This window comes from Bos taurus, chromosome X (assembly GCF_002263795.3).
Source record: "Bos taurus isolate L1 Dominette 01449 registration number 42190680 breed Hereford chromosome X, ARS-UCD2.0, whole genome shotgun sequence".
Classification (NCBI taxonomy): domain Eukaryota; kingdom Metazoa; phylum Chordata; class Mammalia; order Artiodactyla; family Bovidae; genus Bos; species Bos taurus.
Window position 1 is genome coordinate 98,623,292 of NC_037357.1, and position 268,760 is coordinate 98,892,051.

A 268,760-nucleotide genomic window follows, 5' to 3' on the forward strand; every position below is an offset into this window, starting at 1 on the left:
ATTTGTATATTTTCAAAATTAAGCCCTCATCAGTCACATCATTTGCAAATATTTTCTCCTATTCTGTAGGTTGTCTTTTGTTTATGGTTTCCTTTGCTGTGCAAAAGCTTGTAAGTTTGATTAGATCTCACTGTTTACTTTCATTTTTATTTCCATTTCCTTGGGAGACTGAGCAAAGAAAACATTGGTGGAAGTTATATCAGAGAATGTTTTACCTATGTTTTCTTCTAGGAGATAGGAAATAGCAAGGGGATTTTCTTTACGTGAGGAGACACTGTTCGTTTTTGAGGCATAGGATCCAGACAGAACACAGAATGGTACACAGAGGTTGCAGCAGCTGTTCAGAATGCAATCTACAGTGAGAAAAAAAAGAGCTACTACCCAGACACCACTGGATCATTTTTTCAAGAGGGTAGATAGAATTGAATCCAGCAAGGAACCAGTCCAATCAGTGTCAGTTATGAGTGAAATTGCAGCTTGCCCTCCATCTCTGTTGCTGACAATCCTTCAGCTCTACCATCTCCCACCTCCACTTCCTCCTCCAGTCAGTAACTCTTCTTGCCTGTTCACTTGATGCCAGCCCCTGTATGCCAGCTGTTATAACATACTACAGTACTTTTCAAGGTACTGTACTATAAGATCAAAAAATGTTCTATTTTTTGTGTTTGTTTTTATGTTTTATTTGGTGAAAAGTATTATAAACCTATAACAGTACAGTATTATAGAGCCAATTGTGTTAGTTGGGTGCCTAGGCTAACTTTGTTGGTCTTGGTGAACAAATTGGACTTACTAATGTGCTCTTGGAACAGAACTTGTTTATATGTTGGGGACTTACTGTACTAAAAAATGTCTCAAATCAATGATCTCAGTTTCCACCTAAAGAAACTAAAATAAAACCAGCTAAAGAAACCTGAAGTAAACAGAAGGAAGGAAAATAATAAAGAGAGGGAAAATTGAGGACAAAAAACTAGAAATACAATAGGGAAAAAACAGTGAAATAAAAAATTGATTTTTTGAGAAGATCAAGAAAATTTTGTAAACCTCTAGCCTGACTGATGGGGAGGAAAAAAGACAATTTCACTAATATCAGGAATGACAAAGAACTGTAGATTCCACAGATATTAAAATGATAAATTACTTGAAAGCCACAAACTACCAAAGCTCACTCCAGAAGAAATACATATGTTAAAGAAAATAATCTGGTAATTACAATATTCTATCAGACATTTTAGGAAGAAATAACACTAGTTTTATACAAACTCAAGAAAACTGAGGAGAGAAAATACTTTCCCACTCATTCTCTGAGGCCAAATTACCCTGATAAAAAAACCAGACAAAAACATTATCAGAAAATACAAATGTTGACCAATATCCCTCATGCACACAGATATAAAAATCTCAACAAAAAAATTGGCAATATATAATCCACCAATATATAAAATAAAACAGCTGAACAAGTGGGCTTTATCCCAAGAGTTTAATATTAGTTTAACTTTTATTAATAAAAATCAATGAAATTCACCATATTAGCAAACTAAAAAAGAAAAAACATATAATCATCTCAATCAATGCACAAAAATCACTTTATTTAAATTCAACATATATTTCTGATTTTTTAAAATCTCAGCAAACCAGCAATAGAAGAGGATGTCCTCAATCTTCAAGGGGAATCTATGAAAAACCTTCAATTAACCAGAACTGGGAATAAGCAAGGATGTCTGCTCTGACCACTTCAACGTTGTACTGGAGGTTCAAGCCGGTGCAAAAAAGCAAGAAAAAGAAATAAAAGGTACCCAGGTTGGGAAGGAAGCAGTTAAACTAACTTTATTCACAGGTGGTATAATTCCTTATGTAGAAAACCCTCAAGAATCTACAGAAAAGCTACTAGAACTAATAAATGAGCTAAGTAAGGTTGCAGGACATAAGGTTAATATTCAATAATCAATTATAGTTCTATAAAATAGCAACAAACAATTGGAAATTAGATTTTTTAAAGCACACAATTTACAATAGTCTCAAAAATATAAAAAACTTAGCAATATGAAGATCTGTTTACTGAAAACCATAAAATACTGCTGAGAGAAATTACAGATCTAAATCAATGGAGAAATATGTTTTTCATGAGTCTGAACACTCAGTATCGTCAAGATGTCAATTCTCCACAAATTGAGCTTAAGATTCAATACAGTGTCAGTCAAAATTCCAACAGAGTTTTTTTTTTAATTGACAAGCTAAAATTCATCGAGAAATGAAAAGAGCCAGAATAGCTGAATTTTGAAAATGAAAACTTGGAAAATGTACACTAGCTGATTGAAAGACTTCACAAAACACAAAAACTAAATTGAGATGACTCACAGACCTAAATGTAAAAACTGGCTTCCCCAGTTTTTACAGCTCAGAGGTAAAGAATCTAAATGTAAAAACTGAAACTATAAGGCTCCTAGTAGAAAATATAGCAGAATACCTTTGAGACAAAAAAAAAAAAAACCTAAACATTATAAAAATGGATAAAATAGACGTTATCAAAATTGAGACTTTAGCTCATCAAGACACCATTAAGAAAACAAAAAGGCAAATCTCAGACTGGGAAAACTATTTGTAATGCAAATGTCTGACAAACGTCTTTTAATCAGATTATACAAGGAGCCTTCCATAAATCAGTAACAAAAAAGGAACCCTCATTTGAGCAAAAGATTTGCACACTTCATGAAAGATATATGAATGATCAACATACACATGAAAGGATATTCAACTTTTGAAAGAAAGTGAAAGTGTTAGTCGCTTAGTTGTGTCGAACTCTTTGTGACCCCATGGACTGCAGCCCGCCAGGCTCTTCTGCCCATGGAATTTCTCCAGGCAAGAATACCAGAGTGGGTTGCCATGCCCTCCTCCAGGGGATCTTCCCAGCCCAGGGATTGAACCCAGGTCTCCCACATTGCACGCAGATTCTTTACCATTTGAGCCACCCAAGAAGCCCCACTCAATTTTTAGTTACCACAGAAATGCAAATTATATACTCGAGGAGATACTACACATTGACTAGAATGGCTAAACTTCTGAAATCTAACACCACCAAATGTCTGTAAGGATGCAGAGCAGCTAGAGCTCTCATGTATTTCTGGAGGAAGTGTAAACTGGTACAACCACTTCAAAAAGATATCTAACAATTTCTTGTGAAATTAAATATATACCTATCTTAGGATCCAGCTATGTCTATTCTCAGAAAAACAAAAATTGGAAGCAAAAATCAGAAACAACCTAATGCAAATATCAGGACAATGGATAAATACATTGTATTCTACTCATACATTGAGATTATACTCAGCAATAAAAAAAAAAGAAGGAATTACTGATACACCCATCGACACACATAAATTTGAAAAACATTAGGCTTGGTGAGAGAAGTCGAATACAAGAAAAGTACATTTTACATGTTTTTGTTTCTTTGCAGTTTGTGTGTGTGTGCTCAGTCAGGTCTGACTCTTTGCGACCCCATGGACTATATCCTGCCAGGTTCCTCTGTCCACAGGATTTCTCAGGCAAGAATACTGAAGCAGGTTGCTATTTCCTACTCCAAGGGATCTTCCTGATCCAGGGATTGAATCCATATCACTTGAATCTCCTGCATTGGCCAGTGGATTCTTTATCACTAGTGCTACCTGGGAAGCCCATGAAGTTTAAGAATAGCAAAATTAACCTATGGGGATGGAAATCAGAAAAGTGGTTCCCAGGGGAATAGCAGGGGAGGAGGTGATAGAATGGAAAGGACACAAGGGAACTTTCTAAGGCAAAGGCAATACATTATGGATTGAGGTATAATGTACACATTTGTCGAAACTCACCAAACTGTGCACTTAAGAGCTGTTCAGCTTACTGTATGCAACCATATCTCAAAAGAAAAAAAAAGCAAGTTTAAAACACAGGCAAATAGTCTCTAAATATATGAAAAATTGCTCAACCTTAGTTATAAAAGAAATATAAATTAAAGCTATCCTAAGATTTTACTTTCACCAATCATATTTGCAAAATATCAAAATGTTCCACAATATAGTCTGTAGGCAAGATTGAAGGAAAAACAGCCATGTTTATATATTGCTGGGTAAGTGCAATACAACTATGAAGGGTATTACCAAGTACAACTATATACGCACTTATCTTTGGCCCAGCAATCAAAGCCTCTAGGACTCTATCCTGAAGATAAATACCTCCATAAATACAAAACAAATGCATAAGATCATTGAGACATTATTTGAAACAGGAAAAGACTGAATATTTCCTCAAATGTCCATCATTAGGAGATGGTACATGCAAAGAACAGTGAAGTACCATGAATTGATAATAATTCTTAGGATATATTCAGTGGGAAAAAAAAGCCAAGGTATAGAGATATATCTTGATATATGATATATATATACCAGATATAGAGAACAAACTAGTGGCTAGCAGTAGGGAGGGGGAGAGACAACATAGGGGTAGGGGATTTTTTGAAAAGGGTTATGGGTGGGACTTTGCTGGTGGTCTAGTGGTTAAGACTCGGCGCTTCCATTCCAGGGGTGTGGGTTTGATCTCTGGTAGGGGAACTAAACCAGTCCATCCTAAAGGAAATCAACCCTGAATATTCATTGGAAGGACTGATGCTGAAGCTGAAGCTCCAATATTTTGGCCATCTGATGCACAGAGCCGACTCATTAGAAAAGACCCTGATGCTGAGAAAGACTGAAGGCAGGAGGAGAAGGGGACAGCAGAGGGTGAGATGGTTGGATGGGATCATTGATTCAATAGACATGAATTGGAGCAAACCCCAGGAGATGCTAAAGGACAGGGAAGCTTGGCGTGCTGCAGTCCATGGGGTCGCAAAGAGTTGGACACAACTGAATGACTCAACAACAAGGGGGACTAAGATCCCACATAGTGCTAGGTATGGTGCAAAAATGAATGAATAATTTTTCCTTAAAAAAGGGTTATGGGATTATGTGAAATCATGTGTGAAACTTTTGAAAATTCTAAAGCACTATACATTTTTAAAATCTTTCCTTCAATAAATTTTAATTGCTTAGTAGTATTTCTCTATATGGTTATTCTAAAATTAATCAGCTGATGAACATTTGGGTTGTTTCATTTTTGCTATGTCAAATAAAGCTATACAGCATGCTACATCTTGTGTAAAAAAAGAAGGGAACTAAAACTATATACACGAATTTACTTTTGGAAAAAGAAACAGGAAATACGAGCTAACAAATTGAAAATGGTTACTTATCAGTGGTGAGTGAAGACAACTGAAAGGTGAAAGGGATGGAAACAAGACTTCCCAGAAAGCACCTTTTAGCATATTCTTGCATTTTGGACCCTGTAAATATTATATATTTTGAAAATAAAGTTAAGTCAAAAGAAAAGATGTGGGGAGCTATTAATAGATGGGGACTGAAGGAAGCCTAAAATGCAGGTTTCAGAGTGCTAGCATGACATGGACTTACTTCAGCGTTAACTAGCAAATTATCTAATGGCTCTTCAATGGGCTCTTGAACTGTTCGTGTGGACATTACCTGGAGGAGCAGATGGAGTTGGTCTTACAGAGACATTCTATTTCATGAACTCTGAGCCCCATCTGATTCAGGAAAATTTATGACAGGATAATTTGTAGGCTGATCAATATTGTAAAACTATCCATGTTTTGTATACAATCCACAGTTGTATTTTCAAATCTTTACTTATTAGGTTTTCTTAACTGAAATTTTTGATGTATCAATAGCTCATATCATTTTGAACTTGTACCTACTCCTCTAAAATGTTTTCAGTACTGTAATCCAGAAAATCTTGTTGATCATCGATTTGGGTATTGATTTCCATTTATTAGACATAGAAGCCTTTCCATGTGCAGACGTTTCAAAATTTGCATCTGAGTACATTTAATGAAAGATGACATTTAAATCATGTATATGAAGTTTTCTAAAGATAACATTCTTATCTAGCTTCACCCTGCCAAATATATTGCTCTATCACAAAGTGGAGAGCTAAAGTTAACACTTAGCTGCATGCATGCTAAGTCTCTTCAGTTGTATCTGACTCTGCAACCCCATGGACTGCAGCCCACCAGGCTCCTCCCACCAGGGGATTCTCCAGGCAAGAATACTGGAGTGGGTTGCCATGCCCTCCTCCAGAAAATCTTCCCGACCCAGGGACTGAACCTGTGTCTCTTATGTCTCCTGAACTGGCAGGCGGGTTCTTTACCACTAGCGCCACCTGTGTATTTGCTTTCTCCTCTTTTCTCCCCTTACTCTCTTGTATCTCTGGGCATATGTGAAAGTAGGTGTAATTCAGAGTATTGCTTTGTGTTACCCATACCTTTAATCTATTTGAAACCATCATACACTTACTTACACATGATTGTACATACTTTAAAAGAGTCCTTATGTTCATGAGGAAACTTTTTGTTGTTCATATTAAGATATGTTCTAATTTTAAAAAATTATTAAAAAATAGTAATAAAAAAAGACATGTTTAATCATTTGGCACTAAGATCATGGCATCCAGTTCTATCACTTCATGGCAAATAGATGAGGGAAAAGTGGAAGCAGTGACATTTTCTTGGGCTCCAAAATCACTGTGGACGGTGACTGCAGCCATGACATTAAAAGACACCCATCCCTTGGAAGAAAAGCTATGATAAACCTAGACAGCATATTAAAACGCAGAGACATCCCTTTGCTGACAAAGGTCCGTATAGTCAAAGCTATGGTTTTTCCAGTAGTTGTGTATGGATGTGAGTGTTGAACTGTAAAGAAGGCTGAGTGTCAAAGAGTTGATGCTTGCAAACTGTGGGGCTGGAGAAAACTCTTGACAGTCCCTTGGACAGCAAGATCAAATCAGTCAATTCTCAAGATCAACCCTGAATGTTCATTAGAAGGACTGATGCTGAAGGTGAAGCTCCAATACTTTGGCCACCTGATTCGAAAAGCCTACTCACTGGAAAAGACCCTGATGCTGGGAAAGACTGAGGGCAGGAGGGGGGCAACAGAGGATGAGATGGTTAGATGGCATCATTGACTCAACGGACATTAGTTTGAGCAAACTCTGGGAGATGGTGAAGAACAAGGAACATGGCATGGGGTCCATGGGGTCACGAAGAGTTGGACGCGACTTAGCGACTGAAAAACACATGGCACTGAATAGTTTTTAAACCCTGAGAGAACTGTGACTCCACATCTTTTTCAGGTTGGTATACTTAAAATTCGAAGGCAATGGCACCCCACTCCAGTACTCTTGCCTGGAAAATCCCATGGACGGAGGAGCCTGGAAGGCTGTAGTCCATGGGGTCGCTGAGGGTCGGACACCACTGAGCGACTTCACTTTCACTTTGCACTTTCATGCACTGGAGAAGGAAATGGCAACCCACTCGTGTTCTTGCCTGGAGAATCCCAGGGACAGGGTAGCCTGGTGGGCTGCCGTCTATGGGGTCGCACAGTCGGACACAACTGAAGTGACAGTAGTAGTAATACTTAAAATTTTCATATTTTGAATATTTTAAATCAGATTCCCACCTTAAACTAGACCGGTAAGTGGTACTCAGACCAAGAGTTTAAAAAATGTATATTCCTCTGTACATTGAGAAGATTATTTCATTTCTTGAGGCCATTATTTGGTTTTAGGAGAAGGCAATGGCACCCCACTCCAGTACTCTTGCCTGGAAAATCCCATGGACGAAGGAGCCTGGTGGGCTGCAGTCCATGGGGTCACTAGAGACGGACACGACTGAGCGACTTCACTTTCACTTTCCTGCATTGGAGAAGGAAATGGCAGCCCACTCCAGTGTTCTTGGCTGGAGAATCCCAGGGACGGGGGAGCCTGGTGGGCTGCCGTCTATGGGGTCGCACAGTTGGACACGACTGAAGTGAGTTAGCAGCAGCAGGATGGGTACAACTTAGTAGACATCATTAAGACTTAACAGGAATTTCCCTTTCTTCTCTCATTTCCACTTTAATTCATTGTTTGCATTTCCACCCTGATAATTCACCATCTTTTCCAACCATGATTGTGGACCCTAATGTAATCATGCTTCCTTCCCATTCTACAGAGTGCAACAATCTAGGAGTATGATGTTAGAAGATCAGTACTACTTCCAACATGCTTCTTCTTAAGACCAACTTAACCACTATGGCATATATCCCAGCTTGCTCAGAATAGCCTCATCTGAGGACCGATGCCCTATCCAATATACTAGTAGCATTGTCCCCTTTCGATCTCAAAGGGGTTCTGGTTTGGACTATAAAAATAATGTCGGCCTAATTACAGGTTATACATTTTAAGACATTTTTCTTGTTAAAGAAATATTTGAAATGAAGTTTCTTTCAAGCATGGCTATGGAGTACACACTCAGCAATTCCTATTTCTTTGCAGTGAGAGAATAGCACTTGCTCTGGAGTCAGATCAACATAGTTGCAATCTTAACTTCAATACTTAATAACCACAAACCTCGGGCAAGTTACATGATCTCTCTTTGCCTCAAACTATTAATTACTGTGTAAAGCATTCAAGACCATGATACAGTGTTTAAAATTGATGATTTTGTTATTTCACAACGACCAATGTAATCGAATTCCAGTGCTTTTGGAAAAGACCAGTGGCTCCATCATCCCTCAAATTCATTACCTTTTTGCATCCACTGTGATCCAGTTGTTGCTCCCCTGGCAAATGTCACCATCTTGTGCTAAACCCAAAGAAATCCACTTAATCCTCATCTTTGCAACAGGGTATGGTCACTTTTGAAAACTTTTAGCTTGTCTAGTATCACCTTGACTGTTTTAACTTTCTACTCCGTTGCAAACTCCTCTCCTCTTATAGGCTGGTGTTCTTAAGTGGGTATTTGATCTCTCTCTCCTCACCATACAGTTCTTCTTGTATGATTTCCTCTGGCACCACCTTGATTATGGACAGATAGATACATGGCTCTGGTTCAAGCTTCTCATTCCAACTACTTGGATGCACTACAAACAATTCTGCTCTTACTTCCTATTCTAGTTAGAAGCACCCCTCACCCACAGGTAGACATCTAATCGGTCCTGTGGACTTGGTCTTTCAAATCTGCGCTCGTTTCCAAACTCACAACATCCAAAGTACATATCAGTTCTTCCTTGAATTTCCATGTTTTAGAACTATCCCTTGGGCAGCCATGTGGAAGACAAGAGTGTACTAAAGCAGGCAAGAAGACGACTGCAAATTCAATGCTGTTTTTGCTTATTCCGTGGATGGGTCCACAGTAACTACAGGGTAAAGTGTAAACATCCATCATGGAATAGCAGGCTTCCTATCCCTCCAGTTGTCTTTAACATTATTCTAACCTCTTAGTTCCCAAATCCTCTTGCTCTAGAAGGTGTGATATAAATCCTGCTGAAATGCAAGCCGTAATACCACTCACACTTCTTGTTATCTCTTCTAGGTTTTGCTTGGCATATTAATGGGAATCTCCTATGAGACGTGTGTATGAAGAGTAGATCACATCTTACGCAGATTCACTTTTTAGGAGATGCTAAATATATTGACTAAATGAAAATACACATGATAATTTAAAGACATTCTGAGAAGCAGACACTCCATTTAAAGTAATTTCATAATATTATGTGATCTTTTACTTCAGTTGACTGGTAATTTCAAAGTCCTAACTGTCAAATTACTACTTTGGAAAAGTGACTTGGATTTCAGTTCTAAATGCAGAAGCCAGAATGTTTTAATTGATTTAACTTAAATAAGTTAAACAAGTTGAACTCCTATACCGACACTATAAGATTACTGTTTAGCTGGTGACAATGGGAAAAAAATATGGTTTAATTCCCACTTTCTGGATTAACATGTTTTTAAAGTACACTGTATTAGCTTCTTTCTCTAAACAATGTGTGTGTGTGTGTTAGGATGTTAAGGCACCCAGATAGAGTGTGGTTAGAGGGATTTATCTATACAAGCAGTAAAAAGAATAAAAAAAAACATTCTATATTTTCTGAAACCTGAAAAATAGTAAATTATAAAAGCTGTTAAATTGATGGGAAAAAAGCAGTTTATGTAAGACTTTGTTCATCTGCTTATACTTCAGAGTAATGTTGATATATTTCATTTGTCTTCTATCTTACCCATTCAAAGACTAAGTGAGCAAGTATTACTCTTGTCATTTAACTTTCAAATATGTACTTAAATACCACTAACTTACTTTTAAACATCAGACAACTTATGTTAATCTTGGCAATAAACTATATAATAAAATGATAGAAAATAAGACATGTTAGTAAGATAAAGTAGAAATGGTTAAGGAACATTTAAGCATAGCTTTAGCATTCTTATAATTTTTGCTTCTGGATAGCTGCCTTGCAAATTTTTTTTTTTTTTTTAAGTATGCTGATTTACAATGTTGTGTTAATTTCTTTTTGACATGCAATTTTTATTTGCAAAAATGTTTGTCTTGAGTTCTTTAAAAAATATCAGTGGTTAAACATCTTAAGCAGCACTCAGACAAGCACTCTTGCTTCTTCACTAAAATACATTTGCAATTATTTCCTTCTGAAACTGTCAAGAGATGACTGCTGCTAGTAGATTTTCAAGTTCAATATTTACCAAATTATTAACTAATTGGATAAAATGTCTCCATGCTTTCAAGCCTTCAAACTGTTTCTAGGAGGACAACATACTCCAAAACTATCTGAAAAAGAGAACTTGTTAATCCAGTCAGCACAGCATTTCACCAGATAGGATTATAAATTCTCTTTAGTTATATATAACTTTACTTAGAGCATTCTCTATGCTTCTTCACTAAATATTCCTGGAAAAACCTTAGAAAGAGCAGCATGATAAAATGAGAATGTGTGTCAAATGCAAGGTACATTATAATATGAAATACTATTGTTAATTAGAAGTGATTCCATAAGGCTAATATAGCTTACTCTATTTTACTACTGCTATAGAATTGAAAGACTCCCTCCCCTGCCCATATCATGTCATGCAAGCAGGAAAGCATGAAATGTCAAAACTGCCTAACATTAAAAAATAAGCCTCTTAATTTATTTGCATTCTAAAATAGAGCCCTTCATCTGAATCTTTTTTTCCATAGAAAACACTAATAAATAATGTACAGGATTTGTCAAGCCCATATAACATGCCCTTTAAAACTTTAAGTTCAATCACTATTTGTTTTCTACTATTATACTACATTTTGGCAGCATCTGTTTATTGATCTGTCATTGCAGAATTGCAACTTAACAATAAACCAGTCTGACATTTTAGGTCTTGAAGTTACATACCATATATATTTCTTTAAAAATAATCATACTTTTGTAAGCAATACTTTACAGTAGACACCTCAAAAATCTACCATAGATGGGAAACTTAAAATGAGAAAAATTTAAGTTCTAAATCTTTATACATATATATCCAGATTTCTATATATATTATATATACATACACAAGTATATATAAAATATATATAATCAGATTTGAAAAATGAACAAAAACTGGGCACTGTACATAAAGTCTTTTTAAAACTCAAACAATAGAAAACTCTTTAAACATTAAACAATTTTAATAAAAGTTTCTGTACAATGCTAAGCAGTTTTATTTACACATAGAAAATGTAATAGGAGTAGTGTTTGAAATTACAGAACTCCTTAAAATTTCAATGGCAGGTAAATCTGGAAAAAATAACAGCATTCCATTCACAAATATCTTCAAGCAATAAATACGTATTTATAAATAGTGTAAATTTACATCAGGATTAGAAACAAAAATCACAAATCTGAAGTTTATTCCTTAGTCTATGTGCAATCCATTATCTTTGTGACTTGGCTGTTAAATTTTTTAAACATTTTATTTAGGAACCAGAAGTGTAATAACCGTCATGGTTTCAAAACAAGACAGAAAAACATAAAAGCAGTAAAAAAGTTCCTTACCTAACTTTTCACATTAAAAAAAAGTTGACCAAATAAAGACTTAAAATTTCTAACTACCTTACAAAGAAATGACCAGCTAGGCTAGTATTTTTTCCCAAGGAAAATTCTGAAGAGGGGAAAAGACAGATGAAAACCAATTCGTCAGCCCAGAAATAGAGAAATATAAAAGAGGTTGTCTTCAAGTCAGTAGTCTGTATTATGTTGCCAGTTTTGTCAGATATATACAAAACATGGAAATTATTATTTTGTTTCTGAAGAACAGCTGATCAGCTTTGTGAGAGTCCTGGAGTAGGAGCAAAGCTCTCCCCTGTCCAGTTGGTTGACACTCCGCACTTGGAAGGTTGCATAGACACAGTTTTCAGCCAGCAGCCTTACGAGATAGCTACAAAAACCAGTGGTGCAGAACTGGGTTACTTCCTGAATAGCAGAAAAGGTCTCGTTTAATGTCCGTGGAACAATATCAAGATGAGGAGGATGGTAATGGAGGAGCCTGAAAATGAAAGTAAAGTATGTTACTTTGGTATATAAATTGTTAATAGTGTTTCCTAGCTCAAGGCTACAAACATGGTCTGTGTATAAAGGTAGGGGAAAGAACAATTCTCAAGAAAGTTCAGCTGCCTGTCACACTCTGTCCAGTATAACCTCTGTTACTGTCCCCCACCTGGCCAATTTTCCTAAGAGTCTGAGACCATTACCCTACTTAGTGTACCCTACATTTTGGTACTTCTCCACCAATTAGTCAAAAACTCTTAAAATGTTATTAGGTTGACCATTTTTTGAAATTGCTTAAAAATTAAAAGGCGGCTTGTAAAAAATAATATAACAAATCAACTATGACTTCCTTGGTGACTTGCTTCAGAACCTAATTCAACTAGATGATAATTTATTTAACAGGTAATTTTCATCTTCTTCAAGCAATCTTGAAGACTATTCAAATGAAAATACCAGAAGCTAAACTTCAAAAATTCAGTTTCTGACCACATATGTAAGAGAAAAAGTATTGAAGGAATTCAACAATTCATAAATTATGTCTATTTCTTATTCATAAAACTATTGATGTGCTAGAGTAAAATGCTTTCCCCTAAGCATCTGCTGTTTAAAATTTAAAACTGTGTGCAATTTATAAAGGTATTTGAATTTCATAAGGTTATTCAACATACCAGGAAGTTAAGCTCCATTGAATATTCCTGTAAAGTTACTACTTCTGGCAAGGACAAGGTTTTAAATAAATACAATTAGCTCTAAAAGCAGAAGTTATTTAAAAGCATACATACTGACTCATTTTGTGGACACTAATAACCTATGTACACAAACATTTTATCAACTGAGATCAAATGACACAAAGGATGTGGCAATGTTCTAAAAGTACACAAAGATTTTAAAATGTAGTTACTGTGACATTATTTAGGGCTGGTCTCACCCAGGAAGAAAAGTAAAAATAAAATATGCCAATTTCATAGAAATAAATACCTGGAAGTGGAGGAGGGAGGGAATATGAGTATTTCCTCATGAAATATCTAATGAGTCAAAGGAAAATTTAAATATTTCATTACCTCCTACTCATCAGGTGGCAGAACAAATCCTGGTGCTTCCCTATCCAGCTAACTATGTACTCACATGTTGGTTTCACTTACTAATGTAAATTGGTCATAGACTTGCATCAGGTCCTCCATTTTGTACTGTTCTAGCACCACAAAATTTTCCAGGTTTCCACTTGTTTTTCTTGCACAATCTTGGCAATGTACTATGTAGGTCTTTCGAGAATTGCTCTCATTAGTGACAAAAAGCAGATTAAAAACCTCCACCTAGTTCATACAAGAGAAAAAGCATTCAATAGATACAGTAGTAGTTATTTTATTGTACTACTTTACTATATAGAGTTCTACTTTACAAGGAGTTGTGGACAGTGATTACTGATTAAGAGTGGGTACTAAGACAAACATAGCTGTGTTTAAGAATTTTTAATAGACTGGGTTTGTTTTGTACCAGACCCAAAGACATAGGTGGGATTGCATCTTTAGGGGAGTGACCCAGGGGAATGATGTACTCATTAAAACCACTGGCAAAAAGCCTAATTCAAAAGTTTGATCAAGGTCAGCCCATTTATTTGTTTTAAATTCAAAACATCAGTATACAATCAGATGAAAGTGATCCTTAATTTCCTTCTACTTCTCAATGATAGCACTGTGTATGGATACTTGTCTTTCCCAATAGACTGAGCTCCTCAAAGATGAAGACTATGTTTTATTCATCACTGAAACTCCAGAGCTTATCACAGAGCTTAATGCTTAGCCAAACCTCAAAACAAACTTGATGGATTCAATCATCTCAAATAAAAATCAACGTCAAAATTACACAATTTCAAGGTTTGGAGTGGATCATTAATATCCCTGGCTAATATATTCAATCAAAGAAAATTCTCATGACTTCATCTCTTCTTTGAAATTATGTTATTAAAATCCAAGGGTTAACCATGTTTTTCATTACTATCAATGAGCAATAACAAATAACATAAACCTCATAATCGGAGTTGGAAAATTTGTGAACATTCTTCAACTCGTCTCTCACTTCTGCTATTTAATGAGTTGTCTTGTGAATTTTACCTTGAAATATCTTTTTAATTCCTCTCCTTCAATATTTCCACTGCCAGGTTCTAGTTTAGGCCTTAGGATGACAACCCTTAACACCACTGCAATAGCTTCTTATCTCCATCCTCTCCAATCACTTTTCTCTCTGAAATACTTACCCAACTTGTGTACTTGCTCAAAAACTTTTGATGGCTTCAATGATCTCAGAGTTAAGTATCAAACTCCTTTAAAATCATTCAAAATGCTCTGCAAACTTCCTACCAAGCAAACTCATAAATGGAATTTACATAGTCTGTGTTCTAGTCATACTGAACTATTTACCCTTTTCTGAAGAAACCATTCCATTTCCATTGCTGTTCCTACAGCTCATAAAAACATTCATTCTACTTTTATTTATTTTATTGGAAAGGAAAATTTGCTTTATTTTTATTTTTTTTAATTTATTTTAATTGGAAGCTAATTACTTTACAATATTGTAGTGGTTTTTGCCATAAATTAATCTTTAGTTGCCTAAAATCATATTCATCCTTAGAGGATGGACTCAAATGTTAATACTTTGGTGAACTCATGCGGATACTAGAAGGGAAAACTCAGGTCATTTTCTCCTCTTCATGTTTTCTTAACAGTGAGACCAACTTTGCATTCACCATAGTCTCATATACAATAGAACTGTTTATAATTTGTCTTCCCTAAGTAGGATGTAAGCTCCTTTAGAGCAGGTACCACATCTTTGTTTCTGCATCTCCTGCAAGCCTTGGCCACAGGAGAAGACTGACCAACGTACTGTGAATTGTACCAGAGAGAACTGAACAATGATCTGCCTGAAACTGTACTGAACTATATCCAGTTTACTGGCATCTGTCTACACCTGGAGTGTTCCCAGTTTAAAATTTCAAGATTTAACTTGACACTTATCATCTGTTAAACACAGCTGTCCCTCAGTATCCATGAGGATTGGTTCCAGGACCCTCCATGGGTACCAAAATCTAAGGATGCTCAAGTCCCTTACAAAAAATGGCATACTAACTGCATATAACCTACGCACATCCTCCTCTATACCTAAATCATCTCTATATTACCTATAATACATAAAACAAAATAGTTGTTGGTGTATGGCAAGTTTAAGTCATGCTCTTTGGAACTTTCTGGAATATCTCCCCAACCCCCGAATATTTTCGATCTGCGGTTGGTTGAATCCACAGATAGGAACCTGTGGATAGGGAGGGCCAACTGTTATCTACCAGATAAATGACTCTAGTAAATACTTTTAGGGTTAATTCAGTTAATTCACAGTTAGTGAAATGGCATTTCACCAGAATAAAGTTTAATATAATAGTTAAATAACAACATGGAACACAATGTCAATTTCAGTAAAATGCATTACATAAAAGTACATTAAAAAAATAACTAAAGAGAAACCCAAACAGGAGAGGTAAGAGGTTTATAAAACAACTGAATAAGAACAATTATTTACCTCACAAATGCTACAGTAATGTGCTGGTTCTTCTTTTGTTCGCCCATGCCATATAATCTCTTTTCCCGCAGCAATGAGAGCTTCCCTCAATGTCTGACACTGCTTCAGAGTTCTCAGAAGACAATACCTAGAGTGTGGGGGAAAGTTATTTGTGACCAGCAACTGAATGTTGAATATTTTCAGCATGAAAGATGTATCAACAGAAGTAATGCCAAGAGATTCTGTTCTAATATCTGTAACTTCATTTTTATTTCATCAATTTTTCAGATATTCTCCAATTTAAAAAATAAGACTAATGCTTAGCAGGTCTGATAATGACAATTATTAGATCATTTACAGTTGAGAATAATTGGCATCTGAATATAAAAATATAATAACCTGACCCCTTGTTTAAATATAACTTGCTAATTTGGGCTCTTATTTGGGCAAGTCAATTAACCTCTTTGGGAGTCAATGTCTCATCCTTGAAATAGGGGTCTGAATCCCAGATGTGAATTCTGTGATTTTAAGTAAAGTAGGAAAGCACATTATTTCTATCAACACTACCTTGACACTTATAAACAGCATCACTAATATGGTTGCTTCTGAAACTTTTGATATATAAGCAAAAAAGTATTTATGGATAATAGTCACCACACAATACAAAAACGGTTTCACTGTAGTGTTGAAGAAGACACTAAATTCCCTGATTTTGCCTTGAATACCGTGAAGTCTTTCATTCATATTAACACAACTGAACTTTCCTTATAATTTACACGTTTTCTAAACTCATGCTAACGATACAGTAAATTCTCACAATTTTTGATTTTCCTATAGTTTGCTATCATTACTTGGAGTTGTTTGCTAAGTTCTCTTACTCTCCTGTGGATCTTAGAGGCTCATGTTCTTCATTTGAATAGAGAAGTTAGACTAGATGATCTGTATGGCACTTTTTAAGCTCTAAAATTTGGAGACAATGAAAACACCCTACAGAAAAGGAAATGGGTTTAGCAACTGAATGCTGTTTGAAAGTAAAGGTCTTATCTGTTTTATGCATAGTCTACTCAGTGCTTAGGACAGTGCCAAACATGTAGTAGATGCTCAATAAATATATGACTATGGAACCACTAATATTTAAAGTATGATAAACTATAGCATTTTGAATTGCAATTCTTGGGTGTTTAACTTATTTATAAACAAAATAATGCTTTAAGAAAGTCAAAGCTAAGGGGTGTGTGTGTGTGTGTGTGTGTGTGTGTGTGTGTATAGCTATGCTAGGAGAGAAGCAAGTAAAAATTTATAACATGGCAAAAACAGAGGGCATATAAACTCAGGCTTTGCTGCTAGTTCTTAAACAGTACCTGCTCCTCCGTTTTTCCCTCCCTGTGTCCCATACACTTCATCTCTGAAGACACTGATCTAACAAGTTTTTAAAGCAGGGCTTCACAATAAGGTCTTTTTCACAGGAAAACAACGCCCACAACTTGGCAGATACCTTTGGAGATTATATTATAGACTCCACTAGGATCCCAAATGGGAAAATACACAAAAATAATACAGTAAAAATGAATAAGTAATTAAAAATAAGAACCAGACAGGGAGCATGATATTAGATACTTGGCACATATTATACCATTTAAGATTATACCATTTAAGGCTGGTGCAGGAGGCACTATTATCTCCACTCTACAAATAAGGAAACTAGGGCACTAGGACCTTGAGAAGCTGATACTATAAAGCTATTTTTAAGTAGTTGGACTGTTGTTGTTTAGTTGCTCAGTTATGTCTGACTCTTTGAGACCCTAAGACTGTAGCTCGCCAGGCTCCTCTGTCCATGGGATTTCCCAGGCAAGAATAGTGGGTTGCTATTTCCTTCTCCAGGGGATCTTTAGGACCCAGGGATCAAACTTGTGTCTCCTGCCTTTGATGGGTGGATTCTTTAGCATTGAGCCACCTGGGAAGCCCTATTGTGCTAGGGGTTTGTAAAAGCAAAAAGTCTCAAGTTTCCCCTCACTATCTTACACTGTATTATTGTCTTTCTGGTCTCCTTTCACATCTTCTTACCCACGCCCCCACCCTTCTCTTTTGAAGATGAGGTTCTCAATCAGCACAGTTCTCCCTCCACAAATACAGAGCCTCGGTTCTGTGGAGACTTACTCCACTCTTTACTCAGCAAATGAACTTTTGGTTCCAATGCTACTACTTTGGCAGGTAGATTGAAGTTTATAATTTATGCAGTTAATAATTTATAATAGTTTCATTTAGAAAAAAAGGTAATATATGACTCTTCTGCAAGAAATAAAGGGTTAGAGCTAAGGCTGCTAAGAATAAGTCCCATGCCAACAGTATTTTGCTTCTGAAATCACAGCTCCAGAATTTTTATTTTGTGAGATACAGGAATCTAAGAAAACCAACAGATCTATTAATCTGATTTGACAATGAATAACCAAATTGCGGTTTCCCCTTTGCCCTTATGTTTTTTACTGAACAGTAAAATTTTTTGTTCCTTCCCATTTTCAAAAGGTAGTGGTTGGAATAGAAGAATTGAGGGAGACAGAGGCTCTTCTGGAGTCCACAGCAAAGAGCAGGTCCTCAAGAAGGAATCTGATTTAACTGAAGGGCAGGGGAAAATAAATAGAAAATAAAGAGATTTAAGGAAAAGATCCTAGGAAAGATACACATATAACAGTCAAAATTTGACTTAACAGTAATCTGTTCTGCTTTGAATAATCCCAGACTGATTTTATATGAAGACAATGTTTGAGTGTATTGAGGAGCTAAAAAGTAAAAGTCAAATAAAATCAGGGTTGCAGTTTCCTCATTTTAGTTTTATGGAATTATAAGTTTATTGCATAGCAATTAAGAATTCAATTTGTTGAACCTATCTATGAAACAGATTCAGACATGGTGAACAGATTTGTGACTGCTAAAGGGGGAGGGGGAGGGGAATTGGGAAGGGATGGACTGGGATTTTGGAGTTAGCAGATGTAAACTATTACATATAGAATGGATAAATGACGAGGTCCTACGTATAGCACAGTTAACTCTATTCAATATCTTGAGATAAATCATAATGGAAAAAGACTGCAAGAAAGAAAGTATATATGTGTGTAACTGGAACTTCCCTGGAGGTTCAGTGGTTAAGACTCCATGCTTCCAATGCAGGAGGCGCGGGTCTGATCCCAGGTTGGGGAACTAAGATCTCACATGCTGAAAGGTATGGCTAACTACATATATATAACTAAACCACTTTGCTATATGGCAGAAATTAACACAACACTGCAAATCAACTATATTTCAATAAAAAAATTCATTCTGTCAAAAAGCAAAATAATAAGTCACTAGCAAAAAGTTAAAGAAGATAAAAGATGCTGTTTCAAATGCATTTTAGGGATGGGGTCAGAAATTTTAGCATTTCAGGAGCTAGAGAAGTTGGGAATCAAACTTCCCTTTGACTTTGCAAGATCAGTCAGGATCAATCTGGTTTTAGGACTAATGTTTTTAGTTGTTTGAATAAAAGATTACACAAAAAGCAGGGGCTATTAAAGGCAGATTTGGCTTGGAAGAAAATCACAAGAGGCTGACTGAGGGCTGGATGTATTTGAGGTTATAGAGAAGAACATAATCCAACCAAAAACCCATTGGGCAAAAATGAAACCTAAAGTGGGATGGAATTTTAGAAAATGGCTTGCCGTAGGCGATAGAAATGAAAATATACTTGAAATATTACAATAAAAAAACTGAAGACAATGAGGACAAATGATTATACACAGTATATTCATAAATCAATACATTAGGCAAAAGACAGACAGACTTAGTATGTCATGGATGCTAAAAGGAGAGGGAAGTAGAACTCTCAAAAGTTTTCATAAAGAAGTTGCCAATTAAAAAAAAACAACAAGTTGCCAATTTAGATGAGACAGGAAGGAGAAGTGGGAGGAAGGCACCTTCCAGGCAAAAGGAATTCCATGAGCAAAGGTAGTGTGGGGATTATTTAGGGACGAAACAACGGTTCTTATGACTTTAATCTTGGGATGAGGTTTCTGGACTAGGAGAATAAAGGAGTGAAGCCAGAGTGGTATTAGATTATGTTAAAGTTAAGAAAACACTGGGATTACTCTGACATTTTGGGGGTAATCTAAGGTTTTCAAAGTACGTTTTCAAATATTGGTGTGGAGATAAGAAGCAGCATGGTTTAACTTGGTATGGCACTTCTAAAGTCTTTATGGTAACAATCTCTGCCACTAAGAAGTAGATGATATATAACTTTTAAAAGTATACCAAGAAGTACCTTGCCTTGCCCAATCTGTCTTACTGAAAGAGCCATGTAGGCAAAGTGAGCCAAAAGGTAAGCCCTCAAAACTTGCCACGTGTCACTCCAGAGGTTAGATTCACCTAGACAGCAGTGAGTATCTAAATGTCAGGAAATCATCTAACAGTTTCATTTAAACCAACCACATGGCTGAAAATCAAGGTCTCAGTCAATGAAGAAATGAATATCTTAAGAATTTTAAAATCTCAGAAAAAACAAGCATGAAAGCAAGTATGTGTTAACCATGAGAATGGAGAGCTTTTGGATTTTTTAGATTTTGTTTGCTCAATGTTATCACAAAACACTGTATGGTTAAATATAACCCAAGGACAACAGCACTAGAATCTATGCTATGTGGCGATACCACTTACTCAGTTATTAGGCCAATAATCTATGACTGTAGAAATGTAGAACACCTCATATATTCACTGAAACATGGGAATCAAAGGAAAAAGATAACAGTTTGCTTTAATTTATACTCAAAAACTCAGTGCTAGTGATAAAGTATATATTATATAGATAACAGGGTAGATAGGATAATAATCTATAATATGTGTGGGAAAAAAAGGGGAAACAAAAATATTATTAGTTCTAAAAGAGATCAAATCTAGACTAGGGTGTCCCTAACTTGTCTGGATCATAGAATTCATCTAGATCACTGTGAAAGAGATTCCCAGGGTTCTTCACAGAGCTTTGAATTTACTTATTAGGAAGAGAGTCTAGAAATGAATTTTAATAAGGGTCTCAAGTGATTCTTATGATTAGGCAAGTAAGAACCAATTGAACCTCCTACTTCATTAGAAACAATGTCTAAAATCTGTTAACAATATTTTTCAGCAAATCACCATGTTTTTATAATCAGAGCCATAAAAGATCACAGAGAAAAAGCCACAGAAAGAGCATAGATTCTGGAGCTAGACTGCCTGGGTTCATACCCCAGCTCTACACATAAAGTCTCAGTCTCCTCAAATGTAAAGAGGGCACATCTAACCATGTACTATTATGAGTACATATGTTATATACATGCTTAGATTAGTGCCTAGAAGTTAGTGATCAATATTTGAACTTAAGTGAAAATTTTCAGTTGTGCTAAAATAATTATTTAAAGTCTATTTTTTTAATTTGAAAAAATTGTGCAATGAATGCCAACTGAAAGTATAATAGTTATACCTTAAAGAACATAAAACAGATCATTTAAAAGGTGTTTGTCTAGATATATTTTATATATCCTATATATATATATCCTATATATAATATATATGTCCCTAATATATTTTAGAGGATAATAATATATATTAACATGGAAAGACAGTCATAATTCAGTGAACTGAAGGAAGAGTTCAGTAGCTTTGCTTTTATTGTCTTTCTTAATGGACTTCTTTGTGTGGGCACTGGTCTACTTTAAGGATAGCTAATGGTTCAGAAAACTCAACAGCTAACACCTTAGCAGGGATTACCTATCAGCCAGCTAAGAAGATACACAGCCAGCTAAGAGATTCAAATGTGTATCTCAGACTCCTTTTCTAAATAACAGAACCATATATCCATCTGGTGGTTACATTAAAAAGATTTCCACTCAAACATCGTAAAAGGAATTAGAGTTCTACCTGCCTAGAGCCAGCCAAGCTGGTAATCATCACTTCCCACATCTAACCCATTTATTCTTTTCTTCCTTTACTCCCAGTTTCATCAACAAGAATAAATATCTCACTGCATGGCCCAAGCCAAAACCCCAGAAATCCTGATTCCCCTCTCACCTCCACCACTCAATTAATCAACACATCTATTTTACCTTCTATACTTTGTCTTCCATCTTATATGAAATATAACAAATACCTTCTAATATGCCTCTAAATCTTCTGCCCTCCACTGAGTACTTATCTTGCTGGCAAGTGATCTAACATGCAAATTTGATTATTAAAAAGATTAAAAATTCTAAAGGCTTCTCATTAGCAGCTGCTGTCAATGTTAAGTCTACTTGACATGTTTAGCAACAGAATTTTAAATCTATACTCTTTAGCTGATATAAATGATCCAGTAGGGCTTAATCCTGAGAGACATTTCAAAGTTTAGTCTAAAGAAGGAGAAACTAAGCTTGCTTGCAGTATATGGGGTATGTGGAAAAAAGTTTATGTTCATTAAAACAGTGGAAGGAAACCAAGAGAGATGTTAATGCACTAAGCTTCCACTGAAATGTTCCTAAGGAGTTAGGCTATGAACTTTTCAAGTCAAGTTCAATGCAGTATAAAATGAAAGAAGTAATCAAGATAATGAGTATTCCTCTGACTCACGCCAGTGTAGGAGACATCTGGAAGAATGTGAAGGAGAGTATGAAGATGACTGTATTTTAGAAACACAACTAGGATGTAGAAATTTTGATTTACTAAATGACTTACTCAGATGAATGACTTTATGAAATTGCAAGGCTCCAAAAGACTCAACTTGAATTTAAAAGTATAAAGAAAAAAGAAGAATGGTACTGACTTTAAAAAATAACTACAGGTAATTCATGTTCAAAATGATAACAAAGGATTAGCAGGTGACAACAGAAGAGAACATCACGTCCCATTATTAATCACTTGGTGCAAATACAGTTCATAATTTTTTATAATCCTACAATTTTTTCATAAATTTTTCATAAACTCACTGGCGTTGAAACTTGACCTGGGGCTTTTTAGAGTTTTTACTTAGCTCATCAGAGTGACTATTTGTTTTACTGTAGAAATATTAATGTATTTGATTCCAGCATACTGCCACAAACTGGTGGAAGGGTAAAATAAACACACTGTATTATCTTTCTAAATCCAAAGAATTCAGAATATCAAAACGTATTTGGTCTAAGGGGTTTGGGATAAAGCACTATGGAGCTGTAGTACTACTTCCATGAAGCCTTTTCTAAAATGTTCCCCTCTCTAAGAAGTTCCTTCCTCTGTGCTCTCCTATGGTTTTTATTTTAAAACAGTATCTCCATCATTAAACCAAAGATCATGTATTTTTAACATTTTGACTATTCCCATTATTTTAAGCAGTCTGAGAAGTGATCAGATCCTTCTGTCACCTAGCATGATACCTGAGTTCCAACTCAGTTTATAGATTAAATAAATAAAAGATGAAAAGAACTGGGTAGAGCTGAGTGAGTGTATACGAAGGCACAGGTAAATTTTGCTTAGATTCTTTATGGTTGGGCAGACTTACTATTTAACCATGAAAACCTAAAAATCACACATTGTAAGTTCACACTATTTAAGAATTAAAAGCAGTAACACAAGGAGAAAGTTAAGAAAGAACATCTTTGCAAATCTTTTCCATTCACTTCTTACATCTAGCAGATATTTTTTCTTTGAAAACAGCCTACAATTCGTATCATCAAATGTACAATGAATCAATACATTACTGAAAGATAATTCAGAGGAGGAGAAAGGTGGGTATAAAAATTGCAGTTCACAGTAAAGATGGCTTAAGATACCTAGTGGTAAAAATAAGTAGAAAATTCAAGCACACATCTAAATAAAATGGAGAAATGGCTGACAAGGGAAGTGTGGGTCAGATACAAGGTACAAATGGGGATTTGAAAGAAAGTTTGTGTCTGCACCTTTGTATGTGTAGAATAGTTTGTTGTTGCTGGTGGACTCAGCAAGAGAAGTGACAGGAGCATATTGAGGTAGAAAGGCAAAATACTGTGGACGGTGGAGTGAACAGGAAAGAGATGAAGAAAATGACTCAAAATAGAGGGAAGGAATTATAAGGGAGAACCATTTCTTAAAAATTGGTATAGCTCACAAGCCAGTGCAAGTACTACTTTGTTTGCTGGCAGAATACTAGATTTGAAGAGCAAAGCAATGATGTGGATACAGTTTTACCGTGAAACTGAGCTTGTGGGAAAAGACTCCCTCTCTATTTCTGTAACAATACATTCTCTGTGTTCTCTTCCAACCTTTACCTAGTTCTCCTATTTGCTTTTCTTAAATAGAAGTATTTCCCCAAGTTCTGTCCCCAACTCCACCCCTCCCCTTCCTCTCAAGACCATTTCAAACCACTAGCTAGAAGACCTCCTAGTCAGTCCTGACTTGGCTCTCTGGAATCCTGCATTTCCTACGGCTTCTGATAAACCAGCTTCTATACAACTATTTCACTGGTTCTTCAAACCTGTTACTGTTTCAAAATGAAGCTCCATGTCACAGATACATGCAAGTAGTTTTTATGTAAGACAGATATGGGCTTAAATCTTGGCTCTAACCATGACCATGGGATGCAGAGAGGCACAGCTGAAATACAGACTGGGAACCATTTTGCTCAGTGCCTGGCTAAGGATCAAGCTCAGTTTACTAACTAACATTATTACTAAACCATTTAGAACCCAGAATTGTATATTATCAGCCAGAAGCTAATTCCATTTAACTACCAGAAACATCTTTATGAAACTCAAACTAGATCTTATTAGGTAAAAACTTACTCAAAGCTCTCCAACAGAAAAAACTTAAGTCTGGCACACAATACGTGATTTGCCACTAAGAACTTTCTACTACTCATCACACACATTGTGCTCAAGCCATAATGTACCATCAACTGTTTCAGCACATACACACAAACACACACACAGTAGAGTTGTATCATACAATACATACATTTCAGAGAATTCCGTGGTGGTCCAGTGGTTAGGACTCCAAGCTCTCACTACAATATACATATTTCAACTTGTGCAAATACACAGTAGGGAAGTCAGGAGGGAGGGCAAAGGAGGTAGGTGTTAGGGAGAAAATGAGAGCAGGAGGAGGTGAAGATGTCTAAAGTGAGTATGAATTTACCACCTCTAGACAGTTGGATTTCCTCTAAGCTTCTCACAATGTAAGCAGCTTATCATGCTGAGTAAGATTTCAGAGTTAGTGTAACAGGGCCTCTCCACGAAAGTTAAATATTTTGCCTGGTGCTCTACTGAGGAAAAGAGATTTATTCCCTCGTTTGAGGAAAACATGACTGTGTTGGACCAAAGGAGACATGGTACTATTTAATGGATGAAGTGAAGAACCTTTCTAATGGTCCAAGAGTTTGGTCTTAAATTGGCTTTAGATGCTATACTTCTATCTTCTCCCTGCATCCACGTCTTCACCCTTCACACAAAATATCTGCCTCCCAGAATACATAGATTGCGCTGACTCTGTGGGGCTGGAAAGTATTGAGTGGATCTGTTGTGTTTCTTTCAATCTGTTTATTTTACGCATTATCTTTTACTTCAAGACAGGAACTATGCCGTGTGTGTGTGTACGTGTATAAATATATATATATATATATGTGTGTGTGTGTGTATATATATATATATATAAATATATATAAACACTCTCAGTGCCTAACCCAGAACCTTACATATAGTCAGCAAATACTCATTAAATAAAAAGAAAGTACAAATGAAAGAAGCAGTGTTGGCTAGCAAAATCCCAAATGTAGGGAACTGGGATCAAATGATAGGTAGATTAGACCAAAAGGCAGAGGAGTCAGAGATCAAACTGCCAACATCCTTTGAATCATAGAAAAAGCGAGAATTTCAGAAAAACATCAACTTCTGCTTCACTGACTACGCTAAAGCCTTTGACTGTGTGGATCACAACAAACTGGAAAATTCTTAAAGAGATGGGAATACCAGATCACCTTACCTGCCTTGTGAGAAATCTATATGCAAGTCAAGAACCAATGGTTTCAACCGGACACAAAACAACAGATTGGTTCCACATGGGGAAAGGAGTACGTCAAAACTGTATATTGTCACCCTGCTTATTTAACTTATATGCAGAGTACATCATGCAAAATGATGGACTGGATGAAGCACAAGCTGGAATCAAGATTGCCAGGAGAAATATCAATAACCTCAGATATGCAGATGACACCACCCTTTTGGCAGAAAGTGAAGAACTAAAGAGTCCCCTGATGAAAGCAAAAGAGAAGAGTGAAAAAGTTGGCTTAAGTCAACATTCAGAAAACTAAGATCAGGGCATCTGGTCCCATCTCTCCATGGCAAGTAGATGGGGAAACAGTGGAAACAGTGGCTGACTATTTTGGGGGGCTCTAAAATCACTCAGATGGTGACTGCAGCAATGAAATTAAAAGACGCTTACTCCTCAGAAGGAAAGCTATGAGCAACACAGACAGCATATTAAAAAGCAGAGACATTACTTTGCCAATAAAGGTCCGTCTAGTCTAAGCTATGGTTTTTCCAGGAGTCATGTATGGATATGAGAGTTGGACTACAAAGAACTGACTCATTTGAAGAGACCCTGATGCTGGGAAAGATGGAAGGCGGGAGGAGAAGGGGACAACAGAGGATGAGATGGTTGCATGGCATCACTGACTCAATGGACATGAGTTTGGGTAAACTCCGGGAATTGGTGATGAACAGGGACGCCTGGCGTACTGCAGTGCATGGAGTCACAAAGAGTTGGACACGACTGAGCGACTGAACTGAACTGAACCCAAAATATAATGAGTCACTTCCAGTCTTTAGAGCTGTTACATATAAATGGTTTCCATACTGTACCATCCTTTTACCTTTAGTTGATCTGAGTTAGCCTCTAGTTTATGCCCATTTTCAACTTACTATTATCTTGGGTGACTTTACATAATTTTTTCTCCAAAAAGTAACTTCAAACTTACTCTTCAGCAAAAAAGACCAATCTGAGACATAATAGGATAATCCCACTACCAATCACATTTATAGAGTATGGTACCTAAGATCCAGCATTTTAAAGGATTTGTACATTACTTGCTATGACTTGTTTTTTGTTACCTTTTGTCTCCCCCTATCACTTCTGTCTAGGACTAGATAAACTAGTGTAAATGATAAAGGAATAAAATAATACACAGCTACACAATTTTTGTTTGAATAATATTTTAGATTTGGGTTTGAAATCACTTTAAGAAGCTAGGGTTGTTTTCAAAAGACAATATTTTGAAAACAACACATGCTGGCCAAATTAATACAGCTGTAGGAGAAATACTTTAAGGTAAGTACTATTTTAACAAAGATGAAGACAAACTAATTTTATTAGTGAGTATAAAGCGGTGTATTTCAAAACGAGTTTTTGAGATCAATTCTTTAAAGATACTGGTCAAACAAATACGTTTGGGAAATACAATACATTATAATCCTTTTCCCCCACTCAAAAATTATACCAACCCTTACAGTCTCTAAAACATTTTACCAAAAATTAAAAAAATAAAGGGCCTGTTGAACTTTATGTGATGTGAAAGCATCTCAGCCGTGTCCGACTCTTTGCGACCCCACGGACCCATGGAATTCTCTAGCCAGAATACTGGAGTGGGTAGCCTTTCCCTTCTCCAGGGGATCTTTCCAACCCAAAAATAGAACGAACCCAGGTCTCCTACATTGCAGGCAGATACTTTACCAGCTGAGCCTCAAGGGAAGCCCATTGAATATATAATCCATTATTCCCATATTTCTTTGACCAGAGTTCCCCACCTTTTGGGGTTAGAAGTAGTAGTGGTAGAAAATACTCTGGGGAAACACTGTTATATAGCACTGTTTGAAAATATTACTCCTAAAAAAATTTATAAGGTAGCTAGGATAGAAACTATGATAATAAATGAGACGCTTACTGGGATATATGTATTCATGTAACTTGTATTAAGTGTTTAAAGCAGATAAGAAAAGGGACAATTATAAGATAGATGATTTAATTAAAATTTTTTTAAAAAATTAAAATTTAAGCCAAATGCCTATATTAAATGCTAATTTTCTGTACCAGAAAATATTCTGATGCCATTCCCTCCCTCTGATACTAAGTGTAATCTTTCACTATTAAAACTAAATTTCTCCTAGGTATTGAGTGGTTTCAGCACAGGTTTGTGAATCTACTGGTTTAGAATTATTTGTGCCTTTGTTCCTCTTTGTACCACAGTGTACTATTTTGAAGGGAAAAATACTTTTAACATGTGGATTCTCTTATATTATGTTTTGTTAAACATCTGGACCATTTTGTTTTGATGTCAACATAATTCTATGGGGCGGGACAAAGTACTGAATAGTTAACACTCCCCAAAAAGAGAGGGACTACAGCAGTTTTAGAAAGCACTTACTTAATCATTTCAAAAAGCTTTGGATCTGAGACCTTGATATTTCGTGCCATATTCCAGGAAAGATGAACCATGGGTACTATTGACTTCACACTTTGCAATTTGTTCCATTCGTACCGTTCCACTGCCAATTTATATTGGCAGGCTAGGAAAAAAAAAACAGTTATAAAGCAACTCAAAGTACCAAAGATATGAAGATAACCACTATCACTTTCTTAGGTGATACCATCAACACCAATTCTAAAAATTGTACAATATTACAAAAATATTTTTAAGGTTAAAAAAAAATAATTGTGATAATAGTAGTGATCATGTAAAGAGTGCTTACTATAACTTTGTGCCACACACTGTGCTGAAGTATTTCACGATATTATACCATTTAATCTTTGCTGTTATCTTATTAATTTTATCATTTCCATTATACAGATGAAGAAATTGAGGCCCAGAGAGGTTCTGTAACTTGCCCAAAGTTGCAAAAGCCAGGTTCTGGTCCTAATCCAGGTTTTCTGGCTTGGTAGGCCATAATCTTAATACTGCCTAAAGGCAGGCATAATTCAATTCATAACATAATAGGGCTAAATATACATGACATATCAGATAATGAAAGATTTCAAAGACTGCATAACCACTGTACTTTGCTTTCTCCCATAAAGGGTTTCCTTTATAAAACAAAATCAGACACTCTAAAAAATTACTGAAATTATCTCTTTCTTGTACATAAAACACAAATTTATCATTTGGTGAGATCTACAATCTTGGATTTCTATTTGTTAACTTACTATCTTGTACTACAAGTTAAATTTTTACTCAAGGAGACATTCTTCATCTGATTTCTAGTGAGCTACATTCCAAGAAAAAAAGAATAAACTCATCAGATACAATCCTTTATGAACTAAAGTGTTTTTCTTAAAGTCATAGTCTAAAATACCTGTAAGTGGACCAACATTCCAAGCAATGTTGTTGCACCAGCCAATAGCCTGAACCCAATGCACAGTGCCTGCATTTATCCAGACCAAATCTCCAGGTCGCTGAATAAACCTATATACCGGAACATTTGCTTCATAAAGATCTTCAAGGTTGGGCCACCAAGAACCCATTAGGAAATTCAAATTATTTCTGAAATAAGAAAAAATATTACAAATGGATCAAGTACTTTAATAAGCTCCTTACATGACTGAAAGACAATGTCAGAAGTTTTAAAAAATACGGTTATTCATTGCACTGAAATGTACAGCTTATACAATGAGAAACTGTAGTATATAAAGTGAGTGAAATTAATTACAGTTAAGTAGTGGATTACTTATCTAAATATCAGTATTACTACCTTCAGTTGATTTTTCAAAGATCCAAATGAAATCAAAACCTATTTTAAGTAACACTTACATACATTAACCTTTAATTTCATTTCACTAAAGTCTATTTTGATTAAACCCTTTTCCTTGGTGCACCTAGAAATCTCTAAAAGGCAAATGGAAGGTGGGGTTGGCATCAAGCTATTTAAATCCATAAACAGGAACTCTATGGCACATACAAATTCATTTTCGGAGGAAAAGTAGAAAAGAAAGCAGAAATGTTCTCTATTGCTGTTTTGAATCCTAAGCAAGAAAGGAGGATAGCATATCAGTCTCTGTACAGTTTTGATGACTGATTGACTAAAATGATGCAGTTAAAAAATGAACACTCATACACATGCACAAATATTGATAACAATCACCAACACCACCACTATACTTTAGAAACAACACGTTACTAAGCTTTTCCTTTAAAATCTGGCTTTTAATTCTATTTCATCATGATATGAAATATTTTTACAACTACAGTTTAGAAAAACTTGTCTGTAAAGCAGAATACGGTTATAAACAAATCCTAGCCCTACTTATCCCATGTGTTGTTGTTTTAAAACTGGAGAAAACTTTCTATTCAAAAGCAAGCAAGCAATCAACACCATCTAATAATCAATAGCTAGGGTAAAAAAACAACTCAAGCTAATAACAACGACAAAAAGCCAAGTATCTTCTCTATCATATAGTCAAGTGACTGTTATTTCATGACAAATATAAAGTCATAAAACAAACTATACAGATATGGTCGAATCAGTTAATATTACAAGTAACAATCCTTGTATGAAACAAAATTACACTGAAATGCAGAGGTAGCAAGTGGTATTTCTGAAACAGTTAAATTTACCTAACTCTTCAGACTTTTTTATTATCCCCATGTTCAAGGTTTTTAGACATCATCTGCCTATTCCAATTACCTATTCCCAGGTTACCTCTCCATTCAGATAGAAAAGAACACTAAATCCTAAAAATAGTCAATCCTACTCAGAAATAATGAAAAACAATCACTGTACTGTAGCTACAACAATATACTAAATAGTATCTCAAAGTTTAAGAAATATAAATATTTCTGAAGCACCATAGGGATTTTCTGTATGATACAGTTCTTTCTCTGCTACCACCAGACTGCTGGTCCAGTAAAGATTAAAATGGATCAGGTTATTTCATAAGAGCATTTGACTCTTTAAAATTCCACATCTTGAGCTTTCTTACAATTAAAGGAAACCTATATAGTAAAGAAAATAAAAGGTGATTACCTTCTGCTTGTATATAAAGAAATTCTGTCATATTATGGTTGTTTTTGGAACTATATTTATATAGTATATATATTTATATATATACATTATATAGAGTAAAAATGTAAACTATATTTATATTTCATACTAAATCAAGATATTTACAGCAAGGATCTTTTAACCCAAAATTTGCAAACTGTAAGTCAGTATGTATAATAGGTGTATAATTAATTTTCAAAGTCTTGCATATATAAATGTTTTAGGTGGTTTTCCCTCTCTTTATCCTACGGGGCTGGAGAGGAAATAACACCAAATATATGTATAATTTATATTTTTAGCTATAGTAATTTTCCAATTTTATTACAAATGGAAAAAAAATCAGGATCTTAAGTAACGGAGTAATTTTTTAAACAAAATAAGACAAATAATTAAATTTAAATTAATGAAAACAATTCCCAAGTACCCTTTAACAGAAGATAATTAAACAAAGAGTTTCTAGGAACTAAAGGAAAGGAACATTTTCACTATGTGAATTCTTTCAAATCTAGGTGACAAAATCCGAAGCTATTGTTTAAATCTTCTAAAATTGCTTTATAAGACAAGTTGCCAATGTAGTTTTAAAAAGAATTTGTGTCATGATGATACAGCTAAGAGTAATACATTCAACTTTAAGTTATTAACAACCTCTAAGGGTGCTCAATTATAGAATTCCTTCCATTTCTAAAGCCATTTATCTAAGAACAATGTTTCTTTTCACATAAACAAGTATTTATTATACATCAACTGCTTAATTAACCCAGTAAACAACTCAACTTTCTACCCATTAAATTCAAGACTATCACTACTGCATGAAGTGGTTTTAAGGTATCTTTCTTAAAATACTCCCAATAACACAAAATAATAGGTTTATAATCAAATCATTTTATACATCAATTTTCTGCTGAATGGTAAGTGAAAACTGCTTACATGCATTAGGATATCCAGCTTAGTAAGTTGCCCTTTACAATAATTGTTTTCAAATAATTATGTTTAATAAAATTCAGTTTGGAAACCTACTTTTCACAGAAGTCATTCAGAACACCCCAGTAACCTTCCGGAACAACAAACCATTCACAGTCACCTGGACCAATATTAATGTTAACTGAACAGAAATTGTTATTTTCTTGATGACCTGAAATGTGAAAAGAAAAAATAATCAGCATACAATAAATTCTATAGAAAAATGTGTCTTAGACATGTTCAACAGAAAATGCTCCTGTGTTATTCAGTTGTTTATCAGTATATGTCAAGTCTTAGAGCTGAGTATGGTCAACTCCTAACTTTTTGAGTAGCAGCTCTGTGGAAGACAACCTAAATCATGGTTAAAAGCTTAGGTTGTGAAGCCAGGTTCCTTGGCTTAGTTATTATGTGACACTGGGCAAGTTTCTAAACCTTTCTGATTCAGTTTCCTATAAGATTAGGCGATAATGATTCCAGTAAGTCAATGGGTTGTTCTGAGGAACAATGAAATAAAGACTGCTTTGAATACTGCCTAATACATGGTAAGTAATAAATATTAGCTATTACTGATATTATTACCACTTCTTCCTTGTGAACTAATTCCCATTTCTCACAAGTAGCATTAGGACATCAGTAGAGAGGCAAGATGTCTGATTTTCAAACTGTATGCAGTGGCAGGAATGGTGTCAACAAAAATGGCCAAGGAGGGAACTTGGGGAACTCGCCAGAAATACCAAACAATAAAAATAACAAAAACACCTGTGAAAACTGTCAGAAGTAACCTCATCAGAAATCTGGACAATATAGTCAAAGGTTTACAGAAACAAACAACTGAGCAAAAGAAAAGTGACTTAAACACAGTAGGACATCTGTATGTCATTCACTACATCTCCATTTCTGCCACTGCTGTGACAGTGGACTTAAAAAATAGTACTGTGAATTCCTGGTGTGAGTGTCCCTGGTTCTGGAGGGAGCACAGTAGATCTTGTTCCCAAAGAATTCTGTTCTTCTGTTTTGTCTACCCTGCAGTTTCCCCAAAAGGCTGACAGAAGAGAGACTTCTCGTTCTCTCACCTACCTCAGAGCTCTATCAGCACAAGTATTTCAATGCAGGAGGACCTCCCAGAACATTGCAAGACTAAAGAACAAGCTAATGCCACCAAGGGCAAAAAACAAAACAAACAAAAGAACCACCTGAAGCAAACAACAGACATCCCAAACGCTTGGATGGAAAAGCTGGGGAGTGAGATTTCATAGGAATAAAAGGCTTTGAAAAGTTCCTCTGGATACTGTAGAATTTAGAAGCCACATGCATGCCCAGGGCAAGAGGCATTTAAAGAAATCTGTCATATCACTACTGAGATAATTAATGGAAAGGACATTTCAGTGCCCATATATGACAAGGAATATAGTCTTTGTAAAAACAGTGTGACTACTACATATAAAAGGGATTCCATGTGGCTCAGAGGGTAAGGGGTCTGCCTGCAATGTGGGAGACCTGAGTTCGATCCCTGGGTCAGGAAGTTCCCCTGGAGAAGAACATTGCAACCCACTCCAGTATTCTTGCCTGGAAAATCCCTTGGACAGAGGAGCCTGCTGGGCTATAGTCCATAGGGTTGTAAAGAGTCGGACATGGCTGAGTGACTTCACTCTCACTACATATAAAAACAGATAACTAATGAGTACCTACTGTATAGCACAGGGAACTCTACTCAATACTCTGTAATGGCCTAAATGGTAAAAGAACCTGAAAAAGAACAGATATATGAATAACTGGAAAAAAAATGTGGAAAGTCACTAAATGAATAAACAACTATAGCCCATAACAAGCAACAGTAACAAACCTTAGAAAAGAGAGGAGAATCTGATTTCTGCTAACTGCCACAACATAATATTCAAAATGTCAAAACACTAGCTGAGCACTATGCTAAAGGGACAGAGGCTTCAGAGACCACATTCTACAAACACTCAAAAAATCAGTTTTCAACAAAACTCATGAGGTATGTAAAGAAACAAAGTATGGTCTAGTTATAGAAAGAAAAAAAAAAAAAAAGAAATTAACAAAAGGTATTCCTGAAAAGGCACAGACACTGGACTTCAGAGACAAATACTTTCTATCAACTATCTTAAAATATACTTAAAGAGTTAAAGAAAACCATGTGCAAGAACAAAAGGAAACAAGGAGAATGATGCCTCAACAAACAGATTATCAATCAGTTCACATCAGTCGCTCTGTCCTGTCCGACTCTTTGTGACCCCATGGACTGCAGCACGCCAGGTTTCCCTGTCCATCACCAATGCCTGGAGCTTACTCAAACTCATGTCCATTGAGTCAGTGATGCCATGCAACCATCTCATTCTCTGTCGTCCCTTTCTCCTAATGGCTACTCCATTTCTTCTAAGGGATTCTTGCTCACAGTAGTAGATATAATGGTCACTGAATTAAATTCACCCATTCCAGTCCATTTTAATTCACTGATTCCTAAAATGTCGATGTCACTCTTGCCATCTCCTGTTTGACCACTTCCAATTTGCCTTGATTCAGGGACCTAACATTCCAGGTTCCTATGCAGTATTGCTCCTTACAGCATCAGACTTTACTTCCATCACCCGTCACAACCACAACTGGGTGCTGTTTTAGCTTCGGCTATGTCTCTTCACTCTTTCTGGAGTTATTTCTCCACTGATCTCCAGTAGCATTGTGGGCACCTACCGACCTGGGGAGTTCATCTTTCAGTGTCCTATCTTTTTGCCTTTTCATACTGTTCATGGGCTTCTCAAGGCAAGAATATTGAGGTGGTTTGCCACTCCCTTCTCCAGTGAACCACGTTTCTTCAGAACTCTCCACTATGACCTGTCCATCTTGGATGGCCCTACACGGTATGGCTAATAGTTTCATTGAGTTAGACAAGGCTGTGGTCCATGTGATCAGTTTGGTTAGTTTTCTGTGATTGTGTTTTTTCTGTGTAGTTTTTGTGATTATCAATGAAGAAACGCAAATCACAATAAGGAACGAGATAAAAGTTTAAAGCTGAAAAAAACAAATGAATTCAGTTCAGCAGATGTGACCAGGAGAAAGAATCAGCAAATTTATTGACAGGTCAAATGAAATTATATATTCTGAGGAGAAGAAAGAAAACAATGAAAAAAACCACACAGACTTTAGGAGACCCATGGGACACAAGCATGCACATGCATTGTAGGCGTCCCAGAAGAGGAAGAGAAAGGGGCATTAAGAATATTTGAAGAAATAATAGTAAAAAAACTTCCCAAATGTGACAAAACACATGATTCTCCATATCCAAGAAGCTCAAGAAATTCTAAGAAAGATAAATTCAAAAGTATTCATCCTAAGATAATAATACTGTATAAAGGCAAAGAAAATCTAGAAAGCAGGAGAAGAGAAGTGATTGTGATATAAACAGGACTGTCAACAAAACTGCTCTTTTCGTAATGGAAACCATGGGGTCCGGAAAGCAATAGCTTAACATATTTATGTTGCTGAAGAGAAAAAAAAACTTAACCAAAAAAACTGAACTAAAAATCTGGCAAAACTATTCTTCAAAACTAAAGGAGAATTTTGTCAATCTGCTCTATAAGAAATGCTACAGTTTTTCAGACTGAAATGAAAGAATATAAGACAGTAACTCAAAGCTCTATGAAGAGTAAAGGACTAAGTTGAGGACTCACATTTCCCAATTTTAAAAATTACCTCAAAGGGAATCAAACCCATGTGGTATTGGAATAAAAATGGAGATAAAAATCAATGGAACAGTATCAAGATTTCAGAATTAAACCCATACATCTATGGTCAACTGATTTTCAACAAGGGTGTCAAGGTCATTTGATAGAGGAAAAAAATAGTTTTTCCAACAAATGGTGCTGGGAAAACAGGTTAGCTATATGTAAAAGAATACTGTTGGACCCCTGGCTCATACTGTACACAAAAAACTAACTCAAAATGGATCAAAGACCTAAATCTGAGAACTATAAAAATCTAAGACACAAATTCTTTACAATTTTGGATTTTGCAATGCTTTCTTAAATATGACACCAAAAGCATGTGATGAAAGAAAAAAACTAAACCATTAAAATTTAAAAACTTTTGTACATAAATGGACACTATCAAGAGAATGAAATAATAACCTACAAAATGGGAGGAAATACTGCAAATCATGTATCTGATAAAGAATTAATATCCAAACTATATAAAGAACTCTTACAACTCAACAACAAAAGGGCAATCAACTCAATTAAAATATTAAGAAGGAACTAGAGACAGACATTTTCCCCAGAGTAGATATACAAATGGCCAACAAGCACATGAAAATTAAAACCATACATACACACACACTAAAAGTCAAATCTGCTGGGTCAGCTATAAGAAAAAAATGGAAAATAAGCAATGTACACAAGGATGTGGAAGAAAAATTGGAACCTTTGTACACTGCTGTCAGGAATGTAAAATGGTGTAGCTGTTGTGGAAAGCAGTTTCGAAATCCTCAAAAAGTTAAACACAGAATTGTCATATGACCCAGCAATCGTAATACTAGGTATATAATGAAAAGTATAAAAAAGTATTCAAACAAAATCTTGTACATGAATACATGAAACACTGTATTCATAACAGCTAAAAAGTGAACATCCCAAATGCCCCTCAACTGATGAATGAAATAAACTGTTCTATATCCATATAGTGGAATATTTGGCCATAAAAATTGAACCTCTGATACAATATGGATGAACCTCAAAAACATGCTAAGTGAAAGAAGCCAGACACAAAAGGCAATATATTGTATGATTCCATTCACATGAAACATCCAGAACAGGTAACACTATTATACGGCTAGAAAGAAGAGACTAGATGTTGTCAGGGGCTAAGAGGAAGGGAGAAATGGGATGACTACTTAACGGGTCTGGGGTTTCCTTACAGGCTAATAAAAATGTCTTGGAACTACACAGAAGTCATGGCTACACACCATAGTGACTATATTAAATGTCACTGAACTGCATACTTCAAAGGGTTTAATTTTGTTACATGAGTTTCACCTCTATTAATAAAAATGTAGCTGCTCTTGCCACACTCTGTGCACACAACACCCTAGTCTTCTATGTATCACAGCATAATGTGAAGATAGTACTTGTAATACTACTGTCTCTTATCACAGGTAGATGGCTGGAAGTATTCATGGCATGGACTCTAAGTAAAATTAAGCTGTAATTAAAATTAGAGACGTTGGGATCCCATCATCTAACTAAAAACCTTTTAGGGTAGAACCTGAGAGCATCTCTAGTTTAAAACATAGGCTGATCATAAAGTCCATTAAAGCAGGTAACATATTTATCTAGGTAAATCCAAGAACAAAATGCTTGTCCCACGAAAAAGTATTCAAAGCAATTTAAAAAAATTGAAGCAAACTAATGAACATTTCTTCTAATACTAAGTTGTCTAATACAATAACCACTTAAGATATGGTAATGTGAACTGAGACGTGCAATAACTGCAAAGTATATACTGTATTTCAAGGGGTTGTTTCAATAATTTTGTATTGATTACATGTTAAAAAGATTATTTGGTAATAACTAGGATAAAATTAATTTCATTTTTCATTAATGTTACTATAAAATTTTAAGTCACATTTAAGTCTATTTAAGTCATATATATGACTTGCATTATATTTCTATTGGATAGTACTACCTTAAGGGAATTCTTTAGAAAATTCTTTAAGGTTCCATAGGACACTCTGAAAAACTATACCTTGTATACAAACAAACCAAAAAACCCCCAACATTCTAGACAGAAGTGACAAATAAGTGATCTATCAAGTTTGCTTCCCCCTTGATTTATAATGAATAACTGCATTCTTTGATATAAGGATAATACTATTTGCATAAAATAATTCAAATTGATGAGAGAAAATTTCAGTTGAAATGAATTTTAATAGAATCAATCCAATTCAACATACGTAAGAAAAATGAACTACAGAGAATTCAAATAACTTGCTTAGCATTTACGCTGGTGTCTAAATGACAGAGTAAGGAGTAGATAGATCTTCTACCATTTATTCCAGAACTGTTTCTACTTTATTCAACTATTCATAAAATATCACAGAATTGGGCTTCCAATGGCCTGAGGACACAAACTACAGCCTAATAGTATTAATCCTGGCTGTATACTAGAATTCTCTGAAGAACTTTTATTTATTTATTTTTTTAAAATATGGATGCCCGGCTCTCGATCTCCAGATATTAGTCAACTACACATATTTTAAAAGCTTATTAGAAAAGAATGAGCAGCCAGAACTGGGAACCTCTGACCTACTTTACCCAGAAGCAAGCATGCTGCTGCTGCTGCTAAGTCATTTCAGTCGTATCCAACTCTGTGCAACCCCACAGACGGCAGCCCACCAGGCTTCCCCGTCCCTGGGATTCTCCAGGCAAGAATACTGGAGTGGGTTGCCATTTCCTTCTCCAATGCATGAAAGTGAAAAGTGAAAGTGAAGTCACTCAGTCTTGTCCAACTCTTAGCGACCCCATGGACTGCAGACTACCAGGCTCCTCCATCCATGGGATTTTCCAGGCAAGAGTACTGGAGTGGGGTGCCACTGCCTTCTCTGAGAAGCAAGCATAGGCCTATCTTAAAACAATTTTTTAGGTACAATTCAATGAACAGGTAATAAAGAATGAAGCAATCTGATCTTCAAACCATGGCTACTTCAAGGAGCAAACAGAAACACCTGAGGATGATATGCAGCTTGTCAGCACTGGTAGAACTAAACTCTTCATCACCAACACCCATCCTAATTGTTAAATATTTTGAACATCACCCTCTGAAATTTCGTATCAATCAAAAGGAGCACAAAAAACATGATATATTAGTGCTGGACAGAATTCTAAGTCTAAAACTAACATAACTTCACTTTACAAATGGAAAAAAAAGACCCAGAGAAGAAAAGTGACTTGTCAAAGTGACAAGCCTGCTGCTGTTGCTACTAAGTTGCTTCAGTCGTGTCCGACTCTGTGCGACCCCATGGACTGCAGCCTACCAGGCTCCTCCACCCATGGGATTTTCCAGGCAAGAGTACTAGAGTAGGGTGCCATTGCCTTCTCCGAGTGACAAGCCTAGTTGGTGGTAAAATCTGGACTAGACACCTGGACGAGGCTAGTAATGTCTCCACATCAAGTGCTGTTGTAAACTGTACACTGCAATCCAACAAGGGGATTGCAACATACACTTTCTTTGTTAGATGAAATAGAAGGCAATGGATTAGAAAATGCATTATTCCAAAAAACTGGTTTTGCACTGCCGTAATATAAAACATATTTCTTATCATGATTGTGGTAAAAGTTTAGGACAACCCTGCCACTCTGCAGTAGATGGGATCAAAAATAGTCTTTAAGTCACAGGGACTTCTTTTCCCAGGAATACTCCAATGATCAAGTTTCCAGATTACACTGTTGTTATTTCAGGGATATTACACTTTTAAAAAGATACTACCAAGGGGGGGAAAATATTGATAATCTGAGCTCAGTTCAAGAGTCATATCTTGTAACAGAAACAACTCTACCAGTTTCATTCATTATAAATGAAAAGAATCCAGGTCTCTCTTGCATGGTTCACATTTTGATCAATTTGTGTGTCAAGTGTTAGTTCATAAAAGTTACCTGGTGTTCTGCTTCCTGGAACTTTCATGTATAGTTGAACTGTGTTCATACCCAGTATGGTATGACCAACGTGGCTTAGAAGATTTCCTGCTGATACAACACGCACAAAAGCAGGAAGTTTAGTCAGCTCATGTAGCTGCAATTTCCACCTGCAATAAAAAAACAGATCGAATGAAACCCTGCTATAAATATGTGTAGTAAAAAACTTTAAGAACCTTATGTTCCAATCAGAAAAACAATCAAATCTATAAATATTTTACTTCCTGCAAACAAATCTATAAATATTTTACTTTTGCATAGGAAAACTCTGGAATACTTAAATTTTTAAATTTTGCAAAGAAAACATCCTAACAAAAAGCATAAAAATTAAAGAAAAAAACTGACTTCCTTATTTTTATAATTGTATAATTTTATTTTACAAATATATTTTTATATAATTATAATTTTGTGATTGTGCAACAACATATAGAAGGGTCTTGAAAATGTATACAAGAGTTTTAAGTCAAAGAAAATAATTGTAAAATCTAGCAGAAATAATTTGGCTAAAACCTGCATATTAATTTAGAAAAATGACAAGGAACAAAACAGAAGAGGAAACTAGACAATTCTCAGTCATGCTAACAGGACACCTCTTTGTATCAGTTAACAGAAACACTACTAGAAAGACTTACTTTTTGTCATCAGACAGGTCAATGTTGGTCCCAAACTTTATGGTTTTAAAGGGTCCTTTCCTTCTCCTCCCAGAACTTAGAGAGAGAGACAATATTAGAAACATGCCTTTTAAACAGAAATACTAAGTGGACATTACAAATTACTTACTTATCTGAAGATGTAGATTCATTATCTGAGTGGTCTTTATGGTGACTTCTTTTCTCATTCTCTTCCTGTAGATTAAGCAAAAACAATTCCAGCTTAGTATTTATTCTGCAACCTTTTTACCATACAATTCTTGAAAAGTTTACATACAGATCAATGGTGGAATATTGAAACTAAGTTTCTATAGACCTCTCTCACATGAAAATTTCTTCAAAGACCACATTAAATAGAAAGCCAGGCAAAGTCAAAACTCACTGGGCATGGTATCTAACCCCCTCCACCAGCCACATAGTCTTCCTTACTAATATTCTCCTATAAGGAGAAAAACTATTGATTCTCTATAGAGAAAACCTGTAGTTCCTGCTCCATTCCTCCCCACTTTCAAGAGAGGAAACTTAGGTTGAGAGGCCCAGAAGTGGCAGCCTTGATTATAAATTTCCTCAACTAACAGCTAAGTGCGCATGTATATGTAATTATATATGTATGCAATGCATATGGAAAGGCAGAGGGTAAGATTTTCTCTATTCTTTATTATGGACAAATGTGAGAGTTATTTCTGGGATAAATCTTTTTTCCCTCAAAATGAATTATACGTGAATTATAAACACAACATTAGCAAGTAAATTAAATGCTGGACAAATACAAGAGCTTTTCAATGCAAATATTACTCTTATTTATGATTTCCCTGTCACTGACATGGTATCTTTTTACCTCTGTTCTACAATTTCTGATTTAGGTATGCTGCTGCTGCTGCTAAGTCACCTCAGTCGTGTCCGACTCTGTGACTACATAGACGGCAGCCCACCAGGCTCCCCCGTCCCTGGGATTCTCCAGGCAAGAACACTGGAGTGGGTTGCCATTTCCATCTCCAATGCATGAAAGTGAAAAGTGAAAGTGAAGTCGATCAGTCCCTGTCAGACTCTTAGCGACCCCATGGACTGCAGCCTATCAGAATCCCCCATCCATGGGATTTTCCAGGCACGAGTACTGGAGTGGGGTGCCACTGCCTTCTCCAATACTTAGTGACATTTCTGCCTCCCTCCCTTTAAATGTACATGCTTTATAAACATTTATTAAATTTTTCACATGTATCCAAAGCACACACAAAAACCATTGTTTCTTTGATTATGGATCAATTTCTATTTAAATACTTGCCTCTCATCATCTTCTTCCAAAAATTCCCTTGATGATCTCTGAATCTTGCTTATTATCTATTTCTTTTCTGACCATAATACTACCATGGAGTTGAAGTATCTCAGAAGTTTGAACTAGAGAGATTTATATGAACAACAAATTTACTGCAACTCATATAAGTTGCAGGATAGTTTTTATTAGATGACTTTCTCTATATGATATAGGGAGTGGTAGTGAGAAAGGGACACAATCATATGATTAGCAGGTACAAATGTTGCCTAGATTGAAAATGTGAACTCAGGGCAGAATTTTAAACAGAGATAAGCAAATCTAATGAATTGCAGATAAAAGATTTGCAGGAACAATTAAATTTCAGCTGTGGGATATGTACAGAAGAACTTAGTACAGACAGATAAGTGTTTCAGTAATACATTTAATAAAGTCACTTTTATGGATGTTTTATGTTCACTTTGTAGGAGAATTCACGAAGTTCTCATTTCAGTCCTAAAGGATTTTAGCAATGCTTCATTGCTGAAAGGCCTATGAATCTTAATAGTAATCCTGATTATTTTTCAAAGTTTCGTTCCTTAATTTTCTGTGTATTTTGAAATAATTTACGTCTCTCTTGGAGTTTTCTCTTTCAGACTGAGATGGGTAATGCTTCCTGGGAGAGTTATATATCAGATAATGCTAACCTGATAGTTTAATGGGAAGGCATAAGACAAACAACTCTGAAGCATACAGCAAACTTGAGGCTTAGTTTATCCTTTAATATCAGCAGTTCCCAATTAGGGATAATTCTGCCTCACAGGGGACATTTGGCATGTCTGGAGACATTTTGATCGTCAAAACTGGAATAGGGAATAGGGGGTGTGCTATGGACATCTAGTAGGGAGAGGCCAGGGAAGCTAGTAAATACTCTGCAATACACAGGGCAGCTCCCCACAACAAAGAACTATCCAACCCCAAATGTGAATAATGCCAAGGTTAAAAAACACTTCTTTAAATAGAAATATCCCAGAAATAACAGAGACACCTCACTAGACAGTTACAGTATTTATCAACCCATACGTTTGCTTAGACTTAGTAATAAGAGTGAACTAGATAGCATTTATAAAGTTTTATAAAAATAAGAATAATAAAAAACTATTTTATGTAACAATAAAATAATGAGATGCTTACAAAAGCTCCCTTTCAAAGCAAAACAGTATAAAATAAAATAACAATCTCAAAAATAAAATAATTTTCAGTAAGTAAATACTTACTCTCAATGATTCCTGGAAAGAGGAGGCCTGGTACTGTGCATATTTAGCAATTGTAGTATGAGATCTATTACTTTCACAATGCCAGATTTTCTTTGTTCCAGTGGGATCCCAGTTCTCATCTGCTGGCTGCAACAACTGTGTCCTCACTTCCACCATATGTTCATTGTTAGCTTCTACCAAAGTTTTGGTAGAGAAAAGTCCCAGGTCTTTATAAATAAATAAATGTAGTTAATAAATAAAAATATATTTGGAATAATATTTTTAAAAGTGCTTTTATTTTTCCTTTAAGTAAAAAAGAAAAATGTTTCATGGTACTCTTATCTAATTCCCCTAAAACACTAGGGCCTCTGCACACTCTGAAGCCCTGGACCTAACTGTCATGCCATCAACAGAGGGAGAAAAATCAAGGGGCCATGGAATGAAGTTTCACTCATTTATTCAATCTCTGAAAGTGAGAAGAACTATTTAGGAGGCTACTTAATAGTAATATCAAGTTTTACCTGAATCTTACATTAAAAATTTCTATTAGTCAACCTAAATCATAATTATGTAACAGCATAAAAATAACAGCAGAATTAAAAAAGTAATACTCCCTCCCTCCTTCCTTCTCTTTCTCAGACAGGAAAATATTAAAATGAAAATGTGAAAAATTACAACAAAAGAATAAAGTTTCTGCTAGTGCTTTAGAAGTTAATAGATAGTAAAGGAAATACACATACTTTTCCTTTTTCTTATTTAAAGCTTACCCAACTTAAGAGCTCCAGCAAGGCCACGTATTACTGTAACAGGGTTGTTTGGATTTGTACAAAATTGATGTAATGGAGGAAAGAAAGCATCACGTTTATTTTCCAACTGCAAAATTAAAATATATTGTTAGATCTCTATAAAAGCAGACCTTTTAGAAATTATGTCAAATTCACATTTTTACAATTTAAATAAATAATGCATTCTATGTGCCATTACTTCTATTTTTTATATTTTATAGTATTTTATCACCATGTCTTTTGATTCTAATTGGAATTAGATAGTAACCACATACATTTCTCTTGTCCATTATATCTTGCACAAAACACGTGAGATGAAATTTAAACTTCAAAATCAAAACGGTTTAAATATTATTCAGCCTTAAAAGGGAAGAAAGTCCTATCACATGGTATAACGTGGATGAATCTTGAAGACACTTTAAATGAAAATAAGTCAGTCACAAAAAGAAAAACTGTGCATAATTTAACTTACATGAGGTATCTAACGTAGCCAAATTCATACAAATAGAAAACAGAGTGATGGCTACCAGGGGCTGGGGAGACGAGGGAAGAGGGAGCTGTTTTTTAAATGAGTATTAAACTTCAGATCTGCCAGATGAAAATGTTCTGGAGAACTGGTCTGAACAATAAGAATATACTTAACACCACTGAACTATACACTTAAAAATGGTTAAGATGATAAATTTTATGTTATGTGATCTTTATTAAAAAGGAGAGAAAAAAAATCAGTGTTTAAAATCAATAAAACTTTTCATTTGGGGTAGAAGTGGGGAAATGGGAAGATGGAAAGAAATAGGGTAGGAGGACCTATTTTGGAGAAAGATAAGTAAGAGTTGCTTTGACTGAACTCTTATCAACTTCCTATATAAGATGTCTAAATGTCTATTAAGTAAAACTAATCCTCAGTTCTAAATAATCTATTAAGTCTTTTAATGACATATCTATCATCGCATTTTATATTCTTCAACACCTTTTTTTGAGGAAGGTAAGTATTTTTTTGGTAGATGGTTAAAACAGAATGAATGTTAAGGTTCTTACAACTAGTAAAATGCAGATTTAAAACACAGCTTACTTCAAAAAAGTTACTTTTTAAGTGGTTTTTGCCTAAATCTGTTAAAAATTAGGGGTAATAAAAAAAGTATTTCGTGCTACTGTAATATAATTACAGTTAATATCTGAGAAGGCAAGTTTTAAATGCTATTACAAAATCTTTTTGAATACATCGTTTTCTCCCAAAACATTCAAGCTGCCACCAATAATTTTAATGCTTCCTAAAGGGCATCCATATTGATTTAAAGCAAGATCTTACGAAAGACAGGTAGGTGCAAACACTGGTTTGATTTATTTCTAGTCAGTCAATTCAGACTCACATAAATACTAGGTGTAGGTGGATTCAACTTTTCCTTTGGCAAGGGAGGGTATGGTGAAGATGGTGGTCTTGGTGGCGGACATTTATCCAATAAAATGCTACTGTTAGATAAGCCATTTTTACCTAGGTTCCTTTAAAACAAAAACAAAAACAAAAAAGGGAGAATAAATCAGCTGTACATTTATTTAGAACACAGAAAAAAAATCTGAATTAAGTCTTAACTAAATTACTGGGTAGTTGAACAAATCCATAAGATTTGGATCCACCAGGAAAAAAACTGAGAACAATTACTCATTTTAGTAAATACTTCAGTAAATATAGGAATCAAGCTATCTCCCATTGAAGAAAAATAATAGAAAAGATACTGTGTGCTCAGTCGCATCCAACTCTTTACAACCCCATGGACTACACAGCCTGCCAGAACCCGCTGTCCATGGAATTTTCCAGGCAAGAACACTGAAGTGGGTTGCCATTTCCTACTCCAGGGGATCTTCCCGACCCAAGGATCGAACCCACGTCTCTTGCTTTTTCTGCATTGGCAGGCAGATTCTTTACCACTGAACCACCTGGGAAGCCAGAAGAAATACTATAATACATGAATTATTGATGATATTCCTTATACTGTTGGTCTTTTCCAATTTTTCTTTACTTAAAGAACAAACACAAACCCCAATTTCCTCACCATCTTCCATCATCAGATGCTTTCCATTAAATGTTAAACAATAACTTGACCAAAAAAGGTCTAGATAATTAGTAAAAATCTCTCTGCCTATGTCTCATCTCAGTAACCATAACAAGAGTATCTTTGTGACAATTCTCAAACCTGAAAAGATCTTTTCTCAAATGTTGGAAAGAATTTTCTGTGAAACTCCTTGACAAAATTCAGCAAGACTCGAACCTACTATATTTTATGGCAAATGACACCATTTTAAAAAATGAAGCATATAGTTCCTACCCATTCTATTATAATAGTTATTACTTACTAATATTTGGTGTTTCTTTTTCTTTAATGATGGTATGTTAATTAAATTATAAATTAAAATATGGTAAAATTATGCCCAAACTGCAATTCTTTTAGTATAAGGAAGAAAAAGAAAGGTATTTTCTATTTCTCTAAGTTTCTACCCAATTTAGAAAATCAGCAAGATATAATTTTGAGCTTTCAAATCATTCCAGATTAACTAATTTACCTCACTCAATTACTGCATGTTCAAAACTAATCATTACATTAAAATATCAAATATTCTTAACATATTAAAATTTCAGATGAATTTGAAAATCGTAATTATGATAGAGTTTAAAAACTTAGTAATTTTACTTACTGAAGAAGGAACTAGCAATTTTTCATCATAAACAATAAAGGTTGAAATAAAATTGATTTTTTCTTATTTTGCTATGTTTTTCTAGCAGTAGAATTTTGTAGCTTTTGTAGCACTGGAAAAACCTTACAAACCAGTCTGTTCTCGTTGGCACTAATGAAAACTAAGGCTTGAAATTTCGCTGAGATGTTACACTATAGCATCATGGATGACGCTTTTTTAAATTTTTTCAACTACAACTCTAAGTAAAAACAAGAGTTCAATATAGGTATCAAAGAATGAAGTAAGTTTAAAATAATTGACTCTTTTAAAAAAGTATGTGAAATAGTCATTAAAGTGAAATTCTAAGTTCAACTAACATTTAAGGTTAGAGGTAAAATAAATGAATATTCAACTCATTACCAGTTTTCAATAATTCTCCACAGTGTATCTGTACATTTAAAGACAGACATGATATTTAATATCTTCAATTTAGGTATAAAACTGGTACTAATTCATAAACTCCACGGCAGTAGAAATTGCTTGGCTGGGACTACTAAAGAAACAATTCAAATATTATCATTAAACCAATGCCAAGATAAAATATTCACTTACAATTGCCACATAAATAAGTTTTCATGCTAAATCATGTATCAAACACTGTTCGGAATTTAAACAAAATTTCACTCCAAACACATAAAATTTGTTTGCCAGAGGAGGAGATGGATGTACTGTATAGTACATAATTAATATTTTGAGGAATTAGACCAAGTGTTTTAAGGATATGGATCAAGTATTAAATCTGTACCATAAAATAATATCTCATGCTAATTAAACATGACACAAAAATTTAAGCTTCTAAAACAGTTTGGACATTGAGAAATGAGGCAAGAATAAAGGGTTTGATTAGTCAGCAGAATTCTGCTTCTATCATTTGCACAGTTCTATAACAAAAGTTAGAAAAAAGCAAATGGGAAAGTAAATAAAAGATGTAGCCTTTATTTTAAGAGAAAAAAAGTGAGGCACGACTAAGAGCTGAAACTGATTCAGCCATTGGATGCTGCAATTTCAACTGTAAACCAAAAAAGAGGCAAAAGTATTGTAACTGCCTTCTGATGATGTACAGCACTGACCAGTAAGATGAACTCAACAAGAGTCAGATTAAAAATATCGAACACTTTAAAAACTAACCACATATGTGAAAATAAGAGGGTAGTTAGAATGCACTATGTGATCAAACTGTAGCTAGTAGTTTCTAACTATATTTCAAACACTGACTCCCTGCCTAGTGAGGACAAGTCTGAAACAAACAGCAATTTCCCTTAACGAACTGTTATAGGTAGCTTCTATATAGTGACTATAACCTTTGTCCACTGAAAACACTAAACAACAGAGATGTGGTTAACAGGAACAGACTTGTATCTTTTGAACATGTATGTGGCCAACACTGTTCATAATACTTCAAGCCAAATAATGTATTTACTATAACAATCCAAATATATATATATATGTTTAATAATCCAAAGTGGAGAAAGGCATTAAAGTTAAAGAAGCAGGTGCTGGAAAGGATTTAGACATTATCCCATTTTAAATCCTTTTCTCCCATTTTGAAACTCTTTTCCTGAGCAATGTAGATTACGCTATTTAGTCATTGCCCAATTATTTTATGGGCTTCCCTGGTGGCTCAGACGGTAGAGTATCTGCCTGCAATGCGGGAGATCCAGGTTCAACCCCTGGGTCAGGAAGATCTCCTGGAGAAGGGAATAGCTACTCACTCTAGTATTCTTGCTTGGAGAATCCCATGGAAAGAGGAACCTGGCAGGCTTAAATCTTGGCTTAAATTTACTTTCAAATTTACTTTCCTCATTTGGTAGAGAAATGAACAGTGCTCTGTAGATAAACTGGCCTATACTTTTAATTATCTTTGGTTATGAAGTTCCTAGACCATAAACATCAAGTCTCTTCCATCTATGTCACTTTCCTCTTCTAAGTTCTGGACCCCTGCTCAGCTCAGGATACCATCAACAGAACAGAAATGGCAAACAATATGACTACCATTTGCCATCCTAACTTTTCTCTAAGCCTCAGAAGATTTTTATCTCCAATTTATCAGAGCATTTTTTTCTTGCCTCTTCATTAGATAAACTGAGGCCGAGATTTACTGAAATAACCCAAGCAACCCCAGAGGTCTATATTGTTTTGATGTATCTAGCTACTTAACAATATATATGTGTACACACACACAAATCAAGTCTCTGTAATAAGGCAAATTGTCATTAAGAGTTAAAAAATAAAAATAAATCTCTATAAAAAATTGTACTTTAAAATTCTGAAATGAATTTATATATATATATACACACACACACACACACACACACACACACCTCAAAACTGAGAGGAAAAAGTATAATCTTTAGTATTATACTTTTATAATCACAAATCACACCTAGTTACCCACAGCCTAAGACTTTATTAATGAAAACTTAAGGTAACTGCTATTGTATACTGTTTGTAACTTGTGCCACCATGGAACTCTGACAATATTCCTCTCCAGAATACCATTAGGTCCCATACAGTCCATAATGTCAGTTTTGAACCTCTATATTTCCCCCCACTTTCTAGCAACTATCCTGAAGACTAGAGAGAGTGGAAAAGGGAGCAAGACCCTGATCCAGCACAGTGGTAGCGGCACTATCTAGGAAACGGGACAGAGGCCCCAGCAGCTGAGTGCAGAGCAGGTAGAGGGCAGTACAAACTGGCAGCAAGCCAAGGCACTGCATCTAGGGAAAGACCAGTATTGCACTTGATATGGATACTAAAACACATCTATTGTTTTTAGGCCCAGAGTTGAGTGAATGACTGACATTAAAATCTTATTTTCTAAAGAATCATAATTTAGAAATCCAGGAATCTCACATATACTTTAGAAGAAATTAGTCTGATTTAGAGATCATCCAGTGTGGTTTTAAGTCACTGAACATGCAGAAAATCTTATAGGGCAGATAAAATTAATTACAGAAGTTATCATGTTGTAGGCCACCGAGAAAAATGCTGCTAGCAATGTGGACCCAAGAGGGAATACAATTTTCTAATAAAACATGAAAAAGATGTAATTCGTGCTTTAGTCTATGCCACAGAAAATAATGAAGAGCAATGGAATATGACACATAATCAGAAGGTATTTTAAACATACAAACTCAAATAGTTCTCAAAGAAAAAGAACCATAAGGTATTGACAGTACTGTACTAAAGTTTCAGTATCACTTCCATAGTACTTTCTAATAAAATACTCTGAATACTAGAAAGGACAACCACACAATGACTGCATTTACAGAGATGGTGAGAACTATTTTGAACTTTAAAAAGCATTTTAAAAGGTATGTTAAATAGTCAATGTAGACAACTAGAACCAATGTGTATATTTTCTATACTTTTAAAAGTGCAATCTATGAAGATAACAAAAAAGCTCTTTTTAAAATCCACTATAACAGTAGAGTTCAAACACAAAATTTAATATACTAGAAAATGCTTCAGAGTTCTTTCTTGAGTTTGTTTCAGGTATGTTAACTGCTGCTGCTATACTGTGCTCAGTCGTGTCCAACTCTTTGCGAACCTATGGACTGTAGCCCACCAGGCTCCTCTGTCCCTGGAATTTTCCAGACAAGAATACTGGGGTGGGTTGCCATTTCCTACTCCAGGGATCTTTCTGACCCAGGGATCCAACCCGCATCTCTTGCATCTCCTGCACTGACAGGTGGATTCTTTACCACTGCGCCAGCTGGGAAGCCCTAAGAGCGTGTTAATTGACTTTCATTCAAATTTAGTCACTTATAAATAAAGAGGACAACAATTATGAGTAAATAGGAAAAAACCTAGATATGTGCCATGCAAAATGAAAAGACCATTAAGAATCTGTATGTATGTCCTCCAATAAAGTTCCACCTAATCCTTTGAATGGAGGGGTGGAGGAGACTAATTTCTTCCTAATTTCTGAGGCCCCATCCTTTCAAGCCTAGCAGAACATGGCTGCTTCTTTCAGAATGGCTGACAGTCTGTCATGTCTCTCCATTGCCCTGACCACCTCCTTCCTTCCTTCTTCTGTCTGCTTTATAAATCTTATCTAGATTCAAACAAAAAGGTCCAGTTTTTTCATTTTTCAGCACAGACTAGCCTCAACAATTGTGAAGGTCCATTCCTAGTCTGACATTTAATAGGCTGTGATCAAAACCAAAACAAACAGTAGGGCTTTCCAGGCCTTGCTGTTTTCGCCAAATATGATTTAACCCGTTCTCTTGTTCAATTCCCAGAGCAGCCAATCACACCGAAGCCAACAACTCCAGTAACCAGTAGAGGGCAGTAACACCACACTCAGACACACCCACTTGGATTAAGCAATATACACAGATTTTTCACATCTGACACATTAATAAAAATTATGACAATATACAATAACACAATTCTCCTCAAACTGTTATTTCAGATGAGTGACTACATCATCCTTTTTGCTTACTTTCCATATCTTAGAAGATTCAAATCATATTTCAACATTCTGAGCAGGCCAGTAGTCAACCATTTTCACTTTGTGATGAAATTTCCCACACTAACCTGCATGCCTTCAGAACTTCTGCTGAGCTGGGGTATATGGACACAGACATTGATGGTATGATCTGAGGGCTAGGTTTGTGGCTAATCAGAAGCAGATCTGTTTTCATAGGGCTCTGAGATTCCTCCATCCCTTCTCCATTAATTGTGTGTAGCCCACTGTGAGGGCTATTAAGGCTGGTAACACTGTTTGTGGTTGTCTGCTCAGTAGATTTTGGAGAAGGTGTTGCTGTGGAAATGGCTGAAGACGGTGAAGAGGCAACAGAATTATCAGTCTTTGTATGAACAGCTGGGTGGATGTTATTGACTTTGTCACAGGTTCCAGTACCCACATTGTTATTGGCTTTTCCCATCAACAAGGCAGAGAGCTGAGGATTGTCTGAACTTAGTAAACCTGGTGACTTAGAATCTCCATGGCTAGGACTGCAAACAGCATCTGCCGTCACCTGATGGACATGATTAGGCAGTCCCTCAACACTGGCAGTGCTGTTAGGTGTCTCTCCAGCGTGCCTGCTTATTTCAGGCACAATCGATGTGTTTCCTGAAGGCTTGCTCTCTTTGGTTAAGGTAATGCCTTGTTGTCCACCTGAGGTAGCAGTGTGAGAGGAGAGGTGATTGAGAGCAGCCCCCTGTGTTACTGAATTGCTAGGCAGGGTGGGATGTCCATTCTGATTCTGAATACCAGAGCCAGCTGCCTGGAGATGCTGGGAAGGCCCAGTGGAAGAGAGAGGTCGTTCACCATTAGGACCTGCCAAATGTGAACTCTGACCTTTGTGAAGCCCCTAAAAAGAAAGAAAACTAGTTTAAATCTAATATTAAGCAAACTCAGAGGGTATATACAGAATTTAAAATATTAAAAAGCAAAACTACTAAACAACTAGTTGTATAAGATAATTTGATCCAAATTCTGAAGTTATCATAAGTACCTATAATTAGCCACCAAGTGTTTAACACCTTTAGAGAGACTTCCCATCCTATCTAATATGATTCAATTGCTGGTGTGGCGTAAATTACTTCATATGAAGCACTGAAAATTTTAAATTAAGTTCTTACATATATATATATATATCTAAAATCAGCATGGATAAATACACATATATTATCATTAATAATTAAAGCCATGATCAAATCAATATAAACTAACTCACTGATCTGTGACCTGTTAACAGATTAATACAGAAAGATAATTCATTAAACCTTTATAATTACTAAAAATCTATGCTTCTCTAATTCAAATCCTATTTTTAAAGCAACTCTCAAGTAAGGGCAGAACTATTAAATCTATCTAAGTCTTTTAAGAAATAGCTTAAAGGGTCCCCTGACCCACCCACCTGCATGTATTTAAAAGTTATTTTAAGTTTCCACTAATGACTTAAGGGTAAACTGCACTTTTCATCAACCTAATTTGGAAAATCAGGAAAATATACTTCTATTGTTAAAGCAAACTGAGGGGGCAGTATACCATAGTTAATAGAAGTTTTAATTCCAGAGTAAAGTCATTTAGGGCATATAAAGTATGATAAAACGAACTAAGATATATAATTTTACCCGAAATATGCCCCTGGTGTCGCACACAACTTCATTAAGAAAAACATATTTCATTTTACCGACAAAATAATTAAATAGGAAAGCTGATTTTTCAGCAACACATCAGTATCACTGGAATCATAAAACAATAATCATTCTAAATCATAATTTCAGAACATCAAAACAAGTAATTTATGTGAGATTTACAGATTAATCCAATTATGTGTTGACATATTTTAAATTTGCATTTCCATTAATAAATGGACTCCTCCACCTCCAGCAAAAATTTTAGGGTTGTTGCACTTTGAGAATTACTTCAGCAGCACAGTTGGAAGGCTTTCTGACCTTAGGTGAAATTTAATTTGTCAGTAATAATCTATAAAGGAATAAAAATTTAGCTGATGGCAAGATATTTATATACTAAAGGCTGCCTTTAATCATCTAGTTAAAATCAGCAAGCATATCCCTAAAACAAATTCCTAAAGCTAAAAATTTTAAACCTATCTACCAAAAAAAAAAAACCCAAAACAAAAAAGCCTAAATGCATGAAAAGTTGATATACATCACTGAGCATGCAAAGGAATATAATCTGGTTTTAAATGATTAAAGTAAGCAACTAAAAATTCAATCACAGTAGTAGCTGAAAGATAAACTAAGTTATATGAAACTTTTCGTAAAGTAAAAATACTTCAATATTATAAGCATATCAAGTATTATTATCCTAAAAGAATCCAGGTGGGTGTCAAAATTTCATGTATCATCAAATTTCTACTCAGAAGCTAATCACTTAACAAGTTATAATAATTATAATATGCAAATACAAAAGTAATCATTTTATTACACTGCCTTTAAATACAAATCTAGGTTATTTTAAGCTATAGGTTTTTTTGAAGAGGACTTGCTGAACATACACCTACAATTTATATAATTTTACTTTCATACCTTAAGTGGAATCTGTGAATGAACTCTTCAAAACTATCATGTAAATTATAAATCTGTATTTCCTCCCATCATCACAAGCTAAATAGTAGATATATCATACAGATCTATCAATGGTCTAGTTTTCATCACAATTTGAGAAAACTATTTGAAAAGGCATAAGACAGTATTGAAAAAGTCTCTAATTATGTTAATGCAGAAATAGAGGCTCCTCAGCTTCACTAGTCATGCAGCAACTTCATTTGGGAAACCTCTGATTTAGAATCAGTTCAACAGAATTTTTAAGCAACTTTTCCAATTGTATTATCTAAATTAAAAAGCTCCTATGGCCACTGGCATTGAAGGGCCTGCAAAGCAAAGACTGGGGCTCTGCCACTTAGTATTCAGTCATGTACAGAGACTTCATGGTCTGCAAACTGAGGGTTCTTTCACTAAAATTATGTGTTTGTTTTTTTAAAACACCAAAAACAACTTGGTATTGGGGTACAGTCGATTTCAACAATCTTGTGGTAGTTTCAGGTGAACAGCAAAGGGACTCGCCATACATATACATGTATCCATTTTCCCTCAAAACCCCGCCCATCCAGGCTGGCACGTAACACTGAGCAGAGTTCCCTGTGCTATACAGTAGGTCTTCGTAAAGATAGCAAATTTCCAAAGTGGGGTGAAGGGAGTTATTCACTCAAAATCTCAGCAACTAAGGAAGCCAGGGAATTAGATGCAATAAAGAATAATAATAGAATCATTAAGTTACAATCATAACAAAGGTTCTTATTTATTAACTACGAATTATACCTTAGCACTCTAGGAATCCTAACAAAAATCTCATGTTATCCTTTTAACAATCCTTTAATGTTTAAAGACACCGAACCTTGAAAATCCCATCCTCTCACCTACCCAAACAATTCTCTCGTTTTTCTCCTGTGTTAATTTCCTCACATTACCAACTCAACCTGTAACCACGGATTGATTCACACTTTGATCACAGTCCCTTCCTTGAAAGACTTGGCTTTAAGGGCATCACTCATATTCTCCTGTATCTCCTATTATCCTCACAAGTCACTCCTCTTCCAGTTTTCTTTGTTAGTTTTCCAATTTTCTAACCTAATATGTTGGAATGCCCCAAGGCTCAGTTTTGAGTTCTCTTTTTTCCCCTATCTATTCTCACCCCTTGGTGATTTCATCCAGTCTCCTTCATCTTCCCTAGTTTATCAGGCTAGCTTAGACTCCCGTTTTTCTCATACCCACTCTATTACCTAATCCTGTTGGTTCTACACCCAAACGTACCCAATAGTTGACCATTTCTACTGCTGCCACTCTGGGTTGAGCCGCCACCATCTCTTAACATGGATTATAACAGTAATCTCCAAATGGGTCATATCATTTGTACTTTTGCCTCCTTTAGCCTATCCACAGTGTACTGGAGAGGATCTAGTCAGACTACCTCACTCCATTCAAACCTCCCTATAGTTTCCCATTTAACTCAGAATAAAATCCAAAATCTTTATACAATGGCCTACAAGGCTGAAAATGATTTAGCTAGCCTGTGTCCAAACTGGAACACATCTACCTCTCATCCTGCTCAGCCATGCTTTTGCCACCTTGATAATCCCTAAATATGCAAAACACACTCCAGCCTTAGGGCCTGTTGCTCCTTGTTGCTCCCTAAACCTGAAACACTCTTATTACAAATATCTTCAAGTGTGTGTGTGCATGCTCAGCTGCTAAGTTGTGTTCAACTCTTTGTGACCCCACAGACTGTAGCCCACCAAGCTTCTCTCTCCATGGGATTTTTCAGGCAAGAATACTGGAGTGGATTGCCATTTCCTCCTCCAGGAATATCTTTAAGGCTCACTTCTATAACTCTTTCAGGTCTTTATTCAACTACCCCTTCCAGTGAAACCTTCCCTGATATTCCTATTTATTAATGCAACTCCTCTACCATCAATCTCTAGTACTCCCCAGCTCCATTTTCTAGTATATTATTCCAGAGAACTAATGGTAACATTACCTTATATTCCATATGTAATGCCTATTTATTATCTGTTTATGTACATGAACCAAGACATTTTAAAAAGTTCTTAGAAAAAGAACTTACTTTAGTTTTACCAATAGTAAGTCAAATATTTCCTTGTAGTAGACTAATAAAAGTATAAGCAATTTGGCAAGACATATTTGCAACATTTCTTTTAAAAGCTCTTTGACCCTTCAGTCCTGCTTTGGTGCACCTGCTCCATGGAAACAATCCAAAACACAGGGAAAACTATGAGGATAAATATTCAGAAGTAAAAACTTTTCCTCCCACCAGAGTAAATACTTACCACTTAGAATAGCACTTGATCTAAGTAGGCAATATTTACAGAAATGAACTAAGAAACATTACTATAAATGCTCAATATGCCATTGTAAACTAGCAGTGAGTTTTGGGGAATTGTATGATCTATTTTCTTCTTCTTTTAGAAATTTCTAACATTACCTATGTGTGTAAATCTTATATGAGGAAAAAAAAAAATCTATACACAATACTGAGTCACAATGTAGTAATCACACTCTAGTAAAAATGCTTATAAAAAGTTTCCCAAACTTTTATTTCTCCTCTCAACATGCAGAAAATCAAATAAAGACAACTATTATGTGAGAAGCCAACAAGGCAATTAGTCCTTCTATTACCTGAGTGGAGTTAGATAGTTGGTTTTTCCACGGCTCCTCTGCGCTGCTGGTCAGGTTTGTGCGGTTATGAGGTAGAGTGAGTGCGTTTCGCTGCAGGTAAGGCACGTTTCCATTACTTCCACTTCCTGTTATGTGATTATTGCCTATCAAAATAGTGTCTGTACTTCCCAGCGTTCTTGATGTGCTACAGGGAACATGGCCTGCAGAAAAGGGTCCATTGGCCAAAGGCTGCCCAGGGCAGGCAGGGCGGACTCCTGGCTGAGACACGCTAGGCACTCTGGTCAGAGCAAGCTGTGGCTGCTGGCCAGAGACTGAGTTTGTAGGCAGTGATGAGTCAGCTGATGGCCCGTTAGGAATTCCAGTAGATCGTACCTGTGTAACTCCTGTTTGTCTCATCTGTCAAAAAAAAAAACAAATAAAAATCAATGCTGCCTGTGTGGCCCATAAGGGACAGGATCAGAATATGAAGATACATAACCAGATAATCTCTGATTTTACCCTAACATTTAATTTCTCTAGGTTAAAAAAAATCTTTTTAAGACAAGCAATTGTGTTTCTTCACATTTAGATTAGCTTCCTCAGAAAAGCAGGAATCTACTTAATCTTAAGAAATATCCTTTTAGTAAATGACAAAAGAAATCAGTTGAAAATTATGGAAAAGAAATCATATTTACAGGTCTCTTCCCCATCACAAAATAGGGGATCTTAAAATTCCATTTTATCACACTTATATGCCAGATTCTCTGAGTTAAACAAACTTGAAAGAACCTCGCCTGAGTTTAGGATGTAGTTTGTTAAATATTACATGCAAAATAACACGTAAATTAATAAAATACTGTCATGTTCAAAATCAAATTTATAGCTAAAAATCTCTGTCCATTATCAGTATTTTAAGAAGCACAGATAATTAAATCCCACTAAACACTAGTCTAAACTAGAGGTGGGCATAAACATACTCTCTAAAATGATATTCCGGTCAACAAAAATATTCAAATGCTAACAAATTTTAGGGGAAAAACAATGCTGTACACACTTGGTGTTGCTGCATTAAGACAAACTGACTTTCCAGCTGTTCCAGCATCAGTTTCTGTGCTGGATTTAAATTATTTCTATTTGCACGGAGCTGTTCCAAGTGCTAGAAGAAAAAGAAGAATACAGTCAAAGACATATCTAAGAAACAAGCTCATTATTCTAAGCAACCTTTCTATAAAACTCTGAACGCTGTCTAGTCAAAGATACTGATTTCTGACCAATGGCAATCAATCCCAAGATGAAGTCCTTTAAAAAGTTTGAGAAAGTTGGGAATAAACATTTATCACAGAAGGTTTACTGTAATGGGATCTTTGAGATAAATGGGCATGAGATTTTACTCAAAAATTATCAGGATTTACACAGTTCTTTAAGCTTAAAAATGCTTTATGACAAGTACTCTCTAAGAAGCACTGTATGGAATAATAAAGTCTGAAGACAATCTGACTATCCAAAACTAGTAATTTGCCTAAGTAAAAGTATGACACCTACATAAAGAAACACGATGTAGTCACAGAAGAATTAGGAAGCTCTTAATATATTGACATGGAAAGGTCTGCATAATACACTAACAGTATATACAGCATTTTATCATTTGTATAAAAAGAGAAGAAAAATAATAACATATGAGAGAAAGGAGATGAGTATTTGCTTGGACATGCATGACATCTCTTGAAAGATAGATAAGCAACAAGTTAATACTGGTTTTCGGTTGGGAGGGGAACTGAGTGAGTAGGGATAGAAGTAGGAGAATTTATTCTATATACTCTAAACTCATACTTAGATGGTTTGAACCATGAGAATATATTGGGGGGTGGGGCAGAGGTAAGTGGGAAAAAAAAAAAAGAATGAATTATCTCTATTACTCTGGTAAATGTGGGCTCATTTTACTTATGTACCTATTAACTGAGTTTACTGCCATTCAGTTTTAAGAATTAATACTTAACAAAACTTAGAACTTTAGTACCTCTACTTTTAATAGGAAAAACAATCTGTCAAAAGCATGTTTTACATACCTGTAATTTCTGTGGTGTCAAACACCATGAATGACCTTGTTGCTGTACTGGAGGATGTGACACTGCATGGCCACTACTCCAATTATCAGAAGTATTCTGAAGAAAATTGATTTAAAAAAAAATTAAAGAATATTTGGTTAAATCCATAGAGTTAATATAATGACTAATGGAGGTCAAATGACTATGAATTGGAATATTTACATATAAAAAAGATGTTATGACATTTAGTTCTTTTAAAAGTAATTTTACATGCATAGTAAATTTGGGAACTTAAAACTTAAGAAAATATTGATTCTTTAATTAGCCACCCAAAAAGGCCCACCCCTAAACTATGGCCCAAATGACTAACCTAAATACCACACTGTCCACTAGGTTCAATGTTAAGTTTATTTTAATGTCAGTAGAAAGTGATGATGAAAAGTTGTGTTGAGATCTTAACGGCAGGGAGATGAATAAAATGATTTGATGAATGCAAATTTATCCCTACTTTCCATATTTAATATGATACTAAGAATTTGGAATGAAAAAACTCAAGCCTTTCACTCATTGATGTCCACAGATTTAAAATAAAGGACAGGAGATGTTCAAACTGCACAAGTTCAGGGCAGTTAGGAATTTCTTTCTTGACTGGGATTTTCTATTTCTCTAAAATATATACCTTTGTTGGACTAGATGTTCTTTTCCTCTTGGCAGGACTGGACAGGTCATCTACTTGGCTAGAAGGAATCATGTGTAGTGGCAAGGATTGCTGTGAAATTGGTGTCTGACTGAGGCCTAATACAGGTTCAGTATTTGGATGATGAGGTTTACATGCCTAAGAATCACAGAAGGAAGACAAAAATAGGGTTCTATATATTCTTAATTCATTCCTTCAAATTATACAACTTTACAAGCTGCATACTTTTCAAATCTATGTGGACATCGCTGAATGGTAATTATTGAAAATCAAATGAATCATCAGTGGAGTAATGTGTACCTTCCTTTGAAAAACTTGTTTCAAAAATTAAATAAACTGCAGCATTATGTTAAGAAATTTCCTTCAAAACCATGAAAATGCACAAAGGTTCTAAACTGGCACCCCAAAATTTCTTCCCGTATCAGAGGGAGTTTTAATTTGATCTAAATTCCCTTCACAATTAAATCAAGAGTCTTTTCATTAATAAAAGCCTCCTGTGCTTAGTAAAATACGCTTGACTACTACAGATTGAAAAGAACCCTTAAAGCTGGGCACCTGCAGAACATAACCCAACTTCTCACCTGCTGTGCTGTGTTCATGGCACCCTGCCTGGAGGTAAGCTCTGCGGGGATTGGTAGGCTCCACGCCTCCTCAATACTAGGAAGTAATTTAGTTTTATTCTGTAGACTACCTTGTGGAAGGTTACACAACTGAGCCTAGGAAAAATTATGTAAAAAGCAAATTTAACACAAGCCTACTTGAGTAAGAGCAAGTCCACTAAATCTTCCTAAATGCTATAACTAATTGTTTTTAAGAAAATAGATCCTTAATTTGGGGTTTCAGAAAGATACTAAGTATAATGAGGGAAAAAGGAATATAAACCTTTGTGAGAATTAAAACAAAGCTGAGCTCTGTTTTCAGAGTTCTTATAGCTGTCTTCTCATGAAACTCCAAGCAAGAGTGAAAGACAGTGTTCGTGTTCTTTTCTCTAAAATGCTATGACAACTTAAAAATGTAGACAGTACATAGAAAAAAATTATGTAAATTAATATGCATTAACAGGGTAAATGCACAAAAGAGCATCTTTTAAAATACTGTATATCTTACTTAAAATGAAAAGTAAAATAATATTACAAGCTATGGTATGTTTACAAAATATGGAAACAAGTTATAGACATCAAAAGACAACTAGACAAACTTCCCAGCCACCCTCCTCCTGCCTGAGTGTCATGGGGAAACATGTGCCTTTAAAAAACTGCGATTTAAACATTTTACCTGTAAATACTTAATTCGTGCTGCAAGTGCAGAGGTATTACTACAACTTTTGCTTCTGGTTGCATTTAAGTAGCATTTAATGGCATCCTGAGGCTGGTTGCAGGATTCGTAGAGTGTGCCTAGGTCCATCCAGGCTGCAGCATGGCCATGGTCCAATTGTACAGCACAAATATAGGCCTGTAAAGCATCCATAGGCTGATTTTGCTGTTGATATAGCACGCTGGGAAGAGAAATTAAGAAAAAATAAGTCGACTAAAAAGAATGGCTTAGCTTTACGAAGTCCATTATATGTGACGCAACTATCTTTGTGTATGAATTATACCATTATTTCTAAACAAAGTCTTACCCTATTGAACACCATGTATCTGCACTTGCTTCTGACTTATCAATAGACTGCCTGTAAGATATAAAGGCATCCTGAACTTTCCCAATACTTGAATAGCACCTAAGAGGGGAGGGGAAAAAAATAAGAAAATATGATTAATATGCATTGATTAATGTGCTGAAAGACTGTCAAAGCAAATAAAAATCTAATAAGAGAACAAATTTATGTGAAGTGTGAATATACATGTCAATAACACTATAATTAACCCTTCAATAAGCTATATTATAGACTATCTGATAGTGTTTAATAGTGCAGCATACTTTAGCACCTATTAAAATAGTTAAATGCCATATCACTTCAATATAATAATATTGAGAGATATATACACACCACTATACTTATACAACTTGATCTCTGGTTTTCCAAAGAGTAAGAAATTAGTTAAAAACCAAGAAAAACATTCCATGCTGGTAAGACTTGCTGAATCAGATTTCAGTTTTCCTTTCTTAAATAATAAAAATAAATGCAACAAATCTTTAATATACACAAGACACAAACATATGAAATAATATCAAGCCGACTATCAAAAATAGTATAAAACAGGATTAAGTACAGTAGTCAAGTCATTAAGGGTATTTAATGACTAGTAAGGGTAGTAAGGTATGATTAAAGTTTCAGGGAACTGCCACTTTTCTTAATGTAGATGTATCTGATGGATATATAAAACAGCAGCTAAAATTATAAAAATACAGAAATTATATTCTTAATGTTTGGCACTAAGGGAAAAAGGAAAAAATAAAACCCAGTCCATCGTCAAGGAGTTTACAATTCAGCTGAGGATTGAAGACACATTATGAACAGCATGATGCCGTTATCAAATGGCTACCACAGATAATAACTGGTCTGAAAATTTAGGGTAGGGTAGAAGAGACCACACTACACACTACTGGGTTTAGGAAAGATAAGAAAGGAAAGGGCAGGAGTAAAGGATCTGAATGTGTGTAGATGCGTATTGTTTAGATCAGTGATTTGCATTTACCAGCTAGTTTACAGCAATTTGGTCAAGCAAACAAAATGGGAAAAAAAGACATATACAAACATACATACATACATTTTCCATTAAACCAGTATCTGTATTGTAATTGACTTACTCTGAAATACTACTAACTGAGTAAATAGCAAAAAAAAAAAAAGGTAAATGTCAAGTAATCCAAAAGTCTGAGAACCACTGAGTCAGGCAGAGACCTTGAGAAAAGGCATTTTGAAATGTTGCTTGAATAGCATGAGCAAAACTTATATAAGCTGCATCTTATATCATACATATATTTTTTACATATATATGATATCTCATATATATAAGATAGTATAAACGGTAGAGAATTTTAAATCCAACCTAAGAGTATCCCGAAGTTTCTTCTAGCAAGGGGAATGGCATGATGAAAGTATTTTATGGGAATATTTATTTGCTAACAATGTGTAGCAATAAACCAAAAGCGAAAAAAATTATAGACAGTAGAAAAGAAGGCAGCTATATTTACTGGCTTGGAATAGGCCCAAATTAGGGTGAAAGTTGGAGAAGGCAATGGCACCCCACTCCAGTACTCTTGCCTGGAAAATCCCATGGACGGAGGAGCCTGGTAGGCTGCAGTCCATGGCGTCGCTAAGAGTCGGACACGACTGAGCGACTTCACTTTCACTTTTCACTTTCATGCATTGGAGAAGGAAATGGCAACTCACTCCAGTGTTCTTGCCTGGAGAATCCCAGGGATGGGGGAGCCTGGTGGGCTGCCGTCTATGGGGTCGCACAGAGTCGGACACGACTGAAGCGACTCAGCAGCAGCAGCAGGGTGAAAGTAATGGAAGTGACAACAAAGAAAAAGGAGAAACAATAAACCAAAACACAGATAAAAACTTTGTGACAGACTGATTAGATATTCATGGGGGCAGGATTATAATTTAGTTTTTAAGTCTGACAAATGGGGGGGGGATGGTGATATCATTGGCAAAAATAAAGGAGAAGAAGCTGGTTCAGAGAAGAAAATGATGAATGTAGTTTGAAATATGCTGATTTTGACATGCATATAGACATTAAAACAGGTAATGTTAGGTAAAGAATAGGAAATATTGTCCTGGTGTTTAATACTTTGAAGTGTAGAAATCAAGATTTGGAATTCATCCATCTGAAAGACAGGATACAAGAACACAGGATACCTACAAAGGAGAGGTAAAAATAAGCCTGAAAAGTGATGTGAAGTAAAAGTTGCTCAGTCATGTCTGACTCTTTGTGACCCTATGGACTATACAGTCCATGGAATTCTCCAGACCAGAATACTACAGTGGATAGCCTTTCCCTTCTCCAGGGGATCTTCCCAACCCAGGGATTGAACCCAGGTTGGATCCAGGTCTCCTGCATTGCAGGTGAACTCTTTACCAGCTGAGCCACAAGGGAAGACCATGAGATCACTAATCTTGGGGTTGGGGCAATATAAAGAAAGGTGAGTGACAGAAACAGAGGCAGTGTCAGAGAGTGTCTGTAAACTGTTTTATGAGGACAGAATTCACGACAAGAGGGCATTAACAATGACAAACAGGGACAGACACCACAAAGAAAAGAAATGTTTACCCAACAGTAGAAAACACGCTCTGTTTGTTTTCTTAATTAAATCAAAGCCAATCTCACATTTATAGAGCAAATTCACCTACCTGCTGGGAGGAATAAGCAGTAAATCCCACAACCTATGTTTTCATACTTGATTTCTACAAAGTGAAAGTAGGGAACCAGTGTGCCCAAATACAAATTCCTCAATCCAACTATCAAACACTTTTCCTCTAATAAAACTTAACCAGGCTCCCGTGAGACAGCACTGTGTAACTGAAAAAGCTCTGGGTGTTGAACCAAGGATCTAGTCCCTGCTCTGCTACTAATCACCTGCATGATTGTGACCTTGGACAACATTTGACCCCTCTGAGCTCCCTTTCTAAAATGTGCAAAATGACAAGGTTTACAGGGTGAACTAGGTGACCTCCTGGTCCCTCCTAGCTCTAACATTCTAGAATTCTGTGATAACACAGTCAATAACAAAGTGCTAGTTTAACAGCATTACCACATTACACTTTCATTATGATATACACATGCCAAACGACAAACAAATGCAATCTTCAACACAAACCTGATGCAGAGATAAGTAACAAAGTGCCTCAGAATAGGGTCATCGAATCCCAATGACATTTGAGATCTTCCTTCAGAGCTTTAATAATTTCTAAAATCTAATTTATTTATAAGTATTTTCTCATGACAAAACAGACTTGAAGCAACACATTAGAAGTCAGTAAAAAGGGTAAGAAATGTAAACATCAAAGGAAAAAAGTCTAAAACAGTCCTCAAATTATATTACAGATAAAAAATACTGAACACCAACATGATAATCTTGAACCTCCAAACAAGTTAAATTGGAAGATGTATCCTTTATCTGAGAAGTCAGCAAAGTGTATTTGGAAAATTCTATCCAGAAAGGTTCAAATAAAAAAGTATCTCAACGATTTCAAATGAAAAACCACTTTCGGAGTAGGAGGACGACACACCTCCTATGGAATAGTGCTCACTAAGCTGAAAATTACAGAATTACTAAAGTAGTAATTTGGGAGAATTCCCTGGAGGCCCAGTGGTTAGGACTCTGGTCTTTCACTGTGGGGGCCCAAGGTTTGATTCCTGATCCGAGAACTAAGAACCCACAAGTGGTGTGGCAAAAATAAAAGACAACAAAAAGTAATTTTTGATATTTCAAAATTATATATTAATTTTATATGCATAGAATTAAGAAAAAATATATTAAAAAGACATCCACACTATTGTGCTATATTAAACTATTAATCTTAATCTTAGATCAAAAGAAAAATACTTTCTGGTACACATTCCTTTTAATCTATATTAACAGAAATTTTCATATATAAACATTAACACTAGAGGCAATGACTAAGCAAGACCCTACTTTGTAGTACTAGAGCTCCTTTTTGGTCACTATACGAAGCCTCTCACAGCACAATATTAACCGTAGTAACAGAGAGAGCTCCAAAGGCAAATGGTGTTCAATTAGATCATTCATTCCATTTACTAAATAGCCATTTACCAGGTAATAAGATACAAAGATGGTTAAGATTCAGTTTCTGCCCCCAAAGATCTTTAATGAAAGAGAAAGACAAAGTTTGGACTCTCAAGCTTTATTAATGAGCAACTGAATTTAGATGGCTTTATAAGCCTGGCAAGGAATTAGAAAATTACTACTAAAAATAACTACTTTTCCACTCAACTATTATAGGATATTATTAATGAATAATAAAAAAAATTTGAAACATCTTAATATTATTCCATTTCATACAAATATACTTTGCTAAATTTAAAGGAAAAAAATACTTTGCTAAATTTAAAGGAAAAAATGAAATACTAAAATATAAAATATTAGAATACTAAAATTAATGTGACTGTACAAAATACTAAAATTTAATGTGACTATATGGCTAACTCAATCAAAGTAAAATACTCCTATAGAAAAAAAGAATGGGAAAAAGTTTAAAATTAAAACAAAACAGGGTAATTTCCAAAGAAAACATAAAATTAAAACCTTTAGCATGGGAAGGTTACCTAAGAGATCTAACCCGAGGCTTCTCAACCTCAGCACCATTGACATTTTGTGCCAGGTAACTTTTTACTGTAGAGAACTGTTCTAGTAGCATTCTATATAGTTGTGATAACCTAAATCTCTCTACAGACATTATGAAATGTCTCCTTTGGGGCAAAATAGCGCTTCCCATCCACCCTACCACTATTGAGAACCATCGATTTAATTCTCTTATCAACAGAAAACTGAAGCCTCAAAATGTTTAATTGTTCAATCCAAGATTCCACAAATAGTAGCCAAGACTTGAATCCAAGTATCTCAGATAACTCCTAGTAGACTGATTTTTCTACCATATTGCAAAAGCTAAAACCAATTAAGAACTAAAATACAATCAGATAATGGTCCAAAAATATATTCTATCAGATACATATACATGAGATATATTTCAGATAATCACTAAGCAAAATTCAGACATTCAAAGTACAAGAAAAGTTTATAGACTTGCAAAAAAATTTTTTTCACTAATGTCACTTCTCCGTTCCAACAAATTGAATAATAATGTATCTACTTTCTCATTGTAAAACTTCAAATACAACTATGATTTGAAATCTGCTATTAATGTCCATTCTATCGAAGGTAAATATCACTAATAAAAAGGATAATGGGCAAAGTTCCACTAACTACTGGTAGTCACCAGGCAGAATGAAAAATTAATTCTCTGTTCTATTTAAATAGACATATGAACACTAGAAATCAAAAGGAAAGGCATTTAAATACCTGACTGAATAATTAGTATCCGCCAAGAGTTTTTGAAAACCAGCAATAATTTAAGTCAAATGAAAATCCAATAAGCAAAACAAGAAATATCCTGATGGACCAGATGATGGTATAAGAAAACTACCACATTCAGAAGTTCTTTTATTTTTTATCTAGAAATCTTCATTATAAAATATTTAAAAGGGAAAATATACTGATCACATTATTAGTAAACTGCTATTTCAGATAATTTAAAACTCTTAGCTGCAATAAACAAAAGCAAAACCTAAGTTTCTGATAAATCAGTCTTACCTTCCAAGGAAATACCAGGACTGACCAGAATTAGGATCTGCTTCCAAGGACTTTTGGAGATACTGAATAGCATAGCTTTCCTTGGTGGCTTTATCTCCCAGGAGATCCACAGTATGATGCATCCATCCTATAGTAAATGATTAAAAATATTTACATAAATGACTTAATTACTCTACTACTTAAAAGAATACAGAGCAGAAACAAATAAAATAATACTCTCAACCTCAGTCATAAAAAAATACTCTTTTCAGTCAATTTATTCATTTAGCTTGGCATACACACTCCTGAAATTTAGAACCATCAATTCTGTCCTAAAAAAGTTTGTCTTTAAGGTACAGTCAAAGCAATGAAGAACTTTCATTCCAGAGAAATTAAAACACTTTTAAGTATTGACTTGTCACTTAGTAGATTACAAACTGCAGTTCTATTCTTCTCTAATTTTTGTATTTGAAAAAATTTCAAGATACAAAACAAAGAATATAAGATAAATCTTATTTACTGTTTCATGTAAAACTTAATCTGCATTTAAAAATCTCTATTAACACAATGTTTACTTCCAAGGAATAAATATAAAGCCATATCATCAATGACAGTTCAGAGTAGGACACACAACATACAATCCTACCTTACTGGCACTGGCTACATATATTCACAACTCATGTAAAATAAAAATTACAATCATTTGACAGTTTTTTTTTTTTAACTCTAAGACTATAAGAAAAAGTCCATTCAAAATGCTGCAAATAAAAATGGTACAAAATGGGTAACACAAATCTTTACTAAACAAATTTAGATGGTATACATAATCTCACTTATCTGTGGAATCCAAAAAAGTCAAATACGCAGATGCAGGGAGTTGAATGGTGGTTACCAGGAGTGGTAAGATGGAGGAAATGGGGAGATGTTGGTCGAAAGAAACAAAGTTGAAGTTATGTAGGATGAGTAAATCTAGAGAACTAACATACAGCATTATGACTGGATGAGAGAATAGATTTGAGGTGCTCTCACCATAGGGAAAAAAAAGGTAACTGTGTGAGGAGATGGATATGTTGGACAGCTTGACTGCAGCAATCATTTCACTATGTACAGGTATATCAAAACATCATCTTGTACACCTTAAATAAAACTGTTATGATAAAACAAACAAACAAGCTGACCATGTAAGTAATCAAAACACTAGATCATGGAATACTAGCACATGGAATAATTTGACTTAATTTGCTAGGGAATCATATTTCAATTGTGGTTCAATTCAAGTTCACAAAATCAGCTGTTTTTCATGTATAGTTCACAGTACACAAAACAAACAAGGACCTTTATTTTCTGATATTTATTATAGTTGCTGTGCTCCAAAGAAAGAGGGCTGAGTTATCATGTTTTATGGAAATATAAGTCAATCTCACCCTTATTCATCTGTTCCTCCCTTACCTCTCCCACTATTACTACTAAGAACAGGACCTAGAGTAACAGACTCTAAAAGGAGTTGCTTAAGCAGCAGTGACAAGCAAGTAGGAAGGACTGATGTGCAGGCATAAATTAGACTCAATAAGGCTAAGTATTTTCCCTTTCAAAACCATGAAAAGTTTACCTATACATTCAGCCAAAGAGGACAGGTTTGTGTGCATTTTTGCTACTGACACATTCTTCAGTGCAGCTAAAATGCATAAAAACTTATTTATAAATAATGTGAACTAAAAAAGTTTATATTCACATTATTAGCTGAATGAGTAAGCTATCAAGGCATCACTTTTCTTTTTACCTAAGAACACAAAATGTTTTTTGCTGTACTAATAAACTTATTTTAACTTAAATATACCAATTCACATTATTTAAACTCTGCATGCAATCATTAAAAACAAATACTTGACTATAATTTTTTAAAGTATGGATAACTCATGGAAATTCTAACCAGAGATTAAACACAAAATTAAAAAATGAAAGTTTTATAGTTTTATATGAAAGCAGTGTTTTTATTTTGTATAACTGATCACATAGTATGCATTAGTATCATGAAGTGATAAAAATTTAAGCTTAAATAATTTTACAATTACATTAAAAACAGTAATGCTAACAACTATATTCCTTCATCTTCAACATGACAACAGAACTGCATGTATAGAGAATCTATACTTTAGATGTTCCACATTTCTTACCTAAAGATGTTTTAGTATTATTGACAGCGCTATGAAAGCAAGCTCACCAATCACTAAGAGACTTTAGGTAAATCACTTAACTTCATTGAGTACTAATGGTATCTGGCACCGAGAAAGCATTCAATCCCCCTCACTCGTGGTTAAGTACCAGTGTATAATTTTGAGCATTTAAAAGAAAAGTTACACTAAAGAATTGTAATAAGATTGACTGTGAGATAGACAATAATCAGCAGAAGGTGGAAATATGATAAGTTCAGATAAAGTCCATCAACTTTGGAAAAGGAAGGAAAAGAAATAGGATACGTAAGTCATGTATTTACCATCAGTGACATGTAAAAACCATAAAGCAATGTACTTATAACACACTAAGTGAATATTATTACATACCCAACTGTTGTAAGACAGTTGCTTTTACTTGTGCAGAAAGGTTTTCTGTCTGCAAAAGTTGTTCATAAGCTTCCTTTGCAGAATGATACTTCCTCTAAAAAGCAGGAAAAAAAGATTTAAAGAAAATAAATTAACATCTTTAAAGAATTAGCTCATGTTAAGTCTTATACAATACTGATATTTCAGCATATTTTAAAAAATCAACTGAAAGATGAAAGTGCATTACTGAATGTTCCTCTAACTCTAGACAGTTATGGTTAATAGGCCATGTTTCAGAGTATCTAACACCAATAAAACATTCAATACAACAAAGTATCATTAAAACATGACCTTGGAGTACTTCAAGTTGAAACCAAAGGATGTGAAATAGCATCACAACTATTCAGTAGAAACTTTATTTCAAATTTTGATCTTTCCCTAGGCTAATGATATGTGACATAATACTCTCTTGTAATGCTGGGCAGCAGTATTGAGCCACAGCTCACAGTCAGTTACAAGATTATGAGGGTAAACAATCGATACCCTTCCAACCATTCTGTATCCATACAACCATTTTATTTTTCACCTCACTTCAGTATTTAATAAGTTACATGACATACTCAACAACAACAACAAAAATAGGACCTTTAAGAATTTGTCAAATCTTAATAGTTACAAAAGCCAATGAAATCTAAGTTTAAAAGATACAATCACTGGTATATAATATATCCTATGAAAAAACTATAATACATACATGATTTTAAAGACAAACTCCTCATAACTATTGTCTAATGATGTTTATAATATTTAAGATTCCATGGGCAAAACTCTAAATGAAACCATTTACCCACAGTTCTTACCCCAAAAGTACTAATACGACTGAAACCCATTATTGCTACAGTCCGAAAGCTGAACACAACTCCTCCCCATCCCTCCAAAAGGGGGAAAGTCAACAAGAGAAAACTTCATAAATATTATTTTTAGAAAACACTTGGCAGAACAATGGATTAAAGTGGCTTTCATTCATATCACTGATAGGACATAGCTGGCTGAGCAAACAAACCTTTCTCCCCCCAAAAAGTAGAGACATAAAACTAGCTGTGTGAGCCTCAGGCAAATCACTTGAACAATGATTCAACATCCATACAACAGATGTAATGCCTGATCTTTCTATCTAGAGTTCTTCTTAGGATTAAATGAGATAAAGAGCTATGGAAATGAGGAGCTCTATGAATACAGTATGTCAGCACGGGGAAGAATTGCAAGAACGTCCATTGAGATTAATAGTTATTACATAAACTTTTATTCATCAGGTATATGACTTCCCTTTAAACATTAACCTGATCTGAAAAAATAAATTAGTTAGTGAAGGATAATGATCAGTTATTCAACTCAGTTCCTTCAACTGGTAAGTATTTGTTGAATACCTAACACATAACAGAAATTGCTGGGACTACAGGCAAGAATACAGATATGAGAACAAAACTTACTGTACTGTGTACAATAACAATATTGTACACAGTTATTTCCTAGAAGCAGACAAGCTTAGGGTACTAGCAGATTGGGCAGAAAATGCAGAGACAAGCAGACAACTTCACAAAGACCTTCCTAAACCATGTTAAAAGACTGCAGACTATATCCTAAGACAATGGGCTACCACTGAAATGAGTTCAAGCAATATAATCAAATTTATATTTTAGGAAGATCACTTTCTGGAATTACCTCAACAAATGCTAAAAGATACTTCCAAACACTAGTAATAATGATAATATTAATAATAATAAACCATCATACCTGAAAAACTGGATGGAGTATACTGAGAAACCAAGTTTTATTTCTACCTCATACTATATACAAAACTGGCACCCACATTAAAGACCTAAATATGAAATGCATTAGTATATAACTAAAAGAAGAAAATGGATAATATTTCCTTGAGATGGGAAAAAATTTATTCGACTTGGCAAAAACCACATAGATCAGGAGGAGGAAGGATCTGACTTGAAACACATAAGGAGAAAAATAGGCAATGGACATAAAAACCAACATGTAAAAGGTGAAAAACATGTAAAGTATAAACCTTGAGAAATCAGAAAATGCAAATTTAAATGAAATACTAGCTTCTACCAATTAGACTGGCAAACATAAAGTTGGGTAGTTCTTAGCATTGTGGGGATATAAAGGGAAATACTCATGCCTTGCTGAAGGGGATTTACTCATGGAACTAGGTGTGTAAATATGCTACAATCTAAACATCTCATTCTTGGGATATATCTATACACCAAAGGAACCTTCCCTAAATGGTACTATTTGTAGTATCCAGGAGATGGACAACTAGGTCTATCTCACTAGGTGAGTGGAAATGTAAAATATGATGGATGTTTACAGTAGAACATTAAGTAGCGATCAAAAGTAGTATACAAAAGCAACACGAGTTTATACGTAAAGGTATTTAGTAAAGTTTTGCCTCTGGTAATGCTGTAGTAACATTTCACAGACAGCATTAAATTCTGGATAAAATACAAAGGTCAACTATCTATCAGAAAGCACTGAAAAGAAAACAAAATTAGGCAAAACCAGAGAAGTTAAGACTTAGAGGAATGGAATGGCACTGGTTCAGTAACCCCATTTTTCCAGGATGTTGACCTGAAGGCAGGCCCCAACTTGTATCTGATTGGCTAGACCTCAAACAGAAATCAGCAATCTTACCAGCTTGAAAAATAAGAGGGAAGACTTTGAAGCTATCACAAGAGCTAAAAGTCAGTGAAGAAGAAACAATCCCAGAAAAGAGAGAGAGAGAATATCAACTTCTGCAATTAAACTGCTCAAATTCCTGGTTGACCACTGAACTACACAGGAACACAACAGACATCCAGCAGCCTAAAAGAACTAAAGAGAGATTTAGCTGCTGTCCACCACAGGGATGGCAAAGTTTAGTAGTGTGACTTGAGAAAAGTTAAAACTGCCTAATAAAACAAAAAATCAATTTCAGAAAAATATAACAAAGTCACTCTTCACACAACACATTATTCATGATACCCAGGATAAAATTACCAGGATTGTAAGAATCAGGAAATTTTTACTCATGTTCAAAAGAAAAAGAAATCAATGAAAATCAGCCATGAAATGACTCAGATGTTGCAATTTGCAAATAATTTAAAAGCAGCTATTTTAAAGAAGTTCACAAATGAAAAAGAAAACAACCAATAAGGAATGGACAAAAAAAGCCAAAGCACAGAAAAATAAAAGACAAACAAAAGGAAATTCTCGAACTGAAAAATACAAATTTGAAATTTAAAAAAAAGAAAAAAGTCACTGAAGGACTGACTAGCAGATTTAAGACTTTAGAAAAATCAACAAATTTGAAAAGAGGCTGGCAGAAAGTATCCAGACTGAAGCAAAACAGACAAAAGAGAAGGAAAAAAAAAAAAGAGCCATCCAAGATGTACAAGACAATAACAAAATATCTACCATACCCATAACAGGAGTCCAAGAAGGGCAGAAAGAATGGGGCAGAGAAAATATGGACAATATAATGGCTGAGAACTTTTCAGAATGGATGAAATTAAATCCCATATCTAAAAGACCAGGAAAAACACTGGTAAAACCAGAAAGGAAAAACCAATACCTAAGTACATCATAGTCAGATACTTAAGAACCAAATGTAAAAAGAACCCTGAAAACAGCCAGAGAAAAACCACAAAATACAAAGGATACAACAAGAATGATAGTCAACTTTATGTAATCATATCAGTAATCAAATTAAATATAAATGGACTAGATATTCAAACAAAGAACAATAGAGACCGACAGAACAGATTACAAAAGTGAAAGAAAGCCATAAACATAAGAACTGTAAGATTTGCACTTTTTCCTATAAGGACTCAAATAGACTGAAATAAAAGGGTGGAAAACACACGATGTAAACTCTAAATATTAGAAAGCTGAAGTGATTACATTCAGATCACATTAAGAAGGCTTCAAGACAGAGCACTGCCAGAGATAAAGAGGAATATCTCATAGTGATAAAGGACGTATCAGGATGACATAACAACAACGCTTTTAAAAAAATGAGAAGACTGACAGATTTAATGCTGATAAAATACTATTTGTCTATAAAGTTTATTCCAATTTCACCAACTGTCCCACTTTTCTGGTCCAGGATCTAATTCAAAGTCCCACACTGTGTTCAGTTAGCGTGTGTCTTCACCATCTGCTAACCTGACACTCAGTCTCTGACTTTTCATTACCTTGATATTTCAAGTACTAGCTCATTATTTTGAAGAATGTACCTTTCAAACTAGTAAGTACCTTGTGGAAAGATATTCATCATTTCTCATACATTAATTAAAATTCCACAGGAAGAAAGAGGTGTCCCCTTTCCATTTATTTATTAAATTATTCATTTATAGCAATATGAGCTAATATATTTTATTCTGTACTGTACACCATTATGATGATTATTTGTTCCTAAACTTGTGTCCAATTTGGTGATTAGAAACCCTATTCCACTCAAGTTGGCGCCTGAATCTTTTCACACGCCTCATCATTTTTTGAGCGCTCCCTTACTTTTTGGCAGGACTTCCCTGGTGGCTCAGACGGTAAAGCGTCTGTCTACAATGTGAGAGACCTGGGTTTGATCCCTGGGTTGGGAAGATTCCTTGGAGAAGGAAATGGCAACCCACTCCAGTACTCTTGTCTTGAAAATCCCGTGGACAGAGGAGCTTGGTGCAGGCTACTATCCATGGGGTCGCAAAGAGTCGGGCACGACTGAGCAACTTCACTTTCACCTACTTTTTGGCACCATGAAATATTCCAGGGCTCATCTTGTAGGTTCCCTCCCTAAGCTCTGGAATCACACACTTCTCCCCAAGAACTCTTGATTTCTTTTACTGAAGAATCAAACTTAGAAACAAAGATCTGGATGCTAGAACATTCACTGCTGTGGAGGGGGGCACTCACAGCAAACAGAGCTGGGAAATATATTAATGTATACACAACACATACATACATACTCTTCCATTGTATCTATCTCTACTCAACTCTTAATTTCCGTAAATAACCGTATGTTTAGTTTTTACTCCACTTCCAATCCAATAATACAGAGTTCAGTCTAGCCTTTCTTCTTCTTACCTGTATGTTCTCTGACAGTGAAAACCTAGTCCTCATTATTCACAATACATTTACTTAGGGATAAGCAATATCCTTATTGCCAAATTCAAATTCCCTACTGAAGAAAGTAGGGAAAACCACTAGACCATTCAGTTCAGTTGTTCAGTTGTGTCTGACTCTTTTCGACCCCATGAAGGCAGCATGCCTGGCCTCCCTGACAATCACCAACTCTCGGAGTCCACCCCCTTACGACTATACAGTGGAAGTGACAAGTATATTCAAGGGATTATATCTGGTAGACAGAGTGCCTGAAAGAACTATGGACTTGAGGTTCAAGACGCTGTACAAGAGGCAGTGATCAAGACCACTCCCAAGAAAAAGAAATGCAAAAAGGCCAAACAGTTGTCTGAGGAGGCCTTACAAAATAGCTGAGAAAAGAAGGGAAAGCAGAAAAGGAAAGATATACCCATTTGAATGCAGAGTTCCAAAGAATAGCAAGGAGAGATAAGAAAGCCTTCCTCAGTAATCAATGAAAAGAAATAGAGGAAAATAATAGAATGGGAAAGACTAGAGATCTCTTCAAGAAAATTAGAGATACCAAGGGAACATTTCATGCAAAGATGGGCACAATACAGGGCAGATTTGGTATGAACCTAATAGAAGCAGAAAACATTAAGAAGAGGTGGCAAGAATACACAGAAAAACTATACAAAAAAGATCTTCATGACCCACATGACCCAGATAACAACAATGGTGTGATTACTCACCTAGAGCCAGACACCCTGGAATGCCAAGTCAAGTGGGCCTTAGGAAGCAACAATATGAACGAAGCTAGTGGAGGTGATGGAATTCCAGTTGAGCTATTTCAAATCCTAAAAGATGATGCTGGGAAAGTGCTGCACTCAATATGTCAGCAAATTTGGAAAACTCAGCAGTGGCCACAGGACTGGAAAAGGTCAGTTTTCATTCCAATCCCAAAGAAAGGCAATGCCAAAGAATGCTCAAACTACCACACAATTACACTCATCTCACATGCTAACAAAATGATGCTCAAAACTCTCCAAGCCAGGCTTCAACAGTATGTGAACCGTGAACTTCCAGATGTTCAAGCTGGATTTAGAAAAGGCAGAGGAACCAGGGATCAAATTGCCAATATCCATTGGATCATCGAAAAAGCAAGAGAGTTCCAGAAAAACATCTATTTCTGCTTTATTGACTATGCCAAAGCCTTTGACTGTGTGCAGCACAACAAACTCTGGAAAATTCTTCAAGAGATGGGCATACCAGACCATCTGACCTGCCTCCTGAGAAATCTGTACGCAGGTCAAGAAGCAACAGTTAGAATTGGATATGGAACAACAGACTGGTTCCAAATCAGGAAAGAAGTACATCAAGGCTGTATATTGTCACCCTGCTTAATTTAACTTATATGCAGAGTACATCATGTGAAATGCTGGGCTGCAGGAAGCACAAGCTGGAATCAAGACTGCTGGGAGAAATATCAATAACCTTAGATATGCAGAAGACACCACCCTTACGGCAAAAAGCAAAGAACTAAAGAGTCTTTTGATGGCATAAAAGAGGAGACTGAAGAAGTTGGCTTAAAGATCAACATTCAGAAAACTAAGATCATGGCATCCGGTCCCATCACTTCATGGCAAACAGATGGGGAAACAATGGAAACAGTGAGAGACTTTATTTTGGGGGGCTCCAAAATCCCTAAAGATGGTGACTGCAGGCATGAAATTAAAAGACGCTTGCTCCTTAGAAGAAACGCTATGACCAATCTAGACAGCATATTAAAAATCAGAGACATTACTTTGCCAACAAAGGTCTAATCAAAACTATGGTTTTCCAGTCGTCATGTGTAGATGTGAGAGTTGGACTATAAAGAAAGCTGAGAGCCAAAGAATTAATGCTTTTGAACTGTGGTGTTGGAGAAGACTCTTGAGAGTCCCTTGGACAGAAAGGAGATCCAACCAGTCAATCCTAAGGGAAATCAGTCCTGATGCTGAAGCTATACTTTGGCCACCGGATGTGAAGAACTGACTCATTTGAAAAGACCCTGATGTTGGGCAAGATTGAAGGCGGGAGGAGAAGGGGACGACAGAGAATGAGATGGTTGGATGGCATTACCGACCTGATGGACATGAGTCTGAGTAAGTTCCAAGAGTTGGTGATGGATAGGGAAGCCTGGAGTGCTACAGTCCATGGGGTCGCAAAGAGTTGGACATGAATGAGCAACTGAACTGAACTGAATATTTACATAAAAGTTACAGAATTTCCATCCATATCCCTGTGAGAAAGTAACTGTAGTGGAAGATTTGTTTACAGTTCTTTTGTCTCTAGCATCTATGATGATGATTTGCTTTTACCTTTAGCTCTATTATTACAAAGCATGATATTAACATATTTCCTAATATTCAATCAACTTTGTATTCTCTGAATGAATACCACTTGCTCATAGTGTATTTGTTTCATGAGGTAATAGATTGTTTGCTAATATTTTATTTAGTATTTTTATACCAACATTCATCAGTGATAACAGTGTGTACATTCATTCTTTTTTGTAGTGTATCAGGTTTAAGTATCAATGTTATATATGTTATATATACTTTCATCAAAAATGAATGAGGGAAAACAGTGTGAAAGTTCTTCAGAAATTTTAACAGAATTACCATATAACTCAGTAATTCTACTTCTGAGTATATATCCAAAAAAAGGAAGAAAAAATGAAAGCTGGAACAAAAACAGATATTTGCACACTCATGTTCATAGCAACAATATTCATAACAGCCAAAAGCTGGAAATCAACTGACAGATGAATGGATAAACCAAATGTGGTGTATACATACAATGAAATATTACTCAGCCTTAAAAAGGAATGGAATTCTGGCACATGCTATAGTATACACAAACCTTAAAGACATTATGCTAAGCGAAATAAGCCAGACACAAAAAGACAAATACTGTACCATTCCACTTACATGAGGTACCTAGAATAGTCAAAACTCATAGAGACAAAAAGTGGAATAGTGGTTGCTAGGGGCTGTAGGGAGGGAGGAATGAGGAATTATTCTTTATTGGGTTCAGAGGTTCAGCTTGGGAAGATGATGAAGTTTTAGAGAAGGACAATGGAGACAGTTGCACAATAAAGTGAATGTACTTAATACCATTGAACAAATGGTTAAAATGGGAAAATTTATGTCATGTATATTTCACAATAAAATAAAAAAGACATCAAAGAACTATGGTCATATAAGTGATTTTTAGAATCAGACTTTTGTTTCTATTATATCTCAAAAATACACAACAGAATCAGTAAGTGCAGAAAGGACTTTATGATCAAATACATGTCTCTCAAGGTCAAACAGAAAGCTATTTATAAGCCCCCGACTATTCTGTTCAAAAAAAGGAGAAAGAAATTAGAAAGTTTTTCTCCTTTTCTAATGTTCTGGAACAATCTACAGAGTACTAGAATTATCTGGTCTTTGAAGGTTTGGTAGAATTCCCCTGTAAAACCAACTGGGCATGGTACTTTCTGCATGGCATTACTTTTCTCTTTTTATGAAAAATGGCTTTTTATAACTTTTCTAACTCTAATGAGGTTAATTTTGCTAGTCTGTACTTCCCTGGGAAATAGTCTACTTCATTTAAGTTTTGAAATCCATCCACATAGAGGTCTGCTAAGTAGTCTCATATGATTATTCTAATTTCTTCTGTACCCATGGTCATCTTATTTTGTGTATCTGTGGTTTATCTCGTTTATCCACTTAATCAAGTTAGTCTGTGATTTATCTATTATTAATTTTTTCTAGAATAAAAAGATTTTGACTTCATTTAATTAGATCTACCATTTTTCTCTTTGAATACCATTAATTCCTTTAAAAAAAAATCTTTCTTCCTCACAATATTGTTTTCCTTACATTGATTTTTGTTTTGTTAACACATTTCCTTACACCAAACTAACTTTGAATTCATGGAATAAACCCTAGGCAATCAGGACATACTTACTGCACCTTTAAACTTGAGCTTAAATTTTTCTTTCTTTAGAATTTTTGGATTCCTATAATATGAAAAAATGAAACCAGTCTATAGTGTGTCAGGAATAACTATGGCTGGATAGTTAGAAGGCAAGGTTAACAATGAAACTAGTAATTCTTACCAACAGTGTTATTCATTATAACATTATTTATAACTGTCTCTCACAGGAGAATACTTATATTAGTTACACTACATCTCTGCAAAGGGATGTCATGTAAATCAACACGTATTAATAGGGAATGATTTCCAAAATATAATACTAAGTTTAAAAAATAAACCAATTTAAACAAGATCAAGAGAGAACATACATAATGGGCTATTATTTCAATAAATATGTTCAAACATACATATAGATTTGCTTATATATACAAGTTTCTCTGGAAGGATATAAAAACACTGATAATGGTAGTTGGTAGCTTTTGGCAGGAGAAGGCAATGGCAACCCACTCCAGTACTCCTGCCTAGAAAATGGACAGAGGAAATGAAAATGCTCCTCCTGCCATGGACAGAGGAGCCTGGTGGGCTGCAGTCCATGGGGTCACTAAGGGTCGGGCACGACTGAGCGACTTCACTCTCACTTTTCACTTTCATGCATTGGAGGAGGAAATGGCAACCCACTCCAGTGTTCTTGCCTGGAGAATCCCAGGGACAGCGGGGCCTGGTGGGCTGCCGTCTATGGGGTCACACAGAGTCGGACACGACTGAAGCGACTTAGCAGCAGCAGCTTTTAGCAGGGGACTAGATGGCCAGGGAAAAAGAGTGAGAAGGATACTTCACTGTGTATTCTTTCAGGCACTTTCATTTTGGATTATCTATTCAAAACTAAGTAACACTAATAACAAAATTAAAAGGGAGAAATCCTTTACCTTTAAGTTTATTTAGAATTTAGATGGTGACCTATTCATTTCATAAATAATCAAGAAAAATAAATGAAAGCCATTAATACTATTAGGAAAAAATGGTACTGTGGGGGGAGGGGGTCCTCAGCTAATAAAATGAGAAAGATAAATTAAATAAATGATATAAATATCTAAGAGTAAATCGTAATAATTAAAAGATGTTTGTTCCTTGGAAGGAAAGCTATGAAAAATGTAGACAGTGTAATTAAAAGCAGAGACCTCACTTTGCCAACAAAGGTCCGTATAGTAAAAACTTTGGTTTTTCCAGTAGCCATGTACAGATGTGTGAGAGCTGGACCATAATGAAATCTGGCACCGAAAAATTGATGCTTTCAAACTGTGGTGCTTCAGAGTCCCTTGGACTGCAAGGAGACCAAATCAGTCCATCCTAAAGGAAATCAACCCTGAATATTATTGGAAGGACTGATGCTGAAGCAGAAGCCCCAATACTTGGACCACCTGATGTGAAGAGCTGACTCACTGGAAAAGACCCTAATGCTGGGAAAGATTGAAGGAAAGAGGAAAAGGGGGCAACCAGAGGATGAGATGGTTGGATGGCATCACCAACTCAATGGACACAAGTTTGCGCAAACTCCAAGAGATGGTGAAGGACAGGGAAGCCTGGTGTGCTGCAGTCCTTGGTGTCACAGAGAGTCCGATACAACTTAGTGACTAAACAACGACAAGGATGAAAACAAGTGTCTGTCTACAGATGGGATTGAGAAAATGTGGTATATAATTACAATGGAATGGTATTTCACCCTTAAAAATAGAAGGAAATCTTGTCATTTGTGACAGCGTGGATAAACCTGGAGGGAATTATGGTAAGTGAAAAAAACCAGACAATGAAAGATAAATGCTATACAGTATCACTTCTGTGTGCATTCTTTTTAAAAAGCGGTGAGGTGGGGGCTTGATCTTCTAGAAGAGGGGATATGCAAGGGTCGACAGGAAGTGAGAGAAGAAAAAGGAAGAGGTCGGTAAAAGGATACAAACTTTTATTTATAAGATAAATAAGGTCTGAGGATCAAACATATAATATGATGACTATTGCTGATAACAATGTATTGTACAAGTGAAGTTTGTGAAGAGAACTAAAATGTTCTCAATGCTCCACTTTGAAGACGTGAGGTGACGGGTGTGTTAATAATTCAGTGGGGGGAAATCATACATATATCAAATCATCACATTGTACACCTCAGATAGGTAGGTAAGTCTTTTTGTTTTCCTTAATTTTTCACCTGAAAATAAAAATCCTTGTTATAAGTACTGAAGTGAAGAAGATTTTTCAATCCTTTCATATGCTTATAGTGTCAGCTTCTTATCATCTAATAATTACATACTCTGCCTAGCACGCATTTTTTCGGTTTGTTTTGTTTAATCTTAATGGGCACTAAAATTTATCAAATGAAAGAATCAGTGGGGAAAGGGCCCTGTCCCCACATTACCTTCATAAAATTCAAAACAATACCAACAGACAACCTACCAGAAACAATGAAAACCAGAGGACAATGGAATGTAAATTTTAAAGTGGTCATACAAAATAATAAAATAGAATTCCATCTCCAGCCAAAAAACACTCATTAAAAAGAATGGTTAGATAACATCTGTTTTACCTAATCACTAAGAGCTATGAAAGCTGGGGGAAAAAAATCAGAGCCCATCTTTTAGAAGGCAGCAGAGATCTCCTGAGGCAATGAAAGCAGGAGCTAATACTCCAGAGAAAGAACTTTGGAGAAACAGCTTATGTCTATAGCTGCTTTGACCCTGGGGCCTTGACTGATTCAGCAGTTGACAAGGAGGCAGTGATTAGCAACGGCAGGTAAAGACTCTGCTCCACAACATGCACAAGATTCTCAAATGCACCCTCTCAAGCTGGATGAAATCCCTAGATTAGTAGAGTATCCAAACTTGAGTGTGCATCAATTCTGACTCAGTAGACACAGACACACCTGTGTGCATGTACGCAAGGAGGGTGGGGGGAGAAACCACAGCAGAAGGAGGCGTCCAGCAATCAGATGTTAATTTTTTTTTTTAGACCACCTCATGGTGGCTCTGAAACAAAACAGACCTTAGAAATTATCTAGAAATATAACAGTACTTTATTTTCCTAAAAAGCTGTTATAAACTGGGTAAACTATGATTATAGCAGGAAACGGCAACCCACTCCAGTATTTTTGTCTGGAAAATCCCATGGACAGAGGAGCCTGGTGGGCTACAGTCCATGGCGTTACAAAGAATCGGACATGACTGAGCAAAGCACAACAGCAGCAAACTATGACTACCTAATATTTAGCCTCATACCAACTTACGCTTGATTTTCCATACCACTGCCTGTGCTGTGCTTAGTTGCTCAGTCGTGTCCGACTCTTTGTAGCCCCATGGACTGTAGCCTATCAGGCTCCTCTGTCCACAGAATTCTCTAGGCAAGAATACTAGAACGGGTAGCCTATCCCTTCTTCAGGGGATCTTCCCAACTCAGGAATCGAACCCAGGTCTCCTACATTGCAGGCGTATTCTTTACCGACTGAGCCACCAGGGAACTCCAAGAATACTGGAGTTGGTAGCCTATTCCTTCTCTGGGGGATCTTCCCAACCAGGAATTGAACCGGGCTCTCCTGCATTGCAGGTGGATTCTTTACCAGCTGAGCTACTAGGGAAGCCCATACCAAAACTGCTTACCTAGACTAAATGATTATGTGTTATACCCTATATCATGTAACTAAGCAAATTCTGCCATATATAAAAATATGTTCTAAAACAGCTTTTTAAATATAGCAGCCAGGGCTTCCCTGGTGGTCCAGTGATTAAGACTCTGCACTTCCACTGCAGGGTGCACAGGTTCCATCCCTGGTCAGGGAACTAAGATCTGACATGCCTTGCAGCACAGCCAAAAAAAAAATTAAATATAGCAGCCATAAAAGTACTGGTAATGACATCAAGAGGTTACTAATAGGCTTTTCAAATGGTGATATATGGAAGGGATATTTCAATCTTAATAAAAAGTGAAACTAAGAACAATGCATTGTAACAACCATCTATAACATTCTGAAAAGAAACCTAGGCATTTCACATCAAGAATATGAGAAAGCTTCTCAAATACAGCCATTTAAGGCTGCAGATAGTTTGAGTTTAATGAGTTCTTTGTACACAATAAGAACTCTGTGTAATAACTGTAACATGAATGCAAAATCTTGACCACATTTAATTAGTATTATGTAAGAAGTAGTGCCCAGAACTTCATTAAATTATCTGTGTATCTGATTCCACTTAAAATGGTATGAGTGTTTTAAAGTAAGCTAAGTTAAAACACTTACCTGGGTTTCATATAAGTGGGCAATGTGAAATTGAACTGCAAAGATGAGAAAATAAGTCAACAACTGTATTACAGTAGTGTCTGGATAAATATAAGTAAGAATATAAAATGTAAAATATAAACACTATCTCTGCTGCATAGATTTAAGTAATTTCAGAACATAACTTATTCTTAATAAAATATACAAGCATACAAGAACATGATAAGAAACTACATGTATTCATTATTGGTTTATTACTAAATTTAGCCAATGTAATTATTAAAATTAACATTAAAATCTGTAGCAAGTGAGTATAAGTTCAAATGGCAACATTAAACAGATATAAAATATAACTTTTATAATCTATACATTTCACAACATGGTATTTAAAAACTGAGTTAAAACTCAAACAAGAAAGTCAGTATTTGATTAAAACAATGAAAAATACTCTTTTTAGTTATATATTTTATTACATATTTCATACTAATGTTTACAAAGATGTCATAGACAATAAGTTGCACTTCTCTGTCAGTTCTTCAAAAAAAATTTTTAAAAGGTCAAACCACTTGGAAAGCAAGAATAATAAAGAACATCAACATTAACAAGTACCTCTTGAAAATAAAAAATATACATATTTCAGCTTTTATTTTCAGCTCTTCCTGATATTGCACCACCAGAATATGAATGTTCAATGAAAGCAACAATAAATCAGGAATCAAAACTGGATTCTGGCTTACTTAAATAATGATTTTCATCCTCCAATGACAAATCGTTTTTTAAAAATGTTCGATTTACCTGGATTTCATAGTTAGATTTCAAGGAGTCTGGGAGCCTTTCAAAATTATATGCACAATATGTATCTGGATCTTTAAAAATAAGATCTAATAGCTATCATCAAGCTCTCATTGGTATCATAAACTTAACTCTCACACTAACTCCCATAACTGTAAGATTCACCTGAGATGCTAGTTAAAAACAGAGATCCCTGAGATTGTATTCAGTGAGCCTGGGGCAAGACCCGGAAAGGTACCTTTTTATTTAGTTCTGGGATTAACAAAGGATTTTGACACCTGTTCCCTAGAGCAGCACCTGAGAATAAGTAAATATGCATAAAATCCAAAACAAGATATATAATGAATTTTAAAATCAAACATTTTTGGATCGAAAGTACTGCCCTCTTCATACATAATCATTAAATATCATAAGCAGAGATGAGACAAAATAAAAATATCATTTTTAAAAGATGAAAATCAACTTTTTGTGAAAAGTACATCATAATAATAAAAAAAGTTCTACAGATATAAATATCCTCTCCCTTTACCTGTATCTGTTAAGTGGTTTTCTTATTTCCTAGTCCCCCTTTTCAACACAGCTCTCTTTGAGAGGTCTAGTCCAAATCTCACCTGACTACATCATTAGAGAATGAGGAAGAGATGGAAAATGTATTTTCATCCCCCCTCCTCCCCGCCCCCGTCTTCTTACTCCTCTAAGAAAGGTGACATGGAAAAAAAGATTAGTAGCAGTAAGGTAGCATTCTATTTCCATCCCAAAGTTCCTCCAGGCTCAATAAGGGCTTTCCTATACTAGAAGTTACTAAATCCAGTATCATCTTTTGTGGTGTGAAAATCAATTTATATTTAAATTCTTAAAAGTCCTCTTCAAAGTGGAAGATAACTATAAAGATAAGAAAAAGCTCCACTTGGCAAGTCTCAATTAGAGGTAGAAATTTAACAAATATTGCCATAAAAGGTTCTGAAATTAAACTTTATTCAGAAATTAAGACATTATTTTTAGAATTAATTAAATCTAGAAGAAACAATTTTATCCCAAGGGGCAATCGTATAAGTCTCTCATCACCATGATTCTACTTTTCAAAGCACAAAGTCCAATTAACCCCTCTTAAAGGCTCTGGAAGCGGCAAGTCTATGTGTTTTTCTAATGCATAAATGAACTGTGCAATAAAACAGAAATCTCTTACAGACTTTAAAAGCTCACTTCACTTTCTAAAATCTTCGGACCTTTGTAGTATGGAGTAGTAGTAACATGGATTTCAAAAAATAGTCAAGTCTGTGGCTTACCTAAATAGGTAATGATATTAAAAAATCCAGAGAAGTTTTTACAAAGATGATAAAGAGTCTGGTATTTATATAGTAATAATGTGTACCCAAAGCGAGTATTCTATATTTGAGAGTGCTCTGTGAGACACCAGCCTTTATGATCATGGTTATCAAGTAGTTATGAAGTTATATAGTTAAAAATAAACTACCCACATCAACTGAACTATAATGGTGTAATGTCTCTAAATAAAGCACATGCCTTCCATTAGAGTGACAAACCTTTCAGCACTCAAAGTTCTGAGTCTGGGGAAATCCCTCAGTCCTGTGTAAAGCAGGACACTGGTCATTCCTCCTTATTTCCTTTCTCAGCAATCAAGAGAAAGAGAGCTGTGGTAAGCTCAAAAATGTATTCATGATTGTTAGAACTGTCCTCTACAAATTCCACAACAAATATCTGCCCTCTGGTACTCATTTTACAGAGGTGTTTCCCTCTTAGGCGCAATGATCTACAAGTAAGATTTCAGCTCAAGTAGAATAAAATAAGGATTTACAAAAATATTTAGTTTGAAAGTTATGAAACGTCCCTCAAAAGTTATCATTCAAACTAACAAGTATGAATGAAAGTTAGTTTCTAGGCACTAGACACAATCAATTAAATGAAAATCAGATTTTTCCTATAATTTTAAAAGGATTTTAGGGGTTTATATTTTAGATGGTTTATATAACTTGGATGTAAAATTAAGGATACAAAAATAAGTTAAAAAAAAAAGAACACTTCATAAATTAATATATTAATGAGTTAAATCCTTTTTCTCATTTAACCTCATCTTAGAAGTGAAAACAGTGCTGCATTTGTTACCTTTCCACCATTTGTTCTGGAAATACACTGATCAGTACTAAATCCTAAGTTTCATTTAAAGAAAACAGAATTCTTTTAAGTTTTCTCAGAAAATTGCATTTAGTAGAATTATAAGACAATTAGTCTGGTCTAGATAATGATTTAATCGGAACAACAGAGGATGAGATGGCTGGATGGCATCGCTGACTCGATGGACGTGAGTCTCAGTGAACTCCAGGAGTTGGTGATGGACAGGGAGGCCTGGCGTGCTGCGATTTATGGGGTCGCAAAGAGTCGGACACGACTGAGCGACTGATCTGATATGATATCTTATTTCATCTTATATGCAAGTTATATTCAAATTTCTACAGTTTTTTCACTGAGTCAATCATTTGGAGGCATTTTTACCACTATGACTACTAACTCTTCACTAAACTCCTTTCTATATGCTTAAAAAAAATGAAGTCGCTTATAGCAAACTACTGACTTTGTAAAATCTAGAATCTTTTATCTGAAATTTTCATGAAGAATGATTCAATTTTTATACACTCTAATTAATTGAAAAATCTCACCACAATCTTTATGTATGATGTTTAAAACTATAATAGAAAGTCAAAGTATATCCTCATCATTACCAATAATTTTAATTCACCAAGTATGAATCAGTAAACTAACACATGAATCTTTGTATACTCAGATTTCTGAAAGGACTGGCAATCCTGTTTTTAACCTCCCCAAGTCACCTACAATGTAATTAATATACAAATAATCAATCCTGTTCACTAGTACAGATAATTTTAATTCAACAAACCCAGTTCACTAGCATATCTATTTTAGACACACACTGTTCACAATAAATAACTGGTCTCACATGTTCCATTTGTACAAATAGTTATGGCAACAAATATAGTTAGATTCAACAATTCCAGGGGAAAAGTTACACAGGATTCATGACTATTATCTGCCATGAAGTGATCTGAATACGTGCAGAAAACAATGGTACTTAATAATACTTACTTTCAGCATTGGACAAAGTGCAGGGATTACAGTCAACCAAAGCTAACTGAAAATGCTGCAAGAAGAGAGAAAATTAACGCACTAAAAATCAGTCATACAAGATACTTTTCAGGTATATAAGGTTTAATATAATTATGAAACTATGCTATGCAAATATAACATATTATACAACCAACTAGCATTACTTTGAATATTTATTGCTGAGAACAAACAGACTGCTGCATTACTTTCTTTGAACAGTTGAGAAAGAGATTTGGCATAAGAATTAACTTGATATCAAGTCATCCTATGTAAATCTATTTATATGGAAAAAAGAATCAGGTTTTTAAGTCTTCTAGTACATAGGAAGTGTTAGTTACTGAACACTTCAAATAGAACACATAATTATCTTAAAAACTGAAAGTAAAAGTTCAATGGTATTAACGGATTAAATACCACTGCTTATCTCAAAATGATATACACTTTTTTTTAAATGACCATGAGAAAAGGGTAAAACTATTTGCCCTGATTTTTCAATAATTATTATAATTAGAGTCTGTTAAAATATTTGAAGTATCACAAAGAATGTACCAAATAGCCATACAAAACCATCCCACATAAAGAAAACCACTGGTTTTCTAAACCTAAAGGGAGATGAGGGACTAGGGTGGGGATGGCATGACCTCATAGTTTCATTTCTAGTTATCTAAACCAGATGCAAAACAGATGTACCTACTAAGATATTAAGATATCAACTATCAATAATGATCACCAACCCCTAAACCTGAAGCCACATTAGAAAATATCTAGCACACATCCTTGCAACCGACAGAAAACAAATGCAATTACCCTTTTAGGATATATACCCTATTATATGTGTAGGCAGTATTAAACCACTAATAACTTACAGCATCCACTTGTAATAATATTGCATAAGCCTGTCCCCTTGACAAAAAAAAAAGAAACAAAAACAAAATACACGTCAAACTCAAGGCATAATGCTAATCTTTAAGAATGCAAATCATCAAGAACATTGGGTGATGGGGACTTCTCTGTTGCTCCAGTTAAGACTATGCTTCCAGCGTAGCGGGCCTCAGGTTTGATCTGTGGTCTGAGAACTCAGATCCCACATGCTGTGCAATATAGTCAAAAAAACCAATGGGGTGCGATCTGGCATCAAGTTTATCAACACTGAACTGGCTATATAATTAGGAAAAGGCAAACCAGTACTATAGTTAGTATGGAATATTTAAAAAAAAATTTTTTAAGGTGGGGCTTCCTTGATAGCTCAGCAGGTAAAGAATCCACCTGCAATGCAGGAAACACAGGTCTGATCCCTGAGTCAGGAAGATCCCCTAGAGAACTAGTGAGGGTCCATGAGCAGCAACTACTGAAACCTGTGAGCCCTACAGCCTGTGCTCTGCAACAAGAGAAGCCCTCTTCTCTTGCAATGAGAGGGTAGTCCCAGCTCACGGCAACTAGAGAAAAGCCCGTGCAACAGTACAGTCAGAAACAAATAAACAAATAATAACAAATAAAAAAGGTTAAGTCTCTGAATTCTTCTAAAAGATATTTCCAGAAATACATATTCAAAATTTCCAAGCCTCCACAAATTTTTACCATTAAAAGTAATCAAAAGCCAAAAGTACAAAACAATTTTCTAAAAATCACCATTTCTATCCACAAGCCAAATGCCTAAAGAATTGTCTTTTTTCAACTGCTGGAAAAACTGAAAACTGATACATATAATGACAACTTCTAGATGTAAGCCCGAAAGAAACTTAAAACTTTCTATATCAAGGGAGAGAGTCATCAGCAAGCTTTTAGTACTGTATTTCAACATAGAATCAACAAAACTGCACTTGGTCAACCAGAGCCCTCAGTTAACAAAAATAAACTAATGTCAGTTACCCAGTACTACAATGAAACAAAGATTAGAAGGCATAATTTCATATGAACTAGTAGTTATTCACAAATGTCTGTTATATGCATGCATAATTACTGTAGCCTAAATTTGCAGTACTCAATATTTAGAGGTTGTAATATTCTTAATGAGCAAGCTACTAATGAGATGACTATGACCCTTAAATATTTAATCCATTCAACGACTACTTCAAGACCCTATAATGTCCTCAGGACAATGAAGATACTAGGGACACAATGACAATCAAAAGTGAAAAAATATTTGCCATCATTTACAGAATGGGAAAAAAAAATCCAACATCTGAATACTTTGAGAACTGCTTTTATTCTCCCCTGACCTACAAAGCAGATTGTATGTCCTTAAACATCCTTTTAGTGTGCTACCATAGCAATAGAAAACAGACTATTTTAAAAAGTGAGTACTATGAAAGCAAAGCATATTTTATAACCAGTTGTTTTCCTCTAGATAAAAAGAGGCACAGCAGCCACACATTCAGATTGTACTGCATTTCAAAGTCTAATCTATCCTGCCAACATTAATACTTAGATAAGACAGGGGCTTCTCTAGTGGCTCAGTGGTAAAGAATCCGCCTGCCAATGCAGGAGATGCAGGTTCGATCCCCGGATTGGGAAAGAAGGAAATGGCAACCCACTCCAATATTCTTGCCTGGAAAATCCCATAGACAGAGGAGCCTGGCGGGCTATAGTCCATGGGGTTGCAAAAGAAGTCAGCCAGCAACAAAACAACAAAGACAGAGTTAAAAGATGCAAACTGCCCGGCCAAGAAAACACCATTTAAGATGGCAATATTTTATTTTCACTATTTCACTCAAATCTCACAAAGAGCAGAGAGATGCATAATTCAAATCGCCCAATCTACATTTCATCTATCAATACTGAAGGTCCTGTAATGAAATCGGGCAGAAGTTCTGGACTACATAATTATTAATCGATCTTAAAATCAGCAATGAAGTCACTGATGCACCAATTCAATCCCAAAACATCATGAAATGTCAAACATTTCCAAACCACAATGATACACAAAAATTAACTCTGCAAGACTGTACATATTCAAAAACAGGCGTGAGAATGAAAAAACTTACAGAATAACTGAGTTTAACAAACTAAGAACAGCCACATAAAACCACCCCACATAACAAAAATCACTGATACACCTTTGAGTAAACTAAAGGGAGATGAGAGACTAGGGTGGGGATGGTATGACTTCATTTCTAATGTCTAAACTGGATGCAAAATAGATGTATTTTTAACACATAAGTCAGCAAATAACTATCAACTATGACAATCAGCCCCAAACCTGAAGATACATGGTAAAATACCTAGCACCCATCCTTGACCAATAGGAAGAGCTAGGAAATGTACCTCATACTGAAATACTGCGGTACTGAAACTGACTGCTGCTGTGTGAAATAGTTACCACCCAACTTATTAGCTTCTGCAGTTCAAAGACTATCGCAAACCTCAAGGCAGAAAGCATTCTACAGAAAACTAATTTCAAAGCAAGAAGATTTACCTACAACATTTTTTCCTAATGTTCCTTTTAATAGAGCCTTTCTGGTCCAATTTAATACAAGGTTCAATTCATTACAATTTCTGTTGACATCGTTCTCACCAAAGTAACTTTTTCTTTAAAAGCTTTTGACTTGTTCAATATTTCAAAGTAACTTTTCAGTACTTTGCTTTCTATAGACTAAGGAACTAGATTTTCCCCTTCAGATAGAGATGAAAGTTGATGTAATTAACACATAAAACACCAATTTCAAGACTTAATTTCCCTTTTAAAATGTTTTACTTCTAGTTGAATAATCTGTGATTATCTTACCATCTTTTCAATTGTAGAACCCTTCAACTATGTTCCCAAACCTGAAGATAAGCAGTGAGATAACTTTTCATTATTGACAAGTTATGGTTGTATGTATAAATTATTAATTTGGAGCAACGTGTGGATTCCAGATTCAATCTCAGATGTTCTAATTCAATGGGTTGAGAACAATACCCTATGAACCAGATAAAACCCCCTACAACTTATTCCAAGGCACAGTCAGGGTTAAATGCCAATACTTAAAACTTGCAAATTGTGTGCTTACCCCCAAAAGCCTTACTTCAGTCTATACTGCTGTCTATTAAAGCAAATGCTGCTTCTTAGTAGTAAAATGTTTGCAACCTATTTTTACTCTACACCAAGCACTCTGTTATGACTATGCGTATGTATGTTCTCAGCTACATCCAATTCTTTGGGACCTCATGGACTGTAGGCCGCTAGGCTCCTCTGTCCATGGGATTATACCTGTTAAGAACATTGGGGTGGGTTGCCATTTCCTCCACCAGGGGATCTTCCCAACACAGGGATCAAATCTGCATCTCCTGCATTGTTAGATTCTTTAGCACTGAGTCAGCAACTACGCAACTGAATAAAAGGCTCACTGAAATTAATGTTCTAATAAAAGTTTAAAAGACAATTCCATAGCAGAGTCTAAAAGATATAGATGAGGGAAGAAAAGAGATCCTTCAAGCTGAGGAAACAATGTCTGTTTACACAGCGTTTATGAAACAAGGATTTATGAACCATTTAAGTGGGAGAATGGAAGGTTTGTCAGGTACTCTTGCAGGTCAAAGGCAAATTATTTTTTCTTTTTTTTTTACAGATTGCCAGAATTCTGAAAGTATGAATTAAAAAACCAACAAATTTCATTTCTAAAACTAGGGAAAATGCCTTAGAATGCGATGGTAATTACTTTAGGAATTTGGTCTCTGAAAATAAGATACCAAACTAAAACTGGTAAGTTTCGGTAGCATTTGTGAGCCATGATGCCTGGCCAAGTTGATCTGACTGAGATTCCCTCAAAGTTCCCAAACTCAGTTCTTGCGTTCTCTTTGTAATTCAAGATTATAACACTTTCAAGGAGGAACTCTACTGCACCAATGACTAATAGCTAATGAATCCTAGCAATCTTCACTCAAAAAAGAGGCTCCTTCTTTCAAGTTTACCAATATGGTCTCTTCCAAAACTGTCTTTCACACACACACACACACACAAAAATAGTAAGGCAAAAGACATTCTATACTGAAGATGTTCAAAATCTAATTTCCAGCCCTTCTTTTTGGCTCCAGACTTCCATCTATACCAACATCTGATATCCCTCAGGTACTTCCAACTCAATATACTCCCAAATGACCCATTTCCATTTGGAGGCTTTTCATTTCCCAATCCCCAAACCTGTTGTTTTCTTTATCCCCTGCTTTATTAACAGAAAAGTCAGTCAAGTCAATAAATGGGGACTCTCTACCCACACTTATTTGTCAATAAGTTAACTTCTTTATTAAGACTCCTTAAGATCTCTAGGATGTGTTACCTTTTATTCATCCATCTATGCATCCATCCTGAGAACCAATTTATTCTACAGATCTTGCTCACCTTTCTTCCTGTAACTGTGTCCAACATAGTTCTCAAATTTCTCCTTTTTTACAGGTATGCAACTGATTAGAAACTTTAAAACACTGGTTCTAGCGTATGTCAAATCTATGTACAGAAACAATCAGAATATGTATTGACTGAATTTTCAAGTTCTTTAAATCTAGTATACAATCTGTGTTCAAATCAAAATAAGACTAACACGCACATAAATAACAAAGTTAACATAATATATATTTTATAAAGGATAATGTTACAATTTGCATTGTAAAATGTTGTTTAGAAACATAAGCTTAAAAAATTGTGACACTGAATACACTGAATGTTTCATAAAGCTGCATTTGAAGACTGAATATTTATAACCACAAATTTAAGTAGTCATCCATAAACACCAAAAAGTGTTTTTTGATTAGAAATGACATCTTGTAGTTAAAATATATTTGAGGAGAGAAACCTGACACAGGAAACCTGGGCTAATCCCAACTGCTCAGTATCAAGAAAGGATGGTTACCGAACATCTATGAGCAGTCATGTTCTTTTCAAAAATGTATTTGAGGAACTGAAGTTCTTCTACTATTTATACTACTTTGCACTTACAGGTATGTAATAGAACTCAGGGCAGAAATAAATACCAAAAGGAAAAATAAAACTGGGCAGGCAGATTGAAGTGGAGAAAGCATTAGTGGACAGATAAACCAATGAGCAGATCACCTCATACCAGATAATACACAGAAAGTGCTAAACTGCTAAGTCACTTTCAGTTGTGTCTGACTCTCTGCAACCCCATGGACTGTAGCCCACCAGGCTCCTCTATCCATGGGATTCTCTAGGCAAGAATACTGGAATGGGTTGCCATTTCCTTCTCCAGGGGGTCTTCCTGACCCAGGGATAGAACCTGTTGTCTCTTATGTCTCCTGCACTGGCATGTGGGTTTTTTATCACTAGCGCCAGCTGGAAAGCCCCAGATAATACAAAGAAAAGATTAAAAAGTACAGTTGATGAACAGTTGAAAAATGAAAGAGCAGGGAAAAGATTTCTGTCCATAAATGAGGAAAAATGGACAGAAGACAAAGGGCAGTGACCATTCTCTGCCCAGACAGTGACATTATACTCAGGAGAAACCAAATTCCACTACCAAAATGGGAACTGGGGTGGTTGAAAGGTACAAATGTGAAACTAGCAGATAACTAGATTACAGTATAGAGATTACTGTATCAACGATACTGTACTATAAATTTTGAAGCTAAGAGACTAGATCTTAACTGTTCTCACATACAAAAAAAAGATAATTATCTGGCATGACAGAGATGTTATTAGGAAATGCTATGGTGATGATGATAATGTGTCAAATTGGTGGTGATGATATATGGTGATGGTGATATATGGTATGGTGATGATATCAGATCAGATCAGTCGCTCAGTCGTGTCCGACTCTTTGCGACCGCATGAATCGCAGCACGCCAGGCCTCCGTGTCCATCACCAACTCCCGGAATTCACTCAGACTCACGTCCATCGAGTCAGTGATGCCATCCAGCCATCTCATCCTCTGTCATCCCCTTCTCCTCCTGCCCCCAATCCCTCCCAGCATCAGAGTCTTTTCCAATGCGTTAACTCTTCGTATGAAGTGGCCAAAGTACTGGACTTTCAGCTTTAGCATCATTCCTTCCAAAGAAATCCCAGGGCTGATCTCCTTCAGAATGGACTAGCTGGATCTCCTTGCAGTCCAAGGGACTCTCAAGAGTCTTCTCCAACACCACAGTTCAAAAGCATCAATTCTTCGGCACTCAGCCTTCTTCACAATCCAACTCTCACATCCATACATGATCACAGGAAAAACCATAGCCTTGACTAGACGAACCGTTGTTGGCAAAGTAATGTCTCTGCTTTTGAATATGCTATCTACGTTGGTCATAACTTTCCTTCCAAGGAGTAAGCGTCTTTTAATTTCATGGCTGCAGTCACCATCTGCAGTGATTTTGGAGCCCAGAAAAATAAAGTCTGACACTGTTTCCCCATCTATTTCCCATGAAGTGATGGGACTGGATGCCATGATCTTCGTTTTCTGAATGTTGAGCTTTAAGCCAACTTTTTCACTCTCCACTTTCACCTTCATCAAGAAGCTTTTTAGTTCCTCTTCACTTTCTGCCATAAGGGTGGTGTCATCTGCATATCTGAGGTTACTGATATTTCTCCCGGCAACCTTGATTCCAGTTTGTGTTTCTTCCAGTCAGCATTTCTCATGATGTACTCTGTATATAAGTTAAATAAACAGGGTGACAATATACAGCCTTGATGGACTCCTTTTCCTATTTGGAACCAGTCTGTTGTTCCATGTCCAGTTCTAACTGGTGCTTCCTGACCTGCATACAAATTTCTCAAGAGGCAGATCAGGTGGTCTGGTATTCCCATCTCTTTCAGAATTTTCCACAGTTTATTGTGATCCACACAGTCAAAGACTTTGGCATAGTCAATAAAGCAGAAATAGATGTTTTTCTGGAACTCTCTTGCTTTTTTGATGATCCAGTGGATGTTGGCAATTTGATCTCTGGTTCCTCTGCCTTTTCTAAAACCAGCCTGAACATCAGGAAGTTCACGGTTCACATATTACTGAAGCACACATTGTACAAATTAAACTTACTCAAAGTTGTATGTCAATTCTATCTCAATAAAAAAAGTTTTAAAATTTTAAAAGCCTAAAATTTTCAAAGTGCCAATAAGAAGAGTTAAGTTATTTAACAAATAAAGGAAGCAGGCCAGGAGTGGGTATAGAGAAATAACAGCAACTTTTATTATCTTTAGACAACTGAATGAATAAAAATATGCAGTTAAAGCTTCAACAAAAAATACTACAGATATATCTTAGAAACTTAAGGCCTGATTAAAATTAATTTAATAGCTGGTATTGAAATTCTGAGCAAATATTTTTATAATTCATAGTATCTCAATTAAATGAAGGAAATGATTTATATGAGTAGAATAGTAAAAGACAGGAGGTATTTCACAGATTCCAAAAGTGGTTTCTAAAAGGAAATACACATCATCATGCCTTTACTCATTCTTTCTGCCTTAATTTCTTGGAATAAGAAAAAAAAAACAAAATTCCTGAGTCTGAAGTATGATATCAAATCAGATACCTGGAAATGAAGCAGTTTCTGGAGAAGAGTGTTTTTTGAAAAAAACGTAAAATGCTATTTCACTCAGAAGCTTCATGTGAGGTATGATAATAGAAGGGAGACAGCAGAACGAACTGGTGAACAGGGGGCATCTAGAGAAAACTGCACTGTCAGTTTGTGTAGAAGATGACAAATACAATCAGCCTCATCTTTTCTCCCCAATGTTTCCAGCCAATCTCATGAGAGGCATTTTGTCATTTTATTGCCTCTTTCATTTTATTAAGCTATCCATTCAAGAAACACGAAGCACCTGTTGTAATGCCAAGCTAACACACAAGTCTCATTTGAGTTCAACCCATTTCCTTTGAATCTCCTCTTTCAATTCTCATCTTCTTAATCCCTTCATATTATTCCCTTCAATCTGCACTTATCATCTTCAAATATCAAATTATAAGGGGACTTACACTGGTATTCCAGTCAACAATCCACAAGTTCCCATAAAAAAAAGCCACCTTCTTTATCTACCTTTAAAAAAAATATTGAATGCTGCCATTATTTCAGGGGAACTTAAATATCTAAATATCAGGGAGAATTTTTATGTGAAATTCGTTAAATTAAAATAGATGCATTAACTGACCAAAGAATATGGGTGATATTACATCCTATTTTGCATTTATTAGCTCCATATGAAGGAAATAATTTTAATACTCTGCCAAGGTGTAAAAATTAGAAGCATCATATAAAACTACTTGTCTAAACTGGCATGCTTTTCTGATGCAGCAATAGCACACTGCCTCAAATACATAACAAATGTAAGCAATTATCATTAATATCATTAAAAAATAATGAAATAAAATTCTGAATTAATTATATGGAGGTAAATAGGCAACTACTCCCACCTGAGGGTGTATTATATGAAGCAGAAAAGCCATACAGTATCATGTAGAAATGTCACCCTGAAATGGACTCTGGTTCAGATATTACTAAACTAGTTAATAAACTAAGAATAGGTACCTCCATCACTCAACTAAACATGTGAAATCTTTACTGACCAATTTAATGGAAAAATAACACCACTAGTTGAAAAGTAAGGTGGGCATTAACTTCATATTTCTGAGGGTGGGCAGTATGTCAAAAATACAAGTATTAAAATTTAGGACAAGAAAATGGATTTCATACAAACAATATCTAATACTGGCCCCAAATCAGAGTTTTAGATATGGTAAAACTGAGAACTAAAAAAGAAGGGCTAAAAAAACTTATTTAACAGAGACTTTGATATATATATTGTTTAATCTTTGTGACAATCTTGTGGAGTAGGTAGTTATTCCAGTTCTACAGACTGAAAGGGGCTTCCCTGGTACCTCAGTCGGTAAAGAATCTGCCTGCAATGCAGGAGACCTGGGTTCGATTCCTGGGTCGGGAAGATCCCCTGGAGAACGAAATGGCAACCCACTCCAGTATTCTTGCCTGGAGAATCCCATGGACAGGAGAACCTGGCAGGCTATAATCTGTGGGGTTGCAAGAGTGGGACACAAGTGAGCAACTAAGCACACACACACAGACAGAAAGAGGATCAGAAAAGTTAGGCACATTGCCCAAGTCACACAATTAGTTTAGTGGCAGGGTCAAATTTTAAAACCAAATTTGCTTGCTCTGAGAGCTATTTACATGGTACCAAAACAGAATGAATCTGTTTCAAAAGTACATTTTGGGAGAAAAGTTATTACCAGAGATAGAAATAAAACAGGAGGCCCTGGAATGCATTTCATGTGTGGGTGAAAAGCAGGAATCTATTATGAAAATAAACTGCATTTTATTTAAATATTTTACCATCTAAAACATACTGTATATGTTGTATCTCTATCCCTGAGAGGGAAAGAAAATGAGGCAGAAAAGACTAGATCTGTAATGGACAGATTGTATGCACTACCCCCATATAAAAACACTCTTTTTTACCCACCCCTCACTCTTCTATTTGATAGGAAAAGCATGCTTAGGAAATTGAGCTCTGCTCAAAACAGGACATAACTGATCCAAAGAATAGAACAGAATAACCAAATCTTTGATAAGGAATCACTGAAAATGGCCATGTGGTCTAATTTTGGCCAATGAGATGCAAAGTGTTCTTGAAATGATCAACAAAAAGTAAGGATCTTTGTCCTCTACAACACAATAAATCAGGTATTTACTGAGTACTTACTATATGCCGGCACTACACTAAGCACCTATACCATTACCATATAATGCTTTTCTTTATGAAATATGAAAAAGAAATCATTTCACTTTGATCACACCTGGAAACCAACCTGGAGCCACCATAAAATCTGATTTGCTAGTATACACTGCGACTGTCCAACAGGAGGTCAAAATATGCAAGGTGTTTCAAGTCCACTCACATGCCAAAATACAGTTTGAGACAGGCTGCTTTAAGCTTGAGGAAAACTGATCAACTTCTCCACATTACTTACATTTGCCCTAGGGCCTATTCCTCAAACTGTACTCACCTTTGACAAATGTGTGATCTGAATATTTTCACAATCTACTTACTTTAGTGTTTTGGGGTGTATACCTCTCTTTCATACCAACAGCACTATTCTGTATAAACTCATGGAAGACAGAAACGGTATTTGTGAAAGTGTCTACTTTACAACTCTAGAGCAATTAGGCATTCCTAAGTACTTTTTTAAAATTTCAGTAGTTCCTTATTAGTGAATTCAAATTACAACCTACTGTAAAGCATTATCTTTTTTTATCTCCCTCCTGACCCTTCAGCATGAAGACAGCATACAATGGAGATATTTAGAACATGGCAACCATCACAGCCGTAAACTCACAAAAAATTAAGCTTTTCCTAGAACTTCTAATCCTTTCAAAAATCAATACTTTTGTCAAGCAGGGAAGCACTATTTTCATGAAAAGCCCAGTAACACCTAGTCATGGCATAAATAGCACAGGAAACTCAAATGAAAAACTTGAGAAATGTAATATTTAAGCAATGATGTGCTATTTTGCCCAACAATGTTTATACTCACAAACTAGCAGTTGAAATGACTACCGAAGAACACCCTTTTTTAAAATAATTTAAGATATGGGACATGCTCTGTTGGCCTAGTGACACCTAGTGAGACCCATACAAGTAAATGGTCAAAAGATGGGGTCACAGATACAGAATCACTGAGCAGCTGGTTCTGACCCATCACTAACAGTGGAGTGATTCAGGTGTTCAAATCGACGTTGAAACCTTCGCCCTTTCCTGATGACGGACCACAATTCAAACTTTAAAAAGAAAAGAAGTTTACTGATATAATTACTTGCTTATGTCTTAGCATAATGTACTCCGAAACCCAAACATATGCATCTTCCAGTTCATGGCTGATAAAAGTTCTTTCATCTAAATTTTCAAATTTTCTTTTGAAGTACCAATACAAATTCCAACATTTCTCAATGTTCTAATATTTGACAACCCCCCTCAAAAGCACAAAAAATGAAACACTGTATCTTTGATAAAACCCAACAACCTACCTTTAAACTAGACTCATAGTCTGTGTTCACTTTGAACATAAGCCCAAGCCGTAAATGAATTTCCTTGGCTCGACAAAAGCTGGGATCAACATAAAGCACCTCCTGAAATGCTTTAATTGCCCTGAAAGAACATAGACAAAAGATATCTTTACTTTTTAACAATTACATGAATTTTTTCATGGTAACACAGTAAATTTCTGTTTTATGCAATTCTGTTTTAAAGGAAATGCCAGTTTTATAAAACTGATGTCAATGGATAGCTTAAAAAAAAAAGACTGAGAAGGGGTTCTTGGGTTTTTTATGTTAAGTGTATAATATAAAAAGAGAAAAAAAGGAAGATAAGTTGAATTAATTCTTAATTATTCAAATAACATTTTATGGCTTAATAAAATTCTCAATGTTAATAACTGATTTCACTGTTTCTGGAATTTCCTGAGAGAGAGAGAATAGAGCAGGTGGATAGTTTTGTTTTTAAGGGAGATTAATCCTGTTTCTAGTCTACTCCATAAAATGAAGTCTTCTTTTTTAAAACTTTTTATTTCTTTCATATTTAGGTTTGCAATCCATCTATACTTTATTTTTTATATAACGTTTTCATCTTTTTCTATACAAATATTCGATAGCCCCTACATCATACATAGAAAAGACCATCCTTACCACAGCTCTACAGAGCCACATTGCTCTAAATCAAATGTCCTCATCAAACATCTTGATCTGTTTCTGGGCTCTCTATTCTGTCACTTGATGTATTTTTACCCCAAATTCACATTTTATCACAAAAAGTCTTAATGACCAGTAGAACTTAATACAAGGATGAAGAAGGAACACTTTTCACTGAATACATTTTTTATACCATTTAATTTGATCACATGAATGTTACTATGTACTTAAAAATGAAATTAAAATTTTGACAAAGAAAAATGTCTAATTTGAATTTTAGTATCAGATATATAGTATCAGATACACAGTATTTTAGGCATCATTTTATATCTCTCTACATGATTTAAGGCTTATTTCAAGTACAGGCTAATAAATGCTTTGCAAAGCTTTTAATCAACTATTCATTGCTTTTATTTAATCTTAAAGGAGGCTACCTGGAATCTTAGATAATTCCAAAATAAAAGTCAAACTTTTACATAAAACTTCAAAATATACTACCATAAAATAGAGCAAAACAATATGCCCTATGTCTTTAAGCAACTTTATTTTGACTTGTATACTATCTATTCCACCTCCAGAAAAACTATGTATTTATTACAATATTAAGGGTCCTGAACAGTAATATTTATTGTGAGGAGTGGGGGCAATAGGTCTGGTATCAGATACCTTTACATCTGGCTAAATAATTTCTTCCTGAAAAGGAGTTCAGCATCTCTGTGTTACATGGGATTTCAAATGGGTTGGGTTATTTATGTATTTTGCTATTTAGTGTGTATAGACAGAAGAGGGGAGTCAAAGACATGGTATGAAAGAATTCATGTAAAAATTCGAAGAAAATTACCTTTCTTATTCAAAGGTGGCTTCCTGCTCCTCTCAATCAGACTTCAAGATACTCATCTGCATACTGCTAAGAAGGTCTCTGTACTTTTCTCAAACCTTTTTCATAAGAAGAGGTGCAGTTTCAGCCTCTGTATTCTCTTGGTCATGTCTAGAGGCACCTTTTTCTAATAGAACAGATTGTGTGCTCAAGCAAGTGCATGTGTGTGTATGTGTGTGCCTGTGAGAGGGTGTGTGTATGTTGGGGGAACACAACTCACATGTTGGGGGAGAGGCATAAAAAGGTTAGGAGGAGAATAACTGTGGCAGTAAATGATACCAATTAAAAGGTAAGATGTGACTGGGAACAGGAATTCAGGGGCTTCTGGAAGCTTCTAGGGCAATAGTAGAAGCTTCTGGGTCAGGAAGATCCGCTGGAGAAGGGATAGACTACCCACTCCAGTATTCTTGGGCTTCCCTTGTGGCTCAGCTGGTAAAGAATTCACCTGCAATGCAGGAGAGACCTGGGTTTGATCCTGGGTTGGGAAGATCCACTGGAGAAGGGAAAGGCTACCCACTCCAGTGTTCTGGCCTGGAGAATTCCATGGAGGTCACAAAGAGTCAGACACTACTGAGCTACTTTCACTTACACTTCAGGGCGATAGTAATTTTTTATTTCTCAACCCAAGTGACATTTCTGTTTATTTTTATAAATAACATGTAAAGATGTATAGTTAAATGTGTGCAATTTTAAGCATTTATAATAATAATAAATACTTCATAAAGTCCTATTAAAAATCCAGACAGTAAAGAATGGATATATGTACACACACACACACACACACACACTGTACAGCTGAAATTGACACAACCTTATAAACTATATAGTCCAGTAAAAATTCAAAAAAACAAAACCAAAAACACCCCACCCCACCCCCCAAAAAACCGAGGCAGGCCTGAGACATATACAGGAAAGGAGGAGGATGGAAGTGGAAGGCAGCAAAGGATAGAAAGATCAAAGGAGAAAAAGAAGATAGGAAGAAAAACAGTCCAAGAAAGGATGTATGTGAAAGGGAAGAATGAAAACACAAAGCATCAACAGCAACCCTTCAGGAAAAATATTTCCTACTCCATCTCAGTTTCTATTTCCATCCTTTGCCCAACCTTTGGTAAATGTGTTTTATTTTATACATGCCTTTAGTTATTACTTTGAAATGTTACACAACTACAAAGAAAACAAGTTCTCTATATAGGTTAACATACTGGGAATTTTTTTTTTTTTTTTAATTAACCTATCAGCAAAAACACATGTTCCAATACACTAGTCGGGGCTACACCTTACTGCTCTTTAAGGACTATTACAAGTGCCTATGACAAGGTTGAACTATACATCTATTCGTCAAGTTCTCCAGGTTGTTTCCAAGTTTCCCTCGACTTCAATACTTCCAGACTCAATCTTCAATATCTCATTAGTAGATAACTGAAAGACTCCTTAAAGACTCCCCTTGCTCTGCTCTGGCTTGCCTATGCTTCCTCAAATATGTAGCTCCTATGATGGCCTACTAATAACCATGACACTCAAGTCAAATGCTCCATGTCGCATTTAAGGTCTGTGAACACCCCATTCCCAGTCATGCCCTAACACTGCTCCTCTTCAACTGTGAGCTGGCGCATCTCAGGAACTCCTTCATGTAAATATTGGCCCTCTTGCTTTCACTGCTTCTCCTGAGGATAGTCTCCTGACCTGAAATATTTTCATTCTTCTGCTTCACTCTAAATGCAATATTACCTTTAAGACTCACCACCCAAACTCAATACCATTTTTTTTTTTGCTTAGTATTAACCAGCAGTTAGGGCCACTCTATAATCAAATCATTTTATTCTCTACTTACCAGTGTGCTATCTCCAGTTTTTCCAAGTGGTCTATTCCTTGAGGTCTACATTCCTCTTTTATTTTCAAATACTCTAGACATTACAGGAAAATGTCTAGTATCTGTTTACTGGTGTCATCACTTTCATAGCTAGCAAACTGGATTTCTTGTTGAGGGGGTGGGAAGGGACACTCCATAGTCTCTTTACTGATCAGAGTTCCCCTGAGCTAACAAAATAGATTAAGTTCATTTTCATTTCCTTTTCTGAACTTTTCCCATCTTCCTCTCCTATATGTTGCTTCCACCCCTTGGGGGTGAGAGAAGAAACAGAAAAAAGAATGTGTTTGTGTATTAGAATGGGGAGAGCGCTGTGTGGAGAAAACAGGTACAACTCAGACTAATTTTGGTCATCATTTTAATACACTCATATCTCACCAAACCACATGCAACCAGAGTATGGTCTCTACAGTGCAAGTTAGACTACACCACCAACACATACAAATTCTGCTGACATCAGTATTCTGATCAACAGACAATTTCAGAACATGAGAAATGGCTACTTAAAACCATAAAATACTGTTAATGATATAATGCTTAGAAAGGCTTACAATTTTCAAATATTAAAGCATAATTTCTACCGAAATAAAAGTGCATATTGTATGCATAACTATTCATGCATTTTTTCCTTAAAATCTAAAAACGGTTTTTTAATCACCATAATTATACCTATAGATTTTCAGTTTAAAATTTTACATTTGTTAGACACTGCTAACAATTTTTAAAAGAAAATTATAAAAAACTAAAACCTTAATAGTACTACCTACAAAAAACACACACGCTGACTGTATTTTAAAGCAATGTTCATTTTTAATAAGGTTTCTAGAAAGTCATTTTTTAAAAAGCCTCCTTTAGAATTTTACCAAACTATAGAAAAATGATGATATTAAGTAAACACCCTGGCACAGTTTGAGCACATTTAAAGAGACAAAATAAAACTTTAAGTTCTCTGGAGCTAATAAAGGTGAGTCCAGAGATTTCCCTCAGGCATATCTGACAGGATAAGGGAAGTAATTTCACAAGTTTAGCCCTAAATCAGTAATAACACATACACAAAACAAATAAATACTTCGATACACACACACTTAGGAAATTTAGACGTTCCATCTAAATGAGACAATTAGTAAGATTTAATGAAGAACTCAGAGACAGGTAAGATATTTAAAGGTAGAGATGGAAAGAGAAGGAGACCAAACAAAGTAAATGGCATAAAACAAGTTACATGGGTGAAAAATGCTCAAGACATTTTCAGTGAAATGTTAATACAGTAGTGACTCACACAAAGAATCTATTTAGGGGAACAATAAGGTTAGAAAGATCATTTGAGGTTGAAACAGAGAGAATCTTAAATGTGAGGCTAAGTTAGACGTATCATACACTGGTTTATTCACATTGACATTTGCTAATGTATTACCTCTTGGGTCTTTTGCCCTCTTCAGTCAGCTTCATTTCATCACTGCAGACAGTGGGATTTTTTTCTCCTCTCCATTGTGAAGTTTATATTTATATTCATAATTTCCCTGAGGCTTAATCAGTCCAAACCCTTCCAAATTCTCTCTGGCAATCTATGTGTCACTGGTAAGCATGATTTTACCAAAACTACCTATTTATCTGCTAGTTTTTTCCAAAACAGAAGCAAACAGAATAAATTCAACATATGTTAACATCAACTGCTTTATTTTAATAGAAATATACTTAAACTCTGGTCTAAGATAATTAGTTTGCATAATGATAGCTCAGAAAACATATATTAAATATTAAGTTTTTGCCTGACTCCATGTTAAACAAGCCTCAAGGTCAATGGTGGTTATCTCTAATACATTAGGTTTATGTTTATGTTTGCACTCAAAGCAGTGACTTTACAAGGCAAGCAAAGATTACTATACCCTTAAGAACACTTGGTAACTGGTACAAATAATTGGTACACTTCTAATTGGAAATGAATCCTGGAGAAAATTCACTTGTAACGTGTTAACATCTGTCTTTTTGAACTCACCTGCATCCCATTACCCTACTCTTTGCTGATGTCAACATAATAATCACTACATTTCCTTACCAGGCCTTATCAATCAGATTTGGGAAGGTAATTTCCAAAATCCTCTGCCTCTGGCAAAGAATTATGTAGCTGTTAGATTTGCTACCATAAGATCATTCTGATATTGATCAGTGGGGATACAAAAGGTTACAAGCTAAAGAAAGAGGAATGGTAGGATTTTCAAGGGGGTATATTCAGAAATATGGCTACAAGTTATAATAATTTACTACTGTACATGGTTCAATTTTTTTCGCTCAAAGATATAAGTTTCTTATTATAAAGGCAAGGAAAAGCTCAGTTCAAGATACCCTTAGCTATTTGCCACCCTCATGAAGTGAAGGCATGGGCATAAACATGGAAAGGAATGGCTTTATAGATGCTGGTTCTAGCGCTCTGCTGCATGTATTTTACTCTGGGCTTCTATGTCTTCCTTTCTTCTTCTGGATATATAATTTTTAAGTCTGGTCACAAGTTACTGTGTATGATAATAGTAAAATTAAATCATTATGATAAATCTACTAAGAATTTAACAGTTGCTCTGTTTCTGACACTGGGTTCCTCAAACTCAAAGTAGAAAAACTGACCAAGTTACTGAATTGACTCAAGAGGCTAACATCAATTCAAAAGTAAAAGGTGTGTGTGGGGGGGGGGGGTGGGGGGGGCGGCGGGGCGGGGAGAGGATGCAACATAATAGGGCAAGAAACAAGACAGATTAACAAGATAAAACCCATAGTTGATAAAATTGCTCTTAATAATTTATTAGGTCACTATCACCAACTCCAACACACATGTTGGTTGCATGCTTTCTTCTCAAATACTTAATCTAATTAAATACCAACAGACACCATTTCCAAATATTAAATTCTACTTACATTATAAATGTTCCAGAGCTAGACCATTCTGAGCTAACAATACAAAAAAAGGCATGCCATACCTTTCTCTGCAAATATTTTTTCAACAAATCCCAAAGCACTTAAGTGTGTGTGTGTGGAGGGGGCTGCTCCCAGAAATTAATAGCTACCTATAAATACAACAAACAAAAAAATCCCCACACAAATTTAGTCTTAACCTAGGAAGTTCCTATTCATTAAGGCTATACTCTAAAACTCTCACCAAGCACCTACTCCAAGCTTTCTAATTTTGTGGCTGTTCAAGTAATAATGAAGTAAGTGAAAGCAAAATTGGGGGCAGTTTGTGAAAGAACATTTGATCAGGAAAACAGAAAATATGCATCCATGAAGGATTAAGAGAGAGTGTGAATGACTTCCTTGGTGGTCTCGTGGTTAAGAATTCACCACACATCCCCTGGAGCAGCTAAGCCCTCACACCACAACTACTGAGCGCATGTGCCACAAGTAGAGAGCCTGTGTGCTACAACTAGGACTCAAGCAGATAAAATGAATAAATATTTTACAAAAGAGAGAAAAGGTGTGAGATATATCACTTTAGGGAGCAGCTAGAGCTGAAACTTAAGACATGACAAAATGGTAACCAGGACAGGATCAACAAAACAGAAGGCACTTCGTAATTCAGAGATTGTATCATTCTTATATAGTTTCATTAAGGCAACTGAAGGAACCAGAAATCATATGTAGATAAAGAATCAAAAGATACAGTTTTCCACACTACAAGCCCCCTAACTTGACATGGTCACACACTTTTTAATGCAATCCAGTTTTGAACTGATGATGGTTTCACCTCATTATTGATTTTATGCTTTTATCTGTGATCTACAGAGAGTTCACAAGTTATCACAGGTAGGTAAAAACTAACTCCTGTGAGGTATACCTGTCCATTTCTAAAAGTGTAGCATTCCTTGTCTTGAGTTTCACCTAAATTATTTCTGGCTGGCCATAAAGATTGTACAAATGCGCCCAGAAGAACAATAATAAATACTGATTAAAAATAATGGCCTATCAATCTTCAAACTTGCAGACAGACTACAATAGACTAAATAATTAGAGTGGGAAATCTGAGCTTGCTTCCGCAACCAATTACATAATACTGAGTTACACACACACATACACATCTCTTGTTTTCTTCATCTATAAAATTAAGGGAGAAAACTAATTAATCTCTAAGGCCATTTCTGGTTCTAAAAGTTTTCTATAAATAGGATCTTTAAGAACCTAAGAGATTTTAAAACACTCCTAATCTACTCTTGATGATACATGATACACTGCATACAGAGTTAGGAGGCTTAAATTTTAGATTGTTCTACAACAATGTATAATTTAAAAGAAAAATATTACAAAACTTCTTTATAAAGACCAATTATAGCTTTGTAAAGTTTACCATGAAAATGAACGATTTGCATAATACTCTATCCACACAGATGTTCTCTAACAATGCAGTGTTTCCATTGATGATCAAAAACCAACAGGACCAAAACCAAAGAGGAAAGAAAAGGCATCTGGGAAAAGTCATTCATACCTGAAGTTTCCTCTTTAGAGCAATCATATCACATCATTACCAATGCACATTGAAAAGCTCTGTAATAAATATCCACGGTGCCCATCAGGTATATGACAGGGTTATAACCTTTGGTAAAAACGTTCCTCTGGACTTTCTAAGCACTCACTCAAGCTTAAAATTATGGAGACTAGAAGGGACTCTGACAAAGTTGAATACATTTCCAAAAAAAAAAAAAAAAATCTACATAGGGCTTTACAGTTTACAAAACGTACATTATCTAATTTGATCATCAAAACTCTATTAGAGTAGAAAAGACAATTAACTGCAATGTACCTAAAACACACACACGAGCAAACAGATCAAACTAAAAGTGCTGAGAACAGAATACCAATCTGTCAATTATGTTCTTTCCACTAGAGAATGCTACTGTCTTGTCTGGTAAACAGAAAAACAACAAGGGGGCAAAGGCCATAGTAACAGGATCCGATATACTTTACTGTTTATAAAATCTTACATATTTCTATCATATTTAATGTCTGACTCTGAAGGTGGTACCATTATTACTATTTTACAGAAGAGAGAACTGAGAGTTTAAAAATCTAGTCCCTAGCTACAAGAAATTGGAAAGTACTAGTGTGTGTGCATGTGCGTGTGTGTTTTGGTGAAGGAGGAAGGGAAGGAGCAGTCAGCATGTCTAAAAGTCTGAAAAGCAAATACTGGTCATCATGCATCACTTAGCCACAAACCTCGAGAACAGAGAGCACAATCATTCCCCCGTTCAAATAAGCTAGGGACCACCAGGTATAATAAGTAACAGAAATTCCAAAAGCTTTCTAATCTAAGTCTTCTTTATACCAGATTCTTTTAGGAACATATACATTTTTAATTATCTAAGGTGGGGTCAATATCTCTAAAGGAACAAAGTAATAATTCCAAGAGATTATTGAAAAGTGTAGGCTTATTGATATTAAAATATTTTGTATTTATTACACATACATACACACACAAACAGAAAAATGCAAACAAAAGCTATATACTAGAAACAACTGGAGTTACTAGTTTTACATCAACTTACCACTGAAATGCATTGTAATGGAAGTAGACCAAACCAAGACCATATAAAAAGGCAGCATTCTGAAAAGAAAGGGAAAAAAAGAGACTTTTAAGAAAGGCATTTATATCTAATACATATGTTATTATTATAAAATATAGTATCCACGATGTTTTAAGTTATTAACACTCTATCCTGCAGTACAATATATTTACAATATATCTTTAGAACACCAAAATAGCTTAAGAGTCAACAGATGGCACAGAATCCAATCAACTTGGACAGATCCTGTGGTTTCTTTTCAATCAAACTTGTTCTGAAGTAAAAAATCTGTCAGCAACATATAGATGGCCAATGGACATATGAAAAGATGCTCAACATCCGTCTATGGGGTCGCACAGAGTCGGCCATGAAATCAAAACTACAATTAGGTATCACCTCACACCAGTCAGAATGCTGCTGCTGCTAAGTTGCTTCAGTCATGGCCGACCCTGTGCGACCCCATAGACAGCAGCCCACCAGGCTCCCCCGTTCCTGGGATTCTCCAAGCAAGCATACTGGAGTGGGTTGCCATGTCCTTCTCCAATGCATGAAAATGAAAAGTCAAAGTGAAGTTGCTCAGTCGTGTCCAACTCTTCGAGACCCCATGGACTGCAGCCCACCAGCCTCCTCCGCCCATGGGATTTTCTAGGCAAGAGTACTGGAGTGGGCCAGTCAGAATGGCCATCATTAAAAGTCTATAAATAACAAATGCTGGAGAGGGGGTGGAGAGATGGGAACCATCCTACACTTCTGGTGGGAATGCAAGTTGTTGCATCCACAATGAAAAACAGTATGGACACCCTCAGGAAACTAAAAGTAGAATTACCATATGATCCTGCAATCCCACTCCTGAGCATATGTATCTGGACAAAACTAATTCAACAAGATAACGTGCACTTCTATGTTCACAGGAGCACTACTCACAATAGCCAAGAGAGGGAAACAACCTAAATGCTCATAGACAGATGAGTGGCTAAAGAAGATGCAGTACTTATACACAATGGGTTACTACTTAACCATAAAAATAATTTCATTTGTAGCAGTATGAATCCAACTAGAGATTATCATACTAAGTGAAGTCAAGTCAGAAAGACAAAGACTATTAAATAATTTATAATGTGGAACCTAAAACATGACACAAATGAACCTATGATATAGAAACAGACTCAGAGAAACAGAAAACAGACTTGTGATCGCCAACAGCAGGGGTAGATGGACTGGACGTGTGGGGTTAGTAGATACAAACGATTACATCCAGAATGGATGGACAATAAGATCCTACTGTATAGCACAGGAACTATATTCAACCATATTCGAAGTCCTGGGATAAACCATAATAGGAGATATTAAAAAGAATGTGTATATATATATGTACAACTGAGTCACTTTGCTATACAGGAAAAATTAACATTGTAATTCAACTATACTTCAATTAAAAAAAAAATCTGTCGGCAGAATTCCATAGGTAAAACTAAAAGAAAAACCTATTTTTCAGGAATAAGAAAATGCTTGAATTATGCTATCTTATTCTCTCTAGCTTGTATCTCTGTACTCTTTCTCTGGTTCTTTCTGACTGGATTTAATTTTATGTTCAGTGTTGCCAGGAAGGTAGTTAGAATTCAAAGTAAATGCACAATATAAATCTATAACCTATAATTTTAGTATTAACAAAAAACCCACCTGCTAAAATGACACCTAGTCACTTACATTTGGGGCTATAAACATCAGTGATTCCTTTTGCACGCACTACAAAACAGAGATGCTTATCCAGACTCAATACAACCTCCGGCCCCCATACAGGAAACTAGCTAGCTACTCTCTTTTTTCTAAAAAGGGCAAACAGCTGAGTACCGACTATATGTTATCCAAATTCTATATTCCAAAACTTAAAAATTCCAAACTCTTACTAAAATATATCTTACTGCATTATTTTAAGGTTATATTTCCTCAGAAGTACACCCTGAGACAAAAGGTTTTAGTATAAGTATTTTATTTGGGAAGTTACCCTAGAAAACACCAGTAATGGATTTGGAGAAGTAAGGCAGGGAAGGTAAGGAAGCTATTAGGGTGTAGTATGGATGACTATGGGCTTCCCAGGTAGGTTCAGTGGTCAAGAATCCGCCTGCCAATGCAGGAGACATGGGTTTCATCCCTGGGTCAGGAAGGTCCCCTGGAGAAGAAAATGGCAACCCACTCTAGTACTCTTGCCTAGAGAATCCCACAGGCAGAGGAGCCTGGCATGCTACATGATATCACAAAAGAGATGGACACCACTTGGTGACTAAACAACAACCACGACATGAATGGCTATGCAGCTGTGGCCAACAGGGACTCAATCCTACCGGGAATTTCTAGGAGACAGTAAAGAACATTCTCAGAGTCATTTTGTGCTAGGTGTGAGCCAACTATAGTTCTTATCCCACAACTGCTGTCATTCAATGACTGCAGAAAAGAACCAGTGATATTTAAAGTCCAAAGAATAATAAACACCTGGGCGACTTATTGGTATGCAGTTATTCTTTTTAATACTAAAATCTGTTCTAGGGTCATATATTTCCTTTGCATTCTATGTACCCTTCTGGAAGCAATGAAAAAGTTTTCTTAAGTATATCTTAAAATGCAATAAATATGCAAATTTAATTTCATTAGATCCTCATTACCAATTCTCTGAATAAGATAACTACATGCTACAGGGGTATTCACAAAGATCTCAGAAAACATCGGATTCAAAAGTTCATATTCAAATTTTTAAAATTTAGTTGAAAATGGCTTCAATCAGGATCACTCCTTTACCACCCCACCCTGTCGCTGAAATAAAGTGAACTTTTACTAAGTGTCAAGGACAATACTCAAGGGTTGAACAAGCTGAACTGATTAAAATGTACTCTCTCCCACACTCTACTTACTGTGTATGTAGAGGGGGGAGGTATGATATTCAGAATACAAGAGTAGTTAATTCAAAATGTTCTACCCAAGAAAGTCTACATTTGAATCACAACTGTCTCCCTAGGTGGGGGAGGTGGAGGGGAAGAGACCATGGTTGAATAACAATAGACAGCATCTTTCACCAAATCAGGTAACTGCCCAGAGAAGGTAGTGTGGTATGTGGTGGAAATATGAGTTTATCGAGGAATCTTTCTGCTTTCAGTACATATCCTACATTCTCTCAATTTTCTCTGTTCATAGTTCATCCTTCGCCTCTAGGAAAACTTATTGTCACCACCCGTGCCACTGTATAAATTCTATCAGTCCATCTAGACCTATTATGCCATTTTCCCTATGGAGCTTTGTTGCTTCTCCCACCTTAAGCCAGAGGTAATCTTTACAACCTCTAAATTTTGCCTTAGTACAATGTCCCTAGCATGCGACATGGTACAACAGTAAGAACTTAATTTTATGCAAAATGCTAACATCATTTCTTTAAAAGGTTCTAATACGCTGGGCAGTGCATTAAAAAGTGGAGACATAACTTTGCCGACTAAGGTGCGTATCGTCAAAGCTATGGTTTTTCCAGTAGTCATGTATGGATGTGAGAGTTGGACCACCAAGAAGTCTGGGCGCCAAAAAACTAATGCTTTCGAATTCTGGTGTTTGAGAGTCCCTTGGATTACAAGTAGATCAAACCAGTCAATACTAAAGGAAATCAACCCTGAATATTCATTGGAGGGACTGATGCTGAAGCTCCAACACTTTGGCCACCTGATTTGAAGAGCTGACTCACTGGAAAAGACCCTGATGTTGGGAAAGACTGAAGGCAAAAGGAGAAGTGGGCAGCAGAGGATGAGATGGTTAGATACCATCACCGACATGAATTTGAACAAACTCCAGGAAGACAGCTGAGGACAAGGAAGCCTGGAGAGCTACAGTCCATGGGGTCTCAAAGAGTTAGCAACTGAACAACAGCTCTTTGAAATTAAAGAACCAAGAGAAATTAAGCAAACTGCTCCAAGAGACAGTGGCAGACACAGGAACTGAACCTAGGTCTGCCTGCAGAGCTGACTCTTTCAACTACTGTATTTTTGTTATTTGAGTATTGACTAACCTCCATCCCATCAGACAAAAATGTAATCATCTCTGTATACCCAGTTATCACCTAGCATGCACGGTGCTCTCCACCTAGCAGATGCCCAAAGGTTTAGCAAACTTCATCACCCAGTTCGGTATCAAGTTCAGTTCCCTGGGTGACACGGAATTAGTATGAGGGATAGTCTCTATTAATCAGGAGCTTATAAATCTCAGCAAGAAGGCAAGTCTCATTTTTCCATAATAGAAGACAATGTAATTTGAACATTTATTGAGCACCTATTATGAGTCATAACAGAGTTCCTGGTACTGGAAAGACAGAAGTGAACAAAACAGACAAAAACTCCTACCATCAATGAATTTATAATCTAAAGACAAATGACTATGAAGTTACATGAATAATGTATTCCAAGCTGTTAACCATTTAAGAGTTAATTAAGGATTATATAATAAAGACTAGGAAAAGAGGTAGAACTTCAGTACTGTATCTTAAGGATGATTAGAAAAGGAGAAGGAAAAACAAGCCACCTCAGCCAGTGGTTCTAATTCACACATTTTTGGAAATAGTGACCTGGGGCTGTGAATGGCTACATGCCCTGATAAAAATGTATTCCCTCCCAATGTATAGTCATCAAAAATGCCAATAGCAGCCCCACTGAGAAACATGGGTCTAGGCAGAAGGATGACCTGAGCAAAGGCACTGATAGGAAAATGAATTTAAATGTGATGAAGTCATTCTTCAATCTACTGTGAGAAGTTAGGGGAGTAGCTTTCTGAGAAATGTATTATTTATGAAACAAACTCCTGCTTCAGTCCAAATCCTTAGAGGTTATTAGAACATCTCTATCAGGTATCAGCAAACTATGGCACATGGGCCAATCCAGCCAGCCATAGATTTTTGTAAATGAAGTAGTACTGAAACACAGCTACACCCACTCATTTACTTGCTGTCTATAGCTGCTTCCAGATCCAACAGTAGAGCCGAACAGTTACAACACAGAGACTATCTGGCTTATGAAATCTAAAACAGTTACTCTGTTGCCCTTTACAAAAGAAGTTTACTAACTTCTGACCTAGACTGTATTACAGTACTCATCACAATCCCAAATTAAGAAATTATAACAGTAAGATTACCATTCATTTATATTGAAGGCTTTTATACTATGTCTAAAGTTATTCTCAAGGATGTGTGGTTCATTAAGTCAGCAGTTGGCAACCTCATATAAGTTTCTCTTACTGCCAAATTTTCTTAATCCCACAGAAGCCACTGTCATCAATACCCTTTTTCCTGGCTACTTCCACTGAAAAAAAGTTGGTGACATAAGAGCTCTTGCCAGTGAGATTTCTACCATGGGGTTTCTTTGCATAAAGAACAGAAAGTTTTTGCTTTCTTCTCCTTCCACCTCCTGTTAATATGTCATGGTCACCAGAGTGAGGAAGGTATTAACAGTCAATCAAACTGGGTACTCTCCACCTGTTGAATGTACTACAAATAGCTGAAACTCTATGAATCTTACATTGTATGGGAGACTCTGAAGCTACAATGATAGCAATCTCACCAGTTAACCGAGCCAAAAAGTAATCCTCCTTTTCCTCTTACCTCCTCCCTACCAATAAGCCAAATTCATTCTTTTCACAAAGTTCATTTTGCGTCTCAAAGCTTTTGAATCTATCCCCTTCTCCATTTTTACTGCGTTTCTCTAGGTAATTTAGGACTTTGCCTTTGTCTACTTGGCCTGTTTCAACAGTTTCCTAACTCAGCTCCCAAACCTTAGCCTCCCCTTCCATACCCCTGCCCCCTATCCTTTTCAACATACTTTCCACACCACTGCCAGAGAGCTTGCAAAAACTCAAACATTTTTAATTCTTATTTTAAACTCCTTTGAAGATTCCCTATAACCTAGTCTGACTATAAAGGTCTTCATTTTATGACTCTTGCTCAACTTTCCCAATCTCAGAGCCACCACTTCAACTAGGACAAATGACATGCAGACCTATAAATAAAATATGCTCTTACACATTTCCATGATTTTAAACACATTTGCTTCCTTTGCTGAAAAAGCCAATGCCATCATTCCTTCAACTATTTCTCAATTTGGCAAATTCCTATCCATCACACTCATCACTCATCTCTTCTTTCCACAAGTATCATTATTATCTGACACATTCCCAAGTGCAAACAGAGTTAAGCTTTTTGAAACAAGTTTCCAAATGAATACTCATGTCTATTACAGATAGGCCCTTTATCTCTTCCATTAGAAATGAGCTTGTAAAAAGGTAAAGACAGAACTCAAGACATCTTTTGATCCCTATGGTAAAGTAACAAGCATATAGAAGTTATTGGAGAAAGGTATACTGCTGAATAAATCAGTACCTTACAGCCTTAAATAACTTGTTACACATTTTCATCAAAGAATTTAATTGCTCAATCAATTTATGCAGAATTGTTTCCTTAATACAGTCCAAACTACCTTTTGGACACCACAGTTCCTAGTTACAATAATATATAGCAAAAGAGGTTGTTAAAGCTCATTACATCAATCAGGTTCAAAGTTATAGCAATAGAGCAGAAGTTCTGCTTCCCTGAAACTAATACAACATTGTAAATCAACTATACTCCAAAAAAAAAACAAAAAAAAACTCTACTTCCAAAATCTAGGCATAGTATTGTATAGTGATCATGAAATCAGGCTAGAGCAGCCATCACTCTAGCCATTTGTCACATCACATTAGCCGCTTGGCTTGTCACCACTGACTCACAAAACAAGTTAACGGAGTCATAATTTCATAGGGTTATTTTGAGGAATTAAGATCATACATGTAAAATACTTAAAATAACAACCTGACACTTGGGATATTTGTGAGAAGTAAAGGAGGCAATGTATCTATCACCAACAACAAAACATATCTTGTACATGGTAATTGTTCAATGGATAGAATATGATACATAAAATTCTAAGTCTCACATGCTGTAAAAAAAAAAAAAAAATTACACATTAAAGATAAGAAGATTCAAAAGCAAAAGAGAGTTGTGGACAAGACTACCCAAATCCCATGCAACATAAGCAGAGGATTTCAGAAGTAGTAACCAGAACCTGGAGACAGCCTGAATCACTCAAGCAAGAAGCTCAGCATAGTGATAGGCTGTCATGGTCGATATTCAAAATGAACAATGAAGTTGCAATGCTGGCAATCATTTCATTAGAGCAGAGCTGGCAGGTGCTGAAATAATGAAAATAGCTATGGATGTGCCTTTCTAAGGAAGAGCCCTGGATAAAGATACTTGTGTTTAATTTTCTTAAAATCTAGACTACAGAACTCCTGCTACCAGTGCAGCAGTCAAGCAGAGAGTTTTTCCCTTTCCTACTTAAGTGCATACTTACACTCCCCATTATCCAGGGAAAAATTTTAAGTGAAACAACAAGGCTTTCACAGCATACAGACATAATTCCCTTATTTACCAATAATATGAATTGATTTCTTTTTTTTTTTTTGATTTCTATTATTAATATAGTCTATTTTGCAACAACATTGTTTGCAGTCCTATTATCACGATCAGACAAAATAAGACATTTCTCAGCCTCTCTTGCAGCTGCAAGTTTTCAAATTACTACGTTCTTGTAAGTGAGATGTCTATGAAGGGATATGTAAAATCTCATGATTCCCTTCAAAGAAAGGGCTGTTGCACTCTGCTTTCTCTTCCTCTGACCAGGTCCTTGGAATGTAGAACCAGATCCTAGGCATTAGATAAAGACAACTCAAGAAAGAAAAAATATAGACCAATTTCAATTATGAACAAAGATGCAAAGATGTTACATATTAGCAATCCCAATCCAGATATAACTAACAACAATAAAAACTTACTGCTAATTTGAATTTACTTAAGAAATGCAAGACTGATTTAAGGAGAAAAAACATAAAATTATCTCAAAGGATACCAGAAAAGTATTTTCATACAAAATAAAAATGCTGACCTTAAACCAAAAATTTTTGAAGTTAGTTGTCATTAGAGTAAGGATGTTCATTTCCATTCTTAGATTGTTATTTACTAAAAGAAGAAAACTTAATCATACTTCGAACATTTAAAGTAATATAAATTACACCTCAAAAGAGCTGGAAAGAAAAATCAGCTATTTTTGTGGAGTTAATTAGTTTATATGGAAAAACAAGCAACAAAGAAAGGACAGTCAGGGAAACCCTAAAAACAACAATGGGGAAAGGATGTTGTAGCAGTACCATATACATACTGTATATGTAGTATATAAACATGAGCTTCCCTGGTGACTCAGACGGTAAAGAATCCCCCTGCAATGTGGGAGTGAAAGTGAAAATCGCTCAGTCATGTCCCCATGGACTGTTATAGTCCATGGAATTCTCCAGGCCAGAATACTCGAGTGGGTAGCCTTTCCATTCTCCAGGGGATCTTCCCAACCCAGGGATTGAACCCAGGTCTCCCACATTGCAGGCGGTTTCTTTACCAGCTGAGCCACAAGGGAAGCAATGTGGGAGACCTGGATTCAATTCCTGGGTTGGGAAGATCCCATGGAGGAGGACATGGCAACTCACTCCAGTATTCTTGCCTGGAGAATCCCCAGACAGGGGAGCCTGGTGGGCTACAGTCCATTGGGTTGCAAAAAGTAGGACACAACTGAGCAACTAAGCACAGTGTAAACATATTGCAAACCTTTATAAGTAAAATAGTATAGTATTAATTCACGCACAGACTAATGAAATAGACCAGAGAAACTATAAACAGACAAATCTGCATATGAAAATTTACCATACAACTAAGGCAACATCTCAAATTAGTAGGGAAAAGATGAATTTTTTTAAACAATATATTGTATTGAGATAATTAACCACAGGAAAAGAATAAACTTAGATGTTCCTCACACTACAAATTAGGGATAAATCCCAAATGTATCAAGACTTAAATTAAAAACCTAAAACCATTCAAGTACTGAAAGAAAATGTAGGTGATCTGTCTAACATCTGGAAGTAAGGAAAAAACTATCTTATGATTCAAGATGCGGATGCAATTTAGGAAATACTGAAAAATTTGACTAGACAGAAATAACTTCTGCATGGGCAAAAACAAACACAAAAGCAAATTAAAACAAGTGGCAAACTGCAACTTTTATCACAGATAAAGGATAAATACGCATCATACATAAAATACAGCTATATAAAACGGAGAAAGAAAACAACAGTCCAACTGAAAAACTGGGAAGAGAGATGAACAAATATTTTAAAGAAAATTCGAATAGTCTTTAAACTTCAATTAAAAATTCAATTAAGAAAATGCAAGTTAAAACAACTAGAGACATGATTTCTCATTCATCAGATTCCACAGAAGTCTGACATGGATTTTCTTAGTTAAGACCAAGGAAAAGCAAGAGATCTGAGATGAGTGGTTCACACGGTGTGTACCACTCAGGAAGTTCACAGCAATCCCACTAATACCAAAGAACCACTAACAAAAATACAAAAAGAAACTTGTACTATTTATTGCAGTACTACCTGTACCAAAGAAACTGACTGAATAAACAATGGAAGAAATCACCATGACATGAGATTAGGCAAAGGTTTCTTAGCTATAAAACCAAAAGCACAAGCAATGAAAGAAACAGTTGAAAAACTGGATGTCATCACAATTTAAAATTTTTGCACTTCAAACTATACTGTTGAGACAGCGAAAAAATAAGCCACAGATTTTGAGAAAATATTTGCAAATTATATCCAATAAAGGCTTATATCCAGAATGTACAAAGAACTCTTACAACACACTAATTTAAAAAAATGTAAAAATCAGCAAAGGGTTTAAATAGGCATTTCATCAAACAATATATACAAACAGCTAATGTGGCCGTTAAACAATGCTCAACAACAGTCATTAGGAAAATGCAAATAGAAACCATAATAAGATACTATTCCCTATCCACTACGAGGGCTACACTCAAAAACTGGACAATTTCTGGTGCTGATGAGGATATGGAGAAACCAAAACCCTCAAACACTGTCGGTGAGAATGTTAAATGTTACAGCTACTCTAGAAAACAATTCTGGCAGTTTCTCAAAATGTTAAACATAGATTTACTTTATAACCTGGCAATTCTACTCCTGATTATTTACCAAAGAGAACTGAAACTGTATGTCCACACAAAAATTCGTATACAGATATTCACAGGGGCGGTATTCACAACAGTCAAAAAATGGAGACAACTAAAATGCTCATCAACTGATGAATAAAAAATATGTGGTACAGTCACACAATGGAGTATTAATAGATAATAAAAAGGAATGAAGTATTAATACATGCTACACAAGGATCAATCTTAAAAATGTATGCTTAGTAAAAGAAGTCAGTTACAAAAGACTGCATATTATGATTCCATTCATATGAAAATACCCAGAAAATACAAATACATACAGAGAGAAAGTAGATTAGTGCTTGCCAGGGACTGGGCATGAGGTTTCGTTACGGTGAGATGGACAAGTCCTAAAATAACTTTGGTTATGGCTGTACAACTCTGGAAATTTACTAAAAGTCACTAAATCGCAAAATTAAAGCAGGTGAATTTTGCAGTATTTAATTATACTTTAATAAGCTTTAAAAAGACTAGAAAAGATATCTTCAATACATTTTTTTAAATTATCAAAATACACTGTTAAAACCTCTACATGTCAAAAACAAAGATAAATTAGGCAACATAAAAAAAATAAAATCCACCTTAAAAATCTGAAATGGCAATTCAGATGAAGAAACCCCACTGATCAGTAAGCTTATACTTAAAAGTAAATACGATATGAAAGATTAATCTGTCCAGGCACTGCTTAAACTAAGAAAATAGATTATTTCATTGCTGTGTGCAGTTCTTCATTTAGGTATCAGGGGTTGGGGATGGGGGACACATGTACACCCGTGGCTGATTCATGTTAACGTATGGCAAAACCCACCACAATAGTGTAAAGTGATTAGCCTTCAATTAAAATAAATAAAGTTTTTTTTTAAAACGGTTAGCTTCAGTTGTTCTCAGAGCTCCAATTACAGACAGACCATAGCAATAAAGATTTTCATTTTGCCTTCCCTTTTCAACCTAATACACCCATCTTCAAACTTCTTTTCTACCTAAGTACCAACTTAAGGAAACCGAAGAATCATTTGTTGCCATTTGGTTTTGCTGGCTTTAACTTCCACACTTTGGATCATCTTTGGCCAATAAATTAATTCAGAATAAACTAATTATTTTAATACAAGGTAATCAAAATCACTGCAGATGGTGACTGCAGCCATGAAATTAAAAGACACTTGCTCCTTGGAATTAAAGCTATGACTAACCTAGACAGCATATTAAAAAGCAGAGACACTATTTGCTGACAAAGGTCTGTCTAGTCAAAGCTATGGTTTTTCCAGTAGTCATGTATGGATGTGAGAGTTGCATTATAAAGAAAGCTGAGCACCGAAGAATGGATGCCTTTGAACTGTGGTGTTGGAGAAGACTCTTGAGAGTCCCTTGGACTGCAAGGAGATCAAACCAGTCCATCCTAAAGGAAATCAGTCCTGAATATTCATTGGAAGGACTCATGCTGAAGCTGAAGCTCCAATACTTTGGCCACCTGATGAGAAGAATTGACTCCATGGAAAATACCCTGATGCTGGCAAAGACTGCAAGAGGGAGGAGAAGGGGACAACAGAGGATGAGATGGTTGGATGGCATCACCAACTCGATGGACATGAGTTTGAGCAAGCTCCAGGAGTTGGTGATGGACAGGGAAGCCTGGCGTGCTGCAGTCCATGGGGTCGCAGAGTTGGACACAACTGAGCAACTGAACTGAATCATATAAGACAGAGCAAACCAAGAACACTCGTTTTCTTTTTCCAATCACTTTTCCCTAGAATAGTTTCAATTAACAAAACAAAAAAGCAAGAGCACAATATGTTTTGAGTATAACCAGCAGTGATCTGCCAGAGAAGAGAAGGGGAGGGAAGAGAAGGGTAGGGGCATGCAAATGTGCACTAACCTTCCAGTAGTCAGATTGTAAACTGTAGTACCTCTGGTATGCAGATAATGCTGAAAGAGAGAAAACAAGCATGAGTCATAATTCTGTCCCATTTCAAAATCAATTAATACAAGTTTCAAGAAACATTACAACAAAACTCCCACCGTAGCCACCTCCGAGCAGACATTGATATTTAAAATGAAACAATTTAGAACTCTGAGGCATCCCTACTCATCCTCAGACAAGGTAACAAATGTCAAATATATGGGAGTTCAAGGAAGTAAAACCATGGTCATGTTTCTTGAACAGAATCCAGGCAACCTCTTGAATCAACCTGACCTTCCTCAGAGACCAAATCTGATAAATGGATTAATATTCTAGAATGTGATGGGTCATTTGTTCTAACAAGTAATCTCACTTCCAAAAGTGACTTAAGAGCTCAACCACCTCAAAGAGCAAAGGAACTACAGTTGACTACTGAACAACACAGAGGATAAGGGGCACTGACCTCTGCACAGTAGAAAAGCTTCATATAACTTAGAATCGACCCTCTGTATTCGCAGCTCTGTATCCTTTGACTTAACCAACCACAGATCATGTAGTATCTGTAGTATTTGCTACTGAAAAATTTTCATGTGTAAGTGGACCTGTGAAGTTCAAACCCCTGTTGTTCAAGGGTTGACTATATTCCTTTTGTGCTGTTTCCTTTCATATTATCAACAAAAAACCCAGTCCACAATCACCTTACTCTAAACTCCAACTCTATTCCAAAATAGGGCATCTCATACCCCTAAATCCATCTCAAGGTTTAACAGGCTCTGGAAACAATTACAGTACAGTTGTCTTTTGGTAGCTGCAGTGAATTAGTCCCAGGACCACCAAAGATAACAAAATCCACTGTGATCAAATCCCATAGTCAGCCTTGCATGTGCAGACTCCACATCCACAAGTCATCAACACAGCAGTACATATATGTACTGAAAAAAACTCTCATGTAAGTGGACTTGTGTGGCTCAAACCCATGCTGTTGAATGGTCAACTGCAGCTCTCATCAATCCAAAAACTCAGTGTGAAGTGAAAGTTGCTCAGTCGTGTCTGACTCTTTGTGACCCCATGCTATACAGTCCATGGAATTCTCCAGGCTAGAATACTGGAGTGGGTAGCCGTTCCCTTTTCCAGGGGACCTTCTCAACCCCAGGGATCAAACCCAGGTCTCCTGCTTTGCAGGCAGATTTTTTACCAGCTGAGCCACCAGGGAAGACCAGTAAGGAGGAGGTAAAATTATACATGCACATTAGAATTAGGAGAGAGACCTTTTTATAAAGAACTCATGAGCAGTAGTCATGGGGATGTAATGTACAGCAAGATGACTATAATTAATAATACTATATTGCATATTTGTAGCTACTCAGAGTGAATCTTAAAAGCTTTTGTCACAAGGGGAGAAAATTGTAACTGTATATGGTGACAAATGTCAACAAGACTTCCTATGATCATTCCACAGTATATGCAAATATCAAATCATGTTATACACCTGAAACTCAGTTATATATAAATTATACTTCAATCTTCAAAAAGAATTAACATTTTCAAATAAAATTTTCAACAAGTGCAATAATTTTGTGTGTGTGTATGGGCAGGGTGGGCAGGGGGAGTTTCGAACAGAGAAAGGTTTATTGCAGGGCCAAGTAAGAATAGGGCAGTTCATGCTCAAAAGACCTGAACTCCCTGCCTTTCCTTGTTGTTGTATTTTTTTTTTAATTGGAGGATAATTGCTTTACAATAGTTTCTGCTATGTAACAATATGAACCAGCTGTAAGTATACGTGTATCATTCCCTACCGTCTTGAGTCTCCCTCCTACCCGCTCCCCACATCCCTCTTAAGTCACCACAAAGTAAGTAAGATTTCCAACAAGTGTTATAAGATTCTGTACTGATAAAAATGGGGTAGGTAGAAATTAATATTACCTAAAATCCCAGGTATAATGTTTTCGTACTGTTTATCAATAAGCTTCCAAAATGAATACCATATACAGAACTTTCTGAATATGTACCAATTAGAGAAGCATCACCCCAAACCATCATCACATATTTGAACAAATAACTCATTTGAATAATGTTCATCTTTTTTGCACAAAGATGATGCCAACCAACCACTAAAAGGACATTTAGTTTGTAATTTTTCCAGCTTTGAGAAGAGTTGATTTCAAGCCATCTTCTGTTTTCTAGTTCTTCATACAGGAATGTAGGTAGCTCATAAAGATCAATGATTAACTGTTTTCTAAAAAGAAAAGCAAACCAACTTATCAGGCTAGACAGAGCAGTCAAACAAGGTTTGACTGACTGATTTTATAGAGGACAATCATGGAAAAGGTGTTTTCTCTACTAGATGTGAACAAGGAAGCATGTGTCACCAACTGCCACCACAAGGGAAACTGGTCTTAAGGTGAAGCCCACAGAGGATAGCAGTAAGATGGAAAGTACCGGGATACTTCTAGACTTCAACTTGCCTATGAACTTTCAACTTCACATGTGAGGAAATAAATCTCCCTATTGTTTAAGCTAGAATCAAGTCTTCAATATTTTTGCCTAAAAACATTCTAACTAGGAGAAGTCAAGGTCCCTGATAATTTTGTGCAGTCACCATACCAAACCTGGACTGCCCCTTTAAAGGGAATTTCAACAAACTCGGAGATGTTTCCAATAATCTGAGTTACAATATATATTACATGATTTCATAAAATACCCATTTTTTAGAATTTGAAGAGCCCTTACAAAAACAGTACGATGTCCTCCAAAGTAACTAAAAGTGAAGTATAAGAAGCCCCTGTGATTACCAATTGGGAGATGATGAACTGAAAAATTAATACAAGCCCTCAAGTTCAAAGTAACAAACGTAAATGCTCCAAACTGGAAGTAGAGATTTATAAGACACTTCTTCAATGAACATTTGTTATCTTTCCATTCATTTACACAGTTTTCAACCATGGCGGGGGGGGGGGGGGGGGGGGGCAGCGGGCGGGCAGTGGCGGTGTGTGTGTGGTGTGTCTAAGCACTATGTTCAGTCGCTCAGACGTGTCCGACTCTATGCGACCCCATAGACTGTAACCTCCCAGGCTACTCTGTCCACGCAATTTTCCAGGCAAGAGTACTGAAGTGTGTTGTTATTTCCTACTCCAGAGGATCTTGGCAGGAGGATTCTTTACCACTAGTGCTACCTGGGAAGCCCCCTCAACAATTATACATCGCTCCAGTAGGCCTAAGATCCTATTTTAAGGAAAGACTTTAACATATTAAACACGTTTCCTAATCCAAACAAATCATTAAGACTTTACAAGTACCCATCACCATAGTCTCTCTAGTGAAATTCTTTTAACTAAAGCACAATCCTTATTTCTAATCTTTAAGTCAGCTACCTATCATGAAAATAAATTCCTACTACACTACAACTAGATTTTCCTGAACTCCTTAATAGAAAATGCGGGAAATTATTTATTTGAACATCCTTATATTGCTTAAAAACCAGTTTCAGGATTGTAGCATACGTCTAACAGCTTTTCCTTCCCTAAACCACCTAATCTTCACTTTGAGATTCTAAGTTATTTATTGGCTTAAGAAGTCCTCGTTCATACCACTAGGAAATCTTTTTAACAATATTTTAGGCCAGACTGCCGTTTTCTTCTGCCACTTAACCAAGAATGGTGTCCTCAAACATATTAATTTCAACTCTCTATCAACCAATTTCCAAAGCTCAGATCTTTTTAATCCTCGAAATCAAGTTCATTTACAGACTTAAAATTACTTTTTAAAAATAATTTTGAATTTTACTTTTAAATAAGTCCATTTAGTCTCTGTAGATTATTTAAAAGGGGAAAAATATAATGAACTTAAATTATTATAGAAAACTGGCAAAATTTAACAAAGGAACCAGGTCTTAAAAAAGTAAAAGCAAAAGAAAACAAAAAGAAAAAAATAAATGCAAATGAGAAGTTAAATTTAACTTTTATAACAACTTAACGGTTCTGTAATCTTTCTCATTCTATTTTGTCCTTTACTTCATAAAAACAGGAGGAAGAGTGGAATCAAACAAGGAAATTGTCAAGGATAAAAGAATCACCTACACAGTTGGGAGAAGTGCTACACACAGTCCTTCAACTACACCTGCCCTTTAGCTTCACAACTGTGCTGTACCATTTTTATGTATGAAAATGATGAAATTAAACAGTAACAGTAATACTCTGTAGTGTTAAGAAAAATACTCAACAGTGGCAAGAATTCAAGAAAATAAGCAGTTTATTATTCTACTGGCACTGTAAGTATAAATTGGCAAAACTTTTTGTAGCATAATTTAGCACTATCCATCAAAACTGTGTGTGTGTGTGTGTGTGTGTGTATACATGCTTTCACTCAGTAAAATTTACCAAGCTATCCTTCTAAGAACATAAACACAGAACTTTGCAAAAAGTTAGTTACAAGAACAGACAACAGTGAGTATATAGTCTACATGTTCAATAGGGAACTGTTCTACCTATATGATAGAATACTATGCAGGGAACTGAAATGTAAATTACAAAGCATGTTTTTAAGACAGAGATTAACCTGATACACTACGCTAAAGTTGCAGCATTTAGTTCAACTTTAAATATTCAAAGCTTACTGTTAATAGAAAAGCCTCTGAAAATTTATATCAAAAATGTTTTTTAGGACTTCCCTGGTGGTCCAGTGGTTGGGAGTCCAGCTGCCAATGCAAAGGACAGGAGTTTTATCCCTGGTCTAGGAGGATTCCACATGCTGCAGAGCAACTAAGCCTGTGCCTCACAACTATTGAGCCTATGCTCCGCAACAAGAGAAGCCACCACAATGAGAAGCCTGTGCACTGCAACTAAAGAAAGCCTGTGTGCAGCAATGACGGCCCAGTGCAACCAAAAAAAAAATAAATTTTTAAATTTCTTTTTTAAAAAGATTTGCCTTGGCAGTTCTCTGGTGACCCAATGCTGAGGACTCCATGCTTCCACTGCAGGGGGCACAGGTTTGACTGCTGGTTCGGGAACTAAGATCTCACATGCAACATGGAGTGCCCCCCGCCCCAAAAGTGCCTATAGTAGTGTGGCAAAAAAAAAAAAAAAAAAGCCTCTAAATGATAAAATATAAATGAGCCATTAAGGCATTCCTATAATATTTCTTAATTATTCTTAGATAGCTTGCACCAAGCTAGATGCAGTGAAATACATGTAACAAAATACACGGTTCCTGCTCTCAAGCTGTTTACTTTTTATGGTTATATGTATTCTAATGCTTTTCTGTAAACAATGAACATATTATTTGTGTAAATGTTAAAAAAAAAGTGTACTTCTTGTGTTAAACTTAGATGGTCAAGATTACCAAATGAGGGTCACCAGAAAGGCCAACAGGATATGGTAGGGAAAAAAGCCATTTTAGGTAAACTTGGTTCTAATCCTGACCTCACTGCTTCCTATAAGACTGACATCAAGGAATCTAATTCAAGCTATTTCCTTACAGTTCACAGGCAGCCCTGAAGTTTGTCAGTAAAATAGAAAGCTGTAACAAAGAACAAAAAGAGAAGTCCAAAGCCGTATTGTAACTCATCTGGAATTAAAGAAAGATCTAGAGAAATAGAGCTGGAGAGTAAAGAGGGTCAAGAAAAAAATGTAGTAGGTGACAGAGAGTTTCTCATGCTTGGAAATATTATGGCTCTGAGGTAAGACTGTCAAAACAAGAGAAAGAGGGTGCACGCGATGACAAATTCACACAGTACAGGAATGAAAAGAAACAACAATGTAGGTTAAGAGTGACAGCTTTGCCTGAAAAAACAAGAGTCTTCTTCAGAGTGAGATGCAAAAGAAATGCAAGAAGATCTAAAATTCAATCTATACTCATATTAGACTATACACTAATTGCAGGCAGAACTCAGCGTTTCTCTTTTCATCCCTAAGCTAATGTGTAACACTATAGGCAGCAGGTTAGCTGCTCGTGGGTGAGTCTATGAGATGGAAGGGAAGGGAAAGGAAAAAAGTACAAACAAATCTCTCAGTTGAACTGACTGCCATCTTTAGGCCTAAATAAGCTGTGATTGCCTGAGATTATTATTATTAGGTCAACAGATCTTTGATTTATTTTTTATATCTGAGGCTGAACTAAAAAGCTGTATTTATAACCTGGGATAAAAGAGACCTCAGAAAGTTTATACTATTTCACTGTTTATAAGTGACTGATGCACTGAGCTCTCTAGCACCTTTCTGCCTTCTCAAATCTATGACTGCCTTAAACACATCTTCTCCTATATGTAGCATTAATACACATTAACATTTGAAAAACCATTTGGATAGCATCCAACATAACAGACCTTTGTCCCTAAGATTAGAGACAATCGAACAGGAAGCTGGAAAAGCGAAGAAACAAATGCAATCCTTTTACTCCCTTATCAGCATCTTTACTGAGGTTTTCAAGTCAAATTAATACATTTAGTGAAATCTCAGATTTACTACTTCTTCATTATTAAAGTAATATACTCTTCGAGATCTTTAAAATCGCACATTTGGTTTACAAGAATCATCAAGTAGCTGTCTTATTTGTAGTCCTTCTATCTAGTCCTTTAAGTCCTCTCTAGTTCTTGAAATTACTACAACTTTTGCTTGTTGCCTAGATATGGTGTTCTGATAACCTGGCTTATGGTCACTAATTTTCTTCCTTGAGTTATTTCTCAATTGCATTTTCTAATTCTAAGCCATAAATGTGTGTGTGTGTGTGTGTGTGTGTGAAGTCGCTTCAGTCGTGTCCAACTCTTTGCAACCCCATGGATTGCAGCCTGCCAGGTTCCTTGTCCATAGGATTCTCCAGGCAAGAATACTGGAGTTGGGTTACCATGTCCTCCTCCAGGGGATCTTCTGACTCAGGGATCAAACCCACGTCTCTCACGTCTCCTGCATTGGCAGGCGGGTTCTTTACCACTAGCACCACCTGGGAAGCCACAAATAGACCGAACAAAATCAATGATTCTCAAATGGTGTGTGTGTATGTACACACACACACACACACACACGGATGGAGTGGAGTGTTGACACACACACACACACACGGATGGAGTGTTGTCATTCCACCCAGGAAACACAGCAATCAACAATGACTGTTCTCTCATAATTTTCCATGCTGCTGCTAAGTCACTTCAGTTGTGTCCGACTCTGTGTGACCCCATAGATAGCAGCCCACCAGGCTTCCCCGTCCCTGGGATTCCCCAGGCAAGAACACTGGAGTGGGTTGCCATTTCCTTCTCCAATGCATGAAAGTGAAAAGTGCAAGTGAAAAAAAAAAAAGAAAGGAAAAAAAAAAAAAAGTGCAAGTGAAGTCGCTCAGTCGTGTCCAACTCTGTGCGACCCCATGGACTGCTGCCTACCAGGCTCCTCCGTCCATGGGATTTTCCAGGCAAGAGTACTGGAGTGGGGTGCCATTGCCTTCTCCATACATATTCACAAATATTTACATATAATTTCTATTAATTAAACTGTTCCTATAATCCATCACATATATTCACAAGAATATATACACCTGTCTTTAAGCCCTGGTCTCTCAGGTGTTCTTCAACCCAAAGAAGAGAAATCACAGTACCATCTACATGGCTTAAGTCTATCTGACAGCCCCATGAGCTGTTTAGTTCAGCTGAGGTTGATGGTTTAGCTATGGGTGTAGGAGTGGAAAGGAGGTATGGTAGACACTTAAAAACCATTCGAATCCCATTTCAAGGAAGACCTGTTGGCAGTTATACATACAAAAGACAGCTTCTAGCAGTGACTGCTCTAAGCTACAGAGAGCAACCCGGAGGTCACACTCCTTTCCACGTCCAATATGGAATGATGGAGTATAAAGGCATGAAGGGACTTCCCTGGTGGTCCAGTAGTTAAGAATCTGCCTCGGGGAGCACATGTGTACCTGTGATGGATTCATTTTGATGTTCGGCAAAACTGATACAATTATGTAAAGTTTAAAAATAAAATTAAAAAAAAAGAAAAAAGAATCTGCCTTCCAATGCAGGGAATGCAGGTTCAATTCCTGGTTGGGAAACGAAGATCCCGTGTGCCTTGGGGCAACTAAGTCCATGAGCCACACCAAAAGATCCTACATGCTGCAACTAAACTAAGACCCCCAATGCAGCCTAGATAGACAGACAGACCGACCGACAAGATAGATAGATGAAAAAAGGCCTGGTCATCATGACCCAACTTGTGATAGCTTTCTGAAAGACCATTCTAGCTCCAGAGCTCTCCATGGAGTTGACCAAGGCTGTCACAGCTTAACTTCTCCCTCTGTCCAATTCTGGTTCCATTTCCCACCTTCCACATAAGTGTTGATCCTAAAGGTACTCCTTTCTAAACATCTTGTAAGCTAAACTCACTTCAGAGGAATCCAACCAACATGAGGCTAAGTGCAATGAGCCTCCAGCCTCCATTTTCCCACAATTCTCTAACCTATTACTTTTTTAGGATAAATTCCTAGAAACCAAATGACCAAATCAGGTGACAGAATTTTTTTTAAATTCTTCATAAATACTACCAACCACAGGAGTTAAAAAAAGGGCCTGTTTTCCATCTACTCCAAATTCCTCTGAAATGACAGGAAAGATAATTTCTAATGAATAAATTCATAACAGAAATGATAACCAAAGTATGCTATATACAGATCAGAAATTTTTAGAAATTCATCCTATCTTAATGGAAGCAGATGAGATCAGAATAAGAAATAAGGGCAGAAAAACCAAAGTACAAAATATTCACAAAACAGGTTCTACCATTTTCTACTCCAAAAGTAGAAGCAGTTTTTCATAAGGAACCCCAAACTCAGAAAACTTCACATACAAGAGGACTCAGAACAATATATAAAGAACTGTCCCTCAGAATAAACAGGGCTAGTAAATATCCTACATAAATACATCTGAGCAGTTTACTCACACGTTCACTGAGTGGTTTATGTTTATTCCCCAAGAAGTTATGGTTTATAATCTGTTCTCTAAAAACAAACATTTAGCTGGAGCTGGGGAGGTTCTCATTTTGCAATGCTTTCAATGAAAAAAGGAGGAAGTAGCCTTCAGGTAACAAATGACTCCATAAATTTGTGGTGACGGTGACGGTGTGTCTAAGTGGTTACTAGACACTGGCTCTAGTCTGGGACTTACAGGAAGACAGTGAAGAGAATGGATATAAAGAATTCAGTAATTAAGTATTTTTAAAGGATTTTTTTTTAAGTGGGAAAGCGGTCAATAAAGCCTCAAGGATGAATTCAAACAACTCACATCTTATTTCCTAAGAAGCCATCAGCTTGAAATCTGAAATACAAATGTATGCCTCTGCATCCATTCTCTCCTTCCTCTTCTTCCTATTACAATCAACCTACTGCCTATCTATCAATGGCCAGTTCATCTACAAAGTAAGCAAATGGGTCACAGAGTAGATTTTTTCAAAGGCTTAAATCCTTAGGTTATCCTTCTCCTCTCCCATCTATTTAGATTATTCCTACCAACTAGGTTGTCAAACACTGTCTAGTTGCAACATACCCCCATCCCACCTTCAAAACAAATATCCCTAGACTTCTCATTACCTTCACAGCCAAACATTTTATAAAAAGGAAAATGCAGCTAAATCCACAGATGAATGAAGTTTTAAAAGCTAATTAAATAGTTTTTAAATGACCACTAAGCAATAAGGACATACAGACTCATATGCAAACCTAAGTCTGGGTCTCTGTCTATACGCTGTAAAACTAGTGTAGTCTCCAAGCACAAAGTGCAGCATTGAAAAATAAAACTGCACAGAACTCTGTATTATTTCCTTTGTATAATGGTTTCCTTTACGTAACCGTTTTAATTAAAATTAAAGTATCCAATAGACTAATTGTTAATACCTATTATCCTGAAGTCATTTTTCTTAAGTACTAACCAGTTTCACAGAGGAATCCCAAAACACCTGAACAGCTAGTACTTCCTCCCCTCCTTTTACAGATTATAGACAGAAGCTTAGGGATATTTATATAATCTGTTAAAAGTAATGCAACTGAACCGTAGAGCTGACCTGGGAAACAAATAAGCCTAACTTCAAATTCCATGGTATACCTGTCTCAAAGTAAAATCACATTTTCATTAGCAAAGTATTTGACCTATTATAAAAGAGGCATAATTAAACATCAACAATCTTTTGCTCTAGCACTGAAATAACCTTCTAGTTTTTCAGCCTACTACATACATTTGTGGAAAACAAGCATAAGTCCATCCACTCCCATTAAAATGTTTACTATCATCAAACTGTTAAAATGTTATTGGTTATACAATGTTACTAGTTTGCTATGGATTTTTGCCTTTGGTATTGAAGTGTATGGTATTTGCAGGTGCTTTTAACTTCCCAAGTGGATAGTGGCCTGTGTCAGCAGCATGGTAGCATAAAAAGGATGTATCTTGGGGACTACCTTCAGTTATTTAACTCACTTATTTCCAACAGGAAAAAAAACTTCAAATGAATAAAAAAATGTTTTATCCACTGCTCAAGCTCATGTGTGACCATCTCTGTTACTTACCGTTTTAACATGGCTACAGATCAGATTTTCATTCAAATATTTTCAAGCTAAAATGTAAGTTAAAAGATAAAGAAAAGAAATGCAAGGTTTGTGTTACTTTTCCAAACTTGTCCATCAATGGCTCACTTTCTATTATGGTCAAGCCTTTAAAACACAGGCACCTTTCACATGGCAAAATAAAACAGCAGTACACGGGTAGTTATCATTTAGCTGAATAGTCAACCTGCTGATTTACATGGAGTCGTGTGAACTTTTCCCATTTCCATTTTTTCTACTTTTTTTTTTTCCTCATTGTTTAGGGGTGTTCATAAGCTTGCAATTTCTTAGAAGTAAGAATAGTAATACCTTCGATAGAGTACGATTACAATTATTTTGAATACATATATAAATCAAACAGTATTTAACAAGGGGAAAAATTACCTTTTGGATAATCTTCCAATAAGAGGTTGAAGTGACCTAATTGACAAAAGAAATCAGACTCCACTTTTCCTTCAGCTTTTAAGATTAGAGATTCGTAGCAGCGAACGGCCTAGAAAAAAAAACACAAACATTTAAGAAAAAGACAAAACCCTAAAATGCATTTCCTTCCTGAGATTATGCATATAATCCTCCATTCAATCACCCAAGAAATCAATATACTTTATTTCTATCTCAGATACAGCCAAAGCATCAATCTTCTAAAACACCTACATGTTTATTAAAAGAGCCACTAATTATGGCATATCCTTTTCCTATCTGTAAGACGGAAATATTTGCCAAAGAAGATAACGAAGGAGCACTTTGATAGCTTTATTCATTAGCTGTAAATCTAAATTTTTACTGTGGTCCGTGTTGATATAAACAAATATATCCAAAGATGGGAAGAACTTTATTTATGTGAGAATTCACAGAATCTCCAGAGTAATAATAACTACCATTTATACTGAGGAGCTACTTTTTACCATAACCTTTACCCATTTAAACTACCATAAACTGTCTTTCAATTATCTTAACAATACACTTAAAACCCACCAACTCTTAACTCTATTCCAAATTTTACCCCCACTCCAATACATGCATATGCACTCAACTCTCACTGCTTCTTCCCTGAAGAAAATCGTATTTTAAGGATATCATTCTTTTTTTGTAATGCAAGAGAGTACAGGGCAAAAATGAATGATGGAAAGAAGCGAATTCTGGAGTTTGACAAATTCCAGTTGTCATTAGCTACAGGAGATCCTAGGGAACTTATCCTCTCTGATTTTCAGTTTTAATAACACTCAAAGGGCTTGTTACAGAATTAAAATCAGAAGACTTCTCTTAAGGGTTCATCACAGTGCTTAGCACTTAATAATTGTTTCTCTACCTTCCACTTAGGTTAAGATTAAAAAAAACGAACTCTTTCAAGATTGTTTCAAGCATCCCAATAATCTTGTCAAAATTTCCCTCCTAACAGTCTACTCTATAATGCTGTTACGTGTTAGTTTTCTGGAGTCGATAAAAGAAGAAATGTGCATGGCTTCTCAAATGTACGAGTATATTCTAAGGTTTGGTATACCAAAAAAAAAAAAAAAATAGTTTCCATTATCAAAAGTTCCTTTCACCACTGCTTTAAGAGCTTTTGATGGGATAAGAAAATGTGATGTGGGGCAGAGTACCCACTTAAAACGCCTTGATTTTTCCTCTCCTGTAAAATAAAGAGCCTTTGGTGAAGAGTTTCAAAATTTACATCCTAAAAATTTACCTATCCAAAGCACATACACAAGTATTTATCAAGTTTAGAAAAGTCTTCCTAAACAAAGCAAATTTGGGAATAATTCTACCATCCTTAAAGTCTAACACTTATTAAAAAGACTGTCTTCTGTTCCTACTCTACTCTTACCTATCTACATGTGCATATGTACCAAATCACTGTCACGGAAAATTTATCACTGTTTCCCTATAAAAGAGTCTGAATGCTACACTGACATCTCAGAAATTACTATAATTGGTAAGAATGAAATTTCAAGATCCTCTTTTATTTAAGTCATATATAATCTGATATGGCAGATGGTTAGAGTACAAAAATATAATTTACTTCTGTGTTTTTAATACTTTACTTTTGTGTTTTTAGTATCAATGAAATTTATAAAATTATAGGACTGTGACAATTCTTAATTTTACACTAAATAAAATGACTTTTTAAAGCTAAAAATGACATTATAAATAAAGCTAGTTATACTCTGTTTTTTAAACTCTTAGTAAGATATTTAGAAACTTTTGCTACTCCTCTCTGATAATTTCTTATGGATAATTAGCATTAACTTTACAAGCAAATAAAGTTTCATGGTGAAAAAGGATTCATGACATAAACACGAAGTTTTAATAATCTAAGCAAAAAGATGGCAAAGTTCTATATGGCCTCTTATCACCAAACATTGATTCCACTACCATGATACTCTATTACCTATCTTCCACTTCCCAAAAAACAAAGGAACACATCTACAGTGAGTACTATACACAACTCTGATCATCACAAAACACACCAGGTAAAAAGGAGAATGAACAATTCATGTACCAATACACTTGGACTTGATGAAGAGATTCACAATAATTCCCAACAAAGCTAGCATGTACCTAAACCTACCAACTAAATGTTGATGGTTGAAGATGATGCTGACAGAGCCAAATATCAAACGAAATGAAGATGAGCAGAAAGGCAGAATAAAGATTCCAAGCACCCGTATCACCATTTCACGGTGAAGCCTCATGAATTTATTTGAAGTGTTTGAGGTAAACACTGACATTAGATACAGGCAAACAATTTTTTTAAAGCATTTAAAGGAAAATACATAAATGGAGCAAGTTTCCAATACTACTAACTCATAAAATAATCTAGAATGAAACAGTATTTTTATAATAAAAGTTTCAATAAAGGGCTAATTTTAAACACAGAAGATATGCAGTTAGTTTAGATTTAGAACAAAGTTCAGACAAACTTCTATTAAGTAAAAATATTTGTTAAAAGGGTTACTTTTATATTCTCGCCTTTAAAAAAAATTTTTTTTAATGTGCACAAGTAAAATCATCCCCTTTCCTCTAGGATTCATAGTACTTTCAGTGTAAGGATACTCAGAAATTTGAATGAAAACCATTTTCCCCAGATCAGCATCATTCAATAGAGCGTGTTCTGCAATGACAAAAATATCTCATAATTTGTTCTGCCCAATACGGTAGCCATTAAACATATGTAGTTATCGAGCACTTGAAACATGACCAGTGTAAGACAAGCAAATTTTTAAATTATTCCACTTTAATTTGTATTTAAATTATACATATGGCTACATATAGACACATGTAGAAACATGGCTACAAAAAAAAAAAAACATGGCTACATATAGATGCATGGCTAATGGACAGTGTAGACTGGATAATTTTTAAAGCTTAAAAACAATAAATTCTCAACTCATATGCTAACCACTAAGAAAGCAAAAATTTCTTATTTTTATAAGTGAAAAACCTATTAAAAAAATAAGGTATATCTTGCACTAAGGGATGAGCAAAACCCTCCATAAAAATCACTTTTAAATCCTATAGTTGTTTATAGTTAGGTGCTTATATACCTGTAATCTTTACTAATTACTAGAAAAAAAAATTGAGAAGGAAAACAAAGTTAATCATTAAATACTAGAATCAAAGGAGAGTAAAGATTCTCCCAGGCTTCCCAGGTGGCTCAGTGGTAAAGAATCTGCCTGCCAATGCAGAGACGTGGGTTCAATCCCTGGGAAGATCCACTGGAGGAGGAAGTGGAAACCCACTCCAGTATTCTTGCCTGGAGAATCTCACAGAAAGAGGAGCTTGGTGAGCTATAGTCCATAGGGTTGCAAAAGAGTCAGACATGACTTAGCCACTAAAAAACAACAAAGATTCTCCCAGCTAAGCAGAGAGACCGGATGTCTTCCTCTCACTACAGTGCTATTATCCACAATGTTCAATATAGTTTGTGCTTGGTAGCTGCTTTGCTTTTATTATTTGAAAAAAGTCTCAGAATACTAATATTATCATTGTCCTCTATTTCTAAACTCTCTATTTCTAAGATTAGAGCTCATTAAAAAAAAAAAAAGACAAATAATTTGCCTTTTTATGTTAAGCATTAAAGTACTTTATGATAAGCTTGGTAAGTGCCTAGCTAAAATGAGTTGTTACTATTTTAGAACTGTAAAGTATAGGCAACATCTAAACAAACAAATCTGAAAGATTAGCTAAGTACCTGAACATACAAATGGTAGAGAAAACTAACGTACATTTAAATACCTCAATGGTTTCCCGTTTTTCTTTCTTTTTCATTCTTTCTTCTAGCATTCTTTGCATGCTCAGTCATGCCTGACTCTTTGTGGCCCCATGGACTGCGGTCCTCCAGGCTCCTCTGTCCACTGGATTCTCCAGGCAAGAATACTGGAGTGGGTTGCCATTTCCTTCTCCAGGGGATCTCCTCCACAGTCTCCTGCATTGGCGGGCAGATTCTTTACCACTGCGCCACCTATCTCAACACAGTCCTAGTGCGGGGGTTCCCATTCTGAAGCCCTTCCTCTTCTATCAGGCTCCCAGATGCTTACTGCCTCCCCTACCTGTAAGCTCCATCAGGGGAAGGGCCATATCCCAACCCATGATCACATGACAGGGACTTAATAAATATTTCTTGAATTAATGAAGCAATGTCATGTTATTATTTTAGGTTCTCAAGTGACCTTCTCTTTGTCTTACATTTCCATTCCTTAAGAGCTGCAAGTCAGGATGCTAAGAATTAATCTTAGTAGTTAGTTAAACTCATTCCCATTAAGATATAAATCACTGATATGTTAAATGAACCAATGGTTTTTAAATGAACCAAACTTTTAGGTTGAATATAATAAAAGCAAACATACAGTCCTGCCCACAATTCCTAAAACCAGTCACAGACATAAAAGACAATTTAGTAGCTGACTACTTACAAAAGATTAAGGAACTGAAGCCGACTACAGGTCAACATGTCATCCATGAAATAGGGCTATTAAAAATGTATTCATGGTCCAAAATAATGAAGTACATTATACAGAACAACAACAATAATCAGCTCACCAAAGTCTGCTCTGACCAGATCTCTAAAATTATCTTTAAGTTCTGTGTGCCACACTTTAACAGGTGGTAACATAAAGAAGGTTGTAATTGTGGTGAAAGATGAATAAACTATCATATGAAAATTATTTTAACTGAGTTGAGCTGAGGAGAATCATCAGGGATGCTTTAACTTTACTTGTATTTTAAAAGCTGTCACTTAGGAGAAAAGATTAACTGCACTCTGGATAACTCCAGACATCAGAACAATGAATGGGTATAACTAACAAGCAAATTTAATTTCAGTTCAATCAGAAAGGAGTAACACTTAATGTACCAAAAATTAAATAGGCCACCTTTGGGGGGGGGGGGGGGGTTTGGCCACACCATGTAGCTGTGGGATCCTAGTTCCCTGACCAGAAATCGAACCAGCACCGTCAGCAGTGAAAGCTTTGAGTCCTAACCACTGGACTGCCAGGGAATCCCCTAAATGAAATGGGTCATCTTTCTTTGGCTTATATTAATGCAAAAAATTAAAGAATAAATTACTAAGGTTATCTTTGTCGGGGTAAAAAGGAGACTTCTTACTTTGGATACTCTGCATTTTTTAAAGATTCCTTGGGCTTCTCGAATATAAGCACACAATGTGTAGTATTATATATAATACATACCAACAGACAGACGTGTGTATATGTGAATGCATCTCTCTTGACTTAAATCCATGATTGCAGTTTATTCACTTTGAATTTACAGAATTTCTAAATAAATACACTATCTTGAACTTCTCCCCCAAAACCATAAAAATGTCTGCTTCATTAATGCTTCTCAGTCTTCTCAGAAATCTGTCTCATAAATTAGAATTCTTCCCCTTCCCAGACACTCAGTGATGCCTTTACCCGTTTTTAAAATACCTTAGGAATCTGAAAGGTTGGAAGTACCTGAGTCTAAACCATTTTTTGAAATTTCAACACACCATATATAAACAAAGTTACACAATTAAAATGATAATCTTAAGTATTATTGATTCTTAATGACATCTATTCTTGAACTTATATATCAGACTTTCATACTTCTCTTTTTAATTTCATTTACTTTTTAAGTTAAAATTAACACATTACCAATTCTAAAGGGTATGTAGTAAAGTCTCACAATCCTGATCCAAGCCATCCAGGCCCCTTTCCCAGAAGCAACAAGTGTAAAAAGTTCTTATTATATTCAAGATTATTTTGTGCAGATGCAAGCACATATATTTTTCCCATTTTAGTGTTAATATTTAGATACTTATATGAACAGTGTTTATATAAACTTGCTTCAGATTCTAGGTGTCCTTGATATCCTTTCTCTTTTCATCTGTTAACAGAACCTCTAAATTTAATTAGACATATGCTGACACAGAACACTGGGGTCCCCAGTCATCGTTGTGGTGTGGCCTGATGATTAAGTTCTGGCCAATGGGATCCCTAGCTGGAAATTATCCAAGTGGTAAAAGCTACAAACTGAGGATAGAAAGTAGGAAAACAGGAGCCCAAGTTCCTGGAACAGTAGAGTTCCTGAGCAGCCCAAAACTGATTGCCTCTGAGAATTCTTTTATACAAGAAATAAATGAGTATGCAGCCTTCTTTTCTCATTTAAAACAAACAACCAAAAAAACCAGTCTAATGAAATAATCATTAACACATACCAACAGGATAAATGAAAATTAAAAGAAATCTAGTTAACTGTCACCTATACCTAACATTTTAAAGAAGATAAAAGAACTTACACATTTGTTACTCTACACTACCTTCCTCACTCCAACTTTAAATTAATACCCATCTTTTGCATGAAAACAAAGTCAGTTAACCAAATTTAAGCCTATCAACCTCGATTTTGAATTTCTCAGCCTCTCTGGACTCTGCATTCAATAAGAAAGCATCACTCAAGAAAATATCATAGCACCTTAAGTACCATTCTTTACAAATAAACTATTGAAAATGCTTTGCTATTGCAAAACATTTTCAAAGAACTACACTACTGAAATCAAACTAGATAATCAGATCAGATCAGATCAGTCGCTGCTGCGACCCCATGAATCGCAGCACGCCAGGCCTCCCTGTCCATCACCAACTCCTGGAGTTCACTCAGACTCACGTCCATCGAGTCAGTGATGCCATCCAGCCATTTCATCCTCTGTCATCCCCTTCTCCTCCTGCCCCCAATCCCTCCCAGCATCAGAGTCTTTTCCAATGAGTCAACTCTTCGCATGAGGTGGCCAAAGTACTGGAGTTTCAGCTTTAGCACCATTCCTTCCAAAGAACACCCAGGGCTGATCTCCTTCAGAATGGACTGGTTGGATCTCCTTGCAGTCCAAGGGACTCTCAAGAGTCTTCCCCAACACCACAGTTCAAAAGCATCAATTCTTCGGCACTCAGCCTTCTTCACAGTCCAACTCTCACATCCATACATGACCACAGGAAAAACCATAGCCTTGACTAGACGAACATTTGGTGGCAAATTAATGTCTCTGCTTTTGAATATGCTGTCTAGGTTGGTCATAACTTTCCTTCCAAGGAGTAAGCATCTTTTAATTTCATGGCTGCAGTCACCATCTGCAGTGATTTTGGAGCCCAAAAAAATAAAGTCTGACACTGTTTCCACTGTTTCCCCATCTATTTGCCATGAAGTGATGGGACTGGATGCCATGATCTTAGTTTTCTGAATATTGAGCTCTAAGCCAATTTTTTCACTCTCCACTTTCACTTTCATCAAGAGGCTTTTGAGTTCCTCTTCACTTTCTGCCGTAAGGGTGGTGTCATCTGCATATCTGAGGTTATTGATATTTCTCCCGGCAACCTTGATTCCAGTTTGTGTTTCTTCCAGTCCAGCGTTTCTCTGATGTACTCTGCATATAAGTTAAATAAGCAGGGTGACAATATACAGCCTTGACGAACTCGTTTTCCTATTTGGAACCAGTCTGTTGTTCCATGTCCAGTTCTAACTGTTGCCTCCTGACCTGCATACAAATTTCTCAAAAGGCAGATCAGGTGGTCTGGTATTCCCATCTCTTTCAGAATTTTCCACAATTTATTGTGATCCACACAGTCAAAGGCTTTGGCATAGTCAATAAAGCAGAAATAGATGTTTTTCTCGTACCTCAAGTGCTGATAACTAATATCTGAGCTCTTAATACGTACCATGCACTATTCTAAGCACTTTACATATACTTATTAATTTAATCCTCACAATTACTCTATAAGATAGGGAGACCGTACTTCACAGATAGGGAAACTGAGGCATAAAGTAAACCCTTGCTCAAGGTCACAGAGCTAATAACTAGGAGAAGTTGGATTCAAACAGGAGAGTTCCAGAGCTTGGAGTAAGGTGTTAAATTCAGGCCATGCCTAGGACCTAAAGTCATTTGCAACAAAGAGGACCTGCATAAACAGCTCTTCCTCTTAACACTCCAACACCCAGTTTCTTCTACAACTCTACGTTCACACCAAACAAAAGCAACACACAAGACCACTACTTCCTGCTCCCACCATCCCACAAGGAAGATTTAGCCTCAGTTCTTTACTATTCTTTCTTTCCTTGCCTTATTTTAAACCATATAAAAAGCAATCATATCTCCTCCTCCCCAAAAGACATACACACACAACAGCAAAATAAAACCAAAAAATCAAGTTCCCATATTCAAAAGCCACCTGTGACAGAAAAACACTACTGCTCATATGTATAAATGACTATGTATGTATGCATGTGTGTGTACTAAGTTACGTCTGACTCTTTGTGACCCCATGGACTGTAGCCCGCAGGCTCCTCTTCCCATGGGATTCTCCAGGCAAGAATATTAGAGTGGGTTGCCATGCCTTGCTCAAGGGGATCTTCCTGATCCAAGGATCAAACCCGTGTCTTCTGCATTGGCAGGCAGATTGTTTACCACTGAGTCACCAGGGAAGCCATTTGCCTTATACACACTGCTAAAATAATAAATGCACATAAAAAGGAAGGAGTTACACTTCATTGTGGGAGTGGGGGCATATATTACATTCATGATCATGAGCTCCACTGAAAATAATCAACCTTGAATTTTTAAACTTTTAATATGCAATAGGCACCTAGAATTTATTAAATAAATGAACAATCTCAAAACTAGAAAAACTACAACACAGTAAAGGACCCTCCCCAAAGATAAGTGTTTTAAAGAAAAAAACTTCTAATCTATCTCAATATACTCTTTCAGACTTTGTTCTATGCATACAGTCGTGAATGCAGAACTTGCTGATATGAGGGCCAAACTGTATTATTCCATTTTATCTAAGGGAATTGAGCATCTATGGATTCTGCTATCTGTTGGGGTCTTGAAACCAATCCCCCTCGGATATGGAGGGATGACTGTATATGCAAACAGTACAAATCTTCGTATGCAGTTTATAAACTATTTCTTTCATTCTATATATCACTGCTTACTGTGTCAAAGTGTTTAGATTTACACCAAAATTAACATCTTCACATCATTTTAATAATGGTTAAACAATAATTTGTATCTACTGAAGAGTATCTGGCTGTTAACCAAGTTTTTACTATTATCATTAACCAATGAACGTAATTTGGCCTATTTACATTTTCTCAAAGTAAGTTCCTCACAGTTGAACGGAAAGCACAATTGAAGCTTCTGATAGTCCCACGAACAAAACTAAACTAAAATAATGTTCCACAAGCAGTGCTCATTTTCAGTTCTCTAATTATTTTTCCAAATATTTATTGGCTAAAGTTATTACTTCTTTCATGAAGTATCAATCTGTTTATTGATTATACACACACATATCTACTGGATTATCAACAGTTTTCTCCTAAATGATGTCAGGTGCTATTCATATATAAAAGATTCTTATATAATGCTATCATAGAATACCTCTTCCCAGTTTGCACTTACCAATAAACTTTTTACAGTTTTTAAGGTAAAAGCTTCCCTATTTTCTCAAAACCAACCACCACTTCTTTTACAGTATGTTATGTTCAGAATCAGAAATCTCAGCCCCTGGCTTAATAAATATTCACCAATATTTTATTCTAATGAAAAGAAAGAACCTAATTACATTTTTTCCTGTATAATTTTGTACTGACACAGCAGGATTCAAGATCTGTAATTCCCCCATTTCTCATGAACTAAAAAACTTAATATACACATAACAGCTCTGTTTCTATGGTTTATATTCTACATCCAAAGCTTTCAAACAAATGTACTAGGAATGGGTAATAGGACTGCTAAGACAGAGAAGACCTCAGCCCCTGGGGCTGAGGAAAAAAAAAAAAGCCAAAGTACCAAAGCAGCCTGAATCTCTCAGCCAGAGAGCCCTTCTTTATGTACCATCCCCAATCCTGAAAGTGAAAGTCACTCAGTCGTGTACGACTCTTTGTGACCCCAAGGACTGTAGCCTGCCAGGCTCCTCTGTCCATGAATTCTCCAGGCAAAAACACTGGAGTGAATAGCAATTCCCTTCTCCAGGGGATTTTCCCAATCCAGGGATCGAACCCAGGTCTCCAGCACTGCAGGCAGATTCTTTACTGACTAAGCCACCAGAGAAGCCCACAGCCAATCTTAAGTGCCTTCAAGAGTTTCCTGGTTATCAGTACAAACTATCATTTAGAAAATACTGGGGGAAACTTGATATGACTCTGTGATCCACAAAATGAAATAATAAGCAATAATGCAAAATACAATGAAATTATGTGCTGATTAAAAAAGATCAAGGGGCAAATAGTTGCATTACCCATTTCTTAGATAAGTCACAAGGGCTGACGTCAACTAAACCACTAGAAGATAACCCCGCTCTATCCTACCATAACTATAAATTTTTTCAATGACTCAAAAGGCTTTTGGCTCAGGAACTTAAAGGAACTGACATAAAGGATCGAGCAAATTCAAGTATTTTCCCTAACTAGTGGCCCTTTTAACAATCTGTTTCACTAAAAAGTTCATCTGAAAAACCAGTCCTGAAAGAATATTTTCCCCAAAACCTGAATTTAAAAGAAAACCAGCTTAACACTAAATAATCACATAAAATATTTTTATATACACTATGAAGACTTCCAAAATACTATTTCAAATTAGCTTAAGTTTCTAATAAGCTCATATTCAAATTTCTATTTTAAATCAGAGAAATAAATATCAGCCCATTTGTCCATGAGAAACCTAATGTCTAGTTTCCCCATACAAGACACACGCTTAAATTACTGGAATGACATACTTCTAGACATCTCAATCTTCCATTCTATATGGAATTTTGAGATTTAATTTCTTAAGTCTTTGAACTTCTGCTTCTTTCCAAGATGCAGTGAAACAAACCAAATTTATTTCTGAATGAAATAACTAAAAAACTGGAGTAACTAAATGAAAAACAAAGGTTTTCACCCAGTGAATATCAGAGAACACATGACAACAGTCCTTGAGAAGGGAAAACAAATAATGTGAGCCTAAAATTACCCCAAAGCTTACTGCTTTTCAGGCTGCAGCACAGCTATGTGAAGTTTTCTTGCCCAAATCAATGCATTCTAGAACAAAGTGGAACAACATCTTTACAGTTACTGAAAAGAAAGTAAATTTGTCAATCTACAATTCTACACTCAGTAAAAATACCTTTCAAAAAAAGAAAATTAAAATATACTTATTCACATATACAAAAAAAAAAAAAAAACGATGAAAGAATATATAGTCTTTGAAATGTTTTTTCCCTTAATTCTCAGGTGGAAGCAAAATTAAACCAGAAACAAAACTTTATACACAGTCCGGACAGAAGAGCAAAAGAAATAATAGCTGCACAACTAACTATGAAAGATATTTTTCTTATTTTTTAATGTCTTAAAACAAAACTGACCCTAAAAGTCTACTTGGGGGGATAAAAACACTCCTAAAAGTAATAAGCGAGTTCAGGAATGTCACAGGACACAAAATCAACATACAAAAAATAAATTAGCTCAGCTGATAAAGAATCCACCCGCAGTGCAGGAGACCCTGCCTGGTTCGATTCCTGGATGAGGAAGATCCCCTGGAGAAGGGATAGGCTACACACTCCAGTATTCTTGGGCTTCCCCAGTGGCTCAGATGGTAAAGAATCTGCCTGCAATGCAGGAGACCTGGGTTCGATTCCTGGGTTGGGAAGATCCCCTGGATGAGGGCATGGCAACCCAGTCCACTATTCTTGCCCATAGTATTCCATGGACAGAGAAGCCTGGCAGGCTTCAGTCCATAGGGTCACAAAGAGTCAGACTTGACTGAGCGACTAAGCACAATGATGAATTGGAAATAAAAAAATTTTAAGACCATTTATAATAGCTCCAAAAACATGGTAATATGCAGATATAATTCTAACAAAGTATGTGGAGCAGAATATGTATGCTGAAAACTACAAAACACTGATGAGTTCAGTTGCTCAGTCATGTCCAACTCTATGCGACCCCATGGACTGCAGCACACCAGGCCTCCCTGTCCATTACCAACTCCTGGAGTTTACTCAAACTCATGTCCATTGAGTCAGTGATGCCATCCAACCATCTCATCCTCTGTCATCCCCTTCTCCTCCCGCCTTCAATCTTTCCCAGCATCAGGGTCTTTTCAAATGAGTCAGTTCTTCACATCAGGTGGCCAAAGTATTGGAGTTTCAGCTTTAGCGTCAGTCATTGGAATGAACACCCAGGACCGATCTCCTTTAGAATGGACTGGTTGGATCTCCTTGCAGTACAAGGGATTCTCAAGAGTCTTCTCCAACACCACAGGTCAAAAGCATCAATTCTTCGGTGCTCAGCTTTCTTCACAGTCCAACTCTCACATCCATACATGACCACAGGAAAAACCATAGCCTTGATTAGACGGACCTTTGTTGGCAAATTAATGTCTCTGCTTTTTAATATGCTGTCCAGGTTGGTCATAACTTTCCTTCCAAGGAGTAAGCACCTTTTAATTTCATGACTATAGTCACCATCTGCAGTGATTTTGGAGCCCCCAAAAATAAAGTCTGACACTGTTTCCACTGTTTCCCCATCTATTTCCCATGAAGTGATGGGACCGGATGCCATGATTTTAGTTTCCTGAATGTTGAGCTTTAAGCCAACTTTTTCACTCTCCTCCTCCGCTTTCATCAAGAGGCTCTTTAGTTCCTCTTTCTGCTATAAGGGTGGTGTCATCTGCATATCTGAGGTTATTGATATTTTCTCCAGGCAATCTTGATTCCATCTTGTGTTTCTCCCAGTCCAGCGTTTCTCCCAGTCCAGCGTTTCTCATGATGTACTCTGCATATAAGTTAAATAAGCAGGGTGACAATATACAGCCTTGACGTACTCCTTCTCCTATTTGGAACCAGTCTGTTGTTCCATGCCCAGTTCTAACTGTCACTTCCTGACCTGCACACAAATTTCTCAAGAGGCAGGTCAGGTGGTCTGGTATTCCCATCTCTTTAAGAATTTTCCACAGTTTATTGTGAGCCACACAGTCAGAGGCTTTGGCATAGTCAATAAAGCAGAAATAGATATTTTTCTGGAATTCTCTTGCTTTTTCCATGATCCAGTGGATGTTGGCAATTTGATTCCTGGTTCCTCTGCCTTTTCTAAAACCAGCTTAACATCTGGAAGTTCACGGTTCATGTATTTCTGAAGCCTGGCTTGGAGAATTTTGAGAATTATTTTACTAGCGTGAGAGATGAGTGCAATTGTGCGTTAGTTTGAGCGTTCTTTGGCATTGCTTTTCTTTGGGATTGGAATGAAAACTGACCTTTTCCAGTCCTGTGGCCACTGCTGAGTTTTCCAAATTTGCTGGCATATTGAGTGCAGCACTTTCACAGCATCATCTTTCAAAAGAGCTCAACTGGAATTCCATCACCTCCACTAGCTTTGTTCCTAGTGATGCTTTCTAAGGCCCACTTGTCTTCACATTCCAGGATGTCTGGCTCTAGGTGATTAGATCCCACAAATTTATCCACCTTATAACTGGAAGTTTGTACATTTTGACCAACATCCCAGCTCCCTCGGCATACCAATCTATACTCTGCTTGTGCATTTTTTGACATTTTAGGTTTCACATATAGCAAGATCATTCAGTATTTATCTTTCTCTGTCTGACTCAATTCACTTAGCATAATGCCCTCAAAGTTCACGACATTTTTTTTTGAGAAAAAATTGGTGTATAATATTAAAGTTACAGGTGTACAACATAAGTGATTCACAATTTTCAAGGCTATAATCCATTTATAGTTATTATAAAATATTGGCTAAATTCCCTATGTTGCACAATATATCCTTACAGCTTATTTAAAGTTCATGAAAATGTTAAAGTATGACAATACCACATGTAAATGAGGATACAGAACAGCTAGTAAAAATGCAAAATGGTACAGTCACTCTAGAGCACAACTTGACAATTAAGTATGAAGTAAAACATACATTTATCACAAGACCCGACTATTACATTCCTAAGTATTTACTCTAAAGAAGGAAAAACTAACATTCATACCAAAATCTATATATGATGTTTATATTAGCTTTATTCATTAGCAATGAAATCTGGAAACAAATACTCAACAAATGAATGGATAAACTGTGGTACATCTATAATACAGGATTCTGTTTAGCAATATAAAAGAATGAATGAATTGATATAGCATGGATGAACCTCACAGATATTAAGCTGAGTAAAGGAAGTCAGTCTCAAAAGACCACATGGTGCATATATTTGTCAAAACTCATTGAACACAACATTGTAAATGTGCAATACTTCAATAAAATATTTTTCTAAAAAGCTCAAACGCCTATAACAAGTGAAATTGAACAGATACAAATTATACCTTAACAAAGTTTATTTTTAAGCTGTTTAAAGTAAAAAACAGTAACAATGTATTGTGGGGTTTATAACATGTATAAGCAAAATGTATGACATTAATACAAGAGACTAGGATGGGAGAAAAGGAAGTATATTCTTTTAAGTTCATACTATGCATGACATGGTATAATTTGAAGGTAGGTATGCTGTGATTAGCGAAAATTAAAAATTTTAAACTACTACAACTGGTAAGTGTAATATTCAAGGTCAATGTACAACTTACATTCCTATATACCAACAATGTTGGAATTTTGGGGAAAAATTTTTAATGCCATTTACAATAATACCTCCCAGGCTTCCGTGGTGGCTCAATGGTAAAGAATCTGCCTGCCAATGCAGCAGACACAGGTTCGATTCCTGGTCCAGAAAGATCCCACATGCCACGGGGCAGCTAAGCCTGGGCACCGCAACTACTGAGCCTGTGCTCTAGAGCCCAGGAGCCGCAACAACTGAACCCACATGTTGCAACCACTGAAGCCCATGTGCCTAGAACCCGCATTCTGCAGCAAAGAAGCCACCACAGTAAGAAGCCTGCACACTGCAATTAGAGAGTAGCCCCTGCTCTCTGCAACTAGAGAAAAGCCCTCACAGCAATGAAGAGCCAGCACAATCAAATAAATAATTTAAAAAAATAGTACCTCCTCCTAAAATGAAGTGCTTAAGATATAAATCTAACAAAATACATATAGGATCCATGTGTAGAAAAATCACAAAATGTTGATGAAAAGAAATCAAAGGATATCTAAGGGATATCTATATCAGAGAGAAATACCATGCTCACAAAACAGAAAACATTAATATATCAATTCTCCCTAATTCAAGGCTGGTGCTGCTAAGTCGCTTCAGTCGTGTCCGACTCTGTGCAACCCCATAGATGGCAGCCCACCAGGCTCCCCCATCCCTGGGATTCTCCAGGTAAGAACACTGGAGTGGGCTGCCATTGCCTTCTCTGTAATTCAAGGCAACCCCAATCAAAATCCCAGAAAGTTTTGGATATACCAACAAGCTAATCTACAAATTTTATGGAAAGAAAAGGAATCAGGATAGCCAAAATAATGCTGAAAAAGAGCAAGTCAGAGGATTCATACTACCCAATTTCAAGGTAATAAAGCAAGCAACAATAATCAAGACAGTGTGGTATTGAGGAAAGAACAGAGACCAATGGAACAAAATCGAAAACTCTGAAACAGACCTATACAAATAAAGGCAACTGGTTTTGACAAGATACAAAGATAATTCAGTAGAAAGGGAATTGTCTTTTCCAACAAAAAGTTGTGAAAAAATTGGAAGCCCAGTTGCAAAGTAACAACAAAACCTCAACACATACTTAATAAAGTGAAATAAGAACATTTTGAATATATCAGACCCATATAAAGAAAACAAAAATGATCTCTAATGTCAGATTCAGAAAGAAATGACAAGCAAAATGTTAAAACATGTGGGTGACAACTTTAATAATATGTTGTGTTTAAAACATGTCCAGAATTAATATATTCAACAACAATGGAATGAAGGAGATTCCAAGAATTTTCATTGCTCAAGAAAAAAGAGCATATATTAGTTAGGCTTTAATAGAACTTACCCATGGCCCAGCTGGTAAAGAATCCACCTGCAATGCAGGAGACACAGGAGATGTGAGCTTGATCCCTGGGAAGATCCCCTGGAGGAGGGCATGGCAACCCACTCCAGTATTCTTTCTTGGAGAATCCCATGGACAGAGGAGCCTGATGGACTACTGTCCACAGGGTCACAAAGAGTAGGCTTTAATAAGTAAAAAATGCATGCTATAACCCCTAAGGCAGCAGTTCTCATTAAAGTGTGGTTCACAGACAACTGGGAGTCTCCTAAACACTTCTGGGAGGTTTGCTAATGTAAAATTATTTTCATTATAATACTAAAGATATTATTCTTTTTTTTAACTCTATTGACATGCATACTAATGATGCAAAAGTAACGGTGAGTAAAACTGGTTGGAGTAAAACTGTTTCAGGAAAGGGGACCCTTTCCTGGGCCCAAATGGGGCTCTTGTCTAACACTCATAAATGAACTCTCAGAGAAGACACACATGCTGACAAAGCAAAGAGATTTTATTGGAAAGGGGCACCCGGGTGGAGAGGAGTAGGGTAAGGGAACCCAGGAGAACTGCTCTGCCACATGTCTCTCGGTCTCTGGTTTTATGGTGATGGGATTAGTTTCTGGGTTGTCTCAGGCCAATCCTTCCCACTCAAGAGTCCTTCCTGGTGGCACACACATTGCTCAGCCAAGATGGATGGCACCAGAAAGATTCTAGGAGGTGGTCAGACATGTGGTGTCTCCTTTTGACCTTTCCCAAACTCTTCCAGTTAGTGGTTGCTTATTAGTTTCAATTTCTTACCAGGATGTCCTGTCCTAAAACAACTCATGCAAATGGTTACTATGTTGCCCGGTCAGGGTGGGCAGTTTCAGTCAGTGTGCTTCCCCTAGCAGAACTACTGGCACCTCTGCAGGAGTCAAGGCAGACACATCAAACTTAACTTGAAATTACATACTCTTCACCATCAAGCACTTTCAGGGTTTTTTAAACAACAGTTTCATATAAATATTCTTGATGAAGCAGTAAAAAGCATTTCATTAAATGTCACCCTTGAGCACACATTGTTTTTAATAATCTGGGCTGGCAAAAAGCATTCTCCATATTGAAATACAATGGCTACATTGACTGGTAAGTACCTGACTGACTGTTTCAGTTCTAAACTGAACTAGCCTTTTTTTCATGCAACACCATCTTTTACTCAAAAGAATGACTGACAAACTATGTTTACTCAGACTTAAGTACTGGAAGACATTTTCTCAAAAATGAATGAAAAGAGTCTGTCATTTCAAGAAAAGCAACGAACAGTAATTTGTTGCCAATGATCAAACTTGAGATTTCAAACAAAAATCAGAATTGTGGAAAACTTTAATCTACCTCCAAAGAGAACTTGACAGCTCCCCAAAACTGAAAATGTTTTTCTGATGAGATTGGTGTAATATTAATGAATACAGTTTTTCGATATTTTATAATAAAATGTGTTGACTTTTGTACTAATTGGAAGTGCTCTCCTTAAGAATTGATGCTTTTGAACTGTGGTGTTGGAAAAGACTCTTGAGAGTCCCTTGGACTGCAAGGAGATCCAACCAGTCCATTCTGGAGATCAGCCCTGGGATTTCTTTGGAAGGACTGATGCTAAAGCTGAAATTCCAATACTTTGGCCACCTCATGCGAAGAGTTGACTCATTGGAAAAGACTCTGATGCTGGAAGGGATTGGGGGCAGGAGGAGAAGGGGACGACAGAGGATGAGATGGCTGGATGGCATCACTGACTCGATGGACGTGAGTCTGAGTGAACTTGGGGAGATGGTGATGGACAGGGAGGCCTGGCGTGCTGCAATTCATGGGGTCGCAAAGAGTCGTACACAACTGAGCGACTGAACTGAACTGACTGAACTGAATCCACTAACATGTCCTCCCTACTATTCAGGGGCTACAATGTCATTTCAGTATCTACCAAATAGAAAAGAAATCTTACAATGTAAGACAGGGATAAAGGGAGTATGGTATATTCTAAGCAATATCTTACTGAGTAAAAAGGTCAACCAAACTCTTTCTCCTCTTTGGACAAATTTGGCCCTGGGTTCTTTTACTTCTTGGAATGTCAACTGTGTTACTAGCAACACTAATTATGATAAGTGTTACCTGACTGATGAAATAAATCTAGAGTGAGAATACTGAAAATGAACTATTAATATCTGGTAGAATGCCAAAGCTTTGAGAATCCCTCAGAATATAGCGACTCTTTTAGTTGGGCACGTTTCTACAGACACTGCCCGGAGAGTGTACCCATAAAATTTAGAAAACATATTGGTTCCTATTTGGGATGTAGATGTGGAGGTATATGTGTGTGGTGTGGTGTGTGAGTGTATGTTCTAAACCAGGTGTGGTGGACTGAAATCAGAAGATGACCTTATGTGGTGTCATTAGCACATTACTGGTTTTTGAGAAGTGCTAAAACAGAGACAAACTTTACACTAAAATTTCCTAAACACACTTGGTCCACAGAACCCATTTGTTGTGAAAAAACCAATTAAAATTTAATGGGATATCAGTGTTCCATGGAATGAAAGTAGAAAGCCCTGAACTAAAGCATGCATTAACCATAAATTAAATGTATGGCCTCAAAACTAGAAATATTTGTGTTTGCATTAAGGACACTGATTCTATGTGACACCTGATCTAAATTATTTCACTCTTACACCATTCCTTACTCCCTTTCATGGCACATTACTCTATACTTCACATATTAGCCAATTTAAGCAAAAAGGCATTCCTGGGTTAAGGATAAATGAAGACTTGTCCTTAATTTTACATAAGCAGATTTAAAACAAACACAAAATCAAAACTACAGATTTGTTAAGGATTTCTTCTAATGGAAAAAACAGAATAAAGGGGATCATATTTACTCTGCTACTTTAATAAACCAAGCAAAATACGTGAAACAATGTCTTTGGACACTGGACAACAAGCAATGCATGGCAGTGACTGCTTTGAGAGGACAGGGACTTCTCTGGTGGTCCAGTGGTTAAGACTCCACACTTCCAGTGCAGTGGGCCTGGGTTCGATCCCTGGTCAGGGAACTAAGATCCTACATATCACAAGGCACGGCGCCCCCCCCCCCCAAAAAAAAAGCCTCCTTTACCTTTGCGAGGAGAAACAAATGAGGTAACTCCGATAATTGCCCCCAGTTTACTCTTTGGACTGAGTTGCCACGTAAAGGCAAAAGGGTAGAGAAATGCAGGCAAATTGCAATCTCCCAGAGTTAAAAAGGAGGAGCTTGGAATTTGGGTAGGTCAAGGCACCAAGTATACACAAGGTAAGAAATAAGAGAGAAGACAGGGCTCCAGAGATCTGTACAGGTCCCCCCTTGGGTCCTCAGATGAGTAGCACTGAGCATAGAAAGATGAAGAAATTGCCCTAGAAGCACCTGAAACAAAACAAGTGGAAAAATCTACCTGACTTGAACAGTGCCAAAAATAGTTACTGTTCCCACAAGTCAGAGTGAAAAAACTTCATAAAACAAGGAGCATTCGGAAGAGTCCTTAGAAGAATATCACCTCAATAATTGAACAAAATTGGCCCAAGACTGCTCTGTTTCCAGCTAACATAGTGTACAAGCAAGCCTCAAAATGATCAAACTAGTTCCAACTAGCTTAACTGCACACCAGAACAAAGTTCAAAACTGATAATAATATCCAGACACTAGCAAGGTAACTATCCAGACACAATGCAATCAAGAAATTATAACTCATAAAGAGAAAAACCAATCAAATAAAAATTAATCAGTCACACCAGTCAGAATGCTGCTGCTGCTAAGTCACTTCAGCCGTGTCCGACTCTGTGCGACCCCATAGACGGCAGCCCACCAGGCTCCCCCGTCCCTGGGATTCTCCAGGCAAGAACACTGGAGTGGGTTGCCATTTCCTTCTCCAATGCATGAAAGTGAAAAGTGAAAGTGAAGTCGCTCAGTCGTGTCCGATCCTTAGCGACCCATGGACTGCAGCCCACCAGGCTCCTCCCTCCATGGGACTTTCCAGGCAAGAGTTCTGGAGTGGGGTGCCATTGCCTTCTCCACCAGTCAGAATAGCCATCACTTAAAAAGTCTACAGATAACAAATGCTGGAGAGGATGAGGAGAAATGGGAACCCACCTACACTGCTGGTGGGAATGTAAGTTGGTGCAGCCACTACGGAGAACAATATGGAAATCTATATCTACATAAAGGAAGATGAATGGAAATAGTAAATATGTGACTAAATGTAACTTTTTCATGTTTAATTAAATCTCCTTAAATGATAACTGTTTATGAGCAAAAATAATAACAATGTACAGGGGCTGTTAACAAATACAGAAGTAAAATGAATGACAACAATAACACAAAGTTCATGAAAAGTGAAATGGAAGTGTACCTTACTAAGTTTCTTATAGTATTAATAAAAAAGTATATTACTACTTGAATGTAGGCTGTGTTTACTTGAAGCAAACACATATGCTTTAAATCCGAAACTACTTAAAAAACAGACCAATTAGCTAAAATAAGCTACACGCCCCCAAAAAAAGAATCATAAAAACTATTCATCCCATCCATTAATCCAATAAAAGGCAGAAACACAGTAAGAGAACAGAAAACAGAACCAACAGAAAACAAAGAGCAAGATTATATATTCAAATCTAGCCATAGCAGTAATCTCATTAAATGCAAATAGTCGAAACATCTCAATTATGGCTGCTGGTTGCAAGGCAAAATGGCACACACTAACTTCCCTGCTACTCCCTTATAAACCCAAACACCTAGAAAATTATTCAATAAACACCACTAAAAGAACTCCAGAAGCTTTAAAGAAGGTGGCAGACTGTCTATGGACCTTAGGACTTGAGGAAAGAGGACACAAACTCCCTGGGTTTTCTTTTTTTTTCTCCCATGTATCCTGCTAGAGACATGCAACCAAGAACCAACAGGCATGGAAGAAAAGGAAGAAAATCACAACTGGTATACAAGCGGGCAGGCCAATTCTCCCTCAGCACCAACTAGGAAGCCCCAGACTATTCCAAGCCCACCCTTACTCCCCAACCCCCCTCGCCACCCACAACCACATACTGGTGGGGGGGGCCTCATCCATCTCCAGAGGCAACAAAACCCATGGCCAATCCAACTTCTGCTCCACAACCAGGAAACCAACAGATAATCTGATCCACCTGCAGCAGCAGAGCCATATCGAGACTAAAGAACTTTCAAAACTCAACATTTAAAAAATAATCAAAGGAGAAAATGGGCAAAGATGTAAACAGACATTTTTACCAAAGGGATATACAGATGGCAAATAAGCACATGGAAAAATACTCAACTTTTTTGACTACGAGAGAATGCAAACTAAAATCCCAATGAGTTATCACTATACATCTACCAAAATAACTTTTTTAAAAAACAGTGATGACACCAAATGCTGGTAAAACTGGACTGCTCGTACATTACTGATGGTAATGTAAACTGGCATAGACATTCTGGAAAAGAGTTTGGCAGTTCCTTTAAAATCTAAAAATGGATTTACCACTAAACTAGTGATTACACTCTTAAATATTTATCCCAGAGAAATGAAAATTTATTTTCACACAGAAATGTAAATGCAAATGCTCAGAGCAGTTTATTTGTAATAGCCAAAAAATGGAAACTAAACAATGTCCTTCAATGGGGAACGGTTAAACAAATTCTGGTACACCCATACTATAGAACACTAGGTGGCTCAGAGGTTAAAGCGTCTGCCTGCAATGCAGGAGACCTGGGTTCGATCCCTGGGTTGGGAAGATCCCCTGGAGAAGGAAATGGCAACCCACTACAGTACTCTTGCCTAGAAAATCCCATGGACGGAGGAGACTGGTGGGCTACAGTCCACAGGGTCCCAAAGAGTTGGACATGACTGAGCAACTTCACTTTCACTCAGAAAGGGGAAAAAAAAAAGGGGGAAGACTACTCATATACAAAATTATTTGAATGAACAACAAATAAATTACACATGTCAAAAGGATGCATGCAACTTGATTCTATTTATAAAATAGTCATAAATAATGATTTCCAGGAGTTAGGGATGGGGGGTGGGGGGCGGGGTGGTATAGCTACAAAGAGGTGGCACAACGGAGTCTTGTGATGGAGTAAAAATCTTGGCCGTATACACATGATTAGACTGCAGAGGTATACATACACACACAAATGAATACACACACACACACACACACACACATCTAGTGAAATCGGAATAAACTCTATAGTCAATTTCCTGGTCTTAGTAGTCACACAAGATTTATTAACACTGGGGGATATTAGGTGATAGGTACACAGGGCTTCCCCTGTATTTACTTTCCTACGAAGTCGTAATTATTTCAAAATAAAGTTTTAGAAAAAAGTTCTAAAAGTAAAGATCATTAGTTGGATATAAAAGTAAGACCCAACTACATGCTACCCATAAACAAAGTTTTCTTTAAAGACACAAATAGGTTATAAGTAAAAAGATGAAAAAGATATACCTTGCTGACACTAAACAAAGAAAACTATAGTAACAACAGTAAAATCAAAGTGGATTTCACAGAAAAATCTGAGACCAGGAATTAAGAGAGGGTCATTTCATAAAGATAAAAAGATCAGTCCACCAGGAGGCTATAACAGTCTCAAACATTTACCCACCTAACAACAGAGCTTTGAACTATATTAATCAAAAATGACAGAACTGAAAGGAAAAAAAGACATAACTACAATTACAGTCAGTGAACTCAATCCTTTTTCAAAGACTGATAGAAGACTAATAATTATAAGCATATCTCAGAGACACTGCAGGTTCAGTTCCAGAACACCACAATAAAGCAAGTATCACAATTAATCAAGTCACACGAATTTTTTGGTTTCCCAAGTGCATGTAAAAGTTATATTTATATTATACATACTGTAGTCTATTAAGTGTGCAACAGCATTATGACAAAAAAATGTACATACCTTATTTTAAAATACAAAACAAAGACAATTATAATAGTAACATGAAAGATCAATGACCACAGAACACCATAACAAATATAATAATGAAAAGGTTTGAAATATTGCAAGAATTACCAAACTGTGACAGAGACACAAAGTGAGCAAATGTTGCTAGAAAAATGGGGCTGATAGACTTGCTTGATGCACGGTTGCCACAAACGAAATACATAGTATCTGCAGAGCTGACAACAAAACAAGATATCCCTGTATCCCTGTAGTAGGGTAGAGAAGACTTGAGAAATGCAATCAACCTAATTGACCTAATTGACATTTTTGCCATAGAATATTTTCTTTTCAAGTGCACAGGGACCATTCATCAATGTAGATCATATTCTAGACTGTAAAACAACTTTCAAAATTTTTGAAAGCAGTCAAATCATACAAAGCATATTCTCTGGCCAAACTAGATTTAAATCAGTAATATGTGGGAAATCCCCAAATATCCAGATACTAATACCCTAGGCACCCCTCTTTAAAAATCCTTCGGTCAAGGCAGAAATCAAAAGGCAAATTTGAAAATATTTTTAAGAAAATATAAATGAAAACACAACACACCAAAATCTGTGGAATGGAGCTAAAGTACCACATTAATAAATGGAGAAGAGACAAATCTCCTTGCATAAGATTCCCAAATAATTTATGTAGATCCTCTACCCTCAAAAGGAGGGAGGAGTAAAACTTTTGATACGATATGATAAAAATGTTACTTTACTTCTGTATCTTCCTCTGAAAACCCCATAAATCCAGTCAAATCATGAGAAAAACACCAGGCATATACCAATAGAGGTGCATCCTACAACATACCTGACTGACCACTACTCCTCAAAACTAAGGTCAACAAAAAACAAGAAACGTCTGGAAATTCCCTGGTGGTCCAGTAGTTAGGATCTGGCACTGTCACTGCCAGGAGCCCAGGTGTGATCCCAGTCAGGGAACTAAGATCCTGCAAGCCACACACTGTAACCAAAAAAAGAAAAAAAGGGAGGAAGGGAGAGTCTAAGAAAATGTCACAGCCAAGAGAAGCCTACAGAAATCACAACTAAATACAATATGGTATCCTCGGTGGAATTCTGGAACTAGAAAAGGACATCGCTAAGTTGTGTCTGACTCATCGCAACCCCAGGACTATAGCCTGGTTAACTTAGAATTTTGAGATACTTTACAACTGTGATTTCTTTAAAATCATTCTAGCTTATTAAGTTCATACTGATAATTCAAGTACATAAAAACTGTACAAACACAAAATGAGATCTGACTTATATACTATTATATAAGTTAGTTTTTCAAACTGCAATATATGTATTCTCTGGAATCCTAAAAGTCCTTATGGAAATTTTCAATTGCTTTTAAAAATTTCTATGATAATTCACAAGTGACTGACAAAACATTCTCAACCATACTGATGACCGAAATCCAAACACTGACATCAATGCTAACTCTCACATTTACTTTCACAACTATACTGATGCCAAGAAAGCAACTTTTATCAGCAAATTATTTATTCCCCGAAAGTGAAAACCAACTGAGACAGGGTACAAAATATAACAGGGTTTCAGTCAAGTTCTAAGAGAAAAACTGTAAGAGAATGAAATCCCACAGCACATAGCAGTACAGGTATGCTAGAACTTGTGATATCATAACCCTCAACTCAGTCAAGTGATCCATTTTGACAAAATAATATCATCTACTGTATTAGTGTCAATTTCTTAATTGGCTTTAGTTATTTATAAATGTAATTTTTAGCTGTGATCTGTTTTTCAGTTATGGCAAAGATACGCGTAAGGAATTTACTTGGAGATGTCTGAACATTAAGTAACAGTGACTGACACTATAAACCCATAAATGAAAAACTACATTTACTTAAGAATAGGTCCAGTGGTACTCTTGTTACCCAAAAGCACTCTAATACAGACACTACTTCACAGTTTAAGAGCTCTAATATTTAAACATAACTTTAAAGGCAAACTTCAATTTTGAACATTACGAGAACATAAAATTTTGATTTATCTAGTTATTATTAACTGAACTTTTAAAGCACAAATTAAAAATAATACTCAAGTACTTAAGCCTGTGTTTAAGCCCCAGCTTCATAGTTGATAACTGTAGGATCTTAGTGAAGCTACTTAAAATGCTGGGCCTCAGTTTCCACCTGTGTAAAAATCAGAATACTATCTGTTCTACCTATCTCACATAAACAAGTGTAAAATGAATAAAACCAATCCACATTACCAATATGCTTTCTTTTCCTTCTGGACAGGAAGAATCAATTAATAGAAACAGTTCACTTCAGAAGTACATCAAAATATAACAATCATGTCATCATTTTTCAATGAAAAGGTTTTACCCTACATTTGAACATTTACTACATGGCTACAATACAGACATTATTGGGAGAAGGCAAGAGTGGGATGATTTGAGAGAACAGCACTGAAACATGTATATTACCATATGTGAAATAGATCATCAGTCCAGGTTCGAAGCATGAGACAGGGTGCTCAAGGCTGGTGCACTGGGATGACCCTGAGGGATGGGATGGGGAGGGAGGTGGGAGGGGGGTTCAGGATGGGGAACACATGTACACCCATGGCTGATTCATGTGAATGTATGGCAAAAGCCACCACAATATTATAAAGTAATTAGCCTCCAATTAAAATAAATTTAAAAAAATAGACATTATGATACACTGAGAAAATACAAAACGAATCAAAAACCATGCTCTCAAGGTATGTGGCAGGGTGGGGAGGTGGGTAGGGTAGAGGCACTTTAAAAAACAATTCTAACGTGTTGTCATAAATATGATCAAGAAACACATAGTACTATGGAAACTATAGTACTGGGCAACTGGGGAGTCAAACTGCTTTAAAGATTTAAAATGTTATTCAAATATAAGTTAGAAGTGATAAAAGTAATTCCTTATTGGGTACTTATTATGTGGCAAGCATGTACTAGGTAGGTGTGTGTGTGTGCTGCTAAGTCGCTTCAGTCGTGTCCAACTCTGTGTGACTGCACAGACGGCAGCCCACCAGGCTCCGCCGTCCCTGGGATTCTCCAGGCAAGAACACTGGAGTGGGTTGCCATTTCCTTTTCCAATGTGTGAAAGTGAAAAGTGAAAGGGAAGTCGCTCAGTCGTATTTGACTCTTAGCGACCCCATGGACTGCAGCCTACCAGGCTCCTCCGTCCCTGGGATTTTCCAGGCAAGAGTAAATGGAGTGGGGTGCCACTGCCTTCTCCGGTTCAGTCGCTCAATCATGTCCAGCTCTTTCTGACCCCACGGACTGTAGCCCATCAGGCTCCTCTGTCCATGGGATTTCCCAGGCAAGAACACTGGAGTGGGCTGCCATTCAGGGAATCTTCCAGACACAGGGACTGAACCCTGGTTTCCTACACTGCAAGTGGATTCTTTACTGTCTGAGCCACCAGGGAAGCACTGGTGCAATCTAAGGAAACATACAATAACAAGGGGAGAAAATGCATTTTTCCTTTATATTTTTAATCTTTTTCAAAAACATAAAGACAGCCAAAAGACTGGAGAGAATTTTTTAATTCAAACAGAAAGTTCAGGGTTTCCCTGGTGGCTCAGTAGTAAACAATCTGCCTGCCAATGCTGGAGACACGGGTTCCATCCCTTGTCTGGGAAGATCCCATATATCACGGAGCAACTAAGCCCATGCACCACAAGTACTGAACCCGCATGCCACAGCTCCTGAAGCCTGTGCGCCAGGAGCCCATGCTCGGCAACAAGAGAAGCCGCTGCAATGTGAAGCCCGTGCACAGCAACCAAAAGAACCGCCCCTCACTCACTGTCACTAGAAAAAAGCCCTTGCAGCAACGAAGACCCAGTGCTGCCCAAAATAAGTAATCTTTCAATTAAAAAAATAAAGTTCAGGGTTGATAAGTGAATTGAAACGCGATAAATTGAAATTTATCTCTTACTTCCTCCCCTCAAACATTACTACAGAAACCCATATTCACCTTACAGTACTGTATTACAGCACTCATCATGGCACAGTCAACAGGGGCAGAAGTATTTACTCCCCACAGAGGACAGGGAACTTACTATCTTTAGCCTGCATGGTCCAAAATGAACATTAAATGTTTATGAGAAATTCTCCACCCTTTTTGGGGATGAAGCATAAACAGCATTATAAAACAGGTCAACTGTACCTCTCTGCTACTCTGCTAAGGGAAAATGACAGCAAACATTTCTTATTCCCAGCAACAGGCTAGAATACCAGAGGGTAATGAACAGAGACAGTGAAATTGGGCTTGATTTCAGAATGAGAGAAAAACCACTTTTTCCTCGTACTAGAACAAAGGCATATCATTTTTAGCCAGTGCTAACATTTTCCAAAACTACCCTTTCCTCTAAATTGTTTATTTAAAGAGAAACAGCAAGTGTGAAGAAGGGATGCATTGGGAGTTTGGGATTAACACATGTAATCTATTACATATAAGATGGAAAAATAGCAAAGTCCTACTGTATAGCACAGAGAACTATACTCAATATCCCATAATAAACTATAATGGAAAAGAATATGAAAAAGATATATATATAACTGTCATTCTGCTGCACAATAGAAGTTAACACAACATGGTAAATCAACACACTTTAATAAAATTAAAAAATGAAGAGGCAACATAAATTCATGACCAGCAAAAGGTTAAAGTAAATAATCATTTTTCTACAGACCCACCACATCACCATCATACACAGAATTTTTATACTGAGCAGACGACTCCTGACAAGGAAAGAACTCAGAGCTAAGTTCAATGCCTAGGAAGCACACACAAAGTGGAACTGACCAAAGCACTGTCAAGTTTCTGGAAAAGCCGAGTAAAAGCTGCAGAATGTTCCTGTCAAGAAAGTATGCAGTAGGACAGAGAGACATCTTAATTAGGTTTACTGTTGTGGGTTAAAATTTAACCCAAGAAGAGAGTGTAAGACGGGTTAAAATTTAACCCAAGAAGAGAGTGTAAGACAGCAGCTTTAGGACTTTTCTTAGCTACAGAATGTTGTTACTTCATATTCACATGATTAGCTTTGCTAATACCATTCACTTTTTCCAATTACTTAAAACAGCATATAAAATGCAAACTCTTAAGAAGTGATGTTATTAGCAGAAAATAGAAATCACAAACTTTAGTACTTTCATTAGTAGTTAAGTAATCTATCTGGGGTCTCACAGCTAATGAGTGGCAAGATCTGGAGGCTGAGACAGGGAAAGATCTGAAGAAAAAACATTTCCAAGTATACCTAGAACTCACAACCATCAGAAATGTGTGTGCTTAGTCGCTCAGTTGTTTTTGACTCTTTGCAACCCTATGGATTGTAGCCTGCCAGGCTCCTCTGTCCATGGGGATTCTCCAGGCAAGAATACTGGAGTGGGCTGCCATACCATCCTCCAGGGGATCTTCCTAACCCAGGGATCACACTCAGGTCTCCCGCATTGCAGGCAGATTCTTTACCATCTGAGTCACCAGGGAAGCCCATGAATACTGGAGTGGGTAGCCAATCCCTTCTCCAGGGGATCTTGCTGACCCAGGAATCAAACCGGGGTCTCCTGCATCGCAGGCGGATTCTTTACCAGCTGAGCTATCAATGCTACCATTCCTTTCAGTCTGTTCCTCCAAATCAAGTAACACCCTTCTCATGATTCACTCTTGACAGTGCTCTTCCTGAAATTTCTTCCATTATCTGCCTAAATTTGGGACATAAACTTCTGCATTAACCAGACATCATTCTAATATACCCTATTCTTGGTCACCAAGAAGATTAATAAGAACACTACTTATTAAGAACACTAACTTCTAAACACTGTGCACTTTTCATGCATTAACCTCATTCAATTTATACAAACCTATGTGTTAAGTACTAGCATCCCTATTTTACATATGAAAAAAACCTAAGGCTTAGAAGTGCTAAAAGACCCATGGGGAGGGGGAGGAAGGAGAGGGTGGGATATATGGAGAGAGTAACATGGAAACATACATTGCCATATGTAAAATAGACAGCCAATGGAACTTGCTGTATGACTCAGAACTCAAATCAGGCCCTATACCAACCTGAAGGAGTGGAATGGGGAGGGAGGTGGGAGGGAAGTTCAGGAGGAAGAGGACATATGTATACTTATGGCTGATTCATGCTGATGTTTGGCAGAAACCAACACAATACTATAAAGAAGTTAACCTTCAATTAAAAATGAATTATTAAAAAGACAAAGCAGGCAGATAATGTTGCAAGGTTTCGATAAAGCACACCGTATACTTATTTTTACCATAATTATGTATTAATTCACATCCAGGAATAAGAAATGCTACATTATAACCAACATGAAGGGGTGGAGCCTGACAATCAGATAGACAAAAGCTCTTAGGAGAAAACAACTCTTGAAATTTTGTACCTATTTTAAAAGGATAATAGTAGGAAACTGCTTCTCTCTCAAGTGTCTGAGGGCTTTTGTACCTAGTATATTCTTCTGAACAGCGCTTTCCACAGTCTTCCTCAACTCTGTCCAGTAGCTCATTAGTTTAGACCCCACTTATACACAATTCTAGATTAATTCCAACTGAAGAGAGATTTACCTTAGCATTCTGAAGCACATTTTCCGAAGTTTTATGAAAAAGAAACTTCCCATTTATAAAAAATATATGTTGCACAGTGGCTCACAATGTAAAACACATTTCTTCCCACTGTCATGATGGAAAAAAAACTTCTGATAAACACTGCTCTGAAAATTTCCTGAAAGCAGTTACCTTCATTCCTATCTTATATTAGAGACTGAGACATTCCACTGAGATTTAAAGCATGCTTCCACTATGCTACTTTTTAAAACTATGACGAATATCATCTCTTCAAGATCTCATCTCCCTAAAACAGAGTAAACACAATTCAGTTTCTTTGCCTAAATAATTTAGCCAATTATTAAGGGAAAAAAATGATTACACTGTGGTATATTAATAAAACAAGGTCATTAGGAATTCATCCTAAACAGCCTTAAATTGCTATGCTTTTATCTCCTCTGTTCTTTTCACACAGTCACCTGATTCTGCCTACCACACTATCTGACATCAGTATGAAAGTTCTCTAATTCTTATCTTCTAATCTTTGTAGGATAGGAAAACAAATTAGTAGCCATGTTTATGAGACTAGCACCTAAAATAAAAATGAATAAATTCACAGTACATGCACTGAGAAACATATTCTGGTTTAGAGCCTTTTCCTTTTGACTTACTTCCTGATTTCATAAAGTCAAGAATGGTAAAGGTCCTCCAGCAGTGGAGATATAAAAATATAAACATAGGAAGAGGAAGAGAATTAAATTAAAACCACAAACATAAAGAAAAGCTATTAACTGAAACCTAAAAGAGACAACTACACAAGTAAACAAAAATGAGAATGAAGATCCATAGAGAGTTTTAACCATCATGGAAGACATCAGCAACAAAATGTGTCAGTTCACTTCAGGTGCTCAGTCGTGTCGGACTCTGTGTGACCCCATGGACTGCAGCACACCAGGCCTCCCTGTCCATCACCAACTCCAGGAGCTTATTCACACTCACGTCCATTGAGTCGGTGATGCCATCCAACCATCTCATCCTCTGTCGTCCCCTTCTCCTTCTGCCCTCAATCTTTCCCAGCATCAGGGTCTTTTCCAATGAGTCAGTTCTTCACATCAGGTGGCCAAAGTATTGGAGTTTCAGCTTCAGGATCAGTCCTCCCAATGAATATTCAGGACTGATTTCCCTTAGGATGGACTGGTTTGATCTCCTTGCAATCCAAGGGACTTTCAAGAGTCTTCTCCAACACCACTGTTCAAAAACATTAATTCTTCGACCCTCAGCTTTCTCTATGGTCCAACTCTCACGTCCACACACTACTGGAAAAACCATAGCTTTGACTACATGGACCTCTGTTGGCAAAGTAATGTCTCTGCTTTTGAATATGCTGTCTAGGTTGGTCATAGTTTTTCTTCCAAGGAGTAAGTGTCTTTTAATTTCATGGCTGCAGTCACCATCTGCAATGATTTTGGAGACCAACACAATAAAGTCTGTCTCTGTTTCCATTGTTTCCCCATCTACTTGCCATGAAGTGATGGGACCAGATGCCATGATCTTCGTTTTTTGAACGTTGAGATTTAAGCCAGTTTTTTTCGCTCTCCTCTTTCATTTTCATCAAGAGGCTCTTCAGTTCCTCTTCACTTTCTGCCATAAGGGTGGTGTCATCTGCATATCTGAGGTTATTGATATTTTCCCCAGCAATCTTGATTTCAGCTTGTTTCATCCAGTCCATCATTTTGCACGATGTACTCCACATATAAGTTGAATAAACAGGGTGACAATATACAGCCTTAACATACTCCTGTCCCAACTTGGAACCAGTTCACTGTTCCATGTCTGGTTCTAACTGTTGCTTCTTGATCTGCATATAGATATCCCAGGAGGCAGGTAAGGTGTTCTGGTATTCCCATCTTTTGAAGACTTTTCCAGTTTGTTGTGATTCACACAGTCAAAAGGTTTAGCATAGTCAAAGAAACAGAAGTAGATGTTCTTCTGGAATTTTCTTGCTTTTTCTATGATCCAACGGATGTTGGCAATTTGATCTCTGTTTCCTTTGCCTTTTCTAAAACCAGCTTGAACATCCGGAAGTTCTCAGTTCACATATTGTTTAAGCCTGGCTTGGAGAATTTTGAGTATTACTTTACTAGTGTGTGAGATGAGTGCAATTGTGCAGTAGTTTGAGCATTCTCTGGCATTGCCTTTCTTTGGGATTGGAATGAAAACTGACCTTTTCCAGTCCTGTGGCCATTGCTGAGTTTTCCAACTTTGCTGGCATATTGAGCACAGCACTTTCACGGCATCATCTTTTAGGATTTGAAACAGCTCAACTGGAATTCTATCACCTCCACTAACTTTGTTCACACTGCTGCTTCCTAAGGCCGACTTGACTTCACATTCCAGGATGTCTGGCTCTAGGTGAGTGATCACACCATCGTGGTTATCTGAGACATTAAAATATTTTGTATAGTTCTTCTGTATATTCCTGCCACCTCTTCTTAATATCTTCTGCTTGTTAGGTCCATATAATTTCTGCCCTTTATTGTCCCCATCTTTGCATGAAATGTTCCCTTGGTATCTCTAATTTTCTTGAGATCCCTAGTCGTTCCCATTCTATTGTTTTCCTCTATTTCTTTGCACTGATCACTGAGGAACGCTTTCTTATCTTTCCTTGCTGTTCTTTGGAACGCTGCATTCAGATGTGTATATCTTTCCTTTTCTCCTTTGCCTTTAGCTTCTCTTCTTTTCTCAGCTATTTGTAAGGCCTCCTAAGCAACTATTTTGACTTTTGCATTTCTTTTTCCTGGGGATGGTCTTGATCCCTGCCTCCTGTACAATGTCACAAACCTCCATCCATAGTTCTTCAGGCACCCTGTTTATCAGATCTAATCCCTTGAATCTATTTGTCACTTCCACTGTATAATTGTAAGGGACTTGATTTAAATCAGACCCGATGGTCCAGTGGTTTTCCCTACTTTCTTCAATTTAAGTCTGAATTTGGCAATAAGGAGTTCATGATCCGAGCCACAGTCAGCTCCCAGTCTTTTTTTGCTGACTGTATAGAGCTTCTCCATCTTTGGCTGCAAAGAATATAATCAATCTGATTTTGGTGTTGACCATCTGATGATGTCCATTTGTAGGATTGTCTCTTGTGTTTTTGGAACAAGGTGTTTGCTATGACCAGTGCATTCTCTTGGCAAAACTCTTTTAGCCTTTGCCTTACTTCATTTTGTACTCCAAGACCAAATTTGCCTGTTACTCCAGGTATCTCGACTTCCTACTTTTGCCTTCCAGTCCCCTATGATGAAAAGGACATCTTTTTTGGGTCTTAGTTCTAAAAGGTCTTGTAGGTCTTCATAGAACCATTCAACTTCAGTTTCTTCAGCATTAGTGGTCAGGGCATAGACTTGGATTACTGTGATATTGAATGGCTTGCCTTGGAAACGAACAGAGATTATTCTGTTGTTTTTGAGATTGCATCCAAGTTACTGCATTTCAGACTCTTGTTGACTATGACGGCTACTCCATTTCTTCTAAGGGATTCTTGCCCACAGTAGTAGATATAATGGTCATCTGAATTAAATGTGCCCATTCCAGTCCGTTTTAGTTCAGTGATTGCTAAAATGTCAATGTTCACTCTTGCCATCTCCTATTTGACCACTTCTAATTTACCTTGATTCATGGACCTAACACTCCAGTTCCTATGCAATATTGTTCTTTACTGTATCCGAGTTTATTTCCATCACCAGTCACATCCACAACGTGGCATTATTTTCACTTCGGCTCAGCCTCATCCTTCTTTCTGGAGCTGTCTCTCCACTCCTGGGCACCTACCGACCTGGGCAGTTCATTTTTCAGTGTCATTGCCTTTTTGCCTTTTCATACTCTTCATGGAGTTCTCAGGCAAGAATACTGAAGTGGTTTGCCATTCCCTTCTCCAGTGGACCACGTTTTGTCAGAACTCCCCACCATGACCTGTCCATCTTGGGTGGCCCTACTCATCATGGCTCACAGTTTCATTGAATTAGACAAGGCTGTGATCCAAGTGATCAGTTTGGTTAGTTTTCTGTGATTGTGGTTTCCATTCTGTCTGCCCTCTAGTGGATAAAGGCAAAGGAGAAACCCCAACAAGATGGTAGGAGGGACGAAATCATGTTTAGAATCAAACCCCACACCCGCCAGAGACACTCGGAGGGCTCAAACAAAACCTTTTGTGCACCAGGACCCAGAGACCCCACAAGAGACTGAGGCTGACCTGGCTTTGAGTGTTTGAGTGGCTCCTGCGTAGGCATAGCTCAACAGCAACCTGCCATGGGGACAGGGGCTCTGGTTGCAGCAGACCTGGGAGACAGTGTGTGAGCCCCAACACAGAGTCACCAAGCAGACAACCCACAAACTGGAGAACAATTATACCAAAGAAGTTCTTGCACTGTTGCGAAAGTTCTAGGGCCCACAACAGATTTCCCAACCTGGGGATCTGGCAAAGGTACTGAGAACCCCCAGGTAATTTGAAGGCCAGTGGGATTTGATTACAGAACTTCCACAGGACTGGGGAAACACACTCTTGGAGGACACAAACAAAATCTTGTGCACACCAGGACCCAGGAGAAAGTAGCAGTGATCCCACAAGAGACTGAGCCAGACCTGCCTATGAGTGTCCAGGAGTCTCCAGCTGAGGCAAGGATCAACACTGGCCTGCTGTGGGGTTAAGAGGCACTGAATACAACAGTACTGGCAAGAGTCCTTTCGAAGGAGATCCACTATCCCTTACCCTACACATCAAGAGAAAATTGGATTAAATATTTATTGAGCGTGGCCCCGCCCATCAGAACAAGACCCAGACCCCCCCCACAGCCAGTCCCTCCCATCGGGAAGCTTCCACAAGCCTCTTATCCTTATCCATCAGAGGGCAGAGAGAATGGAAACCACAATTACAGAGAACAAAATGGATAAATAAGTTCAAATATATTTATGCTGGAATACTATTCAGCAATAAAACTGAATGATGTAGTGCTTTACATGGATGAATCTCAAATATGTTCTTCAGCAAAAGCAATTGAGACAAGAGTACACATGATTCTATTATATAAAATTCAAAAATAAGCAAAACTAACTTTTGATAACAAAGGTCAAAAGAGTGGTTACTTCTGGGAGGAGAATGGAGATAATAGCTGGGAAGAGGCATGAGGAGCAAGAGTGTTAAAACTGTTCCATTTCCTGATTTGGGGTGGTATTTACAAAGTGTGTTCACTGTGAAAATTTACTGAACTGCCAGCACACTTAGGTGAACTCAACTGTATTCATGTTATACTTCAATGAAACTAAGTTTACTTGAAAACAAAATTCATTACGCAAGGGACTTCTGGTTAAACAATTCAGTTGAACAACTGAGTTTATCTCTGCTCTCATCCAACACCTCTGAAGTAAGAGTGAAGAAATTAAAAGACAGCCACCCTTAAGAACAAACAAAAGTATGGCAGACCATACTTTCCAACACTGACCACAATAATAACCCCCCCATCTCACACACTTTTCTGGAATCTCATCTTACCACTCCCTCACAGAAATGGAGTTTCTGTCCCCTCTCCTGGTTGGGGCTTGTGACTGTCTTGACCAATAGATTATGGCAGAAATGGTGCAGTGTGACTTGAGGAAAGATCATAAAAGGACATGCAACTTTCACCAGATCCTAACTCTTGAGCTGCCAGGTAAAAAGTCTGCAAGATAAAAACTGCCTCAAGGACACCATGCTGGGAAAGCCACATGTAGCTGAGCCCAGCCTTCTAGCCCTGCTTGGCAAGGTGCCACAGGTCTAGTAAGGTAGCCACCTTGAAAGCAGATCCCAGCTTTTTGAGTTTCCCTCTGCAATGAGTCATCACAACTGAGGCCCCAAACATGGTGGGGGGAAGACATCCCTGCAGTACTCTCTGCAAGTTCCTGACCCACAGATTCTATGAACATAATATAATGCTGCTTTGGGGGTGGTTTGTTATAAAGATAACCAGATGAGAGAGAGAGAGAGCAAGCACGCAATAGACAAAGCAAGTCAATAAAATTTTGAAAGACAATGCTAAGTGTCATAGGTTTCAGACAAGTCAGAAGCCCATTCAAGCAACAGAACCCCAGAAAAGTATGTAAGAAATGGTAGCAGGGGTTGAAAAGAGGAAGATTATGAAAAAACTGAATGAGAACTAGTTAAATTCCTAGATCTGCTCCTCCAGGTCAGGCTGCCAGGGTACACTCTTTCCCATAATATCTCCTCCCCAGACCAAGACCAGAAATTTGACTCTAGAGATGCTGGACAGAAACAAACACCAAGATAGATCAGGGTGAGGAATGGCCACATAGTCCATTTCCCTATTTTGGCTACCAAGACACTAGCTTATGTGTCTTGCAGCACCAGGATGAGGGTAAGAGAAGTCCCAGAATGCTAGTTATCCAACAGGCCTAGTGGCCTACACAGTGACAGAAATCTCTGAAGGATATGACAAATTTTTTTTAAAAAGGGGGAAGGGGGACTATAAATTACCTGGTGTCCTAATGTGTTTGACCATACTGATGCTACATACATGAAAGACACACAGAAAACTAAAACAAAAAGCCAATTTACTCCTTTAAAAAAAAAAAAACTGTGTGCATAAAAAGAAAAAATAATCACACTGAACAGCATTTGTTTCTACAGTCTTCATAATATCTAAACACTGATTTACTCCAAAACCATAACACTATGGAGGAAGCAGAAAATACGGGGGCAAATGGAGCACATAGATGGGTGGCTATCTACTACTGCAGAAAAATCTCTAAAATTTCAGAAATCATGAAATAGCAGCACTGGAAATATAAAATGCGATGATACACACCACACCAAAGAACTGAAAGAATGAAAAGGGGATGCTTTAGAGGAACGGAAGCATTCTTATTTAAAAATATAGCAGAATTTTATGTGCTGTGCTTAGTTTAGTTGCTCAGTCATGCTCCACTTCTTGTGACTCCCTGGACTGTAGTCTGCCAGGCTCCTCTGTCCATGGGATTTTTCAGGTAAGAATACTGGAGTAGGTTGCCCTTTCCTCCTCTAGGGGATGTTCCCAACCCAGGGATGGAACTGCCCACATCTCCTGCACTGCAGGCAGGTTCTTTACTGCCAGGTAGAACTCTATACTTGATGTGAATTATGTATCAATAAAGCTGTCACTAACAGAAAAAGAATGAATTAAATTCTAAAAGAGAAAAGATTCTGGAAGCACAAAAAACAATTGGTTCTACTTCTACAGATTAAGGGAAAGCTTCGTAAAAGAGGGGACCATGTGACCAAAGTCTTGAAATGCAAAATAAGGAAGATGGAGAAGCACAGAGAATGAAGTTAAAAAGTTTTTTGGGGGGACCCAAACATTGAGGAACATCAGATGCCACTCCAGTCAATAGGAAGAAATCAAAGGTTTTTGAGTAGGAAGTTATCAGTTTGAGCGAAGTTCAGAGAACGATTCTCTGAACAGACCAAAACCTAGAAGTGTTGAACTACTACAATACCTAAGCAAATCAAGAGGCAGAGAAAAAGAATTATAGCCAAAGTACAGACACAGAAATGTCTGTGTATTTGTATGTCTCTAATTTTTTAAAATAAAGCTATAAAGTTGGAATTTTTAAATGGTCAGAGGGAGAATATGATGGTAGGTTTGATTTTAGAACAACATAATTATTTTTTAACCATGTAAATATTTTAAATATTAACACTGTAAAAAAAAGTTGTAAGTTAAAAAAGTAATCCCCAAAAAGCCAAAAGCAAAATCAAACACACAAACCTTAATGCACGGGGTTCCCAGGTGGTGCTAGTAGTAAAGAATCCACCTGCCAATACAGGAGGAGCTGGAGATATAAGTTTTGATCCCAGGGTCAGGAAGATCCCCTGGATTAGGAAATGGTACCTGACTCCAATATTCTTGCCTGGAAAATTTCACGGACAGAGGAGCCTGGTGGGCTATAGTCCATGGGGCCGCAAAGACTAAGCGAGTGAAAGAAAGAAAGTGAAGTTGCTCAGTCGTGTCCGACTCTTTGCGACCCCATGGACTGTAGCCTGTCGGGCTCCTCTGTCCATGGGATTCTCCAGGCAAGAATACTGGAGTGGGTTGCCATCTCCTTCTCCAGGGGATCTCCCCAACCCAGGGATGGAACCCGGGTCTTCTTCATTGCAGGCAGATGCTTTATCCTCTGAGCCACCACGGAAGCACACACACACAAACCTCAGGGCGCAGCCAGTCAATAACATAACAAGACCGAATAATTATTTCAAGGAATTTTAAAACACAGTAATTTAAACAAACATTCCCGTGGAAGATACCTTAAAGACAAAAACAACAACAACAATAACAAAAAATCCTCAAGCAACAATTAGCAACCATAGTAGTGTTGATACTGTAACTCTAACACCATTAATGTGTGTACTCTGTGATAAAGCAATGGAGTAATTACACTACTGTCTTTGAGAACCAAAATTTTCAGCATAATAGAAAGACATTTTTTTAAAGATCAATGACAAACATTGTAGTTCCAAATATGAACTGAAAGTTCTGCATGAAATCATAAATTTACCTTTAAAAAAGAACGCTCAGTGACATCAAGGAAAACATTGGAATTGGACCCCCACCAATTCTCCAGTAAGAAAACTGACAAATAACTCTAGAAGTCAACCAAAACCTTTCAGCAATCTGGGCAGGATTTGCTCAAGAAAAATGGCTGAATCTTGGTAAAAACAGAGCTTTCTAGCTTTTTAACTTGCTCTGGTCCCAGCCTCCCCAGTCAACTCCACAGTAGACCTGAAAACTAACAGCACAGATTTGCAATACAAACCCCAAGCTGAAAAGCCAGCAAAGAAGGCTGAAGCTCTTTAAAGCTTCATTTCCAGGAAATTTGTAATTATTTGACTTGTCTGATGGTTCCCTGAAGACCCTACTTACAAGGCTATTTGTATTCAACCTGATTTGGGGCTTGCCCAATACAAAGGCATTTTACTCCAGGGGCATTTGTCAAAAACTATTCCAGGAAGCTGTTTGACTGTGGTTTTCTGAAGCAGTGAATAACAACTGGAGCAAACAAAAGAATAAGCAAAAATCCTAAAAGGAAAAGCGGGGCAATGAGATGTCCCTAACAGCTTTGAAAAGGGCCAACACATATAAAAACCCTGAGACTCAAGAAAGCAAAACACAGACGTAGGCTTTGCACATATCCACAAAAGACCTGAGAAGTCCCTAGGCTCTCTCTGACCATGAGGCTCTACACAATCATGAGAGTGAAGGTTATGGCAGAGCTGTCAACTGCCTGCACACAGACCACTCTTAGCAAAGACTGGGAGATTTATTGGTTCCAGACAGTTACCTAAACACTGAAGTACACAGAGATTTCAGTGGCAATACAGGACAAAGAATACAAACTACAAAATTAGTTCAGAAAGTCACTGTAAACAACAAAACAACTATTCCACTAGACAATAACAACAGCAAATGCTGCAGAGGGGGAATAGTCTGCTTTCCAGAATTGCTGTGTCGTATTAAAATGCCCAGTTTTCAACCAAAATTTTTAGATATGCAAAGGAATAAAAATAAGTACAGTCCATCCACAGAACAAAGGGCAATCAATAATAACTGTACCAGAGGAAGCCCAGATGATATGCTTACTAGACAAGACTTTAAATCAGCTATTTTAAGTATGTTCGAAGAATTAAGGGAAGCTATGTCTAAAGAACTAAAGTGAAGTGTATATATAAGAACAATGTGTCAAACAATATCAATAAACAGAGAAATTACATATATATATATATATATATATATATATATATATATAAAAGATCAGAAGGAGAAGAGAGCATCAGAGGATGAGATGGCTGGATGGCATCACCAATGCAATGGATGTGAACTTGGGCAAACTTCAGGAAATGGTGACGGACAGGGAGGCCTCGCATGCTGCAGTTCATGGGGTCACAAAAATTTAGACACGATTGGGCGCGTGAACAACATAAAAGATCAAGTAGCAAGTATGATAACTGATATTAAAAATACACTAGAAAGGCTCAAAAATATATCTGAGCAGGCAGAAAGAATTAATGAACTTGGGAATAGATCAAGTAAGATTATTCAGTCAAGCAAGAGAAAGAAAAAATAAGAAAAATGAACAGAGCCTCAGAGACCTATGGGAAATCATGAACAACAAAATGTGCGAATCGGAAGTCACAGAAGGAGAGTTGAGAAAGGGAAAGAACATTTAATGAAAAAATGGCTGAAAAGTTTCCAAACTCAGTAATTTTAAAATAATAATAATCTCACAGCCAAAATGCTCAATGAACTCCAAATAATTAAATTCAGACCTACACTAAGAAGCACTGCAAACTCAGAAAGAAAAAAAAAAAAAAGAATCCTGAAAGCAACAAGAAGTGATCTATCATATATAAGGGATCCTCAATAAAATACCTGATTTCTTCATCAGATACCACAGAGGCCAGAAGGCAATGGGATGACATGTTAAAGTGTTGAAAGGAAAAGCTAGTCAACCAATAACCCTACATCCAACAAAACTATTCTTAAACATGAAGGAGAAATCAAGAATTTGCCACTAGCTGACATGCACTGAAAGTAATACAAAAGGTAATCATTCATGTTGAAATGAAAGAAAGACAATAACTCAAACACACAAGAAAAACAGCACCATGAAAGGTTAACTAGCTAAGTAAACAAATACATTTTTGGTTGTTAAATTAATTTTCTTCTATGTGAAGTAAAAACACCCAAGTAAGGGACTTCCCTGGTAGTCCACACTCCAAATGCAGGGGGAGCCCAGGTTCGATTCAATATCTGGTCAGGGAACTAGATCCTGCATGCATACAGCAACTAAGAGTCTGCATGCCACAACTAAAGATTCCACATGCTGCAAATAAGACCCAATGCAGCCAAAATAAATATTTTTTAATGTTAAAAAAAATGTTTAAAGAAACACGCAATAGGGCTTCCCTGGCTGCTCACTGGTAAAAAAAATTCTCTACCACCTCTCTCCTACTAAAAACTTCTCAATCATGTTGTCTGTTTTAAGTGTTTTCAAATTTGGAAAATGTTATGTTGTTCTGCTGGCCTTAAAATGGCAAGCGAAGTAGAATGTTCTATTTGTATATTTGTCTTGTGAATCTAAAGAGTTAACTGTTGTTTGATGGCAAATCAAAACAGTAACATTCTGCTATAATCCAGCTTATCTTTCCATTTCTTGCTATACATCTAAATATATGCTTCCTTTAAAAAGTGTAACAGAAACTATTTGGGTCAAAAGCAAGCACTGTAGTTATTTAAACCTTGTCCCCAAAATAGTAACAGCTATAGGTCAAGCCCTGATACAAGGAAACAACTTTGTAATGCAAATGTTATGATCAAATATGTTATGATGGATATTTTCAAATTAAAGATTTACCTATAAATTAGATTTTTTTAAACACTTACTTCATATGATAGAGTATCTTGAGGCAAAAATTTTCACAATCCAAACTTGAATTACCATAAAAGTCAATGGAGGACTTGAAACACCACCAAAATGGAGTAACTTCTGTCCTCTCAGGTATACCCTCTTAGAACTAAAAAAAAATCCTGGATGTAAACGGCCAAAGATAGGAGGCATCTGAAAGATGAGGAAAAGCAGTGGACTTCTTAGAGACATCAAAACTGGAGGAATGACAAGGCAGTTAAGTTCCCTGGGTTTTACTGTCTCCCTTATTTCCAGGACAGAATGCTGCTTCACCATCACAAGTCACAGGCAAATAAGCCCCAAGAAAAGGCTTTTTCCTCCCAACCCAAAGAAATCTTTTCAGTAATACCCACCACACTCCAGCCAAACCCCAATGGAAAACCCTCCATGCAAACCCTTCAGTTTCAGTGACGTCAAGCATGCAGCTAATCTTCCACACTCTCTTCCTCTCAGCCAGACTGGGGAGCAGGTGGTGTCAACCCAAGTCCCCTACTAGGATAGTGTTGGCAGAACAGAACAGGCAGTTGATCTTCTATCCCTCACATATCCCCAGTTCTCCTGCCAAGATGGTATGGATGAGAAAAGCAGCAGCAGATCTTCCAGGCCCTGCAGAACCAGAGGGGTGGCTCCAATACTCCTGTGCTGGGTTACAGCAAAACTCAAAGACAGCTTATCTTTTTTCACACCCAATGGTGCTGAGATTCACCCATTTAAGGTAGTGTCAGTGGGGTCAACGGCAAGCTGGGCTGCCGAAACCACCACCCAAAAAGCTGTGTGAGGCAGGATTAGTCACCACTACATTGGAATACACACACACCTGGTATCAGCAAGAACCAGATAAGAGCTGAACCAGCACTCTATCTGGCATCAACGAGACTGAACAAAGTGTTGTGAGTTGGAGCCAGTCAGCAGTCCACTCTCTCCCCATCCCTGGTGTCAGCAGGGACTAGTGGAAAGGTGAACCTCCACACCCAACGAGCAGTGAGACTGAATGAAGAAGTCAAGAGATGACGCAGCCAACAATCCACTTCACCCATTCTCTGGGTGCCAGAGGTGCCCAGAGGGAAATGAGCTCCCACCACCACCACCACTTGGCATCAACTCAGGGGAAGTGGTACCAAGTGGGGAGCTTATGCTCCATCCTGCAGCATCAGAGTGCTGTGAGTTAGCCCTCCACTACTTCTCTCTTGCTGAGAAGCATGACTCATCAGGAAGCTGTTCTTATACCCCCTCTACTCAGAGGCAACAAAGGGGTGTAAACTGGCGCCCAACTTTTGTCAGGAAGATTATCAGTGAGGCAGCTGTTGAACTTGCATCCCATCAGTCTATACCAAGACAGTTATGAGTCACTGCTTTACTTTTCCCAGGGTGGTTGTCAGTAGGGCCCAGTCAGAAGCTGAATCTACACAGCCACCCAGTCCTGGCATTACAGCTTAACAAGGATTTTTACCTATTATAAAAATAGAATGCAATCTAGAATTCTCATAGTGATATCAAATATGCCCAGGATACCACTGAAAATCACTCCCCATACCAAAAGCCAGAAAACTATAAAGTGAATGAGAGAAAACAATCAACAGATTCAACACTGAGATGAACCAAGTTTTTGATAAACTATCTGACAAAGATCTTATTTAACCAATCCATTTTTTAAATTCTTGACATTAACAGAACTATATTGAAGTTTATTAACATTCCACTCTTAAATTTCTTATCGACAAACAGGGATAAAACTCCTAAGCCAAAACCCTCAAACCAAACTAAAAATAGGGAGAAGCTTATAAAACTAAATATGGATTCCAGCATTAACAGCTGAACAGAGAATGATTTTTAAATTAGTAGCGGATGATAAAGTTGTGCAGAAATTGAACACTTACAACTTATCTAAAACTTGGAATCACTGACCAGAAATTACACAGTTGGATCATGGGAAAACAGCAGAAAGAGTTACAAGTAAACCTACACTGTTCCAGCTGCACCCCATGCCGTTCTCAGAAGAAAGCCTGGCACTGACTAGATATTGGGCCAGACTAATACTGGCAACAGAACCAGTGATAGTAGCCTGCCTACTAGAAGAGCCTTCCATTGAGTTGGCAATTTTGATGTGGTGGATCTCACTACTGTTGGCACCTTGGTGCCCGACTATGCAGGAAAGTTAAGTTATTTGGAATGGTGAGTTTATGGGTGGTTTGAGTAGATACAACCAAATTTGCCCAATAGCTTTTCACCTCTGGGGAGCTGGAGTCAATTACGGTGAATCCAGTCCTGCCTTGCATCATAAGTCTGACCAAGGTTTTAGTCAATATAAATGCTTCAACAAGCTATTTTAACTGCTCTTGAAACAAATTAGAAAATGCTAAGTCTCAGGAAAGTTATTTTAAAAGAACCAAGTGGAAATCACAAAACTAAAAAATATAATACTCAAAATAAAAATTCTCTGGACAGGCTAAGCAGTAGAATGGAAGTGTCAGACAACAGACACAGCAAACAGATCAAAACAATTTAGCCAACCTAAAATTGAAAATGGACTGGGGAACTGGGGGTGGAAGACAGAGTTTCAGGGACCCAAAAACAGAAGCGCTAAGATTCTTATCAGAGTCCCAGAAGAAGAGAAGGTGGGATTGTAAAAGTATTCTAAAATATATTATCTAAAAAATTCCAAGCTGTGGTGAAACACATTAACTCAATGAAAGAAACCCACGCCAAGATAAATAAAACTAAAGACATCCACACCAAGATACATCGTAACTTAATTTCTGAAAACTAAAGGCAAAGAAAAATTATTGAAAGCAGCCAGAAAAAAACAATAAATTACTTACAGGGGAACACAGATTCCAATGACAACAAATTTCTGATTTGAAACCACAGAGAACAGAAGAAAATAGCACGATTTCCATGGCTAAAAGAAAAAGAACGGTACATTGTGAATTCTATATACAGCAAAAATATCCTTCAGGAATGAAGGGAAATAAAGTTATCCTGAAAAAATGACTTTAAAAGTTCTCTAAATAGAAAGGAAATGAAAGCAGAAGGCTGGGACTTCAGAAAGGAAAAAAGAACATTGGAATATATAAGATCATGAGTAAGTATAATAAGAATATTATACAATGCATGAGTTTCATAAATCATATTTGCTGGTTGAAGCAAAATTTATCACACCATCTGGTGTGATGTTCAATGTTACTAAGAGAAAACACTTAAGAAAATTATATTTCATAAGAGGGCAGACAAAAGTACCTAAATGGAAGTAAAGGACTGCACTTCACTGGAAGTAGTAAAACATCCACAACAGAAGACAGTGATAAATTACATATGAATATTCCAGTACTGAGAACCACCAGTAAAAAGTCTATACAAAGAGATACACTTAAAAACACTACTAATCAAGATGGAATCAAAAAATATATATCCACATAACCCACAAGGAGGAAAGCAGCAAGAATGAAAGAAACCAGAAAGAGGAACAAGCCATAGTACTAAGCAGACTTGAAGTTCTAACATATCAACAGTTACCTTAAGTATAAACAGTCTATACCAATTAAAAGAGACGGGAAGAGTGGTTTTTTAAAATGATATAACAATATGTTGTACTCCCCCCCCCCCCAAAAAATCCGTCTTAAATACAACAGGTAAAGTTAAAGTATGGAAAAAGACATACCATGTAAATATTGATTTTTTTAAAAAAAGCAGAGTGGCAATATTATTATCAATAAAGTAGACTTAAGAGTAAATAAAATTACTAGCAATTTTAGCAAGAGCAAAAGAGACACTACATAATGATAAAAGGAACAACCCACCAGGAGATATGACAAACTTACGTACACATCAAATGACAAAGCCTCAAAGTACAAGAAGTAAAAACTGATAAAAGGAAAAACAGACAAATCCACAATTACAGTTGGAAATCTAGAAATACCACACTCTCATTAATTGGTAGAACTACTAGACAGAAAATCAGTAAGAATATAGAAAAACTGGACAATAAAATCCACCAAAAAGATCGAATTCTCATGTATATAACACTCCATCCAACAGAATACACATTCATTTCAAGCACACATGGAAGGGTCATCAAGATAGACCTCATCCTGGGTCATAAAACACATGTCAACTAAGAGAATGAAAATTATACAGAGTAAATGTCCTTATCATAATAGAATCAAGCTAAAAAGTCACTCACAGTAAAACTAAAAATCAGTGACAGTGAAAACAGGAAAATCTCCAAATACTCAGAAGCTGCGTAACACACTACTAAATACTAAATATTCCAAGGACTGAAGAGGAAATTTAAAAACCCATAAAACTGAATGAAAATACGAGAATATGTGGGACACTACTAAAGCAGTGCCGAAATGAAAATATAAAGTACTAAATTTGTACATCAAAGAAAAAGAAAGGTCTCAAATCAATAATCTAAAAGACACGAACAGACATTTCACCACAGAGGTGAATATTTCCTTCTGAATACAGAAGGAAAATAAGGACATGAAAGACATTCAACATCACTGGCCTTTGGAGAAATGCAAATTAAAACTACAATGAGCTATCACTCACTACACAGCAATAACACCAAATGCTGGGAAGGGTACAACAAAGCTAGAACACTGGTGGAAACTGCTGATGGGAATGTAAATGGTAGAGCTGCTCTGGAAAACAATTCGGCAGTTTTTCATAAGACTAAACAAGCAACCAGCAGCAACTGCACTCTTGGACATTTATCCCAGAAAAACTTAGGCTCACAAAAACACCTGTACAAAATATTCATAGCAACTTTATTTACAATAGCCACAGACTAAAAATAACTCAAAGTATCCTTCAACAAGTAAATGGTTAAGGAAACCATGGTACATCAATAACACGGAGGAACAAACTATACATAAGGATACATACGCTGATCCCACCTATATAACTTTTTTTCAATGACAAAATTATAGAAACAGAATAGATCAGTGCTTGCCAAGGGTTAGAAACTGGGGGTGGGGGGGTGAATATGGCTCTAAAGGACATGATGGATACTTGTGATAAACAGGTCTGTATCTTGACTATCTCAATGTCAATATCCTGGTCATGACATTGTACTGGATTTCTTATTACTGACAAGTGCATGTGAATCTATAATTTTTTCTAAATAAACAGTCAATTTTTAAAAAGCAAATAGAAAAAAATTGCCATTTACAGAAATATATACACTCGATTATGAATCAGTCATGGTATTGTCCACTTCTATAAGGACAACCGAATCCAACAAAGAGGATCCAGCTACCTCTTTTCACAGAATCCTGACTAAGGGTGGAATCATCTTTACGGATAACAGTAAACATTATCCTTTGATGTCTGAATGCTGTCTACAACATTCTGGCCAAGTAGTGTCAATGAGCAAACTTGAATATCTTCAATGACAGAAGACTCACTTATCTATCCATTTATAGATAAACACTTTGAAAAAGTGTTACAGAAGAAGTTTCTCCTTAAGAGTTATACTCTGAAACTAAGGTACAAACTTCAGACCTATCTTTTTGACTAGCAAGCTTAGAGTAAACATATAATCACAATATACTCATACATATACACACACAGAGCCAAATTCAACAATAAAAGTTCACAGTCAATAGATTGGAAAGTGCCTCAATTAATGCCAATTCTTGCTACTTTTAGGGAAACTGAGGGGCCTTACCATCTGTAACACCCAAATATCTGTACCTAATAGTACATATTTACTGTGACATTTCTTATCAATTCATGTCTGACAATTCATTTAGCCCTGTCATGAGCTCCTAATAAACAGGTAAACACACAGTAATTATACCCATGTTCTAGAATTAGAAACATCAGATCTGACCTAAGAAATAATTCCAACTATAAAAAAGTAGTAGTTTGGAGAAGTCAAAACACCATTAATAAATAAGGCTAACTTTCAAATCAGTCAAAGACTAACTGAATAATTTATCATATTAGACTAACCAAAACATACAATTCTCAGTTACATTATGTACCTGCATTCATTTCTGGTCTTAAAAGCTTGAGGCTGAAATCAAAGAAAATTACAATCCAGAACAAAGTTCCATTGTGCCCTCCTTTTGGATCAAAATCTCCAAAATTGAATCAATCCTAAAAATTCAAATGAATCACCACCTAGAATTCTGACGCTAGACAGTCACTTTGGAAATTCGTAATCAATCCCAGGGACGGGGGAGCCTGGTGGGCTGCCGTCTATGGGGTCGCACAGAGTCGGACATGACTGAAGCGACTTAGTAGTAGTAGTAGCCCTTCATGTTAACAGACGGTGAAACTGGGACCATAAAAATTAAGCAAGTTGACAAAGTAGGCAGCAGACTCAAACACTGGTCTTCAGTTTTCTGATCCACTGTTCTTTCCAGTTTATCACACAGCCTTCCAATCAAGCAAGTATTTTGAACACCCAGGCTGAGAAACAATTCTAAGGCCTATTAACTATGTTAAGGGAGCATGTGCTTAAAACAATTTTTCCAGTTAGAGCAGTAAGTTCTCTAGGGATCAGTTCACATTCTCTTCCCCTAGCACCCTTGTAATCAGCAGAGGAGAATTTGAGAGAATATGGGCAGTGATCATGGAACACCACAGAACAGTGTGATATAAACCATGGCATTTAAGCCTAACCAATCCAGTGGTATTAACGCTTTTCATTCCTCTCAGCACACTCCTGTTGTTAACACTTCTACCCAAGAATAGAGAAAACTAAATAGCTGAAAACAATGGAGTCCACAGTCCGGCTTCAAAGAAAACCACACACTCTCCAAAATCATATACAAAATGTCTACAGCTACACTGGCCCTCAAATGGTTAATAACCTCAAATAACTAAAGTACCACCATTCCAACTCCACCACCAGTCAATATATAATGAAAACAAAGGTATTCTGCTACAAGTTAGTAACACACTAGAGAGCTTCCCTGGTGGCTCAGACAGTAAAGAATCTGCCTGCAATGCAGGAGGTCTGGGTTTGATCCCTGGACCAGGATGATCCCCTGGAGAAGGGAATGTTAACCCACTCCAGTATTCTTGCCTGGAGAATTCCACGGACAGAGGAGCCTGGCAGGCTACAGTCTGTGGGGTCACAAAGAGTTCGACAAGACTGAGTGACTACATAAAATAACATACTAGTAGTGTTAATTGCCCAGTCACGTCCGACTCTATGCAACCCCATGGACAGGCTCTTCTATCCACAGGATTCTTCAGACAAGAATACTGGAGTGGTTGCCATTCCCTTCTCCAGATCTTCCTGACCCAGGGATGGAACCTGTATCTCCTGCATTGCAGGCAGATTCGTTACCGTCTGAGCCACCAGGGAGGCCCGTAACAAAACATTAAGCCCTGTACTGTTTATGACTAATCAAGAATACAAGTTTACCTATTTTTCTTTTTCTATAATAAAAATCAAGAATAAGTCAAGAAGGTGAGTGACTCCTGCAAATATAAGATATTAAGTGGTATAAACTATGGCTACTTCTTTAAACATTCAGGGAGTAAATTAAATCAGTATTCACGGAACCTCAGAATCAGTGGTACCAATAAAATCAAAATATGAAGGCAAATTTTGCCAATTACTTCAACTGAGTTCACAGCATATAAAATTAAGCAACTGCTATCGTAGGAAAAGACATGTGAACATACTTTCAATTAAAATTTTGCAGTTGAAGAATTTCTACCTTTTATACCATATATAAAAGTACTAACAGGGCTTCAAAGTAACTTAATCAACCAAACCAACCTCCTCACCAACATCTCACTATTTGAATTAGAGAACTCTCAAGTCCAAGACAATTCAATATAAAAACAAGTAATATTTTCATATGGCAAGCAGCAAAATTAACAAAGCATTTTAACAACTTAATGTAGTATGGTCTCATTTGCCTGGAGAATCCCAGGGACGGGGAGCCTGGTGGGCTGCCGTCTCTGGGATCGCGCAGTCAGATACGACTGAAGCAACTTAGCAGCAGCAGCATTTGTGTGGGAAAAAGATATATAATAGAATATACTTGTATGTGTTGAAATATGAAGTTACCCAACAAAGCTTTTATCAGTGGCTGCCTGAGATTAAGAAATACATAACCCAGAGATGGTGTGGGAGATTCTCTTTTTACTGCAACTTCCTCTATGTAATTTACAATTTTGCACTATTCCAAGTATACCTATTCAAAAAAATCTGCATGCAAGTATTTCAAAAGTCAAAGATCGGATCATGGCTGCAATTAGAATGGTGGCATCGAGGATGGAGAAAAACAAACAGATTTGAAATTTAAGATGTAGAAATGTCAAGATTTGGTGACTATTAGGACTTGCTAAGAAAAAAAAGGAGTTAAAAACAGCTCTAAGGTTTCTGGCAAGGGAAATGATAAGTGCCACTTATTAAGACAGGGAACATCAAAACCAAAGATAAATTCAGCATGCATATGTTCAGTTTAAGATGTCTTCAAGATACCAGGTAAAGTAATCAAGTTCAGTCAAGCATACATGCAAGTTGGGAGCAGACAGAGTAAAGATCTAGAACAGAATTTCCTTGCAAAGCAGACTGGGATGCAGAAAGCCAAAGTAGTCAGATGTTAAGAAAGTCAAGGAAGAGTGTTTTCAAGAGATCTCGAATCTGCCTCTGTCTCCCCCACCCCTTTCCTAAACTATAGACTCACTTTTAAAACTGTCTTTTCCGAGATGGTAACATTATCTTGTACTGAGCTCCTTCCACACCAGGCCTACCTACTGCCAGGCACTTTACATCTCTTTTTTCCCTAACACAAAATGCTATAGCCTGACAGAAACCTATTACCACTTCCATTTTACGGATAAGAAAATTGAGCCTCTGAAAGATAAAATAATTTGCCCAAAGATCATACATCTAATAAGCAGCAGCAGAATTCTATTCTAAAATTCATGTAGTCTTATCTATCCATCAATATTTAACAACTGGATCCCTTTCCTCTCCACTTTATCCCTCTCACGGGAGTCAATAATATCCTGGTCATGTCACTTCCCCTGATTAGAGAGTTGAGTTCAGTGACTCCCCAAAGCTTCCTATCATCTACAATGATGGGGGCCACACGCTCAATTACCTCCTCCCTATCCCATTCAGTTCAATTCAGTCGCTCAGTCGTGTCCGACTCTTTGCAATCCCATGAATCGCAGCACGCCAGGCCTCCCTGTCCATCACCTACTCCTGGAGTTCACTCAAACTCACGTCCATCAAGTCGGTGATGCCATCCAGCCATCTCATCCTCTGTCGTCCCCTTCTCCTCCTGTCCCCAATCCCTCCCAGCATCAGGGTCTTTTCCAATTAGTCAACTCTTAGAATGAGGTGGCCAAGTATTGGCGTTTCAGCCTCAGCATCAGTCCTTCCAAAGAAATCCCAGGGCTGATCTCCTTTAGAATGGGCTGGTTGGATCTCCTTGCAGTCCAAGGAACTCTCAAGAGTCTTCTCCAACACCACAGGTCAAAAGCATCAATTCTTTGGCGCTCAGCTTTCTTCACAGTCCAACTCTCACATCCATACATGACCAATGGAAAAACCATAGCCTTGACTAGATGGACCTTTGTTGGCAAAGTAATGTCTCTGCTTTTGAATATGCTATCCAGGTTGGTCATAACTTTCCTTCCAAGGAGTAAGCATCTTTTAATTTCATGGCTGCAATCACCTATCCCATTAGGACAACCTTAATCTCTCTGGGTCCACACTAAATTATTCACAATTCCCCAAACACCATTCAACTTTATACCTCTAACTCTCTGCCCTCTTATTCTTCTTGCTCAAATTCTATTCATGTTTGATAAACAAGACCAAAATGTAACATCTTTCTGCAGTTTCTCTTACCCACTTCTCCAGCCTAAATTAACTGCTCCAAAACGTTGGGAATTTGTAGGGATAGTTTAAACTACCTACAATCAAAAGTTTTAAATGTTTTAATTGCTCCATCATTTGAGAGCTCAAAGAACTCTATATATACACCTTGATTACGGCACTTACAATATCAAATAGTCATTCTGTCCATCTCTCTCCACAGATGCAGGGGCAGAGGCCAAGTCTTACTTGTTGCCCCAGGACTTGGGAGAGTCCCTCACTCACAGCAGTTTAGCAACTATTTCGCAAACCAATCAAGCAAAGTAAAAGCTTTTCTGGTTTTCATTCTGACACCTGAAATTCTAAAACCTAAAATGCTTAACTATTTTATCTTAAAAATAAATTGTCCCTAAATAATAATAAACTATCCAGACTCAAACAACCAAGATTCACAAAGTTCTTCGAAAAAATTATCTTATCATTATTGTATCTATTAATATTACAAAGTTCTACCACAATATAATACAAATTCACATATATTCAGCTAAATATCTGTTCGCTACTTATTTCCCAAGCAACTAATTCTTAACTTCCATAAGGCAAAAAAATTAAGACTCAATCATATTTGATATTAAGAAGTTATTTTAAGCCCATGCCCCACAACAAAGAGTAGCCTCTGCTCACCACAACTAGAAAAAGCCCGCATGCAGCAACGAAGACTCAGCACAACCAAAAACTAATAAAAAAACAAGGCATTTTTATGTGTAATAAAGGCATTGTGGCTATGTTTCAGTCGCTGTCGTCGTTTAGTCGTGTCCAACTCTTGCAACCCCATGGACTGTGGCCTGCCAGGCTCTTTTGTCCATGGAATTCTCCAGGCAAGAATACTGGAGTGGGTTGCCATTTCCTTCACCAGGGTATCTTCCCAATCCAGGAATCAAACTCAGGTCTCCGGCATTGCAGGCAGATTCTTTTCTGACTAAGCTATGAGGGAAGCCCTATGTTTCAGAGACAAGCTGAAATATCTATGGATTAAGAGATTTCCTTCACAATAATGGCAACACAGGGTAAAATACAGATGAAACAAGACAGATTATGAGCTGAAAACTGTTGAAGGTGGGTAATGATTGGTGATGACTGGTTGATTTTTTCTGCTTTTCAAAATACTGAAACTTTCCTCTAATACACTGTTTTCTTTCTTTTTTTTAAAGAAAAAGATCCAGTGAACACAATACAATAGATCTAGTGGGAAAACAATCCTTTATCTTTATCTAAGGATTCCTTAGATAAATTTATCTTAAGAGTCCTTTATCTAATGGTTCCTTCCATTGCTCTAAATTAAAATAAACTAGATGATCTTATATAATACACTTGCCATGGGGATTCTCCAGGAAAGAATACTGAAGTGGGTTGCCATGCCCTCATCCAGGGGATCTTCCCAACCCAGGGATTGAACCCAGGTCTCCCGCATTGCAGGCGGATTCTTTATCATCTGATCCATCAGGGAAGCCAGTATAATATGCTTAACTACAACAAAGCCCAACCTTGTTCATGAGAATAAACTTAGTAGTAGTATATTTTATTTATTATAACAGACAAAATACTACCACACAGACTAAACCACAAAAATACAAGGACACATTCACAAAAGAATGATGACTGTATTTTGAAATGTAGAGAAGTAAAGATAAAAGAAAGAAATGAGTGAGAGAAAATAAGTGAAAGCTTACAGAAGTGGCAAACAGCCCATAATTTGGCTGAGAAACCTAAAATTCTCTAAATAAGGAATTACTCCCACCCTTCCAGGTTATAGTTTTTAATTAGGTCCCAAATGTCATCCTGGGCCAAATTAAACCCAAAAATAAAGTCATCAGTGAAACAGATGCTAAAGATCAAAATGAAGAAAGAGTACAGCCATGTAAATAAATGCAAAGAAACAGGACCAGGGTGAGGGTGAGCAAAGAAAGAAATGGGACCAAACAGTATACACATCTCTACTTCATTTACCCCTATCCTGACTGAAGGCCCATGAAGATGAGAAGTATCCTAACCCGACAAAAAAGACTTGACAGGTATCTCTAACTATACACACACTAGTATAAAACCCATCTTTAATCAGTCAAAATATAATTCTTGTATACTCATTATCAGCGTGCTTATTTATTTTTAAGGTAATGCACATCTAAGGTTAAAATACAAACTCACAACAGCGGAGAAATCTAGTTTACAATCTCCCCTCCTCCTCACCCTAGGGCTGTTTTGTACTACAAACATGATTATTATTTAACTACTTCTTGAATATCTTACCAAAACTTGGTCAGAAAATTCCTTAAGTTGACCCATGAACGTTCATTCAAGGATCTCAAGTTAAGAACTCATAACAAAGGTAACCATTACTACAAAATGAGAAGAGTGAAAGAAAACACAGTAGATGACAGTCTGAACATCTGCTAAAAGCAAAAATCTGATTGTAAACCATGCGCTCCTAAACAAAATTAAAAGATGCCTTGCTAATAAAGAAGTCAAGAAATACCATCTCCAATAAACACAATCAAGAAACAAGCCCAATCCTATTAATAGGAGACATTCTACTAAGGCCCAATGGCAGGTAGAACTTTGAAACTGAACTCACAACTGCCCCAAGAGTAAACTGAAAATGGGGATCCGAGAAAGCAAGGAGTGCTTCTGCGGGAGCCATCAATGTCCTGCCCATCTCCAGCACTACCTATCTAGGGAAAGAAGGTGCAGATTACAAGAGTCCCCAGGTACGAGGAGCTAAGAGCCTGGTTTGTCTTTCTCTACTGGGGTCTGGTGTTCAAAGTACATAATTTGTTGAAACAAATGACCAGATAAATGGAAAAGGGTGTCTGTAAATCAAGCTAGCCCAGAAGCCACTGTGCAATTATCTCACAAATGTGAACACCCCTTCCCCATTTAACTCATGTATTGTAAAATACTAATGAAATAAATGAGTTTTAAATGTCTGATACAGAATATGTTACATAATATAAATTCTCATTAAATGTTTCAAGAAAAAAATGAAATATATCAGGATATGCTAAGTCTCATGCGCTTTCATTAATTTTAACCTAGCAACTATTAGATAATTTTTCAAGTTAACTCCAATAATCTAAAATCCAGGGGTTCTTAGTTAACTTTTGAAATTCCCAAATCAGGAATATACAGTCCAGAATAGTTAAATCTACAAAGAAGAAACCTGAGGAAGACAGGAGCCAGGACAGAACCCTATAAAGCCAATGCTTCTCCTGCCTTTACTTTAGTCAGGAGAATGTGTTAGGAAGCATAAGGAATGTCAGAAGTAAGTTTTCATTAGTGCAGTGAATGATATTCAAGTTAATGTGGCTTGGCTCGAAACACTACAAAGGCATCTCCACTTTTGCATAAAAGGGCCTAAGAATCAGCAAATCCAGGATCCCAATACTGTCCACAGTGCACACACAGCCGAAGAGTCCCATCCAGCCCTGTGTTCCACCACTGATCAGGTGATTCTGGGGCTAATGTCTACTGCTGGCAACACTGCATGTAACAGGTGCCACCAAAGCACCTTTCCAGCAAGGCCCCTGATAGACACTGGTAATCCGTTAAGCTTCACAAACAGGTTCCTGTGACTGCTTTTGTGCATGCTTGCTAATCAATGTTTTTATGGATGGCCAAAAAAAAAAAAAAAAAGCCTTTCTAACTTGTAAATTGTTAAATTGATCTGTATCGTAAACCTTCAGGATACTCCACTTTCCTACCACCACTGATGTTTTTGTGATAGTCCTCCTCATACTTATCTCACCCTTTAAGGGAGCTGTAAGTTTTCAATGCAAACAAGGGATATCTTCATTATCTCCATATTTCCTGAATAGACGACTTGTATTCAGTGTACTCAAGTATTTGTTGCTTTAATTTACCATTGACAAATTACAAACCAGTAGAGAAAACTGGTAAAATTGTATGTGAGGCTTTGTTTGATATGAGTACATAAGACTGTCGATCATGTATTCATTCAGTTCAGTTCAGTTCAGTCGCTCAGTCGTGTCCGACTCTTTGCAACCCCACGAATGGCGTGCTGCCATGGCCAGGCCTCCCTGTCCATCACCAACTCCGGGAGTTCACTCAGACTCATGTCCATCGAGTCAGTGATGCCATCCAGCCATCTCATCCTCTGTCGTCCCCTTCTCTTCCTGCCCCCAATCCCTCCCAGCATCAGAGTCTTTTCCAATGAGTCAACTCTTCGCACAAGGTGGCCAAAGTACTGGAGTTTCAGCTTTAGCATCATTCCTTCCAAAGAAATCCCAGGGCTGATCTCCTTCAGAATGGACTGGTTGGATCTCCTTGCAGTCGAAGGGACTCTCAATTAAACTTCATTAATTAACTAGTTTACAAATAAATACATGTGGGCCTTAAATAACCACCATTTCAATTCTTTGACAACCTAGTGGTGTTTTTGTAACATAAATTAGTTCTCTGGATACATTTCAAAAATATTAATTCACAGTGTTTTAATTAACATCAATTGCAAAGAGTTCAAAGCATCACAATGAGTTTCAAAGTAAGCTTAACCAAAAGTAAACTTTTTCAAATCTGCAAAATAATACTATTATTACATATATAAAAACTAAATGTTACATAATCAAGTCATAAAAAGATATTTTTACTCTGTAGCTAGCCAAGCACTGAACCTTCACTTTGGTTCAAAGTGCATAGCCCACCATTCCACTTTACCACCTACATCACAAAAACTCATCTCTCACAGTTTTTAACAACCTGAAATGTACAGAGGTGGCAGTTAAATGTTCCTCTGTCATTTCAATTTGTAATTGATTCTACAAAAAGAGTTATCCGGTGAGGGGAAAGAATTCAGAACTTTAAGTGCATGTTTATATATTCCTGCAATTCTAATGTGTGGCCAGATAAGCAAGCACTTTCTATAATCTCTTACTATAGCTTTATTACCAGAAATGTATCAAAATCTTAGGAAATGTATAGCAATTGCCTGAGACTTTGTCCAGGTAAATAACAATGACTATAACTTACAAGACAACTTTCCAAACTTAAAAATACTTTTATAAGATGCATCAAATTAAAAACCTAATTTTGAAACAGAGAAGTGTGACATTATTCTGCGGTTACTTTTGTAACCCAAACACTCATCTCTTTTAGCGGTGGAAATGAATATATTCCTTTAAAAGTGCCAGTAAACAAAACACATACATAGAATATAATTTTAAGTATCAACATCCAAATATTATAGTATAAAAAGTCACCTTCTACAACTGACCTAATAATTTTCCCTTACCATATACATTGGGCTTCCCAGGTGGCGCTAGAGGTAAAGAATCTGCCCACCAATGCAGGAGACTTTAGAAACGTAGGTTCCATCCCTGGGTTGGGAAGATCCCCAGGAGTAGGAAATGGCACCCCACTCCAGTATTCTTGCCTGGGAAATCCCATGGGCAGAAGAGCCTGGTGGGCTACAGTCCATAGGGTCGCAAAGAGTCGGACACAACTGAGCACTACCACAGTGGTAGTTTAGTCACTAACATGCAAGCAAACCAAATTTAGGAAAATATATGCTTTAATGGATCTTAACCTACTTCCACTACCCCCGGAATTTTAAATTCCAACTATTTTCATGCTAATTATCTCCTAGGAAAAAGAAGAACGTATTTTTTTTAAGTACATACATTTTAGCCACCATGGGCCTCCCTGGTGGCTAAGACAGTAAAGAATCTGCTTGCAATGAGGGAGAGATTACTTCCAGGTATTCTACATAATCTATTGATTAAAAGAATTACAAAAAAAAAAAAAAAAAATCCCAAGAAGAGTATTTAACACAAACTTAAAAATGATATAAAGGTACTTCAAAGTGAACAACTATGTATTTTAGCATAGTTTCTTGACAAAAGATTCCAACCCTTTAGCACTATATAATTACTATAAATACAGATGTAGTATCACTATCAATATATTCATGCTCTATATTAACATATATTTTAACGCAAATCCTTATTAACTGAAAACAAGAATAACCCAAAAGATTTTTTAAAATGTGCTAAGTCACCATAGTTAATTCCTGTTAAAATGTTTCACTTAATTACTTTTCAGTAACTCCACTGTAATTAAAAAAATAAGAGTCTTGAATTATGATAACAAAAGATGGTCAGCATTAAAGAAAAAATTGGTCAAGATCATGCTATATTTCAAGAGCTCTGATTAAGCAACCACTTGCTGTTAACAATCTTTTCAAGATATTTTAAAGGTACTACTACAAAATAATACACTGTACTACTAATTTCTCTTTAATCCAAACCCCCAAGCGTTGTATATCAAATGGAAATCATTCAAACAGAAATTCTTTCAATGACTCCAATATAAATTAGTCTGACAAATGCATTCAGCTACTAAAAGAAAGCAGTTTGGATAAAGTATCCTCCCAACTAGAAAAGGAACCTACAAGTTTGGGGAAAGAAGAGATACTTATTAGTAAATGTTTTAAACTTACCAAATCTTTTAGGTCAAGAGTCAACCTTTTTTAAAACCTAATTTAAAAACTTGAAAGAATATTCAATATTGTATATGAATAAATGTTAAAAGCAAGTAGTAAGAGCCAAGTTTCTGTCAGAAAGAAAAGTTATACAAGGTGCCAACTAAATTTGATGGGCGGACGGCCAGATGGGGTAATGACAAAAATCATAGCTAAAGAGTCCTGTGATTTATTTAATTCCAGTATCTGCCCTTAGGTAAGTAGCCTGAACCTACCCCAACAAAGAAAAGCCAGCTCTCATCTTTAAGACTTTCAGGGATTAAGAATTCTGAAACCAACACAGCTCAACATTTCACAAAAAAACATACTGTTTACCAGGGCTGTTCAAAAGATGGATGAAACTAAATAATTCAATACTTCCTATAGCAAGATTCCAGCTCATTCATTCTATTCAGAATCCAATTCAAACTCATGGTGAGAGATCATAAAATATCAAGCTTTACATTACACATTTCACTGTTATGTTCAAGCTCACAAAGATGCAACCAAGAACTGCTTGCGATTGCAAGCACATACTCTAGAATGTTTTATTTTAATGTTAAGGCTAATGAGTCTTGACCTAAATAGGACCTCACAGGCATGGGGTCTGAAGTAATGAAGATTTTTTCTTCTCCTTTAGCTCAACAAAATACTTAGTAGTTTATCAAATTACCCAGTATTTGATGAAGCCTTCATTCTGCCACAAAATATAATGAACCTTAACAAGTTTCTCATTTATGTTACTGCAGTCAAACATCAAGAAAGTAAAGCACATTTTCACAAATACTTGAAAATGTTACTTTACAATTTAAAGTCAGTAGTGCATAATAACTACAGATCAATATTACAATCTGAAATACAATGTTAAGCACGATCCACTCACTGTGAATCCATCTAAATACAAGCATTCTGAGACATAAAATCAACTAGCATTTTACACATTATCCACGTATAACATCAGATTCCATTTATTATTACCCTAACCAAAACAATAGATTTGGCCAAACTATTCCAAATGTATTATATTTGCGGACCATTTTACCAACCCCCTACCAGACCGGAGATAATCACTCCAAAATACAATGCTTCTTAAATTTAAATATTTTCCTTAATCTTTTGGAATGACAACTTTGACAGTAGTTAAGTATTTTTAAGTAAAATATTTTAAATACGCAGGTTGAAAAGAAATTTCAAGGTTTAAATCATTTATGCTTAAATCATTTCAGAGCTAGTCGCTATTCATTTTTCCGGCGATAGTTTTAATGAAGCCAATTAATACCTACATAGTCAAAGTTTAATTCAACTTTTCTCTATGGATCAAAGGGACTGAGCTTACTGAAAAGGATTATTTCAGTCTAGCTTTTGGGTCATTATTGTGTTCGAAACCCCTTACACATAAGTTACTTTGAAACAAAAACAGAAGTGTAATTACAGATAAAAGGAATTAGTGACTCCAAACTGCAGACAAAAATTCGAGATAACCGTATTTTTTCTTAAATCAACTTAAGAATAAAATGCAAGGCTTTAGTTATTTCAAACTTCCTTCTCAATTGCAACAATAAAGCCAGGTATCAAATGCAAAGCTACTGATTTCAGCTAGAAAAGAAAATGTTTAATGGATGCAACACCTATCGCGGCACACTCCAAGTTTCACGGTCCCAATTAAGAACCGAGCATTCAAATATCATTTCGATCAGATTCTGGTCAAGAGACACAAACTGATGCAGACAGATCGAGACTCCACTGCCTTTGTTCAATAGCTTACGGATGGATAACTAAATGTGCTACAGGTTGATAAGCATTTACCAGGCTTATGAATGCGGCTCCCAAGCTTGAGAAAGGTGCAAGAATGCTAGATGCAAATAATCTTGGATAATTTTTATTAATCACCCACCGAGTTACACACTCCGAAGGAGAGGCCTATTCATCGCTACTATTTATTTCCATGTTTACCTCTCCTCCCTCCCCCAAACCCCCCCCTTCACTTTCTCCTCCCACCCTGTCCCGCCATCTTGGGCCGACAGGAGCAGCCATTACTTAACTAAATGACAGTGCCAACAACTTTCCACACAAATAAACAGAGACTGCACCCCGAATTTCCCTCGGCCTCCCCTGTGAAAAACACAGGGAACGAGGCTCCAAGGAGAAAACACATTCATAAGTAACTGCAAGATTTCTAGAGCAGAAAGACTCAAAAAGTAAACAAGTCACCCAACTTCAGGTAAAACATCGTACCCCTTGAGATGCCTGTCAACAGCCCCATGCAAACTCTTCACCGCCCTAAACTACGTGCAACTTTCCTTCTGGGAGCGGGGACACAAGAAAACCCCAAACGTTGGGTTAACAGTACATTTCCCGAACAGCCTACCTGGAGAAAAAGAAGAAAAACCAAGGGAGGCAAGTAAGTCGGAAATGTGGGGAAATCCGCACACATTTACGAGCCTTTGACCCTAAACAGGCACCTCGGAGAGATCATCGGTTGACCCTCCAAAAGCCGTAAAATAACAGGCAGTTTTGTCGACCCAGTTGAGCTCGGCCCCAAAGCGCTGCCGTCTCTGTTCCTCCAGCTACGAGAGGAGAGAGCGATTTCGCAAGGGAGCAAGCGAGGGATCCGGTGGTAAGGGGAGACCAAAAGCAGAAAATAGTTTTCCGGAAGCCCCTCGGCCCTCGTTCGCGGCCACAATGAGCGCCGGCCGAGCCGCGGGGCCCGGGACGAGCGGGGCGCCGGCCGGGGAGACCGTGTCCGCACTCCAGCCCGCGGCTGCCTTACCTTGCCCAGTAGGGCCTTCGTCCTGGCGCCATCTTCATGAAACCTTACGAACCCGAAGAGGCGGCTGTGGGGAGAGACACACGCGGCTCGTTAGAGCTCCAGCAACCCTCCCGACCCATCCCTGCACGATCCCGAGGCCCCGGCGGCGGCGGCGGATACGGCACCGAGAGCGCCAAGCCCAGGTGCCCGCCCCGCCGCCGCCAGAGGCGAACCGCGCTCGGGCCTCCCCGGAGAGAGGCGCCAACCGTCCGGAGCAGACCGGGCGGGTGGGTGACGGCGACCCATACCTATCCAGTCCGCCGAGCGCCTCTCTCTCCTCGGCTGTCAGGCTCGGGGACGCCTCCTCGCTCTCCCCGCTCGCTTTTCCCGCCGCCATTTTCTTTTCCTCATCACCGAAAGCGGCGGCGGCAGCGGCGGCGGTAGCGAGCGACACTCCGCTGGATTTCATGGAAACGCAGCGAATTCACAACTCCGACGCCGACACCCCCCCGCGGGCCGGGGCCCGCAACGACGCCCCCAACCTCCGCGCGGGACCCGCACACCAACTTTATCGCCACCTCCTCCTCCGCCGCGGGCGGCAGCGACGAAAAATCCCAACGCGGCGGCGGTGAAGGCGGTGGCGGTTGGGGTTGCGGAGCCCCCGGGTCGGCAGCGGCGGCGGCTCGGCTTGTTGGGTCACATCGCGGGGGCGGGCGAGGGGCAGCCACGGGCGGGGGCGGCGGGAACGGCCGGAGCGTGCGGGGTTGAGGGATGTGGGGGGAATTCGTTGGAGAAACAAACTTCCCCGGCACCAGCACAAAGTTGTTGTAATTGTGTCACACAGCGAACCCCACGCCGCCGCCGTGACCCCCCCTCCCTGCCCGGCTGATGCAGCCAATCGAAATGCCCGGCTCGCTTCACGTGACCTTTGTTGACTCACGTCAGCCGTGGCTCCACTGAACTTGCTAGCTGCCCGAGCCCCGCCCACCGAGGCCACCACCTACAGGGAGCAGGAGGCCCGCCAATTCTGACCGATGGTTGGCTGCTGGGTCCGTCTGTCCGGGTGAAGGGTTGTCACCGAGAGGGAGCAGCGGGTTAGGTTGTGCCAGTTAAATATAGTGGGGCAGAGAATGGAGGGTTCGGACTGTGTCAGCTCGCGAGCCGCGGCGGGCTCGGGAGGGGGAGGGGAACGGTGGGGAAGGGCGAGGTCCGTCATCGCCCGCGGCGGGCGTGAGCAGTGAGCTAGGACGCCATGGACGGCCTTTGGCTGCCCAGGAGCTCCGGGGTGGTCCCCGACCGCGGCTCCGGCATCCTGTGCTCCGCGTGTCCCGGGCCCTGGAGGGCCTGTTAAAGGTCACGTCGCCAGGAGGCGGCGCAAGGCTCCTGACCTCCGCCCTCCGAAGAAAGCATACTTTTTGCACTGCTGGAAGTAATGGCCTCCGCGAGGAGCGCCCTCGGAGAGCAGTTGCCGGCCCCGTGCCCCGGGGCTCGGGCGCCGCCCTAGGCCAGGCCTGCGCTGCCGGCCCGGATCCCCTCGCTCGCGCTGCAAATGAAGGGGGAAAGGCCCCCTCACCCCCGGCCAGAGGGATTGAAGAGTCACCCACGGGGATCTGGCTCGCAGACCACGGCTCCCCACCGCCAAAGGTCTGTTGGCAGCACTTTGGAGCCAAATTTTCCATGCTACCGGTGTTTTATCAGTAGTTCATTATAGTATTATAAGAAAAAGCAGTGACGAAAATTTGTTAAGCAGTTATCTCCAGAATGTTGCTTTCTTTTGCTGTGATCTCAGTGGGGCTTTCATGGGAAGAGTTGGGACTGCTTGTAGACAGGCCTGAGAGAAGACAAAATTAAGATCCTCAGGGAAGCTTTGAGCCCAGAAAACCCTAGACCACAGTAACACCTTCTTCTGACCGTGTCTCGGATGCAAATAAAAGTCACTAGTCTGCCTTTCAATCCATAGTATAATTGGGAAAAGAAAACATGCCTACGGTCTGTTACTCTTTGCAAAAGATAAATTTAGTAAGATAAGTTTCATGTAACAGATCTGTTACAGTGCACACCTCCAGTCTTCAGGGATAGGAAAAAATTAATGGACAGATGAAAACAAGGTTTCCTTCATAAACATGGACTCTCCATTTTCAATAACGTAACCAATAAACAAGGTATATTTAGTTGGATTTCAAAATATAAGGAAGACAATTCAGTGCTGACTCAATAATCCTAGCAGTATTCAGTGAGAAGCTATGGAAATCCCAACTGATTTTGCACACCAACACAGTTTTAAATTGTTTCCCTGAGACCAGTAACTAGACTTAACAAAATATAGTTTTATATGGATTATGCTTCATGTTTAATCACCTTTTCTAAAACACCTCTTCCATGCTTTACAGTATTCCTTCCATTTTACTTGAATGAGTGAGTATACAAGGCTGAGTATTTTCTACAGCTAAATTAATACATTCATTGTAAACTTTCTCACAACAGATGACCTTCAATGCCTGGGAGATTTTGACACCACTATCTCCCCTCACACAGCACCACCACCACACACACACATACACACACACACACACACACACTTAGACTTGCACAAGCAGAGATAGAAATTCTGCCAGTGTTTGACAATCTTGTGGGAGCTGGTGGTTCTTGACTCAGGCTGTTTCCAAGAATTACGAGGCTGCCTACCTCCAACCCCTCAAAACCTTCTTTTTCACTACATAATCATTACTTGGTATTAGCTGCAGAATTGCATGGAGTAGATGCTGTGGGTGGGGTCGAAGTCAGGCAGGCCTGGCTGCAAATCATTTCTCTGCACAGGCTATGTGTCCCTGGGAAAGTTACTTATCCTCTAAGCCAGAACTCTTTGTCTAGTTCAGTTACAGATATGTGTCATCCATCATGAAGCATGAGATATTTTTTATACAGTAACACAGTCCTTATATCACTACGTAATGTTTTCGGTCTAGCATAGTTTATATCATATGTACAATAGGTATGTAGCCTCTAAGGTTTAGGTCCTTCACTGAAGAGAGAAATGGGGAAGTAGGATAGATGATTTTTTAATAATAATTTCTATGAAAAGTGGCTCTGAAAACCCATATAGAAGGCAGAGCAATTGAACCAAAGGAGCATGAACTGTGGAATCATGCAGATCTAGGTTCAAATCCTAAGTCTGTCACTTGATAGCTGGGTGACCTTCAACAAGTTAGTCTAATTTGAGCTTCAGTTCCCTCATCTGAGAAAATAGAGCCACTTTACAGCATTATTTTGAAGATTAAATGCCATAAGGTAGGTAAAGTGCCAGATACATCATATGCATTCAAAAACCTCGAAAGAATAGGAAATTTCGAATTTCTAAAATCCTTTCTAGCTTTCACATTCTGGGTTCTATGTTGATCACCAGTTTACCAATCACTTTCTCCTATCCCTCCCAACTTCCCCTATAAGCCCAACACATAGGCAGTCCTAATATACTTTTTGGGGAGGGTTTCAGTTCAGTTCAGTCTCTCAGTCGTGTCCGACTCTTTGTGACCCCGTGAAGCACAGCACGCCGGGCCTCCCTGTCCATCACCAACTCCCAGAGTTTACCCAAACGCAATTCCATCAAATCGGTGATGCCATCCAACCATCTCATCCTCTGTCGTCCCCTTCTCCCGCCTTCAATCTTTCCAAATGAAGAGTCTTTTCAAATGAGTCAGCTCTTCACATCAGGTGGCCAAAGTATTGGAGTTTCAGCTTCAACATCAGTCCTTCCAATGAACATTACATCTCTCCTTTATTCTAAAATTAAACCTTATATCACTTAGTACTGATTCTTATTTAATAGTTATAACTTAATAAACTATAAGCTGGGGAGAATAATTTGAATTTACTAAGTTGATATGATTAATATATAATGTAGATAAATCGATATTTTAAAAATATATAAAATTTGTATTATGCTGAGTCAGATTATGGACTAGTTAGTACATCATTTGTAGCGGCATTGTGTTAATACTTATGCAGGTACCATCAATTACTGTCAGAGGAAAAACCCACTCAATTATAAGAAAATAAATTTAACTCCTTTTAAACAACTAAATTCTTAACCTGAACTACTTAGGAATATGTAGTTCATTTATAATGTCAGTGCCACATAACCTATGCTGCTGCTGCTGCTAAGTCTCTTCAGTCATGTCCGAGTCTGTGCAACCCCATAGACGGCAGCCCACCAGGCTCCCCCGTCCCTGGGATTCTCCAGGCAAGAACACTGAAGTGGGTTGCCATTTCCTTCTCCAATGCATGAAAGTGAAAAGTGAAAGTGAAGTCGCTCAGTCGTGTCCAATTCCTAGCGACCCCATGGACTGCAGCCTACCAGGCTCCTCCATCCATGGGATTTTCCAGGCAAGAGTACTGGAGTGGTTGCCATTGCCTTCTCCGACATAACCTATGCAGATAATAATAAGTCACATAACAGTCATGATTTATTTAATCTTGTAAATAGAACTATACTTATCCTTTAAATCAGGATCAGAGATAAATTTAGCCCTTCCCACACTTACTGGCATCAAAAAAATTATCCAACTCATGTCCAAACATACTGATGACAAAAACAAATACAGGGTTAGAGTTGAGGAGAGATTGGGAGCCAAGTACAGACAGACTTTAACCTGTTACAAAAACTTCAGTTGTCAGAATAGTTTTGGGACTTCTAGAAGAAGCCTTGACTCCCACACCCACCAGAAGCCTAGACTTCTACCCTTGCCAATCTGTAAAGAAGCACCTCAAATCCTACCCCACCACCACCAACTACACTGGGGAACCTAGATTTCCATACCCACCCAGCATTAATGAGGCATCACTTCCCTTCCTTGCTGAGGACCTACTGATGAGTCAGAACTGTCACCACTGCCCAGTGCTAACAAGGCCACCACTCCTATGGAAGCAATGTGGGGAACAGTAACGAGGCACCTACACCTCCAGACAAGCTTCCCTGGTGGCTCAGTGGTAAAGAATCCTCCTGCAAATGCAGGAGATGCGGATTCCATCCCTGGGTTGGGAAGATCCCCTGGAGGAGGAAATGGTAACCCTCTCCAGTATTCTTGCCTGGAGAATCCCATGGACAGAGGAACCTGGCAAGCTGCAGTCCATGGGGTGGCAAAGAGTTGGACATGACTAAATGACTGAGCTCTCACATGTGTGCACCTTCAGATATGGTGGTCTCAGTGGAGGCCTAGGGGGGAGCCAGAACTTCAGTTCACACCCAGTAGTAACAAGGAGACCCTCCACTTCCATCGGTGTTAATCAAGTTTGAGTGGGGAACCTGGACTTCTATTCCTGGTGGTAACAAGGCAGTGCTTTCCCTTCCCCAACAGAGTGATATCAGAAGAGACCTGCTAAAAAAGAATATTTAGATGAGAGCCAGAGTTTCATAATACCCACAATGTCCAGGTTTCAATGAAAAATCACTCATATGAAGAACTAGGATAACCCAACATTAATTAGACAAGACAATCAACAGATGTGAACAATAACGTGAATCAGATGTTCATGTTCTCTGACAAGGATTTTAAAGCAATCATAAAAAATGTTTCAATGAGCAATTATGAATCCATTCCAAACAAATGAAAAACTAGAAAGCCTTAGCAGAGAAATAGGAAGTGTTAGCAAAGAAATAGAAAATACCAAGAAGAACCAAATAGAAATTTTAGAACTGAAAAATATAATAACCATAATTTAAAACAATGTATGGGTTCATCATCAGAATGGAGGGGACAGAGGAAAGGATCAGAGAACTTCAAGACAGAGCAACAGAAATCACCCAATTTGAACAACCGAGAGAAAATAGATAGGAAAAACAGTAGAGCCTCTGAGACCTATGGGATGGTAACAAAGGATCTAACATCTGTGTTATCAGAGTCCAAGAAGGAGAGGAGAAATATATCAAGGCCCAAAAAGTATGCAAAGAAATAATGGTTGAAAACTTTCCAAGCTGATACAGTCCATGTCCTGAACTCTTTCTTAACTTGGAGAGTTATATAAATAAATTTTATCCTATAAAATAGTGATGAATGCTATGAACTTTACCCAAATTTCTGTGGATGCTCATAGAAGAGGCATCTTTATCAACCTAGAAGTACCAGATAAAGCACCTGGAGAATAAAAGATGAACTGTTGGGGGCTGGAGGATGGTTACAGTAGTGAGTGTCTTCCCAACAGAAGCTGCAACAGATCTGCCAAAGCACAGAAGCCTAAGAACTTGAGAGTTCTGGTGAATTCAAGAAGTTGAGTATGGCTGCGAACAAAAGGGGAAGGAAAGAATTGGAAGTGGAAGTTGGAAAATTAGGCAGAACCATGAAGAGCCTAGTAAGGCTTACCTAAAGAACCATACCAATGGTTATTGTGTTTTAGGCACAGAAATAGTAGGGTTGCTACTGGTGTCAGTGATACTGCTTTGAACAGATTTCCTTTCACCTGGGCTCGGTAGCTGGCACCAAGCTCAAAGAATATATTCTTAAAGCATTTTATTTGTTTATTTTTCGTTGCACTGGGTCTTTGTTGCTGTGCTCAGGCTTCCTCTAGTTCTAGCAAGCGGGGGCTGTTCTTTGACGTGGTGCACAGGCTTCTCATTGCAGTGATTTCTCTTGTGGAGCACAGACTCTAGGCACCCGGGCCTCAGTAGTTGCAGCTTGCAGGCTCAGTAGTTATAATTCGTGGGCTTAGTTGCTCCAAGGCATGTGGAATCTTCCTGAACCAGGGATTGAACCCGTGTCCCCTGCATTGGCAGGCAGGTTCTTATCCACTGTGCCACTATGGAAGTTTGTCAAAGAATATTGACTATCTGGCTAGACCAGGGATCAGAAAACCGTAACCTACAGATCAAATCCAGCACACCACCTATATTTGTACAGCCATTTCATCACACATTAAACTTACATGAAATTCAAATTTGGGTGTGTATAAATAAAGTTTTATTGGTACACATTCATGCTCATTCATTTATATGTCATCTATGGCCACTTTCACAAAGCAACATAGAGTTGAATTGTTGCAGTAGAGAATGTGTCTCATCTTACAGATTGCTGCTTTGTGCCTTGCAAATCACAATGATGCTGTGTTTCAAGTTGGCAGTGTTTCAAGTACCACACATGTAACACCATTACTTTTTTTTTATTACCAGTACATACCTATAAGTCAAAACCAGAAAACAGAGAAAAAGGACTTCATATGCTTATAAGGCACAGTGGTGTGTGGACTATTTTGTTACCATGCAATAAGTATAGTTTTACTGAAATAATATAATATATGTCAATATTATCAGACTACATTCATCACAATATTCCCAACTGACAGGAAAGCAACAGTGAGAACAGTTAGAGAATTTAAAGTGGAATATTTCATCATAGCAGAGTTTCTTCAGAAAAATACAAAAATGAATATGAAGCTTCAACCAAAGTAATTTTCTGAGTGGCTCATTTCTTAGCCAAATAAGCAAAGCAAGACTATTAGACTTTCAGCTAGAACAGTTGCTTAAAGAGTTGAAGACATTGAGAGCAGTGTCAATAATCAATTTAAAAACAAAGCAATTACTGAATGGTTTTCCTTCACTCTTTATGAGTTAACAGGTAATACTGATACTACTCAGTTTTTCATTTGAAGAGTCAAGGCCTTGTTTGAAATAACTGAAGAATTAACTTCTGTGACTAGTCTGAATGGAACAATTACAAGGGAAAATATTTTTAAAGAAACTGAAAACAAACTGATGCTATATAACATGAAGAGGAACCTGCTAAGATGTGTTACAAGTGATAGTAGTAAAAATATGTATAAAGTAGAAAAATGCTTATTTGAACAAACAACAAAGCTTATGAAAATGTAAGGTGTTTAAACCCTGTGGCTATTTATTGTATTATTCATCAGAAATTAGTTTGTGGTAATATTTGAACTTATCATGTGTTATTGAACCAGTAGTAGCAATGGTAACTTCATTCATTCTTATGGCTTTAACCATCATCAATTCTGTGAATTTTTATCAGAAGTAGAAACTGAATATCCTGACTTCTACCACACAGCAGTTCTTACTGTTTGATTGTGATTCTTTTCAGCTCAAGAGCAAAACTAAGAATTATTGAATAAGAAGAACAGCCTTTAGCCTCTGTAATCAAGCTATGAATGGCTTTGGAAATTAGCTTTTGTGGGAGACTTGATAATATATCTTAATGAATTTCACCAATTACAAGGTAAAACAACACTTATACATGAAACTTAGACTTTAGTACAATCATTTTGATGATGAGTAGCGTTGTCTGAATTCCAAGTAATGTCAAGCTACTTTATACATTTCCATGCTATCAAAAGTTAAAATAAGAAACATATTATCCATTCCTATAGAAATTTGCAGTAGATATATTTTCCAAGCTCAAACTGCAGTTCCAAGCAGCATTTTTTAGACCTCAATGCAAATGCAAAGGAAATTTCTATATTTCAAAATTAATTTAACTGTGCAATTGAGGAGTTTCTACCTAACCATCAGTTAAAAATGATTAATCTGTAATGTAATAACATACTAAAATACAAATATCAAGAGAAGAATCTAATAGAATTCTCTAAATGCCTTCTATGCAATGAATATACTCAAAATCATATGCTCGTGGATTGATGTCATTGTTTGGCAGTGCATTTTTTTTTTTCCAGAACATGGAAAGACATTTTCAAAAATGAAATACATAAAATCCCATTACAGATCAGCTTTAACAGATGAACATTTGCAAACTAATCTGATGATAGGGAATACTAATTTTGAACCCTAATTAAGGAAAATGTATTCCAAAAACAAAGACTCCTATTCTTCTAATTAGTAGACATGTATTACCAAAAACTGCACTCAGTTATTACTATTACATTGTAAGCATCATCGATAAAATATTTGTTGAAATTTGTTTCATTATATTAGTATCTACAGAATATCTTTAATTTTGCCCCTTGACCTGCAAAATTTACAATATTTACTACCTAGTCCCACATAAAAAAGTTTGCTAACCCCTGACCTATCTACATGGTTCCATGCACACATTCAATTCAAAATGATACATTGCCCTTTGCCCCCAAATATATCCTGGCCTAACTTCTCCAAACATTCCCTCAAATCTAGAAAAAAAGAAGATTTCACAGTATCAAAGACTAAAACTGACAGGTAACCTAAGGTTTGGATCTGGGTGAAACTGATGTCAATTATGAGGCAGATGGCCCTGAATGGCAGGATTAAGAAAATCCCACTCATGAATTACCTTGGCTTCATTTCCTCAAACACACTAAGTGAAAAAGGTAGTAAGCCACTTATTTAAGGCCCATACTCTATCCCCTGATGACCCACCATCTGCCTCCCAACTTAGAGTTGGTGTCTAAATCAACATAAGATGTCAATTTCTTAACCTTTCAGGTGTGCTCACCAGAAATCTGATCCTCACCCCCACCTCCACTCTGTATCCTCTAGACCCCTCTATTTCCTATTTAGGCAGATCAACAAAACAAGCAGGCAGGGAAACAGCAGGGAGATTGGGAGGAAAAGGGAGGAGACTTATATTTAAGAAAGTGCAGTTCCCATAACCATGGGCAGCTTCATGAGTGTGCAACCTATACAGCTGCACAGGGCCCTGTCATGATAAGAAGGGCCTCGTATTTGTTTAATGCTCTGTTGTCACTGCCTTGAAATTCTTAATATTTGAACAAGGAGCCCAACATTTTCATTTTGCATGTAATTTTCCTGCAGGTTATGTAGCCTATCCAGCTCAAAACTTTAAGGAAAGGCCAGCATCTTAAAGGTTCCCAAGAGAAGTCTGTGCTGGGAAGTGTACTGTGCTGTGTATCACATTAGTAAAGAAGAGATAAAAAAGGTAAAGTCAGACTGCATGGACATCAGTGTGCCTTCTAGCTACAGACTTGAGATGGAGATCCTGCCACTGCTTCCATAGACATATGGTAGGTTCCAAGGTAAACATCTCAGTCACTTGTAGATGGATATTGAGCCGACAGAAAGCCTTGTCTTATTTGAAGATAATGAGAATAATCAACCCAGAGCTAGAGGAAGTACACAGCATCTGGAAAAAACAGGACAAAATGAGAACTCTTCCTCACCAGGATGATCCAGGAGAAAATTTTAGAAACCTGTTACCATCCTTAAAGTTTCCACAAAATAGAAACAAAAAAAAATGAAGAGGTGGGACTGATATGAAAATCTAACAAGATGAAATGAAAACTGAAATGAATAGGGTAAGGAAAATGAGCAAGTACTCTAAGACAAGCAGGAACAAAATTAAAGTACACACTGGAGACAGTAACAATGATAATTCATCCAGCAGAAAACAGAAATTGGTGTCAAGAACTAAGCTGATGCTAAGATATAGAATGGAGTGGAAAAAGAGATGAAAACAGTGAAAGAACAAAGATAGCTGTGGAGAAAGAATGGAGAAAATGGAGAACCAACTTATGGTTAATTTGAGTTCTTAAAAGAAAAGCAAAGGCAAATGGAAGTGACATAATAAAAAATAAAAGCAGAAATTTTCTCTGTTAAAGCACAATGTATGTTGATTGAAAGAGCCTGCTATATTCCAAGCAAAGTCAGTAAAAGAGGACTCACAATTGGACACATCATGGCAAATGTTTTAATCTACAATATTAAAGTATCTATAATTGTTCAAGCAAAAAAATGAGATCATATTGCCCAGATAGAAACAAATGTCAGTCTATCTGACTTCTCATATCTAGAGTAGTATTCATCTGAGTTGCTTTTCAGGTGTAAAGATGTCAGAAAAACACTCTCTGCTAGTTGTGTGTGTGTGTGTACATGCACTCACTCAGTCGTGTATGGCTCTTTGTGGTCCCATGGACTGTAGCCTTCCAGGCTCTTCTGTCCATGGAATTTTCCAGACAAGAATACTGGAGTGAATTTCCATGCCCTCCTCCAGGGGAGCTTCCCAACCCAGGTATCAAACCTATGTCTCTTGCATTAGCAGGAATGGCACCACCCGGGAAGTTGCTTCTCTGCCATCTAAGGGATCATAAAATAGATCACCTTCTTGAAAAAAATAGGTTTACAATATTTTTCAACCAACAAAGAGACGAAATTTAAAAAATAAAATAAAAAGCTCAGACTTCCCTGGTGGTGCAGCAGTTAAGAATATGCCTGCCAGCATAGAAGGAATCCACCTTAACATAGTAAAGGCCATATATGATAAGCCTACAACAAACATTATTCTCAGTGGTGAAAAACTGAAAGCATTCCCCCTAAGATCAGGAACAAGACAAGGGTGTCCACTTTCACCACTATTATTCAACATAGTTCTGGAAGTCCTAGCTACAGCAATCAGAGAAGGAAAAGAAATAAAAAGAATCCAGATTGGAAAAGAAGTAAAGTTCCCACTGTTTTCAGGTGACATGATACTGTACATAGAAAACCCTAAAAATAGTATCAGAAAATTATTAGAGCTGATCAGTGAATTTAGCAAAGTTGCAGGATACAAAATCATTACACAGAAATCACTTGCATGTCTATATACTAACAATGAAAAATCAGAGCAATTAAGGAATCAATCCCATTCATCACTGCAACAAAAAGAATTAAATATCTAGGAATAAACTTACCTAAGGAGACAAAAAAAATTCAACACAGAAAATTATATGACACTAATAAAAGAAATCAAAGATGACATAAACAGATGGAGAGATATTCCATGTTCCTGGGTAGGAAGAATCAATATTGTGAAAATGACTATACTACCAAATGCAATCTACAGATTCAATGCAATCCCTACCAAATTACCAATGGCATTTTTCACAGAACTAGAACAAAAAAATTTCACAATTCATATGGAAACACAAAAGACCCTGAATAACCAAAGCAGTCTTGAGAAAGAAGAATGGAGCTGGAGGATTCAACCTTCCTGACTTCAGATTATACTGCAAAGCTACAGTCATCAAGACAGTATGGTAATGGCACAAAAACAGAAACATAGACCAATGGAACAAGATAGAAAGCCCAGAGATAAACCCATGCCCCTGTGGGTACCTTATTTTTGACAAAGGACGCAAGAATATACAGTGGGGCAAAGACAGCCTCTTCAATAAATGGTGCTGGGAAAACTGGACAGCTACATGTAAAAGAATGAAATTAGAACACTTCTTAACACCATACACAAAGATAAACTCAAAATGGATTAAAGACCTAAATGTAAGACCAGAAACTATAAAGCTCTTAGAGGAAAACATAGGTAGAACACTCGATGACATGAATCAAAACAAGACCCTCTATGACCCACCTCCTAGAGTAACAGAAATAAAAACAGAAGTAAACAAGTGGGAACTGATTAAACTTAAAAGCTTTTGCACAGCAAAGGAAACTATAAGCGAGGTGAAAAGACAACCCTCAGAATGGGAGAAAATAATAGCAAATGAGACAACTGACAAAGGATTAATTTCCAAAATATACAAGCAGCTCATACAACTCAATACCAGAAAAACAAACAACCCAAACAAAAAGTGGGGAAAAGACCTATACAGACATGTCTCCAAAGAAGACATACAGATGGCTAACAAACACGTGAAAAGATGCTCAACATCGCTCATTATTAAAGGAATGCAAATCAAAACTACATTGAGATATCACCTCACACCGGTCAGAACAGCCATCATCAAAAAGTATAGAAACAATAAATGCTGGAGAGGATGTGGAGAAAAGGGAATGCTCTTGCACTGTTGGTGGGAATATAAATTGATACAGCCACTATGGAAGACTGTATGGAGATTCCTTAAAAAAACCAGAACAAAACCACCATATGACCCAGCAATCCCACTCCCAAGCATATACCCTGAGGAAACCAAAATTTAAAAAGACACATGTATCCCATTGTTCATTGCAGCACTATTTGCAATAGCCAGAACATGGAAGCAACCTAGATGTCCATCAACAGATGAATGGATAAAGATGTTGTGGTACATATATACAATGGAAATATTACTCAACCATAAAAAGGAACACATTCGAGTCAGTTCTAATGAGGTGGATGAACCTACAATCTATTATACAGAGTGAAGTAAGTCAGAAAGAGGAAGATAAATATCATATTCTAACACATATATATGGAATCTAGAAAAATGGTACCGAAGAATTTATTTACAGGGCAGCAATGGAGAAACAGACATAGAGAATAGACTTATGGACATGGGGGGAGGGGAGGAGAGGGTGAGATGTATGGAAAGAGTAACATGGAAATTTACATTACCGTATGTAAAATAGATAGCCAAGGGGAATTTGCTGTATGGCTCAGGAAACTCAAACAGGGGCTCTGTGTCAGCCTGGAGGGGTAGGATGGGGAGGGAGATGGGAGGGAGTTTCAAAAGGGAGGGAATATGTGTATACCTATGGCTGATTCATGTTGAGGTTTGACAGAAAACAGAAAAATTCTGTAAAGCAATTATCCTTCAATAAAAAATTAATTAATTTTAAAAATATATGCCTGAAGAGCCCAGGAAATGCACTGGCATGAGGGATGCATCTAGGTGAGGTGTCAAAATTCTGTAGATTGACTTAAGAATGAGGGCCTGATAGAGTTCACATCCAGGGAAGTGGACTACAGGACCAGGGTTGCCTTATGATTTTTGCAGGCTTTGGGCACTTTTGCCTTTGTGGGGAAAAAAATCTTAAATATTGTAATTTTACTACTGCATTGGAATAAAGATGAATATAATCCAAAAAAAAAAAAAAATTATCTGCCTGCCAATGCAGGAGACATGATTTTGATCTCTAGTCTCGGAAGATTCTGCATTCCTTGGGGGCAATTAAGTCCTTGGGCCACAACTATTGAAGCTCACACGCACTGGAGCTCATGCTCCACACCACGAGAAGCCACTGCAATGAGAAGTCTGTGAGTCGCAACTAGAGAGCAGCCCCTGCTCCCCAGAACTAGAGAAAAGCCCTTGCAGCAATGAAGACCCAGTGCAGCCAAAAATCAATCAATCAATAAATAATTTTTTAAAAAATGCTCAAGGATGGAGAAGTCATGGAAGGGAGCCTTGTCAAGCTAAAATAGAAGTGCATCCAAATAACTGCATCATATAAATCTCACTATGTTTTCTCAAATTGTGTTCTGAACTTTTTAAATAAGAAAAAACTATGTGAATCTTAAAACCTGCATTAACATTTTCATGAGTTAGATTGTAGAAGGAGGTAAAGATCAAATGTACTAAATTCTGTATCTCAAAAGCATGATTCAAAACATGCTATTTCACTCTGAACCCAGCAATTAGATAAAAATAAGTTTAGAAAAGCTTTTGAAAAACTTAAACATCCATGCCACATAATATATATACTATATCAACTCAGCAAATAGAAAGGTATAGTAAAAAGTACAAGTTGCCCCTTCCTCCAGGTAACTGCTTTCAACTAATAGAATAAAATGCTTTCTAAAACAATGGAGAAGATAAAAACAAAACTGAAAATAAAGAAAATGGCTCAAGAATGTTAATAAATGTCACAGAACAAAATGGCATAAAATGAAAGTTTTCAGGATTTTAAAATGTAAACCCTCTATTAAAAGACTTCTTGAATAGAAGAAATTTAAGTATAATCTAGTTACAAAAGACAGTATTTTAAAAATGACATAGTCATAAAACAATTATACTCCAATAAAGAAATTTTTTTAAAAATTTAAACAAAAAGTAAATAAATAATAATTAAAATAAAAAATTTTAAATGATGTAGTTTGCTACAAAGTAAAAAATAGGCAAAGATATATTCGACAAATACAGACTAAAAATAAATGAGAGGGAGAGGAGTTGGCAATGTTACTGAATCAAGATAAAAAGCATTAATGAGGCAAAGAGAGCTTTATATTGGTAAAAGGGTACAAATAGAATTCTCATTGTGTTGATGTTCAATGCCAGAATATCATTCTATCAAAATATATAATCAAAATTGTATTAGTCAAGGTTCTCCAGACAAACAACACAATAGAGAGAGATTTATTTGAAGGAATTTGCTCTTGTTATCATGGGGACTGGCAAGTCCAAGGTCTGTATATCTGTAGGGGAGGGCCAACAGGCTAGAAACTCAAGTAAGAGTCGATGCTGCAGGCTACATCCCAAGATCTACAGGGAAGGCCAGCAGCCTGAAAATTCAGTCAGAGTTTCTGTGTTGTAGTCTTGTGACAAAATTGCTGCTTCTCTGGGAAACCTCAGTCTTTGCTCTTAAGGCCTTCAGCTGATTGGAAGTGGCCCACCCACATAATGGAGGTAATTTGCTTTAGTCAAAGTCAGCTGACTACTAATGTTAATCCCATCCACAAATACCTTACAGCTATATCTAGACTAGTGCTTGACCAGACAGATGTGCACCATAGCCTGACAAGTTAACATGTAAAATTAACCATCCAAGAAATATCAGGAGAAATTGACATATAGACAGTAGCAGTATAAGACTAACATACCTCTTAGTTATTGGACATATCAAGCAGACCAAAAACTAAATTAAATATAAGGAATATGAATACTATTAACAAACTATATAATATACTATGGATTATAGATAAACTGTATATGAATATAACATATACTTTTTATATTATAAATTCTATAAATAGAATAGTGGTAGCAATCTGAAAAAAATGTAATGTTGGATCTGTGTCTCACACTTTGTATGAGAATATATCCCACAGAGATAAATATTTACATGTTACTTGGAGATCAGTGATAGACTTTTTAATGTAATTTTGAAGTTTGGAAAGGCTTTCAGGGAGTGACGCAGAACCGAAGTCATACAAATAATAAATAAATTTGAATTAAAAAGTTATCTCTGCCTGGCAAATCCATTCTTTTTTAATTGAGTTCTTTTACTTTAAATGAGTCCTTACTGAGCTGTAACCAGTCTTCTGTATTCCCATTTGGCCTGTGGGACCTTAGTTCCCTGACCAGGGTTTGAACCTGCACCCTCAGCAGTTAAAGCACAGAGTCCTAATCACTGGACCACCAGGGAATGCTTAGGCAAATCCATTCTGTTAGTCACTCAGTTGTGTCTGACTCTTTGTGACCCCAAGGACTGTAGCATACCAGGCTCCTCTGTCCATAGAATTCTCCAGGCAAAAATACTGGAGTGGGTTGCCATGCCCTCCTCCAGGGGATCTTCCCGACCCAGGGATAGAACACAGCTTTCTCACATTGCAGGCAGACTCTTTACCAACTGAGCCAACAGGGAAGCCCTTCTAAGCAAAGCCAAAAGACAAGTGAAAAATCGGAGATAATATTTGAAATTCTTATCACAGATGCTTTATTTCTCTGAGTTCTTACAAATCAATAAGAAAAAAAGGCCAACAATGTAATAAAATACTGATACTAGTAGCATGGCTTAGACAGTAAAGAATTTGCCTGCAATACAGGTGACCTGGGTTTGATCTCTGGGTTGGGAAGATCCCCTGGAGAAGGGAATGGCTACCCACTCCAGTGTTCTTGCCCGGAGAATCCCATGGACAGAGGAGCCTTAGAAGGATACAGGAAAAACTCATAACATTAAGTGCTTTTGGGAAACAGAACTAGTTGGTTAGAGGACAGAGATGAGACTTTTCACTCTATATGCCCTTAGGTACCATTTGAATGCTGAACCACAAGTATATTACCTATTTAAACATTAAAATTTTTAAATGATAAAAACATGTATTAGAATCCTACCCATAAATAATACACTCACTATTCATAAGACAGGTAATAAGAAAATCTCAGTGCTCTAAAAACAAAAATTATACAGGCCATCTTCTGTGACCACCATGCAATAAAGCTGGATATGAATGCAAACTCTCACTGTCCCCAGCGCAGACATACCTAAACTTGGAGCCTCAAGGGTTCAATCAAATTTATCACATATGCCTTCTAACTCGGTCAAGTTCTATGCTCATTTTTTATTCCTTCATCATAGAGTCTATTGAAGAAAGAAGCCAACTGTGAGTCCAAATTCTAACACTGTTAAGCCCTGTTTCAGAAAGTCTTATTAAATACACTTTATGAACACAGATACCTGACTGAGACCTTGATACATCTCTCCAAATGGAGAGGACCTGGCAGGGAATCTGGCCCAAGCACCAAAAGTTTACCCTAAAATTCATGTTTCCACTGCCTTCTCTCCCCTTACTAGGCATTTCTCAAAAGGTGATCAAGAGGTCACTTCTCCAAATGCCTCAATCTCATGAACAGGGAAATAGTGAAGGTGTACCAGAAGGACACACACAGGTAGCTGAAGATGGACTCTCAAAGACCCATAGGTAAACATAACCCTCTTATTTTATATATTTACTTCTTTACCGCAACAGCATAGTCAGAACGGATAGTCATGTGATGTCACAGATGTCTCTTTGGTAATGTAACAGATATGATGGTAAACGCTGTAGCAAGCAAAACTGTTTGAAAAATTGAATGGTAAAGAGTTGAATGAGGGTGTGTTAGTATGTGTGTGTCAGTCGCTCAGTTGTGTCCAACTCTTTGTGACCCCATAGACTACTGGGCTCCTCTGTCCTTGGGATTCTCCAGACAAGAATACAAGAGTGGGTTGCCATTCCCTTCTCCAGGGGATCTTCCCAACCCAGGGATCAAACCGTAGTCTTCTGTATTGCAGGCAGATTCTTTACCATATGAGCTACCAGGGAAGCCCATACGTTAGGATACTAAATTACAATTTTATAATAGCATGAGAAGTTGGAATTAAGATACACAAATTTCAGAAATAAGATCAATACTTTACAGATCAAGTTTCACATTCTGGGTAGATGATCTTTTATTTAAATGTTTATATGTGTAGAAACACATACAGTGTGTTCTATTTTTGCTTTTCAGTCCTCTAATACCTGGTTAAGCTGTTTGTTTTTTTTTTAATTGGAGGAAAATTGTTTTACAATGTTGTGTTGGTTTCTGTTGTACATCAGTGTGAATCAGCTGTAAGTATATGTATATTCCCTTCCCTCTTGAGCCTTCCTCCCACTTGCCCATCCCACCCCTAAACAGTTCTTTATATTAGATTTTCTCTGATGAAGTAACTGTTATGGTTTCTGTTCTCCTGATTCAACCTTGACCAATACCCAAGAAAACAGTAATTTTGATTAAAACTACCATAACTATTAAAATGATCCCTTCAGAAGAGAAAAAGAAAGAATCTAACAATAACAACAGCAAAAAGCCTCTGAAGAAGAACCGCCACTGTGGGATTGAGGTGGAGGGGGAAATGTCATTGGTCTATCAAATGTTACAGCCTATTATGAAGCTGCACCAATTTTAAGGAATGTGATACTGGCACAGGAAGAGATAGACAATGTAACAAACCAGAAGGAACAAGTTCAGTTCAGTTCAGTTGCTCAGTCGTGTCTGACTCTTTGTGACCCCATGAATCACAGCACGCCAGGCTTCCCTGTCCATCACCAACTCCTGGAGTTCACTCAAACTCACGTCCATCAAGTTGGTGATGCCATCCAGCCATCTCATCCTCTGTCGTCCCCTTCTCCTACTGCCCCCAATCCCTCCCAGCATCAGGGTCTTTTCCAATGAGTCAACTCTTCACATGAGGTGGCCAAAGTATTGGCGTTTCAGCCTCAGCATCAGTCCTTCCAAAGAATACCCAGGACTGATCTTTAGGATGGACTGGTTGGATCTCCTTGAAGTGCAAGGACTCTCAAGAGTCTTCTCCAACACCACAGTTCAAAAGCATCAATTCTTCAGCGCTCAGCTTTCTTCACAGTCCAACTCTCACATCCATATATGACCACTGGAAAAACCATAGCCTTGACTAGACGGACCTTTGTTGGCAAAGTAATGTCACAAAAGCAGACACAAATATTTATGGTCGTTTTGATAGCTTATGGTGAATGATGTAGGATTTGTGATCTCCGAAGAAGAAGATTTAGCTTCAGGATCAGGAACCAGGCTTGATCACTCAAGAGCTTTTGTGTAGCAGAGTTTTATTAAAGTAAGAAAAGGGACAGAGAAAGCTTCTGACATCGACATCAGAAGGGGGATGGAGAGTGCCCCACTCACTAGTCCTAGCAAGGGAATTATATACTTTTTAATTCGTTATTACAATAAATCAAAAGAATGTCTCAAGGTTGTAAAGATCTTACTAGACCCACTCCTATAGTATACATTTTAAGATAACTGAAGTCGCTCAGTTGTGTCCGACTCTTTGCGACCCCATGGACTGTAGCCTATCAGGCTCTTCCGTCCATGGGATTTTCCAGGCAAGAGAGCTGGAGTGGATTGCCATTTCCTTCTCCAGGGGATCTTCCCGACCCAGGAATCGAACCTGGGTCTCCCGCATTGCAGGCAGACACTTTACCGTCTCAGCCACCAGGTGGGGTATCCTATAATATACATTTTAAGATAACAGGATTAGCCAGAAGGTTTTCAGGAAGGAGAAACATGTCCTCAAGCAGGATACATTATTGTTATACAATCGTTACTAAGGAATGTAGAAAAAAAATGTTTGTCCTTTCCTTCTTCTTGAGAATTCCAGACCCCTATCTCCTCCTTGAGAGTCCCAGACCCCTTTTTCCTCCTCAGGGACCCTGGACTTATTATCAACCTGCCTGGGAATTGACTTTTTCAGTTTTGCAACATCTCAATCTACTTACCTTAGTCTCAAGAGAAATGCAGGAAAAGAGAACCCCATCTGCCTGTCATCTCTTGACTCCTGAGCTGTTGCTGCTTTGGGCAAAGTCTTTAACCTCTTGGAACCTCAGATTTCTCATTTGTAGGATGTAGATAATAACTACCACGAAGGGCTGTTGAAAAGACTTGAGATATTGTCATAAAGTGCCCAGTACTATGCATGGCATATAATAGCTTCCTAATAAACAGTTGTTATTATTTTCTTTCACTATAACTCATAGTCTACTTTTAATGGTTGCAGTTTTTTTTCCAAGTGACATGATCCTTTTCTTCTCTGTGTGTGTCTCTCTGTGTTAGAGCACTTTATGCATACTCCCCCCAAACTAGAGACAACCTTGCTATGGATTGAATTGTATCCTCCCCCTAAAATATGTTTAAATCCTAAACTAGCCCAGAATGTGGCCTTATTTGGAAATAAAGTTGTTGCAGTTGTACTAAAGTAGAAGGAGCCCAAATATGACTGGTGTCCTAAAAGAAGAGGGAAATTTGGACACAGGTATGCCCAGAGGGAAGACAGACACATAGCCATGTGACCACAGAAGCAGATACTGGAGTGATGCATCTACAAGTCAAGGAATGTTAAGGATCACTGGCAACAACCAGAAGCTAGAAAGAGACAAGGAAGAAATCTCTCCACTTCCCATCCTGCACGCCCGACAGGTCTCAGAGGTATCATGTCCCTGAAGAGACTTCCATTTAGGACTCTGGCTTCCAGAACTGTGAGAAAATAAATTTCTGTGGTTTTAAGCCACCTAGTTATCAGTATTTTGTTACAGCAGCCCTTAGGAAAGTAATACAAACCTAAATAATCTTCACAGGTGAATGCAAAACAAACTGTGATACATCCATACAATGGACTACAACATGGGTAAATCTCAAAGACGCAGAAGCCAGTCTGTGGAGGGAGGGGTGGTATCAATGGAGGTTGTATCCTGTATGATTCCATTTATGTGAAATTTTCTTAAAAGCAAGTAAATAGGATGGAGAACCAATCAGTATTTGTCAGAGGCTGAGTGGGGCCAGAGTTTGACTACAAGGGAGACATGAAGAAAATTTCTAGAATCATGAAACTGCTCTGTGTCCTGATTGTGACAGAGGTTATACAAACATATGCATTGTTAACACTGATAGAACTGTATGTTCAAAGAGAGTTAATTTCATAGTGTGTTAGTGAAAGTGTTAGTCGCTCAGTCATGTCCAACTCTGTGTGAGCCCCTGGACTGTAGACTGCCAGGTTCCTCTGTCCATGGAATTCTCCAGGCAAGAATATTGGAATGGGTTGCCATTCCCTTCTCCAGGACATCTTCCTGACCCAGGGATCAAACCCAGGTCTCCTGCATTGCAGGTGGGTTTTTTACCATCTGAGCCACCATGGAAGACATGTTGTGTTAAATTAGGTATTAAAAAAAAAAATGAAAATGGGCCTTCCCTGGTGGTCCAGTGGCTATGATTCCAAGCTCCCAATGCAGGGGGCCCAGGTTTGATCCCTGGTCAGGGAACTAGATCCCACATGCTACAGCTAAGAGTTCTTATGCTGCAACTAAGACTCAGCACAGCCAAATTAATAAATAAAAACATATTAAAAAATAAAAATAAAAACACATGCATATATATATATATATATAATATACCTAAACAAATTGCTTTTCAAGATACTTGAAAAGAGATTTTTCTTCTGGGTTTCTGCCACAAAGGCTGCTTTGGGGGAATTCTGCCACACTAATCCTGGTCTTCTGGGAGCCAGTCTTTCCATCTGTAGAAGGAGAGGATCCAACTAGAGCAGAGGTTTTCATAGCAACCCCCCTCCACTCCCCCAAATTGTATCCCTGGGCACTCCTTTTGTGGAAGTGGGAGTGAGGGTCGGTTTGGAGAGAAAGGGCATTTGGACTCCACTGTGGTATGAACCCACAAGTCTACATCAACAGTTGTGCTTTCTGACTCATATATATTTTTATGTAGAGTAATCAGGATTAGAATAGCTGCTACCAAGCCAGAGTCATATACCTAGGGAATTTAAACAATCCTAGATTTCAGGGCCTACTTCTGGGGCCCACTCAATTGTCCCTTTGGCAAGTGTCCCCACGGATCCTAGTTGATCCCAGGGCTCTGGCTCTAATGGTCAGTGATTCTAAATGAGACCTTTGGGTGCGGAACAGGGGGCCCTGGAATAGTGCTTCTTGTTTTCACACGGATTAAACACAGTGATACAATGGGAACGCTGAAAGGGCTCTGAATCTAGGCCTCCTGTGAGATAGGGTCTGAAAGAAACTTACCCCCATTTGTTTTAAAGGCAAGATAACTTTTAGAAAGAGAATTCTGTAGACAAAAAGGGGCCATACACAGATGGGGAAAAGGCCCTTATGAGGATGGGTGTGCTGACCTCCAACTGGCAGGGCCAACGAGTAACCTTAATAACAAGAATAGCCTTTTCCTCTAAGCAGGAAACCATCTGCTTGCTAGGTCTCACGCTAAGGAATCTAATCCTCACAACAACCCTGGGAGAGACAGGCTGTCATTACTTTGACAGGTGAGGAAATAGAGGCTCTGAGGGGCCCCAGTCATAAGGGGTGGGGTGACAGAGTTGAGTCCTGGCCAGCAGCTCCAACCTACTAAGCAACAGCCCATGAGAGCAACAGAGGCCTGGTGTCAGGCGGACTTTCTCTGTTTTAGCAAGTGCCTTGGAGAAAGGGGGCTTCCTTGGTGGCTCAGACAGTAAAGAATCTGCTTGACAGTGCAGGAGATGCAAGAGACACGGGTTCAATCCCTGGGTAGGGAAGATCCCCTGGAGAAGGAAATGGCAATCCACTCCAGTACTCTTTCCTGAAGAATTTCATGGACAGAGGAGCCTGGCAGGCTGCAGGCCATGGGATCGCAAAGAGTTGAACACGACTGAGCTACTAACACTTTCACTTAGAGAAAGGGATTAATGTTTATTTCTCACAAAGGCTGGTGGGGGTTGCTGAGGGCACTTTGGGCCCTTGCCATATAGTAGATTACTGGAAAAAAATATTTTTATATGCTTTATATAGTGGCATTGGGGCTTCCCTGGTGGCTCAGTGGTAAAGAATCTCCCTGGCAATGCAAGAGACTCAGGTTCAATCCCTGGGTTGGGAAGATTCCCTGGAGAAGGAAATGGCTACACACTCAAGTATTCTTGCCTTGAGAATCCCATGGACAGAGGAGCCTGGCTGGCTACGGTACATGGGGTCGTAAAGATTCGGACACAACTGAGCGACTAAGGACACAGTGGAATTTTTTTTTTTTTTTTGAAAATTATTTTATATGCAAATTGAATTTAGAAAGCCAGAGTTGGGTCACTGTGGTTGAAGGTGGGGGCAGGAGTACCCCGGGGCTCCCCCAGGACTCCCGGCGAACCCCAAGAAGGCCACTTATCCAGTAGGTTGGCACTTACTGCAAGAAGCATGCACAGTCAGAGACATGTACCATGTCTAAGGCTCTGGCTTTGGGTTGGGAAGAACCAGGGGGGGTTGGGGGTGGAGGTGGGAGGGGACACTCACCCCTGGGTTAGTCAGCCTCTGGCTGGTCCCAGGCTACAGGTTCATCTGAGCTGGACACCAGCTTGCCCACCCTCCCCTCTGGCCAGGCCCCAGCAGTCATGACCGGCCACTCACAGGATAAGAAGCATTGTCACCATTTTCCATTTAATGAATTTTATCCTTTAAAGATAAGCACACTAAGATAAGAACTTCAGCCTCCTCCTCCCCCCCTTTTTGCTTGCCCATGTAAAAAGGGGTTTCTAGTTTCTTTATCAATAAAAGTTCAATGTTCACCTCAAAGTTGGTGCAGGATCTGAAGCAGAAGTTAGGAGCTGTCCGGAATGACTCCCATCAGCGTCATCAAACAGATTTCTTTCTCATAGACATCAGGAATCATCCCCATTGAGGAACTGATCATGTGAACAGTGTTCTTGCTAAACAGCTTGAATTCATAATAGATAAGCTGCTCCCAAAAGCCGTTGTTGGGCCGGATGGTGGGGCGGCAGGACTTGGTCCACGTGTGGGCGTCCAGCAGCGACATGGAGTGGTACTTCATCAGGTAGGCGAGGCAGAAGGTGGCAGAGCGGCTCACCCCGGCAGCACAGTGTAGCAGCGTTCGGCCTTGCTTCATCTCCACGCTGTGGATGTGATCTGCAATAAAGTCAAAAAAGTCATAGAGGCGCGAGTTGGGAGCATCCGCCAGCGGCACTTTTACGTACTGGATGTCTTCTAAGAACGTGTCGGTCGCCTCCATCGACACGTTGATGACAGTGGTGATGTGGTTGGTAGACAGCATGGCTTTGTCCTTGGCTGCCACAGCGTCGCTGAGGTACAGACTCTTGGTAATCTGGGAGAGGCCATGGGCCGCGGGCTGCCGGACAGCTTGAATCGGAAACGGACACAGAGGCGTTGTCATAGAGGCGGTGGCACAGCAGTCTCTGCGGTGTCCCGGGAGTGAGTGCAGGAAGCAACAGCTCTGTGATGTCTCTGGAGAGGCTCTGGGCGACAATATGCTGGTAACCCACTGGTCACCCTCCTTCTTCACTCCGCCCCTCGATTCCCCTTCCCCACCCCACCTCCCGCCCCTCGAGGGCGTCACAATTCCCCACAGCCCTTCCCATTGGTTCCCATGGCAATGGCCGCTTGCAACATGGAGGACTTGGCCGCAGAGCCAGATCTTCAGAGAAACCCCAGATCTCTCTTTTTAATCTTTCTTCATAGTTACTTATTTTCAGAGCTTATGTCTCGATGTTTTAATGTTCTGTTACCAGATATCTCTTTTATGTTTCAATTATTGGACCACTCTGTACACAGTCTCTATTTTATTAGTGTTGAAGAACAGGGCTTACCCTTGTTCTGCAAAGTAACAGTATCATATTTTACATTGGGGCACAGCATTTGGCTCCTTTGATATGCTAATCTTTATAAAACTGCAGAGAGGTAGGGGTTTCCACTGGCCTTGGTGACCTGGCCTGATACTTCTTTGTTGATTGTAGCCATAGAATTATGCTCCTGCTCTCACACTCATCAGGACTGTTTATTATAAGGGAACATTGCTGATACATAGCCCTTTATGGTGAAGTTGGCCTGTGGTGAACAGTTGTGATTAATTTAGCTATGTTGCTGTCCGTTTGTGCATACGGCCCGAATGATTTACCACCTGATTCTGCTTTATTACCTGAAACAACAGCTCAAATTATCTTGTCTGAAAGTGAAAGTGAAGTCGCTCAGTCGTGTCCAACTCTTTGCAACCCCATGGACTGTGGTCCACCAGGCTCCTCGGTCCATGGGATTTTCCAAGCATGAATACTGGAGTGGGTTGCCATTTCCTTCTCCAGGGGATCTTCCCAACCCAGGGAAGATCTTGTCTTGCCAATCTTGTCTACATTATCCCAAAAGAATGCCCACCTGCTTTGTAAACAGCACATCATTTTGACCACTACTGATGGTCTCTTCCCAGTAATGTTAAAAATTCTGGAGCAAGTCAATGCTATGTCATACCTGGGCCAAAAATAGATTTTTAAAATGCTCCCTGAGATTTGCATTTCGTCTCAGCTAAGATTTTTGTAGGATTTGAAGATTTGAAATAACTATAACCTAAAACTAACAAATTATTTCATAGAGCAGCTCTGAGATCCATTACTTCCCCATCATTCCTTATCATTTTGGGTTATGTGCAAAGTTTGCTCCTTAAACTTTAAAAATGTTATAAAATTATTGGGGGAGAGGGCCTCCCCTGGTGGCTCAGTAGTAAAGAATCTTCTTACAGGAGACCTGGGTTCGATCTCTGGGTTGGGAAGATCCCCTGGAGAAGGAAATGGCAACCCACTCCAGTATTCTTGCCTGGAGAATTCCATGGACAGGGGAGCCTGGCAGGCTACAGTCCATGGGAGTTGCAGAAGAATCGACTTAGCAACTAAACAACAACAACAAAATTAGGGGACTTCCCTGGTGGTCCAGTGGTCAAGACCCTGCCTTTCCAATGCAGAAGGCTTGGGTTTGATCACTGGTAAGGGAAATAAGATTCCACATGCAGCGTAGCCAAAAGATATTTTTTTTAATGTAGTAAAATTAACCAAAAGAATTCCATACACTATTCTTAAAGACAAGTGTGGCTCATATTAGATTCATGTATTTTTCCAGTTAATATTTTGTGATGCCCTTTCATCTGAGGGATGTTGGATGTCTTCAAACTCCACTGTAGATCTTTTCTTGGATGGATGAGGAGATCATGTTTCCTCCTCTTGAGTTTGGAAACTGATCACTTTCAAATTTCCACTTACCTTTACTTTTTCTTATTATTTAGGGGGGAAAAATGTACAGGGGACTCGCTTAAGAAAATACTCTCTACCTGACACTGGGAAAAGACCCTGAGTGTCAAGAATCAGTTAACATTCCAATTTCTCTATTCAGTAGTCGAGGCCCCTTCCTTTTTGATCTAAGCCTGCCTTTCTAATCTCATTCATTCATTTACTCACTAAATTTTTCTTAAGAATCTATTGTGTGCTAGGCATTTTCACTTTTATAAATCTTCAGTTCTGACCAAACAAATCAAATGTTCGTGGTAATTGCAACATACACATTCCTGCTTTCTTACCTTTGCTCATGCCATTCCTCTTGCTTGAGAAAACATTCTCACTCCTGCCTGTTTACTGAATCCTTTCCAGGCCTCAAGAATGAGCTTGATTAATTAAAAAAAAAAAATCAGCTGAGCATCCAATCTGTGTCAGGTACAGTTCTAGCATTGTGTAAATCCAACACAGCGCACCCAGGCTCAGATATCAAAGAACTTATAGTTTAGTCTGAGAGATACATAATCATGAAAGAGTCTAGAAGAGAGGATGATTCATTGTTTTATGTGTGTGTCTGCTGGGACTAGGGGGTGGTGGGTGAGGGGGGCAGATATCACGAAAGGCTTCACAGAAAACATGACCTGGAACAAAGCTTTTTTGTTCATTTGTTTGCTTTTCTTATTTATTGTTTATTCTGTTCACGTTTTTGTTTTGAAAAATTTCAAACCTACAGCAAGGGTGCAGAATAGAATATGAGTGCCCGTTCACCCTTCACCTATAATTTCTCTATTGTTAACACTCTGCCATCACATTTCCAAAGACACCCGTATTTATCTGTTTGCTTGCTTTCTTTTTGCTGAGGCATTGCTAACTGCAGATAGAGCAACACTTCAGCCCTTTCAGCACATCCTAAGAACAAGGACAGCCTCCTCTACAACCAGAATACAATGACTATATTCAGGAAATTTAACATTGACCCGATATTATTATCTAAAATATAACCCATATTCAAAAATCACCAATCCTCCCAATAATGTTATTTGGAACTGTTTTATTTTCCCTTTGATTCAGAATGGAAACAAGGACCACATTGCATTTAGCTGTCATGCTTCTTGAGCACTATTTAATTTGGAGCTGTTTCTGAGCCTTTTGTTTTGCTTTGGTTTTTCCTGGCCGCTGATGTTTTTCAAGAGTCCAGGCCAGTTTTGCAGAACATCTTTCCATTTGGAAGTGTTTGATCATTCCTTCAGGATTAGATGCAAGGGAACTGTTTTTCACAAGAATAGTACCAGATTGTGTCATTCTCAGTACGTCTCATTGGGAGCAATATGATGTCTGTTTGTCCCATTAATGATGATGATAAATTTGATCACCTGGTTAAGGTGGCATTAGTTAGGTTTCTACATTGTTGTTGTTGTTCAGTTGCTAAGTCTTGTCTGACTCTTTGCAACCCCATGGACTGCAGCCCACCAGGCTTCCCTGTCCTTCACCATCTCCTGGAGCTTGCTCAAACTCACATCCATTGAGTCGATGATGCCATCCATTCTACATTGTACTCACATCCATTGAGTCAATGATGCCATCCATTCTACATTGTAAAGGTAGGTTTTCCTTTTTGTGATTAATAAAGAATAAGTAAGGGTGGTACTTTGAGTTTCTGGGAATATCTTTGGAACAGGACTTGAAGGATGAGTAGAAGTTTTCCAGGCAGATAAGAAGGGGGGAAAAGGAAGTATGAGCAAAGGCATAAGGGTATGAAATGATGTCAGGAAGGCAGAGAACAACTCAGGATTACTGGAACAGACAGAGCGAGGCAGAATTGATAGGTGGAATGGCTACAGGAGTGGCAACAGAGATCACAGAGGGCCTTGTGCTTCATCACTTGGGCTTCATCCTGGTGGCACTTTGGAGTATTTTATGCAGAGAAATGGCATAACAGAATTAATTTTAGGATACTCACTTCAGCTATGTAGGTGAATCTGTAGATCAGAAGGTACAGTGGGGAGAAAGGCAGCACTTGAGGGAGTGAGAGCTATTGCAATAGTCTAGATGAGCAATGGCACATCCATTACAGACTCTTTTCTGCCATGGAAGCTGGATCAAATCCAAATAGAATTTACCTCCTCAGATGTACACATGGCCCAGGCCACATAAGAGAATGGAATATCAAACTTTCTGTGGGTCAGTGTCTGGAGAGTTTGGGAGTAGGGTAGACAAGTGAAGGCAAGAGGCTGAGGATGTAGGTAATATATTTATATTGAAGAGTGGTGGTGATTTAGTTGTTGTGTCTGACCCCATAGACTGTAACCCACCAGACTCCTCTGTCCATGGGATTTCCCAGGCAAGAATACTGGAGTGTGTTGCCATTTCCTTCTGCAGGGGATCTTCCAACCCAGGGATCAAACCCAGGTCTCCCACTTTGCAGGTAGTCTCTTGCATTGCAGTTGGATTCTTCACTGACTGATCTACCAGGGAAGCCCTGAAAGGTGGTGGTGGTAAGAAAACCTAAAAGAATATGGGATGAGGGCACAGGAGAGCTAGTAGCTAAAAGGAGTTGCATGTTATGTTATCCGATGGACAGATAGGATAGGTAGTCTTGAACAGAAGACTCTAGGGCAAAGGTGGGAGTTGGCTTCCCTGAGTACCAAGAGTTGTATATTAATTCCATTTCCCCGTGGGGCAGAGTCAGTTATATCACTGTATAAAGCCCAGCAGCAAGTCAGCTTCCCAGAACTTGTTGCTGGGCTCAGTCTGGTCCTTAGTTTCTGGATGGTGAAGGGAGACAGATGGATATGAATGTGGAATTCTTCAAATAACACTCTCCAGTCCAGAATACAGCTATTATGAGAAAAAGATTGTGACTTATTTGTTAGGTGAAAAAAACTAGTTTATAAAAAAAGTTGTACTTTTTTTTTGTAAAGGTGAAATATATACATATGTATATTCATCATATATATGTATTTTTTAGATATATATATCACATGTATATTAAATAGCTATTAATGAGTACTGTTTGTGGAAATATTAGGTATCAAAAGCTGCCCTAGGTATATATGGAGTAAGAATTTCACAAATGTCAGATATTACTTGGTACTATATTTGAGTGGCGGAGAAGGCAGTGGCACCCCACTCCAGTACTCTTGCCAGGAAAATCCCATGGACGGAGGAGCCTGGTGGGCTGCAGTCCATGGGGTCGCTAAGAGTCAAATACGACTGAGCGACTTCCCTTTCACTTTTCACTTTCACACATTGGAAAAGGAAATGGCAACCCACTCCAGTGTTCTTGCCTGGAGAATCCCAGGGACGGGGGAGCCTGGTGGGCTGCCGTCTATGGGGTGGCACAGAGTCAGACACAACTGAAGCGACTTAGCAGGCTTAGCATATTTGAGTGGTGGGATTAAAGGCAATTCTTTTCTTTTTGTGTTTGTCTGTATTTTCAAATTTTCTAAAATCATTTGTGATATCTTTATAATTAGAAAAAATCAAAATGCATTTAGACATCATCAACAGATATCCTTTTTTTTGCCTAAAAATTTAGTAAAGTTGAAAAACTAGTAATACTTCATGGTGACAGAATTCAGAGAAATAAGCGCTCTCCTACATCACCAGGGTCGGAGATGAGGGAGAGACAATGGCCAAACCACGTGGTGGGGAAGATGTAGAGCAAAGAAAACTCTGACACTACTGGTAACAGGGAAAGTTGGTACCACCAGTTTGGAGACCAGTCCAGTAAAGTTGAAGATGCAGATAGCCTATGCCCCAGCAATTCCAGCCCAGGTAAAGACTCTTGCTCATAAATGCTAGAAGATGTTTCAGTTCAGTTCAGTTCAGTTCAGTCACTCAGTCGTGTCTGACTCTTTGCGACCCTATGAATCACAGCACACTAGGCCTCCCTGTCCATCACCAACTCCCGGAGTTCAGTCACACTCACGAGTCGGTGATGCTATCCAGCCATCTCATCCTCTGTCGTCCCCTTCTCCTCCTGCCCCCAATCCCTCCCAGCATCAGAGTCTTTTCCAATGAGTCAACTCTTCACATGAGGTGGCCAAAGTACTGGAGTTTCAGCTTTAGCATCATTCCTTCCAAAGAAATCCCAGGGCTGATCTCCTTCAGAATGGACTGGTTGGATCTCCTTGCAGTCCAAGGGACTCTCAAGAGTCTTCTCCAACACCACACTTCAAAAGCATCAATTCTTCGGTGCTCAGAGAATATTTATTGCAGTGTTGTTTATAGTAGTGAAGAAATGGAGACAATGTAAATGTCTACCAAGAAGCAAATGAAAATTTGAGGACAGTCATACAATGAATACCATACAAACAGCTATGAAAACAAATGAAGTACAGCTGCCTGTGTAAACCTGGATAAGTCTCGAAAGTATAATGTTGTACAGAAAAAACAAGAGGCAGGAAAAAATGTGCAACAAGAAATTTAAAAACAAGTAGAATAGTACCATACATTGTTTACACTTGCCTATACCTATACATGCATATATATATATATATATATATATATGTTAAAAACCTACAAGCAACTGAGAAACACCAAGTTGAGAACAGTGATTCCTCCATGGAAAGAACTGGATCTGGGTGTGTGAGATAGGGTGTTTCAATATGTCTTAATATTTTATTTTCTTAAGATAATAGATCTGAAGCAAACATGACAAAATGTTAAGGTCTGACAAACTGGATGTTGGGTATGCAGGTATTTATTATCATATCCAGCAGACTTTAGGATTGCTTGAAGTATTTCACAATAAAAATGAATGGGGCAAAGTCCACATGTGCTTGGAACTAGCAATTTCCCTGCTGGTAATTTACTTATGTCTTCTAAGGAAGTCCTCACAAATGTGTGCAGAGATTTACCTACCAATATGTTCATTGTAAGTATTATCTACAATATAAAAAGCTGGAGAAAACCTAATCTAGGAATAAGGGCTTCTGTAACTAGATTATGAAATCTTGGTAAGGTAGAATATAATGTGGCTCTTAAAATGACTACCTAGAAAAATATTTATTGTCTTGGAGAAATTTCATACTATCTTGTTAATAGAAAATGCTATAAAACAGTTCGATCTCAATAAAGCTAAGTAATACTCTTTATCTCTATATATGGATTCATAAATAGAGAAAAGCAAATAAGATATACACCAAAATGTCTACAATCATTATCCCTGAGCAGTGTTATTGCAGATGATTTTTATTTTTTTGGATGTCCCAAATATGTATATGATAGATATGTAATAGTTTTATAATTTGAAAAATTATATAGTTTTAAAAGAGACTAATAAAATAGTTTTGATGAGACGTAATATGAAATCGGACAAAAAAGGCAGCAGCTGCAGGATGAAGAACAGACAAAATCAAGAGTGATTTAGAAGGTATAAGTGACAAAATTTTCTACCAGATTAAGAAGGGAGTGGGGGAAGGGAGGAACATCATGGTGACCTGCTACTTTCTGACTTGGGCAGCTGAGCAGCAAAAGAGATCATTCCCTGAAGTAGGAAATGCTTCAAAAAGATCAGATTTTGCCTGAAAGATGAGCAAGGAGTTCAGTTTGGAACAGGATGACACTGACAGACTGCAGGACTAGCATTCACAGTGGGGGACTCCTATCCTGTATTCGTTCTTTCCTGTCTACTCCTCAAACAAAAGCCATCATGTTCAGGTACTTGCCCCTTTGTACATAACCATAGGCTTCAGGGGAAACTGCCCCCTTTTCCAGTTTCTAGAGTGGCAAGGAATGGATTCTGATCATTCTAAGCCAGTCATGCAAATCCATTCCTCTTGTCAGTGACTGTTTTAGGGATGGGCAACTTACCAAACTCTGGCAAATGATAAGCTAGTGGAACCAAGCACTTCAGTTTGGGACTTGAACCCACAAGGCCAGGACTTGAACCTGACCAAAACTCTGATTGGGATTTGAACTTATGGCCTTTTAATTAGAATCATTTGCCTGGTGTCTGGACTTACAGAGGCTCAGGTTCTTTGAGTCTCAGTGCTGAAGGAATTCAGTAAGAGGCAAAGTGATAGGCAAGAAGTAGATTTATTAATACAGGACACTTGTAAGGGATACAAGCAGGCTGGCAAGGGGGCTCTGCCCCAAGAATTAAGTGGCTACATTTTTATAATCAAAGAAAAGTGAAGGGAGGGTAGAAGACCACCTTCTTCCTTATTCTTTGAGTAGACATCAGGCTTACATCACTAACTCCTCCTTGGCATCAGGCAAGAGAGTGTTTGACCCTGTAAGGTCAAACTAGAACTGTTATGGTGCTTATTCAAATTAGCAGAAGGGTGGTAACGTATGCTAAAATATTTTAAATTATTTCAGGTTCTAGTAAAATGAAGGTCTCCTACTTTGAATTGTCACCTTTCCCTTATATTCCTGTCCTTGGTTTTAAGGATCATTATTTTGCTGGACTTGACCAGTAGAATGCAGTTCTCATTTTTTCACTTAATGGCTTGGGCCATATCTTGTGCTTTTATTGATGACTTTATGGTTAAACGTTGTTGTTGTTGTTGAGTGCTAAGTCTTGTCTGACTCATGGACTATAGCCAGGCTCCACCCCATGGATTGTACACCATCAGGCTCCTCTGTCTTTTCTTTGCTTGTCCCAGACAAGAAAACTGGAGTGGGTTGCCAAGCTCCTCCTCCAGGGGAGCTTCCCAACCTCGGATCAAAATCGGGTCTCCTGTACTGCAGGCAGATTATTTAGCATCTGAGCCACCAATTAGGGGAAGCCTGCTGGAAAGGTTTCCTGTCCCCTAAGGAAAAGACAATAGTACTAGACACGGCTTTTCTTCCTCAGAATGGCTTGTTTCTAGATGTCATACCCAGATCTCAGCAGTTATTTTACAGCCTTGTGGGAAAGCAGCCTGAGAGCAAAGCCAGCATCCAGAAGATGCATTTTGAGTCAGAATTTTCTGTCACTCACAGTATTCATCTAAAATAATATAGATAATACTGTGGAGGTGTCCATGAGTAGAGCAAAAGCTTTTGAGAGGGAAAACTTGCCTGAGGTTCTCAGTGGCAGAATCTGGATACCACTGAAAACCTCAGGCAAGTTATTTGGTTGATTTAAATTGTCTTGAAATCATAAGTGTAGTATAAACTATTATATGAGCTATGAACAAAGCTAGTGGAGGTGATGGAATTCCAGTGGAGCTATTTCAAATCCTGAAGGATGATGCTGTGAAAGTGCTGAATTCAATATGCCAGCAAATTTGGAAAACTCAGCAGTGGCCACAGGACTGGAAAAGGTCAGTTTTCACTCCAATCCCAAAGAAAAGCAACGCCAAAGAATGCTCAAACTACCACACTCATCTCACACGCTAGTAAAGTAATGCTCAAAATTCTCCAAACCAGGCTTCAGCAATACGTGAACCGTGAACTTCCAGATGTTCAAGCTGGTTTTAGAAAAGGCAGAGGAACCAGAGATCAAATTGCCAACATCCACTGGATCATCAAAAAAGCAAGAGAGTTCCAGAAAAACATCTATTTCTGCTTTATTGACTATGCCAAAGCCTTTGACTGTGTGGATCACAATAAACTGTGGAAAATTCTGAAAGAGATGGGAATACCATCTTGAGAAACCTATATGCAGGTCAGGAAGCAACAGTTAGAACTGGACATGGAACAACAGACTGGTTCCAAATAAGAAAATGAATACATCAAGGCTGTATATTGTCACCCTGCTTATTGAACTTATATGCAGAGTACTTCATGAGAAACACTGGGTTGGAAGAAGCACAAGCTGGAATCAAGATTGCCGGGAGAAATATCAATAACCTCAGATATGCAGATGACACCACCCTTATAGCAGAGAGTGAAGAGGAACTAAAAAGCCTCTTTGATGAAAGTGAAAGAGGAGAGTGAAAAAGTTGGCTTAGAGCTCAACATTCAGAAAACTAAGATCATGGCATCCAGTCCCATCACTTCATGGCAAATAGATGGGGAAACAGTGGAAACAGTGGCTGACTTTATTTTTCTAGGCTCCAAAATCACTGCAGATGGTGATTGCAGCCACGAAATTAAAAGACTCTTACTCCTTGAAAGGAAAGTTATGACCAACCTAGATAGCATATTCAAAAGCAGAGACATTACTTTGCCAACAAAGGTCCGTCTAGTTAAGGCTATGGTTTTTCCAGTGGTCATGTATGGATGTGAGAGTTGGACTGTGAAGAAAGCTGGGTGCTGAAGAATTGATGCTTTTGAACTGTGGTGTTGGAGAAGAGTCTTGAGAGTCCCTTGGACTGCAAGGAGATCCAACCAGTCCATCCTAAAGGAGATCAGTCTTGGATGTTCTTTGGAAGGACTGATGCTGAAGCTGAAACTCCAATACTTTGGCCACCTCATGCGAAGAGTTGACTCATTGGAAAAGACTCTGATGCTGGGAGGGATTGGGGGCAGGAGGAGAAGGGGATGACAGAGGATGAGATGGCTGGATGGCATGAGTTTGGGTAAACTCCGGGAGTTGGTGATGGACAGGAGGCCTGGTGTGCTGTGATTCATGGGGTCGCAAAGAGTCAGACACGACTGAGGGACTGAACTGAACAGAATACTTCATTTATATAAATCCAGACTTATTTTATTTTAAATCTAATAATATAGAAGTTTATAAAGTGAAAAGTGAAACTCTCCCTTCCACTCACGCACCAAACCTATTCCTTTATTCAGAGGTAACTGCTGAGAATAATAGATACTGAACACAAGTTCATGTGCCTACAGACAGTGAGGCCAAATAAACCTAAATGTGGGAGTTTGGAGCAGAGGAAGGGTTATTGCAAGGCCAAGCAAGGAGAATGAGTGGCTCATACTCAAAACCCCTAAACTCCTTGATGGTTTGGGGGGAGAAGTTTTTATAGGCAAAATTTGGGGTGAGGGCTGCAGGATGTATGACTTTCCTCTGATTGGTGGGTGATGAGGTAACAGGGTGGTGCTCCAGAAATCTTGTTCTCAGCCTGAACTTACCATCTTCCACCTGGGTGGGGAACCTTAGTTCCTGCAGAAGAACTCAAAGATACTCTGATATATATTCCTTGAGCAGGAACCAGGATGCTGCTTTAAAGCTGCACTATTGTTTTCTGACTGCTCCTCCTTTTTTCTGCATTCTCTTACTTTCCTGATGATCAACTGTTTGAATCTTCACTTTGGAACTCTGGGGAGGTCTGGAGGTTGAATGAAGACTATTTCCTACAAACAAGAAACAGAGGACATAAAAAGAATTTGTAGCCAGGGAAGCCCACAGGTTCCTGCTCAGTTTCAGTATAATGAATGTATAACTTCAATGCAGTATAACTTCAATGCAGGAGACCCAGGTTTGATCCCCGGATTGGGAAGATCCCCTAGAGAAGGGAATCGCAACCCACTCCAGTATTCCTGCCTGGAGAATTCCATGGACAGAGCAGCCTGATGGGCTCCAGTCCATGGGGTCGCAAAGAGTTGGACACAACTGAGCAACTAACACTTTTTACCTAACACAGATTTTTACCAAAATTAGAAGGAGTATTCAAGATGGTCTAAGGTAAAACAAAGGCCTTGAGTCACACCTGTAATTGCTCTGGTTATGCAAAGAGACAAGGTAGTCATCTTCCAGACGAGAGAAAATAATATGTCAACTGGCCTATGGGAATGCTGGGCAGGAAATACAGACTTAAGGATTGAGATGGTATGTTAGGAGAAAACAAAAACACTTCAAATCAGAAGTCTTGACATCAGACTTCAATTTTCAAGTATTTCGGGCTTCCCTTGTGGCTCAGCTGGTAAAGGATCCGCCTGCAATGCAGGAAACCTGGATTCGATCCCTGGGTTGGGAAGATCCCCTGGAGAAGGGAAATGCTACCTATTCCAGTATTCTAGCCTGGAGAATTCCGTGGACTGTATAGTACATGGGGTCACAAAGAGTCAGATACAACTGAGCGACTTTCACTTTCAGGCATTGATTTCTGAGAAAGAGACTTCTCATGTGGGCAATTCAATGCAGCATGCTCTGATGAGTTGTTTTGGAACATCCTCCAGGATTCTTCAGGATGAGTTGTAGTACCAGAAATTTATTTGTTTAAGGATGAGTAATATAGGAGTAATATAGGACAGCAAGGAGATCAGGCCAGTCAATCTTAAGGGAAATCAACCCTGAATACTGGTTGGAAGGATTGATGCTGAAACCGAAGCTCCGGTATTTTGTTCATCTGATGTGAACAGCCGACTCATTGGAAGTCCCTGATGCTGGGAAAGATGGAGGGCAGAAGGAGAAGAGGGCATCAGAGGATGAGAAGCCTGGATGGCATCACCAGTGCAATGGACATGAACTTGGGAAAACTTTGGAAGATGGTGAGGGACAGGAAAGCCTGGCGTGCTGCAGATCATAGGGTCACAAAGAGTCAGACACAACTGGGTGATTGAACAACAATAATAACAACAATATAGGAGTAATGCCAGGGAAATTAAGGAGTAACTTATTTATGTAATTACACTCTATGTATTAGTCCACAATTTTTCTCACTTGACAATATATCTTGGGTATCTTTTTTTTTGTTGACCTTATTCTTTTGTCAACTGAAAAAAAAATGCACAACCTAAAAGTTGACAATTATGTTTTATTCAGTGGATTTCTGAGGACTTCAAGTCTAGGAGACAGCCTCTCAGATAGCTCTAGAAAAAAATACTCTAAAGAGGTAAGGGAGGAGCCAGGATATATAGGAGTTTCGTACAAAAACCAGGTAGTCAGAATATCAAAAGATTACTGTAATTAAAGAAAACCAAACATCTCAAATTAATGGATACAGTGCTTTTCTATGTAGGAAGAGGCAAAAGTCTGGGCCCATTGAAATTGTTCCTTCGATATGTACCTCAGCTATCTGGGGCTAGTATCCTGTGTTTTCCTATTCTGAGTCTCCCCAGGGTGTATCATGGGGGAGTGGATGCAATGGCTGATTGCTTGATGGAGGGCATCCTGCCTCCATCCTGAGTTCCCTCAGGGCTCATGATGGAGGTAGTGGTAGTGGCTATAATGTGATGGCTTGATAGCTGTAACATCCTTTGTTTACTGATAGGACAGGCAACATTTTTCTTTCACTTTTTTTTTTCTTTTTAATAACAGAATCCTAATCACTGGACCACCAGGAAATTCCAGACAGGCAACATTTTTCATTCACACTTTTTAAAGGCTGTGTGGTATTCCACAGTATGGTTGTATCATATACTATTTAACCATTACCACCTTGATAGATGTTTCAAATGTGTAGATGTTCACAATATGTCACCTTGAATGTGCCACTTTGGCATATTGATTATTTTGAATTAAAGGTTGGGCTCCAAAATCACTGCAGATGGTGACTGTAGCCATGAAATTAAAAGACATTTGCTCCTTGGAAGTAAAATCATGACCAACCTAGACAGCAAAAAGCAGAGACATTACCTTGCCAGTAAAGGTTCATCTAGTCAAAGCTTTAGTTTTTCCAGTAGTCATGTATAGATGTGAGAGTTGGACTGTAAAGAAAGCTGAGCACCGAAGAATTGATGCTTTTGAACTGTGGTGTTGGAGAAGACTCTTGAGAGTCCCTTGGACTGCAAGGAGATCCAACCAGTCCATCCTAGAGGAAATCAGTCCTGAATATTCATTGGAAGGACTGATGCTGAAGCTGAAACTCCAATACTTTGGCCACCTGAAGCGAAGAGATGACTCATTTGAAAAGACCCTGATGCTGGGAAAGATTGAAGGCAGGAGGAGAAGGGGACGACAGAGGATGAGATGGTTGGATGGCATCACCAACTTGATGGACATGAGTTTGAGTAAGCTCCAGGAGTTCGTGATGGACAAGGAAGCCTGGCATCCTGCAGTTCATGGGGTCGCAAAGAGCTGGACACGACTGAGCGACTAAGCCCAAGAAACAGCTGGTACAAGAACACTCTGACCCTCTTTTGTCCCTCAGACAGCAGAGATAAATCTCCCATGTGAAAAATACCCTCCTTGTACCAGGAGGGTGGAGAGCATCCTTATCCGTATCATCAGAGATAGGGAATTTAAGGCAAAAGACTATATAAACAAACCTGGTTTCTACTTCACTGTAGTATTACTCTTACTTGTTAGTTAATATCCCTTGTACATTTTTCTCTAGTGTTCTATTGACAACCTACAAAAACTCTTAATAAGGGTTTTAGATTTTGTCTGCTAAAAATTCTCCTGATCTTTTGTTCCTGTTTTTCAACTTTGTTTTTAGGAGCTTTTGCCATGTGTAAACTTAAAATTGTTGTGTTGTTTAATGTGAATCTTTCCCTTTGAAGCTTCTGGGTTTTTGCTTGCCTTGGGAAGACTTTACAACACCAAGATTTAAACAAATGTTCTCTTTTATTTACTTCCAGTATTTCATAGTTTTGTTTTTTTATATTGGTTTTTTTTCCCTTAAAAGGGCTTTTTATTATGGAAAATCTGAAAATACTGTAATTTTATGACTGACAATAGGAAATATATATTTGGTCTTCATCCCTGTTTCTGGCAGTGAGCTCTTAAAATCCTTGGAATTTCCTAAATAGTAAGAGTGATAAAGGTGTAATGGGTGACTTTTGTTATTCATATAAGCACACCTGAGTTTATGTTAATGACTTGGCTTTTGGAAAGCCCCTAGGTAACCTAAGGAGGGGAGCTGGTTGCCAGTGGAACCAACCTAAAGATTGAAAGTGAAAGTGTTAGTAACTCAGTCGTGTCCTACTCTTTGTGACCCACCAGGCTCCTCTCTCCATGGAATTCTCCAGGCAAGAATACTGGAGTGGGTTGCCATTCCCTTCTCCAGGGGATCTTCCTGACCCAGGGATCGAATCAGGGTCTCTCACACTGCAGGCAGTTTCTTTACTGTCTGAGCTACCAGGGAAGCCAACCTAAAGGTTCAGTTCAGTTCAGTTCAGTCACTCAGTCATGTCCGACTCTTTGCGACCCCATGAATCGCAGCACGCCAGGCCTCCCTGTCCATCACCAACACCCAGCGTTTACTCAAACTCACATCTATCGAGTCAGTGATGCCATCCAGCCATCTCATCCTGTTGTCCCCTTCTCCTCCTGCCCCCAATCCCTCCCAGCATCAGAGTCTTTTCCAATGAGTCAACTCTTCACGTGAGGTGGCCAAAGTATTGAAGTTTCAGCTTTAGCACCATTCCTTCCAAAGAAATCCCAGGGCTGATCTCCCTCAGAATGGACTGGTTGGATCTCCTTGCAGTCCAACGGACTCTCAAGAGTCTTCTCCAACACCACAGTTCAAAAGCATCAATTCTTCGGCACTCAGCTTTCTTCACAGTCCAACTCTCACATCCATACATGACCACTGGAAAAACCATAGCCTTGACTAGATGGACCTTTGTTGGCAAAGTAATGTCTCTGCTTTTGAATATGCTATCTAGGTTGGTCATAACTTTCCTTCCAAGGAGTAAGCGTCTTTTAATTTCATGGCTGCGATCACCGTCTGCAGTGATTTTGGAGCACAAAAAAATAAAGTCTGACACTGTTTCCACTGTTTCCCCATCTATTTCCCATGAAGTGATGGGACCAGATGCCATGATCTTAGTTTTCTGAATGTTGAGCTCTAAGCCAACTTCTTCACTCTCCACTTTCACTTTCATCAAGAGGCTTTTGAGTTCCTCTTCACTTTCTGCTATAAGGGTGTTGTCATCTGCATATCTGAGGTTATTGATATTTCTCCCAGCAATCTTGATTCCAGCTTGTGCTTCTTCCAGCCCAGCATTTCTCATGATGTACTCTGCATATGAATTCAATAAGCAGGGTGACAATATACAGCCTTGACGTACTCCTTTTCCTATTTGGAACCAGTCTGTTGTTCCATGTCCAGTTCTAACTGTTGCTTCCTGATCTGAATATAGGTTTCTCAAGAGGCAGGTCAGGTGGTCTGGTATTCCCATCTCTTTCAGAATTTTCCACAGTTTATTGTGATCCACACAAAGGCTTTGGCATAGTCAATAAAGCAGAAATAGATGTTTTTCTGGAACTTTCTTGCTTTTTCCATGATCCAGCAGATGTTGGCAATTTGATCTCTGGTTCCTCTGCCTTTTCTAAAACCAGCTTGAAAATCTGGAAGTTCACGGTTCACGTATTGCTGAAGCCTGGCTTGGAGAATTTTGAGCATTACTTTACTAGCGTGTGAGATGAGTGAATTGTGGAGTAGTTTGAGCATTCTTTGACATTGCCTTTCTTTGGGATTGGAATGAAAATGGAACTTTTCCAGTCCTGTGGCCACTGCTGAGTTTTCCAAATTTGCTGGCATATTGAGTTCAGCACTTTCACAGCACCATCTTTCAGGATTTGAAATAGCTCTACTGGAATTCCATCACCTCCACTAGCTTTGTTCATAGTGATGCTTTCTAAGGCCCACTTAACTTCACATTCCAGGATGTCTGGCTCTAGGTGAGTGATCACACCATCGTGATTATCTTGGTCATGAAGATCTTTTTTATATAGTTCTTCTGTGTATTCTTGCCACCTCTTCTTAATATCTTCTGCTTCTGTTAGGTCCATACCATTTCTGTCCTTTATCGAGCCCATCTTTGCATGAAATGTTCCCCTGGTATCTCTAATTTTCTTGAAGAGATCTCTAGCCTTTCCCATTCTGTTGTTTTCCTCTATTTCTTTGCATTGATCACTGAGGAAGGCTTTCTTTTCTCTCCTTGCTATTCTTTGGAACTCTGCACTCAGATGCTTATATCTTTCCTTTTCTCCTTTGCTTTTTGCTTCTCTTCTTTTCACAGCTATTTGTAAGGCCTCCCCAGACAGCCATTTGCTTTTTTGCATTTCTTTTCCATAGGGATGGTCTTAATCCCTGTCTCCTGTACAGTGTCACGAATCTCCGTCCATAGTTCATCAGGCACTCTATGTATCAGATCTAGTCCCTTAAATCTATTTCTCACTTCCACTGTATAATCATAAGGGATTTGATTTAGGTCATACCTGAATGGTCTAATGGTTTTACCTACTTTCTTCAATTTATGTCTGAATTTGGCAATAAGGAGTTCATGATCTGAGCCACAGTCAGCTCCTGGTCTTGTGTTTGCTGACTGTATAGAGCTTCTCCATCTTTGGCTGCAAAGAATATAATCAATCTGATTTCGGTGTTGACCATCTGGTGATGTCCATGTGTAGAGTCTTCTCTTGTGTTGTTGGAAGAGGGTGTTTGCTATAACCAGTGCGTTCTCTTGCCAGAACTCTATTAGTCTTTGCCCTGCTTCATTCCGTATTCCAAGGCCAAATTTTCCTGTTACTCCAGGTGTTTCTTGACTTCCTAATTTTTGGCCTCCCCATCATCACCTCTGGGGAGGGGAGAGGGGTTGGAGGTGAAACTAATTACCAGTGGCCATTGATTTAATGAACTGTTCTTATGTAATAAAGCCTCCGTAAAAATCCAAATGGGGTCACACGGAGTTGAACACGACTGAAGCGACTTGGCAGCAGCAGCAGCAGCAAAAATCCAAAAGGGTGGGTTTCCAGGTTGGTGAACGTGTGGAGATTCAGGGTTAGTGGTGATCTCAGAGAGGGCATGGAAACTCTGGGCCCTTTCCCCATACCTTGCCATATGCTTCTCTTCCATCTGGTTGCTCTTAAATTATAGCCTTTTTATAATAAACTTGTAATAGATTAAGTAACTCAAATGTTTCTCTGATTTCTGTGAGCCGCACTGGTGAATTAATTGAACCCAAGGAGTGGGTGGTGGGAACCTCTGATTTATAGTCAGATCGTCAGAAACACAGGAGAAAACCTGGGCTTGTGATTTTGGAAATTCTCTCTGCAGCTCCCTCGTATCAATCTCATTAACTTACTCAGAGATAAGTGTTGATAAGTTTCCTTTTAGATCTTTGCCAGACATTTATACACACGCATTTTACCAAAATTAGAGGTGTGATATAAAATTCATATTTTATGGCAAGACAAAAAAAATTTTTTTTAAGAGATTCTTCTCTGCCTTTTCACCTCTTCTTTCCCCAGACGGTGTGTTGTTTATCTGCGTTTTGTGTCAATCAAACCTCTCTCATGGGCAGGAATACCTGTGAACCATAAAGAGCAACATTCTTCTAGCATCAACAAGACAACTCCTTAAAAGATAACATTCCTCCTTGATCTCATAAGGGGTCACATGACTCATCACAATGATGACTCTTAGATCTGGATTATGTAAACTGCCAAGAATACGTCATTTGATGTACAGCCCTCTGTCTCAGAAAACTTGTATAACTGGGCCTTGACTTCTAAAGTGCAGAACATTTTTCAGAGCTTTCTGAGGTGCTCTTCCTGCTCAAATTTGGCTTGAATAAAATTTTCCATTTCTTTCTCTGATCTACTAATTAATTTTTCATTGATGTGGTGGTTAGTGGCTTAGTCACTAAGTCATGTCCAATTCTTGCGACCTCATGGACTGTCGCCTGTCAGGCTCCTCTGTCCTTGGGATTCTCAACAAGAATACTGGAGTAGGTTGCCATTTCCTTCTCCAGGGGATGGATCTTCCTGACCCAGGGATCGAACCTGCATCTCCTGTGTCTCTCATGCATTGCAGGCAGATTCTTTACCCACTGAGCCATCGTAAATAAACTGAAGGCAGGTTATAGGATATTATTTATTAAGCAAGCTAATAAATAGTATCTGATGATCCCTTTGGTTTCATATAAAAGGAAAACATTTTACTTTTCTCCAAAATGTGTAATCCTTAGATGAATAATAGCTCAGCTGGTAAAGAATCCACCTGCAGTGCAGGAGACCCTGGTTTGATTCCTGGATAAGGAAGATCCCTTGGAAAAGGGATAGGCTACCCACTCCAGTATTCTTGGACTTCTTTGGTAGCTCAGCTGGTAAAGAATCCACCTGCAAGGTGGGAGACCTAGCTTTGATCCCTGGGTTGCGAAGATCCCCTGGAGAAGGGAACAGCTACCTACTCCAGTATTCTGGCTGGGAGAATTCCATGGACTGTATAGTCCATGGGGTCTCAAAGAGTCGGACATGACTGAGCGACTTTCACTTTACAATGTATCCAAAACACTATTCTTTTAGCATGTAATTAATGTAAGAAATCCAGAGAAGGCAATGGCACCCCACTCCAGTACTCTTGCTTGGAAAATCCCATGGACGGAGGAGCCTGTTAGGCTGCAATCCATGGGGTCGCTAAGAGTCAGACACAACTAAGTGACTTCCCTTTCATTTTTCACTTTCATGCATTGGAGAAGGAAATGGCAACCCATTCCAGTGTTCTTGCCTGGAGAATCCCAGGGACGGGGGAGGCTGGTGGGCTGCCGTCCATGGGGTCGCACAGAGTCGGACACGACTAAAGTGACTTAGCATAGCATAGCAATGTAAGAAATCATTGAGATATCTTACGTTTACTAAATCTTTGAAATCTAGTATGTAGTTTAGACTTGCAGCTTATTTCAAGTCAGATGTTAAATTTTCATTGAAAATACTTGATTTCTGTTTTTAGATGTTGCGAAGTTTAGAGCTGACAAAGTAGCTTCACATATTCAAGTTGTTCCAAACACTCTTAAAAATTTCCAATAACTGGACTGAGTGGCAATTTTTAAATTTGAATTGCGCTAAGTTAAGTTAAATTAACATTAAAAAAAAAAAATCAGTCTCAGGAATTCCCTTGTGGTTCAGTGGTTAAGGCTCCATGCTTCCATGGCAGGGGACATGGGTTGGATCCCTGGACACAGGAAATAAGATCCTACATGCTGCCAAAAATAAATACAATACAATAAAATTAATGGACCTGGAGGTGCTAAGAACACCGAGGGAGCTCTTTAGAGGTGGGAGAGTCAGCCCTTAAAAAAAAAGTCTGTCTCTTATTTCTATATTTCAAGTGTTCTGGAAACCTAGTTTTAAAAATTGCTATTTCTTTCTTTTTCATTTTTAGGTGTAAACAACTCTTTCCACGAGGGAGGACAGAGAAGTTGGAAGGACAAAAATCAAAGGCATGCGTTTAGGTTTCCTTTTTGGTTCTGTAATCAAAGTTTTACATTTAAATTACTTGATAATTTATTTCTTTCTATAGTAAAATAGAACTGAAAAGCATTTTAATGTTCAGCATGATTTGATAACCAAATTTATGCTACGTGCTAGGTATGTAGAACTAATAGAACTTGTAAGAAGGCTTGGCAGATTGTAATTTTCCAGGGAAGATGGTATAATAGCTACCATTCCTCCCACTTTTCTGAGAACATGATCTTGACACTTTTCCCATCAAGAGGTGGGTCCATGTCTTCTCCCCTTGAAAGCAACTGGCTTTTAGGACTGTTTTGACCTATAGTTACAGTGTCAGTGACACCATGAGACTTCCAAGGCTGGCAATGCAGCTTCCACCTGCTTTGTTGGAAGATTGTTGAGCCTGGTTAGCAGTTACATAAGCAGTCTGACTGCCCTGAGACTGACAAAGCAGCCAACACAGAGAGATACTGAGAAAACATGAAGGTCATCGAATGAATTGGGTCCCATTGCTCGCCACTCACACACTCCATACTCACAAATGTTGGTAGAAAGAAAAGGTGCCTTTCATTAGAATGCTGGTGGGACTTCTCTGGCGGTCCAACCATTAAGACTTCGCGCTTTCACTACAAAGGGCATGGGGTTGATCCCTGGTTGGAGAACAAAGATCCCATGTGCTGCATGGCATGGCCAAAGGGGAAAAAATCAGAATGCTGGCAATCTTGGGGAGATCTTGAACTCAGCATCTCCCCATTCTCTTGAGACAAGTTAATTAATCCCATTCTCTTGAGACAAGTTCTTGGAATTGTGCTAGCCACAGTTAGTACAGCTCAAGATGGGGCAGCTCATATCATGGCTACAGTCTGGTTATCATGCAGTTAGGTGTGCATTTCCTCTGGTGGCAGTTACAGTGTCTGTGAAACAACTCAAGGATGGACATCAGACACTGAGTCTGTGACTCTGTCATCCTCACTGTTAACTGCTTGGTTTTGTACTTGGGGATGGGCGATTACTGCAATGTTCTGCTCAGTTCCAAAGAGACAACATGGGCAGTGCAGCTGTTTCAGAGGCAGTCACCATCTGATTGCAACTTAATGGCAGACTTAAGATTAGAACCTCCCAAATAAGCCCTGATCCATGGAAACCATGTGAGGTACAAATGAATGTTCTTGTTTTAAGCCTCCAAGTTTGGGGTGATATGCTAGTATCAACAATAGAAACCAGAGCACAAGGTGTTACTCGTTTTCTCTGGAACATTTTGGCAACTGCATGTCTGGAACTCAGTTTCTTAATCTGAGTGATATCTAGGGTTCCGTGCAGTGCTAACATTCTCTTTTATTATATCCAATTTGTGCCTCATTTTGACTATTTCTGAAGCGAAGTTCTGCGCATAGCCAACTGAGTCTTGTTCAATTATTTAAAAAATTCATCGCCATAATTTTTAAATCCTAAATCAGTTAGACTTTATATTTGCAAAGCATTTTTAACTTTTCAAATCCCCTTTATGTGCATTATTTCATTTAATTCTCCCAACGGACCTATGAGATAAGCAAGGTGAGTATTAAAAAGTGAGAAATTGAAAAACAGGAAGGTTTCCTATATATCAGATGCTTGAATAACAGACTGGCAAAATTGAAAGGATCCTGAATGATAATTCCTTTGAAAGATAGGGAGATTGAGGTGTGGAGATTTTAAATGACTTCAGTTCAGTTCAGTTGCTCAGTCATGTCCGACTCTTTGCGACCCCATGAATTGCAGCACGCCAGGCCTCCCTGTCCATCACCATCTCCCGGAGTTCACTCAAACCCACGTCCATAGACTTGTCTACATTCAAATAGGTAATGGAAAATTAGAATTAAAACTAAAATCTTCTGATCTTGGTTTAACTCATTAAAATTGCACTCAATTTTGTTTTAGATTAATGCCTTGATTATGTCCAAATTTATTTTACCCTGAGACATGCTAAGTTGTTTGGAGCTTGACAGAAGCCTGCTGTTCTTATGTTAATGGAAAATTTTCTCTTCTTCCTTATTTGTCTTTAAAACTTTTGTTGGTGTCTAAAACATTTCATGAAAGTGTTTCATTTCAGTGTTAACTCAGACACAAGTGATGGTAATTATGTTCCAAAGTTTAGAAAATTATGCACAAATTATCAATTAAGCAAATGCTTCAACAGTTATATGCCTCATCAAGAGAAATTATGCAAACTCTAGGAAGAATGACAATTTTACACAAGATGTTTTTATTTATTACATTTCCTAAATGGTTGTGGATAATTTCCAATAACTTTATCAAAATATCACACCATTTACATTCCAGATGAAATTTTGTGATCAGAGAATTTTCTAAAATGTGTTATAAATGTAAGACCCCTCTGTCAGTCTTAGGCATACATGTGAAGTATGAAAAGTTTGTCAAACTTAATATATTGTAAACTGACGTTTCCTATACATCTGCTTTCTCTTCAGTGTTCATTGCATTGGCTAACACTATGATTATGTGCCTACTTACTTGAATTAAAAACCTTGTAATTCATTCTAGATCTTTCTTCTACTACCATATCTAAAAACCTTGTAATTCATTCTAGATCTTTCTTCCACTACCATATCTAATATGTCAGCAAGTCCCATTGACTCTGTCTGCGAAATATTTCCTGAATCTGTCTTCTCCATTTCCTTTCTAGTTGAAGTTCATATTCAGGCAGCAGTAAAACAATATAATAATCTTTTTTTTTTTTTTTTTAATTTTTGTCTTTGCTCACATTTATTTTTTATTTTTTAAATGCTGCACAACACAATTTTTATTTCATTTATTTCTTGATTTTTGTTTGCTGCTGTTATTTTATTTACTTAGAGAAGGAACATTTGTGGCCTTTTTTGTTTTGTTTTTCTGTATGCCGCCTTAAGCTTCCTAAGTTTGTGATATGTAAGCAAGCTGAAGGGTAAAGGGGATTTTGCAAAATCTCTTGAGGGAAAGGAAAGGTTGCCTTGTTAATCATGTCCTTTGGTAGGTGATCAACTGTTTGTGCCATTACTTTTTACTTTTAATTACTTGCGCTTAAGGCCTTAATTAAATTTGGAGGTTCTCTTCTTAGAGCAGCTCATACTGACAGAGGTGCATTCACTGGATGATGTCACAGCAGTCACAACAATGTTATTTATTTATATATTTATTTGAGCTGCACAAGTTGGCTTATAGGACCTTAGTTCCCTGACCAGGTATTGAACTCATGCCCCCTTGCAATGGAAGTGCAGAGTCCTAACCACTGGAGCACCAGGGGAATTCCCAATACAATTAAAAGACTGGGTACAAGTGTTTAAAATATAGTTCTCTTACCACTATGAAGAACAGTATGGAAGTTCCTTAAAGAAACAAACAAAAAAAAGAACTACCATATGATTTAGCAATTCCACCCTTGGGCATATATCCAGACAAAACTATAATTCAAAAAGATACATGTTCATAGCAACACTATTCAGAATAGCCAAAATATGGAAACAACCTAAATGTCCATCAACAGATGAATAAAGAAAATGTGGTGTGTATATATACACACACAATGGAATACTACTCAGCCATCAAAAAGAATGAAATAATGCTATTTGCAGCAACATGGATGGACCTAGAGATTACAGTTCTAAGTGAAGTAAGGCAGAAAGAGAAAGACAAATATCATATGATATCACATATGCAGAATCTTAACAAATGATACAAATGAACTTATTTACAAAACAGAAACAGACTCACAGACTTAGGAAACCAATTTACAGTTACCAAAGAAGAAAGGTCAGGGAGAGATGAATTAGGAGTTTGGGATTAACACATACATACTGTGTGTGCATGACCTCTCATTTGTGTCTGAGACTTTGCAACCTCATGGTTGTAAAGAGTCAGACAGCCCTGCCAGGCTCTTCTGTTCATGGAATTTTCTAGGCAAGAATACTGGAGCAGGTTGCCATTTCCTTCTCCAGATACACACTACTACATATAAAATAGATAAACAAGAAGGCCCTACTGTACAGCACAGGGAACTATATTCAATATCTTGTAATAACCTCTAATAGAAAAGAATCTGAAAAAAAAATGGATATTTGTATATGTATCACTGAATCACTTTGCTGTACACCTGAACTAGTACAACATCGTAGATCAACTATAATCCAATATCAAATAAAAATTAAATTAAAAAATAAAAGAATAAAATACAGTTATCTTGAATTTGCTTGGGGCCTTTGCTCCATTCTATTCAAGTTAATAAAACAAACTTTTATTGAGCATCTACTCTGTGCTAGATAACCTGATAGATTCTGGAGGGTACAAAGATGATTATGAAACATGGTACGGGCCCTTAAGAGGACAGATACCAAGACAAATAATTACAATACAATTAAAAGCAGAGCAGAAAAGTGTCTGTGGTATAGATGTAATATATCTAGAGAGAGTTTAAAAGGAAGTGGCTTCAGAACAGTTTTAGTGATTACTAGGCAGACCAGTGCCAGAAAGTTGTAGACAATGGAACAACTTGTGAAAAATTCTAGAATTGGCTTCCTGGTAAGATGCACACAATATATCCTCTCTAGTTTAAATTTGTAACATCAATAAACATGACATAAAAGTGAAAAAGGCAAAAACAAAAAGCCAGACTTAAAAGCAAGATAAACAACTGCTTGGACAGAAAATGAACAGAGATAGAAAATGATGGGATAGGGAATTCCCTGGAGGTCCAGTGGTTAGGACTCGGTGCATTCACTGCTGAGGGCCTGGGTTCAACACCTGGTTGAGGAACTAAGATTCCACAAGTCCCGAGGTGGGGCCAAAAGAAGGAAAGAAAGAAAGAAAATGACGGTGTCATAAAGCCTTAGATTTGGGAAGTTCTGAGTCTCGAAGCCGATAGTGGTTCTGCAGGGTCAGTTTATTTCAATTCAGTTCAGTCGCTCAGTCGTGTCCAGCTCTTTGCGACACTATGGACTGCAGCATGCCAGGCTTCCCTGTCCATCACCAACTCCCAGAGCTTACTCCAACCCATGTCCATCCAGTCAGTGATGTGAACCAACCGTCTCATCCTCTGTTGTCCCCTTCTCCTCCCACCCTCAATTTTTCGCAGCATCAGCGTTTTTTCCAATGAGTCCCTTCTTCGCATCAGGTGGCCAAAGTACTGGAGTTTCAGTTTCAGCATCAGTCCTTCCAAAGAATATTCAGGATTGATTTCCTTTAGGATGGACTGGTTGGATCTCCTTGCAGTCCAAGGGACTCTCAGAGTCTTCTCCAACACTACAGTTCAAAAGCATCAATTCTTCAGTGCTCAGCTTTCTTTGTAGTCCAACTCTCATATCCACACATGACTACTGGAAAAACCATTGCTTGGACTACATGGACCTTTGCTGGCAAAGTAATTTCTCACTTTTTAATATGCTGTCTAAGTTGGTCATAGCTTTTCTTCCAAGGAACAAGTGTCTTTTAATTTCATTGGCTGCAATCACCATCTGCCATGATTTTGGAGCCCCCCAAAATAAAGTCTATAGCTGTTTCTGTTGTTTCTCCATCTATTTGCCATGAAGTGATGGGACCAGTTGCCATGATCTTAGTTTTCTGAATGTTGAGTTCTGCAGGGTAAAGGGAGTTAAGTAGAACCTATGCAAGAAGGAAGAGAGTCATCAGGGGCTCTGCTTAAAGCCAACGGTTGGGATGGCACCTCCTCCTCTAATCAAAAGGCCTGGGATTGGGGGGGGGAGCTATTACCAAATTTGTAGAGGCTATGACTTTTAGCAAGCTATAGATCTAGTAAGGTGGGAGGATACAAACACAGCCTTGGCACCTGGAACTCAAGTCACCCATTGGACACTATGTGACAAGACCTTGGAAATGCCACCATAAAACCTGATTTTGTACTCCCTGGAAATGGAGTGAAGATGACATCAGAAATTCTAGAGAGGATAGGAATAAGACAGAGGAGGAAAGATACCCATCCACTGGTCATTCAAAGGACCCTACTAGCCAAAATGCCCCAAACACTTCTGAAAATCTAAGACCAGGAAAAACAAACATAATAAATTTATTGCAGGTGATAATAACTTATGAAACTGTCAAAGATTTTAAAGGATGTTCAAAGAAGGTAATGAAAGAATAGTTTTTATTCATTCACAAATGCATGGAATTATGAATAAAAAGAAACAGAAGAGAAACAAGAATAAGTAGATATGGAAAATAATCAATGATGCATTTTTAAATTAAAAATATAATTGAAAAATTAAGACACAGTAGATGGGATAAACTCTAGACCAGACATGGTTAAAGGGACACTTTTGTGAATTGAAAGGCAGTTTCAATGAACTCCCATAAAACAGAGCACAAAGAGAAAAAAAGATAAAAAATAACATGACAGGGAACTTCCCTGGCAGTCCAGTGGTTAAGACTCCATGCTTCCACTGCAGGGGACACGGGTTGGATCCTTTGTTGGGGAAGTTCTGCACGCCCCACAGTGTGGCCAAAAAAAAAGGCATGAAAGTGTAGTTAAGAGACACGGAGGATTGAAAACAGGAATTCTAAAGAAGGAGAATTGGGGAAATGGAAGAGAAGCATAATTTCAAAATATAAAAGATGATAATTTTCTAAAATTGAGGACATAAGTCTTTAGATCAAAAGTGCTGAATACCAAACAGGATAAAAGAATCTACAGCTTAGATACACTGAAAGCAAAATTGCAAAGCATCAATGATAGAAAACATAAAAGATTATTGCAGAGAGTAAAAAATTACTCTCAAAGGTACAACAATTAGTCTAAATAGCAGATTCCTCAAGACATCAATAGATAATGGAGTAATATTTTCAGGGTATTGACAGGAAACAACTGCCATTTGAGCATCTATTTTGTGTTAAAATATCATTTTAAAAAACTCTGGGAGCAAAACAAGGACCTCTTCATACCTACATGCTGAAAGAATTTGTCCTGTACAGACACTATATGAATTATTAGAGAATGTTCTTCAACAAGAACAAAAGTAAGCCCAGAGGGAAGGCGTGAGCTATAAGAAGTAGCAGTGAGAACAGAAACTGACAAAATATGTCAGTAATTTAATTAGCTGCTGACGATTATCTTAAAAGGAAAACAATTTTTTGATTTAAAAAAGTAAAAATGAAACTCTAGTTAACAGTATAAGTACTATAGAAGGAGAGGTTATTCAATAGAAAGTTAAAGCATATTAAAATTTGTGTTATGTTCAGGAAGGGAAATATACTGATTAATTTTAGATATTGTTAGAAAAATTTATGATTAAGTATGGATGTAAACATTAAGGGTAACCACTAAAATTCTAGAAATACAATCTGTAATTCTCAAACTAGCAGAGGCAGGAAACGAAAAGAGAAAAAAGAAAAACAGAAAAATGTTAAGAAGATAAAATGGATCCTTATAAATCAGTAATCATCAGAAATGTTTACAGATAAGCTCAACAAATGACAGAGACTGTCAGATTGAGTAAATAAAGCAAAATCCAGCTACATACAGTTTATAAAATTCACAGCTAAGTGAGAAACATAGGAAATTTTAAAGTAAGGTGATGGGACAATTTCTTGAACTTTTATTCAACTAATAACAATTTCAAACTGATGGATCTACAAGGAGAAATTTATAATTAACAATTATATCATGAGAATTTAATGAAAGTCTTTCTTATGATTTATATTGATAAATTCCACAAACCTAAAAAAGTAAGAATATAAGAACTAATATTTAGAATCTAGAGGTTAAATATAGAACTTAGAAATTTTTAGGGCATAATTAACAAGCTTGATCTGGTTTTTAATGTAAATGCTTGTGCTTAAAGAAATAAAGACTATATATACATATATATATATATATATATATAGTCTTTCTAATATTCAACTCATTGTATGAGAATCAGTTCAGTTCAGTAGCTCAGTCGTGTCCGACTCTTTGCGACCCCATGAATCGCAGCACGCCAAGCCTCCTGTCCATCACCAACTCCCGGAGTTCACTCAGACTCACGTCCATTGAGTCAGTGATGCCATCCAGCCATCTCATCCTCTGTCGTCCCCTTCTCCTCCTGTCCCCAATCCCTCCCAGCATCAGAGTCTTTTCCAATGAGTCAACTCTTCACATGAGGTGGTCAAAGTACTGGAGTTTCAGCTTTAGCATCATTCCTTCCAAAGAAATCCCAGGGCTGATCTCCTTCAGAATGGACTGGTTGGATCTCTTTGCAGTCCAAGGGACTCTAAAGAGTCTTCTCCAACACCGCAGTTCAAAAGCATCAATTCTTCGGTGCTCAGCTTTCTTCACAGTCCAACTCTCACATCCATACATGACCACTGGAAAAACCATAGCCTTGACTAGACGGACCTTTGTTGGCAAAGTAATGTCTCTGCTTTTGAATATGATATCTAGGTTGGACATAGCTTTCCTTCCAAGGAGTAAGCGTCTTTTAATTTCATGGCTGCAGTCACCATCTGCAGTGATTTTGGAGCCCAAAACAACAAAATCTGACACTGTTTCCACTGTTTCCCCATCTATTTCCTGTGAAGTGATGGGACCGGATGCCATGATCTTAGTTTTCTGAATGTTGAGCTTTAAGCCAACTTTTTCACTCTCCTCTTTCACTTTCATAAAGAGGCTTTTTAGTTCCTCTTCACTTTCTGCCATAAGGGTGGTGTCATCTGCATATCTGAGGTTATTGATATTTCTCCCAGCAATCTTGATTCTAGCTTGTGTTTCTTCCAGTCCAGCGTTTCTCATGATGTACTCTGCATATAAGTTAAATAAACAGGGTGACAATATACAGCCTTGATATACTCCTTTTCCTATTTGGAACCAGTCTGTTGTTCCATGTCCAGTTCTAACTGTTGCTTCCTGACCTGCATACAGGTTTCTCAAGAGGCAGGTCAGGTGTTCTGGTATTCCCATCTCTTTCAGAATTTTCCACAGTTTATTGTGATCCACACAGTCAAAGGCTTTGGCATAGTCAATAAAGCAGAAATAGATGTTTTTCTGGAATTCTCTTGCTTTTTCCATGATCCAGCGGATGTTGGCAATTTGATCTCTGGTTCCTCTGCCTTTTCTAAAACCAGCTTGAACATCAGGAAGTTCACGGTTCACATATTGCTGAAGCCTGGCTTGGAGAATTTTGAGCTACTTTACTAGCATGTGCTGCTGCAGAGTCACTTCAGTCGTGTCCGACTCTGTGCGACCCCATAGATGGTAGCCCACCAGGATGCCCCGTCCCTGGGATTCTCCAGGCAAGAACACTGGAGTGGGTTGCCACTTCCTTCTCCAATGCATGAAAGTGAAAAGTGAAAATGAAGTCTCTCAGTCGTGTCTGACCCTCAGCGACCCCATGGACTGCAGCCTTCCAGGCTCCTCCATCCATGGGATTTTCCAGGCAAGAGTACTGGAGTGAGGTGCCATTGCCTTTTCCTACTAGCATGTGAGATGAGTGCAATTGTGCCGTAGTTTGAGAATTCTTTGGCATTGCCTTTCTTTGGGATTGGAATGAAAACTGACCTTTTCCAGTCCTGTGGCCACTGCTGAGTTGGCCATTAATGTTATACTATTCTCATTTGTATGAAAATAGTATAACATTAATACCCAAATAGGACAAAGATTACAGAGAAAAGAAAATTATAAACAAGTTTGATTTTTGAACAGTGATGTTAATATCCTAAATAAAATACTAGTCACAAGAAATCCAACAATATATGAAAACAGTAATAATTCATGACTAAGTAGGATTTACCATAGGAATGCAAAGAAGACTATCAGAAAATCCATCAAAGTAATGTACCACAATAACAGACTAAAAGAGAAATACATATATTACATACATATATAATAGTTTAATAGATGCAGAAAGGATATTCTAAAAATTATACAATTAATTCATGATTAAAATCTTAGTTTTAACTGCATTTGTCAAGTTTAATTTTCTTAAAAGATCTAGAACAGCAATATTGGCAAAATGTTAGTAATTACTGAAGCTGGGCGAGGGACATTCACTATAATATTCTACCTACTTTTGTGTATGTTCAAATTTTCCATAATAAAAACATTTTAAAGTGTTCAAAAATTTAAAAAATAATCTGAAGTACATAAGGCAAAATGGCAGATGGATATATAGATATTTAATATATTTGTCTGTATATGTTTAATGTTTGAAGTATTTTACAATTAAAAACACACAAAAATAGTCAGGGTGTTCTTCAAAGCAAAATTTCTTTGGGTCTATAAATAATTTAAACTAGAGTCAAGAAATTGGTAAATAGTATTGAAGAGTTAGGAAAGGATAAAGTTTGTAAATGTTTTGTGTAGCATGATAAGAAAATCAGACTTCTTCCTTTGGGGAATGGAGAGTGACTGAAGGGTTTGGGAAAGAGAAGGTTTGCATGATGTATTGTAATAATAACAATAGCAACAATATTTATATAGCTCATACTTACATAACATTTTATATGCCAAGTTCTGTTCTAAGTGTTTTACACACACTGACTCACTTACTTGTCACAATAATCCTTTGACCTTGATTCTACTCTAAGCTCCATTTTACAAATGAGAAAATGAAGGCATAGAGGACTTGTCAAAGTCACATAGCTGGTAACTGACTTCAAGGACTCATATAAGGAGTCCATCTTTGAGTCAATGTTCTAGTACTGTACTGTCCAATATGATAGTCACTAACCTTACTTTGGCCACCTCGTGCGAAGAGTTGACTCATTGGAAAAGACTCTGATGCTGGGAGGGATTGGGGGCAGGAGGAGAAGGGGATGACAGAGGATGAGATGGCTGGATGGCATCACTGACTCAAAGGACATGAGTTTGGGTGAACTCTGGGAGATGGTGATGGACAGCAAGGCCTGGCGTGCTGCAATTCATGGGGTTGCAAAGAGTCGGACATGACTGAGCGACTGAACTGAACTGAACCTTATTTAATTTAAATTTGTTAAAATTAAATAAACTAGGCATTCGGTTCCTAAATTGTACTAGCCATATTTCAAGAGCTCAATACCCAACATGTGTTTAGTCTCTCAGTCATGTCCAACTCTTTGTGACCTCATGGACTGTAGCCCTCCAGGCTCCTCTGTCCATGGGAATTCTCCAGGCCAGAATACTGGAATGGGTTACCATTTCCTCCTCCGGGGGATCTTCCCAACCCAAGGACTGAACCCAGGTCTCCAGCATTGCAGGCAGATTCTATACCATTTGAGCCACCAGGGAAGCCCAATACCCAATATAGCTAATGGCTATTGAACTTCACAGATACAGGAAGATTCCATCATTGCAGAACATTTTATTGGACAGTACTGCTTTAGTCTTTTTTAAAAATATTTTTTTGAAATTTATTTATTTAGCAGCATCGAGTCTTAGGATCTTTCTTGGATCAAGGACTCTCAAGTTGTGGCATGTGGGCTTAGTTGCTCCATGGCATGTGGGATCTTAGTTCCCAGACCAGGGATTGAACCCTCAACCCATGCATTTGCAAGCGGACTCTTAACCACTGGACTACAGGGAAGTCCTATGCTTTAGTTTTATTATTGTTATTATTATCATTTTATATCAGGTACTTCTGAAGGCACTAAATTTATTTTGACATTCATCAAACCAGAATTTCTCAACCTGAACCCTACTGATGTTTGGGGCTTGGTAATTATTGGGCGGGGGCGGGGGGGGGGGGTTCTGCCCTGTGCATTGCAGAATATTTAGCAGCATCCCTGGCCTCTACCATGATAACTAGTGCTACTAGTTACCAGTAGCACTCTCTATGTCAGGTTGTGACAACCAGTATCTCCAGACATTGGCAAATGTCACCTGTCAGGTGTGTGTGTGTGTGTATGAAAACTGTCTGTGGTTGAATTAGAGACAATATTTTCTGAACTAATGTTTCACCTTTACTTCAATCCTTTTAAGACAGGTTTCCTCTTAATAAAGCACAATGATGTATACAATACTAATGAATAAAAATTAGAAATTCTTATTTGTGATAGTTGCCACATCTCTGGTCTAGGTGAAATTTTCTTCAGCAGTTTTGAGAAGAGGACAAACTCATCATAATATTTACAGATTTCTGGTCCTGACTTCTAACACCATAGATTAATTTTGCCTGTTTTTGAACTTTATATCATTTTTCTTAAAGAGCCAGGTAATAATTATTTTAGGCTTGCAGGCCAGATGGTCTGTCACAACTGTTCAACTCTGCAACTGTAGCACTAAAACAGCTGATGACAATACACAAACAAATGAGTGTGACCTTGTCCCAATAAAACTTTATGTCCAGGCCATGGGCTATAATTTAATGACTCCTGCTTTATAGAAATGGAAACAGGTAGTATTTGTATTATTTTTTGTGGTCTGCCTTCTTTTGCTAAACGTTATGCTTGTGAAGTCCATTCGTGCTATTACACACACGTAGTTGGAGTTTATCATTCTTATAGCTCTATAGTACTCCATTTTATGGACTTCCCAGGTGGCTCAGTGGTAAAGAATCTGCCTGCAATGCAGAAGATGGAAGAGACAGTTGTTCAATCCCTGGGTGGGGAAGATCCTCTGGAGAAGGAAATGGCAGCCCACTCCAGTATTCTTGCCTAGGAAATCCTATGGACAGACAATCCCAAGAGTTGGACACGACTTAGTGACTGAACAACAACTCCATTATATGAACTAATTAAATGGATTTATTTATCCAACCCACCACTGATGGACATTTGAGTTATTTTCAGTTGGAGATTTCTATAGAAAGTTCTATAATGATCGTATCTGTGGGTATTGTATGTAGGAGTAGAGACACTCTTATGGGTATGTTCATTTCTTAGTAAACACTGCCAAATGGTTAATCTGAAGTGGTGGTACAAATGCTTACCAGCAGTGTATGGGAGAGCCACGTGCTCCATATACTTGCTATTATCTTTTTTCATTTTGTCTTTCTTCTAGAGTGTGGGTCGAAGTGTTACGTTTTTTATTTGCATTTGCCTTAGGCTATTTGTAATAGCCAAATTGGAATGTCACAGGCCGACATCTATAAACACTGAGAACATTAAACTGTTTTGATATTGATTTGTAATATTTTAATACTTACTTCCCTAGTCCTTTCTAGAAAGGATCAAAGCTTAAAAGTTATTCTCCAGGGACCTCCCTGGCTGTCCAGTGGATAAGATACCACACTTCCAATGCAGGGGCCTCGAGTTCAATCCCTGGTGGGGGAAAAAGATCCTCCATGCTGTGTGACACAGCCAAAAATAAAGAAGATATTCTTCAGGGAAAAAAAGACAATTGCATAGAAAGTCTTAATCAAAACATTTTACTGTTTGAAACCATCTTATGTTCTTGAGTTAATTTAATCCTACGGCAATTATTCTTCATTTCACCAACCTAATTATTATCTTTGTCAAACCTGCTGTAGCTACTGAATTTTTTACTTTTGGTAAAAATAGCCCCATGACTTTAGTCACTCAGACCAGAAAGATCAGAGTCACAATTAACTTTTCTCTGTTTTACTATCATTCTGGTTCTAACATTACAGGAACTCTGTTATCCATCTTTGCCATGGACCTCATTTGTGCTTTCATCACCCTACAGCACCCTATATCAGACTGATGCCAAGGAGGAAGGCATAACTCCTTTTGATCACCCACCTTCTGCTCAGAGATCATCAGGACGAGTCACATCCCTGTGTATCTCAGTTACCAGCAAATGTTTATTTTCACTAAAATGCCTGTGTATATCCCCTAGTATGACTCATTCTCCTGCTCCACGCCTACCCCAAGCCCTTTGTGACGGTTAATTTTATGTGTCAATGTGACTGGGCTAAGAGGGGCCCAGGTAGCTGTTAAAACATAATTTCTGGGTGTGTCTGTAAGGGTGTCTTTCAAAAAGATTAGCATTTAAATCTATAGACTGAGTATAGCAGATTGCCCTCGCCAAGGCCAGTGGGCATCATCCCTCTCAGTTGACGGCCTGAATAGATGAAAATGGCGGAGGAAGGGGGAATTTGTCCCACTGATTGAGCTAGGACTTCCGTCTTCTGCCTGCGGACATCTCTGGCCTTTGTATTCAGACTGGGGCTTACACCAGTGTCTCCCCTGGTTCTTAAGCCTTCAGGTTTGGAATGTAACTACATCACCAGCTCTCCTTGCAGATGGTAGATTGTGAGACTTCTCATACAGTGGAAAAGAATCTGCCGGCAGTGGGGGAGACCTCAGTTCGATTCCTGGGTCAGGAAGATCCCCTGGAGAAGGAAATGGCAACTCACTCCAGTATTCTTGCCTGGAGAATTCCATGGACAGAGGAGCCTGGCTACGGCTTCCATGGCAAGCTACAGCCCATGGGGTCGCAAAGCATCAGACAAGACTGAGGGACTGAGCGTGCACCCTTCATAATACATCCCTTTCTATATATCTATATATAACCTATTGGTTCTGTTTCTCTGGCAAAGCCTGACTAATAATTCACCATCCACTCTGCTCTCAAGACTCATGGTCAGTTATCAGGAAAAAGTTCTAAACCCTTAACCTCTTCTCTAAATGTGCACTTCCTTTTCCTGCTCTAACTGTAGCACACCACTTCCTCTGCAGCCCTTTAGGGAAAGGGGTGTGAGCGCTTCCTCTCCCTTACTCCTCACACCACTGGGTTTCAAGGTGTTCTCTTCACCCTTCCTTGCTGTTTACAGAGCATTTTCGCCTCTTCCTCTGCCCTCACAACCCCATCTGTTGCCTTTCAGTCACTCTCATGCATTGAAAACAGGAATCCCTGGCTCATGGTCCTCTCTGGTACTTGAGGGAACAAAAACCCACTCTGGGTAAACCTAACTCTCTGCCTACTCTATGCCTGCCTTATAGCTGGATGTGGCTGGGGAAAAATACACAATTATGGCAAGTAGTCTCACTTTAAATATGCTGTATTTGGAGATTATCTTTTAATTCTCCTTTAAAAGGTCTTTTGATTCGTAATGCTATCTTGTTGCTTTCAGTCGCTAAGTCGTGTCTGACTCTTTCCAGCCTCATCGACTGCAGCATGCCAGGCTCACCTGTTCTCCAGTATCTCCCGGAGTTTGCTCAAATTCACGCCCACTGAGTAGGTGATGTTATCTAAGCATCTCATCCTCTGCCACCCCCTTCTTTTGCTCTCAATCTTTCCCAGCATCAGGGTCTTTTCCAATGAGTCGGCTCTTCGCATTAGATGGCCAAAGTATTAGAGCTTTAGCATCAGCATAAGTTCTTCGAATGAGTAATCAGGTTGGTAATTTATAAAGTATTTTTTTTTAATATTTGATGTTTTGGGTACCTGGTTCAAGAATTCTTTCCCTACTCCACATTATGAGTGATCTGAGAACAAGATTCATGGAGAGATCACCCTTGGTCAGTTTTTTCTCTCTAGTTACTTAAGGCAACAGAGGAGACAATGGTTACAGAATTCATAGTAGACTTTTTTTTTTTAATGTAACCATTTTTTTTAACATCTTCTCTGCATAATAACTGAAAGGCTTTTTTTTGCATTAAAAAAGTTATATTATGGAAATTTTCAGCCATATACAAAAATGCCACTCATCATCCGGTTTCAACAATGGTCAACATTTTACCATTCTTGTTTCATCTATCCCACTCCAATATTCTTGCCTGTAAAATTCCACAGACAGAGGAAACTTGTGAGCTACAGTCCATGAGGTCGCAAAGAATCAGACACGACTAGTGACTGAGCACACACTAATATTCCATAATATTAATATTTATGTACCACATCTTGTTTATCCCGTCATCTGTTGATGGGCATTTAGGTTGTTTCAATGTCTTGGCTATTGTGAATAGTGTCGCCATAAGCATAGGGGTGCGTGTATGTTTTCCAGTTATATTTTTTTTCTGGATATATGCCAAGAAGTGGGATTGCTGGATCATATGGCAGCTCTGCTTTCAGTTTTCAAAAAGAACTTTTTAGTATTTATTTTTATTTGCCCGCACCGAGTCTTAGCTGTGGCATGCTGGATCTTTGATCTTTGCTTCAGCATGTGGGATCTTTATTTGTGGCATGTGAACCCTTAGTTGTGGCATGTGAGATCCAGTTTCCTGACCAGGAATTGAACACTGGCCGCCTACGTTGGGAGTATGAAGTCTTAGCCACTGGCCCACCAGGGAAGTCCTTCAAAAAAATTTTGTAGTTGGTTTGTTCGAATCAAAATCAAACTTGGTCTACACCTTTTGTTTTATTGATATACCTTTCTTTCTGGGTCACTGCTTTAAGTTATTTCTCATGGTCCACATTTGGCTGATTCCATCCTTGTGGTGTCGTTTACTGTGTTCCTCCAGCCCTAATCTTCCACTGTATTTTCACATATTTCTATGGAAGTTTGATTAAATTCAGATTTAGTTCTTGTGGCAAAAATACTACATAGATAATCTTGTGTATGTCCCATTGTATCACTTCGGAGATTTCACTTTGTGTGATATTAAGATGGATCAGAGGGTTCAGTCTGATCCAGTCTTTTACCTACATGCTTTTAGCAGTTATTGAAGATCGTAAATTTGTGGTTGCAAAATAGTAACTTAATTCTAGTATCTCTTTTGCATTTATCATCTAGAATTATTTTTTCAAGAAGAATGTTCCCCCACCAATTATTACCTTGTGTTATAGACTGCATGTTTGTGTATCCCTAAATTCAAAAGTTGGAACCTTAATCTCTAGTGTGACGGGTTTTGGAGATGATTTGGGAGGTGATTAGGTCATGAATAGGATTAGTGCTCTTATAAAAAGAGACACAAGATGTACTATGTACATAAGTTAAATAATCAGGGTGACATTATACAGCCTTGTCTAGTACTCCCATCTCTTTAAGAATTTTCCACAGTTTGTTGTGATCCACACAGTCAAAGGCTTTACTGAAGTCAATGAAGCAGGGGTAGATGTTTTTCTGAAATTCCCTTGCTTCCTTGCAATGCAAGTAGGCAATTTGATCTCTGGTTCCTCTGCCTTTTCTAAATCCAATTTGAACATCTGGAAGTTCTTGGCTCACATACTGCTGAAGCTTAGCTTGAAGGATTTTGAGCATAACCTTGCTAGCATGTAAAATGAGCACAATTGTACAGTAGCTTGAACATTCTTTGGTATTGCCCTTCTTTGGGATTGGAATGAAAACTGACCTTTTCCAATCCTATAGCCAGTGCTGAATTTTCCATATTTGCTAACATATTGAGTGCAGCACTTTAACAGCATCATCTTTGGAGATTTTAAATAGCTCAGTTGAAATTCTGTCACCTCCACTAGTCTTTTTTTTTGCTGTTGTTATCTTTAAAAGCTTACAGAGATATAATTCACATAACATATAATTCATCCATTTAAAGTGTACAATTCAGAAGATTATGGCATATTCACAAAATTGTATAATAGTCAGCACTGTCTAATTTTAACATATTCATCACCCTCCCCAAAAGAAACCCTATACCCATTATCAGACCCTCCTCCTTCCTGCTACCAGCCCTAGCCAACCATATATTTGATTTCTGTTTGTATAGATTTGCTTATTGTGAACATTTCATATAAATGAAATTGTAAAATATGTGGTCTTTTATGACTGAGTTCTTTAGTATAGCATAGTTTTCTTTAGTATAGCATAGTTTTCTTTAGTATAGTATAGTTTTCAAGGTTCATCCATATTGTAGAATGTAAAAGTACTCTATCTCCCTCCTTTTTTTTTGTTGTTGCATTGCAGCATGTGAAATCTTAGCTCCCCAACCAGGGATCAAACTTGTGCTCCCTGCAGTAGAAGCACAGAGTCCTAACCACTGGACCACCAGGGAATTTCCATACTTTATCTCTTTTAATGGCCAAATAAGATTCTGTCTTATGGATATACCATATTTTGTTTATCTATTCATCATTTGATGAATGGGGATATTTCCACCTTTCTTTCTTCATAACAATATTGTGAATAATGTTGGTATGAACATTCCTTATACAAGTTTTTGTGCAGACATGTTTTCATTTCTCTTGAGAATATATCTCAGGATAGAATTGCTGGGTCCTTCCTCTTCTAGTTTGTGGAAGAGTTTGTGAAGGACTGGAATTAATTCTCTTTTAAAAGTTTGATAGATTTCACCAGAGCAACCATCTGAGCTCTGGATTTTTCTTTGGAGTAATTTGAAAATTAAAATTTCAGTCTCTTTACTTTTGTAGATCTATTCAGATTTTCTGTTTCTTCTCACATTAGACTTGGTAGTTTGAGTTTTTCTAGGAATTTGTGTAATACCTCTAAGATATCTAATCTGTTGCCATATAATTATAGTATTCTCTTATCATTCCTTTTATTTTTATAAGATTGGTAGTGATGGTCCCTCTTTCATTCCTGATCTTAGTAATTTTTATCTTTCTTTGTCAGTCTAGTTAAAGGTTTACCAATTTTGCTCATTTTTTCAAACAACCAACTTTTGTTATAATTGATTTTTCTCCAGTGTTTTTCTATTCTCTATTTCATTTATTTCTTCTCTAACCTTTCTTATTTCCATCCTGCTTACTTTGGTTTAGTTTGCTCTTCTGTTTTCAGTATCTTATGGTGGAAGGTATAGTTATTGATCTGAAATATTTCTTCTTTTCTAAGGTGGATATTTACTGCTATGGATTTCTTCCTAAGCAATGCTTAACTGCTTCCAATGATTTTTGGTACATAGTGTTTTTGTTTTCATTCATGTCAAAGCATTTTTTAATCAAAGTATTTTCTAATTTCTTCTTTGACTCATTGGTTATTTGAGAGTGTGTTCTTTAATTTGGGAATAAACAACATATTTTGTGAATTTCCAAATTTTCTTCTGCTATTGATTTCTAATTTCATTCCATTGTGGTTAGAGAACATGCTTTGCTTGATTTCACTCCTTTTTATGTACTGAGACTTGTAATATGGCTTAACATAACGTCTACCCTATAGAAAGTTCCATGTGCACTTGAGAAGAATATGAATTTTACTGTTGATGGGTGGAGTTTTCCTAGATGCTGGGATGAGGTATATGGAAACAGGACAAGTTAAATTGTTGCAAACTCACTGTATTTACTGAGGTTCAGTTCAGTTCAGTCGCTCAGTCCTGTCCGACTCTTTGTGACCCCATGAACCACAGCACGCCAGGCCTCCCTGTCCATCACCAACCCCCGGAGTCCACCCAAACCCATGTCCATCAAGTCGGTGATGCCATCCAACCATCTCATCCTCTGTTGTCCCCTTCTCTTCCTGCCCTCAATCTTTCCCAGCATCAGGGTCTTTTCCAATGAGTCAGCTCTTTGCATCAGGTGGCCAAAGTATTGGAGTTTCAGCTTCAACATCAGTCCTTCCCGTGACTAATCTCCTTTAGGATGGACTGGTTGGATCTCCTTGCAGTCCACAGGACTCTCAAGAGTCTTCTTCAACACCACAGTTCAAAAGCATCAATTCTTCTGTGCTCAGCTTTCTTTATAGTCCAACTCTCACATCCATACATGACCACTGGAAAAACCATAGCCTTGACTAGACGGACCTTTGCTGGCTAAGTAATGTCTCTGCTTTTTAATATGCTGTCTCGGTTGTAGTTAATCTTGAATGAATACACTTCAGATTGTTGTAAGCCTTTGGTTAGTTTCCAGAATTCTGAAAAAAGTTTCTTTTGACAATTGTTGCTTTTTTTTTTAAAATTATACTTCCTTCTTTGGGAAGTATAGATTTACAGTGGTCTTCACTCTGCCAATCCACAAGTCCCACCTCAAAAATATTGTTTTAAAGACACTTGAAATAATTCTCAGTGATTATGGCAGAAATTTGAGGCTTGTCAAGTTCATTTAAGGCTTCCCAGGGGGCACAGTGATAAAGAATCCACCTGCCAATGCAGGAGACACAAGAGATGCAGATTCAATCCCTGGGTTGGGAAGATCCCCTGGAGTAGGAACTGGCAACGCATTCCAGTAATCTTGCTTGGAAAATTCCATGGACAGAGGAGCCTGGCAGGCTATAGTACATGGGGTCACAGAGAATCAGATCCAACTGAGCACACACACACAGGTTCATTTGCTTCATTTCTTTTTTAAAAAAATATTTAAGGAGTGCCTCTTTTTCTTCTTGATTTAATTTTTTAAAATGTAAATCATTTGTGTTCCCAAAGTCTAATCTATGAAACAAGATACGTTCAGAAAGATCTAGCTTTCATCATTGCCCCTCCTTTCTCTATAGGTTACCAGTTTTTAAAACTAGTTTTTGGTGTATGTGTCATAGTTTTTTAAAAATAAAACCATATAGCTATAGATAAACATTCCTCTGTTTTAATCACTTCTTGCTTTTTCCTTAACAAGATATCCTAAAGATAACTCCATAGTGGAATATGGAGCTATTCTTAAATTAATTGAATTTTGAGAAATGGTAAGAAAAAATTATTTGAGCTTAAATCATATTTTGGTTAAATAATATGTAAATAATATTTTACTAAATTCTTCAAATTTATCAGCTAATTACAGGTATAATTTTTTATTTAGATGCCTAAATCTTCAGGAGTTGGTGTTCTTTCTCTGGCTGTGTGTAGCTAGTTCAGAGAGTTGGACTTTTGTTTTAGTGTCTTCATTTCTTGTTCTCTCCTGTCCACTTCTTTCTTCTCCATGCAGGTCACCAATAGCTTACAGACTCCCTTGGTAATTTCTACATGTCACAAAGTTGAATGCAAGATGGATGAGAGTCAAGGCATCTAAAGAAGGCTAAGGCAACATATGGTGAGAAGCAAATCAATACAAGGAGAATTGTTAATTTTCCATTAGCACATTAAGGTTTATTTTAGGATGTCTCAGAGGACACTTTTATTGTAAAGGAATAATCTGACAACTGTGTTTTAATAAGGAAATAGAAATAAATTAGAAAAAATAGAAATAATCACCCTGGTAGGAGTTAGAGATTAAATGTCACCAGAGTTAGCAAATAAAAGTAGAGGACATCCAGTTAAACTTGAGTTTCAGATAATTTTTTATGAATAAGTTTTTTTAGTATAAGTATGTCCTAACTGGCAACCCACTCCAGTACTCTTGCCTGGAAAATCCCATGGACAGAGGAGCCTGGTGGGCTGCAGTCCATGGGGTCGCTAGGAGTCGGGCACGACTGAGCGACTTCACTTTCACTTTTCACTTTCATGCATTGGAGAAGGAAATGGCAACCCACTCCAGTGTTCTTGCCTGGAGAATCCCAGGGACGGCGGAGCCTGGTGGGCTGCCGTCTATGGGGTTGCACAGAGTCGGACACGACTGAAGCAACGTCGCATGTTCTAACTATTACACTCAAAACATATCCATTGTTTATCTGGAATTCAAATTTAACTGGGTATCCTGTATTTTATCCGGAAATCCTATTTGAAACTCAAATCAAGTAGATAGGGCTTGTCTTGGTGTTTGAAATGAAGAAGTAGACTTGGGCTGATGTAGAATCAGTTCTTCAAGGCTGTTAGGCACAGTTTTGTGCTGGAAGAGGACTGGTTTAGACTTCTTTCTGAGTCATCTCTTGCTTTTCCATTGCAGACTTTCCAATCCCCGCCCCCTGCCATACTGAGCTATCTGCAGTTCAGAAAATGAAATTTTTCTTTTTTTGGCATGTGAAATCTTCCAATTTACAATGTTAGCTCTTTCTTTTGTAAACTAAGTAGGCCAAATAAAACTCACATTCATACTGGATTGAGCCATAAGGCCACCTGTTTGAGATCTTGTATTAACTATTCAAATGTGACACCATTTTTCAAAGGTGTATATTAAGGGCAGTTCCAATGGGCTGGGATAACTCAGTCTTGTACTTAACTCTGTCTGAACTCTGGAGAACATTTGCCTGCTTTCTTGCTGTTCTCCCCTAAAACAGGAACTTTATATTTATTTTTATAACCTCAGCTGCCAGCAGAATGTTTGAGACATAGTAGGCAATCAGATGAATGAATGAATGAGTGAGTGAATGCACCTCGGTCACCTCCTGTTCTTTCAGGCAGAAGAACACTAATTCCTTTCCATCCCAGAATGTGGCAGAAGTGGTAAAATAATTACTTTAGACATAAAATTTTGTTATTAAGTATTTCACAGTTCAAGACTGGTAAACAGTGGAAGTTTAATAACTGATTGCATCTTGGAAACCACATGTGAAGGGGACAGTCAAGCTTCTGGAATTTGGCAGTGTTTATAGCTCTACATGCAGTGGTTTTAAAAATAATGTGACATATTCAATGCAAATGCATTACTGTTAATATTTTATTAGAGAGTTACTGTTTTCTCTTTGAATATCTCTCATTATAGGCTGATGCATTATTAAGTAGAAATGTATTACATCCAAGGACCAATTTTCCCATCCCTGGGCTATGTATTTCTGATTCTATAATAGAAGTCAATGGGTAAGTCAGATTCATTTCATCCAAATTTACAGCACACTTTTTTGGAACTTTCATTTGAGGGATACCTGCATAATCAGGTAATATATTTTAGGTTCTGCAGCAGAATAAAGCAAGCAAATGGAGCCAACTTCATTGTTAACACAATGGAGCAGCTGCATGTTGACTGCAGACATTACTGGAGACTATCAGTCATTGGTACAATCAAGAATGAATCTCCTTCCAAATTTTCACAAGGAAACAATAGCACATCCCCTATAGCTGGCATTTACATGCTCTTTCTGGTAAATATTTTAAGTCAAATATGATTCAACGCTGTTAAAAAAGTTTCAACTCTTCCTACTGAAATGCTATAGAATGACTGAAAGAGCTTTGGTCTATTTAGTAACTATCTTATGAATTTAAAAGCAATCATAATTTTAAAACTGAAGCATTAAGTTAAGCAGGCCTTGGGCAATTGAGGATGGCAAATGCAGAGCCCTCCCTGCCATATATTGCTCGGCTGAAACCTAATTGCAGAGGGAAGCTTTCAATGGATAAGAATATGTGTTAGGAAAATTTTACCCTAGATACCAGATTCACCTTTGCTTTATATCATACTTGAAATTATTGTATTTCCTGGAGGAGAAATTTTAAAGAAGATTTTAAAGTATAATTTATTGTTGAGATGAAGAACATGATAAAGCAGTCTGATCATTAGTGCAGGGCATCAGTCTTAAGGTAGGACCAGATTCCAAGAGGCTTCTGGTGTGGGTCCCAGACCCTGCTCTCCCAATGTGGCCTGAATGTCAGAGCCTATTTCTGGCACTTCTATCACTGACTCTTGGAAATTAACTCTCTATGAAATTCAAAAAATAGCAAATTTTAACAACTTGAGAATGAGAACATTTACAGTTGGGAGAAGCTTCACAAACAGACTTTTAAATGTACTGTAATTTTTTCTTCTCTAAGGCAGCTTGGCCTAGGAGATTATAAGAAGAGAAAAATGAAGGAAATCCGTTTTTATTTTTTAATTGTGGTGCCTCTTAACTGTTCTGTCATAAACTACTTTTTCTTTTTTTTTTAATTTTATTTTGTTTTTAAACTTTACAATATTATATTAGTTTTGCCAAATATCAAAATGAATCTGCCACAGATATACATGTGTTCCCCATCCTGAACCCTCCTCCCTCCTCCCTCCCCATACCATCCCTCTGGGTCGTCCCAGTGCACCAGCCCCAAACATCCAGTATCGTGCATCGAACCTGGACTGGCAACTCGTTTCATACGTGATATTATACATGTTTCAATGCCATTCTCTCAAATTTCCCACCCTCTTCCTCTCCAACAGAGTCCATAAGACTGTTCTATATATCAGTGTCTCTTTTGCTGTCTCCTACACAGGGTTACTGTTACCATCTTTCTAAATTCCATATATATGCGTTAGTATACTGTATTGGTGTTTTTCTTTCTGGCTTAATTCACTCTGTATAATAGGCTCCAGTTTCATCCACCTCATTAGAACTGATTCAAATATATTCTTTTTAATGGCTGAGTAATACTCCATTGTGTATATGTACCACAGCTTTCGGGGGAAGATATTTAGATCAAATCAGTTTTTCCCAAGTTGTGTTCTGAGATCTTCAGACAACTGGCATGAGAGTCAGGTGGATGCTTGCTTGCTGAAAATGAAAATTCCTGGGCCCTCAACCTATAGAGTCAGTCTCTTGAGTCAGACCAATCTGCCAATTCTAGCTGTTTTGTAGGCATACTAGAGTTTGAGATCCATTGGGCGAGATGAACCTCAGGGCCCCTTCCTCCTACAAAATTTTGTGAGGCTTGGATGGTCTTTCCAAAATTAAGCTTGTTGGTGATGGAAATTTCTACTCCTCCCTTGCAATAAATTTAATAAACCTGAAAAGGGCTTCATCAAGTGGGATTTAGTTAACAGATAAAGTTTGGATAGTTTAGCTACCTATCCAGAGATCTAGTCAATCTTGGATTATTGGAAGGAATAGCACTTAAATATTTATACAGGAAATTAGATTTAAAATAGACCAATCAAGTAACTTGAGTCTGTGGAGGTTACCTGCCATATCAGTAAACAAAGGATGTTGTGGCTATCAAGCCATAAGCCACTTCAGTGCCCTCTGCACCTCCACCACCCCTGTGCACCCTGAGGGGATTCTGGATGGAGAAAAACAGGATACTGGCCCTAGGTGCTTATCAGAGGAATGATTTCAATGAGCCCAGACTCTTGCATCTTTCCATATACAGAAAAGCACCAAATTCTGTAACTTGAGACTTCTGTTTTTTCTTTAATTAGCAGAAATCTTTTGATGTTCAACCACCTGGTTTGTTTTTGCAAACTGCTGCATATCTTGGCTCTTACCTCCTCAGAACAGTCCCTCAGAGTTATCTGAGAAACTGTCTCCTGTGGTTAAGTCCTCAGTACTTCTACCAAATAAAACACAATTTTCAACTTGTAGGTTGTGCATTGTTTTCAGTTAACAAGTCTCAGCAATTCTCATGATGTTTAGGAGGCTGATCAATTTTTGTGCACATGCATTTTCTGTTTAGTTTCAACAAATCCAAACTCATTCAGGTTAGTTCCTCTCTGGGTAGAGTTTGCTTGTCTTCGATACTTGCAAGAGATTGAGGAGTTCTTAGGGAGCCACATGAGGCCTTAGGAATCTAATGAGGAAACTGACATCAAGAAGGAAGAGGAGAGTTTTCATTTCAGCAAATCCTTCCTTCTACTTGATGATTGGATTACAACACCCACTTCTGGTTGGTGAGGCTGTGGAGCAACTGGAACTCTCATATATTGTTGATAGGAGTGGGAAATGGTGAAGTTAAAAATGTACCTTTCTTACGACCTAGCAATTCCACTCCTAGGTATTTACCCAAGAGAAAGAGCACACATTCAAAGACTTATATTAGAATATAATTAACAGCTGTACTGGTAATAGACAAAAATCTGGAAATAGCTTAGATATGTATGAGCAGAAAGGCTAAACTATGGTATATTCATACAATAAAATATATCTACTACTGATGTACCTAAGACATAGATGAATTTCAAAATATTATACTGAATAAAAGAAGTCTCACACAAAAGATTACATAATGCTATGATTCCATTTACATTACATGTTCCTGCTTCTGTTTATTTTTTCTCTGTGGACATAGTTCCAGGCTGCTCCATAGAAGAGAATCTGGCCAAGGGCCTGGGTTGGAAACAGCACACAGTTATAATGATAACCACCATTAACTGAATGCTTAAGGGCCTGGCACTACCCTGAAATTTGAGCATTACTTCTATTTTATGGATGAGAAAACTGGGCCTCAGACAGAGCATATGACTTGCCCAAAGCTACACAGGAAATAAGCACTGGAGCTAGGTTTATTTCTAGCTCAAGAATATCTTATTTCCAGAGCAGCAGTTTTACCCTGAGGGTAAAGAAGAGGATATTGGTAATACAGGAGAGAAATCAGCCTAGAATCTTTTCCTGGGGTTGGGGGAGGGAGGGAGGGAGGAAAGGGGGGAGGAAGAGCAGGAGGGGGAATATTAAAGAAGATATGCTATGGTCTTGTAGATTTTCTGTCAAGGCTAGAGACTGCCTTTTTGACCCTACTTCACAGTATATTGAACAATTGTTAATTTGTTCCTCACAAAAGCCTGAAGCAGATAAGGAAATTGTCCTGAAGAAGTAAATTACAGTCATTCCTAGGTATCCTCCAGGAATTGGTTCCAGGGCCACCCATATCTTCATATCAAAAATCCATGAATAATTAAATTTCTTATAATATACACACCTCCTCCCATGTACTTTAAATCATTGCTAGGTTACTTACAATACCTAATGCAATGTAAGTATTTTGTAAATAGTTGTAAATACAGTGTTAATTGTTGCCAGGGCCTGGAAAATTCTATTTGTGCTTTTTTGGAACTTTCTGGAATTTGGGAGGTATGGAGTATTTTCTATCAAAGCTGGTTGAATTTGCACTTGTGAAAGCAAGGGATATGACAGGCTGCCAACTGTACAAGATCTAAGTGTTAAGCAACCACTGACTGAAACCGCCCACTCTTGCTAGGCCTGTTAGTAACCACTTGCCTGAGTTATCTTACAACAGGAGCTCCTGGTAAGGAACGTGGAACTAACAAGCTACCACTAACTGGAAGAATTCCGGAAAGGTCAAAAGCAGAGAAGAGATGCCTGTCCATATGTCCTACCAACCTCCCAGAGTTCTTCTTGCTGCATCCATCTTGGCTGAGTAATGCATGCGACACCAAGAAGGACCCCGAGTCAGAACAATTGGCCAAAGACAACCCAGAAACTAATCTCATCACCATAAAACCTGAGACTGCGAGCCACGTGGCAGAGTGGTTCTCCTGGGTTCCCTTACCCTACTGTTCTCCACCCGGGTACCTCTTTCCAATAAAGTCTCTTGCTTTGTCAGCACATGTGTGTACTCGGACAATTCACTGTTAGACAAGAGCCCACTCTCGAGCCTTGGAAGGTGTTTCCTTTCCTGCAATATAAGCCTTGTAACTGGATTTTGAACTGATCTACAGATCCTGTGGTGCACTTCCTGGTAGACTAAATCACAATGAAGGAAAGAGATACAAAATGTTTTTACAGATTTTTTTTTAATGCTTAATTGCTTCAGAGGGTAATAAGCAAAAGGACTGTTTTCTAGTCTCTCTTGAGGGCAGATGTGAATAAGAGTGCAGGTGGTGTTGAGGTGATTGGGAGGATGAGAGGTTCAGATTTTGTCAATTCTGCTTTTCTGCTCTCATTAACGCCAATTTTCACGGCTTACACTAGTGATTCTGTTGCAGGAAAATGGGGCACAAGAGGACAGTCATGTCCCAAGTCTCGGGTGAGTTCCTGGGATGGGCCTGGTAGGGTCCTTGGCTTCACACAGAAAAGATTTCAAGAGTGACACATAGCAGAATGAAAGCAGGTTTATTTAGAGAGATATACATTCTATAGGCCGAATGCAGGCCATCTTAGGAGGTGAGAGTGGCCCCCAGGGGCCAGGATGGTTAGTTTTTATGGGCTGGGTAATTTCATAGGCTGTTAAGTGAAGGGACAGGGTTTTCCAGGAATTGAATCCCTGCTCCCTTTTGGCCTTTTATGGTCGGCCTCGGAACTGTCATGGCACCTGTGGGTGTGTCGTTCAGTATATACTAATGTATTACAATGAGTGTATAATGAGGCTCGAGTTCAACTAGAAGTCGAATCTTGCTTCCATATTTGGCCTAACAGAGTCTAACCAGTTTTTGTTGTGTCCTCAATGGCCGTGTCATTCTTTCAATGATTGTGCCCTGCCACCTTCCCTCCTGTCTCAATTCCAAAGGCAGTGCTTCTGATTCCTTTAAAACCCTCCTGTCCAGCAAGGTGAACTGAAGATGGATGAATCTCTGATGTGGGAACTCCCTCAATGGAGGTGTGTCACAGGCTCTTTGAGAAGCTGATGAAAACCTTGGAGACTTTCTCTATAGAAATGAACCTACATGTAAAAGTCTCCATGCAATGAAGAAAGGTCGATAGACCTGCTAAAACTTACCATGGTCGTCCCTGTTTAGAACCTCTGTATTTGTGGATAAAGCCTGGAGTACCCTGGGGTGGGGGTGAGGGTGGGCCTCCAGCAGAATGGTCCTAAGATTGTGAAAAGTATAGACCCACTGTTGTAAACCCTGTATTGAGAGCAGAAGTTTCAGCTTTGCCACTTTACCAGCTGTGTGGCTTCAAATGAATCCTTTCTGAGTTTAAATTTCCTCATCCAGAAAATGAGGGTGATAGTGTTTGCCTTTGCTGGGAAGAATATCAGTGTGAGACAATCTTATTCTTTGTGAACTTTCAATCATTTGATAAATACTGATTTTGCCAGACAATCGCCTAAGTACTGGGTTTACAGTCATGAATCAGTTATTAAGAATTTCCTGCCCTTATGGGGCAGGGAAACAGGTGATCAGTGATGAGTGAATGAAACAAAATGAAGCATATAATTACAAAGTATTCATTACCTTCATAGCTTTATCACTGAGTGTAGCAATGGGAAAGAACCTAGTGGAGAGACCTGAAACCACTAGGAATAGTTAGGGGAAATTCTTTGTAGGAGAATCCATTTAAGCCACTGTCATTAAGAAAACAGAAGTGGCAATGGAGATGGGGAGGAATAGGTTGATTGGAGACACATCTGTTTTATTAAAATCTGTCTAAACAATTTTTTTTTTTTTTTGGATAGACAGTACATAGGATGTGATTCAAAATTCAAAAGGTATAAAAATAAATAGAGTGAAAGTTTTCCTTCTAACCAATGACCTAGTTCTTCTCCCTGGAAGTAACACACTGTATCCATTGCTTACATATTCCTCCAGAGACTTTTTTTTTTAATATGCAAGCAAATACATTTCCACAAATGATATTATATTTTATGTAATGTTCTGTACCTTGTTTTTTTTCTTAATGTATCTTGAAGTGCCATATTAGTATCTAAACAGATCCCACACTCATTTTGATGACTGCATTGTGTTCTATTGAGTGTACCATAATTTATTTGACCTTTCTCTAGTGATCTTAGTTTTCTGAATGTCGAGTTTTAAGCCGACTTTTTCACTCTCCTCTTTCACTTTCATCAAGAGGCTCTCTAGTTCTTCTTCACTTTCTGCCTTAAGGGTGGTGTCATCTGCATATCTGAGGTTATTGATATTTCTCCTGGCAATCTTGATTCCAGCTTGTGCTTCTTCCAGCCCAGTGTTTCACATGATGTACTCTGCATAAGCAGGGTGACAAAAGACAGCCTTGATGTACTTCTTTCCCAATTTGGAACCAGTCTGTTGTTCCATGTCCAGTTCTAACTGTTGCTTCTTGACCTGCATACAGATTTCTCAGGAGGCAGGTCAGGTGGTCTGGTATTCTTATCACTTTAAGAATTTTCCACAGTTTATTGTGATCCACACAGTCAAAGGCTTTGGCATAGTCAGTAAAGCAGAAATAGATTTTTTTTCTGGAACTCTTTTGTTTTCTGGATTTTTTTTTTTTGCTTTTTCAACATTCAGGAAACTAAGATCATGGCATCCAGTCCCATCACTTCACGGCAAATAGATGGGGAAACAATGGAAATACTGACAGACTATTTTTTTGGTCTCCAAAATCACTGGAGATGGTGACTGCAGCCAGTGAAATTAAAAGACGCTTGCTCCTTGGAAGAAAAGCTATGACAAACCTAGACAGCATATTAAAAAGCAGAGACATTACTTTGCCAACAAAAGTCCGTCTAATCAAAGCTTTGGTTTTTCCAGTAGTCATGTATGGATGTGAGAGTTGGACTGTAAAGAAAGCTGATCACTGAAGAATTGATGCTTTTGATCATGTGTTGGAGAAGACTCTTGAGAGTCCCTTGGACTGCAAGGAGATCCAACCAGTCCATCCTAAAGGAAATCAGTCCTGAATATTCATTGGAAGGACTGATGCTGAAGCTGAAACTCCAATACTTTGGCCACCTGATGCTAAGAACTGACTCATTGGAAAAGACCCTGATACTGGGAAAGATTGAGGGCAGGAGGAGAAGGGGATGGCAGAGGATGAGATGGTTGGATGGCATCACTGACTTAATGGACATGGGTTTGAGTAAACTCGAGGAGTTGGTGTTGGACAGGGAAGCCTGGTGTGCTGCAGTCCATGGGGTCGCAAAGAGTCTGACATGACTGAGCAACTGAACTGAACTGAACTAGTGATCTAAGGCTTCTCTGGTGGCTCAGATAGTAAAGAATCTGCTGTCTGCAATGCGGGAGACTTGGATTTGATCCCTGGGTTGACAAGATCCCATGAAGAAGGGAATGGCAACCCATTTTCTTGCCTGGAAAACTCCATACACAGAGGAATCTGGCTTGCTGCAGTCCATGTGGTCGCAAAGAGTCAGACACGACTGAGTGAATAACACACACACTAGTGACCTAGTGATGGACATTTTGGTTGCTTCCAAACTTTCGCTGTTACAAGCAATGCTGCATATGCCTATTTGTGCACATGTGAGTATATCTGTAGGATAAATTCCTTGAAATAGAATTCCTGGGTGCTTTTGCAGTTTTGACAGACATTGTCATTCACCCTCCCCAGAGGTCTTACTGATTTGCAGTCCCAACCAGCGATGTTTGAGTCTTTGCCAGTTACTGGATTATCAAATTTTTGGAGCTTGTGAATCTGATAAGTGAAGAATTTCTCAGGGTAGTTTTAATTATTTATTTCTTTTATTATGAGCAAGATTGAACATTTTCCCCCACAGTTAGAAACCATTTGCATTTCCTTCTCTGTGAACTGCTTGCTCATAGACTCCAACAATTTTTCTTTCTGGCTTATGGTATTTTATTTTTGATTTGTAGAAGCCCTTTATATATGTCATTTGATTGCAGTCATCTGTTCTATTCTGTTGTTTGTCTTTTGACTTTGCTTATGGTGCTATTTGCCATACAGAAATATTTAATTTTTAATCATTGATATCAATAATTTCTCTTACAGTTCTGTGTTCTGAATCAACTTAGGCCATTCTACACTTTTTTTTATTGATGTATAGTTGATTAACAATATTAGTGAATCAATTACTTTCAGGTGCATAGCAAAATGGTTCACACATATATATACATATTCCAGGTTATTTCCATTATAGGTTTTTATGAGATATTGAATATAATTCCCATAAAATTCTATTTTATGTATATTTTATGTATAACAGTTTGTATCTGTTAATCCCTCACTCCTAATTTATCACTACCCCCCTTCGCCTGGGGGCTTCCCTGGTGGCTCAGGAGTAAAGAATCAGCCTGCAGTGCAAGAGATGCAGGAGGTGCAGTTTCAATCCCTGGGTTGGGAAGATCCCTGGAAAAGAGCATGGCAACCCACTCCAGTATTCTTGCTTGGAGAATCCCATCGACAGAGAGCCTGGTGGGTTCATGGGATCACAAAGAGTCAGACAGACTGAAGTGACCTAGAACGCACACACTCCTTCTCCTTTGGTAGCCATAAGTTTGTTTTCTATATCTGTGAATCTGTTTCTGTTTTTTATAAAGCTTCATTTGTATTATTATTCAGATTCCACATACAAGTGATATACCATTTATTTGTCTTTCTCTGTCTGACTTACTTCACTTAATATTATATAACATCTTTAGGTCCATCCATGTTGCTACAAATGGCAATATTTCATTCTTTTTTATGGCTGAATGATATCTGATTGTTTTATATGTGTGTGTATGTGTGTGTGTAACACATCTTCTTTATTTAATCCTCTGTTGCTAGACATTTAGGTTGTTCCCATGTCTTGGCTATTGTAAATAGTGCTGCTATGAACAGTGGGGTGCATGTATGTTTTCAAATTAGAGTTTTAAACTATTTTGGATATAAGCCCAGGAGTGAGACTGATGGATTATATGGGAGCTCTATTGTTAGTTTTTTGAGGGACCTCCATACTGTTCTCCATAGTGGCTGCACCAATTTACATTTCCACCTATAGCGTAGGAGGGTTCCCTTTTCTTCACACCCTCCCTAGCATTCATTATTTTTAGAGTTTTTGACGTTAGCCATTCTGACCACTGTGAGGTGATGCCTCATTGCAAGTTTTGATCTGTACTTCTCTAATAATTAGGGTGTTGAGCATCCTTCCATGTGCCTATTGGCTATCTATATATATTCTTTGGAAAATGTCTATTTAGGCCTTCTGCTTATTTTTTTTTTATTGAGCTGTATGAGCTGTTTGTATAGTATTTTTATTTTTAAAAGTTTTCTTCATATAGATCATGCAAGTATCTTAATATATTCCCATGTATTTTATCCATTTTCTTTTAGTGGCTTTTGTAAATAGGGTGTATTCTTCCAATAGCTCTTCAGTTTGTGTATGCGGAAGTGGAAGTGTTAGTCACTCATTCATGTCCGATTCTTTGTGACCCAATGGATTGTAGCCCACCAGGCTCCTCTGTCCATGGAATTTTCCAGGAAAGAATACTGGAGTGGGTTGCCATTCCCTTCTCTAGGGGATCTTCCTGACCCAGAGATCAAACCCAGGTCTCCCTCATTGCAGATTCTTTACCATCTGAGCCGCCAGGGAAGCCCTGTTTGTGTATATGAAGGCTATATGTTAACTTTGAATATATTTCTATTTATCAATTTTGTATCTATAAATTTTATTGAATTATTTTTATAGTGATTTTTCAGTTGATCATTTTGATTTTCTAGGTATATAATTGTAGCAAATGTAAATAATAATTTTACCTTCTCATTTCCAATTTTGTTCATTTACTTTTTTCCTTTTGCCTTACTACATTAGCTAGTATGTCCAAATAAAGTTTAAATAATAGTAATCAATAGTGATAAGAAAGACAACAAAACATTAAAAAATGACAAGTCACTCTGTCAACAAAAAATGATCAGATGAGAGCAGGAGAAGCTTTAACTCCCAAGTGCAAAGATATGACTGCTAGCATTTTGGAATCCCTAAGACAATAACCTATTGACCCTAAAGTGGATGAAATTCAGCCAGTCAATAGACCTATCCAAGTATACATAGACCTTAATCTGTTTTCCTTTCCTCATTCTTACATATGATAATAAAGGATTACCAGTCTTTTCATAAAAGCTTACAATATGGAAAGAAATACAAAGAAAATCTATGAAAGAACTTAAAATGCATTCTAATCATATTTGAAGGGAAAGAGTTGTTGGGGGGTTTGTGTGTGTAACCGAGCTGAATTCTCAACTGTCCTGCCAGTAAACGAACAGACATTATTTAAAAATGATAAATAAAGAGCAGTTCAGTTCAGTCGCTCAGTCGTGTCCAACTCTTTGTGACCCCATGGACTGCAGCACACCAGGTCTCCCTGTCCAACACCGACTCCCGGAGTTTATTTGAACTCATGGCATCACTGAGTTGGTGATGCCATCCAACCATCTCATCCTCTGTCATCCCCTTCTCCTCCCCCCTTCAATCATTCCCAGCTCAGGGTCTTTCCAGTGAGTCAGTTCTTCACATCAGGTGGCCAAAGTATTGGAGTTTCAGCTTCAGCATCAGTCCTTCCAATGAATATTCAGGACTGATTTCCTTTAGGATGGACTGGTTGGATCTCCTTGCAGTCCAAGGGACTCTCAAGAGTCTTCTCCAACACCACAGTTAAAAAGCATCACTTCTCCAGTGCTCAGGTTTCTTTACAGTCCATACTGGAAAAAATCTCACATCCATACTGGAAAAACCATAGCTTTGACTAGACAGACCTTTGCTGGCAAAGTAATTTTTCTGCTTTTTAATACGCTGTCTAGGTTTGTCATAGCTTTTCTTCCAAGGAGCAAGTGTCTTTTAATTTCATGGCTGCAACCACCACCTGCAGGGATTTTGGAGCCCCCCAAAATAAAGTCTGTCACTGTTTCCATTGTTTCCCCATCTATTTGCCATAAAGTGATGGACCAGATGCCATAATCTTAGTTTCCTGAATGTTGAGTTTTTTTTTTTTTTTTGAAACACCTTTTTATTAAACAGCAAAGCGTAACTGCAACACAATTTTAAATGTTTGAAAATTAAGTCACAAAGAGATGCAAAATGTTTGCAGTATGACTATTATATATTCATACAGCTAAAGTCATCAAATCTTACACCAATACAAACATAAGATTATTCCATGATTAGCCTAAATTTAATAACTATAAACTATATTAGTGGATTTCTTTTCCTACTTAACATTTTAATTAACAACTACTGATTTCCTTACCAAATGGAACCTACTAAACTAAATTTTAAAAAATGGTTAAATGACTAAAATTCTGCAAACCAGAAGTTGGGTTTGTAGAAACTTCTGGGAGAAGTGATAAAATACTGAGAAAGCATCAGTTAGTTTACATGTAAAACTCTCCCATCTTATTCATGACTCTCATACTAATCCACTCTCAGTGGACTTTGCAAAGTTGATCTGCTGGTACTACAAATAACCCTGAGACCAAACTCTATTCTCTTCCAAGTGTGGTTTACATAAGGTTAGCCAAACTTAATCCATATTTTAAAATATTCCTTCCAAAATCCAATCTGTGCCAGAGAGAACATAAAGCTGGAGTAGAAACATTTGGAGTTGGTTACAGGTACTTACGAAGTACTTTTCCCACCCTATTTCTATTTTTACTCAAAATTTTCTATTTCAAACACACACACAACCAGAACTCATCTTTTCAGATACCAAGTGGGTTATTTTGTGCAAAGGAAGTTTTTAATAATAAATCTTCTGCATACCATAATTCAAAGAAAATCTTCATTTTTATAGCCTCCATTTTCAATTAATGTAAGAGAAACCTACTATCCTTACTACTAAACATAATAAATAAGCCCTAACTGAGAAAATATCTTATTTTGGTCAAGTTTCAACAGTTAGAGTTCAGGCTACTCTCCTAGATGATTAGCTACTGAAATTACTTTTTACAAACGTGAAACCAATTTTTTCCTTAGGGGAAGGAAAAACAGGAAGAAAGCAAATGGAAAAGAGGCACACGATGGTAGACAGGGTACATAAAGCTGTGCGTTCAGTACATGATTTTGGTTACTTTTTCACAACACGGTAGTTATTT

At 37.7% G+C, this 268,760-nt stretch overlaps 2 protein-coding genes across 9 annotated transcripts; both read right to left on the reverse strand.

Moving 5' to 3' along the window:
* Positions 1 to 11,185: 11,185 nt before the first annotated feature.
* Positions 11,186 to 190,748, reverse strand: KDM6A (lysine demethylase 6A). Of its 8 annotated transcripts, NM_001206575.1 has the most exons (30): positions 190,228 to 190,405; positions 189,941 to 190,004; positions 129,709 to 129,817; positions 118,735 to 118,784; positions 106,672 to 106,730; positions 97,743 to 97,863; positions 85,769 to 85,823; positions 81,878 to 81,912; positions 68,527 to 68,620; positions 65,987 to 66,113; positions 60,324 to 60,422; positions 59,978 to 60,197; positions 59,284 to 59,418; positions 58,685 to 58,840; positions 58,027 to 58,122; positions 57,015 to 57,116; positions 55,982 to 56,377; positions 50,849 to 51,627; positions 44,947 to 45,076; positions 43,559 to 43,664; positions 42,813 to 43,018; positions 40,417 to 40,481; positions 40,269 to 40,343; positions 39,598 to 39,746; positions 31,991 to 32,105; positions 29,288 to 29,475; positions 28,363 to 28,504; positions 15,987 to 16,113; positions 13,559 to 13,729; positions 11,261 to 12,414 (listed from the first exon to the last, which is right to left on the reverse strand). In NM_001206575.1, the coding sequence occupies exons 1-30, from the start codon at positions 190,386 to 190,388 to the stop codon at positions 12,385 to 12,387; spliced, it is 4,362 nt and encodes a 1,453-aa protein (NP_001193504.1). In that variant the 5' UTR covers positions 190,389 to 190,405; the 3' UTR covers positions 11,261 to 12,384. The 8 variants fall into 8 exon arrangements, with proteins under 8 accessions (XP_024843500.1, XP_024843501.1, XP_024843499.1 ...); XM_024987732.2 differs by lacking the exon at positions 59,284 to 59,418 and having other exon boundaries at positions 11,186 to 12,414; positions 190,228 to 190,748; XM_024987733.2 differs by lacking the exon at positions 58,685 to 58,840 and having other exon boundaries at positions 11,186 to 12,414; positions 190,228 to 190,748.
* Positions 190,749 to 213,236: 22,488 nt separating this feature from the next.
* On the reverse strand, positions 213,237 to 214,127 carry DUSP21 (dual specificity phosphatase 21). The gene is given in 1 exon segment (NM_001078017.2): positions 213,237 to 214,127. A coding segment is annotated over 1 exon segment (591 nt). The 5' UTR covers positions 214,001 to 214,127; the 3' UTR covers positions 213,237 to 213,409.
* Between the last annotated feature and the right edge of the window lie 54,633 nt (positions 214,128 to 268,760).

What these genes read in the sequence shown, in the direction of transcription:
- KDM6A (NM_001206575.1), bottom strand. Translation starts at nt 190,388, where the DNA reads ATGAAATCCAGCGGAGTGTCGCTCGCTACCGCCGCCGCTGCCGCCGCC. An exon ending in AACTGTCTTACAACAGTTGG is followed by an intron (nt 66,114 to 68,526) that starts GTATGTAATAAT and finishes CATTTACTATAG; the next exon opens with GATGGATGCATCATACTGTG. An exon ending in CTGAATGACTTCTGTGAAAA is followed by an intron (nt 29,476 to 31,990) that starts GTAGGTTTCCAA and finishes TTCTTATTTCAG; the next exon opens with AAATAATTTGAATTTCCTAA.